Source organism: Haliotis asinina, chromosome 7 (assembly GCF_037392515.1).
Source record: "Haliotis asinina isolate JCU_RB_2024 chromosome 7, JCU_Hal_asi_v2, whole genome shotgun sequence".
In the NCBI taxonomy this organism is placed as follows: Eukaryota; Metazoa; Mollusca; class Gastropoda; order Lepetellida; family Haliotidae; genus Haliotis; species Haliotis asinina.
In genome coordinates, this window is record NC_090286.1 from 51,800,853 (window position 1) to 52,089,210 (window position 288,358).

General features: G+C 39.6%; 10 protein-coding genes and 1 non-coding gene across 15 annotated transcripts; 7 read left to right on the forward strand and 4 right to left on the reverse strand.

The window, feature by feature from the left end:
* Positions 1-1,243: 1,243 nt before the first annotated feature.
* LOC137291293 (G-patch domain and KOW motifs-containing protein-like) lies at positions 1,244-3,501 on the reverse strand. Its single transcript, XM_067822596.1, has one exon. It carries the CDS (start codon positions 3,479-3,481, stop codon positions 1,820-1,822), a length of 1,662 nt encoding a protein of 553 aa, XP_067678697.1. The 5' UTR covers positions 3,482-3,501; the 3' UTR covers positions 1,244-1,819.
* Positions 3,502-6,991: 3,490 nt separating this feature from the next.
* LOC137291878 (ran-binding protein 3-like) lies at positions 6,992-38,003 on the forward strand. 2 transcript variants are annotated; one of them, XM_067823425.1, is made up of 18 exons: positions 6,992-7,051; positions 11,183-11,232; positions 16,714-16,750; positions 17,798-17,869; positions 18,099-18,125; positions 20,342-20,431; positions 22,597-22,686; positions 23,584-23,658; positions 24,305-24,391; positions 25,524-25,680; positions 27,196-27,280; positions 28,745-28,892; positions 30,294-30,415; positions 31,107-31,230; positions 31,634-31,773; positions 34,320-34,483; positions 35,577-35,671; positions 37,405-38,003. In XM_067823425.1, exons 1-18 carry the CDS (start codon positions 7,033-7,035, stop codon positions 37,455-37,457), a joined length of 1,635 nt encoding a protein of 544 aa, XP_067679526.1. In that variant the 5' UTR covers positions 6,992-7,032; the 3' UTR covers positions 37,458-38,003. The 2 variants fall into 2 exon arrangements, with proteins under 2 accessions (XP_067679526.1, XP_067679525.1); XM_067823424.1 differs by having other exon boundaries at positions 7,010-7,051; positions 20,342-20,437.
* A 6,735-nt stretch (positions 38,004-44,738) lies between these two features.
* Positions 44,739-63,303, reverse strand: LOC137291877 (FGGY carbohydrate kinase domain-containing protein-like). Of its 2 annotated transcripts, XM_067823423.1 has the most exons (16): positions 63,173-63,303; positions 61,747-61,927; positions 61,005-61,122; positions 60,312-60,463; positions 57,503-57,591; positions 56,312-56,439; positions 55,809-55,937; positions 55,017-55,114; positions 54,182-54,289; positions 53,493-53,554; positions 52,954-53,110; positions 51,854-51,928; positions 50,567-50,687; positions 47,518-47,612; positions 47,094-47,155; positions 44,739-45,487 (listed from the first exon to the last, which is right to left on the reverse strand). In XM_067823423.1, exons 2-16 carry the CDS (start codon positions 61,924-61,926, stop codon positions 45,409-45,411), a joined length of 1,653 nt encoding a protein of 550 aa, XP_067679524.1. In that variant the 5' UTR covers position 61,927; positions 63,173-63,303; the 3' UTR covers positions 44,739-45,408. The 2 variants fall into 2 exon arrangements, with proteins under 2 accessions (XP_067679524.1, XP_067679522.1); XM_067823421.1 differs by lacking the exon at positions 63,173-63,303 and having other exon boundaries at positions 61,747-61,930.
* A 1,138-nt stretch (positions 63,304-64,441) lies between these two features.
* Positions 64,442-64,726, forward strand: LOC137292059 (protamine-like). Its single transcript, XM_067823605.1, has one exon. The coding sequence runs from the start codon at positions 64,442-64,444 to the stop codon at positions 64,724-64,726; it is 285 nt and encodes a 94-aa protein (XP_067679706.1).
* Positions 64,727-74,259: 9,533 nt separating this feature from the next.
* LOC137291850 (uncharacterized) lies at positions 74,260-116,900 on the forward strand. Its single transcript, XM_067823396.1, has 5 exons — positions 74,260-74,445; positions 99,766-99,916; positions 100,418-100,752; positions 101,206-101,381; positions 113,212-116,900. Exons 1-5 carry the CDS (start codon positions 74,374-74,376, stop codon positions 113,378-113,380), a joined length of 903 nt encoding a protein of 300 aa, XP_067679497.1. The 5' UTR covers positions 74,260-74,373; the 3' UTR covers positions 113,381-116,900.
* Positions 116,901-126,467: 9,567 nt separating this feature from the next.
* Positions 126,468-127,043, forward strand: LOC137292060 (protein fem-1 homolog C-like). Its single transcript, XM_067823606.1, has one exon. The coding sequence runs from the start codon at positions 126,468-126,470 to the stop codon at positions 127,041-127,043; it is 576 nt and encodes a 191-aa protein (XP_067679707.1).
* Positions 127,044-134,275: 7,232 nt separating this feature from the next.
* On the reverse strand, positions 134,276-208,173 carry LOC137291876 (probable 3',5'-cyclic phosphodiesterase pde-5). Of its 2 annotated transcripts, XM_067823419.1 has the most exons (26): positions 207,987-208,173; positions 201,115-201,192; positions 188,447-188,620; positions 182,460-182,503; positions 181,343-181,454; positions 180,647-180,696; positions 176,252-176,280; positions 174,657-174,774; positions 174,113-174,206; positions 173,178-173,236; positions 172,309-172,359; positions 169,046-169,104; positions 168,573-168,624; positions 163,886-164,031; positions 160,606-160,767; positions 159,700-159,814; positions 159,096-159,235; positions 158,677-158,763; positions 151,217-151,367; positions 149,660-149,815; positions 148,987-149,037; positions 147,346-147,467; positions 141,701-141,812; positions 139,895-139,975; positions 138,749-138,837; positions 137,616-137,783 (listed from the first exon to the last, which is right to left on the reverse strand). In XM_067823419.1, the coding sequence occupies exons 1-26, from the start codon at positions 208,105-208,107 to the stop codon at positions 137,675-137,677; spliced, it is 2,562 nt and encodes an 853-aa protein (XP_067679520.1). In that variant the 5' UTR covers positions 208,108-208,173; the 3' UTR covers positions 137,616-137,674. The 2 variants fall into 2 exon arrangements, with proteins under 2 accessions (XP_067679521.1, XP_067679520.1); XM_067823420.1 differs by lacking the exons at positions 201,115-201,192; positions 207,987-208,173 and adding an exon at positions 196,270-196,822 and having other exon boundaries at positions 134,276-137,783.
* Positions 208,174-229,155: 20,982 nt separating this feature from the next.
* Positions 229,156-229,229, forward strand: Trnat-agu (transfer RNA threonine (anticodon AGU)). The gene has a single exon. It is a non-coding gene; the product is annotated as a tRNA-Thr (tRNA).
* A 10,030-nt stretch (positions 229,230-239,259) lies between these two features.
* LOC137290896 (platelet endothelial aggregation receptor 1-like) lies at positions 239,260-247,768 on the forward strand. Of its 2 annotated transcripts, XM_067822067.1 has the most exons (8): positions 239,260-239,423; positions 241,498-241,635; positions 242,070-242,201; positions 242,892-243,023; positions 243,440-243,589; positions 244,835-244,927; positions 245,802-245,919; positions 246,584-247,768. In XM_067822067.1, the coding sequence occupies exons 1-8, from the start codon at positions 239,312-239,314 to the stop codon at positions 246,903-246,905; spliced, it is 1,197 nt and encodes a 398-aa protein (XP_067678168.1). In that variant the 5' UTR covers positions 239,260-239,311; the 3' UTR covers positions 246,906-247,768. The 2 variants fall into 2 exon arrangements, with proteins under 2 accessions (XP_067678168.1, XP_067678169.1); XM_067822068.1 differs by lacking the exon at positions 242,892-243,023 and having other exon boundaries at positions 239,350-239,423.
* A 1,350-nt stretch (positions 247,769-249,118) lies between these two features.
* On the reverse strand, positions 249,119-253,271 carry LOC137291437 (uncharacterized). Its single transcript, XM_067822787.1, has 2 exons — positions 251,611-253,271; positions 249,119-249,922 (listed from the first exon to the last, which is right to left on the reverse strand). Exon 1 carries the CDS (start codon positions 252,975-252,977, stop codon positions 251,649-251,651), a length of 1,329 nt encoding a protein of 442 aa, XP_067678888.1. The 5' UTR covers positions 252,978-253,271; the 3' UTR covers positions 249,119-249,922; positions 251,611-251,648.
* Positions 253,272-259,361: 6,090 nt separating this feature from the next.
* Positions 259,362-286,098, forward strand: LOC137291396 (multiple epidermal growth factor-like domains protein 11). The gene is made up of 13 exons (XM_067822729.1): positions 259,362-259,519; positions 264,931-265,059; positions 268,846-269,001; positions 269,722-269,850; positions 270,292-270,510; positions 272,402-272,530; positions 273,579-273,713; positions 276,801-276,950; positions 277,470-277,604; positions 278,744-278,878; positions 280,146-280,283; positions 280,835-280,984; positions 282,084-286,098. The coding sequence occupies exons 1-13, from the start codon at positions 259,459-259,461 to the stop codon at positions 282,194-282,196; spliced, it is 1,779 nt and encodes a 592-aa protein (XP_067678830.1). The 5' UTR covers positions 259,362-259,458; the 3' UTR covers positions 282,197-286,098.
* Positions 286,099-288,358: the final 2,260 nt, after the last annotated feature.

Below are 288,358 nucleotides of genomic sequence, written 5' to 3' on the forward strand. Positions count from 1 at the left end.
CAGACTGTTATTTACAGACCTGTCACATTAGCTGAAACATTGCTGAGTGTGTTAAACAATAAACCAACAATGTATTCAGACAACCATACTGCAGTTTCCTTTACCTCATAACTATGTGTTGGTATGATCTATATTAATGAGTGAACATATGAATGAAAATTTGTCTCAAACTGGCCTACACTCTTAATTGATTATGTGAGGAATGTCCAAAGTATTGCTGGTCATAGACCATTTTGGAGGAATGTCTTGAGCAGAAGTATTGCATGCTCAAAGACCAAGGATGAGTATCAGAATGAATCAGGGACCAGCCATGGCAACAAAGGGACACAATCATGAAAACCCGACAAAGGCATAACAGCATCACCTCACTATCTGCATGACAATATTTAAGGAAACAATTAATAGATTACCTGATTTTGTATCATACTATCTTGATATACAATCTCAAATCAAGATAAGTTCTCCCAATATTAAGGGGGTCCAAATTATGATAAGTTTTTCCATTGTTATTACTCGCCCATTAAAGATACTGCAGAGTAATATTATTACGGCAATATTATACTAGTGTAATACCGCTTGACGTATGATGTCAGAATGGTTCAAAGTTGTGACGTCACAATGCTAATGTCACTGTCGCAATTATATCAAACCTTGCTTGCCTCGCAGAAAGCTGAGTCCTCACACTGTAGGCAATTTCCTAAATTTCCAATTTTTATGAAACTCTTTAAAGATTTAGTATCAAACTCGCTTTCGCACGTTTGATACCAAATCATTAAACCGTTTAATAAAAATGGCATTGCATGGAAGGTCGTTTAGTATCCTCTATTTATTTTAGTCTGATAAAAGTGTTACAGTGAGGTCCCCTGGACTTTCACCTTTTGGGTTTTCCAATAACAAAGTAGTTCCCACATAAAGAATTTTTTTCACAGGGCTACATTGCTCGATACTACAGGTGTGACGATACAGAACATTCACAGTATGATACATATCACGATATCTTGGAACGATACAATATGATTCGATTCACATCATGATGTGCTATCTTTAGTTATTTTCTTTAAAAACGTCTATTTTGATATCAAGTAACAGTATAAATCTTGACGTAACCACCAATTTCTAAGTATCGATATATTTATCATCCAATAAAGTAACACGAATATCGATACTGCGATATGTCCTCACAGCTCTACTAAATACTGCATATTGGCTCATCACATTGTATGTATTCAGACAGTGGGTGCTGCTATTGAAGTGAATGATTTCATCCAGGTGGTGGTAATAAATTTGACAAATCTTTTGTCCTAAATATGGTGTTAAAATCAGGCATATGGTATTTACACCTGGGATAATATGATGTACCTATTGAATGTCATTACATTCACACGAACGATAGCACATTTGTTTAGGACAAACCTTATTGTTTTATTACCTTTCATGATGGTGAGTTCAGTCTGATGGATGTCAAGTATTTAGGCATGTCACAACAGTTGTCGGAACCATGGTTGTTGGTTGCATGGTTGTTGTATGCTGGCTAATGGAACTAGCAGTATTACAATATTTTACAATACAATGATGGTTCACAAGTTCATAATTTCAGTATTGTGATGTTCACAACTAAATACATTCTCCTGATCCGGACAACAACATGGCAATACATGAAGACAAACAATCACACATGACATGCCAGTGATCACTCATATTTTCTTGTGTCCATCTACATGCCTTACAACCTTCTGTCACTGTCTTCACATGCTGTCTCAAAATGTATTACAACATTTTGGTCCATGTTCAAAGCTATCATTTAGCAAGATATCTGAGACTAATAGTCAAACTGCTGGTCAATGTCACCAACATATTCACAGATATCATCATATCCAAGTTTCAAAACAGTGTCTCGGTCACTCAGCAGCTGCAATAAGGCTTCACATTTTTCTTTGCTTCTTTTCACAACTTCCCCTATTTGCCCCTTGTACTTTCCTGACACAATCAAAGCATGTGCATGATCATGTTTGGGAATAACAGTCTCAAGACTTGATTGTGAAAGTCCCTCGAGTACTCGCCCTTCCTCAGTCCGACATACACAGTTGTCCACACTGACTACGTCCACCACTATAACTTTTGACTTGTAATATTTGCCACTTTTAAACTTTTTGTCAACAATCCGAACCCTAAGGTCTGGTCTAGCCCATAGGTAGTCATCATTTGCATTGCATCCATTCTCTCGCTTAGCCTTCTTATCCTCTGGCAAATAACTTGAACTTCTTTTGACAGAATCAGCTTCATCATCTGAAAAATCCCGACTGGACTTGTGTTTCCTTTTTCTGTCATGTTCAGTGGGTTTTGAACTTTCAATAACTGGACTTGAGTATCGTTCATGTTTACTATGATTAGCATGTTTTCTGTCATTGTGTGGACTTCTACTATGACCCCTGTGAGATTTCTTTCTCCTGCTTTTTTCATGGGGACTTCTGCTTCTTGATCTATGTTTGTCTTTTTTCTTCTTTTCCTCTTCCTTCTTATACTTGTCAACTTTTCCCTTATTGAGATATTTTGAAAACTTTTCATAATCTTTCTTTGACACCAGTTGAACAGAATACTGAGAAATTGTCACAATTTTCCCACTGAGTGTTAATTTCACCATAATCCTTGCATTGTCATCATCTAAACCTTCAATAACACCATACAAATCTCTACTGGTACCTTTAGTTATTAGACAAAAAGCACCCTTCTTCAACTCCAATTCATCTTCTTTATCATGGGCCTTTTCAGATACAGCACCATTTTTCATCTGTAATTTTGTACTTCTGTCTGCACCAAGTCCAAGTCCTTTAGGTCTTAATATTGCTTCTGGAGGTGGAACAAGTTCCTTATTTTTACCAATACCTTCACCATCTTTCCATCCCATACCTCTGAGCATTGCCAGACCAAACTGGTCTATTGGTATTTGGTCGTAGTCAGCATCTTCTGGGCCATCCGGCCTCAGTGACACATCCAGTTTATCATCCGTTTCGAAACCTTCAGGAACCTTATTACGAACAAGTAAAGGAACACTTAAATTTGGATCGGGCTGCCCGCGATCAGACCAGCTCTGATTTTCAAGTGCGGTCGCTTCAATAATTTCTTTTGTCGCTTGCTCTGTTAGAGTCAAATTTTCTTTCTGTACTTTGTGTTCTGTATCGTCTTTGCTGGAGATTGAGTTTGTCTTATCATTTTCTTCCTTTGGCTGGTCTTTCTTCTCCAAAAACGGAGTTCTCCAATTATTACTCTTTATCAACGGAATAACAAATTGTTTCGGGGCTGTATCGGTTGGTTTAGAGCTTTTGATTTCCTTACCCTCGAACGAGTACACAAAATCAGTTTCTTCTTCCTTCTTCTTTTCTGAATCGCTGGCGAAAGATGTTTGTAATTTTTTGCTGTCAATTGTCTTGGCAAAACCAAAAGAAAACCCTCCCTTTTTCCCGTTTGTTTCGTTGTCCGCCATTTTGAGATTGAACCAACCAACTTCCTGTGGAACTCGATTACCCGCTGTTAAATCGCAATGCTTTCTTACGGTGTTCGGTTGAAAGAGTTTCCATGCCGTAAAAAGTTGCGATATGAAACGTTATCCCTACGTCAGGCGAATATATTCCAACGTTTATAGTATTACACGATATTATGTATGAAAACAAAATGCTTATTCGCGATCACTCTGATAGCTAGGATGCACAATGCACAGAATGCAATATAATAATAAAATAATTGCAATGTAATACACCACAACAAAAACTTAGCACAGAAAACACCAGGCTGCCCCTGTAGCTCACAGAGTATATATAATATTACTGCACACACGGGTCTCCCTTTACATGTTACCATGTGCACATATAGTAGCTATCCTCTAAGGGCAAAACAAACCTGCATATTATATATTATAAAAAGGTGACAAAATGTATATGCGATGTACACTTCTTGATCATATAACCGTACGGCCTCTCAATTAAATGTTACGTTCTACGAACAATACCACTGGGTTTAGTTTGGTTGTTGTAAAACGCCGCTCTCAGCAATATTCCTGCGATATGCCGGTGGTCTGTAATTAGTCGAGTCAGGACCAGACAATCCAGTGATCAACAGCAGTGGCATCGATCAGCGTAATCGGGATACGATGACGTGTCTGGGAGCCTGAAACCCGGTTCCTGTTAGTCGCCTCTGCCGACAAGCATGGGTTCCTGAAGACCGATTCTTGCGGACTTGTGCGCAAGTTGTCGCCCTTATCTTCCAGATCGCTTGTTGGTTGTTGTTTAACGCCGCACTCAGCAATATCCCTGCTATATGCCGGCGGTCTGAAATTAATCGTGCCAGGACCAGAAAATCCAGTCATGGGCGGATCCAACCTTTTGAAAAAAGGTTGGGTTGCACTTTTGTCATTTTTTAAAGTTCATTGCGTGCGTGCGTGCGTGCGTGCGTGCGTGCGTGCGTGCGTGCGTGCGTGCGTGCGTGCGTGCGTGCGTGCGTGCGTGCGTGCGTGCGTGCGTGCGTGCGTGCGTGCGTGGTGTTGATTGAGAATCAGAACATGACTTCAAGTTCACTTTATCATGGGCTGATCCAGCCTTTTGAAAAAGTAGGGGTTGGGGTTTGCAACCGCCACCCACCCACCCCTGGATCCGCCACTGCCAGTGTTGGTCTCCTCTGACGAAAAGCAAGGATTCCTGAAGACCCATCCTACCCGGATCTTAAAGGGTTACAATACCAATAGGAAACCATCATTTGCCCCACTGAAGACAAACATCGCTGGAGCTGTTTTATTTCCTGAAAAATAAGGGAGATTTCTTTCTGGCCTTGTGAACAATACGTGTTGTTTACGAACAGTTTCATCCATACTCAAGGTTATGTGTAAAATGTTCAACACTCATACCGACATATTTGAAAGGTTTTAAAGAACTGAAAAGCATCTGGAATGAAAGCTCTTCACAACCTTAGATTAACAAAATGCAAAAATCTCCAAAAATATTGTCACCTAGGAGCTAAACATGTTTCCATCTTTATTGACGTTACGATTTAATGTATTTAGCACCCGTGTATTTCTTCTAAAAACGGTATATATGTAAGAGGGTCATAGTCAAAATGGCCACACGTCAAAACGGCCACAAAACTTCCACGTCAAATGGCCACAGAAAAGTCAAAATGGCCACAAACCACTATTCAAAATGGCCATACCAAAAAGTCAAATTGGCCACACAAAAAGGGCATAATGGCCATACATTATTCTATTATTTTTCAATATTTTATATCAAAGTGTAAAAGTGAGAAAAGATGTTATATCAGACAAAACTTGATGTTCATTACACATAAACAAATCATTTTAAACAAATAGCAAATATGATTACACAATGCCATTTAGAAAGTGGTCAAATGAAAACATATGTCGTATTTGAGATGTCATTTTAGTCTTCAAGAGGTATGTTCTTTATTCATGTACAAGCACCTTTTGACTGTTTAATTTATTTTTACCGTTTATCAGTTACTTCTGCTCAAAATCTTCTAATGGCCCAGTCTGGCGTTACGTCTAGTCAGAAACGTAACCATCCCAATAGTCCTCCTGAAGATTGGCCATGGCTGCTTCCTTCACCTGAAAAGTATAAAACCAATTACAAGGATTAAGAATTAATGGCGGCTAGTTAACGAGGCACGTTTAGACTCACATATTACTTAAGGTTATACATTGTATGTAATCATGTGTTGAATAGTAATTAAAGAGCCAATTAGGGGATAAGTGGACATTACACCATCTGACCTCTTGAAGACTAAAATGAAAATAAATTTAATAAATATGACATTATACATGATAATGTTGGCATATTATTAACATTACATTACAAAGTATATATACAGTAATAAAGAACTACAATAAGTTACTATTATTTACTAGATGATATATTTTATCCTTTCATATATTTGAGAACAGGGAAATACCTTTTGGACATAGGTGTATCCACTAGACTCCATCAGTAGAGGTCTCCCCTCCTGTGAGCAGGTCTCGTGAAGGGTGCACTTCTCTTCCACCTCAGTGACGATCGCAACGTATCAAATAGGAAAATACTTCAATAATAAACACTATGCTTTGTGGGATATAACTTCTTTTGTCATTGTCACACTTTAATATCAAATAATGCAAATGCCATGACTACTGAAAAATAATAAAATAATGTATAGCCATTTTGACCTTTTTGTGCGGCCATTTTGACTGTGGGTTGTGGCCATTTTGACTTTTTTTGTGTGGCCATTATATATGCCGTTGAAGAAAACGTAACTATGCTAGTCTCTGATTGTGCGAATTCATATTAAACCAAAGTTATTTTTTTTCGATCAAGGAAAAATACATCGACCTGGTCATACTTGATAACAATAAATTTTACCTACACGCATGCAGAAACATAACACGTATATATGCTACAATGATTAATACTTCTTTTCATATATCCCCAGGTGTAAATATCGATGCCCAAGCAACCGTTCATAAATTGATCAACAGTATATCTACCGCTGAAATTAAGTCCATAAGTTTAAATATAATCTACAAATGAAATTACGAATGAAAAATTCCCACATGACTCTTTAATATATGTTAGTACCATGTGACCTTTATTCACGAGTACAGCCCTTCATAACAAGACGATACACGATATACGTCTTGCAAGTTAGTGAAAATTCAAATAGGTACACTGCAAAATACAATAAGTGACTCTTGTAGCTACTTCAGAGGTTAGAATACATTTTAATTATTTATAATAAGAATCTGATATTTGTAGATACATATCCATTCAGTTTTCAGTTATGTGGCCTTGATCTATTTCCGCAGTAGTTCTATCATTAGGTTATAAATCCCCAAATGAATTCCCACAGAAAACCACTGAGATAACTGCCGATTTTGTTGTGCTGTGGTAATTCACGAATGAATCAAGGCCTAGTCTCTGATTAAATTTCGTGCCATGTCAAAACATTACACCGCGCCATCTATAAGGTCACGTGACCTATCTAAACACAACAGGCAAGATGGCGGACTCAGTTGCAGGTAGGTTTGCCGGGAAAAAAGTTGAGAAATCAGATGATAACAACAATAAATTCAAGGCATGCATGTTACAGATTAATATTGTTTTAAAGTAATTGTAAAAAACCTCGTTTAACTGAAAAACATATCTTCGCAATCACAAATAGAGCTTTCGATACTGAAACAAGTGCTCACTCAAAAATCTCGTGCATCCAACTCGATCAAGATTTTGGTTGTCAAAAAAGAGGACTCTCTCGATTGTATCGTAACGGTAAATAACTGTGATTTTGCCACGAATTAATGTCAAACTGAATACATTACAAGGGAACCGATTTCACGGATTGTCAGTGTGGTATCTGTGCAAATATTGATGTTAGAAGATGTTGCATATCTGACAATGCATGGAATCTAAAATAAAGCGGTTTTGGAATGTGATCGTTCTTCAGCACACTATGAAGCACCAATAATATTTATATTTGCATTTGTAATCAAGATGCCATCAAAATTACGTGAAAGATTTTCGCACGTACCCACCACCCTCCTCCCCACCCCCCACGCACTGTTTCTTTTATCAACGCCTAGGGGTGGGTATAATTTCTAAACCTAAACCCTAACTCACAGAAGTGATCATAATAAATAGAATTCATTCCAAGCAGGGGTTTGGGCGAAAAATTTTACCAAGTGTTCCATTTCCTAATCATAGACATATCGATAGTGCACAGGACCTGCTGAATTTCTTTTTTGCATTTTTTACTTTAACCGTTTAGTTGAAGGTCACATGCAACAAAAAAACCCCCCAAACATTATTAAGACACAATTATCACTTATTCGTGACATGTAATATACATTGATGATTGTGAAGACCCATGAAGGTCCTGGGGTAGAATTGGCCTTCAGCAACCCATGCTTGCCATAAAAGGCGACTCAGCTTTTCATAAGAGGCGACTAACAGAATCGGGTGGTCAGACTCGCTGACTTGGTTGACACATGCCATTGGTTCCCAACTGCACAGATCAATGCTCATGTTGTTGATCACTGGATTGCCTGGTCCAGACTCAATTATTTACACGCTGCCACCATATTGGTGGAATATTGGTCAGTGCGGGGAAAAACTCAACTCAAACACTCACTCACTGATGATTGTGAAAAACACAAATAAACAAAATATTAAGCGTACGATTCCGAGTCAAGAATGCAATATTTTGTACTTGGGTTTACATCCCTCAAAATGAAGCACCTGGGAGAGCAAACCCAGTCCGAGCCTGTGCGTGTGCACTCAAGTGTAATGGAAGACTTTTCAATGGCTGGTTCATTTGTTGATACACTGAGGGATTATAAGTTATTGTGTGTACATAGAAATGATCTGCTTGATTGGCATTTTAGAAGTTTCTTGAAATCTGTAAGTATGGGACCAGTCTATTTTTATTACTAGAGACTCAAGTTGCTTGTAATCACAAGAAACATCTCTTGTTCTCCAACTTTAACCACAGTGGTAGTCTTTGCATGCCTCACTTGCTGTGTTATTACGAGTTGCCTTCCCAGTTCAAGCTGTGTGAACCTAATCACTGCGCGTGTATGAAGGGTGCAGCTGTTAAAACCTCTTGAAATTAGTGAATAGTTTGAACTACGATTTCGGGGTTGGGGGGGTTCAACAGTTTTGTTTTTTTTCAATGTTGTTAGTTGAATTTCCAATTTTGATGATTTGTTTTTGTAAGTACATACCGAAAGGTATCAGAATCTGTAAAGATGTGTTTTCCGTTGCATGTTCCCTTTAACACGTTGACTGTTAATCACAAGTATATGCATATGAATTCCGGTCGAATTTGCCTCTTCAAGTTTTCTTGTAGCTACATCAGGGTATTTCAAAACAAAGTTTCACAAGTTGTCAAAATAGGGACAGAAAACGAACTGGTATTCTTTTTATAGCCAGGAGATGGTTGCTTGTTGTAAGAAACATAACAGTTTCATTGGCACTCTTACACTGTGACTCTCAAATGCAGCACAGACAGGGAACAACACACTGTGGTCTTATTGCTGCAAGTGTCATTAGTTTACTTTGATGTATGTGAGTTGAATTTCTAAGATAGATATTGCCAAAATGTTTGATGACCATTTGGGAATTCTAACCGACTTTAGCCCCAGACTTGAAACCCAATGTTGGCCCCTAAACAGGTATAGATGAATTCCTCCCACAAGAATGTCTTTGGTCAACTTGCATTAGTCCATATACAGAGATGTAGTCAGTTGACAGTAATGCCAAAGTACAACTCCATGGTTTGGCACTCACTGTGATGATAATGCAGCCACAGCTGCTTCATTATTTTCCAAGTGAAAACAATTATCGGGATATGGTAATGGTGTTCATTATACATACACATTACACATACTGTGTGACATAGTTGTTTACAGTGTGGCGGGTCTGTTGTTTATAGTGAAATAGTTAATTCAAAATTAGGAAAACAATCATTTCTTTTCTTAGTACAGAAAAAATGCTTTTAAACATGAAGAACACCTTAGCTTGCTTAGTGTAATGGAAGTTGGCAATAATCAATCCCTCATACCAAACCAGTTAGATGTCATGGGTTGAGCTGAATTTTTACATCGCACAGCCATTGTCTTGGTCATTGAGATGCTAAGATGTCATAGGTCCAGTGTTCACGATGGCGTTTCAGAGTAACATGACATTGGGTCCTGTAAGTTTCAGATGTCTGTCTGACACACTGATAATTCACATGACCCACAGAATAAAGTTAACAAACATTTCAGATTTGACATTTCTTATAATTAGCATTGAAATTATTAACATTATATAATAACAAACATAAGATTTCTAAACAGCAAACACGTGTCACATGCCGCAAATAACAACTTCACACACAGACATTGTGAAATATTCAGTCAAACGCTGGGTCTGGCGGGTTGGTGATTTCTTTCTGACCACTGGTTAATCTGCCAGATTTGTCAGAGGGTCAGACGTTATTCATGAACACTGATCTCGCAGACATTGTGCTATTTTTAAAGTTAAGGTAGACGTGATAAGGACTAGTTGACTGAACATACTTTTTTCTAGTCCTGTGGTTTGGGCACTATATGCTGTCAGTGTTTGGGTGCTCTGTTGTATTTCACTGTGCAGAATAGGTGATGTTGTGTACCACCACAAGGAATCCTGGGTTAGAACTGGTTCAGTGGTAACAGTTTCCAGAGGTGGTCAAGCTTGTGTGGACTGATGCTCATGTCCATCACTGGATTGTCTGGCCCACATTCATTTATTTTTCAGACCACTTTCATGTAGCTGGAATATTACTTAGTCTGTCTCCAAATGAAAATGATCAATTACAAGTGACTCAAGATTGGGAATACTACACTGAATGTTTTTTCCAGTGGTGTCAGAGCTCCACTGTATTTTTTGTTTTGGAATAGGTATTATGAATGTTGAGTGGGTATTTAATTTTCTGTTGCCCACCTAACCATACGTCATTGTATAGGTTTATGAAGCAAATATGTAATGCCTTTTGTCACACCTTATCAAAACCAAACCTTAGAAAGATAGAAATATATGAATCTATGAGCTGTCTTTGCATGATTGCTCATAGAAAGTGCTAGCGTATAACATGGTTTTAGACATCATTGATCAAAGCTTTTTTTAATTACACACACTATTATTAGAAATATAGCCTGTACTGATTTGTTTTAAAACTTGTGAGCATCTAACGTTAACAGTGAACAAAAAACAGAAGTTTGAATTTATGGCAATTTCAGGAATATGCTCAAGGTTAGGTCTGTTAGTTTATCACTCAAAATGTTTCATTCATTCTACCATTTAACATGTCTAACATTAAATCATGACATGTATTATGGATAAATGCAGGTAACCTTGCAACTTGTGAAATTAGATGTTTTCTCCAGTAAAACACATATTTGTCACAACGTGATCTATTTAAGGTGTTCCTTGCTGTGATATTGCTGGAATATTGCTAAATGTGGCGTAAAACCATACTCTTTCACAATATGATCTGGCACCTAATTATTAGGTTTGTTTTTATTTCCATATTTGTATGTGAAATAGATTCAGTTAGAATGCAGTGTTGTCTTGCACTTGTGATGAGATTCAAAAGGTAGATTTGGTTCATCCATTTATATGAATGATATTTTCAGATTCAACTAAAAGTGAAGATAGCGAAAACAATACAGAGAGTACTGAGAGGGTGAGTAAAATGATTTCATTCACCAGTATCCTTTGTGTATAACAGATGGTCACAGCTCGATTATTTGGAGGACCTAAACTGGATAACAAGTGTGTCTAAGGAGTGGGTTCCATGCTTTTAAATGTCATACCAAAAGATGTTCGTTTTCGTTACCCAGCTAGGGACCCTAATGCTTGAAAATTCCACTGACCAGTGAGAAAAATCATTACAACATAAATGTTACTACTGTCCAATCAGAATAGTCTTTACTGTATGGAATTCCCTTTTGTGATTACCAATTGTTTACCATCAACTTTTCTGCTCGGGTGATTTGTTTTTGTTATTATACATATGTTCCACGTTAGTTGAAATACTTGATATATTTTATCATGTATGTTAAGCTGAAAATTGGATTAAACTGACGAGGTGGAAACTTTACTTTTAACTATTGTTTTAACAATTGTGACATTGAGTAAACGCATTTAATTGCCAGGAGACATTGATATTTTCAAAGAGGTAAGTTCACTAAGTCATACTTTGTTGGCTTTACAATATCAATTACAGTGATTTGTAATCCGCTAGTTTTCACAAATATTTCAAATCTTACCTGCGTATCTTCTTGCAAAGCCAAGGGAAGTAACTAGGGCTGGAAAATGAAAGTGCTTTGTTCAAAAAGCATGGCTGACTGAGTTTGACTGGGTGGAGTTCAATGACGATGATGATGGATGCCAGATTTTTGACCTGTGTGTCACAAATATCCAAAGTTATCGGATCCAAAATTGAGTCTTGTAGTGGGATTGAAAGACAATTTCAGGAAAGAGAGTTTAAGATTTCACCATAAAAGCAAAAAACATATTCAGTGTTGTGATGTGATAGAATTTTGGAAAAACCCGAAAGTGCACAATGTGCCAAGGCCATGTGCAGAGTTGACGAAAAAAATACTTTGGCTTATGAAAAACTTTTCACAGCTGCATACTATGTGTCATTGGAAGGAGAGCCATTTTCCAAAATTGAACGATTTTGTCAGCTGCAGTCTAAAAATGGTACAGTCATTCCTCGCAATAACGCGCTTCGTGATACTGCGGTTTAATGTTTATGATGTCTATAACACGGATGTCTAATAACACAGGGGGCCATTCATGGACCCCAAGACCCGCGTTATGGCGAGGGATGACCATTAATCTTGGTGGCAGTTACATTACTGACCATGTTTACAAAACGTTTAAAGAAAATATTGCACACGTTTTAATAACAGAAGTTGCCACAGAGTTGAGGAAGACTATGACAGATATATCACTGCGGTACACTGCATTGCTCACAATTTGGAGCTGGCAGTGTGTGACACAAAAAAAGACTGCATATATCTCAAGAAATTTGAAGAAGTTTTGAAAGGAATTTTCAAACTCTACTTCTATTCACCTAAAAGGAGATGGGAACTTTGTACAATTGCTGAGAATTTGAACTGTGATCTGAAGCATTGTGGGGGATTGAAAGAAGTTAGATGGGTGGCAAGTTAAAGTAGGGCTTTGAAGTCACTGCTTGTAAACTATGAAGTTATGCTTGTTCACTTGGATGAAATAGCTGCAGAGACTGGGAAGGATCATGCTTCTGCTAAAGCAAGAAACTACATGGCTGAAATGAAAACAGAACAGTTTCTAGAGGTGTTGCACGTCATGATTGACTTTACAGATCTTGTATCAGAGGTTTCCAAAGCCTTTCAGCTAAAGAAGACCCTCATATCGGAAGTTCAGAGTCAGATAGAATCTCTCCGGCAAAAGCTGGTGAAGATGAAAAAAAAGAAAGGCAAGGCATTTCAGGCATTCTTAGAGGAAAGCAAAGATGGAAAGTTTAAAGGTCAAGAGATTAGAGCTTCAAAGTAAAGAGCAGCTTCACCACAGTCAGAAGATGAAGATAGAAATATTGACAAGGCCATCAATAGCATCTTGGACACGGCAGCAGTTGTTCTTCAAGAGCGATTTATCAAACATCTGGGTGGAGAACCACATTCTATGTTTAATGTCTTCGACTTCAACATGTGGCCAAACCTGGCTACCCAACCAGACAAGTTCATATGCTGTGGAGATCAAGAGATTCAACAGTTAGCTGGTTGAAATCTACAACCCATTACCGGTGCTCACTGAAGATAAGAAAACTATTGCTCTTGATGAATGGCTTGGCTTGAAAATGTAGATAAAAGATATTAAAGGCATTCCACTGGTGGATGCATATGAATTTGCCTGTGTGTCACAGACTATGAAGCTTATTTTGCCTCTAGTGTCACTCATGCTGACTATTTCACCCAGCACAGTTGACCATGAGAGGGGCTTCAGTTGCATAAACAGGTTGAAGACGTACCTCAGAACCAGTATGAGCCAAGCTACACTAATGAATCTGATGAGGATTGCCATGGATGGTCCATCATTGGAAGATGTCCAACCCAAGAAATATGTCATACATTTGCTGCAGAGTAGTACAAATAGAAGACATATTGGAAGCCGTAAATGCACAGATCCAAAAGTGCATCACACCAGAAATCGCCCTGCACGGAGATAACTGGACCTTCCAGTGGTCCATCTGCATCTCTGGAATCAACGTCATCTTCATATTTTGCCATGATGAGTGAGAAGTTGTGTTGAACTGTTTCTCTTAGTTTTTCAACTGACTCTTATAGTAGCCTGTTTGTTCCAGTCCACACTAAAAGTAACATTTTTCTCCTTCTTTGAATGGTGAACACATTCAATTCAAAGTTTGAACAGAAGGCAAAGTAAGTAATATTTATTGAAATTTTAATCCAAGCAAATGTTTTGAAATACACACACAAAAAATTTTAAAAAAACTTACATTTATTGTGTTGCATGATTTAGAAGGGCAAGTACAATTAGGAGATAAACATCATGTGTTGGCCAATTTCCGGGTGTTATTGAGTATTTGAAGCACGGGCATGCATTTGGAGCCGACGGCGTTAGCCGGAGGTTTCCATGGTAGCATCTGGAGTTGCTCATTTGTGATGTCATTCTAACTTTACGTCACAATATGATTTGAATGACGTCACCACTGTTGATGACACAACAAAACAATTGTTTACGTGTCAATACCCAGTGAATAGTCTTGCAGTTTCCGGGAATCTAATACCATTTGATCATGTTTTTTAACCAATCAGATTACAGAACACAGTAACTTTTGGTTTACAATTTTAGAAGGATGATTGGAAACTTCATTTTACTCTCCCAGTGCAGATGTTAAAATTTTTCGAGCCCTGGTCCCCTTATGCTCAAAACATTCGTAGCCGTAAAAATTCTTAACTTTGATCATAGCCAATGTGTTAAGAATGTTTCAAGAGTAGCTAGCCTGGCTCTTAGCATGAAGTGCATAAAACAAGGACTGGTTTGTTTGAACTCTGTATTTGAGCTGTGTTCTTCTGTATAACTATGTCATGGTATCACAGTGGACTTACTCTTTGAAGCAGGCCTATGACCAAGTGTCCACACGCACACACTGTGACTACTGGTATGTATGTACTCTTGTCACAATAAGATACTGATAGTAAGCCCTATTTCACACTTTCTTGATTATTTACAAACTGATGTAAATGACGAAATAATCAAGATTGTGTGCAGAGGTTCAAACATCCCATCGCCCAATGCCCGTGACAAGTCAATTTTCATTTTGGGTGGTCAAGTATGGGCTACTAGATAGTTTCTGCTTACAGTTTCAAACTGCAGATTAACTTGTGTTCCATATCTGCTCAGAATGTAGCTATTAAATTTAACAATGCTAATAAAGTTGAGTTATCTTTTTTACTATTTATCACTTCTCAATAAATAGTCCACTAAAAGTAAAACAGTAATATCAATTACCATCATTTTTCGCAATTTCATTATCATGCTTATGTCATAAAATTCAGGGCAAGTGGAAAATTAGTTATGACAAGTTACTTTCTTAAAGTCACTTGCCCTGTGGTAAGTGGCTCTTAAAAAAGTATTTGAACCCCACGTGTAACGTGGAGATTACCATCACATAATGATTACAATGTCTTGCAAGGCAACAGATAAGGGATGTACAAGTGTAATGTATGCCTAAAAATCAGTGATGTACGACATAATAAAAAATGATGAGTGTATCATGTACGAGCATAAATGCCATTGTACATGGAACATATATAAAGTTTATTAGTTGAAAAGTTGTTTAATATCATTTATCGCCGGCTCGCTCACACAAAAATAAGTATTACTACTTCAAAATACTCAGTACACCTCTACTTGCAGTATGAAATGTAAGTACACCAACAGCCTCAGAAATTATAAGGAGCCCTGTGTTGACTATGTACAGACTGTGGTGTAAACGACTTCCTGTAAATAATGAAGGTTGTGTGACATGGGGCTTACCATCATGTTATAACTGTAGTAAGGAGCCCTGTGTTGACTATGTACAGACTGTGGTGTAAACGACTTACTGTAAATAATGAAGGTTGTGTGACATGGGGCTTACCATCATGTTAAAACTGTAGTAAGGAGCCCTGTGTTGACTATGTACAGACTGTGGTGTAAACGACTTACTGTAATAAATGAAGGTTGTGTGACATGGGGCTTACCATCATGTTAAAACTGTAGTAAGGAGCCCTGTGTTGACTATGTACAGACTGTGGTGTAAACGACTTACTGTAAATAATGAAGGTTGTGTGACATGGGGCTTACCATCATGTTAAAACTGTAGTATGTGTTGATTGTTTACAGATTGTGATGGTCACTGTACATAGTTGAAATACTGAAATTGGTGGTTGAGCTCTTTTCCGGAGCAGAACTTAAAGACTGTTCAATGTTTCTTCTTCAAACTTGGCATGTACGTCTTGTGGTATACTTTTGGTAGGTTTGGGTTTCTAAATAAAATGTTTTTGCTTTCCCATGGCAACAAGTTTGACCTTGGCGGAATTTGGTGGTAGTGTTCTTTTCCGGGGCAGAACTGTGACACCTTACTTTTCTAGCTGTACCACTCTGCCATATGTACATCAAAACTCTGACATATTGTATTCATTATTAGGGGACATATTCATGAATTTTATTTTGCTATTGCAGGGGATATTGATATTCTTGTTACTTATGTTAGTAATTCTTACATAAAAATGTCACCAGTAGTTTGAAAAGTGTTGAAATTTCTTTAGTGTTTGTTTTTCTTTTTCACTCAAGCACTTCCCCAATATTTTTTATCAATTGATAATAAGTTGACAGTTATTGGTCATTTGGAAATGTAATGATGGCCCTACTGCCAAAGTTTATTCACAAGGTGAAGATCCCCACTTGAGTCATGTCACAAGCTTTGTCATATTTCCAGTGAATGTTCTTGGTTGGTGAAATTTGACTACTGGTAAATAGTATGTCTAATAAATCACTGGGGTTGGAAATATCAGAAACAAAAGATGTCTGCTTCTTTATCACATTAAATGTGATCAGTGTAATTACATCTGTCTGACTTTAATCCATCTTTTCTTTTTATGATTGTTTGCAGGTGTCAACATCAACAGAGGGCCCAGCTGGGGCAGCAGGTAAGTTATAGTTTCACCAACAGAAGCCTTGGGTGTCACAGTAGTGAAACATCTGTTTTTGATTTCCCAATATGTTGAACCATCTCTTTACATGATGTTGCTGGGATATTGCAGCGTAAAGTCACAGTGTACCTCCCTAACCTCAGATGATAATTTTAGGAAAGGTATTGTGGTGCTGATTTGTTTTCTTTATCAGTGTGGAGCATGTCCAATTAAGTCAAAATATATTCCTGGTGCCTTTTCTGTTTCAAATTTGTTTCCAGGTGCCAATGCTTGGGATACATGAAATAGGTAGTCAGTTAGGTAGGGAGACACAGGATTTCATGGTTACCATGTAGAATGATGGTCTTGACATCCAGTATTTGAGTTAAGAATACACTGCTACCAGAACCCATGGTAGCTGTGCGTGGAATGGAATGTAAAATATGCACAAATCACCATACCCCACTAGTTGTCTAGTTTTCAGGTGTACCATATTCACATGAAATATGATCAATTAATGATACGTGGTAAGTGTCATACCTAGTTTTCCATTGCTTAAACGTGAACTGCTGTTACCAGCATGTGCGATGTGTGACAAATGCACATAAAATACTCATATGGACTGGCCCCAAGCATGTATCTGGAGTGAAAATATATTTTGTTGTTCGTAGTTCAACAGCCCAATTAGCAATATTCCAGCTGTTTGGTGGTGGTCTGTAAATAATTAAGTGATACAGAGTGTTGATCTACGTAATTAGAATATTATTATTATGGGATATTTATATAGCACACAAATCAATACCTCAACCTCGCTGGATCACTAGCCTGGCGCTTTAACCGCCTCGCGCACTCCATCCCATAAATAATATGTCGACAAGTGTCATTGTGTAGATCAATGTTCATGCTGCTGACCACTGAATTGTCAATGTGAGTAAAGTCATCAGTACTCAGTGTGAGTGATAAAATGTGAGTCATACTCATTGGCCGAAGAACAGGCCAAGTTAAGACCTCAACAGGAAGCAATCCGGTTTTTCCCTAATTGCCTGTAAATTTATGTCATTTCAGATCCTCCTCATAGGAATGGAGCCTCTGTTATTCAACCTTCCAAGCTTGGTGGATTTAGGCCAGGATTCTCAGGTACATAGATTTGGATAGCCTCATATTATTTCATTCATATTCACTGAATGCATGTAAGGTAGTTTATCATGTGAACACTGTTCAACAGTTTTGCTTTTTGATGCAATCTCAACTGGTTCTTTAACTATAATTGTGCTTAAACATGCTCAATTGGTCCTGAGTTTGTGTTTGACTTTTGAAGAAAAATATGACTTCCCTTATGCTAAGTAATTTTTCTTTTCTTCTCCAGCATTTGGGGGATCAGGGGCGAATACCGGTAAGATAAAGTAGAACAATGTTGACTATTCATTCTTATGAATCATTGAAGTTGTAGTTTTACCCATCCATGACAGGTGGTGGGACTCCTAGCCATGGAAGGTTTTAATGAGATAGTATTGTGCCATAAAATACCTTGTCCATAAACGTAACCACATCAGTAGTTGACTGGGTCCTGATGGAATTTGAGGGATGAATTTGTGCCCTGTTAGGCCAACAAATGTAAATAATTAACCAGATATAGTCGTATAGAGATCAGGGATAGAAATGCTTACTTACTATTGAATATTTACCATATGCCACAAAACAGATACTTTAGGTGTGCCTTTGTAAAAGTAAGTGTGCCCATCACTTCTGACTGTCCAGACTAGAGACATCACAACAGTGATCTTATTTCAGTTTATTGTTTAAGTAATTAATAAACATCATGTAACCTGTAAACTTTGAGAGCTGGATTTCGTGGACACTATCAAGACTTTAAGAATGGTTCAATTTCATTTGTCCTGGACCTGTAAACTAATCCATGAGCTATGTTATCATCCAAAATGGGATTTTCTGTCATGGAATTCAAAATAGCCATGCTAATATTAAGCTGTGAGATTGAGTGTACCCAGAAATAGTTTCATGGAGTACAAAAACTTGTTTGAATTGATGGATATAGAGTATTAGTTTTGTGATTTTAGTTTTCTCACCAGGGCACTCTGAAATTTCATCCCTTCCAATTCAATACTTACTTTGTCATGGCACACAAATCAATCACCCTTTCAATTACTGGATATACAAGATTATTAAAAGCCTGTAGCTTTGTGCAGTGCTGAGTCATCAATTTTTTATAATGAGAAGCACATACATGTGATTCTTGTAATTAATACTTGAAGCAAGATTGTGGGTGATTGGGTGGTAGCTGTTGCCGTGTGGAGTAACTGGTGCTAGCAGTTGCTGTGTGGAACAATGGGTGGTAGCACTAGCTGTGCAGTGTTCACGAACAGGGCCTGATCCTCTGACGACCTTCCGGCGGCAGTAGTGTCTGACTATATGTTTCACAACTTTGACTTTGAATGTTGTTGTATGTGACAGATCACACTTGTTTGCTGTTTGTAAATTGTATGTTTGTTAATAATTTCAATCCCAGTTATGAGAAATGTCAAATTTGAAATGTTTGTTTATCCTAAGGGTCCTATGAATTTTCAGTGGGTAAGACAGACATCTGAAACTTACAGGACCCAGTGTCCTAATGAAACACCATTCATGAACACTGGCTGTGTGGAGTAGTGGTTGCCATCACAAGCTGTGTGGAGTAGTGGTTGACATCACAAGCTGTGTGGAGTAGTGGTTGACATCACAAGCTGTGTGGAGTGGTGGTTGACATCACAAGCTGTGTGGAGTGGTGGTAGATAGCACTAGCTGTTTAAAGTAATAGGTGATAGCACAAGGTGCCTGGAGTAATGGGTGATAGCACTAGCTATGTGGAGTATTGGTTGACAGCACTGGCTGTATGTAGTAATGATTGACAGCACGAGCTGTGTGGAGTAATGGTTGGCATCACCAGCTGTATGGGGTAATGGTTGACACCACTAGCTTTATGGAGTAATGGTTGATAATCACTGGCTGTGTGGAGTAATGGTTGACATCACAAGCTGTGTGGAGTAATGGTTGATAGCACTTGCTGTGGGGAGTAATGGTTGATAGCACTAGATGTGTGGAGTAATGGTTGATAGCACTTACTGTGTGGAGTAATGGTTGATACCGCTTGTTGTGTGAAGTAATGGTTGATAGCCAACAGTTGTATGGAGAAGTGGTTGACAGCACTAGATGTGTGGAGTAATGGTTGATAGCACTTGCTGTGGGGAGTAATGGTTGATAGTACTTGCTTTGTGGAGTAATGGTTGACAGCACTAGCTGTGTGGAGTAATGGTTGACAGCACTAGCTGTGTGGAGTAATGGTTGATAGCCAACAGCTGTGTGGAGTAATGGTTGACAGCACAAGATGTGTGGAGTAATGGTTGACAGCACTAGCTGTGTGAAGTAATGGTTGATAGCACTAGATGTGTGGAGTAATGGTTGATAGCCATTTGGGTGACAGCACTAATTTGTGGAATAGTGGTTGATAACACTAGCCCTAAAGGGCTGTTGGTGACAGCAGTTTTACTGAAGTTGCTGTTTCTAACCAACAGATGTGTGATTCAGATGCGTTACATCCCATTCATGTTTGTATAGGTGCTTTCTCAACCAACCCATTTGCTCCACGTGCCACCCTGAAATCTGATGTCGTATCTACTGGGTCTGCACACCCTCACCCACATGAAGGTACAGGTTGGTTGTTTCCCTTTGCTAACCCTTCCTTGTCTGCCATGGTTACCAAGCTGCTTCTGACTGTAGAGGTGGTTTTGCATTAATTGTTGCTCCTGGTAGAGGCCTACCTACCACAGTTAATGCTTATGAAACAAATGCCAAAACTATTGATTTAGACTATTCATTAAATATTCAAAGTGCTTTGATTGTCTAGTGGAAGTTCTTAGCATTTACAGAAATTAATATCAGACTCTAGCTCAACATACAATACATTCATATTTTAAATGTTGCGATTTTGATGTAACATGGTGTATATTTGTATTTTTGACATTGGGAAATATTTTTCAGTATTTCCTTCACCAGCACTTATATATGAAAAAAGATAACCCTGTGAAAGGCACTTATTGCTTGACAGGTATTAGATGGGCCAGTGCAGTGAAAGTGTTTGTGACAAGCAGGCAGGGCAAGTAGCCTATACAAATACACTTGTTTGCTACAGGTAGATTGGCGATTAAGCTTGTGCAATACATGCTGACCGTGGCCTGAAATCAATACTACTACTGTTTAACACGTGTTTCATAGAGCGATTTAGTTCAGCAAAACACCATTAAAACATGATTCGCATGAGGACTGTAACTTTTCAATATTTAGATGACAACCTCTTTTGTTTCAAATGGAATGTTCTGGAGGCTGTTCCCATATATGCCAATTAGGGTCATTTGTCAGATCGTGGGTCATCTAATACTTGTCAAGCTGTAGCTATCATGCAGTCTGCCATGAGTTATCATCCTGGTGTTAGGCATAAAAACGTCTTTGAGCATTCTAAGAACTACCTGTAAATGCTCTTCTACCTTTTCAGATTTATGACAAACATGTGAAGCTTAAGTTACAAAGTCGATTGCTTCATTATTTAAAGTGAGTGAGTGAGTTTAGTTTTACGCCGCACTCAGCAATATTCCAGCTATATGACGTCAGTCTGTAAATGATCTAGCCATGACCAGACAGTCCAGTGATTAACAGCATGTGCATTGATCTGCACAATTGGGAACTGATGACATGTCAACGACGTCAGCGAGCCTGACCGCTCGATCCTGTTAGTTGCCTCTTAAGACAAACTTGGTCACTTTTATGGCAAGCATGGGTTGCTGAAGACCTATTCTACCCCGGATCTTCATGATCTTCACAGTTTTTAAAGAAAATTTATCATGTTTTTAAAGAAAATTCATCATATACCTGTGAGTTTCATTGAAGATTTTCCATCATTTATGTGGAAATAGCTTATTTATTGTTGTGAGTACAAAGAATAATTTAAACATGGAAGAAGCTCAAACTTTCTATTCTGTTGTGCTCGTATGTAGACAGAGAACTAGGCCATGTAAGAGCTAAAGTGAGTGAGTGACTGAGTTTGTCTGGTCTTACTTTATTTTTTCCATTTTGCGTCTGTGTTTTCTGCTTATACGTGAAACGTAGATCTACCAGCTTCTGTTGAATATGCTTCCGTTACTGTTTAGAATCATGTGGTCCTCACTCAAATGTGGTGAGAAAGAGTGGTTCCTTTTAATAGTTACTGTGTTCTAACAGTAGACTGGTTGATTCACTTACTCTTGTATCTCAGCAGCTGATGGCCAGTATCTAATACTGAAGCAGATAAATTAACTGTTGCCAATGTGCAAGTAAAAGGTGATAACATGGAACATTGACAGTTATTGTTTTGTAAACAGTGCCCATGTTACTGTACTTATGCTGGATGATACAGGTGTGCTGGAGACTTAATGTGTTAGCTTTTCAATGCTCAGCTCAGGTACAATTACCTCAGTCAATCTGATGCCTGACTTTTTTTTGTGAACAAAATTAAAATATGAAATTATTACTTTTGGGATGAGGTGACATGGAGAAAAGAGACCTTTGTGGGAAAGAATGTAGGGGTTTCTACCCATATGTGATAATTTTTTTCAGTACTGTGATAAGTTGCAGACCTGTTAAAAGAAGAATTATTTGGGAAATAAAAGAACTGAATAATTGAATAAAATTGAATAAAAGAATTGAAGTGATTAGGACCTAAGCACTACCTGATTCATGTCTTGGTGAAGCAAAATCCGAATCTGACAATGATTCACTGCATATTCCTCTTGCTAAAGTGTTCATTGAAACAGGAATATAGAGCATTTTATCATTTTCAGGTCTCATCGCACCCAGTAGATTCATGCACAACCCGTTCATGCCCCACGACAAGTCCGCATCTCAAAGTGATAATGATTCTGATGTAGATGGTAAGTCATTTAGTTTTTCCCTGAAGGCAAGTTAGGTAATCAGACATAAATGTATTCATTGATGTCTATGACTGTGTATTAATATGGCTCTTTAGCACTACATCATGGATTGCTTTGTTTGGGATATCATGATGAGACTGATATAATGAAGTTGTTTCTTTATAAAGGTGGATATGTTGTTTATGTAGTATTAGTATAAAGTCTGCCTTGAGCTCGCTTGTGTGAGCCAGTGATTGATTGGGGATTTGCATTGCTTTGTTTCACCTGTGGCATGTGATAGCTTGTGGGGTAATGGATAGTGACTTTTACCACTTTTATGAAATCCGTAGGCATGGGTGTGGTGCTGACAATCCTGGAAACATGCAGACAAACCTGGATTTGAACCTTGGATGATGAATGTCTGGTGTTCTCAAGGGACACAACTTTACACAGCGTGTGTCTTACACAGCGTGTGTCAGTTTGCCAGTAGCAAATGAAAATTCTGATCAAGAGTAACAAAATTTGCCGGTCTCATCATTGGTCATAAGAGATCTTGGAATAATATTTTTTATCAAACCTGTTTATGACAAGCCAGTTTAGGTGATTTGTACATGTCAGATGTTTGACTCATGTGAAATATTATCTTTACATTCCCTGAAATCAAACCATTTTCATTGGAAATTTCCACATCAGGACAATCAATCCTAAAATTTGCTGGTCCAGTAACTGGTTATATCCAGTCAGTATCCAAGAACAGAAACGTTGCTATGGAACAATATATGACACTTGCCATTGTTGGAGGATCTTACGTCTTACAGTGGAACCCATATCAATGTCAGAAGTGTGTAATGATGTAAAATATAGCCACTACTGTGGGATACATAGGAATAACATGATGACAGGAGATGATTTTTGCAGTTCCAGGAGAAAATCGCAAGTTCCAGCTGCGACCTTCAGCCCTGACGAACCAGGTGGAAACACTAAAGAGTAAAGGTCAGGGTCAAGCAGTTCAATTCTTTCATTTGATTTAGAAGTATTAATATTCTTTTACAATTCTTTGGTTTGCATAAAACCAATAGCCATTAATAGTTTGGCTTGGAATGCACTAGGACCTGTATTTTTTGTAAGTGACTCTTCATCCAATGATCCAGTCGATCTCAAACTTTCCAAGTGGATGTTTTGTCAGACAACCTAATCACATTGTAAATCACCGATTTTATGCATTTGTGTGAAAGAATCTGTCAACAAAATAAACAGAACACAGACTGCTTGCAGAGGGAGTTAGCCAATGACCATGTTAGGCAAATCACAGATGCAGCAGTAACTTGTGGCAGTGTCCCTTGTTTGGTATTAAACAGTACTTGAAATTATGTAATTCTTAGTCTTAATACTGAAGTGAAATTTCATAACAGTGTTCAAGAGGTTTGCTGTTTTCAGCAGTGTGAGAGGGTGAGTTAGGTTTTACACAGATTCAAGAATTTTCCAGTAATAGCATGACACATAGAAAGAGCTTCAGACATTGCACTTTAGTGGGGAATCAAACTTTAATATTCGATGTGGCTACTAACCTCTACTCTCCCCCATTGCTCCTCAGGCTGTCTGAGAGAATTAGGAATATGTTTTTCATCACCTTTTCCAGGACGAACCTCACCACAGCCAGCTGTTCAGTCATCAATACTCAAGCCTGCTACCCTGCCTGATCCTCGCCAGTCCCAAGACAATAAGGGTGAGTTTACCAAGCTCTAGATGCTAGAAACATTGTTACTGTGAGATGAGTAGGCAAGTGACTGGTATTCAACCCAGCAGTAAGCTTGGTGAACTGGAAATGTTAGTGCCAGAAAAACAGCCTTATAACAAGGACTGTCATCATAATAAAATGTTCCTAATGGGTTTGTCATTAGTCAGTAAAATTTTGGCCCTGTAGTCTGTACAACATGTGAATAGCAGACAAGCCTTTGAATGGAATCTGAATTGCGAGTGCTGATCGTCTCAGGACGACATTGTGACAACTGGAATACGTAATTTGAATAATGTGAATAAATTACTGGGGCCTTTTTGTGTTTGTCGTTGTATGAAGATGTAAACAGTTATTTCAAGATTGAAGCATGATTACTATGAACAAAGATCAGTGAAGATCAGGGTGACAGTTGATCTTCAGTAACCCATGCTTATTGCAAGAGATGACTCTAGTGGTCATACTCACTGACTTGGTTGACACATGTCATTGTATCCCAGTTGTATAGATTGATGCTCATGCTGTTGATCACTGGGTTGTTGGTTCAGACTGTTACATACAGAATGCCCTCCTTTAGCTAGAATATTACTTAGTTCGGCACAAAACTGAACTCACTCACAATGAGCAGTGCAGTTTTAGTATACTCAAAGCTGTCTCCTATTGACATTTTACAAGGAGTATGGAAAAGGATAAGGCAAATTGGTGAGTGATATGAGACACTTATCTTATAAACCTATTGTCTATTTGTCCAGATGACTAGACCAGCAGGCTAGATTGGAAACAGAAAATTCAGCTGATGAGAGATTTTTTTGCAATTCCTCGCCTTATTGATTTTTTTGCAATTCCTCGCCTTATTGAAAAAGGAGATGATGACTATCTACATGTTGGTCAGTCATATTTTATGACACACTGAAGATCATTGTCAGGTTGGAAGAGAGGGTTCCCTAAATTGGCACACCCTCTATACTGGCATTTTTTTGCCAGTCCCAGTAAATGACAGTTTAGAGGGCTTCCACTGTGTGTCCATTGTATGTAACTTGTACAATGCATAGCGTGTTTTGTGACAAGATGTGTCCCTAGTCTATATGACCTTGTATGCAAGTTCTACTGTATGTTTGTGTAGAGGGTCACAGGGAGGAGAATGAAGACGAGGCATGTGAGGACAAGGAGGTGTCTTCCACGTCCCTCCCAGTCAAGAGCCCAGACAAACCCCAGGCAGCCAAACAGATCACCGACAATGGCCTCTTCTCTGCTGCTGCTGCCGTGGCACCAGAAAACAGGTTACCACTTTTTAGGTTTTCTTATGCCATTAAACATCAAAGCCTTTTTGTTAGGTTTTAGAGAGTGGTAATAAGGATCATTACTTGTATGCATGTTATAGTATGACCAGAAATGTGAGGATTTTTGGAATATGATCGATTGGATTTCTAGTATAAACAGCCTTGACCAGCTGTCAAGTGTTTGGTTTCATTCAAGAGAGACAACTCTATTAATCCTTTTTCATTAGTTAGCGAAGAGTTAACCCCCTTCGTTTACATCCTAGAACATGACATTTTCAGTGATCCTCAGGAAGTTGATTTTAGAGTGCTATAATAAGGACATCAGATCAGCTAGAGTGATTTCAAGTAGAACAGGCATCCCTTCTTCCACTGTTTATCTTGTTTTGAAAATGGCAAATGGATATGGCATTGAGCACTGGGGAGGCGCAGGTAGGCCCAGAAAATTGACAGTCTGTGAGAGGAGGCAGCTTGGTATTCTTGTTTCTGAAAACAAACAGTGTTTAGAAAACTGCAGGCTGGATATGATTGATAGAGGAACTGTGGCTGTCTGTTTAGAGAGAATTAGAACTGAGCTGCATACAGTGGGTTGGCAGAAAAGTCATGGAATTCCATCACCTTAACAACTGGTGCTTACAGCATAGAAATCTTAGCTGGGACAATGTGATTTTCTTAAATGAAAGTTATGTGTGGTTATTTCCTAATACACTGAAATTCTGGACCAAATAAAACCCCTGTGTCTGCGCTCAAAGTGCAGTCTGAAATTAAATGTGTGGGGTAGCACATCTGTGTTATGGTTTACTGAACAGTGAGCGGTAAAAAGATATTCTCGAGGGACATTTACTTCCGTCTGCTCACTTGTTATGTTGAAATTTTTGGATTTTCCAGCAGGACAACGGCCCAAAACGTCGTTCAGAGCATTCACTGACCTAGTTTCAGACCCAAAATATGACATCATGCCCCTGGCATGTAATGAAAGGGGATATAGGCGACACCTCATCTGTCTGTCCATCTGTCCTTCCATCTGTAATCATTTTTTGTTTCTGGAGCATTACTCAAAAATGTTAAATATTTTTAGTCCAAAATTAGTAGATATAATAGACTGAACCTAAGGTTGTACCTTTTGCTATTGACAGATTTTTGGCATTTTTATTTATTTATTTTTTTGTTTTCCATGGAAACATTTTGGCCTTAGTCTAATGAGAGGAGGGGGGAGGGCTTTGTTTTCGGAGCATAACTCAAAAACCGTATAATATTTTTCTGCAAAACTTGGTAGATATATCAGTCAGAACCTATAGTAGTGCCTTTTGCTATTTACAGGGTTTTACGGTTTATTATTTTCTCAAAACTTCTTGATCAGTAGTATGCCCCGTCGCATGCCCATGATGACTTGACAAAATACTAATTGTTCTCCTGTCTTTGAATCTGGAGTTATGTTCTGCGAATATTCACTTTTAATGCATGAGTAATGACACAAAATGTACATGACATAATACATCCCTGTTTATTGTGTTACAGTGTGGCAGATTCCACATCAAAATCAGCGGCTGGAGCTGAAGGAGGGGAGTTCATATTTGGACAAAATTTAACAGAACGTGTCACAGTGAGTACAATCATGGAGATAAAATCCCTGAGCATACATACTGAATGATTGTGACTCAAAACCATGATATGACTATAGCGATCATGGGAAATTATCTAGGAATGATTTTTAACCTGCTTAACTACGATTTGAAAAAAGTTTCAATACCTTACTTACCTTGTTAACTTCAGGAGACTTTTTTATTCTCCAGCATGTAAAGCAGGGGATATAGTTGACATCTCATCTGTCTGTCCGTCCGTTAGCTGTCTGTAATCATTTTGTTTTCAGCACCTAATTGCAAAACTATTCAGTATTTTTCACCAACAATTGGCAGATATATCAAAAAGTACCTAACCTGTTGTCTTTTCCTATTTCCAGATTTTTGTTATTTTTCTTTTTCTTGGTTTCTATGGAAATGATTTTAACTTCAAAGGGAGGGGTGACCTTCGTTCCAGAGCACAACTGAAAAAACGTTCGATATGTTTTAACAGAACTTGGTAGATATGTCAAACATAAGCTAAAGTGGTGCCATTTGCTATTTGCAGATTTTTGTTGTTTTTATTTTGCTTGGTTTCAATGGAAACAATTCGGACAGTCTCAAAAGGGGATGGTTGACTTTTGTTTCCGCAGCATTTTAATTGTTTCCATGGAAACGATTCAGACGCAGTCTCATAAGGGAGAGATTGGCTTCAATTCGAAAACTATTTAATATCTTTCAACAGATCTTGGCAGATATATGAGACAGATGTTGAAGTGGTGCCTTTTGCTGTTTACAGATATATAGCTTTTATATTTTTCATGATTTTCATGGAAATGATTCAAATTTAGTCCTAAAAATCATCAAGTAACTGTCAGATGGTTTGTCCTTTCAAATATGTGTGGGCCAGTGGGGATATGTCATCTTTGGAAGCTGAGTTATGGTGTATTTGCTGTTCTTCCACCACAGTCAGCAATATCTCAGCAATATCCTGACGATGGTATCTATAGATAGAATCTGATGATTGAGGTAATAAGCATCGATCTAAACAGATTAGTTAAAATTACTTGCATCATCCATGTCTGACAACCTTATCCCATTGAGTTAGTTTTCTCTTACCACAATACACATGAAGATGCAGGTTACAAATTAGTCTTCAGCCACCGGTGCTTTCGTAGAAACCTACTAACAAGATCAGGTGGTCTGTCTCGCTGGTTAGCAAATAGTTTGAAAGAAGAGAGACATGAGAATATTTTTGGATGCAAAGATCTGTCAGTATGTCAAATGGAAATATTGAGCAGGAATCTCTAGTTGGTAGCTGTTCCTACAAAAATGACACCTTTCAGAGTGACAGCTGCAAATAACGATTGGTGTCTAATTGTGATACAGCCAACAATAACAATGATGTTGAAGGATGCACTGAAATTCTACCAAACATTTGTTGTGGGTTTTATAAGGGGTATTTTTTGTGTTTTTTATGTAGCAAAAACATTTATTTTTCAATTCAGGGAGTGTCTTCATCTCAAGCTGCCAGTGAGTCAGCATCAGGATTTGTGTTCGGTCAGAATTTAGCAGACAGAGTAGTCCATTCAGATGCAGGTTCGCCCCCTCCTGACACCGAGACAAACGGGAAGGAGGCAGAGTCATGTCCCTCAGGTAAGAAAGTCCACGACTTCTTCATGAATCTACCCTTGAATCATATAAATCCCTCATGCAGTCTTGATATTCTTAACAATTTTCCTGGACAATTTCTGCTTTGAAATAGTAGAATTTGTTGGTCCAAGTGTATCAAAGACTTGTCAGCTTTGATGTCCATAATCATTGTAGAAGAAACTGAAGTCTTCTGAAAATGTTTGAAGTTGAACACTACAGGCTTCATTAGATCAAAGGGAGATAATTAAGACACCCTACTAGCATGTTTTCAGTTACTTCCTCTTCAGGGGTCTGATTCTATTTCAAAATATTGAATTACTTCTGTATCAAGAGCAATTGTAAATAAATCAGGAAAGGTGGTCATTGCAATATACCATTAATTCAGTTAAAATATCACCTATTTACTATCTCAGTATTTTTGGAATGCATTGCTCAGAAGTAGTGAGTGAGTCAAACTAGAAGTACGATACAGCTTTTTAATATAAATAAATATTAATATGAACTTAATATTATTTTAATTGCTGTTTTTGGATACATGTGTCTAAGTAAGATAATTATACTCGTAGATGAGTCATTTTGATGTTTTATTATGCAACGAATAGTTTGATCAACCAATCACTGAGTAAGACATGAGGCAAGCTGACCTTCTGCATTGATCATGAAACTAAATATATAGACCTGTAATTGTCAAGTAACAATTATGACTTATTACAAGACAAAGTGCTGATACCAAAGTATATATACATATATGGTCATACTATGGCAACTGAAGTTCATTTCAGGGCACTGAATAGTGGCAATCTGATCATGGTTGTTCATTTCAAGGCACTGATTAGTGACAATCTAATGATGATTGTTCTAAACATCAATGGTTTGGAGGAAGGTGGTGACCACTTCTCACATAGTTTTTGCACAAGGTTATCACCTGATAGCAGTTGTTGGATCACTTGATTAATGCTTAGAACAGTTTATTTGGCTTTAAATCATGTATACTGTTGTAACAACTGTTACAGGTTTATCACTACGTTTGACATAGAGCATTTGCAGAAGGTGGCTGGATAGGTTGACGTGGCATGGTATATTAGTGGGATAGCACTAGCAAAAATGCTAAAGTTCATGGACATCGTACCAGCTGCCTTGAATGCACTCATTGAGTAAATAGGGGATAGTAAATATTTAACTCAATTCCACATCTCTACTGTTTACCTGCATGTCTGCTTCAAGTGTATACTGCAGGATTAGAGTTCCATGTAACTGGATTAAGATCGGTTTGTCGAACAAGAACCCTAAAGTTCTACCACTGTGGATTTTTGTCTTGATGATAGATTACATGCATACTATCAATGGATAGATGAACAAAATGCTTGGACATGATTACATGTGTGAAAATGATGCCCTTTCCAGATTCTGGAGGCCAGACACTGGAGGAATCAGCACGAGAGTACCAGGCCAAGCATGGAGTTAAACCAGATCTTAAAGAAGTGGAGATAGTTACTGGGGAGGAGGATGAATCTAATGTACTGCAGGTGAGCTACAGAACAGATTGTTACCTGTTTTGTTCATACTGAAGGCCAGATGTTTCTTGCACGTTTAATGGTGCAGTGTGTTTAGGCTGAAATTCAACAGCTCTTAACAGTGTTTTAAGTTAAGGTTCAGAACATTGTGAGTTGGAATTTAAAAATATTTGCAGGGTTCCCTTGAGTACCGATAACAGATTAGCATATGGAATAAGACTAACAACAGGAAATTAATGATATGCATAACCATAGTTACTGTTAACAAAAAAGAGTCTTTGGACCACTCATATTCAGGGCTTAGATTTTCGAAACTCTCTTAGCGCTAAGATAGTCGTAAGTGCCACACATTAACATTAACTTACGACTATCTTAGCGCTAAGAGAGCCTCGAAAATCTAGGCCCTAGTTTAGAATGAATGCTATGCTAAGGATTGACCAAAGTGACTGATATCCATGAGGTGGTTCATTATGTGGTGTAGAACCCAAAAGGTAATGATCCAGACTTTTGTCTATAAAATAGGTTCTATGTTTGTCATCCTTCAAATTACAAAACCAAACAATTAAATGTGTTAATTCTCCACAAGTCGACTGTTTAGACTTATATCATTTCCCAGTGTCACAATGCATAGTTAGTTATATGTCTTCCCTTATGCCTGATCAAATGTACTCATTTGTCAACATTTGCTTTTCTTTCTTTCCAGGCAAATTGTAAATTGTTTTTATTTGATGGTGAAAAACAGAATTGGAATGAAAGAGGCCGAGGAGTATTAAAACTTAATGATATGTCTCCATCGAATCCTGCGGAGCAGTTTCATTCTCGTTTAAGTGAGTACCTGATTTGTTATTGCCCCCCGCAATGCACTTTGCCAGGGTATTAAAATGCACCCTGTCTGTCCGTGCATGCACATTTATCTTTTCCGGAGCAGAACTTTAAAACCATTCAATATTTCTTCACCAAACTTGGTGCAGAGATACATCTGGTGGTGTATTAGTGCCTTTTGGTAGTTTGGGTATTCTTCATAAAATATTTTTACGTTTCCATGACAACAAATGTGACTTAGACTGAAATTGTAGGTAATGTGGGGGGATATTGATCAACAAGACTGTCTTCTTGTTACATGTTTATTGCTTTCACATTCTATTAGTTTTATCTTTGCACATTGTGAGTCCAGCTGCTTGAAAGGTGGCCACTTTTGCAAATATTGATAGTGTTTGTTTCATGTTTCAGTAATGCGCACACAAGGTAGTTTGCGACTCATACTCAACACCAAAATCTGGTCAGGCATGATGGTGGAGAGAGCTAGTTCCAAGAGTTTACGTATCACAGCAACAGACGGAGACGATGGGGTGAAAGTCTTTTTGGTCACTGTGAGTAGTACTGTTCTTTCTTAAGAAGATATCAACTGGTGTGTTACCAGGGAATGAGTGAATCATGTCAACCGTGCTTGTTGTAGTTCATCTTCTGATAAGGATGGGGTTGACCTTTACGAAACACTGGTCTTCTAGGTGGAACTGATATGGCTGGAATGTTGCCGACTTTGGCATAAAACATTGTCCAGTGCATCATCAAGGCTGTGACCTTATGCCGTTTACACTGATTTGTGAAAATTGCAGCTCAAGGGAACCACAAGTTGCTTTTCATTGGCACACAAATAGAGTGAGTGAGTGTGTTTTGTTTTACGCCACACTCAGCAGTTGTGCCGCTAAATGGTGGTGGTCTGTAAATAATCGAGTCTTGACCAGACAGTTGGGAACTCATGTTATGTGTCAACCATGTCAGCAGGCCTGACCACCCGATCCTGTCAATTGCCTCTTCCGAACATGGGTTACTGAAGATTAATTCAAATCTTCATCTTCAAGGGCCACTCCCAATGATTTGGGAAATCATGACCCGATGTTTTTAGAAAATGCTGAAAAACATTACATCTGATTCTCTCATCTATCTGATTATTAAAGTGTCACTGACTGAGCTATTGCTCTGAATGTATACTACTGATGGGAAAATGATCTTGAGTCGCTATTACTGCTTGACAAATATTAGATGAGTCATGACCTAACAAATGACCCCAATTTGCATATATGGGAACGCCCTCAAGAACATTCCATTTGAAACAAGGGAAACAGGTTGTCGTCTAAATATTGAAAAGTTCAATTTCCTTGTTTGTGTCATGTCGTGATGATGTTTTGCTGAACTGAATCTCTCTATGAGATACATCTTAAACAGTAGCGGTATTGATTTCACGTCATGGTCAGCATGTTGCACATACTTAATTGCCAATCTACCTGTAGCAACCAAGTGTATTCATCCAGATTACTTCCTCTGCCTGCTTGTCACAAACACGTTCACTGTACTGGCTCATCTACGAGGGGATGTCAATAAGTTTTGAGCCTTGAGCGTTTTTCATACCCAGGTGTCACAGCCTATGGTACGACATTGAACCTTGGGGTGTAGCTGATGTGATATATAAGTTTTGGTATCCTACTCTCAGAAGTTATTGAACAGCTCACATTGACAGAAAGATACCCCCATCACGGCAGTGAAAATGAATAAAATTGAGTGTAGAGCAGTAATTAAGTTTTTAGTTCTTGAAGGAAACTCGGCAAAGAGCATTGAAGAAAGGCTTTCAGCAGTTTATGGGAAGTCTTCCCCTTCATCTGCTACCATCAAACGATGGATCAATGAATTTAAGCATGGTAGAGAGAGTCTTGAAGATGACCCCTGTCCAGGTTGCCCAACAACAAGCACTAGTGAGGAAAACATTGACAGAGTGCATAGACTTGTGCTGGAAAATCGTCGAATCACACTCCATGAGTTAGAGGAGACCACAGGCATTTCACACGGATCCATCAAGACAATTCTTCATGAACATGTTGTCATGTCTAAGGTGTGCGCAAGATGGCTGCCAAGAATGCTTACAGATGAAATGAAGCAAACAAGGGTCACCATAAGCAACTCCATGCTAACCAGATACAACAAGAATCCAGAAGATTTTCACTTAAGGCTAGTAACCTGTGATGAAACCTGGATCCACCACTATGATCCTGAGAGCAAACAAGAATCCATGGAATGGAAACATGTCACTTCTCCCAGGACCAAAAAGTTCAAAGCCTCCAGATCAGTGCAGAAGGTAATGGCAACAGTCTTCTGTAATAGCAAAGGCGTCATCCACATAGATTACTTACCAAAAGGAAGAACAATGAATGTGGAATATTACGCTAACTTGTTGAGGCAAGTGTGACAGTCAATCAAGGAGAAGCAGCGGGGCAAGATCAGACGTGGTATACTCTCCAGACCTGGCACCAAGTGATTGCCATCTGTTCCCAAATCTCAAGAAACACTTGCGTGGTCGTAGATTTCAGGATGATAATGAGCTTATTGCTGCTACTGAGGCTTGGTTTGAGGACCAAAATGGCGCTTTCTACAGAGATGGCATCAGCGCCTGGCAGAAAAGATGGAACAAGTGTCTTGACTCACAAGGGGACTATGTTGAAAATAAATGTGGTTCATACCAATATTTTGTTTTTCTATGCAAGGCTCAAAACTTATTGACATCCCCTCGTAGTACTTGTCAAGCAGAACTCACCTCTGTGGGAAGCCATGTTTTATGGTGCATTTTTATGAGTTGCAAATGTAAAATGTAAAGTAATGTGTCAGTTGACACTTTTCCCAGGTTTTTGGGTTAGTTTAGACCTCAGATTCAATCTCACTTCTTTAATTAAGCCATTTCACCCTGATGATGTGTATCACATCACTGGATTGTGTGGTCCAGACATCATTATGCACAGGTTGGATATGGTGACCAGTCAGCCAAGTCGTAAGGCAATCAATTCCATTTGGTTGTCAGTTGCCAAGAAGCAAATGAATAACCACATGTGTCATATTGCAACTTTCATGATTTCGTTACTTTATTCAGGCTGCCCCCAAAGACAGTGAAAATATTTTGCGAGCTATTGATTGGAGAGTCCAACGGCTGAAGATGTGGGAGGAGAAGGAGAGGTCACGTGGTGATGACCGAGTTAGCGAGAAGAGAAAGGCCGATTCTACAGATGCACAAGATTCGCCTTTGAAACGACAAAAGTAATATAGAAAACTATGATTGGATTTTCTTTTGTCTCATTGTTTTATGTATCACAGAAATCTTCAATTACGAAATCTGTCTGAGTTCGAACTACTGTTGTTACTTGTGTATTGGTAACTTTGTGACTGTCTCCTATGTTTACTTTTAGAGTCAGTTGAATTCAGTTTTAGTTTTAGCAAAATTGAAGGATTGTTAACTGGTTTAGAAATATAGCCCTTAAGTGAAATTAATGAAGACCACAATCAGTGGAAGTTTGCTTGTCCTTAGCAAGATGTTTTAGTTGTAGACCAGCAGAAGTAATTTTCTGTTTCCTTAAAAAGAAAATAGGACCTTTTTCAACTTGTGATACTGTTTTATAATTTTTATGTAAACTTGACATTATCTCGTTAATTTTGTGAGATATAAGGTGTCATTTCCTCATCATTGTGATATTATCCCAAAGTAGCGTCTGCCATATTCATTTGCCAAAACATTTCTGCAATCAATCTTTTTACAATTCAGCACAGGATGCTGCAAACTTTTAAAGCTAATTTTCAGGAATTTCATAGTTTGGCAACTATTTGAATAGTGGAGGATTATTTTCCGATGAACTTGATCACAACCTGAAGCTTTTTGAAGTCAATCTATCAACCACAAGTGGGCAAATCTTTTTTTGTGTGTGTGAGTAAGTATGAAGTCACACCGCTTTTAGCAATATTCCAGCAGTATCATGGTGGGAGACACCAGAAATGGGCTTAACACATTGTACCCATATGAAGAGTCGATCCCTGGACTTGGGTGTGATGAGCAAATGCTTTAACCACTAGGCTAAGCCACCGCCTCACTTTGAGAGTATCTCTGAAAACAAGTTCAAACTCAAACTACAGTCAAGTGTCACAGTCATCTAAGGTGCTATTAGCCTTCAGAGGTGCTCCCAGTGCATGGCAGGATTGTGCCGTTGCATGGATTAGAATTCTTGCGATATCTGCGTTAGTTCATTTCTTCGGTGTGATTGACCTTTATCACTTTCTGCTGTCCTTCCACTGTTTAATGATGTAATAGAAATACTCTTCTAAACAACACTGCCTGATTAACCTGCTGTGCTTTTACCAGAAAGCCAACCGCCCCACACCAAGCTGAGGGAGGGGCCCCCACCAACCTGAGGCGTGAAGAGTCTGACAGCAGTGTACAGGACCCAGAAACAGAGGGTTTGTACCTTACTCACTGAATTACTGACATATTTGCCAGAATTGTAACATTTGACATGATTTATTTCAAATATGTGTATTTTAATAATTACTAAATTGAGGTGTATTTTTGTGAAGAAGATGAATCAAAATTCACACTTTCTATTAGTTATATACAGTTATACAGTTGTAGTATTGCATCCCTCAGTACAGACCCCCTTAATGGATATTTATCATCGATATGGTGCTGCAAACTCCGTAATTACTAAAATAGCATCACGATTATGTCAATCAAAACATTGAGGCAGACTACTGATATTTCATGGTAGGTCTGACTTACAACATATGATTTCCCTCCATATACTTTAAATAAAATATCTATACATTAAAGTGACCATCTCAGGACTCCATGTAAACACTGGATAATGGAGAGGATACTCAGCAATAATAGAATATATGTTTGTCTACATATTTGGCCTCCCCAAATTTGAAAAAGATGTAGTTTCTTTTTTAAATGAACTTTTAAGAAGTCGTTGCAGGAGGGTTGCACAGGAACTTGAGGACCGAGAAACTCACATATGTCAGTATGGCAACTACTTCCTAATTTCTGTCCAGAAAATTTAATCTGTTACTGGTATAACTTAAACACATGAGAATGTGTTATGAGTGTCATTCATTTTTCATTCCATTCGATCATGTTAATGTCTTCATACAAACACCTGGTTACGTCGATACATAGCCTCTTGATGCTGCACTTGTATCATGCCCATGTATCTAATACTTTGGCAAACCCTATATCCATTGAAGTGAGCATACATCACATGTCTTATGAAGCTCCTTGCTCCTAGTATGGGACAACATGATCAACATTAAACCGGAACCGGCAGCATATTCTGAAATTAAGATGCAGTCGTAGTGTATTTATCTAAAATCATAAATTTCATTGTAATTTGAATCATGATTGTGATGTTCATAGAATCTTCCAGTGAGTTTAGAGGGAAATGCTTTCTGAAATTGAATACAACTTTAAAATAAAACTAAAAGTGCTTTATGGTTCAACTTCTTTATTATACAAGGTCACAACGTTTCGAGACAGATTCTAGCCTCTTCTTCAGGTGAAGTGACTAGAATCTGTCTCGAAACGTTGTGACCTTGTATAATAAAGAAGTTGAACCATAAAGCACTTTTAGTTTGATTCCTCCAACTTCTAAATGCCTTTGAAACAACCTAACTTTAAAATGCTCAGGACATGAAACTAGACTGAACCATTTGTTTGACTTTCTACCCAAATGTCTTTCCCCTCATTTTAATGTTTAGCTTGTGTAAACTACAAATTTGAGAACAGTTCAGAATGAGTTGGCCTGTGTTATGGATTATGGAGAGAAATGTTAAATTGATAAATTACGTACCCAAGACCCATATCTTGTTACCTGGAGTGCAAAAAATATAGGCTTTAGCCGATTACAGGGTCAGGCTTGTTAGACTTATTGTAGAGTTGTATTGAGGGTTGCCTGTGTGATGAAATATAATCCATATCATCCCATCATTTGTTGCAATATCATTGGCTGGTCAAAGGGGAGGTATATGACTATATTCAACATATTTGTTAACTTTGAGATTCAGATTGTAATAGGTTCTTAGTTACAACTTTTTTCCCACTTACGTTTTATGTAAAGATATTGACTTTGATCCGCAAAAGTCTTTTTCGTATGAAAACATAAAGTAATCTCTGGTGTTTCCTTCCTCTTTGACAGCATCCTGTGAAAGTTTCTCATCCTCATTTACAGTACGATCTGAATCTGACTGAGTTACCATGGCAGCAGTCTCATCAAGTTACCGTGGCAACAGACCAGCTCACTTCAAGGTGTAGAACTTGATATGCTAATTGATGTGGAAACCAATGATGGATGAAACAGACATCAGTTTAACACTGTAACAGATTGCTGTCTTCCTCTTGCCACACGTGTGACACTGAAGCGTGTCGATTGGCTGCCATGGTTACATCGTTGTCAACATGTTTACTGTCACGTCACATCAGTGTTCATTGAGAAGATACACCACTGACTTATATAGTTCAAGGACGATTGTTTGAAATGGTTCTTCTGACAGCATTGCCATAAAAACCTGTAGATATGACAAGTGTCTTGTGCAATGTTAGCAAAGAATCTCTGACTTGTGTATGAAGTATTTTTGTAGGTGAACTCTACTCCGGTCATGCTTATATATCAATACACTAACTAGTGTGTTCAGAGATAAACATGGTAACAGTGCTGGTAATTTTCTTAACCGAAATGGAGATTTTCATCGACATTTGCTGTAACTTTGTATGGATAAAATGTTTTCCTTGTGTAAATGGTCTTGTATTTCTAATTAACATCGCAACACCCTGAGTGTGATTTCTGTTTTGTTGGGGATATTTGTGATATGCCAGTCCATTGAGCCTTGACCATGTTGATGCATTCTTGTTCTTTCTTCTCTATGAAGTATATGTTTCCTTGTTAGATTATGTTTCTCAAGGATTAATGGTCAAGTAACCATAGAAATTGACCATATTCACACTGACATTTCAAAGTGATTAACTGATTATGAGGTGGATGAAGATAATGCCACCAGGATATTCTGGAAGGTCAGTGAGTTGTCAGTGTTCCAGGTCAGATTAGACAAGGCAAGATGATGCAATGTTGTACCTGTGTGACCAAATGTGAAACAGCCTAGACAATTGCTGCAGGGGTAGACACTGACTCCAGTCTGAAAGTTACAAAACAGTGAAATTCTAATGGACTTCTTGTCTTCCCATATCTACTTAAATATCTACCACTAGTCAGTTTCACAAAGCTCTCGCAGCGCTACGACTATCATAGTCACTGTTACAGTATAGAAGGTAAGAATGCTACGAGAAAAGTTAGATCGTATGAGAGCCGTGTGGAACAGGGCCCAGATTGAGTTAAACCATGCTTGTGTCCATCCTTGTAGTAGACGTCAGAGGTAACTACTATATTTTCTTTATTTTGAATGCAAACTACAGTCTTTATAGTGAGAGGATTTATGCTGCGTTTGCAGTAATGGAGCAATATGATGGCAGGAGACACCAGTAATTGGTGTCACACATTGTGAACCTGCGTCTTGAGCATGAGGAGCAGATATCTTAACCACAAGATCTACCCCACCCCCACTACGGTGAGAAGTGACCAGGAATTTCATTGCTGAATACTAACTGTCAATGTGGTTTTCATTTTGCGGATGTTCACTTCTCCACATATTTTAATGCAGGAAGCTCATTCTGGTCTCATTTACATTTTTCCTCATCACTGTTATTCTTGTATTGGACATATTGTGTGTCCTGAATATATTAACAAACTCCACCTCCATATTTCCTGTTCCTGGGAAGTGATTTTGTTTTCATTGATTTTTCTTGAATTCTAACTGTTTGAAGATATTTACTTCATAGCTGATCAGTTGGCACAGTGGTTTCTGCTGTTGCCTTTCATTTATATGACTTGGGTTCAATTCCCAACATGACACAACAGTTAGTTTCACAGTCATCCAAAGCTCAAAATTGCCAAAGTTGTCACAACCCACTTCCTTTGTTTAATTGTTTAAAAAATAGGATCAATCTAACAAATAGTTTTGAAAAGCCTTCTCTTAATTTGAGACTGTCAGATACGGCAACATGCTGATATGGAAATATTGATGAGTATATTATGAACACTTGGTGTGATAAGCAATAAAATAGTTTATTATATGATGGGTGGATTTCTGCATTTCTGATTAGACCACTTGGTCACATGACAGCTGTGACGCTATGTGATGTCAACCTCACCACGTTGCTAGTCTCTGATACAACAATCCAAACATCTTCCATTGCTAAAAATAGGTTTGGGTACTCCGCACTGCTAGTGTCACGTGAGATAAAGAAGTGACAGGCATCTTCTTGTCCCTGTGACTGCGTTGGTTTAGAGTTATGTCATAACTTTGTCAAAATGGCAGACGACATGACACCACAAAGATTCATGACTGTCAGTACTTTGTCAAGTAATAACAGAAATTACTCGCTTCAGTTTGGTTGATCTAATGATTTATCGAACTTATAGATGTGATATTCACCTCAGCTTGGCCTCTGTGAATATCTGATGTCCATGGTCAAACAATCACTGGCTCAGCCGGACTGAAGTTAACAACTGTATAATGACACTGCCCATACAGTGAAACCTGTCTAAACCAGCACCCTACGGGACTGAAATAAAATACTGGTTTATACAGGGTACCGGATTGCACAGTGATGACAATTTTCCAACATGGCTGCCATTTACTCTCGTCAATCTCTTTATCACTTGAAAACGTATAATGCAATCACAACTTCCTGATTAGTTAGCATGCCAAGAGGATTAATTAGTGTATTGGATAATGGGTCCTTTATTGGACAGCTCAAACCCATATCGGATTAGACAATGTTATTTACACTTAAAATTGCTTGTTGGGATTGGAAAGATAAGCTGGAGTATGGAGTAGACAGGTGCTAGATAAGAAAACGTCTTAGTGATCATGATATTGTTAAATGGAGGGATCAAAATCTCATGCTGGTTTTGACATTGTGCCAGATTAGACAGGTGCTGGTGTTGGCAGGTTTCACTGTATATCACTGTGTGAGAAAACCAAAGAAATCTAGTTCTACAAGGCTGGCATTGTCCAGTCAGCAGCATCCGATGCCGGGAGAAAAGTTTGTCATTTATTTGTGGAAAGTGTGTGTTTCACTTCACTAGTGCTGTAGTCAAAGTAGAGATTGCAGGTGAAAATCAGTCCACAGGAACCTAGTGCTTGTCAGAAGAGGTGATGATAATCTGAATTGTGTGGTCAGACTCAAGGGCCTTGGGCTTCACATGCCCATATCGCATCAATCAGTAGCTCAAATGATACTGGTTTTTCTTGTTCGGAATGAAGTGTGTTGGATCGCTTCAGGCAGAATATTTCCGAGTTGGACAAAAAGTGGTAGTGTAGTGACCTGGTTTTCAGTTGTTCCCCCATATGTTTCTTTGACAAAGACTGGATTTGTTCATGCAGCTTATATAGCTCGAATATTGAGAACAGAGGTGCAGAACAATTAATAAAACAAACAATTGCATGTCAATGATTAATGTGAAGAAATACAGTTGTCCACATTTCTTAAGTATGTTTCTAACCTTGTTACTGTTGAGAACTATTTTCATATCTTTTCAATTTTGGTGATACAAGGAGTAAAGGTGGTTTTGACAAAATACAGCTTTGAATGGAAATGATGGATCATAGAACTGCTTTAGTGATAACCCTTCAACAGTGGTAATGTGTGTGAAAGTTATGTACATTTGAGTAATGGAAAGTGTATTCACACTGACCTCATTTATGTCGTTATCAACAAAGACTGTGTATCAGTATAAGAATGCTGGGAAAAGTTTTGTTTCCGGAATTGTCATTACCATAATGGTTACCTACTCATAGCCTGGAGCAGTGTGTGGACAATCCTGTGATTGATTCTGGCGAACAGACTTGCCTGTCCCAGATTTTGTCAAACTAGTAAATGTCTGTGAAATCCAGCAGCTTCCTGCGTGATGGTACCATGGCTGCATATACCTTGCCAGCACCAGTCTGAAATTTCCCCCAACCCAAATGTAGTGATAGCATAGTCTTGTGTATGCATTTGGGAAGGCCATTCTGGTGACTTCAGAAAAGGTTTGTGGCTTCCATCTACTTCTCGTGTTTGTTTCATCAGATTAATTCAAGATTGCAAACTAAAAGAAATACACCTACCTTTCCCCTGCAGTGTATACTGAACACATTATATTGACAAAGAAAATGATTTAGATAAAGGAAGAGTGTTTTGCATTTTTAAGTGGTGAGGGATGTGTGTTGAATTCCATTCATGGTTATGGTCCTCTGTGCACTGTGGGGAGCGATGACTGGTGACAGATTGTAATGGTACTGGTTCTCAGTCTTGTATAACCTGAGTCAGCCCACAAACTCCATGTTGTGTTTACCAGGAAAGTTGAAGTTCAGTGGCTTGATCCCCAGCTGCATCATATTCAGGTATGTTAAAACATGGTACTTCTTGTTACCCTGCCTGGCGTTCTGCATGAGGAGATAGAACAAGCACTTGTTGGCTTGTATTCTTACTAGTGTCCCAATGTAGGATATCGATATGAAACCGCAGCTAGTCTTTCTGTGGGCTTTCACTCTGAAGTCTGCATCAGTCTCCCAAACACAAACACATGTGGGTTGCTGTATGAACGCAATAATCGTAAAATAAACGTGACTTTAAAACCCATATCACCACACCACCTGTGTCACCTATTTTCAGTCGCAATGCCACCGTGCCATGTCAAGAACTGTTCAAGAAAACATGAAAGAAGTGTGGGCTATGCAATGTAAAGAGGCAACCATGATCTTCAAATCTTATGCAGGAGGGAGAAGTGACCAAAGTGCATTACATGTCTGTCTGATGTTGAACCTCGTGGCCTTTCTTTCCTTAACGGGTGTTGTAATCCTGTGCCGATCCCTGCACAGTGATCATCAATATAGTGCAACGAGGTAAAATCTCACAAGATGACTTGACATCAAACCCGAACAAATTGCAGAGAAATAACAAACATGCTTTGTTTTAAAATAATTCTGTTCATGATTCATTCATTTTCATCCTGAACCTTCCAGCCTGGTTGATATATCTGCCAATTTTGTTCTTGCCAGTTTTGGAAACACAAAATATTGCAAAATGTGGTGTAGATATGTATGCATTTGTTAATATTTCCACAAACCACCAAGTGTTCGAAGGACGGTGTTACATAAGTGTCATCATGTTGTTGTGAAGAGATTTTGTTGTCATTATTGATAATATTTTCATGGATGTTACTCCAAAACTAAATTTCTTCTACCCTCGAGTTGAAATATGTTTATTTTTTGGGGTGTTCAATGCAGTTAACTTGTCTCATTGTAGTCCAAATCATACAGGCATGAATACACTGAGTTCCTCCATGATGAATGGTTGTGTATGAGCCTTGAAATATCCCATCATGTGTTTATGGTTTGATTTAGTCATTGTTTTGATGTCACTCAGCAATATTACATCTATACGACAGCTGTCTGTAACAATAGCTCATACTAGACAATCCACTGGTTGACACCTTGAGCATTGTCCATGCAATTCGGAAAGTGTAACATGCTGTTGAAAACTTCACAGAGTCCGACCACCTGATGCAGTTAGTTTTATGGCAAGCAAAGGCAGTGGGCATACATTACCAAGAGTCAGCATGACTCTATGTATTGAAGGAGATGGGTGGAAACCCGGAATTACTGAGCAAGCCTTGCATATTTCCAGGTGGCTACAATTTCCAGTTAAGGACACCAGGTGCATTTTTGTTTTTTAATCCAGCTGTAACTATGGGTCAGCTTTGGGGACTGTTAAGAACCACCTCCACAGTAAGGATAGAGCTGTCTGGAGAATTGTATGGTGGTCATTTGACTGCACCATATCAGATGTTAAAATCAGGTACTTTTTTGTTTCCTTGCCTGGTACTTGGCTGTAAGGCCATAAAACAAAGACTTAGTATGCTGGTCTGTATGTAAGTCTGATATTCATGTTAACGTGTGGTATGATATGAAGATCAGGATCACTTTGGGGCTTTCCACTTTTATAATATGGAATTGTTTTGAAGTGTTGTTCTGTGTACATTTGCTCACTGTTCACAGGAACTTCTATTGGCAATACTTCGATCCAAATAGAACCATCATGGTTTGGGTAGTTTTTCAGGACTGGGACTCAATTTGAAAAGAAATACTTGGTTTATCCTTCATGTGTACATAATGGTTTGGATACACTTGAATGCAGGAAAGTAAGCTTGTCTTTACCTCAAGGACAACTTTTTAACCTTCCTTGGACAGCCATATCTTGAAATGTGGTTGGAAGTTTTGTTGACTGGAACTTCATCACTGGTCATCAGTTTGAACAACCAATCATCACCTTGATCAGTTAATATTTGGTGTGGGTTACAGAAATTGGATCATGATTTTGATGTTTTTCTTTGAAACAGGAAGAGTTTGAATAGTTGTCTGAACGTACTGATTGTGGTACTGTAATGTTGTATTTGGACAAGTAAACAAGGATACGTGATAGCATTTGTGTTGACAAGTGATCGTTGGCATATGCAATTATGTGATGAGTATTATCACACATTGAACACTATTTTCTCCCTACGTCTCCACATTCTCCCTGCATATAGCAGAGAGAGAGACATGCAGGTACTATGCTATCCAAAACATTTTACTTGTCACATTGTAACATGGCATTGGGGGTGCAGTGTTCCCTTCTAAGCTGTGTACAAGCTACCTAAAGAATTTTTGTAAAGAGTACTTGAAAATACTTGCAATATTTGGTACAAGTGAAAATTTGAAAAGCAGGGAACTTTTGACCTCTGAAATGATTGCTTGACAAACCTGTATTTGTGAACATTAAAAACATAATTATGAATATCAAGTCTCAGATTAAGGAATGGATGTAAGGAACCTGCTTTCGCATGCAGAGTGAACTGAACACTGCATGGATTGAACACTGCATGGATTTACTGCAGTAACAGATGTGTGGCTGGGGAACCATACACAGACAGGTCACAATGTGACTGGATTCGGTTAACCAAGTAGATAATGTTTATTGTTCTGCAGACTGGATTTTGTTACATATTTGTATATAAACTCAGTCATTATGAAATAAATGTAGTTGTATATAAAAACCTAGTGTTTGTTTTGTGTTCTTGCTGAAATGCTGAACAAGCAATTACTGTGAAGTTCAGTGTATAAGATTATTTGCAGGCTGATATTACATTATCGCCACTTGATGAGTAGCTTGTTGTTGGTTATTGTTGTTCAACAGTCCAATATCCCACCTTGATGATGGTGGTTTTTGATGGCCAAACACACTAAGTATAGAATGACATCATTAAGTCAGCAATGCTAACCATCAGAACCTTTTGTCACCCGAAGACTGGAGGCCATTTCTTACCCATATCTTCACAGGTGGCGAAACTATAAACGCAGAACAAATCTCACTGTGCTCAAGCAATTTTTAAAGTTCGTCTTCTGTTGACTTTTATTTCTGGCAGTGTTGGAGTAGTGATGCCATGATTCAATGTGGGAGGTGTGAAACATTGTAAAGTATATATTTGACCAATCAAGTGTAAGCAAAACTGGTTATTCTCCATTTAGGATTAACATTTACATCATCAAGATCATCTGCCCCTCTGATCACATTGGGCAATACCAAACCACTATCAGCCTCCCACAAAACCTGGAAGGCCAATATATTAGTTATCCTTCATAACTTAAAATCATTTAGTGAAAATCAGTATCAGACTCAGTTCTCTTGCATCAAGTTCAGGATTTCTCAAAGCATATATCAGGCACCTGGAATAGATAAAACTTGGTTTATGTGTACCATGATAGACTTGCTGATCGTGAAACGTTAAGCCGTCAATCATCTTATCAGACACTAATGGAGATGATGTATACTGATTCTGTAAATGCATTAGAAAGAGATGGTATAAACCACATATTATTAGTCAGATTATGAATACAATTGGATAGCTCCCGAGTAAATATGTGATAAAACCACTGCCATTTATCTCTCCAGCTTTGTGTTAATTTATCAGGAATTTCCCAGAAACAGCAGACTGCACAAGCCTCCTGGACCTCTCTGCTGAGAGAGCTGCATCATTATATGGTGTTACACCATGTTCCTTTCTTCACTGGGCCATGATCTGTGTGTATTCCCGCTGGTGTTCTAACATCTTTAGGTACACCTGGTACTTCTTGTCATGATACCTGCAGTCACAAAACATCAGGTGTTTTACAAACAACATCAGAATAGATTAAGAAGTAAATTGATAAATAATCTTAATAATAGCAAATCCTTTTGGTAATCTTAATACTTGTAAGGCATTTTGGTCAACACTTAAGCATTTCTCTGGTGCTTCCTTCCCTGCTAGACCATGTATTGCATTGCATTTCTTTTTGTTACCTGAGCACCATGTTTGGATACTTGATTTATATACATCCTTGATAAAATCCAGGGTGTACTTTCAGATAAATCTCCTCTTGTACCCTGGATGCACCTACGGCTCTGATTGGCAGTTTTATTTCATCCAATGGACCCCACTTAATCTTAATAATAGCAAGTCCTTTTGGTCAACACTTAAGCATTTTCCTGGTGCTTCCCTCTCTGCTATACCATGTATTGCATTGCATTTTGTTTTGTTATGTGAGTACCTTGTTTGGATACCTGATTTAAATATGAACCAAGCAGACTATGATTGTCAAACACATGACTAAGTCAACTGCTTGATTACTTTTCATGGCAGACTCAACTTCTTTCAGTAGCGGGGGCGGTGGGGTAGCCTAGTGGTTAAAGCGTTTGCTCGTCACGCCGAAGACCCGGGTTCGATTCCCCACATGGATACAATGTGTGAAGCCCATTTTCTGGTGTCCCCTGCTGTGATATTGCTGGAATATTGCTAAAAGTGGTGTAAAACTAAACTCACCCACTCTTTCAGTAGTATTTAGAAGCTGATATGATGAACAAGAATGACCTTTTATGGATAGACAACTTCTTATATACAATGGATGCAACATATCGGTGTAGATGCTAACACTGTCATCGCTTGCTTCATGAAGGTGTTAGCGTACACCTCCTATCTTCACATCCATTGTCTATCCTTAAAGAATTGTTCCTGTGCCCCAAACTTGATTACATACAGTTCAATGTCACACAGATGGACAACTGCCGAATGCAGAGTCAAAACAACATTCTAAAATGGAAGAAGAACAAACAACGTGAAAGTTTAAGATAAGGAGCTCAATATATCAATGAATTTGCAGTCCTGTCAAAAAACAGCTCTGCATTCCCGTTGTCTCAAACTACAGACAACACCATTTATTAAGAATGGTGTGCGCTAACATTGTTGCACAGAAGCATGTTTATACAGGTTCTTCAGCTTGACCTGATCAAATGAATACTAGTGTATTGCATGACCGTGTCACAACTGGTTGGGTCTCTTATTTTGATGGGGTACACTTTTGTCAGGTTATTGTTAACATGTCTGAACAGCCAAGACAAGGCCAGCATTTGACATTTCAGTGCTGAGAAATCGTCAGCAATGTGCTAACTTTCTTTAAACAATTAGCTGCAGATGGTTTAGTGTTTCCTATTCGGACTTTCAGGCAGCATGCTCCCCTATTTAATGAAGTAAACTCGACCAGCCATTTGTACCGTTTGACCTCCTGGGTCATACGTATGTAGAGTAGCTCAGGTCAAGCTGAACAACCTGTAAATATCTGCACCAATAACTGCTTTCAGTTCAACACAGATGTGTGTCATGAAACTAAACATGTCCTGAACAAGCACTGCTGATAATGCGAAAGGGCAACTTACTGATGAACGTTCCTGTCTGGCATCACAACTGAACCTTTGCCACCCATCTTCACCATTGCCTCCTGAAAAGAAAATGCATTCAGAGAAAACACTCCTTGATAATCTCCCTTGGTCATATGGGAGCCAACGAATCATATATGAGTTGACCTTGACAGTCTCATGTGAGTTGACACATGCAGGTTATCTCTGATAGATGTGAGTTGACCAGTCAGATACCTGACAGTAAGTGTGTAAAACTTTATGCCGCTTTTAGCAGTATTCCAGTATATCATGATGGAGGACATAAAAAATAGGCTTAAAAAATGGTGGAGAATGAACCAAGGACTTCGGCGTGACGAGCAAACATCTTAACCAATAGACAACCCCACCATCCCTCTGACTGTAAGATGGAATCAATCTACATAGTAAGATGCGGTGTAAGTACCTGGATGCTGGCACAGTCTCCAGACGCCCTGGCCCCAAGTATGGCTGACCCCAGTAACACAGACTCTGTGTTGTCAGGCAGCACTACTGGCATGTCTGGAAGGAGAAGATTTAGTGGAAAATACCTGGGAATCGTTCAGATGATAGATGCATGAAATCTCACATTAATATCCTTATACCTATGAAAAACATTTGCCATCTGAAAATATGATGCAGCTGCCAAATTCCAAAATCATCACCAAGTAACACTTCAGTTATCTGTTTCTACAGTTTTATGAAACCCTTGACTCTCATGATAACAGTGTAATAGCCTACTTGGATTTTTTCTTCACTGGGTCCTGTTTCACAAAGCTATCATAACTCTATGACTGTCATAAGTCTGTTTCAGAAAGTTATCATAACTCTGTGACTGTCTTCAGTCAGTGTACCGTACAGGGGGTATGATAGTCGTAGCAATACAATATATAGAGAATCCCACCCAAGTGTTTATTGATATCAATTAAATCAACACAAGTTGGTAAGGTTACAAATATCAGAGGCTTGCCGAGGCTTTTATTAATGAGAGATGATATAATTGATATCAGCAGACATGAGTGTGAGATTCTTATTTATCATCAAAAATCATTCTTCATTAGTTTTCAGTGACAAATGTACATCTCTTAACACTGTACTACCATTAGACCTGAAGTTCAGCAATGTAATAGCATTGTGATGTCATCAATTTCATGATGTTGTTGCACTGTCAGGGCATTGTACAAAATCAACTGTCAAAACAATGTCTACTTAAGAAATACAGTTCGTTCTACCACCATGTATAGTGTAATAGAGCACACTTTCGCCCTGAACTATTATAGTTAAAGCACAAGGACGCATGACTATCATAAAGTTCTACTATAATAGTTCAGGACGAAAGTGTGCTTCATTACACTATACATGGTCATACAACAAACTGTATTTCTTTTCTCTGATGCCGTATTTAATAATTTCTAAGCCCAATTTTGATTAAGCTATGGCAGAAAACAAATGATGGTGTCTGTAAATTAAATTAAGAATCCTCACACAGGGCTAACTAATGCGCTGTTCTTTTGACATGTCAGCCCCCTATGTTAAGACAAACGTTACTAGAAAAACAAATGATGAACAATTTGGTGAAGGTTTATGTTCGGGTTAAATATCTTCTCTAGATCATTTTAATTACATCTGTGATTCTCTTAAACCATACAAGGCTGAAGCTGACTAGTCATGCAACGTTCCACGATTGCATTGTGGGAATGTAAACACTGCAAACATGTCTCCGTGTCTCTGTAAAATTTTGAGTGGAACTATGAGACATGTTATCCTTCGGAAAACATAAACGTGACGTTGGTTACATTGTGACGTAATGCAAAAAAGTTCGATTACGAGGGGGCAGACTGGAATGGCGCAGCGACATCAACACATTGTGACGTAATGCAAAAAGTGCACATTATTGTCTGATAAAGTATTGTGGATGCCTTTGATCTTTCACCGAAGCATCTTAGAATAAGAGATATCAAATGATCTCACGCAAGCAGTATCTCCTCTGGACCACAATTTTGGATGATAAATTTGTGATACTGGGTCCTCTGTTGTACTGTTCCACAAAACAACCGCACAGTTAAAGACTATCTTAAAGGTCACATGCAACGTAAAACACAACTTTGCAGATTCTGATACCTTTCGGTATGCACTTACCGAAACAAATCATAAAAAATGCCAATTCAACCTATAAAGTTGAAAAAAAACCGCGATGAAAAAAAGCGAAATCGGAGTTCAAATGTTTCACTAAATTCCCCCCAGAGCTGGGGGGAAAACTGGTTTCAATAGCTGTGCTGCACTGCGTCCATAACGCATGCGCAGTGAATAGGTGCATGCCCAGCGTCTGAGGTCATGAGCCGTAGTCTGTCACAGAGAAAGCTCAGTGTCTGGTTTATTCACACCTATATGTCTGCCTGCCTGTCTGCGAAAGACAACATGCAATACACAGCTTCAATCATTGACCATGTGCAATTTGAACTTAACACCTACCAGACTATACAACATAAAGAGAATATGATGATTTATGAATCGTGCACCCAAGTCCAGTGTCTGCTACATTATGTAACTAGGCACGTGTGATACATATGACATGTTTTTATGTCTGTGGGTTGCAAACAAACTACATTCATTTTTTTCGGATGACTGGATCTGATGGAAACTGGTGCAAACTCTTGTAAGCTTCAAGTCCTGCTTTGTACTTGGACGAACGACAGTTTCCAGTTCACCATCTCTGCTGAGATAATTTTTGATTGGAACGAACGAAAATTCAGAGAACATGTATTTTCCAAACCCAACATCTCTATATACATTCTTCATGGATAACGACTTCTTTTAGAGTATATGATTTTGTTTAACAACAGTATATGAATCCATACTGAAACGACACATCAAGTGCACAAAAAGAAGTTGTTATCCATAAAGAATCTTACTTTCTTGTGACTGGCTATACTTCTAACATGCCCATCAAACAGATCATCTTTCTGTACACACAACGAACCCTCAGCATATCAGCAAATGAAACAGCCAATCGGCAGTCGTCGTTACACTTGAGTGCATATCCACCCACTATGACTGGGCTCGGTCTCCCGAGGGCTTCGTTTCGGGGGAAGTAAGCCCAAGTACAAAATATTGCACTTTTGAATCGCGATTGTACGCTTATAATTTTGTTTATTTGTTTTTTTAAAAGCAGGAATGTATATTATATGTCATGAATAAGTGATAAATGTGTTTTAATTATGTTTGATTTTTTGGTTGCATGTGACCTTTAAGTCTGTGTTGAGGTATGAGAGTTACGGTTACCATAGCGCTAAGATTGTTTAGTACAACAGCACCTTGGACCTACACTACAATGAAATCCCATTTCACAAAGCTAACATCTCACTACTGTTGTCATACCTCTTATACTTTGACATAGACTTACGATGGTCATAGAGTTACGACAGCTGTGTGAAAATAGGCCCTGGACTATGGAAAGAACCTCAGTGTGTACATACGGAGTATATCTGCCGTGGTGGTGACAAACAGCTGGTTGTTTCGGAGTCCTCCGCATAGATACACCAGAGAAATGCTGTGACCACTCTTGTTCATCTCTGAGATGATGTGACGAGTGCCATACTGTAACCATGGTAAACACACATCAAGACAATGCATTGTGAATCAACTGCCATTGTGCAATCACACAGTTAATGTTACACGAGTAATGTGCCACATTGTTACCATGGCGACCATAGACAGTAAATGTTAATGTGTATCGTGCCATACTCTTAACCGTGCATTATACAGTGAATGCTATATATGTGTGTGGTGGCACAATGTAAGCATGGTAACCATGCATTATACAGTGAACGTTACATGTGTATGGTGGCACAATGTAAGCATGGTAACCGTGCATTATACAGTGAATGTTACACGTGTATGGTGGCACAATGTGAGCATGGTAACCGTGCATTATACAGTGAATGTTACACGTGCATGGTGGCACAATGTAAGCATGGTAACCGTGCATTATACAGTGAACGTTACATGTGTATGGTGGCACAATGTAAGCATGGTAACCGTGCACTATACAGTGAACGTTACATGTGAATGGTGGCACAATGTAACCATGGTAACCGTGCACTATACAGCGAACGTTACATGTGTATGGTGGCACAATGTAACCATGGTAACCGTGCATTATACAGTGAACGTTACATGCGTATGGTGGCACACTGTAAGCATGGTAACCGTGCATTATACAGTGAGTGTTACATGCGTATGGTGGCACAATGTAACCATGGTAACCGTGCATGATACAGTGAGTGTTACAAGCATATGGTGGCACACTGTATGTGTATATCTTGTACCATGGGTCATTCAGCAATAACTGATACCGTAGATGTAATGCATGGATCGCCAGAGTAGGACAACCAACACTGTTATATGACGATCCATGGATTACATCCATGAAATCAGTAAACGTGAGTGAGTGAGTTTAGTTTTACACCGCGCTCAGCAATATTCCAGCCATGTGGCAGCAGTCTGTAAATAATCGAGTCTGGACCAGACAATCTAGTGGTCAACAGCATTAGCATCCATCAGCGTAATTGGGAAGTGATGCCATGTGTCAACCATGTCAGCGAGTCTGAACACCCAATCCCGTTTGTCGCCACTTACAACAAGCATAGTTGCTTTTTATGGCAAGCATGGGTTGCTGAAGGCCTATTCTACCACGGACATTCACAGGTCATCATTAAACAACAATGATGGGTGCCATACTCTACCTACTAAGGCAGACTTACAGTGAGAGCTTGTACTGTAGCCAGATAGACGAGAGCTAAGTTATCTATGCCAGATGACAGAGTCAAACCACACACCTGGAACCACAAAACATGGGCATTATCATAATTTACAGCAAAAACGGATAGAATTATCATTAAAATGCCCACATGTTATCAGAAATGAGCGGGCCACTGTAACTTGATAATGCTCGCAAAATGCTTGACGACAGGCCATTATCAAGACCGTTGTTAGGTGACGTCATAAGTAGCTCAGCTGTTGAAGTTCAATCACCTATGGCTCGTTTGAATTTGGGTTCATTGTTGACGATATATCTGGCTCACATTCATCTCATGCAATTGTGCCATTATGCACTTTCTTGCCTGTGCCAACCATAACAATTGTACCATAAATTACAACATACTGCAATGAAAACAGTGACTGGAACTCAATCATTGTTGAGCACTGAAAACAATGGTGACTGGTAGTATGGGCAAAGGTCAAGGTCGTATGTCGTCACTTTCAATAGTGTTGTCATCTGTGTTGTTCTATGACGTGTCTATATTTGTAAATAGTGTGTCAGTGACCTCCGTTGTTTGTTGTTAGCAGTAAATGCTTCTAAACCTATGTCATGGTTTTATTCCTATTTTACTAAATTACCCATTCTGTTCATTTTAGCTAAAATAATGGTAACCCTTATAATACTGTACCTGTAGCAAGTTTAATAGAAGCTTCATGTGTTTTTGATTGAACACCATTGATAAATTCAATTCAATATATTGCTTGAGATAACATGAATGTTTTAAGCCAGGAAATGTTTGTAAACTGTGGATACTGCAATTTGTTCCATATGGTTCACCAGCAGTAGGATAGACTATAACAGCTGCATGGTGAAACAAGTGTTTGACTCTAAGACATTGACCAATAGTCACGGTTACACTTCTATCATGTTCCAGTGTGAGGTGTTAGAAAATTGCCAGACACCAGGGAATAACTGAGTGTACATCCTATAATAATAAATATATAAATATAATAATAATCATTTGGAAACACATTCTGTAATTAAGAAACTTTGACTATCAAAATCTTGCAATTACTTTTGCAAAACAACTTACGAACTTACCATTCCTTTCAAAGAAGGGTCAGCAATGGGTGAACGGTTACCATGAAAATCTGGCCAAATGTGAAGGTCAGCGGTGAGTTGAGCTACAGATTGTCTCCCCTTGTTATCAGCCATAACCTCCAGTTGGCTATTGAGGAAGCTATGTATGTGGACACCGCTGTTGGTCAGTTAGAAGACATTCTTAGTAAATAAAAACGTGCAAATTATTCAATCTGTTTTATGACAGTAAGATGAGATTTGCATTTGATTGACCCTAGTGAGTTGTTTCATATGTTCAAAAGGTATACTGAGTGTCTATGGCAAATTAATCAGGATTCACCAAGATTCTACGTCATGATTCATGAGTCATGATACACTGGTTTATCATAATGCACTTGGGCCATGATCATACATATATTATGACTCATTGGTTCATCATGCCACTTGGATCATAATATACTGATTCCTTGGGGATTGTGTTCTGGAGAGCACAAGACTCTGATCAATCTCCTTAATAATGGATAATCTTGATGGAAAGAATGAAGTAACTGTGAAATTACCTTTTCTTGGCCTGTGAAAGAGCCTCCTGATATGTTGGGTGACTCTCAATTACAAAGTCTATCTGCAATAGAACACAATTCCATCATCACAATGACTACAGACTATAGGTATGCTCAACAGTCTGAAGCCCAGTGTTGGTCCACTTACATGCATTCTATTTGGTATGAAACTGGAACATTGTCAGTTTTAATGTGGTCGTCAGTGCCTTCCTTAAAAGATAAACAGAAGACAGATGTGTGTTTGGAAATACTTAAATCAAGTCTAATTTCCAATATTAGACTGAATGTGGTTCCATTTCAAACTGAGTATTTCTTTCTGTCATTTCTAACAATGTTGCAACAACATCATAACAAGGGACAAGTGAAATGAGCTTCACATGTTATTCCAGTGATAGAGATTGCAACCTGGGGTATCAGTGAACGATGAAACATTACCTACTGAGCTAACTCACTGCCCTAGTCCTACAATAAACAGCTCCATTATATTCACTTAGCTCGGAAACGTTCCTTACCTAAAGGATGTCTACCTTCATTTTACTAGAGTTTACAGATGAGCATCCACCCTCACATAACCAGTGTTTACCTACTAGCTTGCCAGTAGCACTCTGTCCACCCTCATTTAACCAGTGTTTACCTACTAGCTTGCCAGTAGCACTCTGTCCACCCTCGTTTAACCAGTGTTTACCTACTAGCTTGCCAGTAGCACTCTGTCCACCCTCGTTTAACCAGTGTTCAGGTAACATGGCAGAATAGTATGGCCCCCACACTCCACCAACAAAAATGGCTGATTTGCTGATCTGAAATGGAAGATATGATAAACATTTAATGCACAATTTTCAGCAATATTTTGACATGTGTTATGTAGACATATTATGAAGGTCATATGCACTCACTGCTGCTTCATACTGATGCAATAAAAATCTTATCCCTAACAACATCGGGGGAAAACTTGCAAACAGAGAACACTTGTCATACATGCAATGTAAGCAATTGCTCCATACATCAAAAACTGTCACACAAGGTCTTGCCCGTGTTAGCTGAAATGGGGCCTATTTCACAAAGCTATTGTAAGCCTATGATCTCGTAACTTTACTCCCAGCATTCATACCTCCTATACTGGAACATAGGGAGTACGAATGCTATGAGAAAAAGCATGAGATCTTTGGTATATGAGAGCTGTGTGAAACGGGGCTCTGCATTAAATCACAAGCTATGTGTAAGACATAACTTTATGGGGTTTATTTAAAACAACGTTCGTCCGGTAGAGGGTGTAAGAATCAATTTAATACAATGTTGCATTTATTCATTTGAACTTTTTGATTTCATATTGTAATCTGAATTCGAAATATTCAGGTGAAAACGTTATACGATAGTTTCCCTCAGGGCTGATGATTAGTATTATTGAGAGAAACGTATTATTCATTCTTAGAGATATGTGGTGTGATACAAGTGATTATGCATGTATTATAGTGTTTCTCAGCTGACGTCCAATCCCAAATGCTTCACAGTACACTAAAGACTCACAGCCATATGGCAGGAAGATGTACCGCAGATGAGGACAAGTCGATCAGTTATGGGTGGCAGAGGGCTCATGAGACTGGTAGGGACACACCCAAGACAACCTGCAGAGAGTATGAAAAGGTTGTTACAGGAATGATTAACCTTGGTGCACAAAACATGTTGATATTTAGTGAACACATATACTTCCTTTGGGACATATTTCCTTAAAAACTCATTAAATTGTGCACATAAAAGCAGAAGACAGAAGAGAAAATTTCAGAATGATCATAATTACAACATACCTACTTTTTAAACCTACATAATAGATTGACCATATCTTTGCATGGAATATTTCAAATATACATTACTTGGATTAGTTTCAAATTTAAATAGACTTTTTAATATTGTCATAAACATGCCTTTAGCTTTATGGGACATAATTCTATTCTAAAGGAGTGTTCCAGTTTAAACTTCTAAGTAATAGTATCCTAAGGTTACTTGTGAAACCTGTTCAATATTGGCAGTACTAAAGCCCATATATTTCAATAATACATTTATCAAGCTACAGATTGTCAACAACTGTAGGTAGATCAGCAAATACTAAAGACCATGGGTACACTAGCTTGGATTTACAGCATCGTTTCAGCCATTGGCGATGGAGCTACTTATCCATTTACAAAACATATTTATCAAAACTTTTCAAAAAATTCAATTTCTCTAAAAACAACCCAATTGTTAAATGGTAATTGACATGGTTAAAAAAGATCTTAATCAGAAAGCATATATTAGACACAGCATGTACAATTTCCTTCTCACCAATTCCCCCTGCATGTGCGTCAATGAGAGCAGTTCCAACTGGAGTTCCTGGGTTCAAACCCAGCTCTTCTGCCGCCTCTGGAGTTAATCCCTCTCCACAAGCCTCTCCTGGTGCTTGCACATCAGTTCCTGTGCACACAAGTTCTAATAACACACATGACTACAGAAGATAACAATATCTATGTGAAGTGTTGCCACATTTTACAAGGTAGATATCAAATCCATTATCATTATACCTTAGTGAGATCTGTAAATACGCAATACATGACAATCATATATTAGGTATAAGACATTGTTACGCATTCTGTTCGAAATGAAGGATGTCAGAGATAGGACTAATGTCTTCAGACCACTGACGTATGTACGTAAAACAATGAAATACTATAAATTTATACATTTTAACTATCTGAAGGTGCCAACAAGAATTGAACCAAGGATAGTGGCTTGAAAGCATGATCACTGATTTAAATGCACAAAAAAATTTACATATGCAAAATGTGCACCTATTTTGCTGTAGTTATCATGTATTAGATCTTCCAAGCCTATCTTCTTTAAGAAGTCTCCATTCCACCCTGAGTCTGTCTCTGTCCCAGCCACATAGCCCCACTTACACACCAGCGTGCACAGGGATCTGCAGCATACCAGGAGATGAGTGAGTGCATGAGTGAGTGAGTGAGTTTAGTTTTACGCTGCACTTACCAATATTCCAGCTGTATGGCTGTGGTCTGGAAATCATCAAGTGTGGACCAAACAATCCTGTCATCAACATCATAAACATCTATGTATACAAATGGGATACAACATCAACCAAGTCAGACCATCCGATTCCGTTAGACAACAAGCATGGGTTGCTGACGACCAATTCTAACCCAGATCTTCACGGGTCTGCTAAAAATATCATGGCAAGGGACATTTAGATGTGGGCTTGACACATTTTATCACATAGAGAATTGAATCAGGACCTTAGGTGTGACAAATGACCACTTTAACCATTGTCTTCCTCATCATTCTGCACATCATGAAACATTGTACAGAAAGATGTTTGTCATGTACACAGCTGGTTCTATTCAAGGGGCCCTGGACTGCAGTGTATATATAGTATGCACTAATTATTGGATACCAGGCCCCTCTAAGTAATTGAAAGAATTACAGCAAATTTGAAGGAATTGTATCTCAAATGTAAACAAACGCAGCCCACTCGCAAAACAACTGCAGCCATATCGGCAATTTAGCGGTAATAACTGAAACACATCGGCCATATTGGAAGCAATGTCGGTAATACTTGAAACACATTCGGACGTCTTCAGAGATTTTTCGGCTCACTTCCGTGATTTGTCGGTCGCGAACGGAAACTCACGCAGCAAAACATGGAGTCTTTTGAAGAAGCACTTTTTCAATTACTTAGGGGGGGCTGGATACTATCAAAGTAAATACTTTTAATATTACTGCCAACAAGCATATGAACATCTAACAGATTGCATGCATTGTGCATTGTTTTCAATAGACAGACAGTGTGTATCAAATGGACACAAAGTGTGTCTTACATGGACAGTGTGTGTATCACCAGCACAAAACACATGCCTCACCTGTACAGACTGTGTGACTCATCTGTACAAAACATGTCTCACATGACAAAGACAGCATGTCTCAGCTGGAGAGAGTGTAATGTCTCACTTGGACAGAGTGTGTCTCACCTGGACAGAGAGTGTGTGGCCTTCCAGGTAAGGAAGTCTGGCAGATCAAAGAAGTGTGCGGAATGGTTCCAGCACTGATCCTTCAGCTTCTGCAGAAGTATATGAAACAAGTAAAACAGACTGACTTAACAAAATGTCTTCTGGATCTGTTTGTGGTACATTTCAACTTTCACTTTCATCTCAGTAGAAACAAGTCTCAGTAACAAATCTTAACCTGCTGGTATAGTATTCCCGGCAATGATTGAGAAAGTTGTTTTGGCAAATATTCAATACATGTGCATAAACCATAAACGTTTAACTTCAATAAATAGGCTGTGATATGATTCTCTTACAAGCTGCATACTTTGTGAGACTTCCTTGTCCTGCACTACACGACTGAATGTGCCTAGGCACACACATAAAATTAAATATGTGAAACACATCAATGTAATGCTTAACACCATGGTACTGAATCAATGTTGTCAACAGAACACCAGATGTTCCATACCACATATTTGTGGACAACCATGATTAAGAACAGCTGGTCATTGTCAACTTAATCAATACAATTTATTTACACTTTATAGATCAAAATGAATCTAAAAGCTATACTGGTTGATAACATATTAGGTGTGACTAATCAAAGGAATGAACTCTTGGGACAGCAACAGACTACTGCAACATACTACTGTGATAGCCATATTCTATTGCAACCAGCTATTGCAATGTCTTTTTTCCACTTGAATTGTCTCATCTGAAGTCATTACCAAAATGAATGTACTATTAATATGAAAGTTGAAGTTTTAATAACTGACAAAAACTTGAAACTCAGACAAAGTAAACAGTTAAAACAAAGTAATTGTTATTCACAATTTCAAACTCCTCGTCCCATGCAATGCTGACTGCCATGTTTGTTTACTTTCTGCATTTTGCACTGCACATTTATCAACTGAAATCAATCACTAAAGTGTTGATAGTCACACATACTATCGATGCATCGGCAGTTATTCATTTTTTTCATCATCGATTAATTGCTACTGGCGGCTCAACAACTGCAATCCATTAATAGTTTCATGAATCATTACAGCAACGTTACTGATCAAAGTCTGTAGGTAATCGACAGCATATCTCAATATTCAATTATTTCTTTCTTCATATCCTCAATATCCTGAGTCCTTTTTGGTTTATTCTGTCCTTCATTAGCCTCCATATTCTCAATAGGGTTAAGATCTGGGCTGTAGCTGGGCCAGTCTAACATTTTAACATTTTCGTCCAACAAACCACTCTTGGAAAATCCATTTATGTCGACATGTCATTCCTTTGTCAAATTTCCAGTGAACATACACAAGCATCACACCATATGATGATATCCCACCCTACATGTGAAATTTTGGGCTTATTTTGGGCTTTGGTAGATAGGCTTCATTGTATCTTTTGTCCAAATTTTAACTCAGTTCTGAAAAAGCCAGACAGAACTTTCATCAGAAAAGAAAATATCATGAATGGTAAGGCAATCCCGGGGCCATTTCACCCAGTTTAGTCTTTGTAATTCTTGTCTTAGGATTTCATAATGAGGGCTGGTCACAAAGTTCTTGGTCTGCATAACTTCTAGTAGTATAGGGAATGGGCCACCCCCATTCCCTATACTACTCTTCTAGACTGGTGACACCAACTAATCTTTAGTAGTGTTGTTGGACATTGTTCTTCATTAGCATTTCCAGTTATTTTACTCAAACAGATCAACTTGTTCGAAAGCAACAGATCCTTGAACCACAATTGAATGTCTGTCACCTACCTCTTTTGCATTAGTCACAACCCTTTCAAAATCATCTAGAACCAGCTTTCATTTCTCTTCTGTTGTCTAATCAGCTATGTCAACAAAGAAAGCCATCTGCTACTCCAGGGGAGATAACTCTTGATGAAGTAAGTTTCATTCTTATGCCTACAAGAGTTGCCTCCCATACTAAGGAACTTACTACATAAAATAACTCATATTTTAACATTCTATTGTCAGTATTAGGAAAAAAAGATTAGTCTTGGCAATGGAGGATAGTGTTGACAAAGCAGTCCTTCGCTGTACTTTTAAACAATTCAGCCAGTGATGACAACTGCATGATATTCTTGGGGACTTAAGGTGCCACAATTTGGAATGGGGTGTTAAATCCCATAGTTGAGGATGAGCTCTCCATTCATTCAAATCTCCAATTAAGTTTATAATTAATTCCTTAATATGTTAAAGATCTACAAATGAGCTGCTGCAGTCTGTATTCATACACCATATAGACAGCAGAATAACTGTCCAAGGTGGTGTCAAACCCATCTCACTACAATGTACCTTCTTCACACCTGAAACTAACATGACTTACAAGTGACTGTCAGAGTGGTCTCCCGTTGGCATGCCAGAAACCTATCATTATGGGTTCAAATCCTGCTTTCGCCATATCATGTTTGTAGGTTTGGCAACACCATTCCACTGTTCACATTTAGCTAAACGTATAAGACATCAGTGGCATATATCACTTCAGGTTTGTCTTCCCACTCAAGTTAACGTAGCAGGATGTGGAGTCATCAAACAGATGGCATCCCTACCTTGTCAGCATGCTGACAGGATTAACCTTTTTGGTCATGTGGACAAGGCATCTTACCTCAGATCTGAAGGTCTGTGGTTCAAATCCCAGCCCTGGACTTTTAACTGGTACACTAACATGACACGATCATAGCTGGAATACTTGTCAAAATGGAGTAAAACCCCAAATAACTCACTAGCTTAAGCTCACAGTTGTTCAGTTCAAGGTGGTATTAGATCTACTACACTGTACTCCCCTCACACCTGTTTAAGCCAGCAGAGTTTGGGCATCTGCATCTCAAGGGACATCCTGCCCCCCACGTACTGCAACACCGAGCTCCCCGTTTGGTTGATGACATTGGCCGGGGTTGCAGCACGGTGGTCCATCCACAGGATCACGTTACATTCAGGTTGTCCTGTCAACATGGAAACAGCATCAACTCAATGTCTGACACTTTTCACTGTGTATGGAATCCACGTATGTTTTAGTTACTGGTTTTTGTGTCAGTCTAAATTTTGTTTTAGGCTACTGGGTAATATCATTCCGCTGTCGATTTCCTCTACCAGTTGATTCATGAAGGTCAGGGTTAGGGTTTTGGCCTTCAGTATCCCATGCTTGTTGTAAAAAAGGCAACAAACAGGATTGTGTGGTCCACCTCTCTGACTTGATTGACACATATCATCGGTTTCCAAATGCGCAGATCAATGTTCTTGGTGTTGATCACTGTATTGTCTAGTCCAGACTTGATTATTTACAGACAGCTGCCATATAGCAGGAATATTGCTGAGTGCGGCGTAAAAGTGAACTCACTCACTCCACTAGCAGTTTCATGGTAGGTGTAGTAAATTTACACAAAGATATAATTTCACTGTCCATGTTATGTTTGGTGTGTAGACCTGGTGTATGAAGTCAAATGAAGATGTCACTTCACTGTGCATATACCTTAAATATTTTACCTGTTTTACTGACTGACACAGGCTCGAAGTGTTGGTTGAGGACGACCAGAGAGCAGGTTCCATCAAAACCAACACCTCTCACCTGGTCCTTGTCCACACCTGACATCTCCAGCACACTCTGGAAAAAGAGTCACTATAGCTAAACAAGGCCACATATGCATGTTTACAGTTACGATACCTTAAGGGACTTAGCTAATGCTTCTCACAGGATAATCTTTGGCACCATGTCTGCAGCAAATGACAGCAAACGTTCCAAAAATAAATTACAATTTCTCAGGTTCGAGGCAGACGAGAATATACCAAAAGTCCATTTTAATTAACAAACAAACCCACCCTCCCTTGAGTATCTAGTTTGGATTCCATGAAAAGTCCCTGCTTTGCTATAACTAAATTCAACATCTGAAACCAATACTACAAACTAAGTTCAAGATTCTAGTGTGGTGTGGTAGGTGAGTAGTAAAAGCGTTCAGTCATCATGCAGAGGCTAAGTTCAATTAACAAGGGTACAATGTGTGGAGCCACGATCTTGTGCCCTCAACTTCCACATACACTAAATAGCTGCTGACTGCGATATGGCAGCAATATTACCGAGGGGATGTAAACATTTAACTCAAAATGCATTTGAGCACAAGGATCTGCAAAGATCTACAAATCTACATGCCGAAACACAAACTGTTCTTCTCCCAATCATTAAGACAATAAAACAATGTGCAATGTCAACATGAAAAGAGAAATGAAGTACTTTGACTGTAGATGTGACAGCAGACCAGATGTTGTCTGAAGACTGTTCATAGTGATCAGTTGCAGGGTTCCAGGTAGTGATCTCCGCCACTGATGTGGCCATCAGTTCCCCTGCCTCGGACACAATGGCCGCCCGCACACTTCCTGTCCCAACATCTACTCCAATGTAGTGTTGCATCATTCTGCAGAATCGAAACACAGGGGTGTGTCTTATGTACAGAACAGCATCCAAGGTTATGTAGACAGATAATGCCAATCAAACAAATCATGTAGAAAGAAGCTGAAAGGAATACGGGTCATGGTGAAGGGAACTGGGGAGAAAGGATGTGCTCAAGACCGTTTTATTGGATGACTATGCATGCATGCATGTGTGTGTGTAGGGAGGTTGTGGGGGTGTGGATATGGTGGTGTGTGGGTGTGCTTGCATGGGGTATGGCTTGTTAGTGGTGGTCCGATTGAGTGGGTGAGCGTGTTTAGTTTTATGCTGCACTAAGCAATATTCCAGCTATATGGGGGCAGTCTATAAATACTAGTAATCGAGTCTGGACCAGACAATCCAGTGATCAACAGCACAAATGGGAACCGATGATGAACCAAAGCAGACAGCCTGACCACCTGATCCCGTTAGTTGCCTCTTACGACAAGGAGAATCGCCTTTTGTGGCAAGCATGGGTTGCTGAAATCCGATTAACTGAAATAATCGAAGATTAGTTGCAGTTACAAAATGACCAAGCAATCACATTTTCTCACAATCGAACACAAACAATTTGGGAACTACTGATTTAGTTTTTGATACACTTGATGACGAAACATATCTTCAACATTGTCAGGGACTGAAAACATGTATAGTTCTTAGAAAACTCACTTCACTAACTGAAAAGTCATGACTGAATAATTTTCTTGAAGACTCTAGGAAATTTATGTTCATGACATATTAGTCATCAAGAAGCAAGATGCATTATGTTATACACATCTGCAATAAAGTACAGTAACAAGGTGGAGTGCATACTTCAATTTTACCCGAGTTTCTATAGTCATTTGACAAAATTTCAGGACAAAAGGAGGGTGTGCATCCCTGCACGGGAGTACGGGAGGAACTATTTTCGAAAATCTAACACAAAAATAATGATACTTCTCAAATTTGTTTACAACGGTCAAGATGTGACCAGGCCGAGATGCACAGCGATGTCTTGACTGTACACAGGGCCGCATCGCAGCTCTCGTCCAGAGCTAACGTGGCGTAAGATAGTTGCTGTGACAGTTAAAGTTCATCGGTATCATTTTGTCAGTAGGTGGTGCAAGTAACATTGGCTGGACACTTTGACGGAGACTTGTTAATTGGGTGACGTACCGTGCATCTTTCGCATAAACGCCCGTGTGTCACGCGATGCTGATTAATTCTTTGAGGTACATTACCTACAACTTACCAATCCGTAACACTCGTGCCAAATGCCAGGAAGGACACTGTGCCACGTTAACATGCGATTCACTATCGTGCAGTTGGAAAAAACAACAACACTAAACACAAAATTCTAGCAAAGGGGGGTTACTCTGATTTCTTAACACGCCTCGTTAAAAATAACTTCGTGCATATACGAATTATCTCGTGCAAGGTCGAATCACTAATAGCATGTAATCTATTTTCTGTATGATCATGAAATTTGGATTCTGTCTCATTCTATTTATTTGGGTATGCCCCTCTCCCCACCCACCACCCCCCGAAAAAAAAAATACAAGGAAATAAATAAATAAATAAATAAATAAATAAATAAATAAATAAATAAATAAATAAATAAATAAATAAATAAATAAATAAATAATGTAGGATGTACATTTATATCTGTATGAGTATTCTTTTTGAAAGCCTCCCTATATTTCTACATCACTAAGGTCCAGTTTATCCAGGGACATAGCGATGTAAGACATGTCACATATTTGTTCAGACGTAAAAATTTCAATAACACTAGTGAAGCTTGCATCATATTTCATATTGAGGCAGGCTCTTGATAAGGAAAATGATCGAGGCATGTACATAGTACATGCATCGCCAGTGGTGTTAACGTTAAAACGTAACGAAAAAAGAAACCAGTTAATGAAAAAGCATCTGATTCTATATCCAGACCAATATTCTCAATTACCAAGACCCACAACGTACAAACACACTCTACTACAAACACAAGCAACAGGAAAGACAATGCCATTTCCCGGTTAAAAACACGCTAAACAAATGTGAAAAAAGTGAAAAGAGCAATAAATAAGTAAACCGAAAAACAGAAAACAAAACAAACAAGCAAAAAAAACCCAAAACACCCCCCAAAAAAAATCCAAAAAAACCCCCCAAAAAACAAAAAAAAACACAAAAAAACAAAACAACAACAACAAAAACAAAAAACAAAACAAAAACAAAACAAAAACACACAACAACAACAAACAATAACAAAACAAAACAGAAATGATTTCGTTAGTTTCATTCGCTAAATATTTAACCAGTTATATTTCATTCAGCACTAAATGCATTTCCACCATCGCTGCTATGGCCAACCTTCCAGCACCCGGAGGGGCAACGCTGATACTTGCGACGTCGCTACGTCCGGTTGCTAGGTGTCTTCTCAAACGTCCGCGCGTTGTGGATATAACGCGCGAAAACCTCTGCCACAGGCATTCATCCCAGTGTCACTGTGTTGAATGCTTTAACGATGGCTAAGGTTCGCTCCAAGTCGAGATCCCGTTCTCGATCCCGATCTGCCAAGAGGGCAAGACGGGGGTCCCGCCGACGCTCGAGGTCGGCCTCCCGTCGTCGTCGACGCACGGTCTCACGCAGAAGGAGATCGGCCTCCCGTAAGAGGAGTGCATCACGACGACGCAGGAGGACTCGCTCAAAGAAGCGTAGGGCCGGACGCCGTCGCCGCAGACGATCGGTGAAGAGAGCAGGCAAGCGTAAGGCACCCAAGAGAAGGCGCCGACGCAAGGCTCGTCGTTAAACGGACAGTCGCTTCGGTGAAGCTCAGTTTGTAACACCATCGGCCCTCTTAAGGGCCACCAAATATCCCAAAAGAAGCTTGAAACAATGCAAAACTGACTTGTTCTTAGTATGTTCTGAATAGTTTTGACCGTCACGAAAATTACGACCCGACCCCCTCAACAAAACGATAAAACATCTCTTTGCTAACTACCAGACAACAAAACAAACATATCACCTATAAAGTTAGGAACAGATTATACCAGTTCGACAAAGAAAAATATATTTCTACCAAACGATGAATAAGTTAAATCCACATATTAAAAACATGAAATTTTGTAAAATAAGAACTTTATAACATCTGATATTATAAAGTTCTTATTTTACGCTGTTTTGACAAATTTGCAAAGGCAAGGTCATGTTTATGAGCGTTTTTTCGAGTAGAAAAATAGACAGGTTCTGGCAATTTCCCCTCGAGAAACGTTAAATTAATGAGAACAATACCAAGGGAGATAACTCTAACTTTCCTCTATTGATTCCCGTCTCATTGGAGTGTTCAGACTAGGTGCATTCAAGGAAATAGAGAAAGACGGGAATGCCAACACTTGAATTTGTCATTCCCGCCTTGTCTATTTCTATGGTACATGGAAGTATGGACCAGTGTCAGGGACAGAACTACCGAACTTGAAACATTGTCCCAGTCGTCCCTTTGAGATCCTGTAACGTTAGGACTCTTGTAACGTGGCTCTTTCGGGAATATCGCACATACCTATTGACGTAGAGCACAACAAGAGAATCAGTTACCCCCGGGACAAAGTGAAAAGTATACGATTACATATAATAGTATAAGTAAATGCCCCTTTCAGACAGCTATATCGCTAATTTAATCATTCCTGTCAATCTAACGCTAATTAAATAACCTTTGTGAAATACTCATTGTGTGGGAAAATGCACGTAATATCTGCATATCATCACCATCACTATCATCATCATCATCATCATCATCATCATCATCATCATCATCATCATCATCATCATCATTATTAAAAACAACAACAACAACAACAACAACAACACGTATTTCCTTTTGAAACCGTAAACGCAGTCGGAAATTGCAGGGAACAGTAACAAGGGAGATAACTCTTAACTGTTCCGCTTTGCGTTGCCAAAGACACTGATAGACATTTCTGTGATATTAATATAGCAGTATTTAATGTTATTCACTTACACAGCAGGTTGAACCCACTGCAAGATAAATAAACCTAAGTCGCGTTAGTTTGCCAGCGTCGCCTAAATATTTCCATGAACCATGTGAAGTGTATGTTTTCTCAGTTCAAATCAAACTTACCCTGTCCTGTTTGTTTAGAAAGGAGCGAATGCTGTGTAGCTGGTCGATTCCACCTACTCCAACTTGTTATTACAATGTAATTCATACCACATTCGTGCGTAAGGAAAATATATTAAGTCAGAAAGAGATACTGAAGGCGTTTTGTAAAACAGAATAGATCTTTCTTCAGCTACAGATGCAAACAACAGTCTTTTGAAAAAGATAAATTCATGTGAAAATTCCTAATAAGAAAACATTTTTTTATTTATTCAGCATTTAGCTGCCGACATTTTCCATTTTAACATAAAATACTTGGAATCATGATTGTTTCAACACCCCACCCAATCAGGCTCTGATTTCTCGAAACAAACGCTTGCTTTTGACTTTACTCAAGTTTCGACAAAAGAAGGAAAACAAATTTCCCAGAATAAACTGAAATGGATATTAAACTCAAACATAGACAAGATATGTTGCACGGATTGTTTTGTCCTTTGGCATTACAATTGCGACTGAGTGGGAAACTCAGCTGTTTCAAATTGTCAAATCCGTTTGAAAATTGAGTAAAACGTAAGTTTGTTTCGAGAAATCGGGGCCTAGATATTTAATGTAATATAATCTTTCTTATAAATACATGATTTCCCCTCGTTATGCAAGTCAGGATAAAGTTAAAATCAAAAGTCAGTAATCGAATGCAGCGTAACATATGACATTGCTACTGACGAAGATTTTGTTGTAATAACTGAATGTAACGGAAGATGTGATAGTCACTGACATGGCTACTGCGGGCCAGTTAGTTTTCACTCAGATTCATGTCGATTCATATTCCCTATGTCGTTATGTAGAAACAAATTCTGAACCGCATTTCTTACTTTTGTATGGAGGGAATAAAAATAGTTGGTTATATGTTCAATACAACAACAAGTCCAACGAATGACAATAACAACAAAGAAAATATTGGAGGTTATGCTCCCTTTTACTGAAGCGGTTGTAGATGATTGAGTCTGGGTCGGATAAACCCAGGTTATAATGAGCGTCCGTTAGGGCAAGATGTCCTGAAATCAAAAGTCTGACTATCCGATCCAAATAGGTCGCTTATGATTTTGAGTTATCGCACCTCCTACTGTACAATTGGCGGACATCGGGGTAGCCTAGTGGTTAAAGCGTTCGTTCGTCACGCCGAAGGCCCGGCTTCAATTCCCAATATGGGTATAATGTGAGAAGCCCATTTCTGGTATCAGCTGCCGTGGTATTGCTGGCATATTGCTGAAAGCGGCGATAAAACCATACTCATTCAAGCCCTACTGTGCGACTTATACGCCTCAATACTCTCTCGCACGGATCGTTACATAGAGAATGGTGTGATCGACTGGTACTACCTGTCTCGACCTTTTCGCGAACACACGAAGTCTTCTCTGATATATACAGTCATAATGTTTATCGCTGTTTTGCAGAACACGGCCCATGTATATATTGTCAGTTTAATCCTCTGACATTGATTGGTTGAATTTATCACCAGAAATGAAGAACTGGACCTACTTTGTACTACTAAAGAAATGATATTGTATATCACTAGAGAAGTCAAAATTACTATAGTCAAAATGTCATAACGGGGAAACTATACAGTAGCATGTACGAGGTCTTTGTCTTCTTTGGATAGTACGATATGGGTTCCAGGACTGATAAGAATTAATGGCCGCTGTAGTTTACCATCCAATCAATAGTTTATATCTTCCTCTCGAAATGCCACGTGAATGTTCAGCTGTGAAAACATGGTTTAATCATCTATCATCACAATGTTTGTGGATAATGGCGATGTCATAATGTGCAGTCGACCACAACTCAACAAAAGGTTAAAGAGCATTCATCACTTAAACACGCAGACGGTATCACCTAGGGAAATATTCCCAGTACATGCCAGCAATCCGATCAATGGAACTATCAGGAACTCGACACCTGTGTTTCACCTCCATTCATTAGCGGTGCCAGGCCGTTTCTTGACCATGTCAGTTCAAGAGTCCGCGAATCTTTTGGAATCTTTTGATCTGTTTGAAGTCTACTTTACCAGCGATCACCACATCACAATGCTGACAATCATCATAGAGTCGCCTTGTTGCTATGGTAATTCGGACGCACTCATCTAGATATTGATCAATGGTTGCGACAATGACTGATCAAGGTTATGCTATAATGGAGATTTCAGATCAGTTAGCGGTTATCTCCCTTCGATAACTCTACTCTGCCATTGAAACAGTATTTTCTTGGTGGACAACAATGAATTATAGTACACTGTGCACATTTATGACACGTGTTTGTTTTGATCGTTTGTTGTCAAGGCCGCAATCTTACAGATAAATGTGGATGTCATAAAATAATGAGACTAGACCAGACAATCCAGTGACTGCCATCAAAAGGATCACCTTTGAGTGGTTAGGAACTGTAATTTCTGTTACAGACTTAATTTCAGTTCTGACTTATTCTCAGTTTGTCTTGTCATTAAACCTGGAGAAACTTGTGAGGAGAAGGATATGATGCTGGGTGGCTAATGGGTAGGAGGAAGCACCCGCTCAGGCGAATCACGAGTGCGCATGACAAGATAAAACCGTCATCATAATAAAATACTAATGAAAATTTCAATAAAATCAAGAATATAGCTATATGTGAACACCTCCAAAAACTCCTCTGTATTTACCTTCCCAGATCATTTTGATGTGAGGGGCGGTAGATTAGCCTAGTGGTTAAGGAGTTCGCTCGTCACGCCGAAGACCCGGGTTAGAATAGTTTTAATTTTACGCTGCATTTAGTACCATTTCTGCAAAATGAAAGATTTTCACACACATTACACCAGTGGGGAATCAAACTTGGACCTTTGAAGTAACAAGTTAAGCGAACGCATTAGCCACTAGCTAGTGTGAGTGAAAAGGCAATGGTTCGCAGAGCTCTGTTAGTCTAGCCTAGTTATCATCAATAACAACCGACAATCAAAAAGACTCATTTTCAGCTTGAATGTAAGGACTGAGGGTCAGGCACATGCCCTCGTGTATTTGCGAGTATTACAATTAAAGAATATCAAGAAAGTTTAGTTGAGATCATGATGTATTGCACTGTGAAGCAAAGACGCAAGCTATGTGGACTGAGGTGTGAGTCATGAGGTGAGTCATGACGTCACTCTTCAATGTTATGACGTCATGATACAATAGATAACGTCTCCTGCTGCCATGACAACCGAGGACGTCTGAAAGAATATAGCAGTCAGCTAAATCGACGTATCCTGTGCATTACATCCGTTTACGATATCACCGATAAATCCCCTTACAACCCAATCCTGTGTCGTCAATATTTGGTACTCTCTGTCGTTTAATTTTAACAAAATTCAGCCACTACAAATACCTATTGTGTATGCTTTGAAATACACTCGTAATCGAAACGGTATCTAACAGGTGCACGTTTAGTTATTCATATAAAACTGTATCACAGGGTTGAGTGAGAATGGTTTTAAGCCGCTTTTGAACACCAGAAATTGGCTTCACACATTTTAGTATCCATGTGGGGATCGAACCCTGGTCTTCAGCATGACGAGAGAATGCTTTGACCATTAGGCTACCCCACCGCCCCAATAACACAAATAATGCAATTCATCCTGGCTGTAATACAATATATAATGTCAAAAAAAAAACCCCAAAAAACCAAAAAAACCCCAACCAACCAAAACAAACAAACAAAAAAAACACGATAGCAAACGTTTTTCTATTTATATTTTTAATTAAGCAGATGTAATATAATATCTTTTGGTATGTAATCATTCTTGCGCATTTCCCGCGTTCCAAACCAACGTATTCGATTGCAGAATCCGTGAACATTTGATCAGTTGAGAAACAAAACAAAACAAAACAAAACAAAACAGGCACACCTTGCCAAAATGATGTTACGTCCCGCATCACGAAATACACGTTCATTTCAACTGAAAAAAACCCACAACAACTGCAGACTCGACACGTTGGGATAACAACAACACAAAGCACACACAAGAAATGCCACATTGGAAAGTGATTAAGACCGACACACAGAGTTGTTGGAATGGTCCAGGACTGACAGGGAGCAACATACACCGGACGTCGCCTTAAGGTTATTTAGGATGCGCGCGCATAACCTTCACCAGATTAATGCAGCTGTTGCGCCAAGGGACAGGCCGACAAGCGGGAGACCGCGCGTCACCACGCCTATACAAGACGGTCACATCAGGGTATTTCATATCTGCAACGTTAACGGAAAGGACGGCACGACCTAATAAGTCGAATAACCGTGTGCAGAAGATTGCAGGCTCATTGTTTTCGGGGACGTCATCCCTCTCACGGAGCGTTCCTAAGACCTCAGCGAGCCAGAAGACGGCGAGGGTTGGGAGACTTCGCCGTTGGCAACGGCGAGACTGGGTATGGGTCATGTTTTCCGACGAGAGCAGATTTTGCATCTTCAGGAGCGATGATTGGCAGTCTGTGTACCGAAAAGTTGAACGTCTGGAACGGAATTGCATCCATCAATGCGACCATTTAAAGTTTAAAGGTTTGGGGAGGTGTAAAGGTTTGGGGTAGAATCTGCAGTGATGCAAAAACGAGGCTTGTCGTTATTCGAGAAAACTTGCATGTACAGCGTTATCGAGATGAAATGTTACAACCAGCTGTGAAGCAATTCATCCAACAAATTTCTCGTGGAATCATTTTTCAGCACAGGCCACGCACTAAGGCTGACTCGGCACTCCATTGCCAACGCCAACATTTAAGTCTTAACATGAGCGGTATATTCCTCAATTGCACATTGAGGAGACCATCTTGATCACCAACAGAAATGGCCCTGTGCCTCCAGTCAGCCTCTGGGAACTGGAACAGTGCCTCCTTGACGTATGGCAACGCATTCCGCACAACGTCATCAGCCCGTAGGTTACGTGTAGACTCACGGGGGACACGGTTGACATAGACGGTCCTAACGCGATGTCTGGTGTGACATTTTCCACACTTTCCTCGTCATAAGTGTTTGAATGAAATTTTCATTTTGGACCCTTGGCGTCTTTACAGGCATGTCCTAATGATTGCAAAGGATTGTTTGGAATTGTTTTGTGTACACGTGCTATTGAAAAAAACAGTTGAAATGTACCAATCTAAAATTTCTAAATCGTTTTTTGTTTCTTTAATGCCCGTTCTGTTGGACAGTAGCTTTATATTTGTCACCTTCATATGTGTTTCTTTATCAATATGGGTCAAAAAGGATGTTCATTAGAAGTGATATGTGAAGAAAAAAACTGCCCAGCTCAAGTCGTGTTTACCAATCACGCTGTATGCAGTAAATATATAACCTAATTACACGTAGTTTTAAATATCCCAAGGACCGGTTTCCTGTTGAGAAGTCCGGAAGGAGATGGCTTTGTTTAATAAAATTTGAAAAATTAACATACAATAATTATTTTAAAATGTTGGAATTTGATAAACTCTTGACCTAAAAGTTATGACTTCTTAAGCTGCATTCATACATTTTTACCTATTGACTGCATGTTTAATAATTACTACAAAGTCTACATACAAAAACCTTTGAAACAACATTTCATGAATAAATTCTTTATTACGGAATGCTATCAGCATGTGCAGTGGGAAAATGAATAATTGTTTACCACGTCTATGTTTATACAAATAGACATGATTAAAAATTCTGACTGTTTGGAACTTCTAGAAATGTCATTGAAGAACGGCGTTGAATATTCATTTAAGCTATTAACGAGTTGAGAGGATGGGATGAAAAGGCACATCGGCGGTTCTGAAGGATGTCTAGAAAGGGGCACTGTTCGTTGCGAACTGCTGATCTTATGAAGTGATTTATATGATCCCACGAGGGAGGCTCCACGATGTGGGCATTGGTGTTGGCAACGTAGAATGTGAAACAACCTAAAGTCAATATATTTCTACATACTGAACGCCGGCCTTAAAATTCCATCCAAATTGCCTCAAATATGCACCCAACTCCTGTCTTCACACATGTTCCGACACTTCGCGTGACCTATGCTACCCGTGAAGGTCCCTTTTAAAGCATTGACCTTCAGTATCTCATGCTTGTCATAGGGGGGCGATTAACGAGACCGTGTGGTCAGGCTGGTCTACTGGGTTGACCAATGCTTTCCCCAATGGGCAGATCGATGCTATCAGTGGATTGTCTGGCCCGTATTCGACTATTTACAGACCGCCGCCATATAGCTGGAATATTGCTGAATGTGGCGTAAAACTAAACTCACTCACAACCCGTGAAGACTAACGGGATTGCGTGAGTCATGATCGATGAAGTGGTTGACACATGTCATCGTATCCCAACGATGCTCTTGCGGTTGATCACTGGATTGCCTGGTCCCAAAACGTCACGTGACCCTTGCACCCGACTCCAAAGTTTATAAATGTACCCGACGCTTCGCGTGACCCATGCACCCGACCCTAAAGTTTACTAATGTATCCTAAACTTCACGTGACACAACTACCCCACAACAAGCCTGACCCGACACATCACGTGATCCATGACCCTACCTCATCACTTGACTTTTGTCCCCGACCAGGTACCCGATACTTCGCTTGACACATGTACCCTACACCTCAGTTACATCTTACTCCTTCCCTGCCATGACTCCGCGCACTTAATATCACACCAAAATACGTCACCTTACCCATCTTCCCGAAATAAGGTAGCCTCGCTGTTAAAGCGTTCGCTCGTCACGCCGAAGTCCCGGGTTCAATTCTCCAAAAGGGCACATTGTGAGAAGCCCATTCTTGGTTTTTTCACCATGGTATTGTTGGAATATTGCTAAAAGCGGCGTAAAACCATACTCACTCATTCCCAAGCGGGAGGTGAAAAGGGTTCGAATGTAATTCATTCAGCTAGTGTTCATGCAATTCATTATCACCATTGTTTTGTGATACACTACACGATGAAACAAGCCTGAATACCCACCGAAGCGGCGTTAACTCTCTCTCGCTTTCGGACTCACTCACTGTATCCATGCAACTACGGGTTGTTTCTGTGTAGATGAGGAGACAATATGCACTGAGTGAACTTGACAAGGAATGTGAAGATGTAAAGAACAATCTCATGAATTGTGCACTTGTTTTTTTACAAACATTTCATGTCTTCTCTCTCATGCATGGAACTCTGAGAAGGTTACTCAGTTTACGTTCTCACTGGGAAAGAAACACGCTAGTAGCAAAATCGAATATATTTTAGATTAATAATGACATCCTAAATGTTTTTAAATAAACATTTCAGCACCGTGTTTTTGTAGGTTAAATATCGTTTAATTCCAGCAGTGAGGGGCGGTGGGGTAGCCTAGTGGTTAAAGCGTTCGCTCGTCACGCCGAAGACCCGGGTTCGATTCCCCACATGGGTACAATGTGTGAGGCCCATTTTCTGGTGTCCCCCGCCGTGATATCGCGGGAATATTGCTAAAAGCGGCGTAAAACCAAACTCACTCACTCCAGCAGTGAACACCACAATATTCTTTAAGAATTTTCTTTGACATGTATCATGCTTTTGTTATTAGGTAATCCATAATCTTTCTTTACAGGGTTGCAGATCAAGCGGCAGGCTGTATTCAAAAGAGAAAAGAATTCAAAGAAATTCAATAATGCAAAATTAAGCGTGAAAAAGAAAGCGAAATAATAAAAATTAAACAGACTTTAATTTGTTTCCACCGAGCGACCATTTTTAGACACTATCACACCTATCACCTTCTTGCAGTTCATTTCACTCCAACCTGTAAAGGAAGATCGGAAGTCTGAGAGCCAAACGCTCGGGAGAGTCGGCAGCAACGTAACGTGTCGTAACACCGTGCCTTGTTCAAGCCTGTCACATCAATGGCAGCACCCTAGCTGTAGCAATGGGCCACAATCCAGTACATTAATAAATTATACCGGACATTGATCAACGTGTCACAATAAGAGTATACTACAAACCGCCACAGAATCTCACGATTAACCCACGTCGATCGTGAAACCAGACGACACAAGCATGAAGCGGATGGATGGATCGAAGAACTGAAACCGGTTTACCAAATCAATTGGCATCGCCGGGTAGCTCACTACATCAACTCTGTGTTAACAAACATGGTTATTAGAAACCGGTTTGCCCACCTGTACAGACTCGGGGAGTGACAGTGCGTTTCGTACAGAGCTTTGGAACGGTGACGATTTGGCCGAGCAGAAGGACAGTTCAGAGGCAGGCGACTGACGCGCAGAGCGGACGTGAAACTTGTTTGGATACTGAACAGATTTGAAAGTTTCAGGCGATCATCGTACTTTTGATCTCATAAACACACTGCCAAGATGGATTTGATAAAGATATTACAGAATGAGAAGATCAAGGATAAAGTCAAAATGTTGAGCAAGGAAATGAGGGTAAGTCACGTGATGATATTGCCTCTCCTCCTGGTGCAAGAAGGGCGCCTTTATTTTTTGACATATTTGTTCTATGTCTGTACATATCTTACAGATGTGCAACTGCATGGGCAGGCGTTTATCACTGATCATTTTGTGCCCTGTGAATGTATTGATTGACATGTTTGTTCTGGGTAGAGAGTTGTCGGTTACCGGGAGATGGTTCGATGACGTTCATCACAACACCTTAAATGTACAATGTGTCACAGCGGGGTGTTGGGAATAATGTAGGTAAAATGCAGAAACAATAAATCTCAAAATCGACCACAGTTTTAGATAAAACTTGAACAACATGTCATGCTGTATTGCTATGTCTCCATGTTGTATTGCGATATCTCATGTTGTATTGCGATATCTCATGTTGTATTGCGACATCTCATGTTGTATTTCTGTATTTCACGTTGTATCAGTCAGTAACAGGTTGTTTTGCTACATTCTTGGTTACATAGATATCCGTTTGGCAGCAAAGATATTTTCAGTCACTAACCAAGTTGTTAATGTCTATGTTTTATTGTATACGACTATTTCTGGTAGTGCGACCTTTCTTTGTTTTATTAAGAACATTCTCCGAAATATACGTACACCGAAACGCCATGTCCCTCAAAATATCGAAGTTTACATCCATATATGCTCGCCATTAAGACATCCAACAGATGAAGTATACGTTTTATCGATATTATCCCGAAAGGCTAGTATACATGTATTAGTTCATATGAATAAACTCGTATTCCAGTCAAGGCCTACATCGAGCACACCTTGGTATAGTGCGAAGTCGTCTAGTTATATGTTGGACTATACTTGTATAAGAATCTGTAGTGATTTCATCTTTTTAAAATAACACAACGCACTCTTTAGGAAATATTTATGTATCCATTATCAAGGTATCTATCTCCCTTTAGGCGTTTTATAATTATATAAGATATAAGATAAAAATCCAGTAATCAGTCTGTGTATGGTATAGAGGTTTTTAGCATTGGCACCATATCGAGAAAATATAGATTTATAGATCGGCTTGACCGCAGTACTTCCTCGCGTTAGTTAGCAATAATAATGACAAACAGCAAAACGTATGACCAATAACAGCACAGGATCTGTAACGCATATCTCCGGCCGGAAATTGGAAACCCTAGACCAGGGCCCGACTCAATAAACCCGAATTAGAATTTGAGGTAACCAATGCTTTGGCCCCCTTCGTACGGTTGCTTTATTTTGGGACTGTCATCACAAAGCAATGTTAGTCCTGTGACTATAGTAACTGCCATACATTATCATGAAAGGAACTAAAATCGCTTAGTAAACACGACCCAGACGATTTAACCCCTCGGGAACTCTAAGTCTTTCTGACACATTCTATACTACTTAACATAGGTTAATTGTGATTCTGTCATAGCCACGACAGGTTAATGATAGTACTGTGAAACACTCGGAAGTTCCTTAACTTCTTTTGAGTTGGCGATTAATAAAACTGCAGAGTTGCTGTCACTGCATCAAAGATAATGAGAGCTGAACATTTTTGACGCTGAGCACGCACCTGCCATTTCATTGATTCGTATCTTCCCGTCTTGACGGAGGACATAAACGAAACCTTTTCCTCTTGTCAGCCCAGCAAATATTGTCACCAGCTTTGTTTGTAACATGTTTAAAGGTTTTGTACCTTGGGGTAATATTGTTGTCCAGCCACCATGCTGTACAAGTCCAAGTAGTTATTGGGTGGAGTAACACACATTACAGTTCTATTAAAATGTCAGACAAGATTCACTTGGTGAGGTGAGCCAATCTCAGATCAGAAATCAGCGAAGCCATCATGAATGGGCTCACTGTGTACAATAGCCAGAGGAAAGCTGGGTGTAAACGAGTAAACGTTTGAATGTATAATTTCAAATAAACGTATCTGATGTTGTAGTCATGTTGAAGTCACGACGACATTTTAAATTTTTAGACAGAAAAAAACAGACTTAAGGGTAGTAGTATAGGGAATGACAGTCCGAAAACACTTTTCAAAAACCCCTCTAAAAAGCCTCATTTACTAAATGAGGCTTTGGTGGGACCATTAACTCTTGCTACTATTGCCCCTACTACAAAGCCACACCATCACGTTTACCGTGACTTGGCAGGCGGTAACACTGTGCCGTACGGTACGATCAATAATTCTTCTCTTACAAACCCCCTACCCGGCCCATCCCTCAAGTAGTATAAGTTAGGTTCGTCGGCTTTCATATCCACTTTATCTATGTTGTAAGTTTTGACTGACCATATAGGATCGGTGGCTCGCTTACGGCTATCGCCCTCGTGTTCCCCCGGCTGGTATAGATACCTAACTAAGACCCTATCTGGTATCTGTTTCTCCTTTCCACGCAATGGAGCAGACGACTCTGCTAACACTGATTTTAGTTTGATAGCGTCTGCCGGTTTCTTACCAGTGAGCCGGGTTACTTCATGGTTGATTGCCGACACCACCTCGGGTAACCTCGCTACCCATTCGGTCGATCGTTTTCCAGTGGTTGTCATTTCCCTAGCATATTGATGACTGAACAAGCGCTCAGCTAAAGTCCTATTAAATCTCTCAACTATAGCTTGGCTGCGATGGGCTCCAGCCGTGCCACGCCTGACCTTCGTATCGTGTTTGGCTAGCAGTTGTGACACGGCACCCATGAACTCCCGTCCGGGGTCAACTTGCAGCTCTGTTGGCCATGTCAGCGGGCTGCGTTTGTATATGCGTTCGAATCCTCTGGCTACTTTGACCGAATCTTTCGTGGTCAAGGGTTCGGCTTCCTTGTAACGACTGGCTACGTCCACTACGGTTAAGGCATACTTGTACCTCTTATCGTGGGGTAGGAACAGTAGGTCTGCCTGGTGAATTCTATTAGGTATGTTAATTCCGAAACTCCTTCTAGGTACGTAGCGTGGCGCTGGCAAATAGATCTGCCACAGGGCTTGTTTTTCAAGCCACGCTTTGGCTTTCTCCGGTGATACTCGCGCCATTTTAGCTAGCTTATCTACTGCGCTAGCTCCTTTCCAATATCCACGCGGGCTGTAATAAATAGCCTCAAATTTTTTCATGTCCATACGCGTATGTGTTTATACCATCAATAGCTATCCAACGTTTCGTGTCCATAGGCGATAGGGACGTCTTGTTTATAGTCAGTCCGTATATCTTATGTCCATCACTTCTAAGCGTGTTCATCTTATGTCTAAAGGTACGGGTCTTGAACAGGGCCTCCTTGAATCTGGCGTGTTTGATGTGTTGTTTCACCACATACTTCTTAACCCCTTTAGCTTTTCGGATCTCACTATTGTCGGCTTTCAATATGGAGTACATCTTAGGTCTCAAACCTATGTACTCAGCTATTGGCGTGCCAGCACACTCGTCCTTCATCTTACCTAGGACTTTTTTATTTACCGTGCTGTGCATGGTATGGGTCTTAGGATAGTCGCTGGTGTCGTATAAATCGATGTGTTTTTTCATATCCTCGTATACATCCTCGGTTCGAATCTCCATCAGCAGGGAATCCGTGTCAGTGTACAGCACTTCGCACCTGTCGCCGTACTGTTTCTTAAGCTCGTTGTAGTAAAAGTCGTACATCAGGTGTTTGGATAAATCGAGGATACTCATCCCAACGTAAACAGGTCGGTTGAATTTTATGTGACTTTTCTTCATGTGTATGGCAACTAGGTCATCTGTGAATATTTTATTACGGTTGAATGCCGGACTGGCTATCAATTTCCTGAGCTTGTCTTCCTCACTAGATCTAACCAGTTTCACGGTTACGCGTTTCCTCAGGTTTTCCATAGTCTTACCAAACACCGAGTTGTTCATGAGTTTGTAGAGATTTTTCTCAAAATCACTGGTGGCTTTTTTTCGTAGGTCTGTGTTCATTCTGATGTAGGGCTCCATCCATGGGCTCTGGTCGAACATGAGCACCCTGTGTATTTTGGTCAGCCTCATACCCAATGACAGGTACAGCTGTAGGTTGCGATAGTGAACTATGTACTTGGTCTTATTCATTAAGTTAGGCACGAGTTTCTCAACGTCCGCCACACGACCACCTGACAAGTTATGTTGGTACTCAGACATCCAGTCTGTGTTAACCTTCATACGTTCGGGTGCAAGGGGATAGCTGTTGTGCGATGCGTGTAATGCCTTGGGATACTCTAAGTCAACTTCGAGGATATACCCTTTGTTCGAATCTGGTGCAATGCTCATAACATCAACGTTTGGTACCCATTCGAATCCTCCTGTAGGTAGATACTGACTCATAGCCCAGCCGTACAGGTTATTTGCGTCGAGGTAGAGAATGTGATTGGTTGGTTTGTTAGGATCGTAACCTTTCACGTATTGATTATTTGCTTTAGCGTATCGTTTGGATGCCATGGAAATCCCACCTCGCAAGCCTTTCTCAATGAATAGGTGCATGTCGTAATCTGTGAGCAATTCCAAATTAACTCCGGTCTTTCTAAGCAAGGCGTCCCACGACAGACCTGGGCTGGTGTAATACCATGCGGGGTCGAGTTTATACTGCTTTAAACATGTTTGCCGAAACGTCTCGAACACGTCGGCTAACAGCAGTACATCTGTCCTCAAGTACAGGTCGTGATAATCGCCAAGGTTCTTACAACCAAGTTTATTCCATACGTTAATCGCGTGCGAGTAATCGTCTCGTGAGACGGACGCCTCATTCAGCTTGCTATAAAAGCAGTCGATAGGAGGTAGTCTGGTCTCTGTGAACTTAGCCCAGCTATCCATGTACTCATATGGGTATACGCCCTTCCTCATGAGCAGGTGTCTAGTCTCGGCGTCTGTGTATCGATCGGTGATAGGGAAGGTATTGTTGGCCTTGACCAGACTGTCGAGTGACGACAGGAGGAATTGAAACGAGTCAATGAACCTAAGTCCGTTTAAGCTGAAGGAGATGTATCTCTCCATGTTGTTGGGAATGCATGATATATTACCATCGATTTTCGCGATGGCCTGCATGATCAAGTGAGAGTCGTATCCTCTCAAGTTGTGAAAGACAACGGGGATGTTTATTGTCTTAGGATTGATTTTAAGCTTGAGGTTGCACGCGTTGTGAGCGGCGCCTCTATACTTACCAGTTATGTGGCAGTGATCTCTCACCGAATCACCGTTAAGTGGCGAGTCGCACACGTGACAGTTAGTGCTACTGGCGTGAGCTATCTTGTCGGCTCTGGTCATACGCATGGGAGCGATTCTATACAATGCATTCCTAATAATTTTTTCTTCCTCCTGCAAGCACTTTAGAAACCTTTCAGCCGCGTCAGGACCCCTATACACTACCGGAGCTTTCGTTTCCCCGTCACAACGGACGACAATGTATCCAAACGAACAGGCTTTATGCTCTTGTGTTTTTTGTGTGAAACTCCCACTAGTGGATGATTCCCCAACCACTAAGGCTTCGAAGTCGGCGTATATTATATAAGGCACAGACATTTGGTTCTTGTGATTGTCGAATTTTAGGATATTTTCACCTTCCTTAGGCATGTCGACTCGTATGGCCGTCTGCCCAACACCTTGGCAATCCTCCAGGTGGGATTCTAATAAATCGGCCCGACTGAAACAGTGTAGGCATCGTACACAAAAATGTTTTTCCCCATCGTGTTTCGACTGGTTGTGTAACAACCGGCTGAGATGTTTTATCCACGTGTAGTGATACTTTTCACCTTTTTGAATCATGAATAAATTAATAACTTGACAATCCTTCACCGGGCTGACCCTGTGTATTATTGTTGTATTACCTTCGTGACCAAAAACATTTATAGCCAGATTATTCTGTTTTTCTACTTTAGTAATCTGGGTTATTGGGGTTGGTTCATCTATACCATCCCAGTTGAGCCCATCATCCTGTGGATAATTAGAAGGCCTGTTCGGATTAGTGACAGCTGGAAATATGGCTGACCTGAGAGATAACCTCAGGCAATCGTTTCCTCTATTCTTAACGTTTACTATGGCTTGTTTGTTCTTATAGTAGGGAGGCAAGTCTAGGTATGACCCACCTCTGAACGGCACGTATTTAGCTATGTCTAGATAGACGTTATCGATTTTATCTACAACCCACCCGGACCCCATGTGCGTGTAGCGTTCTAGGTATTCTCGTATCTGCTGAAAACTTGTATCGATTGATGCGTCAATGGTCTCTGCATGTGTGACGACCTCTTGTTTACCTCGGAAGTAAGGTTGAAAATACTCAGTGGTACTCCCAACCTGCTTATCGAGCGACATTTTCACTGTGATCTGAAACTTGATACTTCCTAGATTATTTAGTTCCTGGTTGACCTTATCAGCTATCAGAGGCTTGATATCTGTAATGTCTATGTTTCTATCAACACGCATGCGCCAACCTCTCAAATAATTGCCTACGGCGTGCTCAGTGCGCACAAACTGTAGGTCAATAGCTCTATTCTGTCGTAATAATTCTACAAGCTGTGGTTTTCTCATACGAGAATACCCGCCTAAACCCAAATCGTGTGCCTCGGCTTTCAGTTGTTTTATAGTTGGACGTGCTACTGGGGCATGTGATAACAATGTGGTTAACCCGGCTTTCCCCAATTTTGAATAACCCGTGTATCCAAGCTGTTTCGCTTGAGCTTTTAACTGTTTTACCGTAGGAGGGACTTCTAAACCTAGTAATCTCAACAATGCTGGTTTCCGCATTCTAGAATACCCGATAACACCTCTCTGTTTTGCGACCCTCTTGAGCTCGCTTACAGTAGTCATTGTGTTTACACCTAAGAGAACTAATGTCTAATTGGTTCACAGTAAGGGGAGGTAACTCCTCCACTCTTGATAAAAAATATTTTATTTCTTGTAATCACTTATTAACCAAACTCGGTTTGTTGGCCACAATTCTCGTAAGTCTTCCAACAGCTTGTGTGAATCTATGTAGGCATCGATCAGTGTTTGGTTATTTGATAACAATTCGATTAACCCGGCTCTCCCCAGGTTTGAATAACGCCGGCATCCAAGCTGTTTTGCTATAGCTTTTAATTGTTTTACCGTAAGATAGGCTTCCATATTCAAGAATGTACAGTAGACATGTTTACACCTAAGAGAACCAATCTCTAATTGGATTTTATCTTGAGCAGTCGCCTACGTTCTTTTATATAGTCTTTTTTATTCTCATATATGAGTTGATGTCTGACTACATTCGCTCCGTGAGCTTTACATAAACAGTAGTGTCCTTTAACCCCGATACCACACACAGAACACGTGTAGTTAGGACTTCCCATATGGAAACAACAGAACCCCTGATTCCTGCATTTCCTACCACAGGCCTCGGTCTTCCCCATAAGTATATATTCACATCGGTATGGAGCGGGTCTCATGTTTACTTATATAGGTATTTTAGTTTAATTGCTTAACAACCAACGCAGTAGCTGCTATACCCAACACTATGAAGCCCAGTTCACGATTCATTTGTCCCTTGGATGGTGTGTAGTACTGAGCGAGTGTGGGTTTATTGAGCGGTTCCAATTGTTTACCAGTTAGTAGATAGTATTCTTTCATTGCTTCATCAACATCGTTGAATGTTTGAACGGCATGGTTTTCACGCGTGAGTTGTTCGTTAATAAAATCGATCCTCTGGAGGCGTTTTTTAGCGTACTCGGCCTGTGCTCTTTGTAATTTCTCAGTAGCGAGATCGTGTCGCTTCCTTTCTTCCTGTATTTCAGCCGCGTGATCATCTCGTAGTTTCGAGAAGAGGAAATTACTCCCGGAAAATGCCAGGGCATTCACTAACGCCCCACCAACCATCATAGCTATCGTGGCCATCCCTATATTTATTTCATTATATTATCAGGTATTATTCCTTGTTTTACTAGGATGTCTTTTGTGGCCATCGCCATACCAAGGTTCATTATGAGCATACCCATATCCTGCAGGTTGAAATCTAGCTTGATAGTTGGTTGTTTAAGCACCATTTTAGTTAACCGAGCGTACCCTACGGCTAGACTGGCTACCACTGTGGCGTGGTATGCGTCGTTGACGAACGTTTTCCCCTCAGACATTATGTATATGATATAAAATATTTTAAATTATAACATGATATGCGGGTCAATAGTGGGGGATACCCCCATACCCTCACTGTTCTCACTGTTGGGTTGTGGCTCACTGTGGGAGGTGTATAACCATGTTATAACCACGGCAGCAGTTACGCCTACAGCCAACAACAGTCGGGTTGGGTTAGTCACTTTATGTTGGTTACACCACCGTTTTTTACCGGCAGCTACTCTCTTAGGATTCTTCTGTCTGGTTACTGTTGAAGTTGTCTCCACCGTCACCTCGGGACTCACTGTTTGGGGTGTGGGGGGTACCACCACTGGGGTCTCCACCGTCACCTCGGGACTCACTGGTTCCGTCACCTCGGACATCTATACTATTATTATTATTCTTTCTCTCAAATTGACAATGTTTTGCCGTGATAATCGCCGCCGTCACTGGAGCCAACAACATACCATATTTGTGGTACAGCCCGCAGCTGATAGAGCTCACGGCGTGTTCGATAAAAAGGTCTTTCTCGAGGTCCTCCCACAGGTAAAGTCGGCGCTCTGGTGGAATGGGAAGGAAATGTGACACAATACCGGTGTATATCTGGGTCATAGCCGATCCTATTGTCTTTGTCATTTCTGCTCCGAGCCGGGACTCGTATCTAGCGTACAGCTTATCGATTTCTTCGGCTGACATTTTGTGAATTTTATCCGGGGTGTAGTCTCCAAAGTAATGTTTGGCTTTGCCGCCAACAGCCAACGCCACCAGTTTCTCTCGCTTGTCATCAGTGGGGCCTGCGGGCGACAATTGTTCGAGCAATTCCTCACACTCCATCTTATAATATAACAAGTAAGATTTAGTTTTAACTATATAATACCCAATACAAACAAAACACAGAGAAATGAAAGTTAAGTTGCACACGACAAATACTTCAAATATCATAGCTATGCTTAGCATTTGCTTAGCTTTGCTTAGCTTTGCTTAGCTTTGCTTAGCAAACTATATATGCTACTGGTTGGTCGGTCTTTAGTACGAGCTTAGCGTGTTTAGTTTCAGCGAGCTGTTTCTTTACCCGTTCCCGTTCTAATTTACTCATCACATCGTTCTCTCTCAAACACTCCTCGAACGAATCCCTGTCCTTGCAGTGAAATAAGGCCACCCATCGCGTCTGCTCCCTGAGGTCTTTCAACACCGAGTTGAACTTCTGCGTTAGCACCCAGACGCTGTGATTTGCATGCCGGCCGGAGAAGGCCAGGTACGATAGCATGTCTCTCTTTTTTGTTATCTCGCGATTAGCGCTGCAGTCGTCCAGTATAAACAGCGTCGGTTCCCCTTTAAATTTCTCGTGAAGAGCTTTCAACCAGTCCTGCAGGCGTGTTCCAGGGTCGATTTTGTGTACGTCCGGGTCCGTCATCACCCAAGGTCGCGCGTATGTTTTATTCATGCCCAGAGTAGGGCACATGATAACGATGTTATCGAACACATCCTTGTAGTAACCCTCCAACATATCCAACACGAAAACGGTCTTCCCACAGCCAGTCTGCCCGCATATGATAGCGCAGTGTGGGTCAGTGGGTAGGTGGGGGAGACCCCCACTAGTAGATGGCTTGCACGAATCTCCCATTGTCTATATTAAGTTGCGCGTCCATAATAACGTACAGATATAATTTCAACTTACCAGCGGTTTGAGCCTTCTTAGTAATCTGGATGGTTATCCCTTCGCTACCGTTATCTATACGACGCCCGCTACCGTGCAGTTTATCATCATCCGTGGATCGCATGTCCAACCATAGGGCGTACTTGGTGGTCAGGTATTCACCGATCTGCACGGAGCCGAGGTCCAGGTCCTTTGTTATGTAATCCCCCACTGGTAGCTTTTTTATCTCATCCCACTGCTGGTGTGGTCTCATACCATGACTGAACAGCTGGTTGGGCACGCCCTCGATGGTCACTTCCACCTTTTCAATCTCGGGGTTGAAAAACTTCTCGCTGTCCCTCCGGAATGGATCATAATCCTCCACGGGGACGACCAGGATACCTTTCATCGATCGCGCCGGCACGTTCAGGTTGATATTCCACACAGTGTCGCTCTTATCTCGCACGACTGATCTATGCCTCAGTACGCGATCGTACAGGATAGCCATCTTCCCAGAGTACTGGCTTCGAACCTGTCTGGCCAGCTCAGGGCTAGTGACCATGTCGAATTCCAGAGAGATGTTGTCTATGGCATAACTGGCCTCATCACCGTTCGGCGTACGCACTACTTTGCTATAGTCGTTAAACGTGAGCTCGTATTCTAGCCTATCACCCAGCGCGGCCTGGTAAAACGGCGCGTGTCCCGTGAGCAACTCGAAGTCGAGCGGCACGCAGAATCGATTTCCGTATGCTAGAGCGATGGCCTTTTCACCGTCCGATAGCTTGTCTTGCTGGTCTTGCGTGAAGACGTATCCTATGCGCGCCCGGGTTGATTTGCTGATACCCTGGTACACATCATTGACTCGTTCTCTCTCGCTTTTCCAGAGATCCTTGTAGCAGTGAAACACGTCGCTGTCGTCGATGCTCAGTACCTCGTTACCGCTGATCTTGACGGTCGTTTTCTTGATGATAGCTCGACCCACGTTCCGCACTAGCTCGCGTTTGTCGTTGTCGGAGGTCAACGTGATATTGAACGCCAGTCGAACAGTGCCTGGTACAATGAGGTCATTCTCACCAAGGTTTGGAAATCTAACCAACAGAGTTTGGTTCTGGTCTATCTTGCTGGGATTGTTGGTGATGGTCACCGACTGTCGCACGGCTCTGGCACCTAATGGCTCTCTCAATTTTCTGAAAGGATCTAATTTTCTACCGTACATTGTTATATAAAAGAAATATATTTTTAATACTAATGGATGAAGACATACCTATGGATGATATGTGGGACGATAGTGCCCAGGCATTCGATGATGAGCAGGAGACCTCATTTACTAGTTTGCCATTGAGCCAACAACTTTTAGAAACAACGGTAAATGATTATTACGAAAGTTTAAAAAGTGATAAAAACTACGTTGAACCCCAGGGTCGATACCATAAGGATTTTTTTATTGATACAAAGGGTGTTCTACGTCTTAAGTCTGCCCCAAAGGTTGACCTCTTTAACAAGATCACTAAAAAACCACTGGCCTTGTCAACTCTAGCCAGCCGCAATGGTGGTGCTGAATTTATCCGTGAACATCTAAACATGCGTGATTACGGTGGTGCAATACCTAAGACTGTTAAAGAAGATCTGCAAGCTACCAGATCCCACCTCACCACTACAGATGAAATGACGCCAGAGCGTGCTACAGAAGCCTCGGACAGCATAGAAAAACTGTTGAGCACCTACTGGGACAAACCGTTACCGGGATTTGACTTTCCGGTAAGGGAACTGCGCGGTTTAGACGAAGCCGTGAAACGCGTGCGTGGAGAACTCGTGAACAACATGGGGAAACTGAACGAAATCGACGAGCACATCGCTAGGGAAAAAACCAAACTCACCGAAACTGACGACGATGATATGAAGCGTCGTATCAATGAACGACTACGCGATTTAGAAGACGAGAAACGTACACGATTGGAAGCCGCTTCCTCGAATCGTGAACATCTTCGATCCCAGATCAGTCGCATTCGGGAAACAATCGATAGAATACTGAACGAAGGTACAACTTTAGCCAACAGGATTCGGATATTGTTCCGGGAGCAAGGGATCACCATCGCCAGCATTCTAACTGCATTGGGTTTCATCATATCAACCTTGGTGGTGTCACTGGTGGGAGGAACCCCCACACCCCCAAGTGCCGGCGGGGGAACTCCAAGTGGTGGTGGTGTTAAAGACTGGATCAAAAAACTCGGGGAAGGCCTAGCTAAACTGGCTGGTAAAGCCGCCGAAGCCCTTCCCGGCATCCTGGGTAGCATCGTCTCGTGGTTGTTGAGCGCTCTGTCTAAAACTGCCATGTGGCTCAGTCAAAACCTGTGGGCAGCCATCGTCGCCGTGGCGGGTCTGGTGTACGTAGCGGCTAAGAAATCTTTAACCAAATAAGTCCCAAAGTTACCCCACCAACCACTAAGGCTGTTTTATTATCAATATGCTGCTGATAGGTGGTGGAAACCCCCGGGGGTACCTCCACATGAACTTTAGGCTCCGGTGGTGGCGCAACTATACCCGTTTCACGTGGTTGGGTGTGTGGGATATAGGGGGTGTTAATATCGGGGTTGATACCCAACTTTTGATCCTTCGTGGCTATGACTATTTCGTTGTTATAACCCACCACTTTTTTTATTCTCAGTTGCATATCACTCGGAGCCATGTACAACCCCACGCCGAACACGTAATTGACTTTCGATCTGGCGTATTCTAATACGTTTTGGTAGCGTTCGATGGCCCTCGGGAGATCAACTGGTGAATTGATAGCATCATCAACGTTGGAAACGAATTGTGTCTGAGCGTCGTAAGCAGTTCCCTTACCGAGGATGTTAGAACGCGTCATCGACTGCGCACCCAACAGCGCCCACACGTACGTTCGAATCGAATCGTTCAAGCGTATTGTACCAGCACGAGTGAATCCTTTCGATGTTTTTGAGATCATTTTAGTCCAGGCTGTGGCTGCATCAGGACTGGTTTGCTTTATACAGCTGACATGGATCTTTTCATTCGTTGTGGGGCCTGTAAATGTATGACGGTGTGGGTTGTATGAACCATCTTTAGAACCGGCATAATATTTTCCGGACCTGTAGAAGTACACGAGAACTATACCGAGACCATGGTTCACACCAGGAAGGCGAAAGTCTTTATTCGTTGGAATCTCAAACTCCCCACAAATACGTTCATAAGCGCGTCTATCATAGGGGTTATTCGTCATACTCCACGCTTTATCTTGGGGAAGAGGAGCACTTATTTCCTTCAATATTCGTCTCGTTTGATAATAAATATGAAACAAAACAACCGCCTTACTCAGTTCGTCTATACCATAGTCTGGTGTCACACCCGACCCTGTCGTCGCACACCACACAGCAAAGTTGAGTTGGTTCTGCCAAAACTGCATTGGGTTTTGATTCCAATTTACCACCGCCTGCGCGTTATTAACGGACACGACATACTTTTCAAAGATATCAATAAAGGTTGTTTTAAACCCAGTACCATCTGCATTCACCACGATTTTCAAGTGTGCTAAATCCATATTATAATTTATAATTCATATATTATAATATGTACATAACACTTCCAGGAATAACTAGCGGTGAGGCCGTTCAGCTGACGCACGCGATCGATAACACGTCAGGTCAACTCGAAGTCGCACTCTGCGATATCACCTACCTACCGCAATGGACTAACATTAATATCAGCAACAATAAGCTGTTCGTCAGTGGAACTCGCAGTCAAATAACTGACGGCTACTACAGCGTGTGCTCGCTAAACGACGAGGTCTTCAAACCCCTGGGAGCCGAACTCAAGATGAACGACTCAAACGGCACAGTGGTGTTAATCAACAACGGAAGAACCTCCTTGAGACTCGGCCGACCATTAGCGAGGATACTCGGTATGTCTCCTGACGAGATAAAACCAACAACAACCGTCACAGGCACGAAGTTACCTGAACTAGTACCGTACCGAGAGCTATACATTCATCTCGATCAGGTTAGCACAACGTACAACATTCAAGGAGGACACCCTTCCACTATACTGAGAGCAGTGCCGGTTAAAACTGAGAAATTCAACGACGGTAGAACCGAGTCATTTTCACCACGGCAGTATAAGAGATTAACCCAGGGCAACATACCTGAACTGACAATATCGGTGTTAGATATAAATCATAATCCTGTAAATATAGGATACCTCAGCTTAACGCTTCACGTAACATGACCAGCGCACAAGGGCCCGGAGTGAAAAAATGCGTCAATATCGGGATCTCCGACCTCGGAGACACACGCGGTTTCGACGCTCCCGGAGTAGATGGTAAATCATACGCCTTGCAACTAAAAAACAACATTTACAAACGCGTTGAAATCCCCTCCGGTGGAGCCCTAAGTGATATGATAGATACCACAGGGGCAACAGCCAACACTAAGTACGCCCTCGTCAACACCGGTGATGACAACTGGAGAATATACCCATCATTCGGAGGTAAACTGTTCGACTTAGACGATGTTGAGAGCACTACCGTCGTCAAAAACAAACCATATATGCTCGTCTTCACCGAAGATGACAAGTGGGTGTTGTTACCCGATAACAAATGGTTTCTCAATATTAGACTCGTCTCCCCTTACGTGTTCACGGATAACAAAGACAACCACCTAAACAAAGTCGTGAACAATGGAACCCTGCTCGTGGCTTACATCCCAACTCAGAGACGTAGCATAGTCGTCAGCCCAGTCAACACTATAGCAGCCCACATGCTATCAAGTAAACCGGCCATGCAAAACGTGAAATTGCAGTTGGTGTCTGAATTCGAAGGCGTGGTTAAGATACTAGAGAGTCTACCGGCAAACTCAACACTGTTCATCAAAGTCTACCTAGGGGAACCATCGGGGAATGATGTCGAGATCGTGAAGGGGATCAAACTCGGGTGGGTGAAACGACACCAGTTTCAAGTTTGCAACGTTTACGTGCGGGTGGGTGTCGACTCCAAGACCAGTCTGCAGGGGGTCAACGTGATCGTAGAAAACAAGATATCACTAATCAATATCTTCCTGCCTGACAACATACACTTCATGGGTATAAAGTTAACCCCTGAATTATTATCAGAAAACCAGTTGGAAATTATATCATAATAGTATAATAATGACTAATCATCATCCCAACACTACACTTAACGACCTGGGAGATACGGAGGGATTCGATCAGCCTGGTGAGGAAGATGAATTATACATCCTACAATTCGAAGACAACGTGTACAAACGGGTGTCGTTATCAGATTTAAAAGAACCCAAATGGCTGATCAACTTAACACTCGCCTCACCTTATATCACAACAAAAGAGGGGTGGAGGTTTATCTCTAAGATTAGGAATAACGGTATCTGGCCCGGGGATTTCATTATGGGGAATGAAGAAACAGCCACGGTATATTTTCATGAAGGAAAAATTGGATTACTTTCTGGAATAGAAAATAAATTAACATTTAGTAGTAGTTATTTACACGGAAGGCAGCTTGAGATATACTCCCCCTACACAATCATCATAGAAGTCATGTTTACGTATTTTGACCAGGAAAACTCCTCGAAAGGACGTCAATTTTTACCCGGGGTGTCAATACACTGGTTTACCGAACACTTAGATCAATATTGCCGTATTATTATACAACGGGATACCCCCACGGGTTCTATAAAACGTTTAATAAACCTCCCTGGGGTTTTTATTACAACAGAAAAGTCTATTAGCCTCTCACCTATTATCATTAGGTATGACCTACTCCTTATAGGCTTCAAATACATTGATAGAATATTAACTGAAACCCAATTAAAATATTTTTCAAAATATATATTATAGGATGGGTCTGTACCCAGTCGTAGAGGAAGTAGCGAAGACGTTGGAAACCGTAGATGGGTTCCGCTTGAGGCAGTTATGTGATGTGAAACGTCAACTAGAACAAGACCGTGACACGCGGAAAGCACTATGTAAAAAATATAATAGAGCTTTCAATATCGTGGATGGGGCTGACACTACCCTTATGGCAACCAGCATGGGACTAGGGGCGGCAGGCGTTGGGTTGTTAACCACCATCGTGGCTGCACCTATAGTGCTAGGTATTGAAATAACGGCTGGGGTGACAGGGTTGGTAGGGTTGGCGCTTAAGTTAGTATCACGCAGACTTAATCGTAAGGCATTGAAACACGACGAGATCAGGGTTCTGGCTGAAGCAAAACTCAACACAGTGAGTGAGCGAATTTCCACGGCACTCTCTGACAGTAAGATCTCAGAAGAGGAGTTTAGTTCAATCCTCTCTGAACTCAAAAAATATAATGAAATGAAACAAGATATTCGATCCAAGTCTCGTAAGTCTGCTATCAGCGAGGACGAGAAAAAAAAGTACATAGCACAGGGAATACAAAAAGCCCAGCAAGCCTTTATTATGAACACCAAAGAGATCGTAGGCGGTTCACATTAAACTGTTTCATCGATATAAACATAACATAACCGTAAGCGAGCCACCGATCCTATATGGTCAGTCAAAACTTACAACATAGATAAAGTGGATATGAAAGCCGACGAACCTAACTTATACTACTTGAGGGATGGGCCGGGTAGGGGGTTTGTAAGAGAAGAATTATTGATCGTACCGTACGGCACAGTGTTACCGCCTGCCAAGTCACGGTAAACGTGATGGTGTGGCTTTGTAGTAGGGGCAATAGTAGCAAGAGTTAATGGTCCCACCAAAGCCTCATTTAGTAAATGAGGCTTTTTAGAGGGGTTTTTGAAAAGTGTTTTCGGACTGTCATTCCCTATACTACTAGGGTGATAAGTTATAAATTGAAATCTCAAATTTTCTTACGCTGAACGTGGATAGGAAATAAATATACGCAGTTATAATTATGTTGCCAGAAGTAAGTAAGGATTTATTGTATGACGCTGTGAACGTGTAAAAAGGGTGGATTTGTGAGTGAGGTTAATGAAATTCTCAAGAACAGTATCAACAGAGAAGGTAGAAAAGCCAGACCCGTTCTTAAGTTTCATACAGTTTAAAGCTCCTTCACTCACTCACTCATTCACAGCAGATCTTGAGACAAGATCTTGAGTCATAAATGAAGTCATATACGGTCAGCCGTGCCAGGTAACTCAGTACCTCACAATAGTGGCCTTACATCCCTATCACCTAAATCGAATCATTCAACTTCGGTTCGACTGGCATTCGTTAAATAGAATAGACAAAGAGCAGAAAAAAAGGAAATAAAATCGTTTGACGTTGATTTGTGACATGGGACATGACCCAATTGATAATAGTGATGTGGAAAGACTGCTTTATTGTTGTTAACTCTGCTATTTCATCTAGTATGAAAACCCAACCGTTTGGATGGCTCTTTATATTGTGTAATGTTACTCTGGAGAGAATGTTACCACCTACCCAAATACTTAAAACACCCTTCAGTTAATTTTACTAATTCATGATTCAGTCATAAAGTGCATGCCACGTCAATGGTACCGAACGGAACTATATTACATAAACGCAGATCTTTCTCTGGCCATGTTGCATAACAAATAAAGCACCAGGCACAATGACATGGAATGTTGTTCTGCACTCACACCAGTAGTGGTGGGTATATATGAACACTCAAGTCTGGATCAGACAATCCAGTGATCAACATCATGAGCATCGATATGCGCAATTGGGAACCGATGACATGTGTCAACGTCAGCGAGCCCCGACCACCCGATCCCGTTAGTCGCCTTTTACGACAAGCATAATCGCTCACATCTGTAACGAGCCGTACTACACATCGACCTGGGTGATGTTGGTGTAACGCCGATGTATTCCAGTCATACCGCGGTGTGTCTGCATATTGTGGGACCAAAGCCCGAAGTAATACAGGTCGCAGGCGTGTACCGCATCTGTAACTCCTGTAACAGTAGCAGACCGAGCCACACATAATGCAGTATTAATTTTCCGAGATGTTCATTTCCGTGCCGATTTTGTTCGAATTTGAAACAGATGTTGATCACAATATATAAAAAACAATGTACAAATGCAGTGAACGCGGTTCTGCCTTGCCAAACGGATGCAACACTGCAGAGCGAATGAAGAGTGACAGACCGAGACACACGTGAAACAGCAAACTCGGTTTCTGACGTGCCAAATGGGCACAAATCTGCATGGCGAATTCAGGCGTCTTTGACGACGGATAAGACTGTCCGAGTTATATGATAACTGGACATTTCACTACTCACCATGGTGGACGTGTTAAAGAAAATACAAAAAGACTACCTACATATAATTACAATGTGTGTTAAAACTGTAAACGGCACTGTAGTTTCTTGCTCTGATTCGCCTCCCTTATACCTACTAGGATCATTCAAATCCAGATTCACCCTGAATATAATCCACAAATGGTTTGATTTCGCCCTACACGTAAAAGTGGGTGTGGAAACAACTGAATACACATTCAAACATTTATATATCTTAGCAGGAAAAAAATGATACAGTGTTTATGTTATGATTAATAATCTTCAGGAAGGGTGATAACATAGCCGTAAACTATGAGAAAGAGACTTAGCGACCACATACGAAAGCATTATTTTGTTTTACGACCACGCTTATTGACTCTAGCTTATGAAATTCGATTAAGGAGATTAAGGTGTGGTGCGCCATTGACAGTTCCTTTTGACTATGGAATCTGTTAGCATATATTACCGAATTCTATATTAGGCGTTCAGTTTATTCCAGTTATTACACCGCCTCCATTTGGACAAAGCTCTGATTACACACATAAACATAACATAAACATTTTTGAGATTCAATGACATCATGTCCATCGTTTCAACTACCACATCGGCGCTGTCGACCGGTAGATGAACACTTAAACCAATGTGCGGACTGACTAACTACTGAGCTGACTGATTAAATCAATGTGCGGACTGATTAAACGAACGAGTGGACTGATAGGGTAGGATTAGTCGACTTGTTAGACCAATGTACGGACTGATTAGACCAACGAGAGGACTGATAAGGTTGGATTAGTCGACTTGTTAGACCAATGTGCGGACTGACTAAACGAACAAGAGGACTAATAAGGTAGGACTAGTCGACTTGTTAGACCAATGTGCGGACTGATTAAACGAACGAGTGAACTGATAAGGTAGGATTAGTCGAATTGTTAGACCAATGTGCGGACTGATTAAACGAAAGAGAGGACTGATAAGGTAGGATTAGTCGAATTGTTAGACCAATGTACGGACTGACTAAACGAACGAGAGGACTAATAAGGTAGGACTAGTCGACTTGTTAGACCAATGTGCGGACTGATTAAACGAACGAGTGAAATGATAAGGTAGGATTAGTCGAATTGTTAGACCAATGTACGGATTGATTAAACGAAAGAGAGGACTGATAAGGTAGGATTAGTCGAATTGTTAGACCAATGTGCAGACTGATTAAACGAACGAGAGGACTGATAAGGTAGGATCAGTCGAATTGTTAGACCAGTGTGCGGACTGATTAAACGAACGAGAGGACTGGTAAGGTAGGATAAGTCGACTTGTTAGACCAATGTGCAGACTGATTAAACGAACGAGAGGACTGATAAGGTAGGATCAGTCGAATTGTTAGACCAATGTGCGGACTGATTAAACGAACGAGTGAAATGATAAGGTAGGATTAGTCGAATTGTTAGACCAATGTGCAGACTGATTAAACGAACGAGAGGACTGATAAGGTAGGATCAGTCGAATTGTTAGACCAGTGTGCGGACTGATTAAACGAACGAGAGGACTGATAAGGTAGGATAAGTCGACTTGTTAGACCAATGTGCAGACTGATTAAACGAACGAGAGGACTGATAAGGTAGGATCAGTCGAATTGTTAGACCAATGTACGGACTGATTAAATGAAAGAGAGGACTGATAAGGTAGGATAAGTCGACTTGTTAGACCAATGTGCAGACTGATTAAACGAACGAGAGGACTGATAAGGTAGGATTAGTCGACTCGTTAGACCAATGTGCGGACTGATTAAACGAACGAGTGGACTGATAAGGTAGGATAAGTCGACTTGTTAGACCAATGTGCGGACTGATTAAACGAACGAGTGGACTGATAAGGTAGGATAAGTCGACTCGTTAGACCAATGTGCAGACTGATTAAACGAACGAGTGGACTGATAAGGTAGGATAAGTCGACTTGTCAGACCAATGTGCGGACTGATTAAACGAACGATTGGACTGATAAGGTAGGATTAGTCGACTTGTTAGACCAATGTGCGGACTGATTAAACGAGTGAACTTCCTAGACCAACGAGTGGATTGATTAGAGTTGTAAGTGGATTGATTAGACTTATAAGTGGACCTGTTAGACCAACGGGTGGACTGGTTAGAACGACGAATGGACTGATTAGGTCTGTAAGAGGATTTGTTAGACCAGTGTGTGGACTGATTATGCCTGTAAGAGGACTTCTTAGACCAGTGAGTGGAGTGTTTATGCCTGTAAGTGGGCTGATTACACAACTGTTTTATCCTGTAGATATTGGTCATGAATTAATTCATATTTATTGATTACCAGTATGTCAGCGCAGCCTTGATGCCCTCAGAGTCATCAGTTTTATTCCGCTGCTGACATATTGTTGGTTATATCAGATCTTTTGTGGTTTCATTGATTTCAACGATTTCCATAATGGTATTTGTATCGCATTTATGTCCCAGAGTCTGGGTTTTGTCCGGTGAAAATTAGCAATTCTATTTTTTGTTGAATGAATGGCAGTGTTGTGGTGATATAATTCTTTTCTTTCCTCCTTTGGCTGCTGAAGAAATTTGTGTGACGACATATTAATAATTAAAAGTTCTCACGAATTACAAGCCAAGTAGTGTATGGTGTTGTAGACATTATATATATAACAGTTATCTTCCTGTAAGGACAATCACGCTTGCGACATGTCTGATGGGCGTGGGGTGACGTTTCTATATCCTGAACATTACCCGATCCGTGAAGATCTGGGATCTTAGAATTTGTCTTCAGAAGCACATGCTTGTCGTAAGTGGCGACTAACAGGATCAGATGTGTGGTCCAGAGTCGATTTACTGACCGACGTCATTTGATGAAAAACTGCAGATTTTGGTGTGAAAAAAATAATACGCAAACACCAGTACCAAAGGGTAAAACGCGTTGACCGTTTCTTTGATTAATAAAAAGGGAACAAACTGTTAAACAAACTGTCAGTTACCGAACGTACCAACGCCACAAAAGTCAACCCGAAGTCCAATCCCAAACGGTCCAGCCTTCTTGATCTTAGACTAGTCTCTGAATAGATAACAAACAAACCTATGTATATTGAAAAGGACCCCAGCGAGAACAGAGGTGAAGTTGGGGGAATCTAGACTTGCTTCATTTGGGACGTTAGCATTGCAGGGAGGGCTTGGCAGCATGGAAAATAATGTGGTTCAGGGACTGTGAGACAGACTACCTTAGTCCCTCCATGTCCCAGTTCTGTGGCAAGGTGAGTGAGTCGAGACAGCGCACCCGTTCATCTCTGTACTCCTCGGCTACGGATTGCCGACAGCAACTCAAGCGTGACACGTAAACAAAATACGTCTCGCGTTGACGTAAGGAGACTCTGGGACGTGATCTTGTGCAATGTACTCCGTTACAGATGTAGATGAGTTTAAAAGGATGATGTAGATAATAATCTTCCCCAACTCGATATTAGATCTTCAAAGATCTCAAGGCTATGCTAAACTGTGGGAGTTACGATCTCCTGTGTGCTATGATTGCTTTCTGAATCGGGAACCAGGGCAAGGGTGCTGAAGTGGACGCGGGTTGGGTGTAGGTGTAGTTGTGGGGTGAGGGAGGGGTGTTTGGTGTTGCTGAGGGCGTGTATGTTAGTGTGGGTTTTGTGGACGTGGATATGGGTGTCGGTGTAAATGCCGGTAGTGGTGTAATTGTATATTTTAAAGTAGAGCTGATATTAGACTTAACATTCAAAATGTGATGTTCATTTAGACGATGTAAATGTAAATGTTTTCAATGTAAAACATAGATACAGATGTAAATGTAAATGTTTTCAATGTAAAACATAGATACAGATGTAAATGTAAATGTTTTCAATGTAAAACATAGATACAGATGTAAATGTAAATGTTTTCAATGTAAAACATAGATACAGATGTAAATGTAAATGTTTTCAATGTAAAACATAGATACAGATGTAAATGTAAATGTTTTCAATGTAAAACGTAGATATAGATGTAAATTCTTTAGTTGCCATTCAACAAAAACAACATGCATCAAGGTTACTATGAATGATGTTGGTTTGTTTGATGAAAGAAGATACTAAGACGACCAAGATTAAATGGCGATATGTTTTTTAAGTGTTTTCACGTGTCTAGTTTTAAGGAGATACTGCCGCATATAAAAATTAGGACAAATATATTATTAATCCTTTGGAATATATCATTTTCTCAAGGACATGAAATTTTCACAACAAAATAGATAACAAATTTCGTCGGCTAATGAGGAAGAATGCATAATTGATAAGTTCTTTCGCTTTCTTAATGTCGTGCCAGAGGTCTGTTTCTATTGGTCACTTGTTCCAAGCGTACGAGTAGAGTGGGCGAGGTTGTTTTGTTTGTAGAAATGCGTATTAAAATTTCTTTTGAGGGTACCTACGACTTGAAGAATAACAAACGCCGGGTGAACTCGCACTTACTCTCACGTAAAGATAAACATCCAAACATTCGATATACAAGTACCTTTGGATACTATTGAAAGAAAATAGGTATTACAAGACGCTTTGAAATTTCTTTCCAAGCACAGAGCTTTCCAAAGTCACAATCTAACCGCAATTAAATTAAATAGGCGACTAGTCTTGTGGCTGTCACATGTAAGACAGACTTCAAGTTCGAGTGTTGTAACGTATTGCCCGTTCATGGAACTCAACAGATTCTACAAACACTCACAGATGGAGTATGCTTAATGGAGCTTGAGCTGTTGAAATACCGAGGCGTGCTGCTCCCATAAAACGATATTTACCAAGCCCAAACTCCTCTGCATCATGTTGTCTTGGAAACATATAAACACTAAACTTTACAAGTGGCTTAGTTTTATTGTTGTGATCGATTGGAATATTTGCGCGAGTTTTCTTGTGTGATTAGGGCTGCTTGAGTAGATGAGTGATAGGACAGAACGCCAATGATGATTGTGTTGTGTTGAGCTGTAGAACCGTCAGATACAACCAAACATTACCTGGCGTCTTTGTGTGCAATGTATGACGCTCTTCATATCAGACAGAAATCAAAAGTTGTTCTGTCTTTTCGACATGGAAACAATATCTCTGTAAAAAGTGCACACGGTAGGATGGTGATAAAATTCATGAATATATTATAATCATTATCAGGGTTAGAATACATGAATTTAATACTGACTGAGAGCATGGATCGATCTCACAATTCTCAAAGTATAAGTGCGCAGGTACGTTTGAATATATGTAACAGTACCATTGACTTAGTGTTACGCTAACACGTGAAGTGAGTGAGTAAGTTTAGTTGTATGCCACACTTAGCAATATTACAGCAATACAAACACGAATAATGATTTTGGTCCCAGTCTTCTTAACAGAATTGAAAGGGGTGACAACCATTATTGGCATGAATATACATGACGGCTGTCTGTAAACACCTGAAGTGAACATGATTACAGAAAGTCCATCTGTTTAATTGTCTAAATACACAAATGACAAACTGGAACCCAGAAACTAGAGATTTTCTCCAAACTGCGATACTGTGGACTTGCCACATGTTCTAGACTCACATTTGAGGTGTTTGGAATATTTATTTCAGGATCTATGTGACATAATATCAAATTGGCAACCTTGGTTTTGCACGTTGATCCCTTTACTATACAATGACGCAGTTAATTTAACTATAAACATTGGCCTATTCGTCCTCATAAAGTTTATCTTGAGATAACAAAATAAACCGAACTCATTTTCTTATTTAAAAAAAAGATTAAGTAAGTGAAATGATGTTCAGCGGCAAGATTATCAAGAATATAATAACTTACAAAAACATATATCTCTTTCCGACACACGAGATTGATTTCAAGCAGACCCACCCTTGTTTATCCACTATCCAACTCCTGGAAACGTGCTGAGGTAGTTTAATTCCACGCCACATTAAACAATATTCCAGCTGTTTAACTGCGGACTGTAAATAATGGGGTCTGGACCAGACAATCCAGTGATCAACATCATGAACATCGATTTACACAACTGGGAACCGATGGCATTTGTCAGCCAAGTCACCGAGCCTGACCAGCGTATCTAGGGTCTCATACATTGTAACAAGTAATATATACCGTGCAAAAATAGTTAGGGATATATGCAAATTTTGAAATTTTGAAGAATGATCTATATATTTTATAGTCTCTCTTTGTAGCTGCCAAGGCGATTGAACCACTAACAATGTATCCACCAATGAACATAATCATATACGATTTGCATGAAGAGAACATTTCAGACACTTCCGGTCGTTCTGAACATGAAATTTGAACGACGTTTTACTATTCAGCATATCGCTGGCACTATTACGATCAAGGGTTTGTACAGACAAAGTTCACTCAGATTAGAAACTCACCCACCTAATCAAAACCATGTCCAATTTAGTTCATCGTCAACCTGGTTCTATTATTTACATACCGCCAACATATAACTGGAATATTAACAACAAACCATCGGTTGATTTTTGATTCAGAATCAAAACTTCAATGGACCACACTCGCAAAGCATGTCATGTGGAAACGTCACCACTTAGAACAGTAGCTATGTTGGACAAAAATAGTTAGGGATATCATAAAAATACCAATATTCCTAACTTATTTTGTCCAGTATATATCATATCAATGATTGACTATATCCAAACAGATGAGACTATGGGGAGTTGATACTTGATACCTTGGACGTGAGAAACTTCGTTATCCTGTGTCATTGCTTTAGGGTAATGTGCCTGTGAATACGGTACATGCAGCATCACCCGAATCTGCCGATTGTGTCCTTGAGTTACCGCCCTTTGCCTCTTACACATCCCAACATCCTCTGACGTATATTCTCCGAACTCAAATCAAGGCTCCTGCGTTGTTTAGTCCGATTTTATATAAGGCATACCTTCCAAACAAACCCTCTTGTACAAAAGAACGAATGACATTGTTTATAGGTACAGAAAAAGCATCGTTACAAGTGAAACGACGGGATGGCGGCGAGCGATATTATGCCATACCCTATATCTTTATCACATGGCAGAACCTATGTACTTTGAAGCACACCATTATCACGGATAACAAATAACTACTCACCTTAGAATATATATGAGCTAAAGAGGCACACCACATACCGATTTGTCACTACGCTGCCATCCACTTCAATTGGGAAACATGACAAAGTGATTCCTCTCGATTCCCCAACACACCTCCATATCGTTTTTGGCTTTAAAGATATATATTCCGGCCTGCGCGCTTTTTGTAATAGTGTGCATGGGAGCACAAAGATACAAAAGATAAATTGGTTGTCCAGTCATATAGCACTTGCAGTTTATCTATCTTGATGACATACATTGACGCGTCTTTATTCCACCTTCAGGGCATCTTCCTGGAGAAGATGATCGAGGAGTCTCTGCAGAGTTCCAGGGAGATGGCTTCACAGCTGTCAGAATGCCGGGCTGACATCAATGATGAGTTTGAACAGTTCAAGATGGACATTGCAGCACTCAGAGCGGAATCAAGAGCACATGGTGAATATACAATATCGTTATAGTAATGACGACAATGTCGATGAGGAAAGAAATATATTTGAAAGTACCGATGAAAGTAAAAATATATGATGAAAGAAAAATAAGAGAGACTTATCGTTAAAAGTTATGGTGTCTTTATTATGACGATGATGGACGAAACACTGATCGTTGATAGTAATGATGATGAAAAAAAAGACAGATCGTTGATAGTAATGATGATGAAAACAAGACAGATCGTTGATAGTAATGATGATGAAAACAAGACAGATCGTTGATAGTAAAGATGAAGAGGATGACCCTGATGAAAGGAAGAAACAAAGCGACTGTTAATACTTATCATATACTGACAGAAATATACCATAAAGTTGACGCGAATCGGTGCAAACCATCAATGCGACATTAAACGTTGTTCTTTCACTCACTCACTAGAGAGGAATTTTGCTGGACGCCGCCTTGAACAAGCAACAAACAAAGAGTTGTACACAACGTGATCCTTTTCAGCTGAAAGCCGGAATGGTAGCAGGAACCGTCGCAGTCGGATGAGCCGAGCATCCCGAGCTAGTCGCGCTCCTTCTGAGATGATGATCGTGGATGAGGAACAGCATGACGAGGAGCGTAGGAGGAGGATGGAGAGGAGGAGACAGATCGAGGCAGGGGATGTGTCCCCCAGCTCCATGGACTCGCTATCTCCTCACCTTGGCGGCAGGGTGGGCATGGGGGGAATGGGTGGGATGGGTGGCATGGGTGGTATGGGGGGGATGGGAAGGAGAGCTGTGTCACCAAATGGAATCAGATCGGTGTCTCCGGCCAGACCTGTTACGGACGAGGAACAACAGGTGGGCAGAACTTTGACATTGTACAGCGAAACCTCCTAAATTCAAACACCTTCTAATCGATATAGTACCATCACTTCTCAATGCTGACGATACGATAACATGTTTAGATTATTACATTTCTATACTTTTCTTATTTGGAACCTTTTGATGCACTTTACAAGTCATAATGGTCAGCTTATCAAGGCGTGATATATTCTCTTTGAATCTCTAGAACATGTCCATACAACGCTGACTCCATGTACATGTGGGCTAGCCTAGTGGTTAAAGTGTTCGCTTGTCACGGCAAAGGTCGGGTTCGATGCCCCACACGAGTACAATGTATAGATCCCATTTCTGGTGCCCTCTGTCGAGCTATTGCTGGAATATTGTTAAGAGCGCCGTAAAAATAAACTCACTCACCTATGTATGTTTTACGTTGTGAAGTCCTATGTACCAACTGGTTCCTGCTTACAGAAACACATGCACGAAGCCCGTGCCATGTTGACGGACCTGGAACAGACAGAGACCCACATGGAGAACGAACGAGAAAGACAGAAGGAGAACCTGGAGAACAAGAGGAGGCGGTTGCAGGATGACAGGATGATGAGAGCCATGCAGCTGCTAGACGACTGCCTCGCCATGGACGGCATGTAAGTAGCACAACCACTAGCCTCGTCCCTGTAGAAGTACGTAGTTGTCCCTGGCTGTATCAAAAGAATAGACCTGAGGAAACCGGTTATGTACGCTGGCTGCATCGAAACTACGTTAGAAAGAAGGAAACACTGTCGTTTGACGGTTTGCTTTTTCCTGACAAGCACTGTCGCAGAACTCCATCAGATTTTACATGGTGGAACGTGACGGGTTAAGCAATCTTACAGTCCTAGGCCTCCTTTCACAAAGCACAAGGTGATCGTATATCATTAAGGTTACCTTAGTGCAATGACAAATAATGGGAGTTAACGTTAACCTTAGTAAAGGTGCTTCATGCAGGGAACCCTTAGGCAGTGTCAGGGATAAGTAATCTTGCAGACCTATGCAGTGTCTGTGGTTAGTAATCTTGCAGTTTAGTAGTGTCTGAGGTTAGCAATCTGACAGTCCTAGACAGTGTGTGAGGTTGGAAGTCTTGCAGTGCTAGGCAGTGTGTGAGGTTGGAAGTCTTGCAGTTCTAGGCAGTGTGTAAGGTTGGCAATCTTGCAGTGCTAGGCAGTGTGTGAGGTTGGCAATCTTGCAGTGCTAGGCAGTGTGTGAGGTTGGCAATCTTGCAGTGCTAGGCAGTGTGTGAGATTGGCAATCTTGCAGTGCTAGGCAGCAGTGTGTTAGGTTGGCAATCTTGCAGTGATAGACAGCAGTGTGTAAGGTTGGCAATCTTGCAGTGCTAGGCAGTGTGTGAGGTTGGCAATCTTGCAGTGCTAGGCAGTGTGTTAGGTTGGCAATCTTGCAGTGCTAGGCAGTGTGTGAGATTGGCAATCTTGCAGTGCTAGGCAGCAGTGTGTTAGGTTGGCAATCTTGCAGTGATAGACAGCAGTGTGTAAGGTTGGCAATCTTGCAGTGCTAGGCTAGGCAGTGTGTGAGGTTGGCAATCTTGCAGTGCTAGACTAGGCAGTGTGTGAGGTTGGCAATTTTGCAGTGATAGGCAGCAGTGTGTGAGGTTGGCAATCTTGCAGTGCTAGGCTAGGCAGTTTGTGAGGTTGGCAATCGTGCAGTGCTAGGCTAGGCAGTGTGTGAGGTTGGCAATCTTGCACTCTTAGGCAGTAACTGGGGTTTGGAATCTTGCAGACCTAGGCGTCCTGGTGTCTGAGGTTGGTATTCCTGCTGTTAGGTAGTATCTGAGGTTATCAATTTTGCAGATAAACAAAACAAGGAAAATAAATTCAGACCCAACCAGACAAATATAAAACAAATCAAAACACAAGAAAACAAATAAGGAAAGTCCTCCAAAAAAGAATAATTGGAAAACACACCCTTTCATTCTCAAATGGAACCCTTAAAATGTTACGAAAACAGGAACATTATTTAGAATTTCAACTCATTTCTGAAAACAGTACGAAAATGAGATACAAGACAGTTAAAAAGTCACGATCATATCCGCGGAGACAGATGCAATTATTACTACAAATCAACAACTGCTGAGTGAGGTCCTAACGTCAGAACTTGAGACAGGTGAAGTGTGTGTCAGCAGCTACCTGTCACATTACCGCCTTACCAGACATTATGTCATGCAGGAAATCCTCTCCTGGTGCATGCCTCGGTACTTGAGGACCAAGGTCTTTTTATTGATTTCCAACCATGACAACGCTCAGATCTCCAGCACGTTAACAACCATTAGAGGATGTGTGCAAGTATGTTCAACTCGTGTGGGGAACTCACTGTTTGTCCATTATGTGGGGCCTTTGCGACTGCCAAACACCAGGGCCGTGGTTCACTTTTCTTAACAAAAGTCACCAGAAGATGACACATCCCTCCGGACCCACATATTTGAAAGAACATCATCTGAGAGTTACTAGTATTTTTAGACTAAGTTCGAATCGTTTTCATGGAAACCATGTAAAATATTAATGCCAAATATCAGAAAACAACAAACAGCACCACTTCAAGATCTGCCTTATATATTTGCAAAGTTCTGCTGAAAGATATCAAATGCTTTTCAGTTCTACTCAGGAAACGGATTCCATCCCTCCCCTTGAGACTAAGTCGGAATTGTTTCCACGGAAACCCAGAAAAAAACTGAACATCTGCAAATAGCAAAAGGCACCACTTTAGGGATTGAATCACATATTTGCCAAGTTCTCTTGAAAGACATCTCAAATGGTTTTCAAGTTCTGCTCATGAAATGGATCCCATCCCTCCCTTTTGAGACTAGGTACGAATCGTTTCCATAGAAACCAAGAAAATTATAAAGGCCAAAAATCTGTAAATAGCAAAAGGTACAATCTTAGGTACAGTTTATTATATCTACCAATTTTGATCTAAAAATATTGAGTTATGCTCCGGAAACGAAATATTTACGGACGGACTGGCGGATGCACGGACGGACAGATGAGACGTCGACTATATTCCCGGACAATAAGGTATACATTATCAGTGTTAAAAGTGTTTTATATCAGTACTTTTAAAAACTAATCTGTAAATAAGATCTAGCGGTAATTCTCAGCGTTGCTATATCAGAAACCGAATCTTTCCTTTTCGCGCTAATTTGGCCTACCTTTAAGTCTCATGTTGTGGTACAAACAGCCGTAGTTGTGTGTAGAATTCCGTTGTTGTCACGTGTTAGTATTGTTCTTAAAGCATTTTGGTACAGCAAAATAGTGACTTCTTTCTTCCATTGTAAATAATAACCTTAGTTTTTTTCGACTACTCACTTAACAGAAAATTATATTAACAAGATCGGTAGGAACAGGATTTTTTCAACCTGTGACAATACCACAACACAAACATTATACAGAAATACCTACACAAGCAAGCCAATTAAAATGTTATGGATGAGCAGGGTCTCGCATGTTGTATTTATGATGTCTGTTTTTCACTGGTAGAATGTCTTTGATATGAAATGCAAAATTGATTCTTGAACATTGACTATTTAGTGAATTTGTATTGAATATATGTACTAAGTGGTTTGTTCTATATTTTTTGACGTTTTAATCAACTTTAATAAATCCACATGCGACTGATTGTTACGGAGCGTTTATTCTTGGAATGCTTCACTGCGGAGTAGTTTGCTACAATGATGAACTCGGATGTCTTGAGTTCCCCAAGAAGTGGCCGTTTAGAGAGATTATCCGTCTCAACACCAGAGGTTACTCAGTGTGAGTTTTGCCCCCAGTTTAGTCTGTCCCGCAGTCTCTTAACCGTACTATTTTCCCTACTACCTAGCCCTCCCTGCAATGCTAAAGCCCTTAAAGAAGCAAGTATATATTTCGTCACGTTTAGGCTCCCATCTTTTAATTTATACGGGATGTTTTGTTACTATAAAAATTGTATATTTTCAACGAGTATGAGACTAAGCGTTTGGGTTATATTTGGGTTAATTAATGATGTGATGGCCCAAGACGTATATCACTTGTAACACGTGCGGCAGGAAACATGTGACTTCTTTCAGTGGCATTTAAAAGTTGATGAACAACGAGGACAGTACATTTGTACGGTGAATGGGAGAAGCCCACAGTCAGCAACACAGTCATTGTGTGTCTGATGTGTGCAATAATATTAGTATTGTCACCCTGGTGCACGGAAACTTGGAATGGGAACGGAGAAAAATAATTTTAAAAACTAAAAAGGTTGGATGGAGTACACTCCTGCACCTTCTCAGGTCTTGAAATTTTATGTATTATTCACAGCCACGGTTAAACATACCCGGAATCATCCTCGGTCTTATAACCATGACAACGAGGATTCCGACTAAAAAAATGGTTGTTTATTGTACGCTGTCATCCTTGACAGGTTGTTATGTGTCTTGTCACACAAACATCTGCACGAAATACCAGCTCTTAGTAATTGCCCAATGACGTCACGGCATTGATCCGGGGATTAACCCTTGGAAACCTTTGTAAGAGGAGAATCGAAGGTATCCATTGTGATTCTTCATTTAGACGAAGCAGGATCCATTGTTGCTTCCTTGAATCACCCTGAAATATGTCTGTAGATATATTCAGTGTTGACATAGTGCCATTGGTAAAGTGGATAAAATAAATTGGTCAATATTCCCCAGGAATACAACCTACTGCTTGGCGTGTTGAATCGGCGACTTACATCGTCAGAGTTCGGGCATGGCTGCACTACAGTTTATAATCAATACGTAGCTTTTATGTCACATGCAGTTCTACTGATGCATGTATTTCCCAAAGCTGTGTCTAGTGGGTGGTGACACGCCAAACTCTGCACTGGACCGACCCAGGCGAATTAGCGGTCTCAGATAATCCATTCTACGTCGATTCAAACATTTCTACTGTTGTTACAGTGCAACACAGTCTACCCAGCGCGGTAGTGTTACAGATGAACTAGTCCGGGAGCAACAATATGTATTCAGATTCTATAATATTCCTAATTGATAACATTTCCAAACAGCAATTTCGAAATTAAGCATTCTCCTGATTAGTTTTTTGTTGTTGCTGGATTAACTATATTCCGAATTAATAGTATTCAAGATTATCAATATTTCGAATCTATTATGTTCCGGATTCAACATATTGGGGATTACCAATAATCCGAATAAATAATCTTCAGGGTTAACCAAATATGAAAATGGGAGGTGGGATATCAGCTCGCTTGTCCGTGGTCTCGAGAACGTCCCATCCACAACATGGGAACTGAGTCAACACACAGGTACTGCATTAGACAGCCACAGAATCAATAGAATTGTTGACAATCTTGGGTTTCGTGATTAACGAGGTTCCCTATAACACGCTACGGGCTGTATGGCCCCGTCCGTGGAGCTCAGGTCACAAATCAGTTGAAGTTAAGCACCGTTGAGCTCGGACAGTCCTTGGATGGGTGACCGTGTTTGGCGGCTTGACTCCTGAGAGGACTGAGAGGATTTATAGGGCTTCAGCCCTGTCCCACAACGAAGTACATGTGGTACTTGTGATCTCACCTCAGGCAAATGGGTACACGGTGGAATAAGCCATGTGACAATAACCTTCTACCGCCTAACAGGCAGCTTGGGTTATCCGGGGACATAATAATATGCCTGCTCTGACTGTTAGCCCTAGAAACATTCACCTCGTGTACTTTGGCACAATATAAATGCAAATATTACTATTATTACAAAATGTACTGTATCGTTAAAACAATACTTTGTATAATGTCACACTGTGTGTTCGGACACGGTGGCCTGAAAAGTGGGGCTCAATCTCATTCAGTTTCCGCCAACATGCCATTCATCTGCCATTCAAATATGCGGTGGAAGCCCTCTTCCAATCCGGCAAGCTCTCAGTATCAGCACTGGAAATTGGTCCCGGCAGAAGGTAGTTAATTTATGAATGAATTAATTAATTTAACACTCCAACCTATCGGCGGTAGTGTCATAAACCATTCCTGCAAAAAATATAATTATTAAGTAGAGGAAGGCAAATTATGTGTTTTGATTTTCTAAAACATAATGTTATAAGATGCACCATACGTTTTGCCAGATTTCGTTTCTCGCGTTGAATAATTACCATGTTTTAAACCGACTTCACCAGATTGTATTGTTTTATGCTATAAGACGAATCATTGTTGCAGAAGAGGCTCACTCCTGGAGATCATGAAAATCGTGTCCATCAAGTGTAGAATATCATTGCTACTACTACTACTACTACTGCTGCTGCTGCTGCTACTACTACTACTACTACTATCCAAAAAAGCATATACGAGAAATCTGATGCTAAAATGTATTTTCAAACTCGCTCTCTAAACTTTAGTGCATGAAATTTTACACCAGTTTAGAAGAAGGTAATGTCTATACACCTATGTGGATACTTTTAGATAACGGAGACGTTGAGCGCGATGGTGACGACGTAGCACGTCCCTGACGTCGGGTTTCTTGGCCCTCAGACCAATCTCGTTCAGTCTGCTCCGTAAACGTTTGACCGTATATCTTCTGAAGTCCCTGCCTCATGTACTCTCACCCGTGGCAGTACGATCACGCAACTGTAGTACCCGGATGTACCGATCTTGGGTTGCAGTGATAACTCGAGGTCTACCTGTACAGGGACGGTCATTTGTTATCTTGCTCAGACTAACATTCACGAGTCTTGCAACAGAAGATTGGTAATCTCCAGCATGCATTCTTTCAAGGGCGATGTTCCGAGTCGCAGAGTCAAGATGTGTCTCAGTGATTTGTCCTTGAAATTACTTAAAAAACGAATGCCAATTTCTGAAAGTAATCTGGATTTTTAATGCCAGATAGTGAATGCTCTTTGCTGCACAATTTCGACTGGAAAGTTATCTCTGCCTTTCTAATCCTTGTAAGAAATCAAAGTCAATATTTTCAGGTAAAATCGATTTTTTACTTGTACAATTGTGTAAAATTATGTTACCAACACTTTTCTTACACATTTTAACGATTGTTTGAACACAGTAGGTACTCAAAAGCTTTTTAAAAACTATAAATCGACCATGCGTTTCTTTTTTGGGATAGTATAATACCAATAATAATTATATTGTGACATGTATCTGTAAAGGACAGGTGCTGTTCTGAAAAGGGAAAGCTTGAAGAGTATTTCGAACCCAGTATCGTCGGATCCTGGCAATGCAAGGGAGTGAAACGTTGCCTAACGGTTAAGATGCCATAGCTTACGTACCAATCCGCGCTTACCAGTATTTCTGTTTGTTGTTCTTGTTATTTGAGTCTCTAAACACCTTTTCTGCCCAAGAACACTCTCAAGTTTCAAAGTCGACTCTCTACGACACAATGAAACTGGCATAATAGACTTACAAACACGGTCGTGTAAAACTGCTATAACCAATGCATGTGAGTACGATATACACCATCTATCCCGGCAATAACGATGCCAATCAAATTGTCTCTATGTGGTAATTTGCATTATTATTTCATTATTATGGTAATGGTAAAAAATATTTCACTGTTATGGTAATGGTAATGTGATGTCCTTACGCATTATATACAAGCGAGGCTATTTGCTTCCAAGAGACCCGAGACTGCCATGCGATAGTTTCTCTGACGTCAGTGAATATGCCCCTCTGTTCAGCGAAGTCTAGCACTTTACTACGAAGGCCATTTGGTGCGTCTTTAGACCCACATACTAATATGAAACATTCAGCAGGCATTTCCCAGGAGAGAGTACTTTCCGTCATTTTTATTTTATGGAGAAAGGCATAGCTTTTAAAATGGCACCAGACACAGTGTATGAATCTGATCCAGAAAGATTTTTGCAGCGATTTATGATTGTTGATGAAATATGGGTTAATAAAATTCAGTCTAAACAATAGTCTGCAATAATCTTTCCACTCTATGTCTGTCCATTTTCAATAGATAACAGCGCTTAATATCAACTTGTCACGGCCAAACAATCTTGTAGCGACACTTCTTACAGCATATTGACTGAACCTGGAGCATTAAGACTCCTTTTTCAGACTGCAGTACTTTTATTTGTTACACTCACGTCCTCGTCACGTGTATTTGAACACACTTGTGAAATATTAATGATACAGGTAGATTTTCATCAATTATACATACCCGACTACATATATTATGCTTTATTATGATATTATTATATATCTGTAAGGATATGTTCATTAATGAATTAATTACGGTAGTAACAAACAATGACCAGTGCTTGTCATTGCTTAGCTTAGTGGTTAACGTGTTAGCTCACCTCGCCATACATTAGGGTTTGATTCATTTTAGGTACACCAAGTGAAACTATTCGTAACTGCTCGTGTCATTCCGGCATGCCGGATGGCTTCTCGTACCCATCTCGTGGCCATGTTTACGACTGGGTCCTGTCTAAGCGCAAACGGTAATGGAGATAAAAATTGTCTTGTACTATTGTCAAGGAAAGATAACACTGAATTTCCAAACGTGATATGGCTCTTAGAATATCCAACATCCAGTGGACAAAACAGCAATACGGTCATTACTTTTGCATATCTTTTGGTGTTGAAAGTTGTTCATTCTTAATCTCAAAGTTTATGTAAATTGTGCTTGGTATAATGTAGCGCGATTTGATTGGTTTGCCTCGATTCTTGGCAATGATGACGTACGAGAAGGGTACGAGTTTTCTTGTAGGTCACAGAAAGAGACGAGTAGTTACGAATGCAAGTGAAACTTGTTCGTAGATACTCATTCTGACACGCACACGTCCAGCCACACTCGCACAGACAACCGAACCAATACACCCGCACGCACGCATGTTCGCACGCATGCTCGCACGCACGCACACCCACCCACCCATCTTCTGACCTATTGGAAGTGTCCCTAAAGAAAATCCAAATGAATACATTTCAGATAGTATTACACGGCACGTTGAAGCCAAATGGACAAATCCTTCGTTATTGAATTATTAATATTCTACGGGTGTGTAAATCAATAACGTGTTCGAGATCAAGTCAATGCTCACAATCGGATGTTAGACTTTAAAATGTTAAAAGTGGATGACGTATCCCGAACACCGAATACCGACGATGTACAGTTAAATGCAGACTCCTCAGTGCCAGATACAATGGCGCCTCACTTTTCAAGAGCTGTATTTTCGTTTGATTTAGGACATATAAAACTAATCGATTTATTGACATTGTATATTATACACAAACAAACATTATGTTTGAATCGGGGTCATTATGAAAAGAGGGCATGGCGAAGGAAGCAGCGGGAAGTATTTGGAATAGATTTCACATTGTGGATAATCTCTGTCAGCTACCTCCTATACTTTGACCAAGCTCTAACACCGCCTTAAGCGAGACAAACGATTTATCGACTGTTCAGTTTCTCACTGCAGTGTTTAAGCAAACCTGTTAAGAAAGTTATCGACGTGTATTGTGTGCACTCGTCGCAAGCTACTGTGTTTGAGGTAGAGAATGTATTTACAAACACAAGTGATGGAATAGTCTTTTGTATCCAGGATGAATATAGATTTCATCCTATGTGGTATATTTACAAAGGATACGGAAACATGACGATATTACTCTGCAACACCCAGAAACGAAACACTTGTGTCTATGTGTATTCATGGCCTTGTCGAGGAGGTTGTCACAAGGGTTTCAGCTAAAAATTCCATTGACATTCTGTATAACAAGTCTTTGAATGTCATTTAGAAGTGTAAATACATAAGAATGAAGATTTTATGGATATCAACTTCTTTATGAGAGAACACAACGTTTCGGAGTTTACTTACTCCTTCATCTTTCCTTTCTCTATCACCTGATGAAGGAGTAAGCATTAACTCCGAAACGTTGTGTTCTCTCATAAAGAAGTTGATATCCATAAAATCTTCATTCTTATTCTGTATAACAACTCTGCAAATCGGAGCTGGTTTCATAATGCCACACCAACATTTCTCACATGGAAGATAACAATCGCAGGTAATCTTATTTGTGAATCATGCGAATCTGTGATCGTCATAGAATGGGTAAGTTTCATCCATATAAAGGCGTATGAAGAGGGGTTTTGTCTTGGAGAGGAGTTTTATAAGTTAAAAGAAATTGTCCCCAATCATTTTCACATTGTGAATAAAATATGTTTAAACTTGAAACTCATTTCTGGTCTATATGTTTTGTGTCATAACAAACTACAGTTGATACGAATTGAATGTTGTGGTAGATTTGAGTTTGTTATTACCGTAGAGTAGAGGAGTTATAGTATTGAACGTTAATCACTGCATGTAAGTCTCACTAAAATGTTATAAACACACTGTGGACGCACGCACACACACCCTCTCTCCTTTTTCTCACATGCCTACTATGGAACTCTACGCACCTGTGGAAAACAATCTCAGGTAGCACAGTGACTGACGTGCTGAGATGAAAACACACTGTTTACTGTTTACTGTGGATTAGAACCCAGATTTATCTAACCAATGTTCCTTTGACCGTCAGTAACATACTTGTCAGTGTGGGCCTGATTTTTTGCGTCACTTTAGTTTTCTTCTCGCACAATGCCGATATAGCTGAAATAATATATCGAAACCGAAATCACCAAATCACCCTCCCGTCTTTGTGAAGAGAGAAGGGATATATCAAATAATACGCGGTAGGATTAAATTCACAAACAAGTATCTAATCCTAACCTGAGCTAATGTTTTTGAGAACCAGTGTGTTTCAGACTAAATATGATTCCTGGTTTATGGGCATTAGTTCATTTGACCTGACACGAAGTTTGGTGAGGTAGCCTAGTAGTTAAAGCGTACACTTGTGACGCTGTAAACCCAAGTTCTGTCCTCTTTTTGACAATGCATGAAGGTCATTTCGATTGTCCCACTCCGTTTATATTTTCAGCAACATATTAGAAGGAATGTTGCTGAAAAAGGTGTAAATCCATACTCACTCACTCATTCACTCACTCACTCGCTGAAACTGACACAGAAGGACATAACTTGACCTAAATAAGGATGAACATTCTCACTCTACTGAACATCAATGCTAGGTCTGCTTAGAATTTCAGGATCGATTGACAATGATCTAATATACTCACAATATGACACTCGAGTGGTGCTTATTGCATTGGATGCAGTGGTCCAGAAAATTGAGTTCGTTAGGTGCTAAGTACTAGTACCCTGGAAACATTCCTCAGATTAAATAATTCAGTATTCATTATATTCGATTGCGATATGGCCTTGGTAGACTACATATAAGCACTGTGACAGGGTGCTATGACATAATGGGGCCAGACACTCCAGTGATCAGCAGCATGATAGGATCGATGATCGTCCTATCCCCGTCAACAGAGGATCGATGATCGTCCTATCCCCGTCATGATAGGATCGATGATCGTCCTATCCCCGTCATGATAGGATCGATGATCGTCCTATCCCCGTCAAGATAGGATCGATGATCGTCCTATCCCCGTCAACAGAGGATCGATGATCGTCCTATCCCCGTCAAGATAGGATCGATGATCGTCCTATCCCCGTCAATGATCGGATCGATGATCGTCCTATCCCCGTCAAGACAGGATCGATGATCGTCCTATCCCCGTCAAGATAGGATCGATGATCGTCCTATCCCCGTCAAGATAGGATCGATGATCGTCCTATCCCCGTCAACAGAGGATCGATGATCGTCCTATCCCCGTCAAGATAGGATCGATGATCGTCCTATCCCCGTCAAGATAGGATCGATGATCGTCCTATCCCCGTCAAGATAGGATCGATGATCGTCCTATCCCCGTCAAGATAGGATCGATGATCGTCCTATCCCCGTCAAGATAGGATCGATGATCGTCCTATCAACGTCAAGATAGGATCGATGATCGTCCTATCCCCGTCAAGATAGGATCGATGATCGTCCTATCCCCGTCAAGATAGGATCGATGATCGTCCTATCAACGTCAAGATAGGATCGATGATCGTCCTATCCCCGTCATGATAGGATCGATGATCGTCCTATCCCCGTCAAGATAGGATCGATGATCGTCCTATCCCCGTCAAGATAGGATCGATGATCGTCCTATCCCCGTCATGATAGGATCGATGCTCATGATGTCAATCAGTGAAATATCAGCTAAAGACTCATTTAAAGAGAGGCGTCATATATGACTCAAATATTACTGAGTGTGGCGTTAAACTAACAAAATAACATCACTAATGCGTGGTCACTGTGTTATGACATTTTGATCACGTATCTAGTGACCCGTTGAAGTCTTGTTAATCACATATTTATCGACGAACTGAAATCTTGTTGATTGTGTTTATTGACGAACTGAAATCCGGTAGATCACGTGTCTAATGACGTGCTGAAATCTTGTTGATCCCGTGTATAGTGACGAATTGAAATCCTGTTGATCACGTGCAGCCTATAATGACGAACTCAAATTATTTTGTTGCACAGGTATGCCTCTGAGAAGCAGCGACAGACGGAGAATGTGAAAGCGAGGCTAGAGGAGTTGAGAAGAAGCCGAGAACAAAGGAGCAAGACACCGGACACCCGAGGCCTCGACCAATCGGCAGACAGACACCCCTTGAACACCCCCGACCCTCAGGACCTGGAAAAGTACTGATCACGTAACACCAAAAGTGAACATTATTGACTGTGCAGGGATATATGACCGCAGAAATATCACGTTTTCAAACAGAGAGGCCCGCTAAGTGTAAGTGCCCCTGTCCACAACATGTTCTCGGACAACGGGATACGTATGGGGTATTGTAATGTTGTACGGTGTCTCAAATTTGCAAATATTGTAATGGAAACTGTAGACCGATACATGTAACGGAAGCCCATTCGGCCTGAGAGATATGCTGCTTGGGTATCGCTATCATGGTTATAATCTTGTAGAAAGACATGAACGTTATGTAACGTTGATCTGGCATGAATATGAGTATATAATGCCATTTAGAAAGTGGTCAAAGTAACATGTTATATTTGGGATTACACTTTCTCAGTAAAGTACAGATTTAGTACTGTGTTAGGTTGAGTCCCATCCGGGATTCGAACCTTCACTTTCATAATCAGACATCTAATCGCCAGAATAGTAGGAGAGACTGTACTTGACTGGGACAGCATAATCCGAAATACATTGTTCTGATGTGTTTTTGTGAAAGGGCAATTGTATCCTTATAGATAACAGCCCTTTGAATTGTTTTCTTGATAATCATTGCATTGACACCCCTTATGACTGAAGAAAATGCAGACGTCAATTAATAATTAGCCTCGATTATCTGCTGAAGGCAGATACTAACGCACGTTCTGTGAATGGATGACTGGAAATCACTGAGGTCGCCAGGTGTTGGTGAAAAGGGTTGGTGAACAAGCCTGAGACTGGTTGTCATGGGATACCCCTCCCGACGGGCTAGTAATAATGAAAGGCTAACTGTAGAATTATTTTTCCTAATTGGATATGAGGTTCCGAATAAGGACAGAACGAGGTAAAAAAAAAGAACCCCAACGACCCTGTCATGCTCCCCGAAAATGGCGCCTTTGCTTGGAATAGAAATTCATTATTTACAGTTTAATTTAAATATACATGTATGTTATTGACAATCTTTCACTGAATCGTATTTCCGTCCTGTTCAGTTATGTAGTTCATAGCTGAAATTTCAAATCATTGTTTGATTCTTTGCTTTGGATTAATGAAACATAACCATGCACACATGTGAAACGAGCACCTGTTTTACTGCTGCCGAAAAACACTGAAGGTTTTTATGGCTGTTAATTTCATATACCCTTACGTAGAAATTCGCTTTTTGTAATCTTTAATATTGTGTATACGTTTTACTAGTTCATCAAACATCACCTATATGCCCATACCATGTGTTTTGAAAATATCATTCGATAACATATCATTTGTGAGAGGTTGTGAATCGTTGCTAGATAAGACATAGTTGATTGGCAGTTGATTAGTGGGAGCTGCCACTAATCAACCATATATCATGATTACGCGTACAGTTTGTAATTGGAGGAAATTGTGTCTTGACTTAGTACTAAACTGTTTTGTGATTATACTCAGTACTTGGAGGGAATTTTGAAAGCATGGATTATACTGTTGCAATTTTATTTTAATTCAGTGTCATGCACGAAGTTTGGATAATCCTGTAATAAGCATGAAAACGTCATAAAAGTGTTAGATTAGATCTCTGTCTCGATCGATGTTGCATTTTAAGCATGTTGAATGCTGCTGAATGATGAAATGTCTAACCACCCACTGAATCATATTGTTTCAATCATGTCTACTATTGTCAAATACATTGTCATATGTTTGCACCCCGTTAATCCGACCACTGTGCCATTCGGCTGAATTACCATATATACTGTATTACCGGATTAACCGTCCAGTGTAACGTGGTTCCAAGATAACATGGCTCCCGTATAACGGGGTCCCATGGTAACAGGGTTCCGGTATAAAGTGGTTCCGGAATTACGGGGTTTCACTGTATCGTTTTGTTGATGATGATGACCAGTACAAGTCACAATGAATCAAATCGTTATGCGAATATAAAGCACTTTTGTTCATATATTATACCATTCCCGTCCCACTTCATCTTGCTGCTTATTTTTACGTCCAATGCCATTATAGAAAAACACAATATATATTTTATCTGGCATACATAGCAGTTCGTACCTGTCATAAAAAATCCACTTTTAGATACACTCTATAATCCCAAACAAATGATTCGTTTTCATAATCAAAATTGTTAGGCTTCGGTTAGTTAGGGTTCCAGTCTACACAGATTCAGATATTCTGAAAAAAAAGCATCATAGTTTGTGACGTTTGAAAAAAAATCGAACAGGTTTGGGAATATGAAGGAAAATACTTTATTTTGTAAAAAGTTCAAGAATGTGATATTTCGCTTGTAACCAGGTGAAGAGACACAAGTTATTTGTTCCGAGTTTGTTGTAGCTGTGAGACTGAATTCAGGACATAGGAGTTCCAGATCCAGTATATATATGTGTGTTGTGTACTTACTAGTACAATGTGACGTAACCAGTCTAATGGCTTGTGTCATTCAGGTAGAGGATCTCAGATAAGGTGCTTCGAGTTATATTATATTCATAGAAACAAAATAACAACGCCATATTTGCTTAACAATCAGTGCTATGGAAGCTTGGTGCCACGTGTAGAGAGTGTTTATAGTCGTTTCAATAAAACCTAACACGCAATGAACGCGTAGATCCCATGTCCTTGCTAGATCAATCATACATTGAAACGCACTTCAATGAAAACGAAAGTACGCGCCGAATACTTGTTTTTAGATAACGACAAACGTTATGAAAATGCTACTTGTCGAAACACAGCTACTTGTCGAAAGTACGACAATTTCTCTATTGGAGATGTTTTGCATGGGGGAAAAATATCATATAGGTAAAAACCCTCAAGTTGAATTTTGTTCCAAGTTATTTTGTTTTGTTCATTCCACAAGTATTTTCTGGAATATTTTCTGCTCTGAATATCCGTTTCTCCTGAAACTATTTGACCCGGAGATAATAATCGATTGCGGAAACAGTTACCGGAAGTTCCAAAACACAGCGATATTTTCCTCAAATACTGCAACATTTTGTTTAGCAAGCCAACTTTTTCGTGTAAAGGTTTATATTTAGATAGTACTGAGGGTTGGCACAAGCTTTCAGCAATAATACTGTGAAAGCCCGAGCAGTTTTCCATAGTGGTAGCTACACCACTGACGTCGAATAACCAGGTCTTGTTTCTTTCATTTACTCATCAGTGTGTACTTTCTTTCCCCAGGAAGTTACTACTAGAAATCTGTTAAAAATTACGAATCAAGTCCTGTATCTTATTTATTAAAACGAACTATTTTTATGATTGTTTGGTTTATATAAAGAATTAATGTATATATGTGTCTAGTCAGTGGTGTCATGTGGAGTATCTGGTATACTTCTTGCTGGTGTGAAGGATGTATAAATTTGATCCACCTTGTCAATTATTCTGCAGTTGACAATTTTCAGCCCGTCAAATATATTTTGTTTTCTTGATGAAATTATTGTTTTTATGACGGGCGTGTATACAAGTCATGATTTGTGTAATAAATGTACATAAAACAAGTATAAAATGTAGAATAAAGTATTTCAACTAAACCTGTTTGTCATCTTGATGTGTATGGCCATCATATAATGTAATATGCCATTCGATCGGTAACAAAGATTGAAAATTCATCTTCGATTTGTTGGGATTCGCATACTACACTTCTCCGCCATACACTGATACGTAAATACCGCCACATTGGGCTAAACATTTGCGACACGCGGTGTGACCACGAAGGTGCCAGCGAATCCAGGTGCGTTTGTTCACACCAGTCTTAGCGTTACACAACTGTCTTTGAGCCTGTCTGAAGGATCCGAGAAGATTCGCGTTCGAGTCGGTCTTCAGTACCCATGCCTGTCGTTAGACGCGACTAACGGAAAGGGGTTGTGAAACTTGCAGAACTGGCGGACACGTCATCCCATCACAGATGTGTACCGCTCTCAGGTAGCTGGCTTATTGCTGAGTCTTGCTTTAACCAACAAACAAATACCACACATGTCATGGTACATATAGGTATTGGCAGAAAACCTTACACAACAACATCATTAGGCATCACGACGGCAGCGGTATCATGTGACATCCTTGGATCGGTCCGTCAGTCTTCGCACCCAATGCGTAAGGCGTTGGTGTAATACCATTCCCTGGTTGCCTTGCTCAGAATCGATTATTTACAGAGCCATGTCATATTCCTGCAGTATCGCTAAGTGCTGCGTTAAACAACAAACAAAGCGAAACAATAGCTATCCATTCATTATTAAATACAACATAAAAGAGCAAGACAGGAAAGCGGAGGGCGAGACGATTACGTGGATTGTACGGCGCTTTATGCTCCATGGACGGATGGTATTTGTTGTGCCTTGGGTAATTGACTGTAACAAAGTTTGTGTCCAATGTTTGGTGTGGTAGTACACTAGATAATCAAATTGGTAAATTAAGTAGTGTCTGTGAACCCGAGGCTTCTATAATGGCTGACAGGAATTCCCATTTCTAATTTGACAACACCTTTTGAAGTGACGTTACACTCTCCCAACTGTAAGAATAATTTAAAGGTATTGTAGCGGAACGGCCAAGGACTAGTAGAAAAATACTAACAGAAAAACTACAAAAACAATGGATGCTGCCACCAGTCACAACATGTGACAAAAAATACCAGTGATCGGAGACGAAGTTTAGTAAATATATATCACAAGGGCCTAACAGATAGTGGATGTGGAAACTGGCGAAATGCAGAAGGATCAGACAAGTAGATTAAGTTCCAATAACGAGTTTATTTAAAGAAGCGCCAGACTGAAACTACTCAGTCTCGACACGATACCGACTGTCATCTCGACCGGATACCTTGATTGCCCACCTGTGTCCTCGTTCCTGTAGCAGTCTTCCAATACTGTATGCCAGTTTTAATTGAGACCCCTGGGCTGTTAAACGAATCAGCTGTACAATAAACTTCGAACCTTGAAAGTGTACTGGAACTGGATCCAGATACAACACATTCAGGCAGTCACTTGACCCGGACTGAATACCGCTGTCAGAATGTGATGCAAGTAAGAATGAAGGTAAATCACACCCGCTCGCGAAGACAATCTGCAACTGTCAAACATTAAATAAACTATGAAGCGTAATATTTCATACATGCGATATATCATTTGATACATGATATTCATAACTGTGACTGTGAGCGTATTTGTATCTGTAGACATGATTAATACGATCCATGCATATTCCTCGGAATGAATCTGGATATCAACGAAATTACAAATAAAACCACAAAAATCACTTAGCTACACGTAGATACTTAGAGAGTGCACCGATTGTTAATGGTATCATTGTTTATGAAATGTTATACAATAAAATGGCTTGTGCGAAAATGAAAATTTATATTAGCTGTGACCTAGCCCTGGAACCCAAACCTTGCTTGTGAAAGTCAGATTTGCCGCCGATGCTAACCCTGACATATCTATTTCTAGGTGACATAAGGTCACATGGCGACTTTAAACATGACTGACGTTACTTTTGCTGGAATTTACTGTTATACTTGATTCTGTAGCTTGGAAGCTGACTGCACAAAAGATATGTATCTTTGTTGGAATTTCTTTGATGGCTGTAAGCTTGATTGTCTCTGTACTTGAAGTCAAGAAAAGAATTTTTGTTACAGCATCAATAGTATTTTCAGAGAACCCAAAGAGACAATACCCATATTGAAATGGCTTACACATTTCGGTTATTTCTATTGCTTTGGCTAAGAAACTCAAACATATCTGGAAAGTATACTTACTTGATAAACATTCTTTTGAGAAGAAGGAGTATTGGACACTGATGCAGTTGAAATGTGCTGCAGGTGTTCTCTGCATTTGCAAGTCCAGGCGCAACTGTCAGCGTTCTTATTAATACTATGACATGTATGTTCAGCATATGGGAATCCAGAGTACTTGTTTGTTTTACGCAATAAAGCTTTAACCTGGCCTAAAAGGGTGTTCATTGGAAGTGAATATACATATCCATGTAGTGTTAAAGATATAAAGTTATCGATTATAATAACACACAAATAATTAAACATGCTCTAATAGACGGTTGATGTGAGAAGCCCAAGCCCTTTATGTCCATGACACAGCATGCACAAGTTTTCCTCATGTCCCACAAGTTGAGAAAAGCTCTGGCAGAAGACAGAAAAGGTCATTCTGTAGACTGATGAATCACCAAACTTTGCATGAAAGTATATTATTTCCGCATGAAAATCCTGTAGAGTCCTTATGGAAAGATAACGCCACTTCATCCTGGAAACCGCCATTTGACTTTGACAGTAAGATGCGAGGATTAGTTGATAAATAAATTGTCCTATCCGGGAGTGAAGAAGTGAGAATCACATGTGCTGTGGAAAGTCGCCACATGTAAATTTACTTGAAGAAGATTCTCCAGGAGAACAGTTTCATTTCTGTTTAATACCTCTGTATGGTATCACTTCTGGATCGACATAACAGTGACAACTGTCCGTGGATATGTAGAACTGAATGATCGTGTCTATTTTTATAGGACACTTTAGTTTTCAGCTGACGTTTAGCGCTGTTTAGGCCAGTATCTAGTATCCGCTGTTTGCTCTATAAGAAATAATTGAACACACCAGTCGAACTAAATGATGACAATCTCCCATCCATATTTCAGGTGTAATGGGTTTGACTCCTCGAACTTCAGTGTTTGTCTCACTCTGACCATGTGAGTGAAGTAGGTTGTATTTACACCTTCTATCGATCGTCTGACAAGATAACGGTAACCTACAACTTTGACAATTAAAGTTCAGTCCCTCCTCTCCAAGGCGTATTCTCCTTGATTCTATAAGTAGGTCTTCAGTTTACGCACACTTAACTTCTCAAATTCCAAATTAATGTCCTGAGCTTTCCCGTCTAAATCTTCTGCTCGCCATTTGAACCGTGACATCTCGGAAGTGGCCTTGATAAAGGGAGACAATACAGGAAAGGGGAGATAAGAACGTATTGGAAAAGATTTGTGCCAGTCATTGCTTTGTCAGGTCCCTACAGGCAACAGTATGCTACCCTGAGTGAGGTAGAATATCTTTTAATTGAATTTACAGGCAACCGTTAAACGGCAGGGATATTAGTGAGTGGGTTGTTAGACAATGGAGCAAACACAAGGTAAGAACCGACTATGAATCAGCGAAATATTCAACCTATGTGAATGCGGTTCCAAGTTATGCATACTGTTTGTTTCAGTCCACAACGCTTGGGCACGACGACGGGCGTATGTGGCAAAACAGACGTATCCTGCTAGTCACATAACCTGAACACCCGACCCTTTGAGACACACCCGTTTAGGAAAAGTAATATTATACTGGGAACCTATTGTACTGCGGGTCACCACGGGGCTATAACTCCACATAGATGTGTTGTGAGCCTAAACTGCTGGGGATTCCCCAAACGCCCCTCGTTTGTTAGGTATCACGACAGAAGCCAACGCCCAATTGATTGAAGATCTATAAGTTTATACAATACAGGTATGGCATCTTTACATGATTAGTTTACGCTTAGAAAGACTTGTTGAGAGGTTTAATTTGTCAATCTTCACACGATGCCATACTCTCCTTATAGTAGGTCGGTATAGATAAGGAGGTAAACATGTGTACACGTACTTTATAAGTACAGTATTGAGGAGAGGGATTCACTAACTCAGGTAAGTTTAAGCAGAACCAACATTAGAACAAGATGATCGACAATTTGGCTGTCTTTTGTTGCCTGTGATCTAATAATTCATTCTGCAGCTGGTACTGTCGGAATGTGTTTGCTAACAAAATGAGGGAGGAGGATCGACAGATTAAACGACAGTTCGTAGCATGTCTAGAACAAGCAGCCCGCGATCTTTGTCAGTTGTCAGTTCCAATCTGATGATGGGAAAATGGAGACTGGTCATGTCCCATATTCACGTATGTGGTGCCCTTAAGTGCAGCACAACACACGTATTTGAAATCACCTATATCCAGATTGGAAGTACATGATCTTACTTTGTTTAGGTTAAGGGTTATTCAAATCAGAGCAGAGTAAGTGAGCCCCATAATGCACACGCCATGTACAAATTTAAACCAATTATACAAATCCCACCCCCAATAAGTTTTAGCATGTATATAAAAACATTTAAACGGAATAAATAATCACTGCCCCGCCAACCCCCTTAGAACAGAGTGGGTGGTTCCCCACCTCCAATACTCACACATACGCGCGCGTACATTTATACATTTTATGTGATGATTACAAAAGCTGGCATTCGCAAGTGTGTAACCACAACCACTTTCAATGTATAGGTTGGATTAATTATGAAAGTGTCGCAAACAATACTCACTCACAGCGTAATGTTTTACAGATTGGTGAAGTCCTGATCATACACAAGTTTTCATGACACTCAATATGGATATACATGAGCGAACGGCATGACCAAATATGGCGAAGTGTTTCAAGTGGAAGAAGAAAAGAAAGCTACGGAGCTTTAACCACACTGAATATTTACACGAGTTCCACACTCTTCTAAAGACGGGAAACATTAAGAGTGCATTAGCACTGATGATGGCCTCCAGGCTCACTCCGAGGAAGTACTATCAGCAGTACTGTGGGAAGATACGTGCAGTGGGATATGCTGTCAAAAGTGGAGATGTGGATGTCGTTAAAACGCTGCTTTCTCTCGGCTTTGACGTTGACGACAATTGCAACACCAAACACGGTGGCCTGTACCCTATTTACATAGCAGTGCAGGAATCGGACCTTGCCATGGTTGAACTCTTATGTAGTCACGGTGCACGCCCAGACGCTAGCTGTTACCCTGATGACAAACACCCACTTGTCTTGGCCATTCGAGAGAACTATGACGATATTGTACGCTATTTGTTGATAGACCTCAATGCCCAACTAAACCGAACAGAGGGATCTGTTTCCTTCAAATCTCTCGGGGACAACCCTGACCCGCTTGAGGTGGAAAGGCGGAAAGATACGGTTGATATTCTGATCAGCGCAGGGTACGAACCTGTAGAGGAAGTGCACATAGCTGAAGATCCACAAGTTAGAAGGTATATTCATCTGAACCCTAGTGCATGTGAACCCCGGCGTCTTGTGGACCTTTGCTGCTTCAAGATACGGCATATACTGGGAATGAAATTCTCCACAAGTGTCCAATATCTGCCTGTGCCAGAATCAGTCAAGGATAAACTAAGGCTCAAACACGCCATGAAGTATCCAGTCTTTAAACTGTGAACCAGCCCGTTTTGTCACAATATTTTATTAGAACGGAGATCTTGTACCCTGCACCAAAAGGGTTTAGACCCACGACAAATGCCATTTGCCTCAAATCGTTCCAGACCGGTGTGAAATGCATTTCAACTTTTTTCAGCGCGAAGATTTAAGGATGTAATTTATGAGTTTGTTGATTATCATTACCCTTGTATTTGTTGAAACAACAGGCTCTAAACTCAAAGGGATCAAGTCTGCCCAACGTATGCAGGAGTCACAGATAGACCTGTCGTCCAAGGCGCCCCAGACCTGTGTCACTTGGGAGCGCCTGAAACATATGATTGTGGGTTCGAATCCGGGTTCGCCCTATTACGTTTCTGTGCTTGTGAGCACCGTAACCATGTTTGTGGGTCGGAGAACTGCATCTCTGGTTTCCATGCCTCAGTCAGCTGACATGGTGAAATAACTGGAGCCTTGTTGAAGGCTGCATTAAACTCACTCGCCGACGGAATTTCTCGCCGATAGACATTCTACTAAAGTATTGCATCTACATATAATGCTCTATATATACGTATAATACTCTATAGTACAATACAAAATACACTGGCATGACTGACACTGTGTATGAATGGAACCAATAATATATTGTATGCATCGTGTGTAATAACGAAAATGTATGATTGTAGATCCACAAGATGTACGTGCCTTTCTGCATGTATGATGATAACATACTAGTAAGACACTATGCACGTGCCTTACTACATGTATGATGGTAATATACCACGCCATGTACGTGCCTTACTACATGTATGAGGACAATATACCACACCCTGAACGTGCCTTACTACATGTATGATGATAATAAGCCACACCGCGTGCGTGCCTTACTACATGTATGAGGACAATATACCACACCCCGCACGTGCCTTACTACATGTATGAGGACAACATACCACACCCCGCACGTGCCTTACTACATGTATGAGGACAACATACCACACCCCGCACGTGCCTTACTACATGTATGAGGACAACATACCACACCCCGCACGTGCCTTACTACATGTATGAGGACAATATACCACACCCCGCACGTGCCTTACTGCATGTATGAGGACAATATACCACACCCCGCACGTGCCTTACTACATGTATGAGGACAGCATACCACACCCCGCACGTGCCTTACTGCATGTATGAGGACAATATACCACACCATGCACGTGCCTTACTACATGTATGAGGACAATATACCACACCCCGCACGTGCCTTACTACATGTATGAGGACAATATACCACACCATGTACATACCTCTCTGCATGTATGAGGACACTATACCACACCATGTACGTACCTTACTGCATGTATGAGGACAATATACCACACCATGTACGTGCTTTACTACATGTATGAGGAAAATGTACCACACCATGCACGTGCCTCACTGCATGTATGAGGACAACATACCACGCCCTGCATGTGCCTTACTATAGGTACGAGGGTTGGCTGAAAAGTTCTAAGCCTCACTGTGAAAAAAAGTTACAAAGTCTACGTTTGTAATGTATTTTTCTACATAGTCCCCTTCCAAGTTCACACACTTTTGCCAGCGATGCTGCAAGGCCCGAATCCCGGTCAGGAAGAAATCTTCTTCAGCTACCCTAAAAAAATCAGTCACAGCGGAAATGACGTCATCATTACTTGCAAAATGGCGACCGGCGAGTTCCTTTTTCATTTTGGGGAACAGGTGGAAGTCAGAAGGAGCCAGGTGAATAAGGAGGATGGTCAATGAGTTCAAAGCCACAATCGCGGATTGTTGACATGGCCACCACCGATTTGTGAACAGGCGCATTGTCTTGGTGGAGGAGGACACCTTTAGCGATCATCGTTTGGCTTTGATTGCTTCTCGCAACGGGTTCAGTAGATCAGCGTAGTATCTGCCGTTGATAGTTTGACCTTTTTCAAGGTAATCAATGAGCAGAATACCCCTGGAATCCCAAAAGACTGATGCCATCACCTCTCCAGCTGAAGGAACAGACTTGGCTTTCCTCGGAGCTGGTGAATCAGGATGCTTCCACTGTTTTGACTGTAGTTTTGTTTCTGGTTGAAAGTGATGTATCCAGGTCTCATCCATGGTTACAAATCGTGCCACAAAATCATCGGGATCTGCTTCAAAACGACGCAAATTGTCAAGGGACGTCTGGAACCTGACACGTTTCTGTTCTGCTGTCAAGAGCTTTGGCACCCATCTTGCAGAAACTTTAGTCATTCGTTGGTGATAATATGCTCAACCCTCTCATGAGAGATGCCCACTACACTAGCAATATGTCGAGTGGTCAATCGTCGATCATCCATCAACATATCGAGCACTCGCGTGATGTTTTCTGGAGTGGTTGCTGTTGAAGGCCTTCCTGAGCGTGGGTCATCATCAAGGCTTTGTCTGCCACGCTTAAATTCTGCAGCCCACTACTGTGGAAAATGAAGGAGCATCATCCCCTAAAGTGGAGACCATGTCAGCATGTATCTGTGTTGGGGACATCCCTTTCTTTTGCAAGTACTTGATGACTGCCCTGTATTCAGTTTTGTTTATTTCTGATGATTTCAGAGGGTAGGTTTACCAAAAGAGCTGTAGTTGAGATAAAACTGTTAGTACGTTTGTAGTTCTTGTGTCTATGATTCACTAAAATGATTGTCCTCATTGGTGGCAAACATCTGTCTCTACCTGGTGGGGAAAAACCACTCAGACTGAGAACTTTTCAGCCAACCCTCGTATAACAAGATACCACACCATGCACGTACCTTACTACATGCATGATGATAATATACCACACCAATACATAGTACACAATTTTTCATCACTTATTGCATCAGGTCAATAGAAAATAATATACCCCACCCAGTACATGATATACCGTGCACGTACCTACATCAAGGATCAGGGAAAATTGGCATTGGAGTTCGCATTTTGCAACCAATGCATGTCGTAGGAGGCCACTAACAGGATTCGGAGATTAAGTTTCAAGACATAACTGATGCATATTTCCTTACCATGACCAGACTGCACAGATCAAAGCTAATGATTTCAGTCACTGACTTGCCTCGCCCACTTTATGATTTACACAACAAGGTAACGGTGAAATTTATGGTGCTGTGCAGATATCCTCATGCTTGTTTTTCGTGTTGTGCAGTGTGTCCATTTTCAAATGTCACATCCTGAAACACTTTTTCTTAATGACATTAGTTGCAACATAAAGATTGGACGTGGTTCATGGGTCATTAGCATCTGTCTAACCTGAGGAGTGGTAGTATAGCCTGATGGTTTACAGCGTTTGTTCGTCAAGCCGAAGATTACAGGGTTCGACCCCCAAGTGGTTACAATGTGAGACACACATTTCCATTGTCCCCCGCAATGATCTTGCAGGAAACAAATTCAAAAAAGCGACATAAAACTTCACTCACTTTCCCATTTTACTTGACACTCACTGATAGACTGTTAAGTTCACTTACCAAAACACGTGGTTTTGAACATAGTTCTGTTGTTATCATGTTACAGATTGAAACATAAATAAGTTCAAAATGCGTAGGTTTGTATGTGTTATACATAACCGACCAGACATTGCATACATTAGGCGCCATTATGAGCGCGATTTGAAGCTGGGCACAAAAATGTTATTCAATTCAAAGAGTTACTGGGGACTTCCTTCATACACAACCGATCGCCCTTGTGTTGCCTTTCATATCTTACACAAAGCAAACACTTCACGTCTTGATCCATGACTTGCTGTTAACAGTTACAGATACAAGTGCTGTAGTGTATCTGTAGTGCTGACAGCATATCGAATATATGCCTTGGGAACCATTATAAACAAATATTTAATGGCTTCCAAAGTAATGGAAAGATTTGTAGAATCAAGGAAGCCACGTGTGCCTAACCGAGAAGATAATCCTTGTTTTCAGCAGCTCCTTACACTTATACAGGAGGGTGACAATGAAGGTATTATTGCATTTCTGGATGAGAAGGATTCTGTGATATTTGAATCTTACGAACATGGATCCAATGTTGTCGGAAGTGCTGTAAAATATGGATCTTTAGATGTCGTGAAAGCTTTGGTTTCATTTGGCTTTGATCCAGAGGAAGATGTCAGTCCTTTTGGTCATTGTGCTCGGCCTATACGTCTAGCGTGTAAGGCAGGATATTTGGATATTGTCAAGTTCCTCGTCGAAGACCACGGTGTCAGTATGGAAACAAGTGATGGTTGTTTAACAGAGGCGCCTGTATTTCACGCCGTGTTCAATGGAAGACTGAACGTGGTGAAATATTTTGTTGAGAGTGTGGATTCTTTAAGTGAGAGATTCAGGCGTGTGATGGTTTTGTTTCCAAGTGTGATCAAAAACGATCAGAGTGCGATCTGCGAGTATCTTCTGTCTCAAGGTGCTGATGTTGATCAGAGTAGTGCACAAGAATGACACGTACATACTGATATAGTGACCTCATACACAGAATTTCAACTGGATTTAAGTGTACTGACGTATGGCATATCGGCATCGGCACCGTAACGTATAGACCAGTCTCTTTCTATACATGCTGACATAACATTCGAGAATATCATAGCATGGACATTCTATTCATTGTGTGATGCAGATCAAGTAGAAAAATAGTGATTAATAGTTTGAGTGATAAATTTGCTTCTTCAAATTGATTGCAAGATACAAAGATATATATAGTGTCGTTCTGAGAGCTCTGCCTGGCATGGGCGAGGATGTGTGTAAGTTATAAATAAACAGTTTGAATAGCGCTTCTATCGAATGTATCTTTGCTCAAAGGTTCTCCATGAGTCTGCATATATATCTTGTTGTAGTGGTCACAAAAATGAGTGGATGTGTTATAAAACGATATTCGGTGTCCCCTGGTATGATATTGCTGGAATATTCCTGGAAGCGGCGTTAATTTAAACTGACTGTTAGGCAGTAGTGCAGCATGTTCTGGATCGAATCAATCGCTGAAGTCGCTCTGATTTACTACCAGTGAGTTTTGTTCTTAGCGACATTGCAAAACAGTGCGCGAGTGAGGAGAAATTTACACATTAACAGTTATTTCGAGATATTGTGATAGATAATATCACACAGCATACCGCCGGACGTGACAGAAGCCGTGATACCACCGGTCGTGACGTGACAGAAGCCGTGATACCACCGGTCGTGAGAGAAACCGTGTTCTAACCGGTCGTGACAGAAGCCGTGATCCCACTGGTCGTGACAGAAGCCGTGTTCTAACCGGTCGTGACAGAAGCCTTTGGTTATGGGATCGACCCTCAGTTCGCTCTGAGTGCACCCACCCGTTTTTGTGTTTTTCGTTCCCGTGCAATACGTCTCTGTGTCACCTGAACACGAAAGGCCAAGAGGGCAAGATGTCACCAGGGCGGCCATTAGCCCACATAGTTTCAGAATATGACGTATGTAGAGCCCTTAAACCCTGACAGGTCTTAAGTCCCGACTGAACATGAATAATCATTAGTGGGCGGAGCTTATGTGGTTTAAGGGCCGCACAGACGTATCATATCGTTACATAAACAAACAAACTGCACACTTCAGCATGCATATGCAGTATTATTGCACAAGTCTAGAGACAGAGGCGAATGCAGCTTTTGAGAAAGGGAAATTTTCACGTGAGTTTCAATGGTCATTTAGTAAACTTTCTTGCCAAAATAGGGGGTTGGGGAGTGTACGCACCCTTGCACACACATTCACACCCCTCACCCCTACCCACACCTCTGGGTCTGCATGTGCGAGATCTTGTGATTCTACCGTAGCAACTCCATCCTCACTGCCTTTTGAACACATGGCCAGTCTCCGTCCAGTGTGATGTTGGTGAACATATCCTGTAGTCGTTATTTACAAGGAATATCATCAGTGACATCAGCATGACAGCGAATCTAAAAGATTTTATATTAAATAACATGTCTACTAAATATTTATCGAGCAGAATTCCAAATCATTAACGGAGTTTATAATCCTCTCAAATTATTGCATTTCAACCTACTAAAGGTTTCCTCAGAAGCACCTCCTATGGGAAGTTCTACCAATGTCACTCTGGTTTCACCAAAAGTAAAACATCACAGGTGCTTGTTAAGCACTTGAAGTACAAGTACCAGTAAATAACTGAAAGTAATCACGGAAAAGAGGGGTATCTGAAACTGGTATTTCGTAACTTTGCTCAAAGAAAATACGATTGTCAGCTGATAAAGTTCTATTGTAAAATCATAAATACTGTGTTTCGCCGGAAAATTTCACGTCGGGTCACGTAGTGTCCTCTGTTTACAATCTAGCTTTTTTGTATGAATCGGTATCATGTTATGAAGAATGTAGCGATGATTTAGTCAGTGTAGATTTTCACTCAGTCTGAAAAGTGGACACAAACACTCGACAACTTAGTCAGTGTGACTCAATCTGACGACTTGCCAGCAACTACACAACACAGGGATTCGCGGTAACGACTCACCCTACCACGACTTATCACAGCAATCCACCATATATAGATTTCTAGTAGGAGGACTAGCAAACAGTCACGGAACCATTAAGTACCTTTACAGCGACTTACCTTATCAATGACAAAGCGTAGCGATACCTCGCCGCACCAACTTACCACACAATCAGTGAGTAAGCTCCTGAAAGCTCAGTTCTACTAACTCTTGAAGACCTTTCTACGAATATCTCCATACATACGATGGGGTTCCTACACACACCTGCTCGGACACGGGTTGGTCTCGGACTCTGCGTATTTGCTTGGATCTTTAATGTGATTGGTTCCTCTACACCTGGATGGCTGATAACAACTCCGACAAATCAGACCAACACCTACATATTTGGATTGTTCCACGCATGCCCGTACTCATCGTCAAGTGAGCACTGTGGTGCATTACCCGACAAAACACGTACGTATTATCATAAAACGCTAAAAATCCAACTTAAAGGTGTTGTGTATATTTGAGATAGGTATGGACGGTGAGAACGATGATGTTTTTCTCTGCCTCTTTTTGCAACTTTTAGGCAATCAAAACCGGATGTTGTGACAAGCAAACGCTTAATCACTAGAATACCCGAACGCCACTGAACGTAGATTATTGGAGTAACTCTTCAATGAGTAAGTACATGTGTGTCTGTTGTTTAACTCAGCACCCGGCAATATTCTAGCTATAACTGATACTATGAGTAGACGAATCTGGAGAATGGCAATTCAGTGTAGACATGCATCAACAAAGTGAGAGAGTCGGACCACAAGATCCCGTTAGTCGCCTCTTACGACCGATTCTAACCCGTGTCTTCATCGGTGACAGGAACTGATTCCTGAAGACCGATTCTAACCCGAATTTCCATTGGTGACAGGAACTGATTCCTGAAGACCGATTCTAACCCGAATTTCCATCGGTGACAGGAACTGATTCCTGAAGACCGATTCTAACTCGAATTTCCATTGGTGACAGGAACTGATTCCTGAAGACCGATTATAACCCGAATTTCCATTGGTGACAGGAATTGACTCCTGAAGACCGATTCTAACTCTCTACACTAATGCATGCATGGAAGAGACGTTGTAAACACATGTGACACAAATCAAGTATATTTACTAAAAAAAGCACTTATGAACTATATGGATATAGCAGTAATATGGCCGTCCCCTGCTGCAACGTGCATAACCGAACATTTCAACACTATGACCTTTTAATCTTTAACACTCAGACGCTATTTTTACGAAATGTCCGTGGCACGGTTGCTTAACCGGACGTTAAACATGATAATTAATTGTAACGCATTTAAACCAAAACAGCGGTAGAGACTGAAAGGGTGAGCTACAGTACCGTTGTTTATTCCATTACAACATCGTGGTGGACCACTACGATACAACTGTATGTGGCTGGTTTGCTGCCTGGGGCTGGCTGATTGACTGTTCTCTCCATCTTTGCTTCTGTGAAGAACAAGAAGAAATGGCTGCCAAAAGATGGCCTTGTTCTGGCTCTCGCCTCAGGTAAAGTATATGTATTTTTAGTAGGAATCTTAAACACAAAAATTAGGGTATAATAAGCTTTAGAATATATCAGGTCTTTGACACAATGAGCCTTGTTACCTGCCAACATTTACTTAATGCCATATTTTTACTGGTGTCGGGTCGAATACATCGGTTGTCCATTATGCCTCTTTTAACTAATATCTTCTACCTGCAGTTCATGATGTTCACTGGAAGAAGACATGTCCTGTATTCCACACTTGACGTAGAAGACCGGAGGACATCCCTGTTGTATCCCTGTGGAATTGTTCACATTGGCAAACACAGGGGATCGAATCGCTGTTTGGAGAATGATTTTCAAAAATAAAAATCTAGCATTTCTCAGTCGTATATTGTTTTGATATGTTATGATAAACATTTATTTCAAATGTTTACGAAATCGGTGAAAAAGGTAATATTTTGGAGATTATACCGCTACTCTCATTACGTAAATGCGTGTAATTTGAAATATGTGGTCGAAACTAGGTGACTCAACTTTTTATTGCCATGAAAAGAAACAAAAATGACTTTGCCGCGTCCAGGTCATCCATTTTGTCCACTGTAAGAATGAGCATCTGCATGAACGAGTGTGACTGAACCTACAACTCATTAACACGTGCTAAACGTTCCAAGCTGTATTTCTGAGAGAAAAAAAATACAAATGTTTTTCTCCCTCGTCTCTTTTTTCTCTATAAAAAATTAGAAGAAAAGTCCTTCCGCAGTCGTCACTTTTGAAAAAATAAATGTGCCAGAGAAACATTTATTTATGCAGCCTTACATAATCTCTGATTTATTTACCTGAAAGTTTAACTCTTTTCAGAACACTGATTTAAACACGTAACAACAATAGCATTGTGAAGTATCAAGGACAGAGGATCAGTTTGTATATTGAATATTTCAGCCACATTCATCACTGCCGGAGATGCAGTCGTTGGGACGAGGTGCAATGACATCACGGCTGAACACTTCGCAAAGATTCAAAGAACCCAGTTTTCTATCAGCTGGTCTTACGCGGTTTTTACGGTGTGCTGGCAGGAATTCTGGTAGCGTAGCGGGCGGTTGGGTAGACTTAAAGGTTAAACCGTCCGCTCGTCACGCTGAAGATCCGGGAAGATCTTGGGTACGATGTGTGAAGCCCATTTCTGGTGATATTGCTGGAATATTGCTGAAAGCGGAGTAAAACCATAATCGATCACTCTGGTGACTGAGAAAGCTTATAATTTCCTATAAACCTGTCTTACACACACACCGACTCAGGATACAAATATAACCTTTATTCCGTGTTATGGCGTTGGGGGAATCAACCAAACCGAGGCATAACAGGAGCGGGACACCCTTTCAGCAGACACTTGGTGTATCACTGATTTTTTTTAGTGATCTGAGGAAAATACATTCATCACTATTCTCTGTCGTCTCTGCTCAATTAAATCCATTTTCCGATGAGATGTTACTAATAAGCAAGTGATTATATATAACATGCACAGTGTAACATTTTGTAAGGCGTGTCCACGTTATTTCACTATCAGTTGGTTAGTCTTATTGTTAAAACATCCGCTCGTCACGCCAAAGACCTGGCTTCGATCTCCAACAACGTGTCCCCTGCTATGTCTTTAGTCCCCTGCTATGTCTTTACCAGAATACTGATAAACGCAGAGTGAAGCCGAGGCTCAAACGACGTCGTATGTGATATAACGTTATAAACGGACACTCTGATATGTTCTGAAATATTCAGAACTGTTTCTTGTAATATTTTGCAAATAATAAGTCATGTCAAACTTTAAACCAAGTATTTATATTGTTTGTTCTCAGCTGAATGTATCTGGTGTGCGTTAGTAAATGCCAGTAAAAAGCAAGTGGTTTTAGTTATATTTTACGACCGCCTCGAAAAATATTAAATTCGTACCAGTAGTGTCCTTAGTTTTGTATTAAGCGACTTTGCTCGTTAGAAGATGAATCGATTCATATCTCAGCAATGAAGTACCAAAAGGAATGAAAAAATATAATTCAACGAAACGCCGAGCCAGCCTGCCAAGAACCGGAGAATTATAATTAGTCGCAATAACCCATGCTTGAAATGATCGGCGATAATGGGACCGAGTGATGTGATTCGCTGACCTGGTTGACAAATGCCATCGTATCCCAAATGAGCAGATCGAAGTTCATGCGTTTGATCACTGGGTTGTCTGGTACAGAATGAATAATTTACAGCTGGAATATTGCTGAGTGCGGCGTAAAACAACCAACCCAATAAGCATAGCTTAGTCCAATAGTATTATACTGTGAAACTCCCGAGGTATTAAGGACTAATTTCAGTGATATGCATTTGGGTCTTACATCATCAAATTTAACACACAGAGATCTTTTTGACAAATTTATTTCTGTTAGAACTAATGCTGACTTAGAAGAACAACTAGGCTTGTAATCGTATCCCATTGAGGAAATGACTAATGACGCGAATCAATGGGATATTGCGGGAGTGGCGTCAAAGGACAAACTGTTGCGGAAAACATAGTGAGGGAGTGAGTATGGTTTTACCCCGCTTGTAGCAATATTCCAGCAACGGGGGACGCTTGAAATGGGCTTTTCACATTATACCCATGTGGGGAATAGAACCTGCGTCTTCGGCGTGACGAGTGAACACTTTGACCACTAGGCTACCCCACACAAGTACAGCACAATTACTTGAGAATATTGATGCAGTGGGATGCTGGTCATTGGATTGTCTGGTCAAGACTCGATATTTACAGATCGTCGCCATACAGCTGGAATATTATGCCTTCCCTTGCATCGTAACCAGTTGTCTAGAATAGTTGAGTGGATTCTTTTGTATCAGTGGCTCGGTCTACTGACAATTTTGCTCATGATCTGATTTTGACATGAAGTTGCAAGGATGTTCTTTATGAAAGGAAGAAAAATACAACTATTGTCATTGAGGAGCCCAAGCTGTCTTCATCTGATTTAGCACCAGCGTACTTCTGCAAGCACCCGGGTTAGAATTGATCATTAGTAACCCTGGTTTCTCATAAGAGGCGACCAACGGGATCGGGTGTCGACGTTTGTTTGTTCTTGACTTTCAAAAAGGGAGGGTACAATGGAAACAAAATTGTCACAATCCACAACTGTGATATGGCTGGAATATAGGCTTAAACTACTAAAGAGATTAGACTTACTCATGTCAAAATATGTACTAACACTAAAGGAATAATATTCAAATTAATTTTTGACTAGAGAATATTATCTTTGGTTTTAAAGGCAACACAACAATCCACTGAATTTTGGTGTTTATAGGAGCTATTTACTGAAAAAGCTGAAAAAGGCAAATTCTGAATATTAGATATATTAAAGCAGAAATCATGTAAATACTCTGAAGCAACAAAAGTGATAGCTTTTTCTAATATTGTAATTATGCCAAATTTTCAGCTTCTGGTCTTCTTCCACATATTGTTTGCCAATGGTTAACTTTATCAATAGACTTGTAGAACATGTAGCACTTCATATATATGCATAGTTTGACCATTTTACATATTTGTGAAGAGCATGACATTTGACAGTGTGACCAAGGAAATACTGCACTTGCGTATTATGAAGCTACCTGTATTGACTGTACTGTTGAGGTAAAGTCTGTAAACATAATTCTGGGAATGAAAACAAGCAAAAAAAATATTCAAATTCTTTATTTCTGTCCAATCACTGACAGCTGTTAGATATACATACATCATACATCAATGAGGTGGATTTTCATTGGTACAAATATCAACAGCAATTTCACAGACATACAGGTGTTCTGTACAAACCAATGTTATTTTTCTTCATTTTCAATCACAACAGGGCTGAACACAATGTGCAATCACATATATTTGTAGTGTAGTGTAGTGTAGTGTAGTGTAGTGTAGTGTAGTGTAGTGTAGTGTAGTGTAGTGTAGTGTAGTGTAGTGTAGTGTAGTGTAGTGTAGTGTAGTGTAGTGTAGTGTACAAACAGGAATGTATACATGTGCGTGTCATGATTAGACACAGGGTATAATCAGGGTATAATCAGGGTAAGATTTGCCAGCCCTCCCTGGGATAACATCACATGTGCATGAAACATGTTACTTATCATACATTCCTAAACTAGTAACTTTAAGAAAATCATATCAACAAAATTTTCACTCTTTTACTGCAATCAAACTGTTCACACTGTTTGGCTTTCATGAAGTTTAGATGATACTCCAAAAGCCGCATGCTTCCCTTACCCTGGTCTACTTGCCTTTAATGCACTTCGTGACATAGTGGTGATGAATATATACATAATTATGATGTCTGGACCAATTTAAACAATATAGCTGTTTAACTGTTTAACAGTAATGTGTGAAATATGTGTGAGGGTGACTGAATTTCAGAGAATTGTTTGGTCAGCATTCTAAAAGTTGATGGGGCAATAATGGACAGCATAAAGATATTAGATATCAATTTCTTATATATTATATGGGCTGACTTTTACATGAGTTTCACTTAACTCAGCGTCACATCAAGTTGATAATGGTATAGAATCGACATTGAAAATTACTGAATCAAAAAAGCTGTTATCCATGAAGTTGTATTCTCTTCTAAATGCAAGAGGATATTAAATTTCAGACATCTATTTCGCTGTCCTGGAAACAACAACTCATAACTGTTGATGTACAAACTATGAAGAAAGTATGACACGAGAAACATGTCATACAAATGTCATATGATACAAATTTGTGTCATACTATTGACACAAATGAACTGTCCAGTGAACATATCCTTCATATCTTCAAGTGAAATGTTTAACGGAATATATTATTTGATTGTCACAAAGTTTAGAGGCTAAAACAAAACAAATATTGAGGCACAAAAGTCATCTTGAATGATAATGTATTCTCCTACAGTTATTACCCAACAGCTGAACAGTTTCAGGTTTCCATTCATACAATGTACAACTACTGTGAGCTTTCAAAGACCATCCTTCATTCACCTTGCAAGTCAATGAAAATATTCTAATATCACTGATAAGACTAAACAAAAAGTCACAAAATGTGTCACTTCGAACAAATTATAAACTGAACATCAATGTAAGATGACAAGTATCTCCAACCATGGTTTCTGATCAGGGGAGGTCCTCCCTACCCCCTGCACATTGTATGAGTGAGTGAGTTGGGTTTGAACAGCATTCCACTTTTACGGCAATATGTCAGATTGTGAGTGAGTGAGTTTAGTTTTATGCCACATTCAAGAATATTCCAGCTATATGGCCGCCTTCTCTAAATAATCGAGTCTGGACCAGACAATCCAGTGATCAACTACACGAGCATAGATCTACGCAATAAAGAACCGATGACATGTCAATAAGGTCAGAAAGCCTGACCAACCGATCCTAAGATGGATCTTCACAGGTCCCAGTTATATGACAATATGTCAGCTTTAAGTAGGAGGAAAGCTAAAATGGAAGCTAGTCCTAGACCCACACCACTTGGTGAAACTCACAAGAAGAGGGAAGAAGATGACATACCTGAAAACAAAACTGGGGAAAACTTAGACCTCAACACACAATAAAAATTTCTGGTGTCTGTAAGAAAAGAGGATTGACTGGCATCAACCTGTGACCTTGGCAGTTTTCCATCCAACCCCTACTATACATATCTTACCACAGGTGTTAAATCAAAGCCTGAATACTTACATGTCCTATAGCTGGAATATTTGCCCATTGCATTACACAACATTCATTAAGTTTAGAAGACCATGTACTTGACAGGTCAGTGTCTGATATTCACAGAATAAATGCAGTCATGTTCCTGATTCTCATTGAGTATCAGAACCATTTTCATACTCCTTATTATAAACAGGTAAAAACATAAACAAAATACTACAGTTCTTCACACATCATATCATCAGAACATCACCTTCAGGTTCTTAAAGGAACACAGACCAGGGTTCTGGTCTATTGAAGGTTGTGATTCTCGGTCACAAATACCACATGACATACTACTCTTCCAGCACACATAGAAAACACAGCTTGCATGGTACTGGTCAGATGTCTTGTAGGTCTTAAGAGGCAAACAAAAAGGAAACACGCACCAGGACTGATATTGGTATCACAGTAACAGGAATATTTTGTATTGGCACCTGTGCCTCCACTTCATAGTACTTTCCTTTGTCCATCTGTCACAGGGATAAGTTGCAGTTCCACATTGTCATTTAACAACAAAACACTCATTTCCAACTCCTTTCTCCAACAGGTGACTCAGTGACCTAAGTGGTCTGTCATGTAGACATTCTTTCAAAGCCTTATACATACAAAGGACCACAGTTGCTCAAGACAGCCTTGGAAGTGATCGACATTAAAAAAAGTAAGTTACCAATAAGTGACAGTGACCAAGCTGAATGTCCTGCTCACATCCTCCTCAAAGCCTTAGTACAAAGGACCACAGTCCCGCCAGTTAGCCTTGGAAGTGATCCACAGCAGGATTAACACACCGCAATGTGATGATGTCTGTATTTGTACCAGCAAAAGATAAAAGCTGGAAACACTGGTACACAAGTTGGATGGTAATGTCATCCTCTGGTTCCCGAAGCGATAATATCAAGCCTTTGAGGTATATTAATCATATTGCCATCCTGGCAAAGTTCCACATTCCAACACTTATGACACCCACATAGTTTTGGGACATTGTGTTATGGAAAACATCTTGCTCAGTAATTAACACAGGAATATATATGTCCCCTCCACATTCTGTTCATGTCCTTGTTTTGGCATCCATGGTGAACACCAAGCACAATAAAAGTCTTCTCAATGATATTCAGTAAAATGTACTGTTTCTACATGTCCCTTCTGGACAATTTCTTTGTCCTCTGTGTAATGCCTTCAGATTCCAGTGGCCTCACGTAGGTCATTTCAGGTCATCGCAAGTCATCACAGGTCATTGCAGGTGATCACAGGTCCAGTGTCCACAGTAAGTGATGGCAGTCAGTTTGAGATACTCATGTTCATCATTGTGTCACATAATGGTCATCACCGTTTTTAATTATCTCCAATGGGAAAGCTTCTCTTTTGTCCTTAGTCAGCACTTTTTTCTTTTGACTTAGTTTCTTGAGGTAAATCCTTCTCTGCTTTGTTTTCTTCCTTGGCTTTCTCAGCCAGTTCCTTCCATTTGTTTAAGTTTGCTCTGGAAGGAAACATTAAATAGCTTTCATATTTCTTACAAATATTGCGTTCATGCCAAGATGCAATAAAAGGCTAGTTTCAAAGTTTGAATATGTTTTAAGTCTTTCCCAAACATATAAACCAATGCTTCACTTTGTATAGAACAGTTTTTTAGTGTAACAGTATTCATGACAAACGTGAACCAAGTGTGTCATAAAGACAGTTTATCTTACCTCACACTTAAATGTTGAGTTCTGATTGGCTGAGTTCTCTTCTATTATTTTCAATGTACCCCACTTACAAGCAAGTAACATTTTATGTACCAATTAGCTCCAGATATGGCACATATTTTACCCAATAAAAAAATCACATTTACTCACTTAATTACAAATCTGGGAGTAGAAAATCACTAAAAACCTAACAGGTCAATAACACCTTGCGTACTTTACTAAACAGGCTAGCACATGATACTTCGTCATAGAGCCCAAACTCTACAACAGCATTAGCAAAAGCAATGTCTATGTAGAGATATACTTTTGTACAGGTAGCCACTGTCCAGAGTTTACTCTAGTCATCATGTCACTTCCGTCAAGTTTTTAAATATGGTTGCCAACTACTTGGCAATACAAGAATTACTAAAAACATTTGAGAAGCATTTATACTTATTTATTTAAAAGTGTTAATTTACCCAAAAAGGATAAAAAGTTTGTGTAACAGTACTGAATTCTTTAAACTACTGGGAGTATACAAAATGTTAGTTACTCCTCAAAATATGCAATTACTCAAACATAAACAGACATGGGAGTAAATACCCAATTGCTCGATAAATTATCTGGAGCTCAGATGTAACCCACAGGGAATGCAGGGTCATTCAGGGAACGTAAACAAACATGTACATCCAACCATGTCCCCTCGTGACCAGTGAACATTATGTTATGTATTGTCACTATTAAAATACTGTCACAGGACTGTTGAGAACTGACTCACCTTATTCCATCAACCATTGGTGCTGTCTCAGGAAGTATCTGGGCCAGCAGCTCATAACAGGGCAAACATATTCCGACAATGAAGCCCACCTAGAGAAAAAATGTGATGTACTCAGATACCACATGCAGTCGACGTAGTGTCAAATTTCAAAACGAGACATGAAGGAATACTCGGTCTCAGTTTCTTGTAGAATCAGATTTCATAGGATGAGTGAGTACTCAGCAATATTCCAGCCATATGGCAGCGGTCTGTAAATGATCGAGCCTGGACCAGACAATCCAGTGACCAACAACATGAGCATCGATCTGCGCAATTGGGAACTGATGAAGTGTGTACCAAGTCAGCATGTCGGATCACCCGATCCCTTTAGTGGCCTCTTACGACAAGCATAGTCGCCTTTTAGGGCAAGCATGGGTTGTTGAAGGCCTATTTTACCCTGGAACCTTCATGGGTCAGATTTCATTGGGACTAAATGGTAAATGATTGATGAAATTCTTATACTTTTGAACAATAAGGGAATATGTACATGGAAGTACAAGTGTTCCTCTATTTCCAGAATTTCTCTCACAGTGCAATATATACCTTGTGAAGGAACCTAGTAAAGAATAAGGGAACACTTGTACTTTCAGGTGTTCCCTTATTTGTTTCCATGAGTATATAGCCAGATTGCTGATAGAATTGACTTAACACTTGGTACTACTGGTAAACATCTTTGTTCTACTGGTTGCACATTCTAGTTACACACATTTTCTAAAAGCCTGACAAAGTCTCACTGAAAAAGTTTGCCATGCCGAAGACCCGGGTTCAATTCCCCACATAGGTACTATGTGTGAAGCCCATATCTGGTGTCCCCTTTCATGATATTACTGGAATATCACTAAAAGTGATGTAAAACCAATTTTATCACTCACTGGGACAGCCATAAATTCAAACTGTGGATCTGACCCAGTAATACAATATGACTAAAATACTACTAATGCAATGGCTGAACACTGGAGCTCACCTTCTCCAAACATAAAAATATGGCACAAATATTACAGGCATTGAATTCGTCTTCAGTCAAAAATATGGCACATATATTGCTGACATGGCTATAAATGTCCCCTCCTCATCTCAAACTCAACATGGTAATGAATTTGATCTCACCTCCAGTTGAGGCAGTTCATGTTTCTTGTCCCGATCCATCATGGCCATTGGGATCATGCCCTGTTCCTTCTCTTCATCTCCCTACAAGGTCAAAAGTCAAGGTCACCATACCGGAATCATAAAACATCATATCACATTAAATGCATAAGTGCTTTTTCTTTAAAACTTAAAAAATTTTACACCTTCAGGCTGAAAAATGTGTAAATGATAATTATGGCAATATTACAGTTTACTTTCTTAACTTAAGCAGAAAACATAGGACATTTCATGAACAAAGTTGCTAATCATAAAAAGTTTATATTAACCAATGGAAAATTACAATAATTATTACAAGAATATCCAAGCTGAATATTTATAAGTGTAAGTGTATGTTCTAGTTAAGGATATTGTTTACCTACACAATAATTATCTGCAAATATATCTCCAGGAGTAATCCTGGACAACTTGTATTGCAATCGTGAAATTCCTACTGAAGTATTGAGGACAAATAGAACACCCAGAAGATGATAGAGAGAGAGAAATAATTAGAAAACATCAAAGAAAGAAATCCAACAAAACAGCAGGCAAAAACCTGTCAGATTGGACTATATTCACGCGGAACAATAGCGTAGTAAACAATTAGCCTTGATTAACTTATCACTTGACATATTAAAGGTCTCAACTGATATTTTGTTTGTTGATGAATGCTGCAGTCAGCAATATTCCAGTTATTGAAGGGTGTAAGTAACTACAAAACCAAGTTAGTTACCTCTTATGACAAGTCTGGGCTGCTGAAGACAAATTTTAATCTGGACCGTCTTTGGTTCTCAATTAATACAGCATGTGATGATTGATTCGACTATTTCAGACTGTCTGCTGGTTGATGAAATCTCAACTTTGACAAGCTGTAATATTGATGTTTATGATTCCACACTACTGACAGCATCAATACAGCTAATAACATAATTTTTTCCCCAAGCATATCAGTTATACAATCTCTATCGTCTGTCTTCGTCTAGTTTTCTGTTTCAAAACAACTGCTTGAAAAGTGGCTGCCTTTTGATACTACTTGAGTGGAAACATCAGTTAGTGTATTAATATAGATGGTAAATAAAATATTTAGGAATTAAATAAAAAGTCCTGTTAATCATTGTGTAGTTTTGAGTTCCTAGTAAATCTGTTTATCCTGACAGTAAAAGACCTTCCCATTGAATCTGTTTATCCTGACAGTAAAAGACCTTCCCATTGAATCTGTTTATCTTGACAGTAATAGACCTTCCCTTTGAATCTGTTTATCCTGACAGTAAAAGACCTTCCCTTTGAACTTGTTTATCTTGACAGTAATATACCTTCCCATTGAATCTGTTTATCCTGACAGTAATAGACCTTCCCATTGAATCTGTTTCACCTGACAGTAAAAGACCTTCCCAGTAAATCTGTTTCACTGTAGTAAATGACCTTCCCAGTAAATCTGTCTCACTGTAGTAAATGACCTTCCAACTAAAGACCTTCTAACTGTCATTGTTGTACAAGACCTTCTGAGTTATTCTGTCTATCCTGGCATTACACGACATCCTGAGTAAGTCTGTTTCTAATTTATGGGCTAGACTTCCTCAGTAAATCTGTTCCTTCTGGATATGCAAGACGTTCCGGTTGTAAGACCTACTTGGCAAACCTGTTGTTAAATGAGTGCTGATTAATTCTTAGAAGGATTTTTTATTGTGAGGATTGTGGCTGGTGTGTACAATGTTAGTCAATAAACTGTCATAAGTCTTAGTGTGGATTAGTGGACCATGTATCCACCAATTTCAGTATAACGGTTCCTACCTGTTGCCAAAACTCTTCCATAATGACATAAACGAGGTTAAGCTGCGTATCCCACGGCTTATACATGGCACAAAGGTCACACGCAGTCATGGAAACAGTCATTAGCATATGTCTGTAGATTGAGAGAGATGTCCACATAGTCACACTAGCCACAGAGTAAGCACTAGTAAAACACCAGACTTGCCTCTACACACCTCATTTTTTATTGACTCCAGGGAGTACTACTGCATCGTGTGATACTTTCACATGAATGTGGGTTTGAATCCTGGATGCGGACACTCAACCCAACAAAAGTACCAGAATCTGTATGTTATTGAGAACGTGTAATGCCTAATTTAACACATGTTACTTTCACCACTAGTTGTAGCAAACAAACGGTTTCCAGGTGGTTTACCCTACTTACCTTGTGACAGTAAATTACAGGTATAAAAAACTAATTATTTATTAATTTTACATGTATACAGCAAAATTTTGTGAATTTTGAAAACAATACTGTAATTATTTTCACTGTATGTGTAGTGTATGTAGAGACAAGTCTGAGAGTTGATAACATATCTGAAAAAAAGTTGAATTAACACGTTACATCATACTTATTCCAGTGGACAAAACGAACACAAAATGAATAAAAAATCATCAACGGAAATGTATACACTACAATCATCTATCACCATGAGGGTCTGATCCAGGATTTTTGAGAAGGCGCATTGTACCTATATCATAAAGGGCAAGGGGTAATTTTTCCGAGGGAAATTTATTGCGGATGTGTGAGGTGGACACCCCACCTCTGGATCTGTCCCTGACCATGAATACAGCAGTACAGAATGGGTCCAGCTCAATGCACAAGCTCTGTGTGAGCTGTAGAGCTTCATGACTGACTCTGAACCATTGTGTACAGCAGATACAACAATATTGCTGGTCTCTTGACCTGAGAAGATTCATTGGTCAGGTCATCTTCAGATTGGCAATATTGCTGTTGGATGTATTCAAGGGTGATATATGAATGAAGTGTAGTGAGTTTAAATTATCACAAAGATCACAATTAGTCGATCAATGAAATTTGTTCATGGTTTTGTTAAATTTTGTCTTTTTCAAAATCATGTTCTTTGGAATAAATGAGATGCTCCTGACACAGTGCAATCCTCCATTGCTTACTACTAATTCAGACAGATACAGCTGATTTCATCTACAGAACTCATGATAACAGGCAAACACAGATAAAGAAATATCTGGCAAAACCTTATGAATGTCGTTTCAGTATGCCATTACAGAAGCATCAAGATGCTGCATCAAAAGACTTTTGAAAAGAAAATAACAATAGAATAAATACCCCAAAGTGGGTCAAAATATGTTCAAAAGAAAATCCAGAAATTGAACAGGAATTGAATAAACAAAGAACACTAGTGTTGATACTTAAAATTATGTGGAGTGCAAATACATTAAAAAGTTCAGGTGAATTTGCAATGTTTATTTTCAATTAAAATAGTTATAATTAAAAAAAATAATAAAAACACTAGACAAAGACCAAATGTAAAGCTAACCAGCATATTCAGAAACGCAGTGAAAAACACTAAAACCAAAGTGCACAATACAAAAAACAAAGCAAAACCTCATGCATGAATACGCCCTCTAACAGTTTTCCTAGGACTGTTGGTGAGCACTGCTAATGTATCTGCCATGCATACACAGGCTGAATACAATCAGCCAACACAGGCAAGACATCTTCACATTCTGCTGAAGTCACCTGTGCATAAAACTCCTCATAAATGACCTTGACCGTTTCCGCCTGAACCTCCCATGGCTTTGTCATTGCACAAAGGTCACACGATGTCATGGCAATGTCACGTAACACCCGCCTAGCAAGTCAGGGAAAATTGAAAATAATAATTGAAATTTAAGAGAACTGTTTAGTAGACTGCATGGCATTAAGACGTTCTCATCAGAGATTCTGGAAACTGATTACTTGTGGGTTTATAAAAATACTACTGATGTGAAGTTGTCATAAAATTCTGCTTTAAGACTGAGTCACATTCTAGTCATATGGACAGGAAATTGACATTCCCAAGAAAATTATTGGCACAGTTTTATTTTCACATCATAAAAGGGTCACATGGTACGAATGATGGATTCAGTACGTTTTTTGTCACATTCCTGTTGAAACTCACTGGAACTGTGACACGTTTCTCAGACACATTTCTCAGATCATAACCTTAAGTCATTGTATCCTTGACAAAAGTGTCTTTAAAACTGTAAAGAAATACTTACAATGTCTAAAGCAACTTCTACTCCATGATATCTCCAATAGTGAACATAATGAATGAGTTTGGTTTCATTGCACTTGTTTAACGATTCCCGTTATATCAGGACATGTCAGCTTAATTTGTCTTATGTCATGCAAATCAGATGTGTACCCCTTCTTGTGAAACCCTTGAGCACAGCTATGGGCAATGGATCTTGGTGTGCCCGAGGGAGGTATTTCACACAGAATTACGGCACAACAGACAACTGGGCTGAGTGTGATTCCTTGAATGAAATGAATGAATTCCCATACCCAGTCTCCTACATACCTGCTACATTTAAGGAAATGAAAGGATATACAAGATATAAATGAAAATAACTATTCCTACAAAACCAAAAAATAAAAAACATGGCTAAGTTCAAATTGTTATCCTGCATTCCATATTTTGAGACTTTATTTTGTTTTGCTTGTTTGTATCACAACCAGGTATTGTGTGTTTACTTTAAAAAGGAACATCTTCCTGAAAGAAAATATACCAATCTATGTGCTTCTTTCAAAATAGCCAAAAATGGTAAGGACAAAAGAAAAAACAAAAAGCTGATGTCATGTGACAACAAAAGAGATGTGTTCAAAAATCCACCCTTCAAAATGAATACATATCAAAATATATAACTAAAAACGAAATGTGAAAAAAATCATGAAAGCAAATTCAAAGTCTAAACCCCCTTTCAGCTTGTTTGTTATCCTGTGATACTGGGTGGGTGAGTGAGTGGGTTGCAATGTCTACTCAGGTCCTGTGTCCAGACACAAACTTCAAGGTGACAATTATCCACTATCCGAATAAACAAAGTAACAAAAAGCTTGCCGTCCAAAGGTTCTGCAGGAGAAACATATTTTTCCACCTTGCAGTGAAACGCTGTCCAAAACATCAACACCATCTGCTTTCCATGGGTTCTGCAGATGGGTGTTTTCTGTTCAGTGGAATGTTGTCCATTACCCACTGGTCACTAGGCAATTGATCCAAATATTGTGTACTGACTCCATGCTCTGATGACCATACTTTGGTTGACATTAAGGTCATTTGCATTGTGAGGAGCCAGTTTCAATCATGACTATGCGTCTGCCTAATTCTTCCATCATATAACATCTTTGACACAGAGGTGGCATAAAGGGCATTTCCTGGATGCATCCCTCAGTATTGTATATTGTCATGCTCTCTGATAGTGATGTGTAATGATTCTTTCACAATATATGCAGAGATTGGCTTGCAAGTACATCATGACTCTGACTGCTTACATTTCCTCATGGAGTTCTCAGTCATGGAAACTGAGATCCTGTAAGGGCTAACCAATCTTTGTGTACTTGATGGGCGAATTTTTCTGTCATCAAAGTGAGTGAATTTAGTTCTAATCTGCACTCAGCAATATTCCAGCTATATGGCAGCAGTCTCTAAATATAGAGTCTCGACCAGACAATCAAGTGATCAACAGCACAAGCATTGATCTGCGGAACTGGGAACTGATAATGTGTCAACTAAGTCAGCAAGCCTGACCACCCGATCCTCTTAGTCACCTCTTACAACTAGCTGAGTTGCCTTCTGTGGCAAGGATGGGTTGCTGAAGACCTTTTCTACAAACGGATCTTTACAGGTCTTGATCCTTATCAAACGCATAAAACTGGAATACATAGTGATATCAAGCATAGTTAACAAAACAATATAAATGTAACATACACTATGTTTAGGATCATGCTTTCCTTGTACATTTGTTGGGTTAAGACCCATCCGGGATTTGAACCCACAACCTCAGAGTCAGGCACTTGATTGCCAGCACACTAAGTCAGCCATCTAACCAGCTCAGCCGCTGTGACTTTCAAGAAAGTGTAATCCCAAATAGCACATATATTACATCAGACCACTTTCTAAATGACACTGTGTAATCAGTATATAAATTATTTGAAAAGTGTATTTAAGTCTATGACAAAAATTGTTTAAACATTTAGAGTTTGTTAACAGTAACAAACAGGACCATGATATTAGAAAAAGCACACTGAGTCTTAGTTTAAGGGGCAGACATACTAGTGATTTGATTGTGATGACATGGTGACAAAGTTAAGTACTGAAATGCAATTTCTTATCCCATACCATCATGATCAAAGTGATATCGCCAGTAGAACACAAATTGCAAGATAAATTGCTCAGCATGTAATGTTACATCTGACACACAGACCTTTTTCTACAAAACAAAGATATTCCCTTTTTTTTTGATCATGAGAACCCTTTCATATATCCTCTAAACATTAAGTACTGCCATCAGAATATACTTAAAACTTATACCTACCATCAGCACCCACAGATTTCATCTATACATTGCATACAATGCACATTATGTCATTGTTACACTATACATTTAAACAAAAACTCACTCAAAACAATCTACCTTTAGATGCCAGACATTATGGATAAAGTAAGTATAAATATTATGAAAAATCATAATTTTTGATGCAAAGCAAACAATGGAGAGACTGCACAACAACATACTAAATGCCATGAACAAATATATTAAAATACAATTTCGAACACAATGCACCTTTAAGTATAAGCTATAAACAAGAATATATGCTTATTACCCATACAATTACCACGACTGCCAGTAGATAATTATGAGTATCGAATTACCAAAATGACATATCAGCATGCATTTACTGCATCTACTTTCAATATATATACTCTTCAAAAAAAGTAAGGGAACCTGAACTTTGAAGTTTGGTAGAAAGAAAACCCATTGAGGAACGTTACAATGACGTTCATCTTGTCTATGCAGCATCATTTCATGTTATCACCAGATGCAAACACAAATGAATACGAAGCATGTGCACAATGTGGGAGCCTCCTACACATGCATGGGGTGTCTTTATGAAACCTGACACTTTCCAGGCAGGTCGATAAATCACTGTAGACAATTTTTTCCAATACTTTACTTGCATCTGTGCATGGTCAGGATTTTCAGGGTCAGATTACACACTACTGACTGAAAACTGTAAACCTGAAATTTTCATGTCATAGTCCAGTAACCTAACAAAGGGGATAACTGAACGAACAGCTTTGCTTTGAATGAAATCCATGTGGTGATGCATTCTCAAAACATCCATTATTATTGTATCAACATTGATTCAATCCCATATCTCTCCCAATTTTGACCATTGTACACTGAAAGAAAATACAGTTTGCCTAATTTGAAGAGTATATATATCTGTATACATGTTTGAGTGCATACATATGTATACATTAGACAGCAATAAACTGCAGAAAAAAAGAGAAAATACCAGAATAATTATACAAAAGTATTCTGTATCAACCGGTTGCTGTCATAATAAATCGCCATGTTGCCGTGCCAGTTTGTGAGTTTACCTGTGTTCTTGTATGTCCCAGGAAAAGTCCTTCCTTTCCACGATGTCCTTTAACTTGGCTCTGTTGCCAAAGAAGAGTGCTAGGTCTGTAGCAAGAATACAGTGCCTGATGTCTCCAAGAACCTGGAATGGCAGCATGAATATTGGCTGAAACATCCCTTGTTACACCTACACCAAATATTAGTAACTTCTAAATTCTAAGCTTTATAAAATTTGCAAAATCGCTATTCTCTCTGCAGCACAGCTAAATTACATTTTACTCCATGTTCCATGCAGCTTGACTAAATTAATAAATTCTCCATGTTACATGATCAAATCAAAATGTTTTGTTCAACGTAGCACAGCTAAATTAATAAATTCTTATTCTTTGCTGCATGGCAGCTAAATTATCTAACTCTCCATGTTTCATGCATCACACCTAAATTATTGAATTACTAAATTCTCCCTTTGTGTTTGCTATATGTTGGAAAGATGAAGGGTCCATTCCTACAGTGCGAATCTCACTCACTCTCACACAGACTGACACACACAGACAGACACACACACAAACACAGTTTCTCAGAGCGGCGAGACATGATAGCCTAGTGGTTAAATCGTTCACTTGTCACAACAAAGACCAAGGTTCAATTTCTCACACAGGTACAATGTGCGAAGCCTATTTCTGGTGTCCCCTGCTACAGTATGAGGGCATATATAAAAGTAGTGAGTCTCTATTCTTGATGTCCAATGTTTGTAAAGTTTCCATATTATTGTGAAGGGGTCATTAGCAAAGTTTCACATTTATGGGTAATGTGATTCACGAGATATGAGCCATCACAACACGTTGGGGTATAATATTTATCAAATAATTTCAGAAAATGAAAACGATATGTGATTTGGTACCTCTTGGATAATGGTATGACCTCAGATAATATTATCCAAAATATTTTCAGAGTGGTATCGAATGTATTCCTATCATAATCAACAGCCAAACATTTGGACTGCTTTATTTAGATTTAGACAAGGGCTGTTTCGTAAAGACACCCTGACTTTGATCTTTCACAATAATGTGTCAACATGTTCAAGCTCTCACTGTTTACAATATGTTGGGAGCTGACACCTGTGCAACCATTCGGTATTAAGCTTTAATCCTTGGTACCATGTGTGAAAAGTGAAAACAGTAAAATCAGTTATGACCTTATGATGAAGTCATCTGGAAGGCGTGGGTAATATCTCCAAAACGAGCTCTTCCAGTAAACATGAAGAGTGGAGTCAAGTTAACAAGTGATTGTAGTTTCAAACTGCTTTCTTATTCACTTTATTATATAATTTTGATTTTAATGGACTTCTGCGTACCTCAAACACCCAAAATATTTTTTCGCATATTTTGTTTTCTGAAGTTTGTGATGAATTTCAGATTTTGCATTTTTGGGGGGTACCAAGATAAAAAGTCAAACTAAATGGGGATGATGAGGCTGGTACATTGCAAACCAATTTGCTTGAGGTTCACAGATACTATGCAGCAAAATAAAACATAAGAACAGAACAGCTGAATTTATATCACTGTCAATGTGAGGCTCACTACTTTTTGATATCCCCTTGTATAGCTGGGATATTTGTAACAAACTTCACCCCCTCACTCACTTCTCCCTAGCAACCTTACCTTCTTGTACTCTTCTGAGGAAAGGTGCTTGAAGATGTTGTGACCTTCATGCTGCAACAGTTCAACTCCAGTGTTACAGTCAAACACAAAATGACACAACTGACTGACCATGCAGGATGATACAGAGTATTATATATGAGTGGCCATGTCATACTAAATTTATAACACGAGTGCCTGAATTATGGGATTTCATGAGCTAAACATAGTATTATATCGGCAGAAATATAATATTTTGTTTATTACTGAAGTCAAATTGAGGAAAATATGCCCAAATCTACTTTTGGTTTACAGCAATATGTAAAGTGGCCTTCACACAGCAAACTAAAAGTTGTCAAACTCGCATTTTCACATGTCAAACACGTCAAACCTTCATGTCATTTGCGCACCATGTCTCTATCGGTGCACTTCACCAGATGACCAAGTCATCATGTGACAATGTATTTGGCTGCAATTGGTTGTTTCTAAACAACATGAGTCTGTCAATGCTTCACATGTCAAATTCAAGTTTGACAACACTGAAAGTGTTGATGCATTAAGATTATTCAGTGGGCTGTACAAAATATTTGCCCAACCATGGTGTACAAGTTCTCACTCCTGAACCAGTGAAATGCTGATATCCTAATGTAATGTAAGATAACAAAGACTTAATCATGTTGTTCTATGAGAGCACTACCTGCAGTATTGCAACTGTTTGGTTGAAATGATGATGTTCCATGGTAGAGGTGGAGTAGATTGCAGCCAGAGGAGATGCACTCTTCACCATGAAGGCATTAGTCTTCCCACGATGATCCAAGTCATGACACAGACATGCCACGAACAGTGCAAGGCTCTGAAATATGCAGCAGATAACATAACAGACATGGGAATTTGTTGTTAATATGAAAAGGAATGTTACCAGACAATTGATTACAGCAATGACATACCACAGTCTGATGTTGAACAGGAAAGAATCTTGCCTTTATTGAAACTGATACCAGATGATGGGGACATTTTGTCATACAGTAAGGTCAACATGTGTCACACTGAAATCAGATGACTGGCCTTGCTCTTCTGGCAGAGCAGCACCTGTACACAGGAATATGAAAGGAATACCTAATGGACCTAAGCAGAGAAACCTCTTGTTCTGCCCTTCCAGCTCAGTAGTTGTAATACACATCCAGGGAGAAGAGGTTTGAAACTGACTGGAATCATCTAATCCTGTCCTACCACCATGTTGGAATAGCTGTGACACATGTTATCATAATATCATAGCGTCTAATTCAGGACAGCCATCACCCAAATGTTTCTTAAGACCCAAAACTATGTTGCCAAGCCATGCTGGGCATAATTATAATTATTCATACAGCACTAATCTGCACTCTTAATCATTATCATTAGTGTTGTGTACATTGTCTTGTCACCCACATTACCACTCTATCACTTTCATTAATTACTGTATGTGTCCCACTTGGCTGTGTCTGCCATCACATCAACTGTACAAGGAACTGCTATTGTTTCTTTCCCTGTCCATTGTTAACTCTAACTCTGTCCTATCTTGTTTATAAGTACATACATATTCATATTTATACTGTCAAGCAGTCTGGTATTCTGACTGTATGTGAAGGGGCTAGTGTTGGGAATACTGGTTGAAATCTCATAATTGATGATTGCTTCATTACCAACAAACAATCATTAAAAATAAATTGGTTTAGTGTCATTTTCAAATTTTCCTATCCAGGTTGTTACTGCAGATATGTATAACATGATGCAACTTGTCACTTTACAGTACTGACTAATATATCCCGAACAAAAGAGTTCCTGAATCTTTAAGAAATATTGAATCATGACTTTTCAGTTAGTGAAGTGAGTTTTCTAAGAAATAAACACATTTTTAAAGTCCCTGGCAACTTGGAAGATATGTTCCATCATCAAGTGTTTCAAACATTAAAACAGAAATTTCAAAGTTGTTTGTGTTCGATTATGAAAAAACATGATCAACTGCTTGGTTGTTTGGTCAATTGGACCAATCTTTGATTTCAATTTATCGGAACACCACTAGTAGATACAATCACAAGCAGGATTATGCTGCTCGTAGGAAACTCCGGTCTAAAAAAGTTTGAACTCAACCTATTTCTTCATCCTTGTCAACATATTGTATATTCATCTAAATTCCAAGCTCGTCCCCTGCCAACCATATCAATGCACGGACAAACCCACTGAGTATATGAGGAAAGGTGCTGAAACTACTGACCTCAAGTGGAGTGAACTGATGGTCTGCCCGCTTGATGACCGTATACATAGAGTGAGCCACAGAGAATGCATGAACCCAGTTATGGTAGGGTACATTGCGGTAGTTCTTCCGCACAGTCAGAGTGAATCGAATCAGAGCATCGGTGTCAAACCTGAAACAATTTGAATTATTTTTAAAAAAGTCTATGCCAAAATATCTAAAAAAATTTTTTTTAAAAAACCAACAATGTATTACAATGATTACAATGTATGAAAATGATAACATGTAGAATTCTTTAAAGCGCCGAACTCCACACGATGTACAGTGCTAACAATGAATAAAGCAATGATGAAATCTCTTTTACATCCAAACAGGATAAGAACTAGACATCTTTCTCATATAGTTATGCTGGATTTTTTCATCAGAATCATATAGGCTCAACACCAAGGATACCAGTGAATACAGAAACGTAGTACTCTTTTCAAAAGGCAAAGGCGCCAACAAATGGAGTTAATATTCTCGACAAATACATTGTAAGTAACTGCAAAGAATGATTTAAGATATTTATTTCAGTTTCAGGAAAGCAACACAATGTTGTGCTCATGTTCCCTTAGTGTTCGTTTTTAAAGACACCACACATTGCAAGGAAACAAAACTGAAAGCATGTGATGGAAAGCATTTTAAGGTGAAAAATGAAAAAAATTATAACATTTTAACAGACTTATTTTATTAATTTCCAAAATTGTATTCAAATGCTGGTCCACACTCAAGTCAGTTTAGAAGTATTTTCTGCTGGTGATAAAAAGTCATACAAAAGGGAAGCATTTGTATTTCTATATGTCATACCTGACATTCTAATGTATCTGCCATCCTCTAATTTCACAAAAAATGTGACATATAATTAAAATTTAACATATCACTCTTCATTTCCTTACTATAGATAGATGTTAAATTGTTTCAGTAATCCATATATACTTAAATGAAGGTCACGGAAGTAAGAACAGTCGTCTATAAATACTCTGCAATTTTCTGTGTACAATTTACCAGCTTTTCAAATTTCTTCAGGCAAATACATACATATTCATAAAGTTTTACTGAGAAATCTATTCATCAAGCAACATGTTCAATAAAGCTGAAGGCCAAGTTATTACAAAAGATGTCCAAAGGATGAACCACTTGATATTCTCTTTGAGTGTTGGAAGGAAATAACAATTTCTTCTGACAAAAATATTTTCCTCTAGACAATACTTAAAAAGTATCTTGTATCTTGAAATGAAGTTGGATAAGAGCAAAAAGATCCATAAAATATATCTCTCATCTTTTGTTACAATGCAAATGATTGGATGCATTGAATCAGTTGCTGGACTTCAGTAAATCAGATCTCTCCAAGAATAACAAATGGTCTGCCCCCATATACATCTAATGCACTAAGGAGATAGTTCTACAAGCTTGCTCTAAGGACATTAGTTCTATAAGCTCTGATGACAGTTTGCTCTAAGGACATTAGTTCTATACTGATGACAGTTTGCTCTAAGGACATTAGTTCTATAAGCTCTGATGACAGTTTGCTCTAAGGACATTAGTTCTATAAGCTCTGATGACAGTTTGCTCTAAGGACATTAGTTCTATAAGCTCTGATGACAGTTTGCTCTAAGGACATTAGTTCTATAAGCTCTGATGACAGTTTGCTCTAAGGACATTAGTTCTATAAGCTCTGATGACAGTTTGCTCTAAGGACATTAGTTCTATAAGCTCTGATGACAGTTTGCTCTAAGGACATTAGTTCTATACTGATGACAGTTTGCTCTAAGGACATTAGTTCTATAAGCTCTGATGACAGTTTGCTCTAAGGACATTAGTTCTATACTGATGACAGTTTGCTCTAAGGACATTAGTTCTATAAGCTCTGATGACAGTTTGCTCTAAGGACATTAGTTCTATAAGCTCTGATGACAGTTTGCTCTAAGGACATTAGTTCTATAAGCTCTGATGACAGTTTGCTCTAAGGACATTAGTTCTATACTGATGACAGTTTGCTCTAAGGACATTAGTTCTATAAGCTCTGATGACAGTTTGCTCTAAGGACATTAGTTCTATAAGCTCTGATGACAGTTTGCTCTAAGGACATTAGTTCTATAAGCTCTGATGACAGTTTGCTCTAAGGACATTAGTTCTATAAGCTCTGATGACAGTTTGCTCTAAGGACATTAGTTCTATAAGCTCTGATGACAGTTTGCTCTAAGGACATTAGTTCTATAAGCTCTGATGACAGTTTGCTCTAAGGACATTAGTTCTATAAGCTCTGATGACAGTTTGCTCTAAGGACATTAGTTCTATAAGCTCTGATGACAGTTTGCTCTAAGGACATTAGTTCTATAAGCTCTGATGACAGTTTGCTCTAAGGACATTAGTTCTATAAGCTCTGATGACAGTTTGCTCTAAGGACATTAGTTCTATAAGCTCTGATGACAGTTTGCTCTAAGGACATTAGTTCTATAAGCTCTGATGACAGTTTGCTCTAAGGACATTAGTTCTATAAGCTCTGATGACAGTTTGCTCTAAGGACATTAGTTCTATACTGATGACAGTTTGCTCTAAGGACATTAGTTCTATAAGCTCTGATGACAGTTTGCTCTAAGGACATTAGTTCTATACTGATGACAGTTTGCTCTAAGGACATTAGTTCTATAAGCTCTGATGACAGTTTGCTCTAAGGACATTAGTTCTATAAGCTCTGATGACAGTTTGCTCTAAGGACATTAGTTCTATAAGCTCTGATGACAGTTTGCTCTAAGGACATTAGTTCTATAAGCTCTGATGACAGTTTGCTCTAAGGACATTAGTTCTATACTGATGACAGTTTGCTCTAAGGACATTAGTTCTATAAGCTCTGATGACAGTTTGCTCTAAGGACATTAGTTCTATACTGATGACAGCTTGCTCTAAGGACATTAGTTCTATAAGCTCTGATGACAGTTTGCTCTAAGGACATTAGTTCTATAAGCTCTGATGACAGTTTGCTCTAAGGACATTAGTTCTATAAGCTCTGATGACAGTTTGCTCTAAGGACATTAGTTCTATAAGCTCTGATGACAGTTTGCTCTAAGGACATTAGTTCTATAAGCTCTGATGACAGTTTGCTCTAAGGACATTAGTTCTATAAGCTCTGATGACAGTTTGCTCTAAGGACATTAGTTCTATAAGCTCTGATGACAGTTTGCTCTAAGCAAATACATGACATATATCATCACTACACTATCAACATCGGGGGGCTTGAGTGGATTCTTTTACCGCCAATACTTGAATTTTTTAAATTTAAAGATTCATTTGCTAAAAACACAAGAATAAGAATCCATAAATACTGAAAATACTTTTAAAGCCAATCTGTAATGGTTGGGTTAAATTTAACAGTGTAGATAATAATATGTAACCATGAAAGCATATCTGCATTTGGAGAGAATTGCTTACATTATGCAAAATAGAACCTTCTACAAGTACAAAATCATTGTAAATCACATTATATGGTGGAAGAAAAAGCAGTGACTTGTAAACAGATGACAATGAACAATACTGAAAGACAGTGATAGCTACAGTCAAACTGTATTTTTCTTGACAAAAACAACAGGGCTATGATGAATGCTACCTGGCATATTTTTTTGTAAAAGTCTTCAGTATAAAGTAAACATCACCCAAATTACTCATGATCTAAAAATGATTTTATTCATTTATATTCACTTTGTGAACAATTCACTTGCAGGTTTCTATAACTTTTCTGTATTGTTTGTTTGTTATTTAACGCGACTGCAAGCAATATTCTGTAAATAACAAATAAATGTTTTCAAATGCTAGATAAATCCCTGAATATGCCTGAAAGTAGGAACATAATATATATTTTAGTGATACTTCATCACTTCCTGCATAAACAAATATCCAATTGTGGTTCAATCGTAAATGTAGTATGACACAAAGATAAAAATCTACTATGACCAATGACAGTATAAACTTAATGTAGTAACCATACTGCTACACATATATCTATCATAAGGCACAAAGCATAGAGGAAAAACAAAAGTGTTGTATCTATATGCAAAGGATTAAGGAATTTCCAGAAAGAAAGTTGGTTACGAAAAACAATGACAACAATGATCCAGCATGATGACGTATTGCTTCCAACTTCCTGTTAATCACTGAACATATAGGTGAATTTAGATCCAGTACCTTGAATGATTGCTTTGTTATACAAAGAATCAAAGACAATCAGTCAGCAGTACCTTTATCAATATGCTTATTCACATCACAAGAAACTCACCCTCCCATTCACTCATCCTGTGAATCACTCACCCACCCACCCAACCACTCACCCACCCACTCACCCAACCATCCAACCACTCACCCAACCACCCAACCACTCACTCACCCACCCACTCACTCACCCATTCACCTACAAATGCCATCCACTCGCTTCTTCACCACCTGTGTCATTAACTGGTCCCCGATGCAATGCAATAGCTTATGGTGGCAAATATATGTTACATGCTTCAGAAGCAAACAATACAAAATACACCTTAATGTGACTCACCCACCCACTCACTCATCCAACCACTCACTCACCCATCCACCCACAAATGCCATCCACTCCCTTCTTCACCATCTATGTCATTAACTGGTCCCCGATGCAATGCAATAGCTTATGGTGGCAAATATATGTTACATGCTTCAGAAGCAAACAATACAAAATACACCTTAATGTGACTCACCCACCCACTCACTCATCCAACCACTCACTCACCCATCCACCCACAAATGCCATCCACTCCCTTCTTCACCATCTATGTCATTAACTGGTCCCCGATGCAATGCAATAACTTATGGTGACATACATTTTACATGCTTCAGAAGCAAACAATACAAAGTACACCTTAATGTGACTTCATTTACTGAAAGCAATATGTACATGAATCAGAGCTGTACACTGCTTATCAGAGTGTTATTATTAATTTCCTTGGTCTTTTTTCCTTCTTTCCCTTCTTTCTGGAACTTCCTATCATGTTAGGGCAAGAAGCAGCTGAAAGACTAAGCTGAAATATAATTGATTGCTGAATTCTCTTTGAGCAAACAAATTTATTACTATGTTGTGAATTTCTTATTGACTAAGTATTATTTATGAATTTTAAAACTTATTTAAATAAAAGCAGGGAGGGCTAGCTAATGGGGAAAATGAATTCAGAGTATAAGTACTGATTTAGCATAGATTCTCAGATGCTAGACTTTTTTAAACTTTAGATGTGGACCAACTATCAATACAATTCAGTTTTGGAAAAAAGAAGAAAAAGCTCTTGATGAAAACATTCTAAAACATTGACATATGAGGAGAAAACATCATTCCATAATTAGAAAATGTGTGAATGTAACAAGCACTACACCTAACTTCAACCTTGACGGAAGGGAGGTAATCCAACATAAAAGGGAGAGTATTCATTACCACTGCTTCAAGCCCTTTTGTTAGTTGGTACAGTCGATAGCTACCAGCATCCTCAAACCCCAGATGTAAGTTTTCCACAACCCATTCCACAGGAGCACACACTGAGTGTCAATTTCAGTCACTGTATAATGCCAGCAATACTCAATAAAATCAAATGTTTAACAGTCACAGAGAAAAGGGGAATAACTCCTGCATGAAATGTCCACTCAACAGAAACATTTAAAGTATATAAACTGCTGGCTAAAGAAAAGCATACAATTTTAAAAGTTGAAATAAAAAGGAAATGATTTTTCAATCATGATAAGTTGTTTACAGGTGTGTTTTGGACCATATGTCCACAGTATTTAGGAATCTTATTTTGGGCAATAGTTGTAAGTTTTTGAGCCAAACTAAATCGTCTAGTGTATATCTTGTTTGCTGGGTGCTTATGTTCAGCAAAAAGATGCAACTTTGTAGACATAGTAACTGACGAATGTTCGGCAACTTACTCCATTGGAAGTCCCTTCACTGACATGACATCTATGAATACAGCCATGTTCACAATAATTCCTATACTTGTGCCCAACCCTTTTGTTGTTTGGACAGAAAATATGTTTAAACAATTTCCGTTCAAGTGATGTAGATCATCCCGAGTCAGTGGGTGAAGGTTACACAAAGCTGTACCCTATATGAATCAGGGTTATGGATACTTTTCACCTGAGTTTCAAGGATGAGCCAACATATAAAATTTGCAAAAAGCCTAGATGTGGTAAAAACAAACAAACATACACTGGTCTTATATTCTAGAGTAAAAGTAATGAAGTAAAAAGACTTAAAAGATAAGAAATATATCATATATAGACTTGATGACATCAGATACCTTTGATCACTGACAGAACTGAAAGACAAAGGTTGTGTGGACCAATATTATGATGCAAATATAGCAAGGCTGTATGAATCAATTAATGGCCTCCATGGTTGATCGAGCCTGTGCCTGAAGAGTGGAAGTTCAGTGGTTAGATCTTGTAGATGGTAATGTTTGCTACAATGCCTGGTGCTAAGCAGCAACGGGATAAAACTGGTTGGCTTGGAGTTACTATAATGTACCTGAGTGGGGACAATATGGTACCTCAGTGAGCCATGGTCCAGATCTGCAAAGTTTTCTTAACATTATGACTTGTCGTAACTCTATACTTTATTACAAATGTCATAGCACTAGAAACATTTTGTGGATTGGGACCACACGATCTAAAACCAATGCAAGTCATAACCAGTTCAAGTCAAACCCACATACACCCACTGTCATGTTAGTGAAACATTTTTGAGTATGATGTTAAACGCTACAGTCTGCTTCTTTCCATTTGAGACTGATGATTTGCTCACAAAGTAAAAATATGTTTTTACTTGTAAAAACAGATGTCTCCCCCTTCCCCCAATTCAGCGTTGAGACCTCAAATAATTCACTGGATTCCTTCATTTTCAAAATCATTAAGCATTAAAATACAAATTAATGATAGTATTTTATCATATTTGTAAAGTCTTCATTTTAAAGGTTCACGTTCACTTGAACTTAATTGCTTATCAACAAATCAACTCCACAGACATATTTTACAAAACATTCTGAATTCTAAATGCGTCTATTTCAAAATGCATGAATGAACCTGTTGTTTTTCAGACACAGAGGTGCCTCTCGTCAATAATCAAGGTGATCTAGTACGTGGTTGATGCTCTTTAGCTTTTAACATTACTAATACTTGGTATTAAGTATACAAAATTTGGTGAAGATGGGTGAACACTCTTTCATGACTAACTGTTTCCTTACCTATTTTTCTATTTAATTAGATCCCCAATGATCAACTCAACCATTGTAGAGATTGTATAGTGATACACAGAACTTATATAGAAAGAAAAGTCTGCAAGGACTAGTTTCACAAGTCTAACATTAGATCTGTTGAGTGAGAAAGGTCACACGCACTACTGTCTCCAAAATGTTAGCTGAAAATCTCCCAGGAATGCTTACCTCATTGTGCCAAACAGATCCTTGAACATGTAGAGAACATACACCGGTTTCTCGTCATTGTCCACACCCCAAGGGGAATAGGTATAACTGAAAAAAGAATTGTTTGCCATTCATAATACTGGGAAGATTACTGACAGTGGCTGTATATCTTTTCATACATGTTTGGAATTAAATGTGATCTTCACATGATTTGTCGGCTTAATTCTGTACCATCTGTAGACAGAAGATATGAAAAATGAAGTTTTCATCATAGTTTCAATCATATTGTGTTCCAGTATCTGTCCTAGTGCGTCCCAGCATTCATCCCAGTATGCCCGAGTGACTGTCTGTTATTTGTCTCAAAGTGGTATCAGCCCTCACAGGAGCGCATCCCTCTGAATGTTAACTAACTGAAACTTCAGCGTTATTCAGGAGTTCACCTTGTGATTGCATGCATATCATGAGGTACTTTTCTGGAGCGGATTGCCCATATTTCCTCCTCGGAACACTGACTATGGTAGGACAACACCTCGAGTGCCACCCTGTACTTCTGTTCTGAACGACGAATCTTCTCATACAGCTGTTAACATGAATATTGTCATGAGTAGAGCAGTAATATCGCCCAATAGAAATGATTTTGTTCTGTAATGTAAAGAAAACATTATAATACTATATTTATTTATTATATTATTATTATTATTATATATAATTAAAACAAATATAATATTTAGATGTCTATAAATCTATTCTAACTTGAAGTAGCATTTTGATATCCTGGCCCTAAACTTTTGAAGCTCTCTTAGCGCTAAGATAGTCCCAAGTTAATGTCAATGTATGGCAAATTTAGGCCCAGGATCTTTCTTTCAACTGCTCTTTCTCTACTTTCCCACCCTTGTTCTGCTTGGTCTCTTCTCTCTTTCTCCACTTTCAAATTCTTTCTTAAGCTACCAACACTGTACTGTAATTTTTTGCCTATTTCATTAAATGACATTTTTTCCAGACTTTCTCGAACACTCTTCCCCAGTGTCCTACTCCAACCTCTACCTTTGCATGATGCAATGCCAGCCCACAGTATATAGCAAAGGTTTCAAAGGCTTCCTCGTCTGCCCTTGTGAAGGGCCCACTCATCTTGTTGACCATCTGAACCACTCCGATGATGCTGAAACACACATCCCATGTCACTTACTCAGGCCCTTATTCTCGAAACAGTTGTAGCCCTTAGAATTCTTAACTTTGGTCATAGCAAGTGTGTTAAGAATGGCCTTAAGACATTTGTAGCCCTATGACTGCTTTGAGTTAACCAGGTAACTCAGGTATTCGAAATAAAGAAGATAACTGTGAAGTATGACACAAACTACCCATCAAACATTTTAGACTTGCTAGTGTGAAGGTAACCACTTACTTCAGTTGACTGTTCTAAACTTGATTTTGAAAAATACTCTCTACAGTGTTTCAAGGTACTGTTTACACATGAACTGATGTACTGAAAAACAAATTTGTAATGTTGAAAAGTTATAATCACAAATTTAATCAAGTATGAAACTCTGTGAAAATTGGCAAATTCTTAATAAAACTTTCACGTGCATGATATTTGCACATTCTTTTCAGAAATTTGATGCATGATCCGCATGCAATTCATCAACATAAAGTTTGCTGTTGGTTCCCTCAAGTTGGGGTAGAAGTTCATCTCTTTGATGTAACCATGTATATATGTAACATATAGTGAGTGTTTTAAGTGAGTCTAAACTTTTGATGGGTAGTGTATCGTGATATGACACCAAATTCAATACCTGTCGAATATATCTATTATTAATTGAAGAAATGTATAATATATATCTACAGGCATTAAAATGGTTACTGCCTGTACAATGAAACACGTGTAATGATACAAAGAGAGATGGTAAATGCCCTGTATTCTTCACTTCTGTGGCACTGACATGAAAGACTTACCTCCCCCTGATGTAGATAGGCATACACAGTATGCTCTTGGTCCTGTAGCCAGTCTGGAGGTCTACGTCCCGGTTAAATCGGACATCTCCATAGGCATCCTGGATATTGAGAACCTCCCCAGTGGTGGCGACGTGGCCAGCCACGCCTTTGTCCATGGGGAATCTACATGCAGTAATAAATAGCAGATGAAAACTTTGTACACTCCCAGACCAATCAATATATTTGGTGAGCATTTTTCTTGAAAAGGATGAAAGGCTAGAGTAATGCAGTTCTTGAGACATTTGCTACTTAGATGAAATCCACAAGCATATGATACAAACTGATCCATGTCCAGAATTAGGTCTCACTGGGGTTATAATCTCATGATGCCTAGGCAGGGGTGTAACTTTATACACAGGAAACTGGAGCAGCTTTAAAGACTGTTCCTTCTGGAACAATCAGTGACAAACCTCAGCGTGTGCTATACATGACATAATGTTTTTTCTGCTGCTTAAAAATAGTTTCTACAGCATGTTTCTTCTGCACAATTCCTTGAACAGTATCAAGTCTGCTATTCAGGGTGAGGGAAAACCCAAAATGACATCTCATCAGTATGGGCAACCAATATTCTGGAGGGATTTTATCCTGAAGAAGCAGATCCTTGAACCACAATGGGAGACAAATCTGAACAGTCACATCTTGCAAATTGAAGATATTGGTTATTGAGAACATAAGGCAAATAATTTTATGTAAACCCCAGGATTAAATTCAAGATTGGATAAAGATTAAAAGGGGGACTTTTAATCATGAAATTGTGTTATCTGTCAATGGTAGCAGAGCCATGGAATTGTGTTATTTGTCATAACCTATTTATCCTCAAAACATTTTTGCATTTAGGGATCTGAAATAATCATTATATGATGTAGAACATTACAGGCCAGGGCCCCAATTCATAAAGCTATCCTAGAGCTACGACCTATGTAGGCGTCACACCTCATATACTGTAACATAGACTTAGGACAGTCCTTGAGCTACGATAGCTTTGTGAAATGGAGCCCAGTGCTGCAGTAACATTCACTATACATGTACAAGCCATAGTGTACACATTCAGCCATGTTTCCTTCAGAAGAAAATATTTCATTTATGTTCTTGAAAGTCTTGGAGAAAAAACATATTGAGAGAGAAAAGCCAAATATAAGGTCACTTCATGCAAATGGATTTTTCACGTCACCATATCTAAAATGTAATTTATTTACTATGTGTTCAAATTAATGATTTCACACCTATAGATATAATAACATTTTCAATTAGAATTTGTGTTTCACTACTATAGATAAAATACTGATAATTTCATCAAAGATCTGTGCTCAAACTAAACATTTCACAACTACAGATAAGGTAATGATAATTTCAGTAAAGATCTAACCTTATTTCTTTCTATGGTACATTTGACTACTACAGATAAGGTAATGATAATTTCAGTAAAGATCTAACCTTATTTCTTTCTATGATACATTTGACTACTACAGATAAGGTAATGATAATTTCAGTAAAGATCTAACCTTATTTCTTTCTATGGTACATTTCACAACTACAGATAAGGTAATGATAATTTCAGTAAAGATCTAACCTTATTTCTTTCTATGGTACATTTCACAACTACAGATAAGGTAATGATAATTTCAGTAAAGATCTAACCTTATTTCTTTCTATGGTACATTTCACTACTACAGATAAGGTAATGATAATTTCAGTAAAGATCTAACCTTATTTCTTTCTATGGTACATTTCACTACTACAGATAAGGTAATGATAATTTCAGTAAAGATCTAACCTTATTTCTTTCTGTGGAACATTTTACTTCTACAGATAAGATAATGATAATTTCAGTAAAGATCCAACCTTATTTCTCTCTGTGGTACATTTTCTTCACACTTCCCTGTATCAAATATTCTGGAGAAGAGTTCCTTGGTGCGGGAGTCGAGCATAAATAACGATGCTCGATCGGCATGCACAAGAGTTTTTGCAAAATTCTGCCAGGGAAAAGTTACCAAAACTTATTTGTTATTTGACTTGAAACTGACAGGAACAAATAAAATCAAACGCCATAGACAGATGATCAAAAGAAGCGGGAAATAACTTCTGGGCACAACAACAAGCAGACGAGACGAATTACAAATACTGCAGCGCTAACTGTCGTACAGAGACTAGGGTTTCTGGGATACGGTAGACATGAATGGCTAAGGACAGCACCATCTAGCACGATCATCAAGTTCAAGTCTACACAAGCATGTTCAATTTGACTGAAGCATGGGTTACTCGGTACGGCTACTGTAAAGCAGACATATGAAGCTGATATCATTTGCACAAATGATATAATAATTCTGAAATATTTCTATGGAACAATATCTCAGTTAGTTTTAGAATCAAGAGCATGAAAATGTGCATTTTGTGAAATATTGATTAATTCAAATTCATTCGAGAAAGAAAATATTTGCGCAAATGAAACTTGTCAGTAGAGTTCTGGGACTTTAATATCTTCAGGAATCATTCAAAGCACCAAATGGCATGGTATGACTAGCGACACAACTTTAAACATAAAGCAAAACGAATTAGTTTAACTACAAAAAGAAAACAATCACAAAAATGCATTATAAAAATGCCAAACACAGATTACCAGTTTGTATTCTCACGTTTCTGTGCAAGGGGAAGAGATCAGACGAAACCTGACATGTAGCTCAATGTTCCAGGTGTTGAGACAGACCAGTTTCATTTATTGTTTTGCAGATTTCCACTCTAGGCGTCTTACACAGTAATGATGCAGTGTCTACAGAGCAGGTAACTAGGAAGGAAGGGTTCCTGTATGGAAACTATTTTTCTAATAATTATTTTTCAACAGTTTGAAGCATTTTCTGGACAGATGTATTTTACAGCTATAAAATATGGCACCACCCAAAGAATATTAGATGATGAAGTGCCATAATTGAAATAGTAATGAAAGAAATTAAGGACAACTGTAAACCTGTGAACTCCAAAAATACTACCAAAAAAATGTATTTTGCATATTTTGGCACAAAACACGTATGGAATATTAATAATGAAAATCCTCAAATAATAAATTATATATGAAACTCAGTACTTTGATAGTTTTCAGTTTTCCAAGTTTTGATAGCAGGTCATATCTATCAGTTAAACAAAGAACATACTGATCTGTCTTTCACCACGAAAGACAGAATTTTCCCACAAGATGTTGAAGTTCCAGATTTCTACTGATACACTGGTCTATCCCAGTCATTCTAACCTGATTTCTTTCTGCTGACTACAGTCAGTTGAGGGAACACCCATAGTACTCCCGACGTCAAAAATACGTGCAAATAACTCCTGCCGATGATGATCCAATAGGAACAGTGAAGCTCGATCCGCATTCACCAACTTTTGTGCAAAATTCTGTGATAACGGAACATAGTTGGGAATTCTACAAGGTGAGAAAATATAGCAAACCTACCAGAGTTGACTGATCAAGTTCCAAGCCTCGTATACAAAAACTTGGAATCATAATCAATTATCCATTTTCTTTTCATTATTATCAATATTTGTAAAGCACCAATATCCAGTTCAGTGTCTCAAAGGCACTTTGACATTTCCTCGGTCATGGGATGTCAAACCCAAATGGCACACCATACTATCAATCTGAACGCCCTGGGGTCATACAACTCGTATGCTTTTGCCAATGATTTTGGAGTTCAAATGACATCTTTTGGCTATCAGAAAAGCAGCTATCATGTCACATTGTCTTTCATGACGTATGAATACAGACAGAAGTCTGCTGGAGCCAGATCTGGGAAATTTGATGCTGCAAGAGGACCTCCAGGTCACATCCATTTATTGTCGCAATACAAAGACCACCGGTCCACTGGTGTGTAGTCCCAAGAGAACAGCACAACTGATCTCAGGTTCCCATGTCTTTAAGTCTCAATTCATCCCATAAATACCTAAATTGTGTTGCATAATATGCTTTATATATCCTCCGCTGGAGGATATTCCACAATGCTCACACACTCCGGACCCCTGAAGGTCCCAGGGTAGAATAGGCCTACAGCTTGCCATAAAAATCAACTATGAGGCAGCTAACAGGATCGGGTTTTCAGACTCGCAGACTTGGTTGACACATGTCATCGGTTCCCAATTGCGCAGATCGAAGCTCATGTTGTTGATTTCTGGATTGTCTGGTCCAGACTCAATTATTTTACAGACTGCTGCCATATAACTGGAATATTGCAAAGTGCGGCGTAAAACTAAACTCACTCCCTCATTTACACACTCAGCATCTTAGAACTCCCCTGCGAAATGCCGGCTGAACCAGTGCTATGGCAGTGAATTCTTTGGGTGAGGCTGATGTGCCTTGCCTTCCAGCTGAACTCTGCTCATATCGTCTTTTCCTTCCGCAATACTGAATTCATATCTTTTCTGCAAGAACTACATCACTGCATAAGCCTCCATTTTCTGAAGTTCACCATCCACTCCTTGTTTTGACCGCCTTGTTACAATACATTCAAATGACTCAAGTTATCTCGGACAATCCTTCAAAACATCATGTCTTGCCCATACAAAATGATTTCCATGTTATGCACATATTTCCATGTGAGGCTCAGAACCTATCTGTCAACCCTTGTAAAAGTGTCTAACATACTAAAGTTGTGATTGTACCACAAAATAATGATTTGATAAACCTAGGTAATTGTAAAAACAGGATTAAGGACAAGAATGTCATGATCAAAGTTGAATAATTCAGCTATATGTATATATGTTACAGTGAGATTGTGAAATCAGTCATTTCGTGAAATGATAAAAAATTCTCACTGTGAAGTCAGTCATTTCGTGAAATGATAAAAAATTTCAGCCATTTCACGTCATTCTGTGTAACAACAATCAATACACTTCGGTCATTTCATGACATTTTACCTAACTTAATGTACAGAAGGGGATCACAATTTCAACATCACTTTTTGTCACTATCAGTTAACACCATTGTGAATGAAGCTGTTGCACATTAACATAGTTGTGAAGCATTTACATCCATATGTTTAACACATATCTAAAGCAGCCACACCTCACAAAGCCCCTGTTCTACACATATAGATGAAATATCATGAAATGACTTAAGTATTTTGATTGCTGTTACACAAAATGACACGACATAGCTGCCCCCTTTGTCATTTCAAATGACTGAAACCTACATATGTTTTTATCATCAACCTCTCCTGATGCATTGACCATGGTTATGGGTCCAGTTTCACAAAGCTATTGTAGTGCGATGACTTTTGTAACTCCAATACTGAAACATAGACTTACAATAGTCGTAACACTACGACAGCTTTGCAAAATGGCGTCCATGGTTAATAGCTGCAACACTGTAATCTTTCTGGTACAAACACAAGTGACGAAAAACAAAATGGAGAAACTACTTGGTAAATAAAAGCCAGCCTCTACTCAGAAGTGTAACATTTGTGAAACTAAGAGCTGGGTAAACTGGCTAGTGTCAGGACCATGGTACAATAATCAAAGCATTGCTAGACATCTCTACATGGAGTTACGTTATATAGCGAACCGATAGGAAGATAATTGATGCTACATCCAGAAGACACTGATATCTACATGAGCAGATATGAATGTTTTCTGAAGGGTTATAACATCAGCAAATAAAAAGACAAACCAAAGACTACTAATGTCTCATATATATCAGTGAATATATCTAGAACCAATAGGTTCTGCTGCTCACCTTCCATCATGGAATGTTACTGTTTTAAATTGTGGTATATGCTCAAGAACACTAATTTATTTGATAGTCGACAGTTGTGTCCCTCTAATTTTATAACAAAAATAAGTTCATCATAACAATCTTAGTGAGTGCATTAATTTGGATTTACCAATGTTCAACAATATTGATCAGTAATCGTGACAGACAACAACAGAACTAGGCTTCAATTTGGACCACTAATTAGGGCCACCTGCATGATTAAAAAAAAAATGCTCCACCCTGTACATGAATGCTACTCTTTAAATATACACCTTACTCATGTACAAGCCATCTTATCACTAGGTAAGTACAAGTCTTGTGAAGGAACCGTAAAAGTTGCCAGACTTCTGCCAAAGAAATGGTCCCAAATACATGCTTGGCATTAGATGATTCAACCCTTCCAGTCTTAGGGGGCCATTTATAATTTATGGCTGATGGTGATGACGATTTTAAGGGTGGGTCACCCGTTTTGTTCTGTGATGTGGTGGGAGTCATCTGTTTTGTTCTTAAAAATATCATTAAAACAAGACAAATTGTGTCTAGGGATATGCAAGACACCAATGCTGTAGCAAACATTCCCTACACTGAATGTGCTCTGGTGAATAATTTCAACTAAACAAGTTCAATAAACATCACTTAATCACTTCTGTTGAGCAGTTTTCTTGTGGATGAAGTGATAGAATTAATCCCTATTTCACTAATATCAGAGAGAAATTCCACAAAAATACAACATGCATACCATTAGAGTCCAAAAAATGGCCATGTATAAGTTCATTGATTTCCATAAAGTAGTTTTTGAGAAGTGGATAACGTTCACTACACGTTCGTCCCCTATTACACTGTCATCACTTAAAACTCCAGCAAAATGTACCTAAGTTCAAATGTCTCTAATCTCACAAAAAAAACCACCCTAAAAAAACCAATAAAATACAAAAACAAAATACGAGAGGCATACAATTTGAGTCCCAAGAAAGCTCATGCATACGTTCATTCACACTGTACATGTTTCTCCATAAAAATCGTCTCATCCTCATCCCACCAAAGCCATAAATTATGAACAGTTCCTAAGCGAAAGAAACAGACCATACATTGTAACCTATTCACAAGCCACTCTGAATAGGTGAAGCCTATAAGCCAAAGCATTTGATTGTCATGCCGAAGTCCTGAGTTTGATTCCCCATATAGGTACAATACATGAAGCCCATTTCTGGTGTCCAATGGTATCATATTGCTAAAAGTGGTGTAAAACCAAACCTCACTCACCCATAGGATGTAGTTCAAAAATAGTAGTGCAGTTTTGTTGTTAGTTTTTGAGATATAAACAACCACTAATGCTTGCCTGGATGCTTTGCTAATTGATGCCAAGAATTTTGAAGCCTGGATTGGAAGTTAACCATATGAGGTTCAAATGATGTGTCCATAATTTCCCATATCATTTGACAGCAATAGCATGAGAGTAATGAACTGTTATCAAATGATCCAGGCACCTTAAGCAATGATGGACAGATTCAGATTGTTCTATCCACACAATATAAACACCAAGACCTTTGATCCAAGTGACCGTCTAATCATATAAACAACATTTGTAAATATCAGTTTTGATCACTGTGATGACATTATTTAATCAATTCAAAGAGTAATAGTTATTAATCAGCTGTACCTATTATAATTCAAATGAGACAACCACTCAACATCATGTTAGTCTGGTTTAAGCCATGTTCAGTAATATTCCAGCCATATAATGGCATTCGCTATATAAACAAGCCTGGATCAGAGAATTCATTGAAATCATGAGCAGATATCAACTCTGTTATGATATGATTATATGAATCTACTAAGTCAGCGAGTCAGATCACATGATCATATCAGTCACCTCTTATGACAAGCGTGGGCAGATGAAGACCAGTTCTAACTCAAGGCCCCATTCCTCAAAGCAAACATAGTGCCAAGTTGATCATAACTTGCATACTTTAACACAGACTTACGACTGTCTAAGCACTACGAGTCCTTTGAGAAATGGAGCTCAGGTTGGCTATTCTCAAAATGTTCATAGCCCTAGGAACTTCTTAAGCCCATGCTTAACACACTGGCAATGATCATAATTATGGCTACAAATGTTTCATGAACAACGGTCTTCATGGATAAGTGATTATCACATTATAAACACAAACAGATAAGTGAGTCAACATACCATTATCTTCATGATGACAGTGTCCATACTGATGATGTCTTGAAAAACTGACCTGAAGAAATCAACGTCTGTTTACGCACTCAACATTAGGACATCCAGAAACTAAGATATCTTCAAATGACAAATAGAAATCTATTTTGTCATTGTTATAACCTGTGTGAGTGTATTCAATGTATTGATTCTCCTAAAACCTGAAATTTGCACATATTAGTGTCACTGGGACAACAAAATAGATCTTATTTGAGGCAACAACTGGCTTCTAACCAAATTATGATATGTATATATTCACATATAAATGTTTATATGGAAACAACACTTGTACATTGGCTCATGGCATGATACTGAATGGATCGATTGAATCCAGTTTGAAAATACTGGTATAGCAAAGGGACACAACTCTTCGCAGGAAACTGAGACGGTTATCTCCCTTGGCCAGTGGACAGACAATGAGTTAATGCTGTTGTTTAACTTACTTTGTGACTGTTAATAGAAACTCATTGAGTTTTCTCTGTTTTACCATACTGCTATGAACCTGCAAGAAATAAACATATCACTAATACATTAATAAACTAGTACCACGAGGAAAAGATCTTTATAGTATCAGTAAATAGATGTTATTGCAATTTCTGTTTATATTCATTAACAATGTCCTTGAAATAACTTAACTAAAAAATTTAACAAATTATAACATTATAGAACATATTACTAATTCAACTGAACCGTTAAAATGTTGGTACAAATATTCCTATACAGCTGAATATTGTGTCATGAAAGACATTCTCTGAAAGGAATGTGTTACTTTACAACTGTTAGTGAAGAAAAGAGCACAAACAGATTTCAAGAAGCATCTAGACATTACAACACAAAAAGAGGTCTGTTAGCAAATGAACAGCTAGATACTTAATGATAATCAGAAATGACCATGAATTGCCATTAGAGTTCACAACATTACGTGGAATAGCGCAATCATCAGTGACAATAAAATCGAGCGAAGAAGAACACATCACACAATCACAAACCAGTAAAATGAAATAAAAAAGTTTGCACAACAAATATCTAGCTTTAAGATAATATAGTAAATATAAAGTGTATGATGCTCTCAGAAGGTCAATGCTGATCATCATTCAAATGGTTACAACTTTCTGCAACACAGAATTAAAAAAAAATAAATTCTGAATTTTGAACAACTTACTAGGAGGAAATTAGCTCATAACACAAGTGACATTTACACGCAATACAATCCTTTACAGCAGGTAATCTAGACTTATTGTTCTTCAGCACTTATATTTAATAGTTTACTAAAGACTTTTTCCAAACTTTTAACTTTTAAATATCAAAACATAAAAACCTACTGTAGATGCAAAGGTGAAATATAAATCTGCAAAAGATGAACCAACATTGCCCACTGGTTGCTGTGAATCCACAAATCCATGCACAAGTACAGATACTCTCTGTAAGATACCTCTGCATAAAACAAAACCAGTCCACCCCAAGCTAGTATTCTCTCAGCTCCCTGTATAAACAGATACCAGTGATGCTATAATCTCAGGCACAGAGGAAGGGGAGGAGGAGGAGGAGGCAGAGAGGGACTTCACCAACTCCCAAAGGCGGAGCCAGTATTTTGAAAATGGACCAATCACAGAATACCAATGTCAACCAAGTGACTTGGTTGAGGGGGAAGATTACTTGCAAGGAGTCTGGCAAAAAGAGGGCGCTGGAGCACCTGCCTCCCTTGGATCTGCCAGCAAAACACCAACACTATGAACTCCACTATAGAAAAACTTCAAGGTTAATGGTAGGTGTTATTTCAAAAAGTAAAAAAGAAAGGGTAAATTTGCAAAAAAATATTTGTAACACTGATTTTAATTTAATATATTTAACTTCATTCATAATGCTGATTTAGATTCTGAATGAAATCTGGAATTTGGTTTCTGGTTGATCACAGAAATTTGTTTATTGTTCTAAAGTCAGAGGACATATCAACAGACTTCCTGTCACACTGTGTCAACTGGATTTAACAGAATGTACATGTCCTTAACAAAGTTTGACATTTGGGCTGTGGTGACAGATAATAATCAGTGACAACCTGAGAGCAGAACCCACCACCGAAAGATCCTGGCTTAACTAAGGGAGGCAAATGCACTTTATCACCTGTCCACATAAATAGGAGAAATGATATTGTTGTGACAGCTTGTATCTGTCCTTTTTGAAATCCATTTTCATGATGATATCACAAACAATTAGAGAATAACTTGTGTAGATGATGCAAACATTCAATACATTTAATGTATCTATTTCAGTCTGTTAACCTTGCTAAAACTGTGTTAGAATAGTAACACTATCCACTACAGAAACAAGTCTATCTAGAATATAGATAATAATATATAAGCCAAGATAAGCCTGTCAGGCCTATTGAAATGCTACTGTAAGATATACAGGTCTAAAGAAGCTGAAGGGGTGGGTAAGGTACTGGGTGTTAGCTGTCTGGATGGGTTAGTCAGGAGTCTGCGTTTACAAACCACCCCTTAACTAATATATACTTCAGACCCAGCAACTGCAAATGCATTATATCATTCAGACTACAAAAAACAGTTAGAACTAGTTCTGCTTTCTTCAGACACTAACCTATATGATTAAATAAATAAAAACATAATGCAAAATAGATCAAAAGGGTTTCTTTGATGATTTTAGTGACCTCATACTGTATTAATACTGACTTTCTCAGAAAAATATCCAAATGGGTAAACATTCCCTTTTATATTAGATTTGATTTCTGTCTCGATCTGACAATCCCTGAATTGAGAGGGGAGATGAACAAGCAAAGTGATTGGAATGTTATAAAAATGAAATTAATTGGGCAGTTCTAAATGGAAAGCAATGACCCCAACACACCTAAGATATCTTGCATCCTGTTGTTATATTTTGCTGTCTTAAACTCACGTCACTTGCTGCAAATTCATGACTGAAATCTTTCTTGAAAACTCTGGGTAGTTTTTGCACATGATAAATTTGTCACATTAATGTAGTAAGTACATAATTTTAAATTTACATTGGATGTGAAAATTGCGAATGCGATTCGCACAGTTTCTAAATAACAAAAAAAAAAACACAACACAGAACCAAATGTTTTGCTATATACTTATCTCCAATAACATGCTTCAAAGGAAAATCTAAAAAATGATGCTAACCATTTTTTTTGGATTATAGCTTGTTGGTACTGAACGGTTACCAGTAAAAGATGATCACATAATAATATTTGATATGCGTAAGTTTAGATTTAACATACATTTTAGTTTGTCTTGTGACTTTTCTTCTGTTAAGATGCTGAATTAATGCCATTAGGGAATGTTATAAATTATGGGTGTGATATTATACACAGCACAAAAACATTTGGACCACTCCAATTTTCAATATTTAAGTATCGAATAGTTCATATCATGATCCATATAATACTTAAATACTGAATGCTGGGATGGTCCTTAACCCTTTTTGTTGAGTATACAAGGGAAGTAGGGTCAATGTTCACCCTAGGTTCAAACAAAGTGATATTCTATCATGGGTTTGTCAGATCCTGAGACAGGGGTAGAAAATAAGTATTTTATCATATTCTGGGTTGATTCGTGTTAACTGTTTGAGAGATTACTGCAGAAAGCTGGTAGGTCTGATGCCTATGGTAAGAGTGAGGCGAAAATGATAAATCTGTAAGCTTGGTTCAGGATTGGGATTATGGGTTTACCTCAACATAATCTACTAGCATATCTGTCCACATTAGAAGAAGGATTGACACCTACAAAATGAATATTGTTATTCACATACCATAAATGTGTGCTTCAGTATTTCAACTTTCCATAGACGTCATCAATGAAACATCTCTCAGACCATATACTACAGTCTGTTTGCAGTGAAAACGTACTGATGAATTTCACTATAAACAAACAAGTAAATTGAACATAGTTAAATTAAGATTGTGAATCCTCATCATTCTGACTTGACGATTGGACATTTAAATTTCAGAATTTTATTTAACTTAGGATAAAAATTCTTTAACAAACAATCATAGATTCAAATTGCTATTATTTGTTTGGATTACAAGTATGTAAGCACAGTAGTTGGAACAGTGAAACAAATGCATGAGCGGTATGTGATAATCGTTAAATAAACTAGCTCTTGGTGTTTGTTAAACAACTTTATCCTAAGTTGAATAAAATTCTGAGATTTAAAGGTTCAATTTACAAGGTACACTTATGAGGATTCACACTTTTTCACTTCACTTTAATCAATTTACTTTTTTGTTTTAAGTGAAATTCATTGATACGTTTTCACTGCAAACAGACTATAATTACTGAGCACAAGTAAAGGCAAGCATACAAGTTTGGTCTCTTCACAGCCAGATATGATGACACAAGTTATTGATCTCATTTTGATCATTACTCAGACATGACGGTCCTCATGGGGGCCATAAGTAGCCTTAATCAAAGAATGATATCATAGGGAAATCAACATGTATGTAAATTTGAATTCATAGTTATTTGTCACTTAAATGAATTAATAAGTCAATCAGTTTTTACAAACAATCATTTTAGAACAAAATCATTCATTTCTTACCTCCTCTTCTTCTTCTGTAAATGATGAATATTTATAGTTTCTGTAAAATTCTGCTACACCTGAAACAAACAAAGGATTTCCATGTTGCTTCGCGAGATAAACTAAATGAGACAAAGATGTCACAGACTGCAATTGTAAGTTCGGAGGTGCTCTCATTCAAATTTGTTTGAGGCAGTGGGGTAACCTAGTGATTAAAACATTCCCTTGTCTTGTCGAAAAACCGGGTTTGATTCCCCACATGGGTACAATGTGTGAAGCCCATCATTTTGCTGAAATATTGCTGAAATATTGCTAAAAGCAGTGTAAAATTATATTCACTCAAATTCAAACAGACCAAGCACGTCTCACAGCAATCACTGTCATGGTCAGTGACTGAGTAAAACTACTTAGTGAGTGTGTGGTTTTAAGATATTTTACTGGTATTCCATCAATATTACGACAGGGTACACCAGGAAAAACACCTCACAGATTGTACTCATGGCGGAAATCAAATACAGCTCTTCGGTGTGATAAGCAAATGGTCTAACAACAACTATACCTCAGTCTCACTCACACTGGAGCAGTGAATGAAGCACACTGTTAATATCTCAGCCAATCCCAGAGAGAGAGAGAGAGAGAGAAAGAGAGAGAGAGAGAGAGAGAGAGAGAGAGAGAGAGAGAGAGTGAGTTTAGTTCTATGCTACCTACAGCAATATTCCAGCTTTATGGCGCTAGTCTGTAAATATTCGACTGTGGACCAGAGAATCCAGTGATCAACAGCATCAGCATTGATCTATGCATCTGGGATACAATGACATGCCTCAAACAATGTGTCCCATTAGTTGCCTCTTTTACATGGATTACTGAAGACCAGTTGTTATCAGGATCTTCACAGGTTGTTTTAAGTGTAGTGATTTACTACATCAGTCATGCTTATGACGGCATCACAGTGTTACCTAATAAAGACCCTCTACCGTCCTGCAGTGGTAGGGCTAAGACAGAATGAGCCTTGCTATTGCAGTGTCCCAGACCCTCAGCGAACCGACTGTCCTGAAACACAGAGCAAGAATATATATTCTAAAACCAAAAACTTCAAAGCTGGTAAAACATGTGAAGAGTATGGAAAATGGTCCATACTTGTGCCTTGATAAAATTGTGTTTCAGGGGTATCAATGTGTGGCTTTTTGTTTTAGGCAAGACCAAATCCTTTCCTCATGCAATGTATCTGTTCCTCTGAAATTTCACTGATTGCTAAAAGAATACATGTAAAAAAAATATTACTGACAACACTGAAGTATCAATTCATTTCTCAATGGAAGGGAAGTAACTCTTCTGTCACTTTCTAACAACAGAATTGTAACTGCTTTTATTTGATGACATATACTAACAAAATATTTCATGCAGACATCAGGAACATGGAAACAGAAACTAAATACAGTTATCCATTATTCAAGTGCTATCTCCCGTCAAGCTACTCACAGTCTAGTGTAGAATACTTACCCCATGCAGATCCTTTAACCTGACTGTTTCCTGTGTGTGAGCTACATGTGCTGCTACAGTTGTCCCCAGACCGATCTGCACGCTATTACTCGTACCACTACTGGATGCCGACCTGCTGCTGCAGTAACAAATACCATTGAAATAGGATTGACAACATTCACAAGAAAATGAGAAAAAAAGATGTATTTTGTTCTTTAAAACAAACACTCAGCCCATACCTCAGAATTGTGCATGGATCTACGCACCTTGGGGCTTGACTCCATCTTTGATTTCGTCATTACTGCTAACCTGTTAAATGTTGCTGATTTTATGGGAATTTTAACCTACACGTCATGTTAAAGTGTAAATTAACAAAGGTTGGAATTATACTGAGTCAAAAAAGAAACTTCACAAAATGTAATTTTTTTAAAAAATAATTTTTCTCTGATGATATGTCTATGTATGTGCAATGTGAACTGTTGGCATGTTGCAAGTGGGAAGATCAGTTATTTACGTCGCAAGAGCAATGGTATGCAGCCGTCGTACTGTGTATGACTTGTGAGGTCGTCTACAACAAACTGGCACCACTTCTGATCACCCAAGGTTGGATCTTTCACATCCACGAGCAGAAGACTGTCAAATCGTCCTACGTCACCTATGTGACAGATTTCTGGCAGCTACATGAACCAGAGCTAAGATGTTTAGAGGTCAACTGTCCTCACAGACCATTCAAAATCGGTTGCAGACTGCCATCTCCATTCTCGATGTCCGTATCTTTGGCCAATATTGATGCCGTTTCATTGATGTCTGCTGTGGGCCCAACGCCACCTCCGATGGGCCTAGACAGACTGGAATCGAGTCGTCTTTAGCGATGAATCCAGGTGGTAACTCAGATTCGCTGGACCCAGGACGTATTATTTTTAGCAATACAAGCCCCTGTGGTCTACAGTCCCAGCATGATAATGCTCGGCCTCATACTGCAATGTTGACATGGAATTTCCTTCAAAACGCTGGAATCAACGGCAATGGACTGGTCATCAAGGTACCCTGACCTTAATCCAATAGAGCATGTTTAGGATGTACTTGGGAGAAGGCTTTGTGGTCTTAGGAACCAACATCAGACTTTGCAGGAACATGCTGTTGCCTTGCAAGAGCAATAGCGCAGAATCCCCAACCACGTGCTCACAAGCATCAGGCAGTCAATGAGGAGAGGTTTGGCAGTGGTGAATGCACGGGGCGGCCATACACAATATTGAACTGAGAAATTTCGAATGTTTGTTCTTGTGATTTGACATTCTGTATACCCATGTTTTGGAATGGCGGTGTAACCTAATGGGACTGATTGTGGCACTGTCAGTGTATCGAGTACATTACACAGATCTCAGCAATGAAATAATAACAATTTAACCACCTTACCATGTCTTGTTCTTTTATAGTGCCCTGAAGAAAGAATGTGAAGTTTATTTTTTGACTTAGTATATAATCAGTCAATTCTACAAATCCATAACAATGGGTTAATTCTAAATATCATGTATGACAGCATGCCATAATGAAAGAACGACAGAAATATGCAGAGCAAAACCATAAAAGTAAACGCCTCAATAACGGTTTCTTACCTGTTAACATTTGGCACATACGACAACTCCTGCAACAGGGAACAATGTGTTTCAGCAACACCAACAAAATTTGGGACGTTCTAGAACTCATTTTGGATTTGTATCCTGGTGGATCTCATTCATTTGGCCTTCATGAACACACACCCTTAGTGGGCGTATAAACTCTGACGATAAAATCTTAATCAACCTGAAAATTCAAGTGTGCGCACATTTATGTCCTCTTGTCCGTGTTTGAGCATGTACATGCGCATGTATGTCTGTTAATGCATGCATGATATTAAGGACGTGCATGGGTGTATAAGCCGCACTGGTAATCTCAACAAACCCTGTTTTATTACATTAATATCTCAACATTAGCTTTCATATCATCATAAACACCATATGATAGACCTGTGAAGGTCCAGTGTAGAATAGGCCATCAGCAAACCATGCTTGTGCTAAAAGGCGACTATGCTAATAGGATCGGAAGGTCAGACTCGCTGACTTGGCTGACACATGCCATTGGTTCCCAATTATGCAGGTTGATGCTCATGCTGTTGATCATTGGATTGTCCAGTCCAGACGTAATTATTTACAGACTGATGTCATATGGCTAGAATATTGCTGAGTTTGGTGTACAACTCACTCACAATATAACAGTATTTTTAATACATTGTTTGTTTTTGTCTGGTGGCAGCAAGAGTTGTATACTCCCCAGGGAGTTGAGATTGATAATACAATGTGACGCTGAGATGGACATCCAATGATTGAGGGAAACAAATGCCAGCGCCGTGAGCAAGCAATAGTTGCATAGATATGTGCACTATATTAATATCCTATAATATTAATAAAACATGAACTGATTACAAATTTTGTTGTCCTGTTTTAAAACTACATTTGCACATTTTGAATGAAATATTTTCTAAAAGCTTTCCCCACTAAATTGACTGACTTAAATACTGTTATGCTAAACAAATGGGAAACAAATGGAATTATACACAAGCATTCACTGTGTCATAATCAGTGTTTGTGTTAATGCAGAAACTTACATTTTTCACACAAAAAGTAAAATAAACTTATTTTGCGTGGCTGTTTTGGACACATAGATTGTGATCTACCTAATATTAAAAGTACTTAAAAAAGCCACATACAAAACAAACCTTAAATTTTGAAACGATTCAGGACTGTAATGAGCAAAAGACTTGGAATATTTATACTTTTATTTCTGCACTTAAGCATATACCATGAACACTGTTGATAATGAATATTGAAGCATACTGGTCAGCAGATAATCAACAAACAATTGAAAAACAATGGCTTTATCACAACTGCAAATCATGTAATTGTTGGCTGACAATGTAACATGCTGAAAGTTACAATAATCAATGGGGGACCTTTCCCTACATGTAAACAGTGCGACTACAAAGTGCACTCTGGGAAAATAGTGCACCATGGGAAAGAAGATTAGAGCACAGCATGTGATTGTCTCCGACAGATAACACCTCTACATGATGACCGACATTGTCGATAGCGAGATTAAACATCCACATTATCGCCAGATCCTGAGAATGTGGGCATACGCTACAACATGTGTAACAGTTATCTCTAAACCACAGCGATCTATGGAAGCATATACGTGCCATTTGTAAATCACGACTTGTGTGTGGGGAGTAAGTTCACTTAAACATGATGTCAATGACAAGTTTCAGCTAATTTGGGGAGAAAGCCTAAAACGGTGGGGCAACAAGGTAGCCTAGTGGTTAAAGCAGTTGCTCATCATGTGTTTGATTCCCCACATAGGTACAGTATGTGAAGCCCATTTCTGGAATACTGCTGAGAGGGGCATAAAACCCAACTCATTCACTCACTCCTAAAATGGTATCAACAGCTTGAACTGCTTGGCCAATATCATGCATTGCTATGATACATACAACTTTAATATCATAATGGGCACCATAATCATCCGAAAATCAAACACAAGAACATGTGATATCACAAATCATGTTGATATCACAAATAATTTTAAGAAATGATATCACAATGTATGTTAACTTATAATATCACAAATACATATAGTTTATTAACCAAGTGTTTTTTAAGTATCATTGTTATTGTGTGAGCCTATCTCAATTTTGATAATGGGGCAACCATGTTTGTTTACACCTTGCCCATGCAATGGACCCCTCCCGCCCCCCTAAACAAGTTATAATGTGGTATGTTTTAGTGCCAACTCTCTCATTTGTATTCAGGGAAATTAATATAACACCGTCTAAAACACTTTTAACACTGATACTATTCATTGCTTTGACATATTTTATGAATATATTTTGCAAAAAGCTCAGTTCCAGAAAATTTCTCCATATTTATTTGCTGATGTCATACTTTCTTTTGGTGATGTCATGTTTCTTGGTGATGCCTATAGAAAGTCAGGATATTCTAGGCGGCACCGAGTTTACAATCAGTCCAACACCCATAACAGAACTGCCCGCACAAGGAATTCTTAACATCTTGTGTCAGGATAAATGAAGTTCCAAGCGGAGGAATTCACCTGATGACATCTGTGTCTTTTAACTGTATCGTTGAAGGTACATGTACTACATGTACTACTCACAATAAGTTAAGGAACACCAGAAACACTTGACATGCTAACAATAGGTAAACTGATTATATCAGGTCTTCTGTGACCCTTTATTGTTATTTGTCTGTTACTTAACACCACGTAGCCTTATTAAGAGTTAGACAGCACCTGCTGGTGGAAATTACCAGGTTCCCCATGGACAATGGCTTTGCTACCTCACGTTTGAGAAACACATTTTCTTCATTTAACATCTGACATATACTTCCAATCAAAAGTTAAGACTCACTTAAAACACTAATGCTATGAACTGCATGAGGATCTTGCATCAAATTGCTGACAAGCTTGAGTGAATATCATGCATGTGAACGGTGTAAAGTTTTGTTCATAATTCGCCAATATTCACTGATAACGTTTCACTATCAACCAGTTCATGCACAAACAATACCTTTAAACAGTATAAGATATTTTGCAAAATGTACACTAGAGAGTCTCAACTATTGATGGGTAGTATACTAGTATACTGTATCTATTGCTTAACTGGGTGATATTATGTTTGAACACAAGGGAACCATTTCAGAAAGCTATCATATTACCATGACTGTCAGAAGTCTACAATACAGTGTAGGAGGTATGACAGTTGTAGAACGGCTATAACGCTGTGGAATGGGACACTGGTGACATAATAACTTGGGCCTAGATTTTAGAAGTTCTCCTAGAGCTAAGATAGTCATAAGTGACATACATTATCATTAGCTTACGACCATCTTAGCGCTAAGAGAGCTTCGAAAATCTATCCCCAGGTGTTGAGTGATCAAGCAGAACATCATCATGTACCATACTGTTAAAAAAGGAGGCGATATTGGATTTACAAGACTGATAAAATTCAAATGATGATGCCAAGGAGGAAATAGATGATGAATAGAAATAAAAGGAAATAGTGACTGTTTACTTTATTCCTTTGGAACTGTTTCATATCTATGGACAGAGATTAGTTTTCTTATATACATTAGCATTGGCAGTGATGCTTGCAAAATGAACATCCCATACTTTTTTTTCAATGGTATATATTGAAATATCGATGACCTCACCACATTGCATAAACGCATCGTCACTGGAGAGTGAAGAACAATGTGAACAAACTCAGAACAGCCAAAAATATTCCATGTGTGAAAATAATCTCACATTGACAATTATCATACGACTTCTAACAAAGCTCTATGTGATAATTTATATTGATTCATCACTACCTACAGTAAGAGGATTCAGTGAAGAGGTGCTAATGAACCTTGTATTTATCAACATCGACATCAGAGAATGACGCCGTGTACAACATTGTCACATTGCAATTGCATGAAAGATAGCGTTGGCAACAACAAAGCTGTTAGAGTGAGTGAGTATTGTTTTCCATCACACTCAGCAATATTCCAGCCATATGGGGGCAGTCTGTAAATAATCGAGTCTGGATCAGACAATCCAGTGATCAACAGCATGAGCATCAATCAGCACTATTGGGAAATGATGACATTTGGGTTTCATACCCTGAAACAATGATGTGTCAAACAAGTCAGCGATCCTGATCCTAACCACCCGATCCCGTTAGTCATCTCTCGCAACAAGCATGGGTTACTGGACATCAATATTTTAACCCGAACCTTCACGTGCACATAGCTGTTTGAAAAACTAGGGACACACATCCACAACCTCATGACATGTAAGTGCTGTCACGCTGAGTTTAGTGATAAGCATAGTAGTCCACGAATAATAATAATGATCATATTTTGAAGTATAACAATTAAGTCTTGAATGAGGTTATAAAATGAGTAATAAAATCTTCTTACCCTTTTGTTTTCATCCACAAGATAGAGACTATATCCATCTGCACTGATTGCTGAAATAAACAACTGATAATTCATTGATAGTTTAATGAGTTTAAACGTAACACTTCAACACAAATATTACATAGTTGGCACTGGAGAACATACATATGTGCAATCTGCAGAGGTTATAACGTTTCCTTAACGGTCCATGTCTAATCATATTTTCTTTTTGTTGTCTAAGCATGTGTCCTTGGACATAGTGTAGATAGTTTTTTGGTTGCGGTCTTATCTGATGATGATTTCTTTGTCATCATCTAGTCAGGTTTCCTTGACAGTGGTTTGTATCCTTGATCATAGCATACACGTTTCCTTGATGTAAGTCTCAGCATATTTCCTGAGAAATAGTCTGGTGATGTTTTAGTAGATAATGGTATCATAAATCAAATGCTGATGAATGGTGACACCATTTATGGTTGACGTTACATTTCTTGGTAGTAGTGCAAGTATTTTCCTATCTAATAGTCCAATATTGTTTCTATGTAACGATACAAGTATTCTTTCTATGTAATGGTCCAATTATTTCTCCATGGTATTAAAGAATGGGCCAACTATTTCTCCAGTTAACATTCAGAGTATATTTTCTAGGTAACGGTCTAAGAATGTGTCTTGTGGATTGTCTTCAGCACCTGCTCTTGATGCTGCTGCTGCATACAGTACCTGAACACACACAGCTAGCCAACTCATGGAGGATGACGGCTTTCCCACTGGGCTGATACACCTCTCTGGCAAGCTCCTGCAACACTCGACTACGGCTCGTCTGAATTCGGGACTGAAGTGAAATTCAAAATACACTGTAGACTATCACTTTGAAATACTCACATTACTTATGTACATGGAACAGGTTTTGTCCCCTTTATATTTTATAAGTAGAAACAAGTATACTTGGTAATCTGCACCTTATGACTGACAAAGTTTTTTTTAAGTTTCTGGTTTAATGCATTTTCAACAATATTCAAGGTCTCTTTTTGGGTAAGTAAATAGAAATTGAGGAGACCTGGCTGAGACATCAAAGCAATCATAGCACTACGATTGTCATAAGTCATACGTCATAAGTTTTGTGGAATGGGGAACAGGAGTATGATCCTTGGCAACATGAATACGAAGACACATATCAACTGAGTCAGTGATCCCGACAACCTGATCTTATCAATTCCCATGTACATGTTCGTTGAAGATCCCTCCTTGTCCAGATATTCAAGGAGCTAATGTTTGTTGTTATCATCTCACACAGCAGTTTCCAACTATGTGACAATGGCTTGTAAACAGTCAAGTCCAGACTAGACAATCCAGTGAATGCTATATTGAACAAATGAATTTGAGAGTGAATAATGTTTCATGCTGCTTTTTGCAAGAAAATCACAGTGGGGGACGCCAGAAATGGGCTTCACATATTGTACCCATGTGGGGAACTGAACCAGGGACTTCGGAATGACAAGTGAAAACTTTAAACACTAGGCCTCCAATGTGCCTTGTGAATCTACTGACAAAAACAAGAGTAGAAAACATCATCTGAACATTGAGTGAGTGAGTGAGTGAGTGAGTGAGTGAGTGAGTTTAGTTTAGTTTTACGCTGCTCTCAGCAGTATTCTAGCTATATGGTAGCTGTCTGTAAATAATTGAGTCTGGACCAGACAATCCAGTGATCAACAGCATGAGCATCGATCTGAGCAAATGGTAACCAATGACATGTGTCAAGGCCTATTCTGCCCAAGATCTTCACGGGTCCATCTGAACAATCATGTTTCTAATGTTGTATGCATGGTTAGTTTCCTACCTTCCACTTTGAAAGACTTGACTTGTTGTCTGCATGGTTCTCGCCTGAAACAAGACATTAAGAATAAAGCAAATGAAACAGGTGAAAAAGTGAGGTTATGCACATGCTTCAACCAGCCAGTTTATGAATTTTACACCAAAAGGCACTCTTATAACAAATTTACAGCTGAGTGCTAAAATTCCACACTGTAGTCATAAACATGGCAGTTTGTAAAACTTCAGTTTTGGACTTGACAAACGAGTGATTAAAAGGAAGTATGAGTGAATGGATGAGTGAGTTCGGTTTAATTCCAATCTGAGAGGTACTTCAGTTTCAGAGTGGTATGTTATAAAAAATGCAGATGGAAGTGGTAAACATTTTCCATTCTGATGAAACACATGCATAATGGTGACAAACCTAGGAATATAGGGGGCTTTCCACCTGTGATCATAGGATTCTGGTGTGCCAAAGGGGTGCAACTCCGCACAGTGAACTTGTAAGATGGGATCATTCTGTCCCCTAACAGAGATGAACTGCTACAACATTTAGCAATTATATTCTGGTAAATTTAACTTGAGGTTGCGTTTTCATGTTATGCTGCAGGTGAATGACGGATCGAAATTATGTTTTCTTCAAGTGTGCCTCATGGGCACTGTCATGATAACTTAAGTGTGCCATTTATATTTCAGGTGTGCCATAAATTCATGGTCTATTAAACTGAACTTCAAAACATTAAACGACTTGAAGTGATGTATTGTAACACTCACTAATATTTCATGAGTAATAAAACAATGCTAGATATGTATTCTTGTTTATTTACTGACCTCAAAGTTTGAAAAGACATTGATGATTAGCTGGCTGGCTGTACAGTTTATCATTGGTCATTCTTCAAAATGTCACTTTAAATCATGAAAGATAATAGTGGTGAACACCTGGTTTATTGCACTTTCGCAAACAAATCAAGTGTGTCATAAGGGCATGCTTTTAAGAATCTAACTCTGCCATTTCAATTTTAGTCGTACCATCGGTGTAACCTGAATTTGTTCAGTATATCACAAATTTATTTCCATAAATAAGGCTGCAAGTGGAGTAAAATGCAATGGATCAGTTAACTTGTCCAAACTAATGTTAGATTTATTGTGGTCAGAAAAAATCATCTGCAAGTAGTGATTCTGAATGTTGCACTCGGTCCTTAAACATTAAAACCCACCCCAAAAGATAATGAAATAAAAATATTTTAATCTAATCTAAACTTATCAAGGGCTTTCAGTGTTCAGTGTTGTACTGCCAATAACGCGGCACTGGTGCGGAGCAATTTCCGTGGACTGATGGAAACTTTTGTTATTGTTTTTCTCCCATTAGTACCCGGATGATATCCCAGAATTTGTGACTGGTTCATGACCTCTGCTGCGCAATATGCGCAATTGAGAGTTTAATCATAGACAGATCAACTAAAGTGAAGCCATTTTAACATCATTACAAATGTACTATGAAAACAAATGAAACACTTCGAAGGTCAAAAACTATTAGGATGGTCTATATTTTGTCTCACGACCCTAGTTAGTTTATTGTCATATTTGTATGATTTTGAAAATTAATAAAAGAACACACGGTCTGCTTGTACTGATAGTAAATTTCTAACATGACTGTAACATTTAAACATTGTATAGATTGCCAATGTGGATCCTATTTCACACATCTACGCGATCTAGTGTGTTTTCTGTCATATAGATTCTGCTGAATGCTACAACAAATAAATTAAAACAAAATGCAAATAATGAATTTAAAACAGACTCTACCTTGTTCAGGAATGTATCCATCAATATCCACATAAAAGAACGATATTCCATTCATCTGCAGCTGGTAAATAATACTGCTCTATGTCGTGTTTCTTACAACAGTCTAATTTGCGAACACATTGTTTCATGTCTTTCACATTGGTGAAAACCTGATAAACCTCCAATTGGTCACCCAAGATAGCACATCTGGCAACTAATTGTAAGATGTCCGCCATTTTAAGTAATTTAGTTAACCAATAATGAGCAATCAGTCAATCAACTCAACGGTGGTGAATTCTTTGAAGGGAGGATGTTGTTTTTACACTCGCACTTTACGACAGGATGTAGTTAGTATAGATCAGTACATCTACACACACTGCCTTTGACAAATCCGCTGTAGTAGATAGAAGTAATTAATCAATCAGTGTGTTATCGGTTAATCCTTTGATCGATGTTTGCTTGGGTAACTCAGCTGATAAACACTCTTGCATCACTTACATGCACATATTACATAACATACAATACATTTGCCACTACAGACCTTAATTTATAATGTTGAGTATTTACTCCAGACAGGAGAAATGCCAAATGGGAACCTTTGTTGAGTAACCTGAGTGGTGCTACCACTAACTATACCTGTCATAAATTCATTAACTGACCATCAAGAGAATGATGACAAATAACTCGTGTATGTTTAGACCATCAAACAGCAAGGAAGATGTAATCTCTGTGTCGCATGCAGCCTGAAAGCAATTATGGGCCGAAACTGTTTTGAGGATATCAATGGATTTTCGTTACATAAGGAATACAGTTGGGTAAATAGGTGTAATCAGTTTTTTTAACATAAGAAAATTTTCAGATTTCTCTACCAATACCAAAGTCATTATTTTTAGTTTACAAATTCAAATAAATCAACTGTGTGTTTTTATTATCATAGATAATAAACCAGGGTAGCTACCATAGCTACCAAAATTGACGTATGATATTTGCTATCCCAGCTGGGCCAACACTCAAAATTATTTAAATATAAAGCTTTGCAATCTTTCAGACTGAAACAAATGGCTTGCTACGTGCCTGTAGACATCATATTTTCACATAACATGATGAAATATCACGGTGAAAAAAACAGAAATTAAGGATCAAATTGGATCAGTCACTCTACCATTCAACCATCCGAAAAAAACATTACACTGCTGGGATATTTTGTTACTTTGTTATTTTGTTATTTTTAAATAATGGCATATGATGGGCATCTGGCCTCCTGACTGTTTAGGTGAAGAAATTCTGCTAATGTGGACTGGAGCCCAATCCCTTTGCCCGTCACGGTCAAGGGAGCGGGCGCTGATCAATTTGCAGTTTGGTTTCGTTATTAGACAGATCATTGGCGACAAACATTATTCGCTCCGCATTAGTGCCCCTTTAAGTCAGACTTGCAAAAGCAATCACACAAACATGAAATCACATCGCCATATGAAAGACAATTATTGTTCAATGCAACATCAAATCCTACATTCACTAACATGAGACTTGTAACAACAATGGAACAAAATATCATGTCTCATGTCATGTATATTTCATGGCTCACTGATTTTTCGCCAATAATTTCTATCGGAAAATGTCTTGTTGTCTAGACATGGGTATGTAAGTGAACAGACCTGGTGATTAGGAGAGTGGAGTAAATGTTCTCAGCCTCAGTATGGGGGACTGTTTTGACACTGAGGTCACTGCAGTCAATACACTTCTGCAACAGCTTACTTGAGGTGAAGGATTCATACTGGAGATGTGAAAAACATCCAGGGCCTAGATTTTCGAAGCTCTCTTGGTGCTAAGATGGTCGTAAGTGCCATACATTAACATTAACTTACGACTATCTTTTGCTAAGAGAGCTTCGAAAATCTAGGCCCAGTGACAGAAGATATGATGCCATCATCATAGGCAGAACGCTTTCCAGACAGTTCTACCTTCAAGTGTGGGACGAGGTAGAAAATTTAACATTGCTAAATCATGACAGCTTTTCCTCGAGTTCAATACCAGTCATGCACTACTGATATGAAATCGACAAACTTGTGCAAGTGTAACAAAAGACCTCTTTAGAGTTTTTCAGAAGTAAGATGATTTGGATCCAATGTGCTTGTCATGTCCATTTGTCTTCATGGAAGTTGTTCTTCTTGAGTGAGTGAGTGAGTGAGTTTAGTTTTACGCCGCACTCAGCAATATTCCAGCTATATGGCGGCGGTCTGTAAATAATCGAGTCTGGACCAGACAATCCAGTGATCAGCAACATGAGCATCGATCTGCACAATTGGGAACCGATGACATGTGTCAACCAAGTCAGCGAGCCTGACCACCCGATCCCGTTAGTCGCCTCTTACGACAAGCTGAGTCGCCCTTTATGGCAAGCATGGGTTGCTGAAGGCCTATTCTACCCCGGGACCTTCACGGGTCCTGTGCATGAATGAACTTCTTGGCCTCTCAGCAGTAGTTTATGCATTTCAATAATTCAGTCAATTTGCATACAGCTGCAAGATGATGGACCATAAATGTGCGAAAAGAGACGTACACAGTAAACAGCAAGTCGAGGCACACAGATCATTGGGCCACCTACGCACATGAAGGTGAACCACAGCATATAGTATAAAGAATCACTGAGGCGGTGTATTACGCAGTTCAATACGTCAAGAACTTGAAAAGATATGCAGATATGAACCCCTGGAGATATGAACTTTTAATCCCTTATCTGTGAGAACAGGTGGCCATTATACCATACTGTCTTGAATACATACATCACAAAAGTAGTCCACATGATTTCAATTACGTAAATACAGAAAATTCAAATCAAAAGGAGGTTTGGAAAACTCAGTTACTATCAGACTTGGTTCTTGTATTCACTTACAAGTAGACATACAGTAGGTGATTTCACTTGAATGACAGGCACTTACAAACTGGCGGCCTCGATAAAGAAAAAATATGACAAAAAAAGTCAGTTCGACTGTGAAACTAAAATTCTGGGATGGAAATAACTTTAAACATAATAGGATATTCTGGTACAGTGGCACATGCAAAATCACTTGCCCTGATAACTTTTCCACTATACTGGTAGATTTTCTTGTTGACTTTTTAAGTAAGAAACGTGATTAATATTGGAAAGTCGACAGGACAGAGGTAGTGTGATGTACAAAATTGCATGTCCGACAGAAAAAACTGGGACTGGGACGTAGGACAGTGGGTTATTTCCACCCATGAAATTGCTCTCACAACTGAAGTATATGTAACAATTTTCCAGATTTTGAATTTTTCTATATCTAAACATTTTGAGTTACAACATGACTCTGTAATACCACATTGCAATGTGCATGTATATAGTATTGCAAAAGCATGTTAGTCTGTGTATGTGAGTAACAGCGCACGGGTATTTTAAGTTGGGTAACTTGTCCAAGTGATGCACATGGAGCAAGTCACAACAGTGAAAACACAGTTGCAATATTTAAGGATGTGGAAATATTAGCTAATGGTAACAGAAACCAAAATGCATATATGCTCAAAGTCAAATATCAGTGTTACAAGGAGATTTTCGTTTGTTGACAGATCATTGTCAGTGTCATTGTATTTTGTAGGTCCCACCAAACCCTAAATTGTAGTCGTTGTCTGGTTGGGTAAATCCGTTTATTGGACGGTCATAGGTCGCTCAAAGGTTACCTGATGTGACCTCAAACTAAGTTTTGTTAGACCCAGTGTAGGAGTGTAACAAATAAAACGGGGGCTAAGTTTACTTACACTGGAATGAATGTGGATGTGTATGTGTGAAATCATATGGTATCAGTTTGTGCCACTATATCATTTGCCACCTTGCTGTGTGCTCCAACAGTGAGGACGTGTCAAACTCAAACATAGTCAAGTAATGTAAATGTAAACTGACAAACCACTATCAGCAATATTCCAGCCATACCACCATGGGGGTCATCGGAAATGGGTTTCATATAGTGTACCCACGTAGGGAATCGAACCTGGGTCTTAGGAGTGACAAGGGAACACTTAAGCCTCTAGGCTACCCCCGCCTCAATGTAAATGTAAAATGACACCAGATAGCATGATACATGCTACCATATTTCTGATGTATTTCAGGGCTTAACTGATTCATGGAATTATTTGGCACAAAGAAACACGAGGTACCTAACACAGTGAACTATAACAGATATCAGTTTTTCGATGTGGATGTCCTTCTGTACTGACCATTGACTGAGAGAAATTCCATCGAAGGAGGACGGTTGTTGTATCTGGATGGTGGACGGAGTTTCCTCAGCTGCCATCGTTCAATCTGGTCCAGACTGACACGGGCATGTACATAGTGGTCCAGGAAGTCTGGGTTGTGGTCCAAGTACTCGAATACAAGATCCTGGTTGAGGTCTGAAGGACAAAAACATTCTAATTATGGGACTTGTGCCAAACAGCAGACATTTTGAGTCAGTGCTGGATAGTGGTGTTCTGATGACTGAAAATTGACTGAAAGAAGGATTAAAATAATTATTGATTGTAAAAAACATATTTTCGATTGATCAGAATAAGTTGTCTCATTATAACACACTTGAATAAAGTAAACTAACCGTTAAATTTGATGAATATTCATGGACAAACTTGCACTCAACAGTATTGACCTATGTGCAATGTAAAATTTTAATTCCTTTTATTGTTTAGTTATAGCTGTAGGCATAAAAAAAATCAGTTAGAAAATCTGGGGAAAAAACGTTACAATGGTGATCACATTAAAAATGTATATATTTCGATTATAACTGATTCCAAAAACTAGCTCTGGAACAAATATATTGAATCAGTTAGCCAAATGAACACCAAGATTAAGGCTGTGAGCAAGCTGATAGGAGTGAGTGAGTGAGTTAAGTTTTATGCCATTTGTAGCAGCATTCCTGCAACATCATGGTAGGGGACACCCGAAATGAGCTTCACACATTGTACGCATGCAAGGAATCAAACATGGGTTATCAGCATGACAAGCAAACATATTACCCACTAGGCTACCCCACTGCCCTTGTAATCTGAAGGGATTCAACATCTTCAAGATCAAATAGCAGAGCTTGATTATACAGTGGAAGCTGTCTAAACCAGCACTCACCTACAACCAGAACTGAACCAGTTTTGTCACTCATAAACACTGTTGTATCATGTGGTTCCCTCAAATGTGTCAACTCACTAATTACAGGCATAAGCAATCATGTAGTTTCAATGCAGAATAAACTGATGACAATATACATCTGGCTGCCACATGTGGGCTTAGACAGTACTGATTACTGTACTGTGCCTCATTTCATGCTGAGATCCAGAACTGACAGTTGCCAAATTGTGGCACATATAAATGATGATAAATGTACTAGTCACTGACATGACTGAGAAATTATGCCAGTGTTGACAACTTGCCGGATTGGTCAGCTGCCAGTTTTGACAGCTACCACTGTAGAATATTTGGATCTGGGAGGTTGTTACAGTTAAGAATTTACCGTGACAAACGATGTAAGAAATCCCCTTGTGAACCACCAAAACAGAACAAAGACAAGTCATAAATGTTCAAATTATGTATTATTATGCAACGAGAGCAAGGTATACAAAGTCACAAGTCAATTTCACAATACAGATTTCAAATACACTATAAGTGAAACCAAATCTAAGGCAATGGGTCACAAAATATATTTAGTAGTAAACTCACCAAAGTCTTGGTGAGAGAGAGAATCAACTATGCAGAATTGTAAAACACAGCGATCGGTGTGACAGCAGTTAATGTAGGTCAGGCGTTGATGATCGTTGGTGATGTAACTCCAGTAAATATGAATGAGTCTGTGTCTCCCGCAACATGGCAAAAGCCTTTTTATATATACTAAGTCATTTCCCGAAAGTTTGGGCACTTGTGAATATCATCAACACTGTAGAATGCTCTCGAATAAGTCTACCGGAAGTAAACACATAGAAAACTAGGAGCAGATAAATTCTGGAAAACCAGAATCCTAAAAGTGTTGACCATCTATTAAAACGAAATGGGACCCATTATAATTATTATTCAAAACACTAAATGTTGTGACCCAATAATAATTATTACTTCATTAACAAAATATACAGAAAATACACACTTGTAACAAGGTGAAAGGGCAATAATGGGTGTTGAGAGTTTTTTTCACCTAAATAACCTTGCCATGACAATTAACTCTTTCATAATAATAATAAACATAATACACATAATATAGATGAGACACATAATACACAAAAATTATATGATGACCAATATTAGGCATGAACTAAAACACTCTAACACGCTTAATCGAGTATATAATAATCTCAATTACTTTATTTCCTGTAAACAATTATGAACAAGCCAAATCTCACAAGTGGAAAAGTATTTCTTTTTCAAAAAAATACTTTTGAAAATAAAATACTTTAATTTCCATCCCTTTTTGTCTGTTTGGACATAGTCTTCAAGTAGATAGTTCGTCGCCTGCTTTAAGACATTATTAAAAGTGAAAAACACAAGAACTTCAGGAGCTACAGGTACAGATTCATTATACATTTAAAAACTGACAAATCAAATAACCTTCAAATATGATTCAAGGCTTCTCCATTCAGACGCTAAGTATTCCGTATTATCTTGACAGGCCATAAACTTATTACCAAATGTATGCTCATTACTCAGGCTTAAAACTACAAGAAAAGTAAAACTGAGGCAGGCGTAGGACGAGAGTTTACTGTCTTGTTGCTGGGATTCTCTTAATCCAGATGTGTCCCACTAGTTCACCCCGATTAATCGAGATCATCCTGTCATCAATAGGAGATCAATATGCAGCCCCGCCCCAGTGGGCTATGTGTTACATGAGTTCATAATGAGTGTATGGACTTGATGAGGACTGTATTCTTCCCAGGGAGTTGAGAATAACAATTCAGCAAACACAGATCATGGCCATTAATAATGTAGTGCCATGAGAACTTAGTTAATGAACTGGAGGGGGCACACTATGAATAGACGCCTTATCATTACAAGTTCAAAATTGGCAAGTATACTTACAAAACTGCCACTAGACCTTCAAATCTGGATTTCCTATTATGCATAACAATAACATATTAGACATACCAGAGCTGGTAAAATGTACTATTCTTACATTTACTAAGATCTCCTTTTGATTAATTGGGGTGAACAGAAGGGTAAACTTTTTCATCCACTGACAACATTATTAAAGGTAACCTGAGGTGCTTCTGAGACCTGAATAACCACACTTACATTATCTCACGTTTCTAGCCTGGAGGTCGGGTAGCCTAGTGGTTCAAGTGTTTACTTGTCATGTTAAAGACACAGCTTCAAATCTCCACATGGGTACAATGTGTGAAGACCATTTCCCAGCTGAGATATTGCTGGAATATTGCTAAAAGTGGTGTAAACCTAACTCACTCTCTCACATCCTGTCTGATACACAACTTGAAAGTGAAAAGATTTCTGGAGCTTAATGCCATGACAAATTAACTATGAAAGTAGTAAAAGAATCTGGTGAATTCTTTAGAGGAGTATTATTATCAGGCCATTTAAATGATACTGAATGTCATGCGTCATAGGTATGCTCTTAGGACTTACAACATAATGGACACTGTTACCCTTTTTAATCTATGCTGCCATACCTGATCATTACATGTACATCGTTGAAAGTGCTGCCATAGCAAATTAACTGTAACAGCCTTCGACGACAGAGTTATCAGTATAGCCCGCAATGGTGAAATACTCTTCATGAATATGTCAGCTAGTTATGACTATGTCAAATATTACATTGTTCTTGCCTTCACCTAATGAATTATATATTTATCTTACCTCACACGTCGTTTTCTGATTGGCTGAGCGCTCTCCTGTTTATTTTCAATGTACCACGTACACAATTGTATTGCAATATGTTACCACTGCCAATAGCAACTCATTTGGTACTTTGTGATAGTTACTTTTCATTTTGAATAACATTAAATGACGCGTGTCCATGCATAGAAATTACCGATGTTTTGCAAATGGAAATCGATGAAAGGGAGATAACTCTAAATCTGTTTTTCTTGTGTTGTCCACAAAATCTGGTGATGGCTATGAAAACATTTGACTCTCTTTCCAATAAATTTTGAGAAAACGTTCAAATGTAGTCCCTGTGAATATCAAGTAGGGGAATTACATTGCAGCGACTTTACCAAGACAATATACCTATCCAGAAAAACAGCAAGATGCAAGATTCGAATCATTTGATTCACACAGGTTGACTCAAGTGTACGATCAGATACCCATGTTTCAAACAGTTTCAAAATAGTCATTGAGGTGTTTGGTAAGATAAATACGTTATTCACTGGTCCCCTGGGGACAATCAGGGTTGACTCGCATCCTTTAGGCTCAGGGAACATAAACAAACATCGAGGGCATCTCAACCCATTGGTTCCCTTGTGACCACTGAACAGCTTATAACAATTTATAACAATACTTATACTAGCATACTTGTATCAACAACGGACTGCCTGAGGGCTTCCATGGTCTGATGCACCTCAGTAATGTTGATAGTGGCTGTAGAGTGGTACTGTTGACTCATGTCATTAGGTTCTTGCACGAAATTTACACGAACAGGGGCTAATAACATGAAAGAATAAGGTACTCTTTAACTTCTTAGAAATAATGTCCCCTAATAATATATGTATTGAAAAATCTATAAAGATGATGATTTATAAGAATTATGTTCCATGCTGTCAATATTACAATATGTCGACCTCATTGATCCTCAGACTGAAAGATAACGTATCAGTTGTAAACATATGAGCATATTTATTTTCTAGGGTTTAACCTGAACTACGGACATAAGTGATGAGCCAGCTGTATTGCAGTAATCTCGGCTTAGGGTACACTTAATCCTGAGTTATGAGCAGAGTCATATTGCAATATCTATATCACTGTATCAGATGGTTATGACAACTAGTTAATATCTTGTAGAATATTTCAAGCCCAAAGTTCATATGGCAAGGTGCTTTGATAAGCCCCTCGATCAGATATAAAACTACTAACATTATTTTCAATCCTGTAATTCTTAAATTTTTCTGTCGTTGAGTTCAGGAAGCAAACATCTTTACATTCCACTTTTTGTACAAATATCGTTCTTCTGTTTCATATCAAAAGACATTACAGTAAGAATCTGACAGGCATCCCAAATCCTTGGTATCCAAACATTCCCACTATGTAATCAGCAATAAGCAGTCTCTCTGTGCACAATGTCCAGCTAATTGTCTGATCGTATCATGTTATCAATATGGCACATCATACACTAAATGACTTCCAATCAAGAAATCTTTCATTGATGGCAACACAAACAGTCAAACATCCACTATGCACAGCTTTATAGGAAACCTATTCTATCGCTCAGACAATCACAATATCAAAGGCTTTCTCAAACAAACCAATTCCTGCTCCACCCATTTAACAATTCATCCACTCAATACTACACCTACAAATGTTTTTCCAACTCAAAACGAACAAAATCTGATGTTTTAAAACTTGCAAGTTTTCTCATTGTTAAACATTTGCAAGTTTTCCCAATGTAAAACACAACAAAATATGCGGCCAGTCTACCAATACACATGCATATCCACTCATCACCTAAATCACCATAACATCCATCTACCCATCCACCCACCCACTAATCCAACCATCATTTCATCCATCAACTCATCCATCCACTCATCCATTCACTCATCAACCCATCCACTCAATCAGCCATTCATAACCAACTCTAACACTCATGTATTCACAAGTCTACTAATCCATCTAGAAGTTTATTCCGGCAAACAACCATCATCAATCTATCCATCTTGTCAACACTAAATCTGTCTCCCTACCCAACATCCATCAATTAACTCACCCACAAACCATCTGTCAATCTATCCACCTACAGACCCATAAACAACTCTACCTGTCATGTATTCACAGTTCTACTAATCCATCTACAGGTTTATTCCCTCAAACAGCCATCAATGATTCAATCTGTCCATCTTGTCAGTCGTCCATCTATCTCCCTACCCAGCATCCACCAATCGACCCATCCACTAAACCATCTGTCAGTCCATCCATAACTTACTCTACCACTCGTTCATTCATCAAGTCCACTTAAACCATCTCTCTATCCATTTATTCCCTCAATCAACCAGCTATCCATATCTACTCTTCCTCCTCAATTATCCAACCATCACAATACATCAGATTTGCATGGATTGTCGTATCAAAATACCTCTGAGTTTGAAAAAATATATGAAAGTGATCAAACTCTCAATTTTGAACAGCATCATAACTATTTTCCAATTTACCAGACAAGGGCCCTTGGCTAAAATCTTAGATATGTCCATGCTGTGGGCTGTGGTTATGTCAAGATAGACAGCTTGCATTTATTTTCGACTGTTTCACATTCAACCCGAAAGCTTCATTTTAAGAGTACATCATACCTTGAAACATTAAGAAACATTAGGGACTTAGCAAATAATGGTAAGTAAACAGAAGTAACACAGAATGACAGCTATAAATTTGGGATATTTATGATTAGCAATGAGAGTGCTGATAGAGAGGGTCTATAGACAAGATAACTAGAGATATAGGCCCCCTCCCTCAGAGTGTATGTAGCAAGCCCAGGCATGGTAAACCACTGCAATAACTCAACTTCTCTTATCAATCGCTGCAAGAACTGGACGACACTCGAGACATGCTCTATCTATAGGTACTGAGAGCAAAGCCATACTCTGCCTTGTAATCCCCCACAAACCTATGATACTCATACCTGTGTTTTAAGTGCTTAAGACATTTTCTTCTGATTTAAGTTTTTTAATCTGCTGTAAATATTTAACATAATGAAAAGCTTTAAACACAATAACATGACACAAACTTAAGAATGGCACTTAGAGTTGGCATTTAGAGCTGGCATGTAAGGAGTTATGACAGCAACAGCACTTAAAGATAAATGTTATCCAATAAATCCTCAAAAGACTTAAAGGGAAAGCTGCCTGCTGTATCACCATCATAAGTGGACAACCAATGTTTTGTTTCTGATAGTGTTCAGTTTCAGTATTTGTGAAAATAATAGGCAAAAGAAAAGATATGATGGCTTTTTAAAACAAGGAATGGGTATTTGGTGGAGGAGTATCAAAGTCATGCTTTTCAACATTAAATTTGTGTAGTCTCTTGTGCAGTCACCTTAGCAGTATTTTGATAATGTCAAAAATGTTTTTTTTAATTCAAATATAATTTTCAAGTGAGTGCTTTCTTCTATCTGAGTGACTCCTGACACACCCAAGTATTTACCTGTATGAATCTGTTTCCAATATCTGAGAACAATTAGTAATAACTGTTGGGGTTTGTGCATGAGCCTGGGATCCCAAGCTGACCCTGATGATAGATAGTTCATGCCAACTACTTCCTGGTGACATATAGGTAAAGACATTATTGATTTCAGGTGTAAATTATATAATTTGTTTCATTTTTTCAAAATCGTTTTTTGAAAAGACTGAAGTAGAACAGTGAATAGCGTCAATAGTGTCACCTTAAAGTATAGTTTTGCAAAGTTTGCCGAACCAAAATACAAAATATTCATGAAAATTAATATTGATTTTAACATCTAGGAACACATGGACAATTTGTTTACAACAACCTTCACACAGAAACTGTAAAGCAAAGTCTAAGGATTTGACTGATACAGTTTTCATCAAAGTAATTTAAACATGAATCAGGAATATATACAGAGTTTGAGCTTTTTTGTACGTAATGTCAGACTGACAAAGTTTTATTGTGATATTTGATTTAATATCTTTAAGATTGTCTCACACTGCTATTTTGATAGAATAATAATGCATAAAAAAACATGAAATGTCAGGAAAATGTTCCTGACTGTCCTAATGTCCCAATGTTCAGTGAAAATACTGATAGACTTTCATACTATTGCGTGCGAATACTCTTACACTCAATAATTCATAAGGACTGTTTACCTTCCCACTCAATGTACAATTCAATAACTCACCTGTCATTCTGTCCAGGGCTCTTGATATACAATTCCACGATCTTTCCTCCCAGAATTACCACACATAATACACAGTGCAAAGTAACCACAATATTATTATCGTAAATCTTCAAACTCCAGAATCCACAAAGCTGTTACAAGATTATCCAGAGTTTATTCTCACACGTAAAATCTCCACATGCTACAACAAGAAACAGCTGCACCACATATACTGAATGCTCTAAAGCAGTATAAAACTTGCTCCACAAGTGCTCTGCTCCCATGTAACGGCATTCTAACAACTAAGGATTCTTGTAATTAAAATGTGTATTGATCCTGGTGTGTATGGGAGGCCACAGGGGTCATAAAGTGATAAACCACAATACCAGCCCGTAGTGGTCTTTTCACTTGCTCAATTCCTGTTTATGTACAATACAGAAAGAACCTCTTTCTACAATGGGCATACCCATGTGTATGGCAGTGTATACGTCCTATAGAAAAGCCTGTATACAGTTTGTGCTTGAGCTTGCGTCAAACTCTTGCTACCGCTACGGCTTTGTATACGTGTGTGCTTGACCGGGCTTGGACAAATGTATGTCATAACATTTGAGATTACTGACATCAGCTTGACGGTATCAGGCTTAACAACTTTCAGGTACTGTGTCGTCCTTACAATATTCTTTAGATGATTATTTTGGGTAGGTCATAACAGATGAGAATAGGCCTTAAAATGATCGTTGTGAGGAAATCATTTACATGCTACAGACTTTGTTTCGCTTGTATGAATATTTGTAAACTTCAGTTTTGATTTCTTTCCTCTCACATCTTCACAGTCCACTCCAAGTGTGCATTTCGAAACATATTTGATGCAGTATTGAATTCTACACCTGAAGTAACCTGGAATTAACTCAAACAAAAATATCATAGTTGTATTTCACATGACACATCAACATTATGTGACTGTGGAGATGAAATGGTATCTATATCCCTGATTTACTCCTGTTGTTTAAAGAATGTAAGACAAATATGAAATCTCAGGTCATTTACTGTTTACAGTGAAGATAGGATAGAAAAGTTCAATTACAACATCCTCCCCACCACCCCCAACACCCATAAAGAAAGCATCCTACATCCCACAAAAACCTGCCTTAGGTACCTCTCAGGCCCGATAAAGAAAGCACCCTATACTCCACAAAAACACAACCTTATATACCTCTAACATCCCAAAAAGAAAGAACCCTACACCCAACAAAACACAACCTTGGATACCTCTAACGTCCCATAAAGAAAGCATCCTACAAAAACACAACCTTAAATACCTCTGATGTCCCATAAAGAAAGCACCCTATATCCTACAAAACACAACCTTGGATACCTCTGATGTCCCATAAAGAAAGCACCCTATATCCTACAAAAACACAACCTTAAATACCTGAGTCGGATGTCCCATAAAGAAAGCACCCTATATCCTACAAAACACAACCTGGGATACCTCTAACATCCCATAAAGAAAGCATCCTACAAAAACACAACCTTAAATACCTCTGATGTCCCATAAAGAAAGCACCCTATATCCTACAAAACACAACCTGGGATACCTCTAACATCCCTTAAAGAAAGCATCCTACAAAAACACAACCTTAAATACCTCTGATGTCCCATAAAGAAAGCACCCTATATCCTACAAAACACAACCTGGGATACCTCTAACATCCCATAAAGAAAGCACCCTACAAAAACACAACCTTAGATACCTCTAACGTCCCAAAAAGAAAGCACCCTACACTCCACAAAAACACAACCTTAGATACCTCTAACATCCCATAAAGAAAGCACCCTACACTCCACAAAAACACAACCTTAGATACCTCTAACGTCTCATAAAGAAAGCACCCTACACCCTACAAAAACACAACCTTAGATACCTCTAACGTCCCATAAAGAAAGCACCCTACACCCTACAAAAACACAACCTTAGATACCTCTAACGTCCCATAAAGAAAGCATCCTACACCCTACAAAAACCAATAAAACCCCATCTGTAAAGAAAGCATCCTACACCTCACCCAAACCCACCCTTATATACCTCTCCAAAACCATAAAGAAAGCAACCTGCGCCCCACAAAAACCCTGCCTTATATACTTTTCAGGCTCCATGAAGAAAGCATTCTACACCCCATAAAAATCTTGTATAGTCTTCAACCAAATACTCTTCCTCTCCAGAGTATCCATGCCTCGAAATACTCCCTAACCCATGGAAAACACACTACACTTGACAATGACACCTCGGAAGGCTAGAACCTGATATGTCTACCACTCATTGAAACTGAACGTCAGCCCAGGCTGTACATGTTTACTGATTGTTGGATTAGGTTCCTGCTTATGGGGCATATGTTAAAACAAACACAGATATGTGCACTACAGCTCTTCTCTGGTGTAAGGAGATTTATCAGGACTAATGTGGAAATTTGACACAAACTCCACATGGGGTAGGATTTTCACCACAGCTCACACAAGCCTAGGTGTATAATAGAAATATGACGCTACCAGGAGCGCACTTACCACTAAATACATATTTATCATAGGTTTGTGCTAGGAAATAAAAGATTTATTTACTGATAAGAATGTTATGACTTATAATGAATTGCTGTTTTACATTGACAACTTTGACCTTCGCCCTGTATTATTGAGATAATTACCGACATATTCAGAAGGAAAATCAATATCTCTAATATCAACTGATATCAATTTAAGTCAATTGGGCGGGACCATTTGAGTTTCTGGGTCTATTCATGAATTGTTGTGGTAGAGGGTGATGAGGGGGACTAGTCATATCTTACAGGTAGAGCTGCTAATACTTGTCTACTTCATAGAACAAACATCTAGCAAGATGACAATGGGCATTTGTTCGTTCTTTTTTCAAATGACGGCAAGCAAGAAACACACACAGACACACACACATTTATGGAAAAGTGATGGCATATACGAATGAAAGGTTTGATTTTGTTCTGAACAAGTATAGCAGAGTGTTTACTGTTTGGTTAAATTTTCCCCGATCACCTTATATAATGATTTGAAGAACGACAGGAACATCTGCAAATACGTGATTTGGAGATAGTTAGTAATGTGTGACTGATATGGAGAAGTATCCATGGTGGAATTGATACGAAGAGATTTATCCATGGTGTGATTGATATGGAGATAATTATCAATGGTGGACTTGATATGGAGATAATTATTAATGATGTGATTGATATGGGGGTAATTATCAATGGTGTTATTGATATAGAGAATATAATCCATGGGGTGATTGATAAAAGAGATAATAATCCATGGTGAGATTGATGTGGATATAATTATCCATGGTGTGATTGCTATGGAGATAATTATTGATGGTGTGATTGACATGGAGATAATCATTGATGGTGGGATGATATGTAGATAATTATCCATGGTGTGATTGATATAAAGGTAATTATCAAAAGTGGAATTGATATACAGATAATTATCAATGGTATGATTGATATGCAGATAATTATCAATGGTGGGGTATATATAGAGATATGAGATAATGATGTTAAAGACAACGAGATAATTATCAGCGGTGGGATTGATAGGGATATAATTATCAATGATGTGATTGATATGGAGATACGGTGATAATTATCAAAGGTGGGGTTGATATCAAAGGTGGGGAGATAATTTCAATCATAGGAATAACTTTTAAGCGAGTCGCTTTGTTCCTGAAGTATATAAGGCCAGCTGGTAACCATAGCAACCACATTATTGATACTGACATATCACAAGTGGAATTAGTATTTGGGACAGGTCCATTTATATATAGGCACATAAGGTGTCAACCAGGACCAACAGGTTTCGGTATGTGAACAAATCAATTAACTCCTGAAAATATCTTGTGTTTGTCACACTGCTGCATACATTCATAAACCTGGGAAAATGGATGACTACAAACAAACACCATAGAAACTGCAAGAATGAAGGTGATGAAAATATCTAGTAAACACAAGTTACTGTTTTTGTAATGTCATCCCAACACATATGCTACCATTTTTGTATTATCTTCCCACCACACAAGTAACAGTTTTTGTAATGTCTTCCAAACATACAAGTTAACATTTTCGTAATGTCTTCCCAACACACAAGTTAATGTTTTTGCAATACAAAACTGCAAGTAAAATCACAAGTTACCTTTTTGGTAATGAAAATAGCTAGCAAGAACACAGGTTCCCACCTTTGTAATAACAAACTGCTAGCAAAAATCACAAGTTACCTTTATCGTAATGAAAATAGCCAGCAAAACATAATTACCCCTCTAGTAATGATAATAGCTACCAAAAACAGTGGTTACCAACTTTGTAATAACAAACTGCTAGCAAAAATAACAAGTTACCATTTAGGTAAAAAAAACAAGTAGGAAAAACTTACGTTACCATTTTTGTACCAATGTAAATAAATCAGGAATATCATGGAGAAGAGAAAAAAATACTGTTTTCCCTGTCAGAGCATAATAACATTTTATTTGTTGTAATGTGAGATATCAATTAGTTTGGGATCCAAACCAAGCATTTGGTTTAGGAGAGACTAACTCTACCTGTCATCTTTAGAGAGCTTACAGTGTGGAAGCTGTCAAAACCAGCATTAAATCTCAGTCCCATCCATGGCTTGTACAGTTATCATCAGCTCTACAATCCACCACTTTGACTGAACCAGATTATTTCTTCAGTCCCAATGAGTGCCGGTTTAGACAGCCTCCACTGTACCTGATATTGGTGAGTTGGGATGGTTATTCTTTGTAACCATTTCAGTGGCCAATGTTTTTGGATGGGAAATAATTTACATACATACCATGCAACTGTATTCTGCCATTGTTTATTCCTCCGACGTTGTTTCCATGGTTACCAGATCCTTGAATAGTGCTGTAACCTGACATGAAAAGAAAATATCATTCTGACACAATAAAGATGGTTCCATTGCTGATTTAATGTCCGACTTTGGGACATCTGTTAATGTAACTAAAAAGACAAAGTATACTGTGGTAGTAAACTTATCAATACACAATTAACTAATTATTGGATATTTTAAGCCTAAGAAGTATATGAAGAAAAGTACTGTTTTGAGTTTGCCACACGAGTTTGTTTCATCAACGTGCTCGTGAACGTCAAACAAAGCCTGGCTTTGGGCGTTGCCTGAGGATTTTAATGCGCTTCAGTCAATTTGTCCCGATGACCGTGTCGCTGTAAACTCCAAGGGGCTGTTCCTGTCGTGTTTCGAGCTACACAAGCACTCAAAAGCAGACAGGCAAATAAGTCAAGCTTTACCCCATCCACTCTGTGCTAAGAAGTTACTTATATGTTTCCTCCTTTAACATTTTTTCTGGGTAAATATTATCCACCAAAAGTCACTTCTTGACTTCAGTTCTTCTTGGACATTTTGAGGTGCAAGTCATGAGCCATAACGTACCGAAATATCCAAACTGTCCTTGACCTCCTGTTCGGAGAGCTCCACGTGCATGTAGTGAACAAAAGACAGAATGTATGTGTTTGCCGAAAAGAATATTTCAATAAAGCCAGTCATATGCACTTGTCAGACATCCTTTACCTGATTTTTTTATGTGCAACAAGACGTATTTCTGACAAACTGAATCGGGAACGCCCCAAAATATGCTTAATACTGGAAACATAAGGCAAGGAAACATTGTGTTTTGCAACACTGAGCCGTAAGTCAAAATAAGCTGTCAAGAGTATACTTTATAAACATGTATGGATGCTTAGCAATACAAACATATGACCCATGGGATTTTCGTGTAATAACATAGGTCCCACCTAACATAGCTGTCGTTAATGGATCTTTTGATGATACTCAGTGACGTCACTGACTGTATACCATGCTATCCAAATTACGTAGACAGAGACTCGTGACGCTAAATACTTGATTGTCTCTTCAATACTCCATTGTTTGCCGACCGAGTTGATACAGCTGCAATATTGCCGAGTGCGTCGTCCGACAATAATCCTTTCATAATAGTACACTGCAGCAAACAGAGGAATTAATAAATGCTGAGAAAAAACATAAACCGAGACCCAAATAATTTCCGTTGTTAATGTCCATTATATGAAAGCGGATGTATCGCACGTTTGGCGAATATTCAATACACAAATGGGTAACGTCCTGGCGCCATGCAATCAGTTAATTGGACAGTAAATTTATGTTCAACTTGTTGACCCGATGTTGCTTCAGTAATACCTTCGATAGAATGGTTCACAGACTTACCTCAAGCTATTAGTGAAATTACACGGATGCCTTTCGTCATGTAATATGTTCCTTACAAAATTAGTCGACGTTTTATATAGTTACTTTGTCATAAGGGAAGCTTTGAAACTCCACCACAAAGTTTCTGGTTGTCCCGAGAGAAAAGGTGAGGAGAGATGCCATTGGTGCCAGAAGGCCTACACTTATTCAAGAAGGCAACCATAATCGCCGTTGTCCTTTCAAACATTTCAATGAAGACGTTGTTAACATCCTGACTGAGGACAAAGATTTGTATTGGTAGACTTTCGTCGTTTTATACCATATATATAGCACTACAACGGAACAATAGCTTGAAAGAGCTCATGCAGCTGGTGAGGCATAGTCCATAAAAAATACCAGACACGTATGATACTATTAATCTGTTCCCTATGAGTTTATAAAACGTAATACTAGCTTAAAGTATTTGAAAAATACCAGGGGTCTACATGATGCAGCCGTTCAGACATAGTTGATAACACAACACACATGTATAACACTATGAATCTCTTACTGTTCCCTCAGTAAGAGCACGGATACCCGTGCAGCTCACGAGACTAAAACTCACTGTTACCATGGGAACCGAGACAATGACGTCGCTATTAGTTAAAATCGATTATGTAAACATCACGTCAATTCCATGTCTTATAATAGTCTATAATACGCAACCTAATCATGAAAAACATAAATCCCGAAGTAATGAGTGAAATATGCAGATAGGTATTCCAGTAATTGCCAGGCTGTCGACAAACACCCTCATGCTTCTATTATAACGGGGGATAATTGTTACGTCCGTGACATGGTGACGAATATTACAATTATCTGTAGTTATGTGCATATTTTGTTGTCAATGTCGCACGACGTCGATAATTCATACACACATCTGTTTGGATTCAGGCTTGGAATTCAGGAACTAATTCTGGTCGAAAGAAGCGAATGTATGGATTGTGTTGTGAACATGTCGAACGCGCTGCATTTGCACGTCACAGCACACTCGATGTAGCATTGCTAATGTTGTCAATCACTTGATTGTCTGGTCCAGATTTGTTTATTTTCACAGGGTGCGGAGATATATATGGAAGACCGCAGACTAACACAAACAGTATTGCAAAGGTTTTTGACAACATAACATCACCCCTTCATAGGGTTACAGTGAAGATCTGGGTTAGCTTTGGTCTTTAGCAATCCATGCTTGTTGTAAGAGGCGACCAACGGAATCAGGTGGTCAGGTTCGCTGACATGGTGGTCAGGTTCGCTGACATATGCTGTTGACCATTGGATTGTCTGGAAAAATTCGATTATTTACAGACCGTCGACATATTGCTGGAATATTGCCCAATGTCAGTGTGGCGTTAAACAACCAACCAACCAACCAAATCTTCTTGGAGCAGACCTGTATCCCCTCCTTATACTGAATGGCGATCAGATGGTGACAATGTGACAATATGGCTTCGTATCCTTATGGCGTTGAGTGTGCTCATGTCATATTAATGCCTTTAATTGCTCTTTCAATCATATCTTTGTTTCAACGACAACTGATTGATGTATTCCATTCAACGAGAAGGCCTGTTCCCTTTCAGAATGAGGTACATGGAATCTTCTTACAAAAATAAATGCTGCTATGAATTAGAATACGGAACTGGATTTGGTAGAAGGCGATCCGGAAAATAAACAAAGCGGCACCAAAAGATAAAATTAATATCACCAGACATTGAAATGTAAAATAAGATAAAATGAAAATAAACACACATATTAATCCGAAAAACAAGAACTTCTCCATTATTTGTCGACATATTTTCATAATTTAACGGCACATTCTCATCATTTATCGACACATTTTCATCAATTATCGACACAGTCTCATCATTTATCGACACAGTCTCATCATTCATGCATGTTGGGTTTCATGCAGACTAATGTACACGATGTGACTAATGATATATGTCTGAAACATTGTTGTCGCTACAATCTGGTGATATGTTATCCACTAAATAAATCACAGATTAGTGGTACTTGAATACATGTTCCTTGAACCGTTTCATTCAGTAACGATTTATGTGTGATCCCTGATAGCAAGGTCTCTCTTCAAGGCTGCATCAGGTGTGATAATGGGAGAAACGAGAGCTAATTGCCTCCGTCTTTCTTTCTTTCAAAGGCAGTATTTGATTTGTCATCTCTTAGCGACCATTATCAATCATTATGTACTATCCAAGACAGGCGCTAACGTACATACACATATTGCACAGATCGATACCATTCGGAGTACCTCAGTCTCATATATGTACGTAGGTAACGGAATAGGTCGAGTGGTTTGGAATGTCAAAACATTGACAAATGCTCTCTGTGCAGGTGGAAGATATTGACTTTGGTATGTCTAGCAGGGATACTTACTTTTTATCGGTGACAACGAATGTTTACTGATGCAGTTCAATAGTTTGGTGTCTACACTGCTTCTTTTCAGATCCATTGGTCGGGTCTTGAACAACCCAGGTTCGTCGTACAACTGGGCAGTACTGACTGCTTGTCATATCGCTGATTTGGTGGATGTCATCATATCCCAACTGTACAGATCGAGGTTCATGATGTCAATAATTGGATTTTCTGGTCCTCTACAGGTCTTTGTCGTAAAGGCCGAATATTCCCGAGTGGGCGTCAAATAACCGTTTTAGGTACAATCATGCTTTCTGTTCAGCCGATGAGAAAATCAAATAACAACTATGCCCCTTCAAAAGGCCTTACAACAAACTTTCAGTAAGATTCACATTGCACGCATGGATAATATTTCACGCTACAATGACAGTATAATGTTCTGATGCAATTCCCAATTCTGCCATGAACTTTATGTTCCATAGTTTGCTGATACATTTACTTGCCTTTGCATGGGTTTGTGACCGATGCCATTGGTGTCACAGGGTACGCTCATCTGGTAGAATATCTGATTGATAACGGACAACGGACTAGTTTTATTGGAGATTTCTGACTACTAACTCATGTATTTTTAATGAAAGTTATGTTTTTGTGGTTTGTAAGCATACTTACACACCACACACTTGAGCACAGTTACACAAAACAGATAACGGAAAACACCAAGCGACGTTTCGCCTTGGAATAGACATGCACACATTCGACTTATATTGTACAGATGTTGACGTGCCGTTTTGATTATTTTGATGAGATTATAGAGAGCTTTATTTCCATCGCTGATTGAGTCTAGTAGTGTTTAGTTCTTTAAAGGACTTTGTACTACAGTTTCTCTCTTTGCACTCCACCCTCGTAACAAATAGTGAACTGAGTCAAAATGTTATCATTTTAAACTGTTTTAATTTTAGGGCAAATTCTGCAAACAAATCACAGAGTTGGTCTGAGGTTTGAATTACATGTATTATCACTGAGCATTATTTGTATATGTTTTCGAGTTAGATTGCAATTCATTGGTCCAGTTTTGAGCCAAACGGACTATGCTGAAAGAAGACCTGGGTCGTTGGTAATCAAAGATTCATATAATTCATGCGTAGTCATTTGACTTGCAAACTCAATATGAGTGATCTTGATCTTTACTGATAAGGGGTTGCGTAGATACACCTTTTCCCTTTTAAAAGTATGCATGGCGTGTATAGAGATAATCTGATATACCGTATCTAACTAATCCAGCGGTGTCAGTGTGAGGTCCTTGTATAGATCCTAGGCACGTAATGTCTGTGTGATGAAGTTGTTCGCGATCGAACCATCCACATTATACGCCAATTAGGCTATCTTAGGCCTACCTTGAAGTACATGGTAATTTACTGTGATTGGTTGATGGAGCATTTGCCACGTAAAGGGAAGGTGGGTGATTGGATCCAGGAATGCGTCAAGAGTCAAGGTGTAATGGTTCTTATAGTTACCCTCACTGGTGCTCGGGTTCAAGGGAGTAGAACAAAGACTGTACATACTAAAATACGACATATTCACAGTGTGACTAGGTGGATATGCTTAGTCTCATACACACTCACACGTACCAACCCCCCCCCCCCCACACACACACACACGCACACGCACACGCGCACACACACACATATATCTACAAATCTATACACAGTTACGGCATCCTGAATCAGCTAAGGGAAGCACTTCTGCAACATCTCTAAGAACTGAATGCTGTCTTTTTCTAAATCATGTTAGTAGATGAATACTAGTAATAAATAGAAATAAACTGCACATATTTGTACATTATATGTCTGGATTCTGCCTGTTGAAGTTATATGGTGACGGACTCTGATTTGAGAAACCATTACCTTGCATCATTTCGCCCTCACCACACCCTTCTCCAATACAACCTCGTTAGCTGCTAATAATTGGTTATTGATCACAGTAGCCATAGCAATTAATGGTTCTTGACACATCAAGAGACAACAGGACAGAAAAGTCATTTCCCCTGGGGGCACTTGTTGGAAGAAATGGTTCCAACCAAATGTTAACGATAATTAATATCACGAATGAAACAATATCATTGTACCATTGATGAGACGAAATCATAGCGAAACAGAAAGGCTTGAATGACTTGTCTGTCGCATTCCTTACTTGCAAAGGGCAAAGGTTCTACAGAAACGATAATTAAAAACACCCAGGAACTTGATCGCGTTAATGTTTCAGAACACCGAAGCGTCGAGAATGTCGTCACCCCGAGATATATACTATTTATTTTGCTTTCCTTTAGTGCTCCATTCAACATTGTCCTAGCAAGATGAGGACGCTGTTTCTTCATACTGTAACTTCCAGGATACTGTGCCAAAGACTTAAAGATATAAAACAAATATTTAAAAAGAACCCACCAAATATCAAAATATACAATTTTAAGTTACTGACGTCTTCTCGTGACAACAGGATGGAGTTTGTTAAACATTCAGGCCAATAGTCCTATAGCGACAATAGGATAGTTCCAGGTAGCACTGAGGGAAAGTGATCGCTGTCATGCTTTGAGATATATACCTTTGTTTTCAGAAGCGTATAACAACCTTCTTAACCGTTTTAGTTCAACAGCAAGCGATTGTTTAATTCCCAAGGGTACTGTTGTACAAAACGACCAAAGCGCTAACATTACCTTAAGCAAGAGAGTTATTACTAAGACCGCTTGAAACAATGCCCCCATCCCCTCCTGGAAACGGACAACCATAATGTTATGAAACATCCAATTCCAGACATATAAAATGTAACTGTAAATTGTCCCGTAATATGTAAAGGTTTTATCTTTATCTAATCAAAAGTACCTTTAACAATCTCTTTAATTTACAATGATGATCATTCAATAAAGATCTTATGTGTCTTTAATTAATAAAACTAAAAAAGCCAATGATAGGTAAGAAGTTTCTGAAAATGGAGAAGGATCTTGTTACAAGCATACGATGAAACAATTTAAACAATATCGTGCACTTAGAGCCTGTTTAGTGCCGTACCTGTGATGACCATTTCTGGCACCGGAAGTGGCTGTGGTGAGCTGGGTGACCGCTGATTCGCCCGAGGGGTGAGCGCCCTCTTCCCCTTAATGGGTAACGGGGGAAGGCGTCGACTGTTCATTTGGCAGAGACTGATCAAGAAGTACCGAAAGTTACGTCATTGATGTTACCATGGTGATTACACGGTTGGCATCTGAAAGGTATGATAAATAAAATACATGTCACATCCGAAAAAGCATTTAAAATGGCTGTTCGTTCATACATAACCGGAAAAAGGTCATAAATAATTTGCTTGATCTCTGTGACAGTGATAATGATTTTTCATCCTTTGTCATATTCACTTGTACGTACATGCCTGATTCATGTACCCTAAATTCCATTATTGAATAATAATGAAATTCTCAAAGGATACTTCAGATGTCCCGTGGTTCATGGTTTTCATAACACACACGGTAACCTCCAGAACGGAAACCTTAAACTAAGTGAAATTGTGCAGGTTGATTTTTCTGAAACGTTACATGATGGCTTCACGTTTGATTAGAATAATAGACTGAAACACATTTGTATCAGATGCTCCGGAGAGCTCGTTCAGATCAATAAGAAGTAGAGCAATGCACTTCAAACGCCCACAATTGCAGCGTCGTCTCAACACTCTCTTTGCCATCGCTGGGATGGTCCACTTAGGGAACCAACCCTCGACCATGTGCTCACCCGAAAACCCCCACCGTACCAACGTGCCATAATCTCCCTTCAGTCAATTATTCTGTTTTGCCTGAGTGAGTGAGGATGATTTTAAGCCGCTTTAGCAACATTCCAGAAATATCGTGGCGAGGGACACAGGAAATGGACTTTACACGTGGGGAATCGAAAACCGGCTTTCAGCGAGAAGAGCGAACGTTTTTGCCATTGGGCTACCTCACCGTCTCTATATGCCTCAGCTACCATGGTTTATCATATGACAAATATAACATTGTACACTACTTTCCGAAAGGATTTGAAAAACATTGGAAGAGTATTATATATTTCGATGAGCATGCAGTGAACTCGGTTAATCCTCGGGTACCGTTTTCACGACAGCCCTCATATTAACCCTTTACGAGATCATCGATACCTAGCTTTTTACATACTTCCCCTGAAGACTGAAGGCGTGCAGTTAACGGAATGTCAGTGTAAGCAGGTTGTGATTGTTTTCATGAACAACCTGAATGTGAGGTGTACGGATGTGAGCTGTACCTGCCAACTCCTATTGTGCTGACAAACGGGGATTCGAAACCACAGGTTTTGGATTAACTTTCTGAAGTTAAAAGTAATTATTCTGATCGGCACAACGTTTCTCGGAGACGTTGGAAGGGATGTTCCTGTCAGACTATGACTTCTGTGACATGAAGATTGAGATACTGTTCATTTTGTCGCGGCGGGGTAGCCTAGTGGTTAAAACGTTCGCTTGACACGCCGAAAACCCGGGTACCATGCGTTAAGCTAACGGCTGGTATCCTCAGCCGTGATATTGCTGGAATATTGCTAAAAGTAAAACTAACCTCACTTACTCACCCGTAGTATTGACACGTAGCGGTTCCGGATTCGATTCCCCACCCTTGCTGAAAGCGCCCCCTCTCTCTTTCCCACGCCACACACCCCACCCCACCCCACCCTCTCTCTCGATCGTAGAGATTGTCTCGGACTTGAAATTTTGAGCTGTACTCGTCTGTTTGGACTTTTCTTTTCGTAGATTTATTTTTATTTAAATTAAATAATATAATTTCTAGGACCAAATGTTTGTCTCATTTTAACGTAGAAATTCCAGAAACTAAGTCTGTCAAGGGAAGCATCTCCTACTGCAAGATGGGTGAACTTTCGACCGGGACATCGCCCATTCATATGGGGTGAGTAAAACTAGCCTTCCACTAGTCCCTAAGGTAATACTAGTAATTAATTGTTTAATTGAAAATTTCCAAAAATCATTAATAACAGACTGGCGGCGTCTCACTGTCCGCTGATGTTGACTTGCATGTTTAAATGAATGTAGAATTACTATACACCAGCCGGCTTAGCATTCAGTACAACATTGGAGCAAGAGTAAGTAAAACGTGCTTTAAGTAAATTCTGAAGTATGCTTGAGCTTAAGCATATGTATATATATATGTGTGTGTGTGTGTGTGTGTGTGTGTGTATGTGTGTGTATGTGCAATTGTGTGTGTGTGTGTCCAATAATTTAGCGTTCGTATATTCAGTATACACTCTAGTGTACACCTGTACTAAATAGGGTATTTTGAAAGTAGTATAATTCTTGCCAAACATTAATATAATGCACATACCAAATAATTCCATTGTGATTCCGAACTGAAAACATATTTATAAACACCTCACCTTTCAGAGTGACTCCATTTTGAAAACAAGTATTTTCATGAAAAACAATCAGCCGACATGTTTTGGTGTGATCGTGTCTGAGATTCAAGAGCGTCTGTCATCCGACAGGTGTGTGACAGAATGACAGATGAGGTTTATGAAGAATGATACATCACTGATTTCATGGCTGTGTAATTGACGCTGAACGGATGAACCATCATATGGTAACATAATTAATTTGTATGAGTAGTCACGTTTGAGTTGAAGAATGTTTACAGACAGATTACTGACAGAAACACCGAAACGCCATCAATCACTTCTCTTGTTTTATGACGTTAAGACAGTTTTGCTCGTAGTGCACGGCACAGTTCCATGATGGGGCAGGACCTTATACATAAATAGAAAGGAAACGGGACTTAATCCGCAATGCATCCTCTGTACACAGTGAGAAATGTATCACATCAAATCCATCACTGTATAATGCAATATTGTTCTCGAATGTACTTTCGAGTGAAGGGATTTTAAAGTCATATATTTCCACATGTGCCGAAAAATACATAGTTCCCACATCTCACAGTAAAACACGGTTCTGCAAAATAATGTTGTGAGGGTCACTCAATAGTAGTTTGACCATTTGCAGGAAATAGTGGCATATTTCTCAGCTATGATAGAAATATTTATTTTTTTCAAAATTCCAAGTCACCACGCATACCCTGTCTGTCCTCTGCTCTCACACAGAATCAGAAATCCCTGATAGAATAAAATAAGATGCAAAGGTAATAAACAAAGGTAAAAAACACAGTACCACCAACCACAATATTTCAGCGACAATATAACATTCGATAAGTTACAATTACTGATATCGTCCCTGTGTATATAACAACTGTTTTCAACACAGATCAGAGAGCACTCATTGAAGTTCACTGATCTTAACAAAGATAAACAAGAAAATCGTGTTGTATTTCTTTCAATACGCCCGTAATCACTAATTACGCGTGCCAATCAACATTCAGGCCTTATTAGTTTCAAGAAAACAGATTCCAGGCAGAATTCAAAATCAGTTCAAATTAGATAATAAATATCCAAAACCCTTTGACGGCTTGTGGGGTCGGTCATTAGTTTGATTAAACGCCAGGGTACTTAAATCTTCTAAAGCAAAACAATTAGCTTAGATCCGTAGCCTTTCAGGCACGTAATGAGATAATTAGGAAATCTCGTCCTATCTGAGAGGTGCCCCCATCAGCTACCAGTCCTGTTGTTTGAAGCTTATCCTAAAGTAATTTACAAAAGATCTGATACTTAGGCATGTACGATTGATTAAACCTGTTTTGCTCCAGTGCAGTTATCACAGACGATCGCTCTTTGGTTCACGTTTAACTTCTTGATCACCACCTTAACATTAAAAAAACCACCAAGACACGAACAAAACAATAATAAATATTGTATGCACATATGTACTCACAAATCTGTTGAAAATACAGTATAATCCTATTTCACATACAGTGATGTAGTTTGGTACATCTTAGGTCACGAACCGTTCATTAATACCCCACTAGAGAAGACGCGTTAGGCATCCTTGTTCGTGTTTGTACATTTCCACAATACATCCTTGGTATCTGCTGAACGACAGTCTCGCGTTCATATAATGCAGTTGCAACGTGTCTGAAAAATTGATAAAAATCTGGACACAGTTGCCACAGCGGTGATAAAACTCCCATCGTAACATCACAGAGACGGTTAATTGATGTCGTAAACCGTCGTAAATCCTGACAGGCGTTCTCGAAAGAATGTCGTAAAAATCTTCAGAACTAATGACGTCAGTGCTTTCATTACCGACAAGGTGGATTTGTTCTGTCTAACGAGTTTGTGATCGGAAAATCAATGCCTGGTGTGGGACCGCACTCTCTTTTCAGTATAAGTAAGGTAATTTGAAGATATGGTAACGATTTGCGAGTACTTTTACAGGAATACCAGGTGAAACATAAGCACACGCATGACGTTAAACATTTAAGCCCTGTAAAATGTTTTAATGTTGAAATTTCAGAACAACTTAATGGATCTTTGGAATTTACGATATCAGCTCTGTGAAGTCAGTGATTTCTGTAATTAAGATGAATGGTCTTGCAAATATTTATATTTAGGACAACACGTGACTTCAGTACGGGAGGATTAGACGTGACTTATCTGAACGAAAATAATATATTAGTCTGACGGGAACAGACAGAGGCAGTTAGTGTTCAATAACTAATTTATTAAATCGATATCACTACTGTTTTCCAGTCTTAACCTGGAATGCAAGTACAGGCGACGGGTTTTCTTTTTCAAATCTAAAAATACCTTGTCCTGAGGTTTCATAACAGAACAAGATCAATGGGAAGTCTGGATGTTCTAGAGTGAATATTTTAAGAAATATATAATATAGATTAAATACTGTCACAATGAAGAGAAATAAATATATGGAAATAGTTGGCAGCCATTTTCAGGGAAAATGTCGATAACATTCTGAAATAAACATCCCAACCATCCATCTGGCATGTACATCATTTTTCAACTTTCCAAGACAACTTTCCAAGACTACTTTCTCTTCCAAAGTGCCCGCAATGAACTAATATTAGTGACTTACAATTTTCAATAATTATTAATTATGTCATTTAATGTTCACATTTTTAAAAATGCCTTTTCCGCCCAATGAGACACTGATCTCACAACCGGTACATCCGTTCATACATGTAGGGTTGTATGCCTACTGATTGTGTATGCGAGCAATATATACCGCAAAGTCGCAATAAAGGAGACCCTCATGCAACATGATTATTTACATTTATTTACGGAGAGGTTTATTGTTGTTTTTTAACGCATTATACGTGTGATTATGTATTTATATGTGGGTCATTTTCCTCCAATAAAATCACCGATGGCTAGAATGTCGTCGAGCAAAAGTTCTCTGTTGCGTGAGGCCTCCCCTTTAATAAGCCTTTAAACGTTGTTTTTATTATTAAGAGTGACCTGGGGATGTGTGTTTTGAAGAAATAAAGTTTATGATCATGTTTTATTTAGATCTAGCGATATGAGTGCGCTGTTTCTACAATGTAGTATCTTACAAGTTAAAAGTAATTATACAATTTGTTAAAAAAGGAATCCTCTAAGCGAATTCCCTTTACATTACTTTTGATTGTATGACGGCTGGCTTCCATCTCATAGCTTATAGGTCAATGTGTTTCCTCACCCCACCGCTTAAGTATTTTCAGGTACGATCAGCGAAATCTGAAATAGTTACTCACAGCCTCGTCCTTTCTATAATATATATGTTTAATACCGCACTCAGCAATATTTCAGATACATATTCGTGTCTCGACCAGACAACCCAGTGATGCGCAACACAAGCATCGATCTACTCAACTGGATACCATGACATATGCCAACGAGCCTGACCACCGATCCCGTTGGTCCCCTTTTATCCTAAACAAGACTTAGCTGCGGTGGCTGAACGGGTTAGACGGCTGAATTTGTGTGCTTGCGATTAGGTGCCCGACTGTGAGGGTAGCGAATGGGACTCAACCAAAAACAAAACAAAGCAACAAAAAAAAAGTACTAGAAAAAGTACTACAATTTGTACTTTCCTAAGAAAGTGTAATCCCAAATATGACCTATGTTGCATCTCACAACTTTCTAAATGGCACTGTGTAATCGTAAACATGAGTTGTTTAAAACCAATTCTAACCCTGATGTTCAAGGGCTATTTAGGCTTAGTGACAGCAGCCTATAATAATCAAATATACCACCCAGTGATTGACATCATGGGCATCGTTCTCGGCAAGTGGTATACGATAACACACATCATCCGATATCGTTAATAGCCACTATCAAAATGCGTCACGGAGCTTCAACCTGGACTCTTCCTGGGGTTGATAGCACTTAGAAGATCATCTGTATATAAGTAGCTTTTGTGTGTAGATTCAGATCATGACATAACTAAAACACCAATATATATAAACTGTTCCATTTGCGTTTGCAATCAACAGTTCCCGGTGATCAAGTCAGGACCGCTGAAGCATACAGGAACATAATCATGTTTTGAGTACTTCATCCTTGTGCAAAAAGTAATCATAAAAATGAAAAAAAACCCCAGAAATTTTGATGACACTTATAGAATAGTGTCAGATTGCTCAACGTACATGTAGTATGAATCCGGGCCCCGATCAAAAAGATATTCGCAGCGCTACGACATTCGTAAGCTTATTGTAAACTGTAGAGTTACGCCAGGTCGTAAGGTTACGGTAAACTGTAGAGTTACGCGAGGTCGTAAGGTTACGGTAAACTATAGAGTTACGCGAGGTCGTAAGGTTACGGTAAACTATAGAGTTACGCCAGGACGTAAGGTTACGGTAAACTGTAGAGTTACGCGAGGTCGTAAGGTTACGGTAAACTATAGAGTTACGCGAGGTCGTAAGGTTACGGTAAACTATAGAGTTACGCCAGGTCGTAAGGTTACGGTAAACTGTAGAGTTACGCCTGGTCGTAAGGTTACGGTAAACTGTAGAGTTACGCGAGGTCGTAAGGTTACGGTAAACTGTAGAGTTACGCCTGGTCGTAAGGTTACGGTAAACTGTAGAGTTACGCCTGGTCGTAAGGTTACGGTAAACTGTAGAGTTACGCCTGGTCGTAAGGTTACGGTAAACTATAGAGTTACGCGAGGTCGTAAGGTTATGGTAAACTATAGAGTTACGCCAGGACGTAAGGTTACGGTAAACTGTAGAGTTACGCGAGGTCGTAAGGTTATGGTAAACTATAGAGTTACGCCAGGTCGTAAGGTTACGAACGCTTAGTGGATCGGAGCAGGGTTCACTAGTTACGTCCTTTACTCTGTAGCCATAGTCTTTAGCGAAGTGCCAATTCAGTATCTCTCGTGGTTTTAATAGCTCGTTATCATTAATGGAAGAATTATTTTTGAAATAATTATTTAGAGTATGGGACTTCCTTTATTAAAATGACAAATGCTAATATCGGATATTTTTATTTTCAAGTCATCGGGTGTAACACAATACAGATACCTTTTTATGAATCAATCAATACGGGAATCTTTGACGGGGAGACAAATGGCGCGAAATGTGATCGTTCCCGTCACTATCGTTTGTAACAAACAATGTCCGCGATAAACAAAGCCGTCCGTCCGAAACAATCACAATTAAACTGCGGTGACGAAGGATAATGAAATGCTACTGCAAATATAAAAAAAAAACCCAACGTAATATTCATAATGGAGTTCATGCTAAAAGAGCAAAAACAATGCATATCTTCCATCGAGATGCACCAAAAAGTCCATCGCAGTTACATGCACTTGCAAGTTTTGTCAATAATATTCAACACAATCTGCTCTCTCCTAAGGCTGATTGGAAAACGATCGCATACAAACCAGGTGTTCAAGCTAGACAACTATTCAGGAATTCACGAAACAAAAATGCATTTGAAACCTCAAAGGACCCTTGATATATCGCGACCTTGCCAGACAATCCAAAGACTCGTACCCGGTAAGAGTGTTGGAGTACCCCGGCACGACAAAGTGTAGCTGCCGTGGTCACACACTTAGACGTAGCCCCTGAATATATACAAAAATATAATGATTAACAAATAAACCCATTTAAACTGAAAAGGAGTCCCTGTGAGCTTAGAGATTCTTAAACTGGGGAAACCTAGATTTGCTTCATTTAGGGGCTTAGGCTTGCAGGGAGGGTTAGGCAGTAGGGAAAACAATGTTGTTCTGAGACTGTTACACAGACTTATAATACCCAAAGTGCCGTTATTTGTATACCGGTTAGCCCAAGCAGCCTGTGAGGAAGGATGACAGTCACAGGACCATCTTATTGTACCAGGTCAGTGGCAGTTGCGAACATACTCATTTGCTAATGTAATACATCATGCGTAATATGTTTATATGGTATCTGGTTTATAAGACTCAAAAGAAGTTTCGTGGAAAAAAAGGATTCAGCTTTCAGAATGGTATCTGCTTAGCAGTTCAAACAGATCGAGGAACATCAAGGGATACCTATCTCTAGACAAGAGAGACCGCTTTGCAGTTTGTCCTCTGACGGGATCTGAACACTTACCCTCATGCAGTCGGGCACCTAATGGCCTGCAAAAGAAGTCAGCCATCTAACCTACTTAACCACCATGATGGAAACCGTTCTAAATTTAGAATCTGCCCTTTATTAAAAAGTGTAATCCAAAATATAACAAAAGTTACATAGTTTCTTTGTCCTTGAATTAACTGATTGGTAGACTCTCGCAGTTAAGCACATGATTTTTTGACATCTTATTAAATAAGTAGTTGGCAATAGATCTGAAAGCTTCAAGATACACTAAATAATCGTAGAATAGTTGATTAGGCCTTTTGGAGTGAAACAACATTCATTCAAAAGGATAAAGCATAAAATGCAGTGCCGGTTCGGAATCTCACGATAACTTTCATTAGCTGTGTGAGTATATCCCAAAATGGTTGACAAATAAGCAATGATTGTGTTAAAAGACGCGGTCACCAGATTAATCCCAACGTCAGACAACACTTAAACTACCTAGCGGGAGTTTATAAACCTTTCAATACCGCAACATTATAACGCCCTTAGTACCGTCAATGCCGCTGTCGTGTTGGACTTAAAGGGTGGAGGACTGAGGTAGATTGAAGAGTGAAAACATCTATTGTCCGTCATTATCCGGTCAGAACAGGTCAGTTGGTGCAAGGCCTGAGTTCAGTATATATCCAGAATGCCTTTAATGTGCTTTGATTAATGTAAGCTCTTGTTCGGCCTGAGTCGTGCACATTTCTTATGACGGGTACAATTAGACGTGATCGACGTCACGTTGCTCAGTAATAAATCTAGGAAAGAAACGTGACCCGTGTATCGACGAGTGCTTTTAAACGTATTGCCAATAAAAATGTTTCAAATTTGCGTCATATGAAACATACGCTCTAATGAATTAAGTATTTTACCTATGGCGCTGTAATTGAAGGACAGTGTCCAGATTGGTCTGTGTGTGTGCTTTTTGTTGATAAAATAAAATAAAAAACAAACTAATTAAATAAAATACCCATGTCACAGAAAAGATGCTTTTTTGTGCTGCTTTTGTTTCATTAGAATCATCTGGCCTTCAAGAGCAAACAACGACATGCTTTTAATGACAAATGCAAGACATAAAATACACAATGATGAGGAATGTTTGCCAGCACCTGCCTCCATGGTTATAATATGAGGCATCACAGGTGACCAAATCAGTCTGATTGCTATATATCTTACTGCCACGGCAATGAGTTTCTCTCACGTTATCAACCATCAGTTTACTTTACCTACCTCTATTGTTTACTCTCTTTTACTCACTCACAATAAACAAATGTTGTCCAATGGTAACATTGGGTTTATTGAACCTTTTACTCAGCTGCCTTAACAGGTGTATACCTCAGGTTTTGAAAAAAAGCATTTCATTGATCTCCTTAATAGTTTATCGACAGAACTAGCCCGAATACCATTTGTCTCCACTTAACGTTAATGAGTATATTTGTGTAGAAGATCTTCGATTATACTAAGTATCACTTGGGGCAATTCCAGACCACAATACGATATGGTATTAAATGGGACGCGTTTCGATTCAGATGAGAAAATCTGGTTATAACGTGTCACGTGGGTTGTAAATTGTCACGTGATTGGTCATATATGCCATCGGGGGATCAGTTACTTAGAGAATACTTATAACAATACCTGCTCAGTCACTCGCACCAAGAAGTATGCGTATTACAGAATGTTTGCTGTTAGCCTGTTAGCTGTTAGCTGTTAGCCTGTTAGCTGTTAGCTGTTAGCTTGTTAGCTGTTAGTATCATCACTAAAGCGAATAGTATACATGTACCTTTCGTGCAGAGTAGCAACAGTTCATATGACTTCGTAAGCTAAATGTACGCACAAATGAATGTAGTAATCGAAACCATCGCATTGAAAGCCATTGCAGCAATCAATCACCAGTATATAAACAAACAGACATTTACCTGTTTATACTGACACAACCATAAACAACATGACCACTATGTACCTTTCGCATTCTCCATGGTATGGCAGAACGTGACCCATTATCTCCCTGTCTCGTTATCTGTATTCTGTGTCCCTTCTTTAAAGTCCTTACGAGAATATTAGTGCTTATCGACAATAGTTTCGGTCTCTTGGGTGTGTAATTACAAGTAAACCGAATGCTAACGCTGAATATACATTCCCTCTAAATGGAAGGTGTACCTAAACATCAAGACTCACGTCACTTTATTTCTGCTCTATGTTATTGTATTGTGCCCCCCTACAAAATTTGTGATCCCCATTTAGCCGTTAACGCCATGTTAGACGTATTTACCTGACTGCCTGACTTCAAATGACAATTGATCCTTGAAGATCCGGTTAGAATTGGTCTTCAGTAACCCATGCTTGTCGTAATACGCGATTAACGGGATCGGCTGGTCAGACTGGCCGACTTGGTTGACATCGTATCCCAACTGCGTAGAACGATCCCAACTGTTAATCACTGTATTGTTTGGTTCAGACACCACAATTTACAGACTAAGGCAATATAGCAAGAATATTGATGAGTGCGGCGTTAAACAACAACCAATCAAATTGCTGTACACCGTATTAGGAAGTTTATAGTAACTACCGCTAAGCCTAATAACTAAAATGGTTTTTCACATTGTATGCTGTACACTATATATTATTCAGAATCTATATTGCATCATAGAGTATATAGTATATAGTGTACTGTGCATAGTTCGGTTAAATGGTATATATGACGAGCATGGATGTAAAATTATTTAAGCTTGCAGAACTGAACCAAATCAATGCAAGAAAATTCATGTATACAGAGGGCACATGGTGATTGAGGTTGAAACCGGAATGATTAGCAAGAAGCAGTTTCTTGTGGCAGAATGACACTACCTGTACGGTATGGATTTCATCCAGCGTGTGTTAACTGGCAGAGATGACGTCCAGTCACGGATATTGATTCAACAGTACTGGTTAAGCATAACATTGCACTGTTTGTCTGCGGGTCGTGGGCGATAGGTATTGTGAGTTGGGAACTGTCATCGTGTTTGTATGTGTAAATGTCCTGTGATAGGGATCGATGGCCAAGCGCATGTCTTTGTATGTGCATGAGTCAAGAGACATAGGATTGTGTGCTTGTGTGTGTGCGTGCGTGTGCGCGCGCGCGCGTGTGAGAGTTTGTGTGCATGTGTTAGTGTGTGCGTGTGTGTGTGTGAGGAGAGAGAGAGAATGCGTGTATGTGAGAGGGAATTTATGAGAGTGTGAGAGTGAGTGAGTGAGACATTTGCTGGGAAATGTATATAAACGCAAGCCTTATCCATATATTTATGAAATATGATCACTTCCAAGGAAGCCTATCTGGCAAGCACATGTTTATGAATCCCTATCCAATGATGGTCACAAGTGTTAGCATATATGTAAGCGAATCCTGACTTGCAGCAGCAGCGGCCATCACAAATTTACTTGAACAAACACATTCTCACAGATGAAAAAGAGAAAATGTTCCTCAAAGCGAAATGTTCATGAGGACCATGCACTCCTAATCCTCTCTACGTAGACCTACGTCAGTTGTGGCGTCAAGATCGCTTTGTGAGTGAGCGAGATCAGTTTTACGCCGCACTCAGCAATATCCCACCCATATGGCGGCGGTCTGTAAATATCGAGTCTGGACCAGACAATCCAGTGATCAACAACATCGGGAATTAGGAAAAGATGACATATGTCAAACAAGTCAGCGAGCCTGACCTCTCGCTCCCATCACTCGCCTCTTACGACAAGCATGGGTTACTGAGGACCAATTCTCACCAGGATTTTCACGGGTGATCGCTTTGTGAAACGAGACCCACACATTGCAGCGGTTACCAGGCATGTACTATGATAAGCGCTGACCAGCGACATACATAAAAAGTAATAATTTGAACAATATAAACTCGCTAGGTATGCTGCTGTGTTCTTCAATTAGCCTTACACAACAAAGACTCCCAACAAATGCCATGTAGTTATGTGCAGGTGTTCTGTGTCGACCACCTGCTGAACACAGCTAGCTCATACACCCGCTGCCCTATAAACAAGGACATTCAGCCTTAGGTCGGCCACCGGTCACAACCCTAATCAGGCAGATTGTTTACATCACTAACTTGGAAACAACACAAACGCTAATAACAATGGTACTGAACAATACATTGATTTTCACAGTTAGAGTTGGGTGTGGACGATGTCGTGCTGATGTGAGGAGGTGAAAGTCTGCTTTCAGCGTACTCAGGGCGTCTGCAACCCTATAATTAACGTATGGTCACTTATGTTTGCTGACAATGTTTCAACACTGATAAATACAAACAATTACAGAAAAAATTAATTAACTCACTTGTACGTCCGTTAATCTTCAAAAGACCAAGATTCCTTTTTTAGAATTGGTGGACCTCTAAAAAAAATGAGAAGTGGTATCATGATGGTAAGCACATTGAATGTGTCTCTGTTAAGTGGCTATCGGACCATAAGTTACTAGAGAAAAAAATAAATTCACAGGTACGTTTGGTTGGTGATTCTACTTGTAATACTGTGATACTTGGAGTATGTGGTAGACTCCCTTTACATATATATGACTAAATTTATAAAACCGAACCGAATAGACTATCCAAACAATGTTACGAAATGGTGAAATCATTAAATTATGGTGACGTAAAACCTAGGCAACTAATATTATCAATATTCAATTTTCTTATGGTTTTGGTTATAAAGGGGCCATTCAGTCAGAGTCCTATTAGATGTGGAAAACTACTTAAATTGTAATAATTATTAATATATTTTAGATCTACCATTACAAATTACAGATGTGGAAGTTTCAATTTTAGCTATAGAGACTGGGAGATGTGAAAATATTGCTTTTAATGAAAGATTTGCCTAATTTTGTAAATTAAAAGGTATTAATGTTGTTGACGATGAGTTGCATCTATTGTATATTTGTGAATATACAGAAAATTTTAAAAATAAATTTATGAGCACCAATCATGTGAAATGTGATCATTCATTTGAAGGTGTTATAAGCTAGCGGTTTTACGGAATATAACTGTCTATCTGTTTAAGCCCTAAATGGACATGAGTCACAAATGGTCACTGTAGGAAGACACGTTTGCTGCAAGAATACGCCATAAATAATCATATGAGTACGTACATACAACTCTACGCAGAAATTACTGAAAACTTTAAAAATAACGAGATCAGTTCCCGTCGTAATGAGGTCTTCTGTGATGAAGTGAGTGAGTTTAGTTTTACGCCGCTTTTAGCAACATTTAAGTAATGTCGCGGCGGGGAACACCAGAAATGGGCTTCACATATTGTGCCCATGTTGAGAACCGAACCAGGTTCTGCGGTATGACTAGCGAACGCTTTAACCATTAGACTACCCCACCGCCACTTCCCTCGTTGAAGTGTCAGCGATCTGGCAGGTTTGTAGGACTCAGAAATTTGTCGTTTGCATCACATCGTGCACCAGGATAATCATCAATCACCGCATTATCTTGTCCAGATTCGATTACTAACATACAAACAGCTGGAACATTGACATGTGTTCAAATCAGTATCAAATGAATTTGCCCTTGTCAATGTCTCTTTTAATGAGAATATTTAGCAACCCTACTACACTGTAGCCCCTTCGTCTGGATGAAATCGGTTGGTCTCAAATGGGACACTGAGGCCAGGACTTCCGTTTGGCAGCTCGAGATTAGTCACTTATGATGGCATAACATTACCACCTTCGCCATGCCTTTGGCTTTCACTCCGAGGTCCATCCATGGTACGACCCTGAACATGTCCAGGGCGTCATGGAAACTGATGCTTTTAAACTTATCTGGAATAGGTCCATATACAGCCTCAAAGTATTCCTACCAACAAACCTTGTCCTTTTCGATAAAGCCAATGAATGTATTTATATCATTGAATTTTCTGTCCCTTTTGACAGCAATGTGATTGGCAAGATTCGGGAAAAGCATGCGAAGTATGCGGACCTCGCCTTTGAAATGTCTCGCTTGCATTCCACGAATACTGTCGGCAGATTCCTTAGTATTCTCGGTGACTTTTGCTTGGTAGCTCATAATGTCATTTTAGGAGAGTACCCGGGTGATACAAGAGTTGGGGAGTTTACATATTCTCCGGAAAGTTCTTTGTGGGTTCGACTAGGCACCGTTTCCTTGGAGAAGTTCCATTCGCTGTCTCTGCTGCTTGTAGAGTGGGCAAGAGCTCTGAGCTGATGATGAACCTTACCGGTCTGACTGTGCCAGGATCACCCAAACCCACTCTCTGAATTTCTGTCTTAATCTATCAAACATGATGAGAGTATTTACATGGCACTGACTTCCACCATACAGAGATAATGCTCAAAGCGCTGACACGTCACAGTTCATATATACATGAAAATACATGGATATATGAAATATATCGTTGAAAGGGATGCGTGTTGAGGATGTTTTTGAAGAGTGGCAGAGTTGTTACTGGCTTTAGGTCAAGAGAGAGATAGTTCCACATGGTAACAGCTGCGTACTGAAACGACTAGGCACCCAACATTGGACGTTTCCAAGTCCAGTGAACCCGAAACCTGTTCTGTTATATGAAAGAGACATAATGCTTCCCACAAACTTCTCAACATTGATTGATAAAGGATTGGTTTAGTCGGTTCAGTACTCGTTGAGTGTATCGCATACATTCCATGCAGTATTATCCTATTGCTCGATTAATGAAACAAAGAAACGTTAAGTGTATTGACATACACCGTGACATATATGTCTGCCAATCAATCCGACATGGACAAAAGTACGACGAACAGATTAGAAGAATGGGGTTACATGTGCTTGAGTGGAGGTCTCGGTTTCAGATCAATACTAGATAATTCGCCGCTAACAGGGCCATTGTCATTTGCTCGCACGGATATCATACCCGAAAAATGATCACGAACGTAGAGCGAGCGATATCAGAAGGGGAGACAACAGACTATATCGTTAGCTGCGCTTGTAGGAACTAAGAATTATGACTAGTTGTACTTACATGTGAGCAGGATTTAGGATCTGATCTACAAATCTGCGTTCGCAGAACTAGAACTGTCATATGTCTGTGTCAAAGTCGACTGAGTAAGTCTGCCAAAGTTGACAGTCGAAATCTTTGTCACGCTCGACGGTCAAAGTCGACTGACGAAGACGATGGCTTAAGTCGCCTTTCGAAGTCGGTGTCAAAGTCGACTGTCGAAATCGGTGTCAAGGTCGACTGTCAAAATCTGTGTCGTAGGTACTTGTTCAATAATTAATTTTGGCGCTAACTCCTTAGCGTTAATTCTAGTGATTGTGCTTTACATGGCCGTGAATTGTATTCCAGTTATATCCTGCTTGTTGTGGAAGGGAAGCCTTAATGTGTGCAAGGGATGGTGGTTGGAGCCATGTGGTGCTGCCAGGTACAGGGAGGACCCATTCTGACACATCCAGCATATTAAAGCAACTGGGTTAAGGCAATTCCACATCAGTAGGACTATCCTTGAATAATGGCAATCTAGTTCAATGGGCAGGTGCCATCTTTTAACGTCACACCTACACCGCCACATCAAGCTCCTGCCTCCACAAACGATCGCACCTCAACGAATGCCCTAAGTTTAAGTCTACAGGAATTGAAGCGCACCACCTTTATGTTAGGTACATCGCCGATGAAAACGCTTTTTAGAGGTAGCCCTCTTTAGTTATGAGCGTCTGTCACGAGACAGGAATGTCGGCGGTTTGATACAACACACCTTCAAACCAAAGGGCGTAACGTTGAGGAATGACCGTCAACAGAGAGCGTCATGAAATAGTGCGTTATGAAATGCCACGTTACGGAATGGTATAGTAAGAAATGGTGCTCACCACAGGACATTACGAAACAGTACATTATGAAGTGGCGCTCAACAAAGGGCGTTGCAAAATGCTACGTTAAAATATGGCGCTCGCCAAACGACGTTTTGCTACGATAGGAAATGGCACTCACCAAACGACGTTACCAGATAGTGCATTACGAAATGGTGTTCACCAAAGGACGTTACGAAATGGAACATTAAGAAATGACGCTCGGTATTAACTGGTTAAAATGATTATTATTAATTTAAAATGCTACATGCTTTCACTATCCCTTGACAATACAAAACTGGCATAAGCATACTCTAGGGTATAAACACGCAGAGACGCACGCGCACACACACACACACACACACATATACAAGTACATGCATACACGCATGTAGGCTCTTTTATTTAAAGAATACAACATTTGTAAAATTGTAAGAATCCAAAACGGGAAATCTTTCTTAACTGACTTTCCAGAGCTAAAACCAGACCCCACAGTCACAAGAGGACGTAGGCATTGTTGACATAACAATGTCCATCACATGTAGGTGTAAATGGCATCCAGATTCACTTCGCTGGGAATGTGTAGAAGTAGCTAATTCAACGTACATCTCTGTCACTTACCTCATTCCTACATTGTGAAGGGACGACTGCAGCTCACATCCTGCTGTTGATGAATTGGTCCTCAAAACACGAACATAACATGAAAACAGCCGAGTACAAACACAATCTACTACTATGCCGTTTGTCTTTGCTGGGCAAAACTAGAAAAACCTCGCCCTAAAACTCTCTCTTACATGACGTCATAGCGGGGTTGAATGGCCACAACACCGTTATGCGAGTTGTAGAAAGAGAGAGATAATAGCATTTTGATGAAATGGACGCGCAATGACCCACCAGCTGTCGCTCACGCCTCTCTACCTATACTTCATCATCTAATTCGCGTCAAAATATTCCCTAGCAACCGAACGTGCTCCGTGGCATCTTTGCAAGAAGGACTCTGATTGGTCCAAGTTGATAATGAGTATAGATCATTGATGGTGATATCAGCCTGCGGTAGCATAACCAAGAGGATATGGCGGGGCCCATGTTCAGCTGCTGGACTGGCCAGCGGGAGATTATTCAAGGCCATTTTATGACAGCTAAACACCGATCGATTTATTCACATGTGGCTGTTAAATGAAGAATCCATTAAGTGGGGGTGTGTGGGTAACTATGTGTCTCAGCGCCACTACATAGCGGGTTAGATTGCTGGAATGTTTAAACAAAAATATACACACACGTACACACACATATAACAAACACACATAAGCCCGCATGCACACACACATGCACGTATCAATAATTTTATTTTATACACACTAACATACATTATAACACCGCCATATAGAGAGATGCGCACACGCACACACACCAATACACACACATATACATATACAAACACACATATGAGAACGCGCATACACACATCAACGCAATCACACAGACAGTCACATAATCACACACACCAACACGCACGCTTGGACGCACGGGTCGTATTTTGTGTAAAAGGGAAATATATACTAAACGGCTTCCTAACAGGCCACCTAAAGTGATAATCGATGTTAATATCTTCTCTGAGCCGTTTCTGTTTACATGCTTCTGTTTGGTTGAAGGTAACACTAAGTTTTTATTCTCTTCTCGCACTGAGTTTCCACATTAGTCGACTGGGTGAATACATTTACACCCGCTAGCATGAAATGATGAACCAACGGGAAGTAGTCTCAACCGGTCAATGCTGAAATTACAAGTGACAAACTTTCATCCATACAGAGACGTATATGGGGCTGATCAAACAAGTGACATACTTTCATCCAAACAGAGAGGTACATGGAGCTGATCAAACAAGTGACAAACTTTCATTCATGCAGAGAGGTACAGGGGACTGATCAAACAAGTGACAAACTTTCATTCATGCAGAGAGGTACAGGGGACTGATCAAACAAGTGACAAACTTTCATTCATGCAGAGAGGTACAGGGGACTGATCAAACAAGTGACAAACTTTCATTCATGCAGAGGGTACAGGGGACTGATCAAACAAGTGACAAACTTTCATCCATACAGAGATGTGCAGGGAGCTGATCAAACGCGAGACAATCTTTCATGATATGGGGGCCTTCTGCGAACTGACCAGCATTCATCCATAGAGAGGCCTACAGACAGCTGATCAAACAAGTGACAAACCTTTATCCAAATTGTCTTTCATTAAAGGATGTGAGGGAAAACTATCTTTCATTATCTCTGTACCAATTCCCAGATATTAAAACTAATAACAGAGGTGCGACCTAATCATAGGCACATGCTCACTTCTTATTTAATTGATTGATTTGTACTTGCGGGGGTCAGTCGATCACTGACCGTCTTTCCACGTCACCAATACATCGACGTGGAAAGAGAAGGCTTTCAACACTAGGTTACTCCACCGTCCCATCGACGCTTCAGAAGATAAGATGTTGTATTACTACAATTGGGCTAATGCTTAGTCACTGAATATATATACTTTTGACTGTAACAAATTTACCTATATAAATTGAAACCCCTGGATCAGAACCTGAGGAAATCTAGACTTGCTTAATTTAAGGCTTTAGCATTGCAGCGACGGCTTGGGGGTAAGGGAAAAATAAGGTGATTCTGGGACTTTGTATACTACAATTGGAACGTCCTTGTACTCAGACCCTTCAGCTCTTTAAACAGCTACAATGCTAAAACATGCAATCCTGTTAACAAACGTAGAAGGGCGATGTGGATGCCTAGTGGTTACTGCCGTCGTGTTCCCAAATGGCTACAAAGTGTAAACCCAATTTATAGTGGTCCTGGAATAAGCAAGAACGGCGTAAAATCATACTTTCTCGCTAACAGGCGTAGAATTCTTCCCACAGTGTCAATAAGCAGTTTTTGAAAGTATGTGTAATTGGCATCGAAGCAACTTTGGACAGAAAAGTTTTCCCGATCAGTTTTTATTTAAGATCCTAATACTGTGATTTCTATATTTGCTGATTTCAACATTTGTGGACAAACCTATAATGATTCTAGCAGCGAGGTCATATTCTTAATTAGTCGATTTTATTTGGGCGTGTGGAACTCTCTTGAATGAGAGGTAGGGATTAACCTTAATAACACGTTGTTTGTATAACTTATGGCGCCGCCCTTCAGTAAAATTGTTTGTTCAAAGATGTCACCATTAGTATGAAGGTAAAAAAAAGAGACAAATATGGCAGCCACCAAGACAAGTCATAAATGATTACTAAAACCAAATTTAGACGATATAAAGACAAGACGAGTAACTTTAACATACGGAAACGTGAGTTTCATTAACGTATTCAGACAGTGACTTACTTTCCAGCCAATCCGAATTTTCTCGTGCGAAAATGAAAACAGACATCACAAACAACTCTGGTTTCACTGAATTCCAGTTTCTTGTTTTATAAGAAAATGGAATTTACAAATGAATTTTAATTTTAATCTTTAATAACACCATATTCCTGTGTTTTATGGCAAGGTGTAGGCAGCATGACCTTAACTGTGACGTCACAGACTGCCCCTGTTTGATGAGGTCGTAGAATGATTCACAATGCATCTGGCTCACTGGTTACATGTTATACATTTTTTACGCTTATTCAGTGTAGTACTGTAATGCTCAATTAGATTGATATAATATCAGTTCCGTCCCAGACCGCCAAACTTTTCTAGCGGCAGAGATTTTGAGATTTCCACGATTTCCAGGTTTCCGTTTGACAGAGTTTGTTCCTGACCAATTCGTGTTATTCCGGGGCAAGTCTATAGCAACTCCCTCATTCGTGACCAACTCGTGTTATTCCGGGACAAGCGGAGGCTACGGAAAGGGGCGAGTGCTGACGAATGGTCAGAGCTCGCTGCTCGGATTGGAAGGAGTGTAGTGTTGCAATATACAGTGTATCAGATCATACTGATTAATATTTAGTTATGTAGCCTGTTAGTGTTAAATGAATTAGTCTAAAAATTCTGGACTCGTTATTGCACTAAGTTACGCAATAGGACGGAACACAATCACCAGGGAGCGAAACATTTGTTTAAACAGTGTTTTGATTTGAGAAATTCACCGGTTAGAAAAGGGTTTCAGTGGTGAGTTAATTATGAAGAGAAAACATTTATGGGCAAAGATTCCAGCATGAAAAAGACAGATAATTTACTGAAGGCCGCAAGGGCCTGGAAATATTTGAAACTGTCGGCCCAAGACAATATCAACCGGGACCAGAAATTATTTGGACAATGACCATTGGCCCGTTTCACAAAACTCTCGTAGCCTAAGATCTCGTAAGTTTTCTCGTAGCCATTGCACCTCCTATACTGTAACACAGGAGCTATGGGTGCTACGAGAAACGTTACGAGATCTTAGGCTTACGAGACTTTCGTGAAAAGGGCCCCATGTCAATTATCGAATCCCATTACTTACGTCTGATCGAACCCGGATCATGACTTCATGAGACTTTATGTCAACATTTAGCTGAAGCGTCATAAAATACCTGACGTTATGGGTTCTTTAGAAATAGTTTATTCACTCACTCAACCCCCACCAGCCCAACCACTCACAACCCACAGCACCACACCCATTACTACCTACCATAATGGTGACGCTTAAACATCTGTTCATTCAGTCATCATGATATATATAGTAACTGATTGATTAATTGATGTCTGTTCCTCAGCGAACTATGTCATCTGTGCTGACACAGACCATCTGTGACTGCTCAATACCAAACATGTCGGTATGTGCGGACATTCCCGAAACTCGCCGACGGAAGAGAGACAGACTTCTTGGTCACAGATGGTTACGATAAAGAAATCGTAGACAGCACGAGAGTTGAAGTCGCTCCTTCGGTATGGTGGCTCTATAGCTCAGTTGGTTAGAGCGTCTGCCTAGTAAGCAGAAGGTCGAGGGTTCGACTCCCCCTGGAGCCTACTTTTGTCTTTGGTTTATATATACACCTTTCCAACGCTTCTGCCCAGAATTCAAAGCTACTGTGATGTGAGTAGTATGTTATACTTACAAACTTGAAGTTTTGATTTCGACAAATCAACAGTGAATCATTACAGTGTTTAGAGGTAAAGGTTGATAGAAAATGGGTAAAATGATTTCCATAAGATAGACTTTCATTAAGCAACATCTGTGTGACGTCGAGCCACATCTGTGTGACGTTGAGCCATGGACATTCTGGCAAGAGAATGGCATCTCTAGAGGCATCAGCTGGACTCCCGAGTGAGTGAGTGATTATAACAACATTCCCGCAATACCACGAAGGAGAAACCAGAAATGGGCTTCACACAATGAACTAACGTGAAGAGTCGTGTCGGCGTGAAAAGCGAACGTTCTATGTGTTTTTTTTATGCATAGGAGTCGATATTCAGCAGGGGTTGACAAAGACATTCACTCACTAACGTTTGATATGGTTCGATAGTATAGTCAGATCCCTTCCACTTACTGAACCATAAACAGACTAGCAAACCCGACTCACTCAATCAGAAAAACAACAACAATTAGTTTATGGTGTTTCATGCATGAACAGAGCAAAAAGGTTCAAAGTACAGTTCCTTTTCAGCGGTGTTGTACCGGAAGGCCAAAATCTATTTTTCAGACGTCCCGGGAAGGCTAAAATGTAAATTTCGGTTTTCCCGGGAGAGCAAATTATAGGAGTACCTCCAAAGCTAAGGATACAGACCTGGGAAGCATAGCCCATGTCGAGAGTAGAGAGATTGCTTTACAAAACATTATAATCTTCTTCGCTTGTTTTGAAATTATATAAGTGGCTTCTTCGCTTGTTTTGAATAAAAAACATTGGCGGAAGCTTCTTGAGTAAAGAGATCAATTCTCAAAACATCGTAATAAAAAGTAAATGTATTTAATTAGAAATAAAAAAAAGAAAACGTTGGAGGAACATTAATACATGCTATTACGTTTACATTGTAAACCGAAGTCGAGCTGTCATTCAATGTTCCAGTTTTGACCGAGCACGTCAATGTCTTCACTATCACAAATCAGGGCCATCGTACCACCATTGTTCATTATCTAACAGGGCTATCAATGTCTGGCTTAATTCTTGGAGGAGGGTGTGTTACATTCTTTAATATTTGATTTAACGACGTGCCAGGTATCTGATGAAACAAGCGCCTACAAACTTCAAGTCTTAAAGGGGCGGTGGTTGGTAAGGCGTTCGCCCGTCAAGCTCAAGATGTCCGGCTTCAATTCCCACATCGGTACAATAAAACCATACTCACTCATTCAAAAATCTTAGATGCAGACGACGCTGACAGATTAACATCCTCGATATCTCCAGGGTCTACGTTCCGAAAAGTCTCCACTATACCCTGGACGCATCTACGGGTCGGCCCGATAATTTTATTACCTCCCTTTGCTGACTCCGCTTTCACACAGTAGCCAATCAGAATGGTCACCGTTATAACCGAACTTGCCACTGTCAACAAAGGTAGCAGTTGCAACTGTGAAAGTTTGCTCGCCGTACGACTCACAATTTGGGGAAATCATACATGCAACTTTATAGGTCCGAAGCCTTTTGAAAAACATATGCAAGAAATCCATCTAATACTTTCAGAGAACCTAAGCATGGTTTGTTTGCCAAGTTTAATCGATTAGAGAATTTAAAAAGCGAAAGTGAGTTGTGATTGGTTCGCTCAACTTCCCAGCGTAGAAACCTGATTGGATAAAAAACCAGCCAAGGGAGGTAATAAATTTATCGGGCTGAGCCGTAGATGCATCCAGGGTATAGTGGATACTTTTCGGAACGTAGACCCTGGAGATATCGAGGATGACAGATTAATGGCGTAGCTTTTACTTCCGCTTCAATAACTTCATCGCAAAGAATTTCACTTTCATTCCATAGTAGACAACTGGTAAATGTCACTGATCATTATCAGTGGTAACCGACGCAGCCTTAGGTGACGATGATGTAATGTCTATGTGGTACATATTTGAAGGTTATACTAAAGCACCTGTCTCTTTGCAATATCTTAGATCTCGCTATGTGTTTGAATTAAACAGAGAACTCATATTGGGACATCTTTAGTTAAATAATCAAGTTTAACTCAGACAACTGCGTCAAACAAACAAACAAACAAACAAACCCAACACCTAGATACACACAAAACTATCATCATCGTCCATCCAACGCTTCAGTATCATATATATATTAGATATTCGAACAGAAGAGACTTTTTGAAAGCCCGTGGGATATAGTATGATGCAATCTGGGTCATCTACAAAACATTGCTGTTCAGTATTCACACTTCAAGTATATGCTTCTAAGCCATGTAAGAAATGGTCTGTTTAAACTAAAGATGAGGACGTCTTATTGGCATTTCATTGGTCTTTCAAAGCTCGTTCTGACGCGAACTGCAACGATATGTCCGCTGATATCATCTTCAGCGAGAGCTCACTGATGATTTGATGAGGGTGTTTACATACTACATGTTTGATGACATACGCCTGTATGTTTTATATACACTCTTCAAAAAGAAAAAAAGAGAAACGCAAAATCCCAATATCAATGAAAATTTGGTGTTATTCAATCCATCTGCTACCACTGCCCGACACCTGGGTACAGACCGAATCAGACGTTGGATGTTTTGTTGCAGCATGTGGAACACCTCTTGAAGATTCAGTGGTGGATTAAGACGTCGACGTACCCGTCTATCGATCTGATCCCAAAGGTGTTCGGTTGGGTTTGGATCCGGGGATAAGGAGGGCCAGGGGAGGGTGTTGATGTTGTTATTGGCCAGGTAGTCCACGGTATCACGTGCTGTGTCGGGCCTAGCGTCGTCCTGTTGGAAGAGCTGCCGTTGACGATCAGCAAGGTGAAGGACGTGCTGACGGAGAATCTGTTCGATGTATCGATTGGCCATCAGATTGCCTTGGACAAGCACAAGTTCCGATCCTCCCTTCACCGAATCTGTCCACCTGTCTGATGCAGTTAGGAGCAAAACGTTCATGACGTCGTCTGTAGACACGGCCTCTATCATCACGTCGCCTGCGGAGATAACGGGATTCATCGGTAACCATATGCGCCTCTCCAGTTTGCCAGGTTCCATGGCAGCACCGTGCTACACCATCTCACTGGTCGACGTCGATGTACTTGTGTCAAGGAGGGGGCAACGTTTGGACGTTGGCGTGTATTCCTACGGTTCCTGATTGTCTGATCGGACACTCTTCGGGCTCCAAACTGTTCTTGAGCTGTGTCCCGGGCGGTACGATGGCGGTCACTTAGGTGGGTTACCAGGATGTACCGATCTTGGACAGGTGTGGTGACACTAGGTCTTCCTGATCTCGGACGGTCATTTGTCGAATTTGTTTGACGAAATCGATCCCTCAATAGAGTTATTGAAGATCCTTGCCACCTCACTCTTTGATTCGCCAGCTTGCAATCGTCCAATTGCCCGATTTCGATCGGCAGCGTTGAGACATCCCATTTTCGTGTACAGTGCTTGCAAAGATCGTAGATGAAATTGTGAGAATGATTTGGGTCTTTTATAGTCACATGCTGCACTCATGCTTTGCACGTGAGAAACAATCATTATGCCTGATATTCGTGCTGCATGACATCCACGCGTATCATGACAATTAAAACCGTTCAAAATCATTTTGGTTGCGTTTGGTGAAGCATGATCTTCTAAAACAGAAACAATGTTGGAGTTAACATTTGTGTACAAAATTGTCAGTATCATTTTTGAATTTCATTTTGTGGTTTCCTTTTTTGAAGAGTGTATATATGTATGTGATGGATCTTGATATATACCACACATATATCTTGTTAGCACCTTGGTATCATCTGTTTTGATAGGATATAAATCCGTTGTATTATCACCTAGATGCACACTACGTATCTGATGGGATTTAAATGTGATGTATTGTAACCTAGATACACACTAAATATATAGTTGATGGTATATGAATGTGATGTATTAGAAGCTAGATACACAGAACCTATTTGATGGCAGTGTAGCACTGTATCACTCAGACTATTGACATATTATCAGAGGCATGGAATTATTATTATTATGATAATAGCGAACCATGGGCGAGGAATTATTATTGGGGTTATAATATTTAGATCTAGGAATGATATTATTAAGAATAAGTGATCAAGGGGTACTAATAATATATATATAGAATGGGAAATAATAGATAAAGGCCTGTGAGGTAGGAAACATATACAATGTAGGAGAGGTAGGTAATCGGCTGCGGAGGAAATAAGCATGAAAGTAGGTCGTTAGAACTTAGTGGGGGCAAGGCGAGATGACTCATAGGTTAGGAAAAAGGATAGGGACGGTGCTATCAAGATGGAGCAACTTGTCCGGGGACCTCGGCAGCAGTTCGTAGTATTCCACGGGACATATATGGTTAGGAGGTAGATACTTTGGGTTTCTTGGAATCCACCTCACAGCTTTACAAATATGGTATTGGGGGTACGGAATAAGGATGGGGGAGTGGAAAAGTATGCAGGGTTAGGGGTTTCTGACCAATGGGCAAAAAGAAGAGGGTGTTGGCTGTGACGTAGGGACCCAGCTTTAAGCGGTAGCAAAGCCCAGGGTCGGGAGTCTGGTGCGCTCCCACTCTTGGTGTTTGGTCACAAGGAATCGTCGGAAGAACTATCTTAAAAGGCACCAGCATTTGGCTTAAGACGGAAGCTTTGCGGCTGAAGTCTTATAGAGTGACCATAGAGTGGGTTGTCCAGCAACACTGTTCCAAATAAATTATTGAACGAAGATCATCGTCTTGTGGTTGCTGGAGGAACTACGGTAAAGCTCCAAGGGCCCCCGGGTACTGACATTGTACCTCTCGCACATCCCCTATCGTCAGGACCGAAGTACGGGGGTAAACCGTAGTTCGGGTAAGGGCCCGTCAATCGCAGGTACGGGATTCGACCAGGTAAACGTCATCTATCTGGCAGTTAACCGACCTGACTCCGCACACCTTGGAGAATATGACATACAATAGAACAGTATCACACAAAATGTTGACATACCATACACCATAGGACAGCATCACTCAGAATGTTGACACATGACATACCGCAGGAAAATGTCACTCAGTATGTTGACAAACGACATACTCTAGCACAGTATCACTACGAAGCTTAACAGGGCAATATCATTCAGGACAGTATCGCTCAGAATGGTGGCATATAACATACTATAGGACAGTATCACTCACAATGTCTCAGAGAATGTTGACATACGACATACTATAGGATATTATCACTCAGAATGTTGATATATGACATATTATAGGACAGCATCACTCAGAAAGCTGACATGGCATACTATAGGACAGCATCACACAGATGCTGCTGGCGGAAGCTTCTTGAGTAAAGAGATCAATTCTCAAAACATCGTAATAAAAAGTAAATGTATTTAATTAGAAATAAAAAAAAGAAAACGTTGGAGGAACATTAATACATGCTATTACGTTTACATTGTAAACCGAAGTCGAGCTGTCATTCAATGTTCCAGTTTTGACCGAGCACGTCAATGTCTTCACTATCACAAATCAGGGCCATCGTACCACCATTGTTCATTATCTAACAGGGCTATCAATGTCTGGCTTAATTCTTGGAGGAGGGTGTGTTACATTCTTTAATATTTGATTTAACGACGTGCCAGGTATCTGATGAAACAGGCGCCTACAAACTTCAAGTCTTAAAGGGGCGGTGGTTGGTAAGGCGTTCGCCCGTCAAGCTCAAGATGTCCGGCTTCAATTCCCACATCGGTACAATAAAACCATACTCACTCATTCAAAAATCTTAGATGCAGACGACGCTGACAGATTAACATCCTCGATATCTCCAGGGTCTACGTTCCGAAAAGTCTCCACTATACCCTGGACGCATCTACGGGTCGGCCCGATAATTTTATTACCTCCCTTTGCTGACTCCGCTTTCACACAGTAGCCAATCAGAATGGTCACCGTTATAACCGAACTTGCCACTGTCAACAAAGGTAGCAGTTGCAACTGTGAAAGTTTGCTCGCCGTACGACTCACAATTTGGGGAAATCATACATGCAACTTTATAGGTCCGAAGCCTTTTGAAAAACATATGCAAGAAATCCATCTAATACTTTCAGAGAACCTAAGCATGGTTTGTTTGCCAAGTTTAATCGATTAGAGAATTTAAAAAGCGAAAGTGAGTTGTGATTGGTTCGCTCAACTTCCCAGCGTAGAAACCTGATTGGATAAAAAACCAGCCAAGGGAGGTAATAAATGTATCGGGCTGAGCCGTAGATGCATCCAGGGTATAGTGGATACTTTTCGGAACGTAGACCCTGGAGATATCGAGGATGACAGATTAATGGCGTAGCTTTTACTTCCGCTTCAATAACTTCATCGCAAAGAATTTCACTTTCATTCCATAGTAGACAACTGGTAAATGTCACTGATCATTATCAGTGGTAACCGACGCAGCCTTAGGTGACGATGATGTAATGTCTATGTGGTACATATTTGAAGGTTATACTAAAGCACCTGTCTCTTTGCAATATCTTAGATCTCGCTATGTGTTTGAATTAAACAGAGAACTCATATTGGGACATCTTTAGTTAAATAATCAAGTTTAACTCAGACAACTGCGTCAAACAAACAAACAAACAAACAAACCCAACACCTAGATACACACAAAACTATCATCATCGTCCATCCAACGCTTCAGTATCATATATATATTAGATATTCGAACAGAAGAGACTTTTTGAAAGCCCGTGGGATATAGTATGATGCAATCTGGGTCATCTACAAAACATTGCTGTTCAGTATTCACACTTCAAGTATATGCTTCTAAGCCATGTAAGAAATGGTCTGTTTAAACTAAAGATGAGGACGTCTTATTGGCATTTCATTGGTCTTTCAAAGCTCGTTCTGACGCGAACTGCAACGATATGTCCGCTGATATCATCTTCAGCGAGAGCTCACTGATGATTTGATGAGGGTGTTTACATACTACATGTTTGATGACATACGCCTGTATGTTTTATATACACTCTTCAAAAAGAAAAAAAGAGAAACGCAAAATCCCAATATCAATGAAAATTTGGTGTTATTCAATCCATCTGCTACCACTGCCCGACACCTGGGTACAGACCGAATCAGACGTTGGATGTTTTGTTGCAGCATGTGGAACACCTCTTGAAGATTCAGTGGTGGATTAAGACGTCGACGTACCCGTCTATCGATCTGATCCCAAAGGTGTTCGGTTGGGTTTGGATCCGGGGATAAGGAGGGCCAGGGGAGGGTGTTGATGTTGTTATTGGCCAGGTAGTCCACGGTATCACGTGCTGTGTCGGGCCTAGCGTCGTCCTGTTGGAAGAGCTGCCGTTGACGATCAGCAAGGTGAAGGACGTGCTGACGGAGAATCTGTTCGATGTATCGATTGGCCATCAGATTGCCTTGGACAAGCACAAGTTCCGATCCTCCCTTCACCGAATCTGTCCACCTGTCTGATGCAGTTAGGAGCAAAACGTTCATGACGTCGTCTGTAGACACGGCCTCTATCATCACGTCGCCTGCGGAGATAACGGGATTCATCGGTAACCATATGCGCCTCTCCAGTTTGCCAGGTTCCATGGCAGCACCGTGCTACACCATCTCACTGGTCGACGTCGATGTACTTGTGTCAAGGAGGGGGCAACGTTTGGACGTTGGCGTGTATTCCTACGGTTCCTGATTGTCTGATCGGACACTCTTCGGGCTCCAAACTGTTCTTGAGCTGTGTCCCGGGCGGTACGATGGCGGTCACTTAGGTGGGTTACCAGGATGTACCGATCTTGGACAGGTGTGGTGACACTAGGTCTTCCTGATCTCGGACGGTCATTTGTCGAATTTGTTTGACGAAATCGATCCCTCAATAGAGTTATTGAAGATCCTTGCCACCTCACTCTTTGATTCGCCAGCTTGCAATCGTCCAATTGCCCGATTTCGATCGGCAGCGTTGAGACATCCCATTTTCGTGTACAGTGCTTGCAAAGATCGTAGATGAAATTGTGAGAATGATTTGGGTCTTTTATAGTCACATGCTGCACTCATGCTTTGCACGTGAGAAACAATCATTATGCCTGATATTCGTGCTGCATGACATCCACGCGTATCATGACAATTAAAACCGTTCAAAATCATTTTGGTTGCGTTTGGTGAAGCATGATCTTCTAAAACAGAAACAATGTTGGAGTTAACATTTGTGTACAAAATTGTCAGTATCATTTTTGAATTTCATTTTGTGGTTTCCTTTTTTGAAGAGTGTATATATGTATGTGATGGATCTTGATATATACCACACATATATCTTGTTAACACCTTGGTATCATCTGTTTTGATAGGATATAAATCCGTTGTATTATCACCTAGATGCACACTACGTATCTGATGGGATTTAAATGTGATGTATTGTAACCTAGATACACACTAAATATATAGTTGATGGTATATGAATGTGATGTATTAGAAGCTAGATACACACAACCTATTTGATGGCAGTGTAGCACTGTATCACTCAGACTATTGACATATTATCAGAGGCATGGAATTATTATTATTATGATAATAGCGAACCATGGGCGAGGAATTATTATTGGGGTTATAATATTTAGATCTAGGAATGATATTATTAAGAATAAGTGATCAAGGGGTACTAATAATATATATATAGAATGGGAAATAATAGATAAAGGCCTGTGAGGTAGGAAACATATACAATGTAGGAGAGGTAGGTAATCGGCTGCGGAGGAAATAAGCATGAAAGTAGGTCGTTAGAACTTAGTGGGGGCAAGGCGAGATGACTCATAGGTTAGGAAAAAGGATAGGGACGGTGCTATCAAGATGGAGCAACTTGTCCGGGGACCTCGGCAGCAGTTCGTAGTATTCCACGGGACATATATGGTTAGGAGGTAGATACTTTGGGTTTCTTGGAATCCACCTCACAGCTTTACAAATATGGTATTGGGGGTACGGAATAAGGATGGGGGAGTGGAAAAGTATGCAGGGTTAGGGGTTTCTGACCAATGGGCAAAAAGAAGAGGGTGTTGGCTGTGACGTAGGGACCCAGCTTTAAGCGGTAGCAAAGCCCAGGGTCGGGAGTCTGGTGCGCTCCCACTCTTGGTGTTTGGTCACAAGGAATCGTCGGAAGAACTATCTTAAAAGGCACCAGCATTTGGCTTAAGACGGAAGCTTTGCGGCTGAAGTCTTATAGAGTGACCATAGAGTGGGTTGTCCAGCAACACTGTTCCAAATAAATTATTGAACGAAGATCATCGTCTTGTGGTTGCTGGAGGAACTACGGTAAAGCTCCAAGGGCCCCCGGGTACTGACATTGTACCTCTCGCACATCCCCTATCGTCAGGACCGAAGTACGGGGGTAAACCGTAGTTCGGGTAAGGGCCCGTCAATCGCAGGTACGGGATTCGACCAGGTAAACGTCATCTATCTGGCAGTTAACCGACCTGACTCCGCACACCTTGGAGAATATGACATACAATAGAACAGTATCACACAAAATGTTGACATACCATACACCATAGGACAGCATCACTCAGAATGTTGACACATGACATACCGCAGGAAAATGTCACTCAGTATGTTGACAAACGACATACTCTAGCACAGTATCACTACGAAGCTTAACAGGGCAATATCATTCAGGACAGTATCGCTCAGAATGGTGGCATATAACATACTATAGGACAGTATCACTCACAATGTCTCAGAGAATGTTGACATACGACATACTATAGGATATTATCACTCAGAATGTTGATATATGACATATTATAGGACAGTATCACTCAGAAAGCTGACATGGCACACTATAGGACAGCATCACACAGAAAGCTGACACGGAAGTAATGCATGACAGTTGACATTAACATAGGGTTAGCAAGCGACTTATGTCATGTCACACAAAATGAGGAAGTAAATTGGTATACGTACTCGTATCATATCCTGCATCTCGTACTTATATATAACCATAAATGGTTGCAGTCGACTTCGAATGTATTTTCCCTGTTTTCCAGAGGACCATCAGTTGTCATCAAGCAAAGGAAGATCAATGTACAACTTCATTGCCATATGTCTTCTTTTGTTACAGATTATGGCTGCATATGGTAGGTATATTTCAGCTATTGATTTCGTACGTTTAAGTTACATGTAGCAGATATTGAGTCATGATTCATTGTTTTGTTCATTGACACCATGTCTTCACGAATTTACTTAGTCGTTGTCAGTGAGTAAATGTTTACAGTTAGCTAACACGATAGACAACACCGTATTAGTTAGTACCGTTTATCTCGCGTGGGTAAATGAAAGGTACCTAACGGAAAGTCGATATATGGTTCTCATACAACTGACATTTCTTACATGGAAATATCTAGATAATACATATACAATTCACCTCTTTTCACAATCCCTGAACCACATTATTTTCCCTACTGCCAAGTCCATTCTCCAATATTAGAACCTAAAATGAAACAAGTCTAGATTTCTTCAGGTTCTGAATCTCTGGTACCGATGGGACTCCTTTACAAATTTTGTTTTCTATCAAGATTATATATTTTCAGAGTCTAAGCATTAGTCTACTTGTAAGTCTGTGTTAATGAATGATCAGTTTGTACAGCGCTAGGGTTTCTGCGCTTCACCTTCTGACTAATGCCAACCCTCGATAATTTGAGGAGAGTCCTGGGTAAATGTTTTCAGGAAGCTTGCAATGCATATACAATTTCTTTATAATTAACACGAGTGGCGTTTCAGTGTATCTACTGACATTGTTAACACGCATCTACTGACATTGTTAACATGTATCTACTGACATTGTTAACATGTATCTACTGACATTGTTAACATGTATCTACTGACATTGTTAACATGTATCTACTGACAATGTTAACATTTATCTACTGACATTGTTAACATATATCTGCTGACATTGTTAACATGTATCTGCTGACATTGTTAACATGTATCTACTGACAATGTTAACATCTATCTACTGACATTGTTATCAAGTATCTGCTGCCATTGTTAACATCTATCTACTGACATTGTTAACATGTATCTACTGACATTGTTAACATGTATCTACTGACATTGTTAACATCTATCTACTGCCATTGTTAACATGTATCTACTGACATTGTTAACATCTATCTACTGCCATTGTTAACATCTATCTACTGACATTGTTAAGATGTTTCTACTGACATTGATCACATCTATCTACTCATATTAACATCTATCTACTGACATTGTTAAACCATATCTACTGCCATTGTTAACAAGTATCTACTGACATTGTTAACATCTATCTACTGACATTGTTAACATCTATCTACTGACATTGTTAGCATGTATCTACTGACATTGTTATCACGTATCTGCTGACATTGTTAACATCTATCTGCTGACATTGTTAACATCTATCTGCTGACATTGTTAACATCTATCTACTGACATTGTTAACATGTATCTGCTGACATTGTTAACATCTATCTGCTGACAATGTTAACATCTATCTGCTGACATTGTTAACATCTATCTACTGACATTGTTAGCATATATCTACTGACATTGTTATCACGTATCTGCTGACATTATTAACATCTATCTGCTGACATTGTTAACATCTATCTGCTGACATTGTTAACATCTATCTACTGACATTGTTATCACGTATCTACTGACATTGTTAACAAGTATCTGCTGCCTTTGTTAACATGTATCTACTGCCATTGTTAACAGGTATCTACTGACATTGTTAACAAGCTAGCAGCTTCACCGAAACGTCACTCACACTGGTAGCTGTATAACCATAGACAACCTTTCCCGTGGTTCATCACACCTACTTCTAAACGATACTCAAAGAATTTTGGAACTTAATGAGATATTCTGACAAATGCAAACTTTCCATGGTTAAATATTTCGGTAAGTCATTCTTGTCATTTTAATGAAAATATTTAGAGAAAATGTACCTAAACTGACAAGTTCCTTTCAACATAATCCTGCACCATGGTTTTGGTCTGAATGTTGAGTATTTACACCATGTTCACTTCACGTAGGGCCGGTCTTACCACTGATTTCAAGTGACACTAAAAAATGTCATGACTGTTTTGTTTTGTAACCACAGTCCAATCTGTCTCGATAAAATGATTCATCTAATGTACATGATACATGTCATTATAAAAGGATGCAGGCGAGGCGGTCGTGCCTATTACAAAGGAAATGAGTGCAGGACATGTGGTACTGGCTGTAAAGATGGGATGTGTGATGCTGAGGGTCACTGCAGCTGTAAACCACAGTGGGCCGGACGTGAATGCACAACACGTACGTCTGTATGGATTATACACAGTAAACAGATGTCTCGTTAAGTCGAATTCCTTAGGATTATACTTGGAAAAGATTTCGAGTTATTTCGAAAACAGCCGAAGTGTCAGTTCTGTTCAGGCGTGTAGCAAGCCAATTTTTCGTGAAGGCCCGTTATGTTGCAAACATGCACATTTACATTGTATTGAGGGCTTGTCCACCTTTCATTTTCCAAATTATGTGAAAGCCAAGGCTTTTAGTTCATAATGGTAGCTACGCCCTTGGATTTCCTCAAAGGATAGGTCGACATGATAAGGACTCGGTTCCCGCCGATTCTGATATTATGACTGACGCGTTAACGTCTTTAAAAGAACATCTTTTGTTTTAAACTTTATGTCGACTTATTTGCATGAGTCGTCAATCATGTAGTAACTTAATGCTGATATATTTTATAGGATGCACTAACGGCTACGTGCAGGGATACAGCTGTAAACGGTGTGGGTATGGGTGTCAAGGGGGTAGATGTGATGCGGATGACGGAACATGCCGATGTAAACCAGGATGGGTAGGAAGTCGTTGCACCACAAGTATGTCGATTTCAAAACATATTATTCTTTTGTTGTTCCGTGTTTATGATGTTAACATGGTTTGCTATAACGAATATTCTTGTTTTGATGCTATTCTTCCTTTAGGAAAAGAATTCGAGTTATTTCTAAACAGCTAAAGGCTGTTTGCATTGAAAGCGTTCCGAAAAAATTCACTTTACAGAAAAACGTGAATCGAATAAAGTGAAATTATGACTGCGAATCCTCATAATTTCACTTTGCCAAATGAACATTGCAGTCTCAGAATTTTGTTCAGCTAAGGATAAAAGTTGTTTAACAAACGATCACAGTTTCAAATTGCTATGATTGGTTTGTACCACAAGGGGGTGGGCACACTAAATGAAACACCCAGAACAAGTGACTTTGATCTAAAGCTAATGACGGCCGCGCGTGCTTTTGTTTAACTATTCCAACAACTGCGCTAACCCTCGTGTGGTACAAACCAATCACAGCGTTTTGAATCATTTGTTAAACAACTTTTATCATAAGCTGAATATTTAAATGTTCTGATGGCAAGGTAAAATTATGAAAATTATGGGAATTCACAATCTTAACTTCACCTTACTTGATTTATTTGATTTTACAGTGAACATGCTGTGTTTTAAACGATATGTCGACTTATTTGCATGAGTCGTCAATCATGTAGTAACTTAATGCTGATATATTTTATAGGATGCACTAACGGCTACGTGCAGGGATACAGCTGTAAACGGTGTGGGTATGGGTGTCAAGGGGGTAGATGTGATGCGGATGACGGAACATGCCGATGTAAATCAGGATGGGTAGGAAGTCGTTGCTCCACAAGTATGTCGATTTCAAATTATATTTCATATTATGTCCTTGTTGTAGGGAGTGAGTTTATTTTCACGTCACATTTTGGCGTTATACCAGCAATATCACGGTGGGGGACACTAAAAGTGGGCTTCACATACTGTACCTATGTGGGGTAACCATGGTACGAGAAGCGAACCCAGGTCCTGGGCGTGACGACAGCACGTTTTAGCCAGTAGGCTACCCCCGCCCCCTCTTTCCTATCTAACCCCAAAGCCCAAAACTTGTACTCATAACTGCATCAGTTTATGCAACCCTATGTGTTTCTTAATGCGCCTGTTTAACCGATTGGACCCCAGAAGGTTATAACTGATACAGTCACTGTTGTACTAAATGATCTGAGTGTGTCATTTACATTTGTACAAGCTTATGCATTACTTTGTGGACAGGATGTCCTCCGGGTTTTTTCGTGGACGGACGTATCTGTAGACGTTGTAGTAGCAGGTGCTCGTCGAGACGTTGTGACATTGCTGACGGCACATGTAGATGCACGTCAGGCTGGACAGGGCGTCATTGCACCGTTAAACTGGAAAAGTCAGGTAATTTGCCATTAGTGTACTGTTGTAACATTATCCAATTATTTGAGAATTTAGGTGCCTGGGCCACTGCACATAAATTCGACGCAGTGGTCCTAGGTCTGCGGTTCTTTGATGTGACACAGATTAATATCGTGAATGTTGTTTTTGGTTTAAACTTTCTCAGTATAGTACAGATCCTTGTGGCGAATGCAAATTGGCACTTCTTCCAAGGCCAAAGCTATGAATACACATTGCCGTTTTGGGGGAGTTTTCACAGCAACATTTTGTTGGACTCAGTGTATCTATAGTTGCTTCTACTTTGGTAGTTAAAGCCCAAAGGCTGGTCACGGGATGAGTCCGAAAGCACTCCCAAGTTTGATTGATTCTCAACTTATTTCTTTTCCTAGCTTCAGGTGCTGCAAACTTATCATTTACTGATTAAAAAAAGTACATGCAGCAAGAGGTTAGTGTAAGCCCTCCCAGCTCTGAGTCCTTCATAATGAATTTGTAACTCTTATCCTGAAATTTCTAGATCATTGTCAAACAAACTGGAGAAGAGGAATTCTGTTGAAGGCTTACTTGTGGTGGGTATCGTGTCAACCTTGGTGGATTCCGTCGCATTGGTTGCAGTTGTCGACCACGTCACACTGTGGGATGATGCCATTGTTGAGCTATCATCTACTCGTGGAAAATGCATTTGATAAATTACGGAAGCCTTTTAGTGCCATTCGTACTTTTAATTTTGCATGAAATTTCATGATGATAAGTGTAAAAGACAATGATCTAGAAATTTCAGGATAAGAGTTACAAATTCATTATGAAGGACTCAGAGCTGGGAGGGCTTACACTAACCTCTTGCTGCATGTACTTTTTGTAATCAGTAAATGATAAGTTTGCAGCACCTGAAGCTAGGAAAAGAAATAAGTTGAGAATCAATCAAACTTGGGAGTGCTGACGCCGTCGGTTCCAAATGCATTCCCGTGCTTCAAATACTCAATAACACCCGGAAATTGGCCAACACATGATGTTTATCTCCTAACTGAAGACCAGTTCTAACTCGGATGTCGTTTACAGATGTCAGAGGCATTGTTTTTACCATGTTGATGAACATAACATGCTGGCTATTTGCTGGATAATTGAATTTTTGAATCAACACAAGTATGAAAACAATGAATGCCATTAACGTTCATTTGGGGGTTTGAAGGTTTGGGGGTAACAGCTGTGATATTTGGAGGACACAAATATTTGTGCTATTGAAACCCGCAGGGAAGTTAGCAGCTCAGACGGTAATCTCTTGGAGCAGTGCCGGTCTAACAACTCAGACGCCAACCAATTGGAGCAGTACCGATTTCAAACCGGGTACGTTATATCACAGAGACAACGTAAGTTAGGCAAAGCAAAGTAGCATCTGTTTACGGACTTACCTGGGACCGACTCATTTGTTCGGTTAGTAAAGCAGTCCGGATTAAAAATTTTGTCCGTTATCGTAAACACTGCCATGATGACTTGCCTTCCTTTCTAAAGGACAGCCAGCAACTTGAATTTTTCGTTTTGCATTTTTTAAGATTTATACTCATTATCATTTACACTTTCTTTGGAAGAAGTCTGTAGTCATAATAAGCTTATTTCCGCTTGTGTAAATTTCCATACATTTTTTAATTAATACATACATTAATACATTTTTTCAGTTATTAACCATTGTAAACATAAGTAACAGCTATGTTTATTCTGTGGACTGTTATTTTAGTCAGCTTCATCCGGATTACAAAACATTGTTCTCACAGCAAGTTGGTTGTCGCGACTGATATTGTAGTCTGTAATTCGTATTTGAGAGAGTCCGGGCTGCAAACCAAGCTTTAGTGATAAATTAAGAAGTTTTTCCGGAACTCAGAGAGTAGTCCGGATAATGGAGGAAACCTGATTACATGGAGTCCGGATATGACAGATTCCACTGTACTGTGTGTTGTAAACAGCTCGAGTATTAAAGCAGATACTGTTTTGTTTGTTATTTGACACCGCGCTCGGTAATATTCCCGCTATATAGCAGCGTTCTGTAAATTATCGCGTCTGCAATAGCCAATCCAGTGATCAAGAGCATGAGTGTCAGTCCATGCAACAGTCACAGATGAAGTCAGTGTGTCTGACCTTCCGATTTCATCCACATTCTAGTGTATCAACAATAACACCATAGATCAGTTCCCCTTTACACTGTTGTGTGTGATACTGTTGGCAGATGGAGAGCAGCTGACCAAAAAGGAAAAAGCATCTTGGACATACGTGCTGATCTACAGTTTGACGCCACTCGCTTTCGTATCATGTACCAGTCTGATCCTGTGCTTGGTGCTGAAAAGGTGAGCTTGTAGAAGTAAGTCGGTCGTGGTATAACTGCCACTTGAGGTTTACCACCAACATCACCTCACAGTGATGTACCTGTTTCCTTAGACTACCATCCTTAATATCTGACAAGCATGTAAACGTACGCTATATAACTGCCGTTTTAGGTTTACCATCCACATTACCTGACCCACTATACAGCTGCTCCTCTAGCCTACCACCTTCACTGGATGACACCGTTAAAAAGCTGCCACTTCAGATTTACCATCCACATTACCTGACCCACTATATAGCTGCCCCTTTAGCCTACCACCTTCACTGGATGACACCGTTAAAAAGCTGCCACTTCAGATTTACCATCCACATTACCCGACCCACTATATAGCTGCCCCTTTAGCCTACCACCTTCACTGGATGACACATTTGCTATTGCAACATCATCAAGCTTAACCACATATACTGGCCAGCAATAGAAACGCAACTCTGGCTTATTCTCTAGTTTTAAAATAGTAGACATAAACATGAACGATTACATGAACGGGAGAGAGAGGGACTCTATCTACCCTTTTCAATCAAGTACCTAATAGAGTGATTCCTCTTGGTTTTATGTTTAACGTCATATCATATCGCGTGAACGTCATATTGGATGATATACATCCGGGTTATAATACTTTATTTTAGACTACGTCCAAAGAGATCCGTTAAGACATCTGGCGCCAAAGTACCATCCACAGCAGACGATCTCGAGTCAGATCAGGTGGTATACTTCAGCGCTGTTTTGGAGGACGATGAAGACAGACATTATGACGCTATTCAAGACCAAATGGCTCATGTCGGTGTAAGTCATGACGATGCAGCAGATGAGAATGTTTATGCAATACCTTGCGATAACGAATGTGATAATATCTATGAAAACAGTAAAGATGGGAATTTATATGAAGCTCCTTCCGTAAAGATTGACAGACATATCTACGAAGGACTTAAAACACGAACGAAAATATAAAAAAGTAAGTACAATGCACATTCCACTTAGCGTTCAGTACACCTTTTGAGCTTGATGCCTACCAAACACTGAGAACAGTGCTTGAATTGGTGAATATATTCACGCAAATTCTGAAAATGTGTGTGATTCTAAGATTTTGTTTAAAATGTGTTTTTTATGAAACAATATATATTTAATGACATACGTGACTAAATGTAAAGACCAAATGGTTCCTGGTACCACTAAAGTGTTTGTTTTATTTTCTTTTTTAAAACACTATTTCTTTTTTATGTTTTTTATATATACCCAAGTTATATCTAGTTCTCATGTTTCACAACTTATATGTGCACACATTGTGCTGAAAGACGTAATTAACTGAAGTTTGAGTTTAGAATCCATTGGTATCCTTGTACATGATGTATCTCTTCTTCGAGAACAGCTGATTAAATCAAATTCCCCCTTACAACCAGACAGGAAGCTCTGTGTCATGAATTGATGTTGTCACGCTTATGGACCTCCGTGACAACAATGTCTGAATCTGACCCTCTCCTACTTTGCAAGAGGGTGACTTCCGGTTAACCATTTATAATTCGGAGTAGTGAGAAATGGGCCATGACGCGAAGTTTCCTTCCTTTTGTTGAAAGTGTCGTTGTAATGATAATATCGCTGAATGTGTATTGAAATGGTTTTATGTATTGGAAATGTTTCTGCTCATACCTAATCGGTGGGGCCGGGGTAGCCTAGTCGCTAAAGCGTTCACTCGCCACGCCGAATACCTTGGTTCGATTTCCCACATACGGGCAATGTGTAAAGCCTATTTCTGGTGTCCATGGCTGTAATATTGTAAATAATAATAATAATAATAAATACGACGTAAAACTAAACTCATTCATTGACATTTTACCTCCTGGTTTATGTGATTGGACCCGTGAAGATCAAGGTCAGAACTGGTATTCAGTAACCCCTGTGTGTCGTAAGAGGTAGGTAACGGTCCCAGTTGTGTATATCGATGCTCATGATGTTGATCACAGGAGTATCTGGACCAGTATTTACTGGCTTTCGCCATATAGCAGGAGTGCAGCGTTAAACACCAATCAGTCTCTCAAGATTGAGGTTGGTCTAATCGCCATATTGTGGAAATAATGCCGCAGCGACGTAAAACTCCAACACAACTGAACTACAACTCAACCGTGTTGTGCTTTAGTGCGCTATGCGGTAAAGCAATGGAGGAAATAAAGACAAAAAATGGCTTGAGAAAATTATGAAAAACATTAAGAGGATGAGAACTGTCAACGAAATACAGCAAACATCCCGTATCAAATGCATCACCATGGAATACGCTAATCGGGGTTGATTTAAATATTAAACGAGACTTACCTGTAAGGTGAAGTTTGATATTAATTCCACCGACCCATGAAGTACTGAGGGATTACGTGAGATGTGCGCATGCGCTGAAACATCAGTCTTTAGCGTAGAAATATGGTTCCTGGCTAGCAAGGGTGGGAGTGGAGGGCACGTAATCCCTCAGTACTTCATGGGTCGGTGGAATTAATATCAAACTTCACCTTACAGGTAAGTCTCGTTTAATATTTAAATTCCACCTCCCCATTCCGTACTATCGGAATCCCGTGAGATTTTAGAGTAGGAGGCATATTTCCAGAAAAGTGTTTTCCCCTCAACCACATGTTAAAGAACACACACAATACTCGTTCTCTTTCAATATGTATTCCAAAAGTACAATGAAACATTATTGCGAAAATTTTATGTCACTATGCCTAAAACCTCTACACATTAACTAGGTCGGCGAAACAGGATCAAGCTCTTCCAGAGCAAATGTATTGCTAAGAACTACTCAAATTTTCAGGTGATAGAATAGCATCACTGAAAACACTGTCATTTTCTACTGGTTTGTTGTAGAAACGTCCAAACACACAGTCCTTGCTCCAGCCTGCTGTATTCAGTATTGTTTTTAAAGGTACTTTAAGGTTACAGGCCTTGCTAGTGGAGGCTGCCCTTATGCTATGAGGCTTAAATATTTTCATATTGATGCCAGCATTCTTTAGCATAGTCTTCACCCATCTAGTAATGGTGTCCTTGGAGACCCTTCTGTGTGGTTTCTGTGTGGCTATGAATAAAGCTGTCTCTTCTCCTCTCAGATCCTTGGTGTGTTCACAGTATTGGGTTAGCAAAGACACTACACACAGTGCTTTGTCTGGGTATCTCTGAAAAGTTAGTTCTTTTTGTTGGTATCCTGGTCGTGTCTGTTTTAACAGGTCACCAAATCTGATCTTGACTTGTCCGTTAGAAATATCTACATTCCTGTTGTCAATCAAATGGAGAGACTGAATTCTCTGACCTGACAGCAGTAGTATCAAAGTTGCTAACTTCATTGATAGCAACAGCAAGGATTCATCTTCATTAACACCTTTTAGATATTTTATCACTGTGCTTGCGTCCCATGTCACATTATAACGAGGCAAGGAGGGCCTCAAATTAAAGACACCTTTCATAAATCTTGTGACTGTAGGGTGCTGTCCAAAGTGTGGATGGGTCAGTTCTGGCGTCTTCACAATAGCAGACAGGGCTGATCTGGCGGTGTTAATTGCCGAGTAACTGAGACCTAACTTAAACAGCTGAGCTAGGAAGTCTAAACCTTGCCTCAAAGTGGGTGAAAAGGGATTGATACTCCATTTGTTGCAAAACAACCTCCACTTTGAGAGATATGTCCCATATTGTTTGTGCGTGGTTTCTCTCCATGAGTGCAGTATGATGTCCTCAACTGCTGTTGAAAATCCCTCCGTTTGAATAGATCCCCTGATAATTTTACAGCTGCCAGTCGCAATTTCTGGTGAAGCGGGTGTAAAGCTTGTGGTCGGTTTTTCAGTGTCAGTAGGTTTGGTGATCTTGGCAGCAGCCTTGGACAATCTACTAACAATTGCAGCAGCTTGGTGAACCATGGCTGGGTTGTCCATATGGGAACCACCATTAACACGTCGGCCGCTTCTCTGTGTATCTTCTGCAAGACTGGTCCGATCACACTAAAAGGACAGAAAATATAGTCATAAGAATTTCCCCAAAAAACAGAAAAGGCATCCACTGCTTCTGCACAAGGATCAGGGTGCCAGGACACATATCTATCCAATTGTGTGTTCAGCCGTGAGGCGAACAAGTCTCTAGATGGGGTACCATAGATGGATGTTAAGGTTTGGAAAACGCTGCAATCTAATTGCCATTCCTTATCATCACACATATTCCTAGAGTGCCAGTCTGCTTCTGTGTTTTGTGTCCCTGGCAAGTAAGCTGCTGAGATCCAAATGTCTCGTTCGATGCACCACTGCCAAATTTTCCTTGTTATGCTATTGCATCCTATTTTTGTACCACCCATGTGATTAATGTAGGCAACTGCAGTGGTATTGTCTATCATTATTCTTATGTGAAGGTGACTGCCATCTGCGCAGAGTGATTTTAGCACTAACCAGGCTGCATACAGCTCTAAGGAGTTTATATGCATTTCACTTTCCTCACTAGACCAGAGTCCCTGTGCACTAACTCCATTCATAACTCCGCCCCAACCTGTCTTAGAGGCATCTGAGGTTACCAGTACATCTGGCTGACGTTGGTCAAGAAACTGTGGCCTTTTCCCCACATTGTCAATCCACCATTTTAAATCATGGATACAAGTATGATCAAGCAAAACTTTCCCATCATAGTTCCCTTTTTCCCTCTTGAGAGCCTTGTTCTTAACTATTTCCAAATGTTTATAGTACAAGGGTGCAAACATCATCCCATGTCCACTAGCATTTAGTTGTCCGATTGCTGCAGCAAGAGTCCTGATTGAGGTAGTTTTAGTCATGTTGGACTTCAGTAGGTCACGACACACTTTTTGAATTTTCTTTACTCTTTCTTGTGTTAAATTTACAGTCATGGTTTCACTGTCAATTACAAACCCCAGGTATGTAATGGATTTTGTAGGCCTTAGCACCGATTTTTCAGGGTGAACTGTAAATCCTAATGTGTCTAAAGTGTTCACTGTACATTTCACATTCTCCATGCAAAACTCTTCCGTCTCCCCTACCAACAGGGAGTCATCAATGTAGGCAGTGTTATCAAATCCCTGTTTCCTTAGGCTTGAAAAGACAGGTTTCATAACTTTAGTGAAAAGTCTTGGAGCAGATGCTAATCCATTTGGTAAACAAGTGAATTCATATAGCTCATTGTTCCAGTAAAACCTTAGAAATTTTCTATCTTGAGCATGTATCGGAACAGAGTAATATGCATCTTTCAAATCTACTGATGCAAAGTAACAGTCTCTTTGTACCAGATAGATCGCTGTTTTGAAAGTGTCCATTTTGAAATGTGATGAGTCAACCTCTTTGTTTAAGCTTTTTAAGTTCAGAATTATTCTTAGTGAACTGTCTTTTTTCTCCCTGCAGAAAATGTTAGATATATATTCCCCTGGAACATGGGTACATTTTTCAATCACACTAATGCGAAGCAAACGGGAGATTTCGTTGTCTACCCGCTCCCACTCGTCACTGTGTATCCTAAAGGGTGTAGGTATGACGGGCTGGTATATTTGATGCTTAAACTCTATTCGCGCTCCCTGAATGCATTTTAGTGTCCACGTGTCTGACGTGATCACCCTCCAATTGTCATGACACAAGCCAACTTTCCCTGCCATAAAATTTTGGGGTGTATTGCCAATACCGTCAAGTAGCCAGCTCACCTGAGCGGTTTCCACATCACCCTGGTTACAGGACTGTTCTACTGTTTCCGCTGGTCCCCTTTTTTCCATGGTGACCCTGTCGGTCGCTTGCCTAAAAAAGGTCCTTGGTTGTGCCGGCCTGTAGGTCCATATGTGCCTGAGTGAGAGGACTGACCTTTACCTTTAGTAAAACCACCTTTCTTATGTCCTCTATAAGGTGAGTCATAAGGCCTGAATCTGTTTCCATGGTGGGCTCCGCCATGTCCACGTGGAGAGGGTGATGGAGCAGTAAAACTCCTATTTTGCTTCTCAGAGCTATGTAATTTGTTACTCAGTTCTTTGCACTCTGTTATGTCCTTTATGTTCTTTGGGAGGTCATCTCCAAACAAGTTTGTAGTTGCCACTGTATCCACTGAGCACAACCGTTTATAAGGCCCACGAAGGTCTGGCTTAAAATTCTCTCGCCTTGTGTTGTTGATATCACTATGTAGGCCCACCAACATTCTAACAGCATCCTTGGTTTTCCCCAGGAGTTCTTTAGGGTTAATGTCCTTCTTGTGAACAACTGCCGACATAAGGGAGTCCATCATTTGAATGACCGGAGTAGTGGCCTTGTCCAGCAGATTTTGAATCCGTTGCAGGTTAATGTCTTTGGACCTGGTCATAGCTCTCGCCTCATGCCAAATCACGGCATTAACGCGGGGTGACATCAAGTATTCCAGGTTTTTAGGGCGTTTGTAAGCTTCCATAATGGCTTTGAGTTTTTCCAAGTTCGGGGTTTTAGTGAGCCCATCATTGATAGACCTAGCTAAGTCGCTGTTAATCACAGGCCCTGTTTTATCTTCTTCCCCGAAAAACTCCGTCATGTCTTTCATGAGACTATTAAAATCGTCGGTCTCATCATCGGTCTGCGTCTCCTCCCCTTGATCAAGGCACCTGTGTATCAACATGTCCATTTCATCCTCGTCGGACGTTTCACCCTCCTCCATTTCCTGGGCGCCGCCATGTTTGTTTTTGTTTTGACCGCCACTCGCCGATTCTCGGTCTTGTTCGGCCTTCTCCGCGCTGTTGCTAATTTTAGCCAACGCTGTGCTGATCTGAGCCATGGTGTGTGACTGGGCCTGCTGGCTTGCAAGTAGCGAGCGCAAAATGGCATCAAGGGGGGACTGTTTCTCCCCCGCGGGGTCAAGTTCTCTATGAGATGCGGCTTTCCTCTTGACCCCCTCAGTTTCACTCCGGAAACCTTGCATAGAGTTTGACTTTCCTCCCGTGGACGTACTCTCCAAAGGAATGGTGGTAACCTCCGTGAGGTTTTCCACAAATTCAAAGAAATTGTCAGAATCGGGTGCACGCTGGCCCTTGGCCCCTTGCCCCTCTGGCTGCGCCATTTTGGCAGACCACGACCCGTGGCCGTATCGGTCTCTGAGACAAAACCTGAGTGTTCTAGCCACACACTCACAAGACGGTCAGTCCAAAATTCCCAACTGTTCCTGACACAACCAGAAAGTGTCTGGCGATTTCTGATCGATGATTTATCCTGTCTATTAACTATGTAAATAAAACTTCTTGGAACTTATATGGAGGCTGTCGACTGATGAAGCAACTCACACGAACTGATGTTTCAGCGCATGCGCACATCTCACGGGATTCCGATAGTACGGAATGGGGAGGTGGAATTCTTTGTTATCTTTCATCATCTTCAAATACTCTTAAATCATTTTCGGTTTTCCCGCAAAAGTGGTCTCAGCATTCAAGCGTTATTATTCTACTATAGTATTAATAATTATCAGCTAACTCTGTATTAAAGTTCAATATATGATTAAGATATCGTTTATATTTTGCTATATCTAATAGACAAAAATGTACTGAACAAGGAAGATTAGCTCGTCTCCGTAAACTGCGTATATTCTCGGCAAAATCGCCAAGTTTATTGTAACAGTGAAGTTACCGGACGCAATGGAGTCTTGTTTTCCTCTAACAGTCCTGCTTGTTTCAAGGACAGTGACGCCAACGTCTACAACCAGGATCCTCCACACTGAGTTCGGGAAAACTTTCAGAGCTGTGTGGTTGTCTAACGCCATAGGCGGCAATATCAGGTCAGGACCAGACAATTCAGACCATTCAATGGTCACTCCATCGTAGCAAATGCCATATTTAGGATTAAATAGCTAATTTCAGATCCTTGTCCATTTTGCGGATGCGTACTATCCGAAATTCGAACTTCAAGTCTCAGGGCGAATCGTTACTGCACACAAGCAACGTGACAATTGAAAATCTCTTGTGAAGGGAGTTAACTCCCTCTGATTTTTATCAGATCATTGACAAGAGGTATCTTTGAAATATTTCTTAATTGGAAACAAGAACAAATATCATGCAGTCACTGATAATGTTATTGATTGTGTGCAATATGTCATGCCTATGCTTCTGCAAAGCCTGGATTGAATTCTGGATTCAGATCAATAGTGAATAAAAATGGGCCAAAACATAATAACAGTGATGATTCAAGATTTTATTTTCGAAATTTATCCTAATTTCACACAAATATACACTGATGTATCGAAAGACTCATCCAATGATCGTACAGCTGGGGTATTTGGATACCCAGTTTATCGGTCTCTAGGGTGTTCAGACTCCCTGATAACCCTTCTGTTTTCGCAGCTGAACTTTTGTCCATTTCGCAAGTACTGAGATGGGTAGATGAACATGGCCATGAAACAGTTACCTTTACAGATTCACGGCAGCAATTAAAGCTACAGAAGCTGGTGCAAATGGATCTAGAGATGACATTGTTCATGAGATATTAAAGTGGGATACATCTTTAGACATGAAGTACATTGCATGCGATATTGTGTGGGTCCCAACACATGTTGAAATTGACGGGAATGAGCCTTCGGATAATTTGGTCAAATCCGGATTACGATTTCCTGAAGTTGATTTATTTAAATTTCAACCAACCCCTAAACATTATTAATATGTCTTATCGAAACCTGTTACAAGGAGTTGGCACCAGTTGTGAGATACAGGTACTACCGGCCGACATATGTATAAACCTAGACCTTCTTTAAAAGCTGGCCATAACATTCGTCGTCGTAAAAGGCGTGATGAGGTTATTCTTTCACGGCTTAGACTTGGACACTGTGTACTGAATGCTTACATGAGTCTTATGTATAGATAAGACGATCTCTTCACAAAGCACAGGTTATTCGTTACGTGTATACATGTATCCAAACTGATATTAATAGTTGCCGTTTCTTTTATCTAAACTAAACGATTCCCTTTTGAAATTGTAATGAAAGTACATATGATTGTTTATTAAATCAAGCCAATGTGTTGGGCGCAAGTAGGTCTCTTACTGGCCCACGTCGCCCTACAACGGTAAACCTAACCAACCAACTATATAGTTCATTTTATCTGAAAACTGCCTGACATGCTAGCGAATAATAGACGTACCTTCTGGACAGACAGGAGCGAAATATTCCACTGTATATAACATGGAGGTAGCCTGGTGGTTAAGGCCTTCGCTCGTCCGGGTTCAATTCCCCACATGAGCACAATTTATGAAGCCTATTTCTGGTGTCACCCTCCATGATATTGCTGGAATATTGCTAAAAGCGGCGTAAAACTAAACTCACTCACTCACTAACTATTTATAGTAATGGTAGACCTGTTGAGGACACTTTCAAATTTGTCTCCTCTCTGAAAAGATCATTTTAAAGCTGTTCCCTAACTTAATATATCCAGCAGGTTCTTGTGTACATTCGGGAAAATCGTTGACTCGCCATTGCACGTGTTGATAAGGGATGTATGAACACCACGGCCGTTGATATTTGACTGTGACTTCAATAATTTGAACAATCGAATGCATTTAGCAGAGATTTCTTTCAGAATCAGAGAGGGGTGCTGTCGCTTTTTACACATCGGGTAAGTGACAAATACAGCGTGATTCGAACTTGGTGATTTTTTATGACGGAGCGAGATAATTGTACTATCTAATCAACGATCACTGAGTGGAATTTAATACTAGTATACTCACCTTTGGAGGGACATTCGATGTTGATTCTGAAACCGTTATTGTCAGTCAAACAGACCTGACATTCGTTGTTCATCCAATGTGGTGATGAATATATATATATAAGTTAATTCATGTGGAATCTATATGAGGAATTATGTATCTCTGAAATGTTATCATCAATGTTCCAAGGATAAAGTTGTAACGTTGTGTTACGTGTGGATCTTGTACCTATGTAGCGATGGAGGGTGGCAACTCTGTGTATGGAAACTGGTGAATACCTGAGGAGGAGGGATCCGTCCTGGAACACTGAACTGAAATAGAAAAAGTGTATGAACTACGGTGTTAGTAACTTTCAAAGAATGCAAAGTAGTTACCTTTCAAAGATCGACATCAAAATTTTCATACGACCACCCTCACACATACAGTCTCATGTCCTTTAACTCTCACACACACATAAACTCTGTCTGTCTCTCTCTCTCTCTCTCTCTCTCTCTCTCTCTCTCTCTCATACAGCCACATGTCCTTTGACTCTTACACACATATATACACACACACTCTCTCTCACACACACTCTCTCTCTTGCACACATAAACTCTCTCTCTGTCTCAAGGCATGGAGCTTTGTACATTTGAATTTCACACCAGACTGACGACATAATATAAGACAAAATGCTATGGATGTCAGCTACTTTTTATTGTCTAATCAACGTTTCTCGGCTATTCCTTGCCGATGCACCTGACGAACGAACAAGGAATAGCCCAGAAACGTGTAAAAAATAAAGATGAAGTTGATATCCCTAACATTTTGTCTTATATTAGAATACCTATAGCTACTTCTCTCGACCAAAGCCTCTGAAGAACCTCGGACTGACAACCGTGTCAGACGTGATCCTCACGTAGTCATAAATCACAGGTCCTTCTCAAATGTGCTTCATTCGTGGGTCACAAACATCTTCCCACGCAATCACAAGACATTTTACTAGCGTTTCAATCACTTTGTAACCAATTCACCAACACAGGCCTCGCAATACTCAAAGTGCGTTAAACAGATTTTCAGACCTGTTCATGACTAGTTCAAACACATACATCCATCAATAGAGGTATAATTAAACCACGTGTTGCTCATACTACAGGTAAACTAACAAATACAGATGTTAATCTATATGATATGACATAAATTAACAACATGCAAACATTTCAAACAGATGCAATCGTGATTTCAAATTTCCAGTGATATCATAGTGTACGGAACCGTTGACTAAAAAGAGCGAAAACTGTGTTTGTTTGGGCGTTGTGTATTTTCACACAACATTCCAACAATATTCAAGGAATATACCTTATTCAGGAACACGTACGCGAAATGTTCAATGAACATCTGAGAATATGTACTGTTAAGGGAACATCTGCCCTGGGAACAGGAACAGGCAAACACGATAACTGTAGGAACTCGCACAAGCAACTCCCTGAAATGTTTGGGGACATCCGACTCTGGGAACACATACAAACAAACCTCTGGAATGTTCAGGGGACCGCAGGCTCCAGGAAGACGAACACGCAACCTCCGGAACTGTTCAAGGAACATATGACTCAGGGAACACGCATAGGCGGCCTAGCACATCAAATATACCTTCTGAAATGTTCTGGTAATTGAGAGTCCGTGAACACGTTATTCATAGAGTGTTTATGCAATTAGTTATTTTGTAACCCAGACTAAAATGCAACCACATGCCATGATTTTCACGGAATTAATCAATTGTGAAAAGATCAATATGGACCCGCCCTTCATCCAACTCTCACCCTTTCAAATATCAAGCTACTTAACACGAGCCCGTAGCAGTAATAACATTTAACTAATTATTAGTCCAATTTGTTACTTATGTATCTACTTATATACACTTATCTACATCGTGATATGGTGTTTTCTGCAAAGCTGTTAAAGCTTTACTTGCTTATGTAAGAGCCAAGAACCAAGTTAGACATCGGGGCTGGTAACCCGTAAAGGTCCCGGGGTAGAATAGGCCTTCAGCAACCCGTGCTTGCCATAAAAAGGTGGTCAGACTCGCTAACTTGGTTGACACATATCATCGGTTCCCTTTTCCGCAGATCGATGCTCATGTTGTTGATCACTGGATCGTCTGGTCCAGATCCGATTATTTACAGACCGCCGCCATATAGCTGGAATATTTCTGATCGCGGCGTAAAACTCAACTCACTCACTTAGGGCTGATAACTTCAAAATGATCCAGTCAAAATATAATCAGGATTTATCCATACCATATCTGGTGAATTCACCCATATGAATGGAACAGCTAAGTATGTTTTTACCAGACCATCGTAAACTGTAAATTTAGACCGTCCGTCAAAAATCTAACCTGTCTCGGTCAGTCGGACAGGCCTTAAATCATACACTGGTATTAAATTGACGCGTTTACTATTATCGCGATGACTTAACTGTTACTGACCGATATTTCAAAATTGTGGTGTATTTGTTCATATTCTTGTTTTCTCTGTTTCACTGGGGCGGTGGAGTAGTCTGTGGGTAGAGCGATCGCTCGTCACGCTGAATTCGAAGACACAGGTTCGATTCCCCACATGGATGCAATGTGTGCATATAGCCAATATTTTCTGGTGTCGCTAGTCGTGATGTTGCTGGAATACTGTTAAAAGGGGCGTAAAACTAAACTCTCTCTCTCTCCCTCTCTCTCTCTCTCTCTCTCACACACACACACATTTTCTTTTTACTGCTCACTATGGCGCATGTGGCTTGCATGTCTTACGCCATCTTTGCATCATGTCTGCGTACTACTGAGAGGAGCGGAATGAGCTGTTCTACTATTTTTAGATTCGAGATCGGTTCCTACCCATACGCCCTTGCGTGAAGGTGTTTACAAACAAGAGCCGAGTCAACATTGGCCTTCGATAATCCAGCAGCAGTCGCAATAACAGCAGCGGGGGATGGAGGATTACATGAATATTTCGCCAGTCTTTGAATAAAAGGCTGTTTAGCTGTATGAGCTAAGAGTACTGGCACACATCACACTGGTGCCATATGGGAGCAGAGAATTCCACTGGGGCGTATTTGGGACACGCGATGTCTCAGGCATCCCAGTCCTTTGGTTGGAAACGCCTGAAAGTCGGACCGGGCCGAGACGGGTCATATCTGTTTTGGGCAATTATGCAAATATCAGCGGCCACAAGCTTATATAATTACTATAGCTTACACATATGACATTGGTAAGCAATACCACAGCACGGTGTGTATAGTAGTGAGGGGCATTTAGTATAAATCGAAGAATATATGATGACTGAGAGTGTTGCAGTATGGTTAAATGAAAAAGACGAATCCTCATACGAATGACAGACCGATGTTCTGGATAATGTATTGTGATAAAAATGGTTCACGTCCCTTAAAAATAATTTAATAGTGTTCGCTGGCATCTTTGATTTGCTTGAATTTGTAGACTAGTGCATGTTCTCAAACAGTCACCGCATGCTGTCTCTATAACAAACTAAGTACTGAAGTGGTTGTCCAGTTGGTGGTTATCGTTTTACGCATATTTGCTTCGTTTTATGTCGTTTAAGTGTCAGCACTACAGAAATATATCTCAAGGTTTTCAATGTCTTATCCAGGAATTTAATTTTTCGTTTTCGTCAGTTACGATTTAAAGACAATGCAATTTGCTCTCAAATCTCATTCCATTTTATACAATCGCAATCCCGTTTTGGAATAACCCATCTATACTGGCCGTTCCGGCTTTTTCAGTCCGACATGCCCGATGACGACCTTTAAATGTACGGGAAACACATGCGGTAGTTGTACGGTAGTCGCAGTTAGTGTTAGTGTGTGGTGGGTTCGGAATGGACGTATTCTACCTCATTGCGCTGTGGGTTCTCTTGCTGCAGTGTAAGCTCAGCTTTGGTAAGTAGGCAATACATTAATAATGTAAGTTTTGTTTTCCCTTCGCCCACACTCCTTCTTCATGTACTGTTTACAAGCCCGATAATTAACACCTAGACATGTGTGCATGTGTTGATACCTGTTTTCACTTGTTGCACGGAAAGATGTGCAATGCAATTTGTCATATTCCTTATAATCGTTAACCTAATATTGCAGCAACGGGTAACTTTGATTACTTCGCAATGAAATTATAGATACTAGCCCAAAATAGCCTAACTAGACTTGCTAGTCAGAGATTAATTTTTACGCCCCCATCGACCTTGCAATCTATTTGTATTTTAAGATAAAAACCTATATAACACGTACTCAGGTGTCAGGTGAAACGGGAACAGACGAGTGCACCGTTCTACAGCATAGCAACCGCTTAACGTCTAACATTGTGTTACCCAATTGCCTTGTGCAATCAAGTCATTAAGCTCATTGTGGCTCGTGATGGAATAGGCAACAAAGTCATATGCTCCCATCAAAACACATGAAAAGAAATGCTTGCTAACTGAAGCCGTAATTTAAAGTTACCGGGACTGACAAAGGATGAGGTTGTTGGAAGGTAGAACATCCGTCGTGGTCGAGGTCAGTACAGATTTGGTCATGAAGTGCGATGTCCAGGAAATCAGTTCCGCACAAGTAATTGGTGGATGACAGTTGATCCTGGGGTCGACTCTATCAAACGGAGCTGCATACATTAGCACAAACCAGAACTATAATTTACTGTCATTTTATAGGTTAGGAACAAAGTAAATTCGGGAAGTGGACCTTATTAACGCGCGTGATATTCCAGGCATATAGACTAACGATTAGTCTGTGAAAATGCATAATTTTGATGGAAACAAGGAATTCAGTTAAATTTGAAAAATGGCGATGCGGGAGATTTGGTTGTGTTTCATGCAGGACTTTTGTATTAATGTCGGGCTTGGTGGAGAGGGAAATAATATTTCCCACGGTCTGTGAGACGGGCTACCCGTCACATGGGGCCAATAACATGCGGTGTCCGGTCCAGCACACCCGGTGTCATAATTATTGTAAAGTAGTGAGTTGTTTCACACCGCACTCGGCAGTATTCCAGCTCTATGGCGGAGGTCTGTAAATAATCATGTCTGGAACAGACAATCCAGTGATCAACAGCATGAGCATCGTTGTAACTGGTGACATATGTCAACCAAGTCAGCGAGCCTGACCACCTGATCCCGTCAGTAGCCTCCTACGACAAACACAGCCGCCTTTTATGGCAAGCATGGGTTACTGAAGGCCTATTCTGACCCGGACCTTCACAACTGGAACAGTAAACCACATGTTTGCTGCATATACGCAGTGGATTCTGCTTGCAACTATTTTTTTTTATGAATATGGAAATATTTTGGATTATTTTTGTTTTTAGATGTGCTACGATCAATTTTCTCTGAATACAGTCATTTGTAGTCACATGTAACGGTGTCTGACCGTCGACCATTTCCTGAGGTTACTAGGTTATTTGGATCAATACTACACTGAACCCCGCGAGGTATTTGGGAAGAAGCAAGGAAACGAATACAGTCGGACATCATGATAACACTCGAGTAAGATTTCCAACGGTCAAAACCGTGTATTTACTTCGATTAGATCAGTAACCGCGAGCGCATATTTCACACGTAGGGGTTCTGCGACCTAGCTATTGTGAAAAGTGCCTATTACCCACACTTGTCTCAACAGAGGAGGGACTGAGGGTCGGGGGGTCATTATGTGCGATCAGGCTCATGGTAGGCCATTGATTTTTGCATATGTCCTGAATATTGCTGAGTGTGGCTCTCTGTTAAATGTAAAGGCTTGTATCCCTGCACGAAATAAAATAAAGAATGGGGTTAGTACTCGTCTAAAACGCCTGCTGCTTCAGTTTTGCACCTGTTGCAATCAGTAGTGGCGCGGGTCTTACCTGAAACGTGGATTTTTCTATAGGAGAGAACAGTTGTGGTTAATGGTAAATTCAGACTGAGGTATACTGCCATTTTGTCCCAGAAATAAATGTGTCTTATTTAAAGATATATACGTACAAAATAGAATTCTAAAATAAAATGGTGCCCTGGACAATGTTTACTAATAGAGCCGACGCAATGAAATCTCTGTAGACTTTGCGTATAGATATTCACTTTGGGTACGTGATTTTGACTTGAAAGGAGTAGTATTTTCAGTGAAATGCAGATCAAGTCACCACGTTGCTATTTAACAATACCTTAATTCGAGACGCTGTGTGAGGTTAGAAGGTGGTAGAGGTCACTCCTCTCCATGCCAGATAGTTGGAGAAAGTAATATGAAACCATGGATGTCCTTCAGAGACCTGTTACTATGGAAACTCACTTCCCTCTGACCGACTGAAGGATAATTCATTTTAGGATAGCAACTGATGGACGATATCTTAATTGTACTTCAATAATATGTGGACCTTATGTCCGGTATGTGGAATTGGTCAACACACGTCATGAATATTGGACTGCTGGAATATCGATGTTTTACCAAACATATTTGAATGTTGCTCATTTAGGAACCGCCAGCCAATTATTGTATATGTTTACGGGTTGTTGTCAGGAAAATCGCTTGCTCTATTTCATTAAAAAAAACCGTAGCACTGTGATGACTAAATCCCATACAGCAGAATGCTTGTATTGTTGCCGCGGCATAGCACACACAGCTTGATGGCTATTACCACACTCTGCATGACGGAGAGGCGAATTTAGTTGTACGCGATACATACGAACACAGGCAACACTGTTTGGCGTGGGATAATTGCCGTTGGTTCCAATTTAGTGTTATTTCACTGTAAATGTTTGTACATTTTAGATGTTGTGATCTCAGGACACACGCTGTGTGGAGTCAAGTCATAGCATGATACAACATGACATGGATATTTTGTACTGGGATATGACTCCCCAAACATATATTGCCCCACCCGCGATCGGATATGAACCCCCGATGACACTCAGATATGACCCCACACTCACATTTCTCCACTTTGATGTGACCTCACACTCACATTTCCCGACTGGGATATGATCACACACTCACATTTCCCCACTCGGATATGACCACACACTCACATTTCCCCACTCGGTTGTGACCCCACACTCACATTTCTCCACTCGGATGTGACCCTACACTCACATTTCCCCACTCGGATTTGACCCCACACTCACATTTCTCCACTGGGATGTGACCCCACACTCACATTTCCCCACTCGGTTGTGACCCCACACTCACATATCCCCTCATGGATATGACCACACACTCACATTTTCCGACTGGGATATGATCACACACTCACATTTCCCCACTCGGATGTGACCCCACACTCACATTTCTCCACTCGGATGTGACCCCACACTCACATTTCCCCACTCGGATGTGACCACACACTCACATTTCCCCACTCGGATGTGACCCCACATTCACATTTCCCCACTCGGATGTGACCCCACACTCACATTTCCCTACTCGGATGTGACCCCACACTGATATTTCCCCACTCGGAAAAAACCCACTAAAACATTTCCCCACTCGTAAATAACCCCACTCAAACATTTCACCACTCGGAAATAAGCCCAGACTGACATTTCCTCACTTGGATGTGACCGCTCACTCACATTTCCCTACTCGGATGTGACCCCACACCGATATTTCCTCACTCGGAAATAACCCCACTCAAACATTTCCCCACTGGGAAATAACCCCAGACTGACATTTCTCCACTCGGATGCGAGCGCACACTGACATTTCCCCACTGGGAAATAACCCAAGACTGACATTTCCCCACTCGGATATGAGTATGACCGCATACTCATATTTCCCCACACGAATAAAACCCTACACTGACATTTCTGCACTTTTAGAAGACCCCATCATGACATTTCCCAACTCGAATATGACCCTATATTGACATTCCTCCACCTTGACAAGACCCCCACACTGACATTTCCCTTCTGGGACATTATCGCATACTGACAACATCTCACACTGACAAAGCCCGGTCTGGTATTTTGCAACTTTCTCATAACCTTACACTGTCATCTGCAGCCTGACATAACCCCAGGTTGACATTTCCTCCAGCTAATGTCCTCCGCACAGAACGGAGTCGGGTCTAACCGAATATCTGACATCTTCTCCAAGCTGAAGCGCACAACAAACCTTTCAATGTGAAGAATATTGACATTCATGTAAAGACGAGATTCTGCTGCCTAGCAACTTTGTTGCAGGCAGACAGTTGACATCGTCCACAGTGTTTACTTAGCTTTCTTGAGCTAATGGAAAACATTTAGGAACTTCATGAATTTGTTAGTGTCTGTTTGTTTTCTACATGTTCAATGGAAGGATAAGTACCAACGCAAACGCTTGTCGGATTTCTGTTGAAGACTGTCCATACTGTCTCAACTGGACATTATACTTGCATGAGGATTTGAAAGACTCCCTTAGAAAGTTAGATAAACGAATATATCTTTATGTATTTTATCTTTATTAAATTTCGCATAAATGTGTATTCAAGTATTCAATCAGCGTCATTATAAGGAGAGGGGGTGGGGTTGTGCAACTATCAAACATATTAATCGCTGAATAATAGTTACAAACCTTTTATTATCTCATAAGACATCTCTGTTAAAGTGCACTGTATTACGGACGTGTGAATGAATCACACGGTGATTCATAAAACATATGTTCACGATATTGTCGGAATCATACAATCGTCTCTGCTCAATGCTGTGATTTCCTGTGAACCATTAGAGGCTTTTGTCGCCTAATGTATGTTTAATGGACCACTTGTGTAACGATCCACACTACTCCAATTCGGAATCTTGGGCGGTGCTAAAAATGGCGTAAGACCACAGAGCTTCTCCCTCACAATTTACTGCTATAAACTTAACACAAATAAACTAAACTCGAAGGCGTGTTCAAAGAGTATGAGGAGGAGCTGAGAGTTTTCAAGCAATACACATTTACACTGACAGAATATGCTATCCATGTTTAGACGTTTTTTTAAGTCGGGCCCTCAGGTATGTTGTCCAGAAAATTATTCTATTATCTCGCAATGACCTCTTCCGATGCCATGTACATAGGGCCGGTGGGGGTAGCCTAGTGGTAAAGCGTTCGCCCGTCGCGCTGAAGACACGGGTTCGATTCCCCACATGTGTGAAGCTCATTTCTGGCGCCCCTGCTGGTATTGCTGAACTACTGCTAGAAGCGGCCTAAATCTAAACTCACTCACTCAACGATGTATATAGAACGTCTGTCTTGTTGCTACCTGATGTTAAATTGCCTGGTGCTCGTTATAACACACCTTTCAGTAAAACTCCATTTCATCTCACCAGATCCGAAACCTTAGCACAATCCCCACTTGTATATCTGCTCTGTTTCAGAATGCGAGGCTGGGCGTTACGGTTCGGACTGCAGCAAACAGTGCAAGGAGGGGTGTGACGGCCCGTGTAACAGTACAGACGGTTCCTGTCCATGCAAGCCTGGATACAGGGGGCGCACCTGTTCAAAAAGTAGGTTCACTGAACAAGGCAGTCTCTAATGTGCAGCTGTAGTAATCATATTCGTTCAAATAATGGTAGAACCTGTCCAAAAAGAATGTTCTTTGAACAGTGTCGTGTCTAATGTACAGGTATAGTACTCATAATCATTCAAATAAAGGTAGGACCTGTTCACAGTCAATCATGTGCCTGTTGTTTTAAGGCCATGTATATCGTACTCATAGTCATTCATACTGGGGAGGGTCGTCTCAGAAAGTAAGTTCCATGAACAAGGCTGTATCAGTGTGAAAATACGATTCCCAGGATTCGTCGATAAGTCTGATCTTAAATATTTCATATAATTCTTTCCGACGGAAATACAACACAGCCTTAACAATGAATTTTCTATGCATTTTATATCTGTCTCAGTCGCATTTACCGATCGCCGCTATATTAGCTAGAAAATTGAATATTGCTGAGTGCAGCGTTAATTTACGTCATACAATTTCAACAGAAGCGTGATAAAATATACTAATGTCCAAAACAAACGATACCACGTGTCTGAAAGAACATTAATGAAAACCAATACGATACAGGACTTGTAGATTGGCATAGTCTGAAAGAACATCAATGAAAAACAATTATACGACACACGAATTGTAGATTGGCATATTTCAAGTGCACAAAAAATCATGTCAACCAATCATTTACAACCACTACAGCAGTCGTGTGAAAAAGTGAGGGGTCCAAATGAATAGTTCATTCAAACACACATGACGAGGAAAGTGTGGAAATTGTTACGACAGACGTCTCTAAGTCACGTTTTGTACCGGGAATGTCCACCATGAGCGTCAATACACGCCAGTACACGTCTAGTGATGATGCCAAACGCCGGATGACGTAGGTGGGAATGCGTAGCTTTCCATCAAGGGGCCATTGTTCCATTTCCCGGAAGCTGACTGGAGGTACAATGCGCTTTCTGTTTTCTGGCGATTGAGATGGTCCCAGAAGTGTGCGATTGGGTTCACATTCGGTGAATATGCCATCCATGGTAAAACGTCAATGTTGGCTTTGATGAGGAGGTTCTGAGTCAGCGTTGTCGTATGTGGCCTCACGTTATCGTGCTGGAAGATGATCCCACGAGGCTGTTGTTGGATGAATGGCTCCACAACTGGTTGTAAAATTTCTTCCCGATAACGCGTACATGCAGGTTTCCTCGAATAACGAAGAGTCTCGTTTTAGCGTCGCCGCAGATTTTACCCCAAACCATTAAACCTTCGACTCCGAATGGAGGGACGTGATGAATGCTGTTCTGTGCCAAACTTTCACCAACTCTTTGGTACACACGCTGTTACAATTGTTTCTGAAGATGCAAAATCTGCTCTCGTCGAAAAATATGACCCGTTACCAACGCCGAAGTCGCCTGGCCCATGCTAGTCTGTTGGCTTGATGTTGAGGTGTTAGGAACGCTTAGGAATGGCGTGCTCGGATACCATGTGCATGCAATCTCCTATGCACGGTTATTCGACTTATCACGAGTCCCAGTGCTTGTCTTTAACGTTGCCGTTATGAAGCGGTTCCGGACATGAAGTACCCGGATGCGACCGTCTTCTATGGGCGTGGTCACTCATAGTCTCCCGCTTCTCGGCCTGTCCCTTGTCCAACCTGTTTAACCCTATTGCTGCTTTAATCTGATGATAGTTTAGCGCGCGTATCCTAACCTCCCGCCGACGTCGGTGTGCGTTGCTCCATGTAGGACCTTTCCAGTGACTCCCGCTGTCAATCTCTTGCAAATCTGGCATTTTTTGTATGTGCTTTTTGTTGCTGTGATCCCAAAGTGTCGAATCAGCAATTTTACTCATTTGAAATGCACGTGGATTTCGGAACGTAACATCAGTTTGGCAAAGTGCGCGTTTTTTTTCTCATTTGATCAAATAATCCCGTAGGTTTAATCGCACACATTTGGTTTGGAAACTCGGAAACGCTCAAGTATGTTTTCATGCAAAAGGAAGAGTTTAGTATCGTTTCTTTTGGACATTACTTTATGTCACAATAAACAAGGCAGTGTTGTCACTAGTTATGACAAGGCAATGGTTCAGAAACTCCATGTTTCTTTCAAGACATACATGGCGAGTAGGGAGTATTTAGTCGTACAATAAATAACGTCAGACAAAATATACAGATTGGGCGGTGCATGCAGTGTATATACACAACGACCACGAGTCGTATCTTTCTTGCGTGGATATAAATATTATCTACAGCGTCTTTCATGATGCGACAAAAATTTACAAGGTTTCAAACATTTACCATTATTTAAGTAATAGTACTATCCTATTTCGGCCATGTGGGGCAAGTCCGTTTTGTGAAAGAGGGCGGTTAAGTTAGGTATTTCCCGAACAGCTAAACCAGAATCAAAACAACAAACGTTCTCCCAAAACTCTTAAAATACGGCGACCAATTAAGAACGTGTTGGGCGTATGGTCGAACCTCTACACATGAAATCAGCACAATGTTTTCTCGTTAAATAAACCAAGCCCCCTTCTTCATTGTTCCTTTCGATTCGTCACTTCACCATTTTATCCTGGGCCCACTTGCACAAAACGATCTTAGCGCTACGACTATCTTAAGCCTGTATTGGAGAATGGGAGTTACACTATTATTGTAGCGCTGAGATCGCTTTGTGCAAGTGGGCCCTGGGCATCAATAATGTACCAGTCTGTTCTTTATTGACCCTAAGGCACACCTAAAGATATACTTGGAATTTAAGGATAATACGTACATTTGTTGGTCTGTAACAAGGTGTAGTGGCATTATATGTTTTGATTTCCTATAAAGAAATGCACGACCGTTTAAAATCAACAAAGGAAAAACAAAACAAAACGTGTGTACGTAAGACCCCTTTCCTCACCTACATGTATAAAAAACCATCAAGCTCCATGATCTAGCTCAGCATGTGGTTCGTCATGGGCTGAAATGGATATGTAGCACTTTACAGTATATGACGTCATTTATTATTGCGAAATTTAAGTCCCATCTTTACCCGTAGTAAGATCCAGCCATTTGATTGGACAGTAGTTGTCTCGTAGGATCCTGTATAGGTGTGTATGCCATCACGACAGTTATCGCCGTTCACAGGGCATCATAAATGAATGTAATCACATTTTGAGTTACCAAACTGAAACATTTGTCAGTCTTAAGAAATATCGCATATTTTCAAAGAAATGTAAACGACAAAACTCTTTCAATGTTCATGTAAGTTCTGTGTAAATCCGATTGTATCTTGAACATAAGAAATATTTTTCACAAAACATATTCCTCTATCGGTCTCTTGTACTTATCTGTTCTTATAAACATCAATGATCTTGTTATGATTAAGTCTTACTGTGTCACTCCTGGAGTCAACAAAATCTCAGGAATTGGAAAGCATGTTCTCGCTTCGACCTTTGATTTCGAGGTATCACTTCAGATAATCATTATGAAATCCGTACACATGTATCTATCTTTTTTCGTATTACCATGGTAATACGGACCTGCAGACTTCGTGCATTTTTCAACTCGTGAAAATTCGTTTTGGAATTGATCTTCAGTAACCTATGCTTGAGGTAAGAGACGACTGACAGGATTGGGTGATTAGACTTACTAACTAGCTAGGTTCACACATGTCATCATACCCTAGCAGCGTAGATCGATGCTCCTGCTGTTAATCACTGGATCGTTTGATCCAGACTCGATTATTTACAGACGCAGATATATAGCTGGAATATTGCTGATTGCCGAGTGAAGCTGAAATCACTCTCATGCACTTTCTCTGTGTGGTAGAATGTCTGCGAGGTTGGTACGGTTTGGGCTGTAAGAAGAGGTGCTCCCTAGGATGTCAGCAGACCAAATGTCACCCAATAACTGGAAAATGTCGTCGCAAAACCTGCAGTCCTGGCTGGAAGGATTCCGACCCTAGCCACCATTCGTGTGACCAAAGTAAGATATCTAACCCTTTTTGTTAGTTTTACGAAGTATATAGGGTAACAGTTTACAATTGAATCTCTCTAACTCCATACAATGACACCCGTGAAGATCAGGGTTAGACGTGATCTTCAACCACCCATGCTTGTCATAAGAGGTGACTAACGGGATCGGGTGGTCAGGCTCGTTGACACATGTCATCGTATCCCAGTTGCGCAGATCGAACGATTCAGGTGCTGTTGACCGCTGGACTGTATGGTCTAGACTATAGCTGGAATATTGAGTTCGGCGTAAAACTAAACTCACTCACTCCTATGCTCGAAGGGATCTCCGGCAACGTATATACTTGTTGTAAGAGGCGTCATGCGGGATCGGAGGGTCACGTTCGCTGGCCCGGTTCATAAATATCATGTCACAATTGCTGATGATGTCAATCTCGGCGTTTTCTCATCAGTATTGTTTTCAAATCCTCTTTAAACAAATTGAAATTATTTATAGTGAAGCATGAAACATAAGCTCCCAAAACAAACAGTATTGCAACATGTACATATGAAAATTATGGGGATCCAGGGGGGATGTATTCATTACTACGTCTCCGATGGGTGGAATTTCAGCTTTTGGATGGTTGCTTGCGTGCGTGCTTGCGTGCGTGCTTGCGTGCGTGCGTGCGTGCGTGCGTGCGTGTGTCTATCTTATAATGATCAGTGCAAATCACGTATATCTGATGTTTTCAAGAATGTGAGGCTGGGACTTTCGGAGCTTCATGCAGCAAACAGTGCTCTGAGGGGTGTAGAGACACGTGTCATCATATCAGCGGCAGTTGCAGCTGTAAGGATGGCTGGTTAGGGGATCATTGCTCAACCGGTATGTAGTACTATCATTAAACTGACTCTTCTCGAAAATGAAACGGCATAGTGTTAGCCTGCGTTTTGCATACAGACGTTCCGTTTCAAGTGGGACAGTGGGGTTGCCTAGTGGTTAAGGCGTTCGTCACGCCGAAGGCGCGGGTTCAGTTTCTCAGATGGGTCCAAAGTGTCAAAAAAGTCCATTTTGGGTCCCCCTGGTGATACTGCTGGAATGTTTCTTAAAGTTTCCTACAACCCACACTCACCCACTCCGTTTCAAATAGCACGCAGAATGAAGTCATTGAAATTTCCACAAAGCTCATTTGTTTTCATATCTTGGCTTCCATTTTGCTTGTTGCGGAAAATGGCTATTACTAGCTTTCTACAGTCTAAACTAAAACAACTCCCCAAGCGGGGAACGCCCAAACACCTATAATTGTTGGTCTTTTTCTCATTTAAGGTTGTGAGGCTGGGCGTTATGGGAACGGCTGTAGAAAACGGTGTAGCGAGGGTTGTAACGACACATGCAGCAACGTTGACGGCAGTTGTACGTGTAAGCCCTACTGGGCGGGTCCATTGTGTAGAGGACAGTGTGGATCTGGATGTGACGCCCCATGTGACACTGTGACCGGCTACTGCAACTGTAAACGTGGCTGGTTTGGACTGACCTGCCAAGCACGTACGTACATACACATCAACCGGGGGTTAACGCTTTTCTGAAATGACATGTCCAAGATGACGTCTAATTTCATCTTCGCGAACATAGCAATGATAAGCTGACATTTGAGATGGACAACGTGTTGACATTGTTTATGTAACCATGGAATAACAGTTTAAACTGATAACAATTTCCAGCCATACTTGTCAAATCTAATACTATTAGTAACCATTTATGCATACATTTCCGCGAATGGAATTGTTTTCTTTCCATGAATTGTTTGAATGATTTTTCATAATCTGTACATTGTTATGATCAATCAATCAATCAATCAATCAATCAATCAATCAATCAATCAAACAATCAATCAATCGTTCAGTGGTTTGGCCACATGGTCTAAAGTACAGTCATTTGAGAGAATGATATGCATCTGTAGTCACATGATAGAATAAAAAGAACCCCCGAAAACATTGTCAGGAATATTGGAACATATTTAAGGTATTTAGTGTGACATATGTGTCATTTTACTTATTTGATCTTGGCTATGGACATGGCAACTTCATTCGTAAATTGGATTACTTTGGACAAGCGAGCCCAGACATGGAATTTGATGATCCTCGATGCAATAATCATAATAAATTGTACACATTATATCAACATTTTCAACATTTTTACTCATCCAGGCAATATTCATTTTAAAATCGTTTTAATCGTGTATAGCACTCGTCGGGGAGTTTTAGCGTCAACATGTTTTCTGTAGCATTCTGGCTGGAGTGGGGATACGTCCAAAGTGCTGAAATGAGCAAGATATGCTACAGGTTCAAATTTCATGTCAGGTTCATGCCATGTTTAAGCATATATCTCAGTTAAACGTTACATAAGTTGATAAATAGAGCTGTTTCTATTTCCGACTACCTGGGAAAGCAACACACGTGAGAACCCACAAGAAAACGACGCACTCCTTATTTCCAATGTCCAGTTTACATTAATCAATTGATTTGAAGTATGAAAGTGAAAAGTCATTTTGTTCTGCAGCTGTAACTGGACATAGTATATTGCACCCATCAAATATATATTGGCCTCATGACGAACTTCTCTTTTCGACCTGCAAAAGTTGATATGTTAGCCGATAGCCTCTTCGTCATTTCTACACAACTACGATTAATAGTAAATTTCCACGGTGCTGGTACCAGGGCTCTGGGTTTGCCATTGTAATATTTTTAGTAGTTTTGGGTGATTGCGTTCGTTTTGGAAAACCTGGATGTCCCCGGTAAATCCTGCTAACGGTATACCCAAGTTTACCTATATACATCGACTGACGTCATACCTCGGTTAACGTAAGTAGCTCATACCTGTTCTGCCCTGGGGAGGGGGCGATATTCTGGTTAGAGGTATCCCACAGTCCCCGACTGACCTCAGCGTCAAAGTTAATTCGTTTCATTCATTGGTTCACCCAGAAATAAGATGAGTTTAAGTATTACAATCAAATAAGTACTGATAGTGTTTGAGTATTCCCACACAATGAAATACTGATTAGCTCTTGATTTTACGTTCAAAACACTGTTTATTTATGTTTATCAATTACAACATTTGGAATAGTGATAAAGTCTTATGATACCAGATGAATCAACACTGGCGATAAAAGTTTACAACTCTCCTGGCCAAGACCCGGGTTTTCACCCTATATGAAATTCTGATATTCAAATGGTATTCCAATTTTCTTGATATATTTGTCAAAAAGAACCCCATTTGGGTGAGATTTTGTATGTTTGCAAAATGTACTACACACTACTGATAATGTGTGGAAATATTAAACTAACAGTTCAGCGTTAGCATTGCCCTTGTAACAATATTTTGTAAATGTATGTGCATATTGTACATGTAGCTGTGTAAACAATGGCTGATTTATCAGACTGTTCGGCGGGGCACTATGGACCGAGCTGTAGTAACAAGTGCGGGAAAGGATGTGTGGACGATTGTGACAAGGTCGACGGCAACTGTACCTGTAAGCCTGGCTGGAGAAAAGGCCTCTGTGCGTCATGTAAGTCGAATGTCAACGTTATAAACGTTTCTTACCTGATATGAAGATTTTACTGGTCCAAGTTCGAAGGGTGTATAGCACAGCTTTCATGTAATACATATAATACTACGAATACAACCTGCACTTTGGATTCGAATAAATAATTTGATTATAATTTAGCGTCACGATGTGTATAAGAGGCGCAACGTAGTAAGAAACCCATGATGGGAGATTTAGCGTCAGTGTAATTCGAGTTACCTCCCTTCCCCCTTCTCCCTTTTTGTTGACGTTTAGTCCAGCGATGCATGTCAGTGAAAATCAAGGGCGGGTAATCTGGGTGGATGAGTATAGAGCTTCGTGTAGGCCTAGCCTGTCGAAGGGACATAGAGATATTGTTTCCCAGATTCTTTGGTCTTTTGATAAGAGTGTTGTTTTTTTTAACAAATGGACATTTGAGTAGTGCAAAGAGTTTACAAAGCTTGATATATATACCGTGAATAAAAAGTTAAGCGCCAGCATATTTCAAAACTAAGATTTGAAGCTATGGAAATGTTAGGCTGAACTAATTGGGAAGACGAATCCATATTTAGAGAAGGTTCATCTGGAAACTGATTTAGGGATGTCATAATGATTTGTATTTACAATTAAAGGAAACATTGTTAAACATATGATGATACTACTCTTTAAATCAAAATAACTATTCCTGTTGTGCTTATACAAGACTATTAAATTTAGGCTTCACTTGTTAAAAGTGAGAATCATGTGACCATATAACAGTCATTTCTGTTTCTCACTTTTCAAAATATGGTAATCTTTTTGAGGGAACAAAATACATGTTTTCCCAAAGCGCATGCATCCTGTTGCAAGTAAGATATACTTTCCATTATGGCGTTGTTTTTTAACTAAAAGTACTAAAACAAATTATGATAACTCAATTTGTTCTGAACAATTTCTCATGTGTCGACCTGTTTTTTGCAAAAATGCACTAGGCGGCGTTTTACCTGTTATTCACGGTATATAATCTGTTGTATGTAAGATACATGCGTGACATCTCTGACGTCCCATTCAGATTGCGAAGATGGAACGTATGGCCAGGACTGCAAGTACAAGTGCACGGAGGGATGCAGACCCGACAGATGCAACCATGTTGATGGACGATGCTCAGCATGTAGAGACGGCTGGACCGGAGAAACTTGTGATACACGTGCGGAATTAGTATATGCATAGGATTGTACTGAATAAGTACATGCACATAATTGTATTGAATTAATACGATCCATAGGATTTATTGCCTTGTGCGCCTACTTGGTACAATAACCATTCCAGAATTTTGAGACCAACTCATTCAGATAGATATATATTAATGAATAGTCTCGTTTCCTACTGACTAGGTTTCGTCTTAGTACGCTACTTGGTACAATAACCATTCCAGAATTTTGAGACCACTTAATTCAGATAGATATATAAATATATATCATTGCAATGTTTGATTCATCTAAACACTTGTATATAACAATACTACGAGCTTTGTCTGTCGGGTACGGAACTGACATTATATCGACCACATTGTACGTATACATCACACAAATACACTTTATAAGCGCAAAGAACACATAACATGTGTTACCAGTAAGACAGATGAATTGTGCCACCTCTTGAAACACGAAGAGTCTGTGACGCCTTAGTGAAGGTCATGCTGCCTAAAACTCGTTATATAATATAAAATACGATCATTATATTACACTTTCAAATTAAAAATCATTTTTTTCGGTAAAATTATTTTTTAAATACAAATTTCCTATGAAACAAGGAATTGGAATTCAATGTAGCAAGTGTACAGTTGCTTGTAGAGATTTTTCTACTTTCACTGGAAAACTTTCGGATAGGTTGAAAAGTAGGTCATTGTCTGAATTGGTTAATAGGACACATGCTCCGGTCTGCATGCATAGGTTTGTATTGAATTAATACGATGCATTGGATCGTGATGCATAATATGGTTCTTTACCTGATAACCCTACTGGGTTTTCAATGCAGAAATAACAAACGTGAAGTAATTGAACGGCATTTAAAAGTAATTCACACAAAAGGTGATAATTCATCGATGTCAACGTCAATATTATGAGGAAGACAACATTTCGGAGTATATTCTTGCTCCTTCATCAGATGAATGGATACCTATTAAGAAAATAGTCATATTAGTAAAATATCAGCAGCGAAAACATAACAGCTACCCTCTTTATTTGTCCTGAACCGAGGTTAGTAGCAAGGCCTATGGTTAACCAGAGCTGTCCAATGAATGCGTAACATATATTGTTTATGTATATTTTCATTTTACCATAACAACACTAAACGCGAACCCTTTGAGACCATGAAAAAATCTGTGAGAAGCACCGAAGTTCAAGATCTGTTGTCGATTTCCATCGTGTTTTCATATAACATATATTCTAAAATTAATATTGGTGATAGCAGGTCTACATTTTGTAACCTAGAAGTAGTAGACATTACATCTGATGCATGATTTTGTTTAATTTGGACAATATATATTCCATTCGTAACGAGTTGCGAATTTCGGGCAAACAGGCCTTCTTGGCGTTTTTCAACACGTGCACGTGAACATGGACGGGCTACATTTCAAAATTTAAAGTCAAGCTTGTCAGCGTGTTGCTGTACATATTCGTAATAAAAAGTCAGTTTAACGTTGTTTTTTTGTCATTGGCATGATGGAAGCTGGAGGATGACGGAGCATTGTGACACGAGCTCTTCCCGTTTCACGGTCAGTAGTACGCGGATTAGCACCACGCTATTGACACATACCGTTGATCTCGGCGGGATCGAGTGGTCAGGCTCGCTGATGTGGATGATACATCGTGTCTCACCTGCTTAGATCAATGTTGATGCTATTGATCACAGGATTGTCTGGTCCAGACTCGATTATTTACAGACCTCCGTCATATAGCATGAATATTGCTGAGTGCGGTGTTAAACAACTAACAATCGATCTAGTAGATAAGGGAGACAACTGGCGCATAACTCCGCAAGAATGTTTGTGAAACTATGTTCAACGTACGTCTCGTGTTGGAGGTGAGCTTTACGGAAAATACAGGTGTATTGAGTGAGTGGACAGACGATCTGTAAGGAACCTTGACTACACGGAAGGAACCTCCATACCTGACGTCCACGTGTTTTCCCCGTATGGAAGGGCCGTCTCATTACTACAAGACGTGTTAAGCTAGTGTCAGGGGCGCCCCCTGAACCAATAGTCGCGGAACAGACGTTACGTTTTCGTATGAATCGAGGTTTACTTTGGACTTCATTCATAGGCGCAACAAAGTGAGACGGACAGTTTAATTGACGTTAACGTCAGGCAGAACGAACCTTTTCAGGTGGCTCAGTAATAATAATTATATGTACATTTTAGCTCGTCTATTCACACAGTAGTATGCTGTGTGCGCGTACAAGGTGATTGTTAGAGAAACGTCCTTGAAAGATATAAGTCTTTAGATTATTTTTAAAGGAACTCACTGTTTCAACTATTTTGAGGGATGCAGGCAGCTGACTCCATTAGGTCGAAGCTGTTTAGGTGACTGTCTATTATACTTTGGAATTGTAAAGGTTCGAGCACCCACACCGAACATGAAGAATGGGATAGAATTAACCAGACTGGCATTGGACGCTTAAATTAGGAGCATGCCTCGTCGAATCAGTGTTTCTCTTAAGGATACAGGCATATTCATGGTAATGACGCGAGGGACAGAAGGGCGCTTTTGGCGACTTATCTAACAAAATCTATGGGCATCTGACAAGCAAATCTCTGTCTGTTACACTGTTAAATCACTTATCTAAAATAAGATAAAAATGTCATTTAATTGTGGCACCCCTTTATTGTCCCTTTTGAAAAATACCATTTTCTTTCTGCAGTGATGAAAGCGTGGAGTTGGTTGTTTTAGTTATTTTTGGGAGCTGATTTTTTATTGATCAATCAGACCCGAATGATGTGGACATTAAATTCAAAACTAATAATCTTATCAGGAAATGATTAACTCAAGCAAGTATTTTTTTCATCTAACTTACAAAATAGCGGATGTATTAATGAAGGTTGTAGAAACGTATATCGTCTTTGAGATGACTTTTCAGAAGTCGTAAAATTCTATGGATACTCAACTTCGTTATTGCATTGAATGTGCACTCATTGCAACAAATACGTTGACTAGCCATAGAGCTTGGTTTTCCTTGTCTAACATATCTACTTCGCTTTCAGCAAAATTGATTTTCTTCATTCTATACTCACCAGTCTGTCCACCCGGTACATACGGAGAAGACTGTGCGCGGAACTGCTCGATCGGGTGTGTCAATCAGACCTGTGACAGATTCGATGGCAGCTGTGACCCCTGTCTGCCCGGCTGGAGGAACGAGAGGTGGAGCGTGCCCAGGTGTAACAGACGTAAGTGCTGTTGAGGATGGTCGTCACTGGACTGTTTTTTCAAGCAAAAACTATTCAGTTCCCTAAAACGCTGGAATTATTCATTTGATATTAGGTTATATCCTAGAATGAAACCGTTCTCTTCACATGCTGATCCTTCTTTGACATATTAAGGAGTTGTTCCCGAAATGATTGTTTGGCTTCTCTAAGAAACAAAACTGCATTTCCCAAATGTACAGTAAAGCCCATTTCTGGTGTCCCTCACCATTAAGTTACTGGAATATTGCTAAAAGGTGCGTAAAATCTCGCCCACTCACATTATACCGTTTTCAAGATTCCCATGCAGGTATGTCCTGCTTAACAACGCGATATGAGTCCATATGATCGCGATGTTGTCAACTATAATGTATCTTGTCTTTATTCAACTCAGCAGAGTGGATCCACTGAATGTGGATATAAATGGCGATATAGATGATGATTTTCTGCCAGTGAAAGTCATTCACAGACAGCGTGCATGTCATGGTGACATTTTCACTACAGAGTGTTACTCCGGTACCTATGGCCAAGGCTGTAAGAACAGGTGCAGCAAGGGGTGCTTTACTGACACATGCAACGCTACTGATGGCACGTGTGGAAAATGCATGGACGGCTGGATCGGTGAACGTTGTGAAACAGGTATTGTTAGATTGTTTATTTGCTGCTTAAAACCGCACTCAGCAATATTCGAGCTATATGGCGCCGGTCTCTAAATAATCCAGTCTGGACAAGACAATCCAGTAGCATCACCACCATGAACAGGCGCAGTTGGGAACCGATGACGTGTGTCAACCAAGTCAGCGAGTCTGACTACCCGATGCCTTTAGTCGCATGGGTTGCTGAGGACCCATTCTAACCCGGATCTGCACGGGTAGAAACAGGAACTGACTGTATAATATGAAGATGTAGACTGTAGTCGACTGTTTGTAAATCCAACTTGGTGTGTACATGGCACAAGCCTCAGTATTTTAATATCATTGCTGATCTTGGAAAGCTTGGGTTCGAGTTCATCTGGTGTTCTATGTATTAGAATGCTGCGTGCAGTCAACTATTTTAGTTCAAAATGAATAGTAGATAGTTACCTGCATGTAACATTTTTAAGGCACAAAATATTCCTTTGTCGTTCTTTGCGCGGTGGCGATCTAGCTGAAGCGCCGTGTTAGTGATCCAGCGAGGTTGAGATCGGGATCTAGCCATCTTGTGACCGGGTGTGAAAACCTTGGAGTCAGCTTTGTGTGCAGACTTTTTCAATGTTGTCTCAAACCCTAGTGTACAGTACACAACCCTGTGCACTTAAAAGAACCCACGAATCATTTGGTAGATGACCAGATGGTGGCCACATGAATACGTGAAAACACCTAGTTGAGAGTATATCAACGTTCAGTAGACTTGGACAAAGTACTTTTACTAAGTGTCCCAGTCCACCCTGCGAATGGGTGCCTCGTTGGGATGAGAAAGCCACAATATACTCGGTACGCCTTGAGATAGCAAGAGTTGTATACTCCTAAGGGATCTGAGATTGATAATACGATGTACCGTTGAGATTGACATCCAATGATCGAGGGAAAAATACCATCGCTTTGAGCAAGCACTAGTGCGTGGCTATGTGCGCAATCTAAATTTACTGGATTAAATAATAACCCCAATACTGGGATTGCAAACAAACATAAATAGTTAGAGGAATACGTCTTCATCATCCATCTGCTTGTTATCCAGAAATGTTATGCAGCTTATACTTGGTGTCTCCAACATGTAACATTTATCCTTTTTCCAACCAGTCTGTCCGTCTGGTACATACGGATATGAATGCGGGCTGAACTGTTCTGTTGGTTGTGTCAACCAGACCTGTGATCCAGTTGATGGCACGTGTGACGCCTGTCTCCCGGGCTGGAATGATTTCAAATGCGATAACAGTAAGTAATACAAAGAACCCCTGAAAACACAAAGGTTACGCTGTTTACGTCCACTCGTTTCGAACAATAATGCTTTCATATTTTAAGCCGGGTTTCTATGTGCGTGCACTGCGTGATGCGTTGTGCGTACACAACACTTTACTCTAAAATAGTAAAAGTGGTTTCCATGCACGCATAAAACGTGATGCTTGGTGCGTATGAATGTGCTGATGCTCAAAAAGTGTCCAAATACGCATCCCGCAGCAGCTATACGGAGGCCGGAAATAGGGATTCCCAGAGTACTTTCCCAATGTCAAGTGGTTTTCAGCGCACGTACAGCAAAGAAAGGCTTGATCTAGCGCGTAAAATAGCCTTCACACACGAACACATCGAACTGGACACTATATGCACGTAATACGCACTACGTATAACGCAATTACACATACGGTGCGTACACTTGGCAACTTGGCAACTCTAATGTGTATTCTAACACCAAAACTTCAAATATTGGTACATTTTCTTAAATACGTCTGATCATTTCTGTGGATGACACTTAAACCTTTGGATGGTGGACCAAGAATCAAAGGCAACACACTTGAATAATACTAATCTTGTTGTGATGTTGTTTGGCTGTAGTGGTGACTTGTAGTGAACCATACAATGCGGACAGAGAAGACGAAATATAGTCATGCATGGACATTATCGTGTAAATATACTCTTCATAAAAGTAGGGGAACCTGAACTTTCAAGTAAAAGCTTTAACAAACGTTTCAAAGACAGACATCTTGTGGACACACAACCGTATCTCTTATCACCATCCCAGAACACAAAGCCTTGGATGCGCGTGCACAACGATGTGTATTTTGACTTATATCAGGAAGATAGCGATCATACATTTTGGCATTCATCTTTCATCACACAGTTGCAAATGTTGTTACTAAAATATCGACATAAGTCCCACATATTCAAATTGTAAGTTAGAAATGAAGTTTCCCAACCTTTTCATGAGTGCATAATAAAAACGGCAGTGTGAGAGAATAATCAGGTTCAAATATCCAACAAAACTGTAACCCAGGTAAATATGTAGGAAACAACAATAGCAATCACATCGGTATCACTTGAAGCAAAAACGGTATACATGTCCTTCCCTAACTGTATCATCCGACTAAAGCAAACAAACAAAACTCTTGTTTATCTGTTTCCAAAACTTTTGATTATATTAATTTTCCTTACAGTCTGTAGTACACTGGAAGTACAAATCTGAGTTGTATGTCTCTGATCTTGACAGGGTGTGAGCCTGGCCTCTACGGCCTGAACTGTATGTATCAGTGCAATGAAGGCTGCCAAGCTGATCTGTGTGACCCAACTAGTGGAGACTGTGGGTCTAACTGCAGAGCAGGGTGGGGTGGAGAAAACTGTGACACAGGTAGGAATTTGGCACATCACAGAATTAAACGCTGCACGTCTTTTTTACATCAAGTAAGCCAACATTCAAAGGTAAATTTACCCCTCATGAAGGCAACATGTCAATTCAATTGAAGTACATACTGCTGTCCAGATACTTGTTGTACAAATGCATAAGGGATGGTAGAGTAGCCTAGTGGTTAAGGCTTTCGCTTGTTACCCCGAAGACCCGAGTTCGATTCTACATATGGGTACAATGTGTGAAGCCCATTTCTGGTGTTCCCCACCATGATGCTGCAAGAATATCTCGAAAAAGCGGCGTAAAACTAAACTCACTCTCAAAAATATGATCATCATCAGCATTGCAAACAATGATGAATATTACGGGCTATTACATCATCTAACTTTAATAATATTCATCATGATCATAAACATGTTTGACCAAGTTCTAGATCAACTTGCTTGCTTCTGTATTTGCAATGTTCCCAATGCTCAACATCGCGTATGGAACAAGTGGTTCATGCTTCAACATTTTCAACATGATTTCCACATTCATCATTCATCTTCTTGTAGAATGTCTTCCTGGAACATATGGGGAAAACTGTCAGCAGTTGTGCTCAGTTGGTTGTTACAACCAAACCTGTGATCCGGTAACTGGAGAATGTGATGAATGCCTGGTTGGCTGGACACATGAGAACGTTAATATATCAAGATGTGACAAAGGTAAATCATGTATCTATTTTCGTTTGTGCATTCGTATCTGTCATATATCTGATGACAAAGGTGGCACAACAAAGGTCACACTTTATGACGCTATTGTCGCCCGAAAAGTTGAAAACTAAAAGCGGGGATATATTTTATTCCGATGAATGTGGCCAATTGCCCTCGTTATTACACGATTAAAAGAGAAAAAAAGCTCGCATATATATCATTCTTACAAATGCAAATCATTGCCATATAAAAAACTTTGAGGATATATATTTCGGGCTACATTTGTTCAAGATAACAGCTTGTGCCATCTTCTTTTAACACATCTGCAGACATTGCAACATTGTCGAGTTACCTTTTGAAGAACACAAACAGATCTGTAATCTACCAACTAGGATATCCTTACATATGTTTACAGTTTTTGTGAAGTGAAGTGAAGTGAAGAGGTTCTTGTATCAATAATATAGCGATATCATGGCGGAAAATGAGCAGTACCCAACCAGTGAGCTATCCCGCCGACCCAGTAATTGTACACAAGCATATTTTTCAGACACCTGACCAATCAATTCGTGATTTTAGTTTGAGATTTTCTCCAATAAAATGTTGAAGGCTGGCGTTTTAGCCATTACTGATTGAATTTAGTTTTATGCTGCTTTTAACTATTTTCCTGTAATATCACAGTAGGGCACACAAGAAATGGGCTTCACACTTTGTGCATTAAGCTACTCCTCTTCCCTAGTGAATGGGGCTGTGGGTAGTCTTGAGGTTGAGCCTTGACGTGGTTCTCTATTTGCTCAGGTTCTATTCCTCGGGAACAACGAGTGAAACCCATTTGTGATGTCCCCTGCCGTGATATTGCTTTTGAATGTTTCTACTCATTCACTCACAAATAAATGTGTCAGATGTGCATAATATAGTCAGTGAACGTTTCATTATACAGACCAGGGGCGATGGGGTAGCATAGTTGGTAAAGCTCGTCACGCCGAAGACACAGGTTCGATTCCCCACATGGATATGCTATGTGAAGTACATTCCTGGTGTTCTTTTTAGAACTCATCCATTCGCGTAATTAAAGAGACGAACCAGTGCTATAATGTCTTCTTGTCTCCAACAGAAGCCATGATGCAGAGAGCTGGTGCATCCTTTCCCCTCTTCCACCTGTGGGCGTCCATCACAACCATCGTCGCCATCTGGGTTGTTATGTCACACACGGTTACACTGGTGTAATCCTGAGAGAAAGTCTCATCAAGCACCACGTGGTGAAAGTAAATAAAGAAATATGCGTTCAATATTTGTCCTTGTGGAGTGGAAAAGATTAATTGAAAGTAACGAAATGCCAAGCACCACGTGCCAAGCACAGACCACTGAATATTTTTTGGTGGAATCGAAGGTATAGTAAAGGGAAAAAGTAACTGTGCTTTATATAGAGTGCTGTTAAATGTTATGTTACTTAGAATAATTTAATTTGATAACTTGTTTTATCAAAGTATTTATCAGAACAATTTAAATGATAAAATACAAAGTAACAGGAGACCGACGCCCTTGAAAGAGGATAACGACAATATTAGATGTGAGCACCATTTGCATTGTTGATGGCAATTAAAATGGCGAAGACACCAGATGATAGAAAACAGTCTGTGTGATGTTGATCCAGATGTCAGCCATAGATTCTAGCGTTATCTTCAGTCGGTTCTGGTTCTGTCAACCACAGATTCTTCAAATGACCAAGCGTTACCTCCGGTCGGTTCTAGTCCCGTCATAGGCATATTTCCATCTTATCCCAGACGTGTTTTATAAGGGAGAGGTATGAATTAACAACTGTCAATTGGTCCATGGCAGTGCATTGATAACATGCATACTTCAATAATCGTCTTATAATACATGCAATATGTGAGAGAGCATCATTCTTCCTCTCGGCAGAGGACGAGCTGTATCGCCTCATGAGTTGTAAAGCCGCCGCATACCCTTGCACATCCGCATCCAAACTGACCAGTAACCGTAACTTAAACGTCCTGTCGTATCGCTGGTCGTCAAATCAGGAAGATGTGCTCCGTCAACCGCTTGTGTGTGGTTCTGCCACCGATTGGGGATTGCCCTTGCTGTAAATATTGCCTTGATTCCCCACATGCAACTAGTAAATATGTGTTGATTGTTAATGTCTGGCAACTTCGTTTTGTTCTGTTCCAGTTGGCAGCATAACTACGACATTGCTTTCGGGTCATGGCATCTCGTGAACTATATATATAGTTTAACAAAAGTGTTTAGTGAGTACACCATTGCTAGACAATCATTGTATGCTGTCCAAGAGTGTGTGATTATTGTGCTCCCAAATAATGTCCAAATTGTGAATCACGACCTCCAGTTGTACGCTTAGCAGCGTGTAAATAATTTGGTTTGGCAAACAGCCCAATGATTGATTGAATGATGATTGGAATACGCCAAGTCAGTGAGGTTGACCACCCAGTCTCGTTAGTTGCCTCTTACATCAAACATGAATAGCTAAAGACTTTACCTAGTTTCACAATGTACGCCAAGTCAGTGAGGTTGACCACCCAGTCTCGTTAGTTGCCTCTTACATCAAACATGAATAGCTAAAGACTTTACCTAGTTTCACAATGTACGCCAAGTCAGTGAGGTTGACCACCCAGTCTCGTTAGGTGCCTCTTACATCAAACATGAATAGCTAAAGACTTTACCTAGTTTCACAATGTACGCCAAGTCAGTGAGGTTGACCACCCAGTCTCGTTAGTTGCCTCTTACATCAAACATGAATAGCTAAAGACTTTACCTAGTTTCACAATGTACGCCAAGTCAGTGAGGTTGACCACCCAGTCTCGTTAGTTGCCTCTTACATCAAACATGAATAGCTAAAGACTTTACCTAGTTTCACAATGTACGCCAAGTCAGTGAGTCTGACCACCCAGTCTCGTTAGTTGCCTCTTACATCAAACATGAATAGCTAAAGACTTTACCTAGTTTCACAATGTACGCCAAGTCAGTGAGGTTGACCACCCAGTCTCGTTAGTTGCCTCTTACATCAAACATGAATAGCTAAAGACTTTACCTAGTTTCACAATGTACGCCAAGTCAGTGAGGTTGACCACCCAGTCTCGTTAGTTGCCTCTTACATCAAACATGAATAGCTAAAGACTTTACCTAGTTTCACAATGTACGCCAAGTCAGTGAGTCTGACCACCCAGTCTCGTTAGTTGCCTCTTACATCAAACATGAATAGCTAAAGACTTTACCTAGTTTCACAATGTACGCCAAGTCAGTGAGGTTGACCACCCAGTCTCGTTAGTTGCCTCTTACATCAAACATGAATAGCTAAAGACTTTACCTAGTTTCACAATGTACGCCAAGTCAGTGAGGTTGACCACCCAGTCTCGTTAGTTGCCTCTTACATCAAACATGAATAGCTAAAGACTTTACCTAGTTTCACAATGTACGCCAAGTCAGTGAGGTTGACCACCCAGTCTCGTTAGTTGCCTCTTACATCAAACATGAATAGCTAAAGACTTTACCTAGTTTCACAATGTACGCCAAGTCAGTGAGGTTGACCACCCAGTCTCGTTAGTTGCCTCTTACATCAAACATGAATAGCTAAAGACTTTACCTAGTTTCACAATGTATGGTGTTTTGTTGTTGGATTCTATTCTTTATAGGAAACGACACTACGAGAAAATACCTACAGTTGATTATCCTCTGAAATAGACTTCGATAGCCAAAGACGAAAAATAGCTGTGCACATTCTATGTATGGACCCCTGAAAATCAATTAACAATGTCCAGCCTTTCCGGTAGCACTAACCAATTTTCAGAAGTAAAATTTATTCCTTCACGCCGTACAGCAGCACGGGTGTCCTGTAAACAAATCAGACATTGACGTCAAAGCACAGTTACTGTTTTCCGTTGTAAAATCTATGAATTTCTGTAACATTAACTGGACAAACATACCTCGGTATTGCATGGTCGTTTTCTTATCATCTACATGATTACAGCATAAGCTGTTTTATATGACGTTGTAGAGGACAAGGTGAACACCATTCAATGGGAGATGTAACAAAGGCAAGTATTTTCCTTGAACTCATCGATACTCATTTAGATTGGTTTCTTTTTCATTTCTTGTTTCATTTTCTCAGGAGAAGCTGTAAACTTGATTTATGATTACGTTTACTAGTATTTCTCTGGAATAATATCCCTGTTAACCTCATGTACATTAAATAAGTATACGTGCTTTATATACTATGATTCCTAGTCATGGATGACACGGAATGTGTTTTCAGCTTCCCCAGACGAAGATTTTCGGGGGGTACATACATGGGTTCACTGTTCACTGTACACTGTTACATATGTCTTCCCGAAACACTACGATCATTTGCACTGCAACTGCCTTTTGCTTTTGTTATGAACTTGTTCTATAAATATAATTTTCGTTTAGGCAGGAACAATTTGAGGCATTAGGCATTTCTAGAATACATCAAGATGTGTTCAGTAAATATATTAGAGATGCATGAAAGTCATTTCTTGCGTTCCTGTACAACAGGGTGCTCTTAGCTTCCATTTATAGCCGGTTTAAAATGTCTTCCTGGAACTGTGTATTGACAAAATCTCTGCGGAGATTCCCAGAGGCTGCTAAATGGAATCAGTGGTCGTCTTGGTGGCCTATTGCGTGATATCGTACCTGGCGTTGTTAGTAACATCAATCACTGCATTATCTAGTCCAGATTCCATGTGTTCAAAACCTGCCGTAATATAGATGTAACACTCATAAGAGTGGTGTCTATTACCAAAATCCATGTTGTTGTGTTATACTAGATGGGAATGAGAATTTTTCTGAATTATGGCATAACAAAGGTATTATTTCAGTCATTTGCTGCTTCAAGTTTTATCCGATTGCCATTTGTATAGTTTGTGAAAACTGTGAAATACTGTTATCAAATTGAAAAGAAAATATGCATTAATACAAGGTTGTAATATTATTATATATGCATTCAATTTGTAAGATTACTATACTGTTTCCCAGCGATGTATTGCTTGGTATGAAATGCAACAGATACATTGATATGTATTTAATCTATACTTTGTCCTTTTTAAATACCATATAAATGATTAAATGATATACACGAACATACTGACTTTACCTTTTTTGTGAGTCATGCCCAATCTGGAAAGTGTTTCAGCCTACACGGAAGGATCAGCAAATGCCCACAATATGCTTGTGCACCAGGCGCCTGACCCTGGTGTGGATACCGACGGAGCGTTAGTTATTAGGCGAGATACGGACAAAACGGTACTTGTAATAGAACATGGAACCTACACAATTTATGACAGGGGGGTGTATAACAAATTACTGTACAAATGTGGACAGCCTTAAGTCAAATGACAGATGTTCAACTGTACAACAACAGGAAATGTACATATGACAGAAGGTATGCGTGCGTGTAGATAGATAGATAGATAGATAGATAGATAGATAGATAGATAGATAGATAGAAAGATAGCTAGATAGCTAGATAGCTAGATAGATTCAAAAACGCGAACGTGTGTTTGTTAACACAACGAATGTCACTGGTAGAACTGAGTGACTGAGTATTTGTGCCGATCATGCGGACTTGTGGTGATTGTACGTGCGCATTCAACAGTTTTCGGAAAAGACATTGAAATTCAAAGAAATATCATATCTGTATGTATCTAATCAGCTCCAATCTTTTACACTGGACATATATATATTTCACATTTCTGACAATACTTTAGTCTGACTTTTCTTTGGTCGTTCATATATTTTTCATCGTTTTCATCTAAAATTCCACTTGAGGTATGACAGGAAGGTTGCACGAATGTTCATTTTTGAGTTTCTGCTTTTGGATTTAATGCAGTTCTTGGTTCTTTTTACAGCTTTTATTTGCATATTGAATAACACAAATGATATTTATGATTATTGAACACTTTTGAGAAACGTAATTCGGAAGGATCTGGTGATAATTAGGTCAGAATATGTCTTTGACAAATATTTGTCTTTTTGTTGTATCTAGAACTTGTAATTCTTTAAAATAAATGAATAAAAACAGCAATACGGCGTATTTGTACTTTGGTGATAGTATACTACGCATCAAATGTTTAGACACACTGTAAATGGAGTCAGTCAACTGTTCTAATCAGGATTTTGCAAAATATTTCATTCTGTTTAAACGTACTGTTTACATATGAGTGAGTGAGTGAGTTAATATTTAACGTCATATCGGCAATATTGCAGCCAGATCGTGACGAGAATGAGTAATTATGATAATACAAATGAATTAACAGCACATACATTGTAAAACCCTGTCGACGAAGGACAGTAAAACTAACTAGAATATCACAGAGTAGAATGTAAAACTAGTGAATAGACCTAAAACAATGCATCTATAGAGGACAGTACAATATAAAAATGAGCTATAGGTTGCCAACAACTGAAGGTAGATCACCATACTAAGGACCATGGGGACTTACAGTACATTTGCTTCCTGCATGGACCCTCGTTGGATTTACAGCATCCCCTCAGCTGTTAGCAATTTAGACAAATCTAGCCATAAAGTAAAAACACACTTATTCTACGATTAAAAAGATGGAAAACTTAAATTTACTTCAAATGCTTTTGGACTTATGTACCCTCTCAGGAGGACAATTATTTTACGGTACTTCAACCCCCTTTGAGGGTCCAGCCACTAACGATTTGAGTTACTAATTTAATCTTCCAATTTTAAAATATTTATCTATTTACAGTTCAATTAACAAATCTAATTCCTTTAAAAATGCAATAATTAAATGAGGACTAATATTGCTAAAAAGATCCTTCATAGTTTGTGAATTAAAATACTGATCCCTTGTGAGGGAATACTCAACACAGTCAAGCAAGATATGCTTCAAGTATTTTGAGGTTGCTTTAACAGGTCCCACCATACACGATGGAGCCGTAATCAAGTTTCGAACGGATGAGAGATCTGTATAAATGGAGTGGGGTAGTTTGGTCTCCTCCCCACTTTGAATTGGAAACAACTTTTAACAGATCAAGTGCCTTCAAGCATTTAGTTTTAAGGGATTTAATGTGGGATAGAAAAGTTACATGTGAGTCGAAAATAAGACCCAAGAACCTGGCCTTCTTTACTACTTTGATGGGGGTGCCATTTAAAAATAGTTCTGGATCTTTATGCGGTTTATACTTCTGCATAAATGCAAGCAATTTGTTTTTGTTACAGAAAATTTATAACCGTTTTCAAGTGACCATTTTTCAATTTTATTGAGACAAATTTGTAATTGCCTCTCTATTGTATGCATATTTCGACCTCTACAAGAAACATTAAAATCATCCACAAATAGTGATCCATCTACTGAATCACTTAAAACCTTA

What these genes read in the sequence shown, in the direction of transcription:
- LOC137291293 (XM_067822596.1), bottom strand. Translation starts at nt 3,481, where the DNA reads ATGGCGGACAACGAAACAAACGGGAAAAAGGGAGGGTTTTCTTTTGGT.
- LOC137291878 (XM_067823424.1), top strand. An exon ending in TCACCCACATGAAGGTACAG is followed by an intron (nt 20,438 to 22,596) that starts GTTGGTTGTTTC and finishes TATCATTTTCAG; the next exon opens with GTCTCATCGCACCCAGTAGA. An exon ending in GCAGTTTCATTCTCGTTTAA is followed by an intron (nt 31,231 to 31,633) that starts GTGAGTACCTGA and finishes TTCATGTTTCAG; the next exon opens with TAATGCGCACACAAGGTAGT.
- LOC137291877 (XM_067823423.1), bottom strand. Translation starts at nt 61,926, where the DNA reads ATGATGCAACACTACATTGGAGTAGATGTTGGGACAGGAAGTGTGCGG. An exon ending in AGAGTGCTACTGGCAAGCTA is followed by an intron (nt 53,555 to 54,181) that starts GTAGGTAAACAC and finishes GTTCTATTGCAG; the next exon opens with ATAGACTTTGTAATTGAGAG. An exon ending in CACCACGGCAGATATACTCC is followed by an intron (nt 47,613 to 50,566) that starts GTATGTACACAC and finishes TTCTCCTTCCAG; the next exon opens with ACATGCCAGTAGTGCTGCCT.
- LOC137292059 (XM_067823605.1), top strand. Translation starts at nt 64,442, where the DNA reads ATGGCTAAGGTTCGCTCCAAGTCGAGATCCCGTTCTCGATCCCGATCT.
- LOC137291850 (XM_067823396.1), top strand. Translation starts at nt 74,374, where the DNA reads ATGGATTTGATAAAGATATTACAGAATGAGAAGATCAAGGATAAAGTC. An exon ending in TTACGGACGAGGAACAACAG is followed by an intron (nt 100,753 to 101,205) that starts GTGGGCAGAACT and finishes TCCTGCTTACAG; the next exon opens with AAACACATGCACGAAGCCCG. An exon ending in TGCCTCGCCATGGACGGCAT is followed by an intron (nt 101,382 to 113,211) that starts GTAAGTAGCACA and finishes TTTGTTGCACAG; the next exon opens with GTATGCCTCTGAGAAGCAGC.
- LOC137292060 (XM_067823606.1), top strand. Translation starts at nt 126,468, where the DNA reads ATGGAAAGATTTGTAGAATCAAGGAAGCCACGTGTGCCTAACCGAGAA.
- LOC137291876 (XM_067823419.1), bottom strand. Translation starts at nt 208,107, where the DNA reads ATGAACAGTCGACGCCTTCCCCCGTTACCCATTAAGGGGAAGAGGGCG. An exon ending in CCTCAGAAGAGTACAAGAAG is followed by an intron (nt 147,468 to 148,986) that starts GTAAGGTTGCTA and finishes CTGCCATTCCAG; the next exon opens with GTTCTTGGAGACATCAGGCA. An exon ending in CCAATGGTTGATGGAATAAG is followed by an intron (nt 137,784 to 138,748) that starts GTGAGTCAGTTC and finishes GTTTCCTTCCAG; the next exon opens with AGCAAACTTAAACAAATGGA.
- LOC137290896 (XM_067822067.1), top strand. Translation starts at nt 239,312, where the DNA reads ATGTATTTTCCCTGTTTTCCAGAGGACCATCAGTTGTCATCAAGCAAA. An exon ending in AGGAAGTCGTTGCACCACAA is followed by an intron (nt 242,202 to 242,891) that starts GTATGTCGATTT and finishes TATATTTTATAG; the next exon opens with GATGCACTAACGGCTACGTG. An exon ending in CTGTGCTTGGTGCTGAAAAG is followed by an intron (nt 245,920 to 246,583) that starts GTGAGCTTGTAG and finishes ACTTTATTTTAG; the next exon opens with ACTACGTCCAAAGAGATCCG.
- LOC137291437 (XM_067822787.1), bottom strand. Translation starts at nt 252,977, where the DNA reads ATGGCGCAGCCAGAGGGGCAAGGGGCCAAGGGCCAGCGTGCACCCGAT.
- LOC137291396 (XM_067822729.1), top strand. Translation starts at nt 259,459, where the DNA reads ATGGACGTATTCTACCTCATTGCGCTGTGGGTTCTCTTGCTGCAGTGT. An exon ending in CCACCATTCGTGTGACCAAA is followed by an intron (nt 269,002 to 269,721) that starts GTAAGATATCTA and finishes GATGTTTTCAAG; the next exon opens with AATGTGAGGCTGGGACTTTC. An exon ending in TGATTTCAAATGCGATAACA is followed by an intron (nt 278,879 to 280,145) that starts GTAAGTAATACA and finishes TGATCTTGACAG; the next exon opens with GGTGTGAGCCTGGCCTCTAC.